Source organism: Alosa alosa, chromosome 1, assembly GCF_017589495.1.
Source record: "Alosa alosa isolate M-15738 ecotype Scorff River chromosome 1, AALO_Geno_1.1, whole genome shotgun sequence".
Classification (NCBI taxonomy): domain Eukaryota; kingdom Metazoa; phylum Chordata; class Actinopteri; order Clupeiformes; family Clupeidae; genus Alosa; species Alosa alosa.
In genome coordinates this window covers 47,833,171-48,120,916 of record NC_063189.1, presented here as the reverse complement: position 1 = coordinate 48,120,916, position 287,746 = coordinate 47,833,171, and the positions used below count along the sequence as shown (strand labels likewise).

At 41.8% G+C, this 287,746-nt stretch overlaps 17 protein-coding genes and 1 pseudogene across 30 annotated transcripts in view; 8 read left to right on the top strand and 10 right to left on the bottom strand.

Moving 5' to 3' along the window:
* Nucleotides 1-14,500, top strand: part of vipr1a (vasoactive intestinal peptide receptor 1a) — a 23,669-nt gene extending 9,169 nt beyond the window's left edge. For both annotated transcript variants that reach the window (XM_048237796.1, XM_048235214.1), the window contains 10 exons: nt 5,646-5,761; nt 5,925-6,022; nt 7,741-7,864; nt 9,161-9,314; nt 9,570-9,630; nt 10,344-10,410; nt 10,494-10,585; nt 11,242-11,371; nt 12,396-12,437; nt 12,598-14,500. In XM_048237796.1, coding sequence (XP_048093753.1) covers nt 5,646-5,761; nt 5,925-6,022; nt 7,741-7,864; nt 9,161-9,314; nt 9,570-9,630; nt 10,344-10,410; nt 10,494-10,585; nt 11,242-11,371; nt 12,396-12,437; nt 12,598-12,792 — 1,079 coding nt within the window. In that variant the 3' untranslated portion in view covers nt 12,793-14,500. The remainder of the gene's footprint in view (nt 1-5,645; nt 5,762-5,924; nt 6,023-7,740; nt 7,865-9,160; nt 9,315-9,569; nt 9,631-10,343; nt 10,411-10,493; nt 10,586-11,241; nt 11,372-12,395; nt 12,438-12,597) is intronic.
* Nucleotides 14,501-23,007: 8,507 nt separating this feature from the next.
* zbtb47a (zinc finger and BTB domain containing 47a) lies at nt 23,008-33,101 on the top strand. Of its 3 annotated transcripts, none has more exons than XM_048263982.1 (7): nt 23,008-23,413; nt 26,879-28,246; nt 28,472-28,619; nt 28,942-29,057; nt 29,174-29,318; nt 29,618-30,046; nt 30,377-33,101. In XM_048263982.1, exons 1-6 carry the CDS (start codon nt 23,411-23,413, stop codon nt 30,004-30,006), a joined length of 2,169 nt encoding a protein of 722 aa, XP_048119939.1. In that variant the 5' UTR covers nt 23,008-23,410; the 3' UTR covers nt 30,007-30,046; nt 30,377-33,101. The 3 variants fall into 3 exon arrangements, with proteins under 3 accessions (XP_048119939.1, XP_048119930.1, XP_048119920.1); XM_048263973.1 differs by having other exon boundaries at nt 30,373-33,101; XM_048263963.1 differs by having other exon boundaries at nt 29,618-33,101.
* Nucleotides 33,102-33,787: 686 nt separating this feature from the next.
* klhl40a (kelch-like family member 40a) lies at nt 33,788-37,245 on the bottom strand. The gene is made up of 6 exons (XM_048248623.1): nt 35,855-37,245; nt 35,330-35,490; nt 35,076-35,183; nt 34,652-34,837; nt 34,371-34,520; nt 33,788-34,084 (listed from the first exon to the last, which is right to left on the bottom strand). The coding sequence occupies exons 1-6, from the start codon at nt 36,953-36,955 to the stop codon at nt 33,973-33,975; spliced, it is 1,818 nt and encodes a 605-aa protein (XP_048104580.1). The 5' UTR covers nt 36,956-37,245; the 3' UTR covers nt 33,788-33,972.
* Nucleotides 37,246-38,785: 1,540 nt separating this feature from the next.
* On the bottom strand, nt 38,786-45,898 carry hhatla (hedgehog acyltransferase like, a). Of its 2 annotated transcripts, none has more exons than XM_048262711.1 (12): nt 45,726-45,898; nt 44,234-44,371; nt 43,096-43,163; nt 42,843-42,956; nt 41,695-41,889; nt 41,292-41,501; nt 40,746-40,917; nt 40,478-40,622; nt 40,342-40,377; nt 39,910-40,111; nt 39,637-39,778; nt 38,786-39,309 (listed from the first exon to the last, which is right to left on the bottom strand). In XM_048262711.1, the coding sequence occupies exons 2-12, from the start codon at nt 44,337-44,339 to the stop codon at nt 39,182-39,184; spliced, it is 1,518 nt and encodes a 505-aa protein (XP_048118668.1). In that variant the 5' UTR covers nt 44,340-44,371; nt 45,726-45,898; the 3' UTR covers nt 38,786-39,181. The 2 variants fall into 2 exon arrangements, with proteins under 2 accessions (XP_048118668.1, XP_048118677.1); XM_048262720.1 differs by having other exon boundaries at nt 44,234-44,346.
* A 6,181-nt stretch (nt 45,899-52,079) lies between these two features.
* ctdsplb (CTD (carboxy-terminal domain, RNA polymerase II, polypeptide A) small phosphatase-like b) lies at nt 52,080-71,097 on the top strand. 2 transcript variants are annotated; one of them, XM_048242740.1, is made up of 8 exons: nt 52,080-52,854; nt 63,167-63,324; nt 63,803-63,835; nt 64,996-65,097; nt 66,045-66,101; nt 66,896-66,988; nt 68,046-68,231; nt 68,470-71,097. In XM_048242740.1, exons 1-8 carry the CDS (start codon nt 52,779-52,781, stop codon nt 68,593-68,595), a joined length of 831 nt encoding a protein of 276 aa, XP_048098697.1. In that variant the 5' UTR covers nt 52,080-52,778; the 3' UTR covers nt 68,596-71,097. The 2 variants fall into 2 exon arrangements, with proteins under 2 accessions (XP_048098697.1, XP_048098707.1); XM_048242750.1 differs by lacking the exon at nt 63,803-63,835.
* Nucleotides 71,098-73,803: 2,706 nt separating this feature from the next.
* On the bottom strand, nt 73,804-86,813 carry plcd1b (phospholipase C, delta 1b). Of its 2 annotated transcripts, none has more exons than XM_048242718.1 (15): nt 85,516-85,725; nt 84,462-84,623; nt 80,397-80,625; nt 79,886-80,015; nt 79,512-79,740; nt 79,184-79,385; nt 78,672-78,816; nt 77,739-77,891; nt 76,611-76,754; nt 76,362-76,521; nt 75,992-76,108; nt 75,205-75,383; nt 74,953-75,085; nt 74,709-74,858; nt 73,804-74,475 (listed from the first exon to the last, which is right to left on the bottom strand). In XM_048242718.1, exons 1-15 carry the CDS (start codon nt 85,613-85,615, stop codon nt 74,381-74,383), a joined length of 2,328 nt encoding a protein of 775 aa, XP_048098675.1. In that variant the 5' UTR covers nt 85,616-85,725; the 3' UTR covers nt 73,804-74,380. The 2 variants fall into 2 exon arrangements, with proteins under 2 accessions (XP_048098675.1, XP_048098685.1); XM_048242728.1 differs by lacking the exon at nt 85,516-85,725 and adding an exon at nt 86,654-86,813 and having other exon boundaries at nt 73,805-74,475.
* Nucleotides 86,814-93,588: 6,775 nt separating this feature from the next.
* Nucleotides 93,589-111,910, top strand: LOC125308477 (serine/threonine-protein kinase OSR1-like). The gene is made up of 18 exons (XM_048265021.1): nt 93,589-93,939; nt 95,056-95,168; nt 96,701-96,809; nt 97,999-98,140; nt 99,185-99,240; nt 99,595-99,704; nt 102,091-102,192; nt 102,618-102,751; nt 103,835-103,883; nt 105,099-105,164; nt 105,270-105,392; nt 106,771-106,806; nt 106,909-107,022; nt 107,171-107,241; nt 108,019-108,071; nt 108,183-108,251; nt 108,369-108,433; nt 108,566-111,910. Exons 1-18 carry the CDS (start codon nt 93,870-93,872, stop codon nt 108,638-108,640), a joined length of 1,557 nt encoding a protein of 518 aa, XP_048120978.1. The 5' UTR covers nt 93,589-93,869; the 3' UTR covers nt 108,641-111,910.
* Nucleotides 111,911-112,044: 134 nt separating this feature from the next.
* Nucleotides 112,045-117,305, top strand: slc22a13a (solute carrier family 22 member 13a). Its single transcript, XM_048265011.1, has 10 exons — nt 112,045-113,011; nt 113,312-113,415; nt 113,881-114,035; nt 114,436-114,604; nt 114,699-114,819; nt 115,193-115,287; nt 115,527-115,741; nt 116,107-116,215; nt 116,378-116,584; nt 117,082-117,305. The coding sequence occupies exons 1-10, from the start codon at nt 112,637-112,639 to the stop codon at nt 117,158-117,160; spliced, it is 1,629 nt and encodes a 542-aa protein (XP_048120968.1). The 5' UTR covers nt 112,045-112,636; the 3' UTR covers nt 117,161-117,305.
* A 7,985-nt stretch (nt 117,306-125,290) lies between these two features.
* Nucleotides 125,291-128,214, bottom strand: LOC125308459 (xin actin-binding repeat-containing protein 1-like). The gene has a single exon (XM_048264999.1). The coding sequence runs from the start codon at nt 128,108-128,110 to the stop codon at nt 125,606-125,608; it is 2,505 nt and encodes an 834-aa protein (XP_048120956.1). The 5' UTR covers nt 128,111-128,214; the 3' UTR covers nt 125,291-125,605.
* On the bottom strand, nt 127,612-140,709 carry xirp1 (xin actin binding repeat containing 1). Its single transcript, XM_048264986.1, is given in 10 exon segments — nt 127,612-127,698; nt 128,182-128,331; nt 128,333-132,682; nt 133,304-133,345; nt 133,652-133,818; nt 138,422-138,515; nt 138,880-139,242; nt 139,410-139,464; nt 139,555-139,703; nt 140,624-140,709. Coding segments are annotated over 9 exon segments (5,346 nt in total). The 5' UTR covers nt 139,677-139,703; nt 140,624-140,709; the 3' UTR covers nt 127,612-127,695.
* A 3,159-nt stretch (nt 140,710-143,868) lies between these two features.
* On the bottom strand, nt 143,869-143,983 carry LOC125308905 (annotated as a pseudogene).
* A 5,720-nt stretch (nt 143,984-149,703) lies between these two features.
* On the top strand, nt 149,704-156,401 carry LOC125293262 (cysteine/serine-rich nuclear protein 1-like). The gene is made up of 5 exons (XM_048241135.1): nt 149,704-149,878; nt 152,588-152,793; nt 153,466-153,728; nt 154,021-154,335; nt 154,542-156,401. Exons 2-5 carry the CDS (start codon nt 152,607-152,609, stop codon nt 155,439-155,441), a joined length of 1,665 nt encoding a protein of 554 aa, XP_048097092.1. The 5' UTR covers nt 149,704-149,878; nt 152,588-152,606; the 3' UTR covers nt 155,442-156,401.
* A 692-nt stretch (nt 156,402-157,093) lies between these two features.
* On the top strand, nt 157,094-164,342 carry gorasp1a (golgi reassembly stacking protein 1a). Its single transcript, XM_048264440.1, has 9 exons — nt 157,094-157,249; nt 157,847-157,927; nt 158,380-158,583; nt 158,694-158,780; nt 159,215-159,345; nt 159,834-159,963; nt 160,192-160,297; nt 160,489-160,632; nt 162,374-164,342. Exons 1-9 carry the CDS (start codon nt 157,187-157,189, stop codon nt 162,925-162,927), a joined length of 1,500 nt encoding a protein of 499 aa, XP_048120397.1. The 5' UTR covers nt 157,094-157,186; the 3' UTR covers nt 162,928-164,342.
* A 214-nt stretch (nt 164,343-164,556) lies between these two features.
* On the top strand, nt 164,557-170,729 carry LOC125301728 (vesicular, overexpressed in cancer, prosurvival protein 1-like). Its single transcript, XM_048254438.1, has 5 exons — nt 164,557-164,815; nt 165,723-165,781; nt 167,212-167,289; nt 167,525-167,658; nt 168,161-170,729. Exons 1-5 carry the CDS (start codon nt 164,768-164,770, stop codon nt 168,337-168,339), a joined length of 498 nt encoding a protein of 165 aa, XP_048110395.1. The 5' UTR covers nt 164,557-164,767; the 3' UTR covers nt 168,340-170,729.
* A 581-nt stretch (nt 170,730-171,310) lies between these two features.
* LOC125295758 (TGF-beta receptor type-1-like) lies at nt 171,311-195,046 on the bottom strand. The gene is made up of 9 exons (XM_048245216.1): nt 194,883-195,046; nt 186,719-186,973; nt 184,932-185,168; nt 184,134-184,364; nt 183,677-183,844; nt 182,938-183,094; nt 179,813-179,937; nt 178,788-178,918; nt 171,311-176,022 (listed from the first exon to the last, which is right to left on the bottom strand). Exons 1-9 carry the CDS (start codon nt 194,950-194,952, stop codon nt 175,897-175,899), a joined length of 1,500 nt encoding a protein of 499 aa, XP_048101173.1. The 5' UTR covers nt 194,953-195,046; the 3' UTR covers nt 171,311-175,896.
* Nucleotides 195,047-200,238: 5,192 nt separating this feature from the next.
* col15a1b (collagen, type XV, alpha 1b) lies at nt 200,239-233,937 on the bottom strand. Of its 6 annotated transcripts, none has more exons than XM_048258775.1 (43): nt 233,499-233,937; nt 230,592-231,139; nt 228,626-228,700; nt 228,285-228,386; nt 227,220-227,337; nt 226,913-226,950; nt 226,560-226,754; nt 226,435-226,461; nt 226,152-226,214; nt 225,869-225,964; nt 220,507-220,569; nt 220,030-220,161; nt 219,476-219,610; nt 218,841-218,894; nt 218,566-218,601; nt 216,966-217,094; nt 216,812-216,871; nt 216,564-216,599; nt 216,398-216,439; nt 215,889-215,951; nt 215,693-215,728; nt 215,263-215,346; nt 215,045-215,110; nt 214,568-214,603; nt 213,925-213,987; nt 213,672-213,761; nt 213,486-213,521; nt 213,232-213,285; nt 213,078-213,143; nt 212,921-212,980; nt 212,769-212,810; nt 211,985-212,012; nt 211,797-211,862; nt 211,470-211,495; nt 211,270-211,368; nt 210,998-211,142; nt 210,811-210,875; nt 210,573-210,701; nt 206,565-206,666; nt 204,793-204,855; nt 204,190-204,387; nt 203,824-203,939; nt 200,239-201,665 (listed from the first exon to the last, which is right to left on the bottom strand). In XM_048258775.1, exons 1-43 carry the CDS (start codon nt 233,764-233,766, stop codon nt 201,449-201,451), a joined length of 4,167 nt encoding a protein of 1,388 aa, XP_048114732.1. In that variant the 5' UTR covers nt 233,767-233,937; the 3' UTR covers nt 200,239-201,448. The 6 variants fall into 6 exon arrangements, with proteins under 6 accessions (XP_048114732.1, XP_048114742.1, XP_048114751.1 ...); XM_048258785.1 differs by having other exon boundaries at nt 211,812-211,862; XM_048258794.1 differs by lacking the exon at nt 212,769-212,810.
* A 3,580-nt stretch (nt 233,938-237,517) lies between these two features.
* Nucleotides 237,518-255,808, bottom strand: LOC125303492. Its single transcript, XM_048257301.1, has 4 exons — nt 255,539-255,808; nt 254,149-254,312; nt 253,898-254,047; nt 237,518-238,448 (listed from the first exon to the last, which is right to left on the bottom strand). Exons 1-4 carry the CDS (start codon nt 255,806-255,808, stop codon nt 237,521-237,523), a joined length of 1,512 nt encoding a protein of 503 aa, XP_048113258.1. The 3' UTR covers nt 237,518-237,520.
* Nucleotides 255,809-264,883: 9,075 nt separating this feature from the next.
* LOC125298292 (solute carrier family 12 member 7-like) lies at nt 264,884-287,124 on the bottom strand. Of its 3 annotated transcripts, none has more exons than XM_048248996.1 (26): nt 286,797-287,124; nt 282,627-282,727; nt 282,286-282,417; nt 280,541-280,687; nt 279,951-280,005; nt 279,712-279,842; nt 279,290-279,531; nt 278,883-279,094; nt 278,445-278,624; nt 278,085-278,183; nt 277,913-277,970; nt 276,565-276,739; nt 275,881-275,999; nt 275,586-275,684; nt 275,209-275,328; nt 274,837-274,941; nt 273,434-273,602; nt 272,277-272,472; nt 271,838-272,007; nt 271,415-271,546; nt 271,057-271,164; nt 270,608-270,724; nt 269,234-269,403; nt 269,007-269,021; nt 268,205-268,338; nt 264,884-266,626 (listed from the first exon to the last, which is right to left on the bottom strand). In XM_048248996.1, the coding sequence occupies exons 1-26, from the start codon at nt 286,912-286,914 to the stop codon at nt 266,535-266,537; spliced, it is 3,396 nt and encodes a 1,131-aa protein (XP_048104953.1). In that variant the 5' UTR covers nt 286,915-287,124; the 3' UTR covers nt 264,884-266,534. The 3 variants fall into 3 exon arrangements, with proteins under 3 accessions (XP_048104953.1, XP_048104959.1, XP_048104966.1); XM_048249002.1 differs by lacking the exon at nt 286,797-287,124 and adding an exon at nt 283,778-283,982; XM_048249009.1 differs by lacking the exon at nt 270,608-270,724 and having other exon boundaries at nt 286,797-287,123.
* Nucleotides 287,125-287,746: the final 622 nt, after the last annotated feature.

Genomic DNA, 287,746 nt, shown 5'->3' with positions numbered 1-287,746 from the left:
TGTGTGTGCATACTATGCATACTGTGTGTGTGTGTGTGTGTGTGTGTGTGTGTGTGTGTGTGTGTGTGTGTGTGCAGACTAGGACTAAGTATGGTGAAACTGAAGATGAAGAAGATAAAAAGAGTTTGTTTACAGTGTAGTGTAGGCAGGTCTGCATGAATGTCAAAACCACATGTGAAAAAAAACACTCTGAAAAAATAAATTAATTAAAAGTTTCTTGTTTCATACTTTAGTCATTGGGTAGTGTTTTGTCATTGCATAATTTGAATGAAAGTGTTTTACAATTATTAGTATCTGTTCAAAATTCATCAGAAGTCCATAATTTAAAATCAAAACCTGCCAAAGCTTTAAAGCAATAGATAGATATATAGATAGATAGATAGATACATACATACATACATACATACATACATACATACATACATACATACATACATACTGACTGACTGACTGACAAATTCAAGGTCTCAGTAGCATACAGACAACACACACACATTCACTAACAGCAGAAAAAGTAATTAAAAGTATATAATATAAAAACACAACTAAGCAAAAAGGACAGTAGAAGATAAAGAATATAAATATACATTACATTTAGCAGACACTTCTTGACCAAAGTGACTTACATATGTCAGCTATATTACAAGGGATCACATTGTCCCCGGAGCAACTTGGGGTTAAGTGCCTTGCTCAAGGGCACAACAGTGGAAGCTGGGAATTGAACCGACTACTTTCAGGCTACTGCACGCTAGCCCAGCTCCTTAACCACTACACTACCACCACCATATGTATGTATGTATGTATGTATGTATGTATGTATGTATGTATGTATGTATGTATGTATGTATGTATGTATGTATGTATGTATGTATGTATGTATGTATGTATGTATGTATGTATGTATGTATGTATGTATGTATGTATCTACCACCACCCCAAAATACAAATTATGCTAACTAACACTTAATCTAAATCAATTCTAAAAACAGTATCCACATAGTGGCGATTAATCAATCAAGAGGTGCTTGCAATGACTGAGGCAGGGACTGAGCCTGTGATTATCTGTGCATAGTAAGGTAAGGTAAGGTGCTCTGTGTGAGTGAGTGTCGCGGTGATAGTGCAATGGTGATAGTGGTCATGGTGATAGTGCAAATGAGTAAGTGCAACAGTGCAAGAATAAGTATATATATATATATCTATATATATATATATATATAACTATTTTAAGAAAAGGTATAAGTGTGGCCACAGTTCGGCTGTGGCATGGAGGGAGGGGTTATTCATATGTGCTAATGTGCTAATATAGCACGCAAACAGTGAGGCAGAAAGACAGTGGTACAAGTGGCTAGTGGACAGACAGTATCAAACATGGAGGGGGTGAAGAGGCAGACAGACTATGCAGAGAAGTCTATCTCTCCTCTTCCCTTAAGTGAAGCATTGAACAGTTCAATGGCCCTAGGGACAAATGACTTCCTCAGTCTGTCTGTTGTGCAAGGCAGTGAGCGAAGTCTCCAGCTCATCAGGCTCTTCTGCTTAACAATAGTGCTGTGGAGTGGGTGACACTCATTGTCCAAGATGTTGATCAGTTTGTTCAGGGTCCTTTTGTCAGATATTGAAGTGATGCACTCCAGTTCAGCTCCCACTACAGAGCCAGTAATCCAGGTTACCAGGTGAGCGTCTACACCCATCTGCAAGAGCTTGTCTCCCAGTCTGAGGGGTTGGATGAAAGAACATGATTCTCACAGCACTTTTCCCCTTGTCCAGGTGAGAATGTGTCCTGTGTAGAAGATAAGTGATGGCATCGTCCACGCCCACTTTCTCCTGGTAGCCTTGGACACAGTCTGTCAGGCCCCACTGCTTTATTGATGCGCACTTTCTTTAGTTGGGCTCTCACTTGATCTGTTGTGATGATGGGGGGTGTAAGGGGGAAAATTAATCATTTTCGATGTCAGGCCAGTTCAAAGTCTTGGATAGAGTTTGCATTTTTATGGAGTTTTATATTCTTGCTTTGGGAGAGTAGCTTTTGGAGCACTTCCAGAACAAGGCCTGAAGGATTTAGATGCTGTGGGGGTGAAATGTGGTGGATTTATCTTCTTCACGTGGGCCAGGAGTTCACCGTAAAGATAGCCTCTGGAGATCAGTGATGCAACCCAGATGTGCTAGAGGGAGATGCAGCCACAGTGTATCCATGAACTTGTAGATCCATGTGTGTGTGCAATGCATGAGTGTGCACATAACTGTGTGTGTGTGTGTGTGTGTGTGTGTGTGTGTGTGTGTGTGTGTGTATGTATGTGTGTGTATCTGTTTAAATGCCTATAGATATATATCCCTTCTATGCATAGGATAAAGTTTCCCTATTGTAGGCTCAGGACTCCTGAAGCCTTGGACAGAGGAGGCAGACACGGGTTGTTGTAGGAATGTGGAGGCTGATGCTGTGGGGAGTGGGGTGTATTTCACAGAGCTCTCCATGTCAGTGAAAACCAGGGCAAGAGGGAGCTCCTGTCAATCATAGGGTTGATGGAGGATGTCCAATAAAACCTCAAATGTGCCGTCAAGACACCCATGAGTTTTGAATGCCTGGATGATTGTACATTTCCACTGGCTGGTATCAATACCAATCCAGCAGGTGCAACACAAAACTCAGTCTTTAATCCATCACCAAATACATTCAAACGGGTTTCTGTGCTCAAGCTGGAACTTATGGTTGTAATTGTATTTGGATTGTGTACCAACATTTTCACCTACTTAGGTGTACAATGATCAATTCCCCCCTTCCACAAATAGTTTAATTAAGTTTCTTACCTGTAATAGAGGTGAGACATTACTATCATTGTACAGTGAGGAAAATCCTACAAAATCCTCCTTTGCTCATTATAGTATTACAGACTCCAGAGAAAAGTCTGGGTCTTGACACATGTTCAAATTGAGTGGTAATGTCTTTTTATGCAGCTCTGGAAACGAAAACATGTGTTACGCAACTTGGCGCCACGCAGGTCGAGGGACATGCCATAAATTCAGCCTGGGTGGAGACTCCCATGTCCCAACACATTTGAACTTTTTCGCCAGGAGCTCATACGGGAAACGTTTCTAGTCATCCATCTTCTTTACTGTCTCTCTTCTAGTTTGTTTGACTTTGTGAGGTGATTGTGAGGATTGATTTCTGTCCATCGTCATGTGGGTAAATACTGTATTTGATATATGCCGTTGTCAAGGCCAAAACTTTATGACTGGGGTGTGTGTGTTGTAGGTGTTTCTCCTACGTATTCATAGTACTGATAAAAATTACCTGTAAAATTGGGTTGGTCATTTACTTGTCAACCACAAACCAGGATGTGCAGCTTTGACATCTCATGCATGATGATGCAGTGTACAACAGCTCTGATCAAATACAGTACACAAATGAGAAATGACTGCAGTCTTATTCTTTCATCAGCAAACCTCATGAGAGCATGGTCATGGCTATCTGTACCCTTAACATGGGTCAACTGTGGACTCATTAGGGGATCTTTGGGACCTATACATTCATCTCTCTCTCTCTCTCTCTCTCTCTCTCTCTCTCTCTCACACACACACACACACACACACACACACACACACACACACACACACACACACACACACACACACACAAACACACACACATACACACACATATACTGTACACTCTTGGCCTTTCACTCATTTGCTCACACACGCACACTCACATACTCTCTTTCACACACATACAGTACACGTGTGTGTGTGTGTGTGTTTTGTGTGTGTGTGTGTGTGTGTGTGTGTGTGTGTGTGTGTGTGTGTGTGTGGTAAGACCTTGCCCAGATCCACAGCCCAGCATGCTTTGCAGTGTTGTGATGAGGCCCCTTCAAAGGCTGCGCTGCAACAACAGCATGCTGGTTGATTACCTCCCGCCAAACACACGGAGGCGTCACGCATGTCGTTGAAAATCCTCCCCCTCTTGTTTCTTGGGATGATGAAAGCATTCTTTTGGCAAGCCTTCATTCAAAACAAATCTCTCTGTGCTGTGCACTGAAACAGCAGCAGCTGATCTCACCTATCTTAGCCTCCCTGCCCTGAGATTATCCACACAATTGTCTTTGGCGTATGTCATTCCGAGATCTGGATGAGTGGATTGAGGATGATTTTGAGTGAAAGTGTGTTTATTAGGAAGCCAAAGCCTGTAGTCACTGATCAAGATTAAAGGCTTTGTTCTCACCGTTTTAATATCAGATATGTTGAAGATACAGTCATCCTAAATCCTTGGATAACAGGAATATTTTTGTGTTTCTACCATTTACTGACATGACTAGAACACTACAGACTATTTTTTGTTAATTTTTCTTGAACTGCAACAAAGCCTCAGGACTTTTCTTTGTTTATGAGTAGTGATCAAAAAAGAGGCATCCTGATCTTACAACATGCTCATGTTAAATCATGCAAGAAATCATCATATAGGTAATTGTAGTTGATCCATGAAGGCATATATGTGTGCATTTAAAGCTGTAGTTTGCCTTCATAAGAAGACTGCTTCAATCAGTGCCATTTGACTTGTTTATGGCTCACAGAAATATGGATGTGCAACACATGTCTGGAGGGGAGCATGCTTTTGTAATGAGAGCAACCATGGCATGGGGTACATTTACTGGTGTTTTATTCATTTCCAATCTCTCTAATTGTAGTATCTAATGATTTATAGATGTCCTTTGAGATGAGGCGCCATAGCCTATAGGGATCTTATTATTGTGTTTCAGACAAGTAAGCTTGAAGTTGAACAAACATAAAAATAAATATTCCCCTGTTGTGTAGTTGGTATGATCAGGTGAAAATGGATGAAGATGACTGATCATGCTAAATTGGGAATGAATCCATCAACCTGCTTTGTTAAGACATAGTGTCTATGTCCTGATACTGTATATATTACCACAGCTGGGCATTATTTGCATTTTATTTGTTTTGTAATTAGTAAATGTGTAACAAGATAAGGCTATAAAAATAATAATGGCATAAATATTTTTATGATTTTAACAATGTGTTATAGCATATGATAAAGATCATGAATTGTATTCTGTTTTACTACAGCTTACAGTCTGACAGGCAGATGGTCGGTCAGTTCCACGCCACCTGCCTTTTTGTAGTACAGGTTTAAAATGGTACCTGTTGCACTTTGCTGCATGCCTTTATGTTTAGCTTCAATGGGCACTTGAAATATACCCCTTTATAGAGGTCAACTTTCCACTGCTGAGCTGCCACTGAGGAACTGTAGGGCTAGTGTAGTGGTACAATGCTCTTGCACTCTGAAAGGTTCAGGTTGCTGGAAGGTTATAAGGACAAGTGTGTGTACATTCATTACAGAGGATGCAGTGTGTTTTCTTAGTAACAAGTGGTGATAAGTGCTGGAAAAACCCGGCACAGTGGGTCAGTTTAATCATTTGTCAAGGTACTTCCAGTAAGGAACATTTAGATGTGTTATTGGTTATGGATATGTCTCTCTCTCTTAGTTGGCATGTGAACATTAGAGAGTAAAAGCCACGGGAAGCCATGGCTTAAATCACTACATATTTCCACAAAAGTGTCCCTCAAAAGTTGTATGGTTTCCTTTGTTGCAAACTACCTATTCCTGAAAACTGTATCGCTTCCTCTGCCTCCAGGAAATATATCAAGGAACTGCACCTCGGAAGGCTGGACAGAGATCAACGCTTTGGCCATTGCTCAGACGTGTGGTTACAACCCCAACAGCACCTTCAGTGATGAAGTGGTGAGTCTGGTAAGTACCTCTGACACCCACACTATGTTGTATCCATGTGTTCTTGGCCATCTCTATGGCAATTCTTTATCCTGGTGTTGAGCAGGTATCAAAATGGGTTTCCATGGGCTTTGTCAGCAAGTGCACTGTCTCCCTGCATATGATGGCTGTTTATGTCTTACAGGGCAATTTCTACTCATCAGTGAGGATTGGCTACACCATCGGTCATATAGTCTCCCTAATATCCCTGACTGCGGCCATAGTCATACTGTGCATCTTTAGGTAAGGTGTTGTTAAACCAGACCATACGTTTTTATACCACAATGCTGTAAAAATAGCATAAAATAATAAAATGACCTACTATAATTGTGAAGAAATTACGACGTACTAGGAAGGCGTTGCTGTTCCCAGTAAATTGCTGTCTATAATTCCCATAGTAAGAATTGTTCTTTTCTTGAGCAAACCAAACACATCGTGACATTTTCCCTAATGTTACAACCCCCGTCACAAGCACAGTGCGGTCTCAGAGTGAAGATGACTGCCTATAAAATCAAACACTTACTGGAGCTGCACCTCACAGAGCGGCCGACACCTGTAAGAGCAGGCAGCTGCAGCGACGTGATGGCTTAGCACGTGTTGTTAATCATGGCTTAAGCACTGCAGCTTCCTCTCCTAGCTTTTAAAACATTACACACACTATTAAACCGCAACCACCACTTCCCCCTCTCTCTCTGTCACTTTCTGGGTCTGGGTCTTCCTCTCTCTCATGAAGTGTGTGTGTGTGTGTGTGTGTGTGTGTGTGTGTGTGTGTGTGTGTCTGTGGGTAGGTTGGAGGGTGGGTGGGCGGGTGGTGATGTCTCTGTGTTTCTGTTTATGGGTGTATGTGTGTCTATATTCTAGTAAATAAAGAGAGTGAGATGTTTACATTGCACAGTCCTGCAATAACATTACTAAGAAATAACAGGGTTCAGCGAGGGTCTAGACTTTTGACTGTGGAAATGGGATGCATGAAGCACACTGTGTTTAGACAGGCCTCTCTAACAGCAAAACAGTTGTGTCATATTCAGTGAAGTTGGACAGAACTAATCACTCACACAGAACATTTGGCTGCTCCTAAACTTAACTTCTGCACTGGCTGCACATGTTACGTTATGTAATCAACATGGAAAGAGGAATAGAAACAACTGTTGGATGTCTATGATCTGATCTATGTAAAGTGTGTTTCTGTCCCCCTCCTGCATGTCCCTATTTCAGCCCCTTAGTGTGGTGCAAATGCACCACTTCTGGTTCTGAGATTTTGTCCCCCATCATTAATCAGAGGTTGATAGAGTAGGAAGTGGAATCAAGTATAAGTATATGTACTATTTTGATCCCGTGAGGGAAATTTGGTCTCTGCATTGATCCCAATCCGTGAATTAGTGAAACACACTCAGCACACAGTGAACACACTAATCCCGGCGCAGTGAGCTGCCTGCAACGACAGCGGCGCTTGGGGAGCAGTGAGGGGTTAGGTGCCTTGCTCAAGGGCACTTCAGCCATTCCTACTGGTCAGGGATTGAACCGGCAACCCTCCGGATACAAGTCCGAAGCGCTAACCAGTAGGCCACGACTAGCAAACTGTGGTCAGTAACAGCAAGTCCAGGGTATCATGTAGTGCAGGGACTCTGGGTGGGCCAGCAGGAAACTGGACAGACAGGAATTTAAAGGTAAGCAACAGACTTTGGTATCCAAGGCGACTGGGACTCACAACATTCAGGACTCGTACCCGAGGCAGACAGCAAACCGCTGCTCTTCCACGCCCATTAAGAGGTCGGATCAAATTAAGCGAGACGTTGGGAAAATTGTCAAAGTGGTTACCTCAAACTAGGAGGACTCTGTAGTCTAGACTAGATTATGCAGAACAAATCCATCAATCCATCTCAGGATACATGTAGTTCAGTGTTGTTAACTATGCTTCAGTTGACACTTCTGATGAATGTCCCATCTTGTTGTTTCCCCAGGAAACTACATTGCACGAGAAACTACATCCACATCAACCTGTTTATGTCCTTCATACTAAAGGCTGTCGCAGTGCTTGTTAAGGATGTGGTTCTGTTTGATGACCAGGAGTGTCCCTCTGAATCAGTAAGTGAGTCTCAATACAGGCACAAACAAACAAACACACACACACACACACCTGTGCAGTTGACCTGTAGACTGCCTAACAAAGCCAAGCAAGATTCATTTCAGATATTACGTTTTGTTTGTTGTATCAGTCATATTAGAACAGTTCCATGCCCTTTCCTGAAATTAACCTATACCAAAGATGCTTTATCAACAGTCTCACCAGCAAGTCACACCACTCTAAATCAGTGCATCTGACAAGCCCACCTGGGAATGTTTTGTCCCCAGCTTAACTGTATATGTGGAACAGGTTCAAGTGCTCCTTCACGGCGGCTGCTTTGGAGGGTGTAGCTATGTTTGTCGAGTCCTCGATCCCTTTTAAGAAAGGCTTGCTAATAAAACACTGGCATACATACATCCGGATATGGGGAGCTGTGGTGTTTGTTAAACACTTAAGAACATTGAGCAATGGCAGTTTGTGTATAGAGCATGGAGACTGGCCTTGGAAAGCCACCCTATATAACATGGAAATGCATATTTCCCTCTTTATGTCTCCACTCAGAGAGTTGGTGGCTGTTTGGATATTTGTTTAGACATTTGTGTAAATGATGCCTCGATAATGGTGTAAGCAGCTTATCCGCAGCTGCTGGTTTAAGATAATGGTGTCCACTGCTCTGCTGATGGTCAAACACTTCAGCTGCTTTACCTTCCATCAACATAAATATTCTCACAGGAGTCTGTCTGTCTGACTCCAAATTCACTTGGGTACCATGTTCAGACACAGGGGATCTTCTTCAAGTATTTGTTTTAACAGGAATGAAATGCAGAGAGTGCACTTTCTGCTCCTCTTGTCTTTGTCTTTGTATGACAGGTTGAAATTTAAAGCAATTGATTTACTGTATATCCGGTAATAATTGCTGATCGTTTGCAGATGTCATGCTTCTTGGCAGATTTATTATATTAAGAAAACACTTAAGGCTATTTTATGCATCAGAACTTTTTGTTATCTTTTTGGATGAAGGTGTGAAGTGAATAAATATATCAATCATTGCAGTGCGTCAGTCAGGAAAAGCTCCAAAAGTTTTGAATTGCATGTTAATGGTCAGTACCAGGTGTCAGAAATATTTTGAACCTCTTTCAGTCTGGGTTGGGTTTAGCTGTCAGTCAAACACCGTTATTTTCTTATATTCTTCTTATCTTATATTCCTCTGTTCATAGACATCTACCTCCCTCCAGTATATTGTCATGAAAATAGCTACTAGTGTATTTTTCCGCTGCTGCATTAACTTGATCACTGACTTGTGTTTTGTGTGACAGGTGGGGTGTAGGGCTGCAGTGGTGTTCTTCCAGTATGGAGTCATGGCCAGTTACTTTTGGTTACTGGTGGAAGTACTGTATCTTCATGCCCTTCTAGCGGTGTCGTTCTTCTCCGAGAGAAAATACTTCTGGTGGTACATTCTCATTGGCTGGGGTAGGTGGAGTGGATTTTGAATCTCATTGTACTAGGGACATTCATGAATGAGAATTACTCTACGCATTGTTGAAAGTAATATAGTCCTGAAACACTTGTCGTGTCGGTGGCTTATCGGTTCTGTAATTTTCCATTTCATGGTTCAGCAACCATCTTTTCTTCCCAGTGTATTGTTTACAATATTGAATGCATGCATAATTCCCCCATCGTTGAAGTATACCCGTGTACTCTCTCTATTCTCTTGGCTGCGACCAGGAGTTCCTGCAGTGTTCATCATGGCGTGGAGCATCACAATGGCTCACCAGACTGATGTTGGGTAGGTTTGACCTTGATGTCTTTCATTGGAGAAACATAATTTGCAGAATTGGAATAAGGTGTTCTTGTTCTATTGATAAATTCAATTTCCACAAAGACAGCTCCATGGAAACCCAACGTTGTGGTGTGTCACTTGAATCGGTGTGTCTCTAAAGACTTAAGTGTATTACAAAGGAGTGATGAAAAAGAAATAACCCTGAGGCTCCATAGTGCTCAGGAGGCCCATGACACTTGTTAGAGATTAGAGATTTTAGGATTCAATACACTTCATGTGGCCAGGACCATGTATTACTCTACAAATGCAGCCATTGGCGGTGATTCAAATGACATTGTAAATGCAATTTCAGCATGTTTCTCTCAAGGCTGTTTCCTCTGAGAAGTGATGGACGATGGCTCCACAAGGAGGTCACCAAAAGGCTATTTTTAGCAAGTGCAGGGCACCCTTGAGGTGGTTACTACTGTAGAATTTCATACAGAATTGTATCATGTCATGATCATTCTCAAGATTTATGACATCAAGAGACTGTTAGTAATTATACTCTATATTTCTTCAAAACCTGGCAATAATGCAAGAAGTGTCAGAAAATGTCAGTGTATATTGTGTGCAGCAGAATAGGAATGATTGCATCAAAGTATAGTATCCAATTTAAGGTGCAGATCCATTTGCAATGTAGCCTATTCATTATTTCATGTAGCTTTACTCATGTGTTATAGATGCTGGGATTTGATTGATGACCATCTTTGGCTGATCATCCGAGTACCCATCATATTTACTATACTGGTAATGTATCAGTTTGACATGGGCCATACTGCCTGTTGGGGTGAGAAACAGACATTTTCATACAGTGTGTTTGATCCATGCAGGTAACTTTCATTCTCTTCATCTGTATCATACGGATACTTCGGCAGAAGATCAATTGCAGAGATATCGGACGACATGAGTCCAACCAATACTTGTGAGTTTTCCCTACTCTAGATGTTTTTTTTATGTGATACTACTGAACACATTGGTATGGTAAGCTTTGTGGGTGCCACCAATATGACATTGGTATCGGAACTCCCCCTATTACCTATGGTCCCGTATTGCCGCCGTCTTGCGTGTATGTGTCACTTAATATCCATTTCTATACAAACCAAGACGGCGGACTCCTAAAAAAACGCAATCACAGGTGTATCTTAATTAGCTATGTACCAAAAATGACATTTTACCGTGACTCGAAGAGCTGTAAACACTGTTGTAAGGCTGTGTGTACACAACCGCTTGGAGCTCCAGTGGAATTTTAATTTCATGACGAGAATTCTCTGTCTAACCGTTCATGTGCCGTTGAAACGGCGTAAATAGGTGACCCATCAGGCCAGCACTATAACTCCGAGCGTGGTAAACAAAACCGGATATTTCAGGCAGTAAATGCTCCCGTTAAGAACCAAACCAGATTTTGTAGTGTTAAAAAACATTGTTGTTTTAGAATTTCTGAACAAAAGTGGTGATAATTGGGGGTGTTACGATAGTAGGCTATTATAAGCCTTTTTGTCGCTTGTTGCATGTTTCTGTCTAATCATTACATTTCTATTGCAACCATTAATATTCATTCCAGTGTTATTTGTGTCACAGGAGGTTGGCTAAATCAACATTGCTGTTGATTCCTCTGTTTGGGATTAACTACATAGTATTTGCACTCATTCCTGAAAATCTAGCCCCTGTTATTAGGCCTGTGTTCGACCTGGTCTTGGGGTCATTTCAGGTAAATCACTACAGCATGCACAGCATCTTCTCTCTTCCTCATCATGGAAACAAATGTGTCATTCTTTTGAAGGCCTCAGGGACTCCTCCCGCCGGGTGCAGACTTGGTCTAGATTCTTGAAATGTCGGCTTGTCTAATCATCAGTGTGATAAATACAATGTGGGGTTTGTGTTATTCGTCTTAGTCACTTATCCATCCAAGAAATATATTCCAATATTTTTCCACTGCTTATATTTCCAATATTTTTCCAAACTGCTGATCCGGGACAAAATAATCTGCAACTAAAACCCACACATTTGATCACACTTGTGGTTTTGAACCACTTAGTTACTGTCCACTGATAATATTTATCTACCTTAGTAAATATCTGTGTAGGATTTTTGTACACAAGTCTCCATTTATTTCTGGATATATGCTAAATGCCATCTTGGTGCTTTACATTTTCCTGGACCTCTGATTATAGCCTCAGCCCTCAGTCCCTCTCATTTGTCACTTTCGTAATTGATACAGACCATTCTGTCCCAGGGAGATGGTCTCTTTATTTTTTTCAAATATATAAACAGCAGAGATGTTAAATTCCTTGTGCTATAGGTACGGGATTTCACACTGCGGCCAGTCCACAAGCAAGCCTATTTACAGTCAAAACCAAAATCACTAACAAAAACAACCAACAGAACAGCCTTCAAGAGCATTTCACTGGGGTTATCGCAGGCACCTTCCTTCATAGGCATTTCATTGAATTAGGCCCACAACACCTCCAGGTGGCTCAACAGTGGTATCTGGCGTCCCAGACTCACCCCCCCACACACACACACACACACACTCATGATGTGTCCTCTACCAATAAATACAGATAACAAACCAGACCAGACGTAACAACACAAAATTACTAACAAATATGTTTCACTAGCAAGTGCTTATGTGATCCAAAGCCTATTTACAAAATGGCTATTTGTGAATTTATACAGATGCTGTTTAATTGTATTATATGTGTTTTGTTACTCACTATCTCTCTTTGTCTCAGGGTTTTGTGGTAGCTGTTCTGTACTGTTTCCTAAATGGAGAGGTAATACAAAATCACCTTGATCTTATTATTATATAACACAAATTACTTTTGTCAGTGTCATGACAGACATAATCCATATTCAACCTCCTCAGTCCTTAGCCCTCAGAGGGTGCCCCCCTCTATTAATGCTCTCCCCTGTTCTCCTCTCCTCCCATCTCAGGTGCAGGCAGAGATCAAACGCAAATGGAGGAGATGGCACATGCAAAGGTTTCTTGGAAACGGCACCAAGTACCAGTACCAGCAGCCGTCCCTAGGCAGCAATGGGAACAACAGCACCCAGATCACCATGATGACCAAATGCAGTCCGACCACGTGGCGAGCTAGCGAAGGCCCGGACGACCTCTCAGCTGTCTGACACCGGGCTCTTGCGACAGGAAACCGCATGTGGTTGGAGAAGTGCCCCACACGGGCGTATGGCTTACGCATCCTCTTCCTCCTCTCTGTAGAGTGTCACTCCCTCCATCCTGTGTGACATATCTGATTACTGTGGCACACACAATGACATTATCACTAAGTGGGGCAGCAATGTAATTTGCAGTGCAAGCAAGGTGCATTGTGTCAGAGGGTATGCCATGTACGACACTGTGACACCAGCACACCAGCTCTCAGCCATTTCCATTCAGGGCCATCATGTGCCCCTGTGAACTGTACGTATAGCTGAGAATTTAGAGAGGGGATTTAACATGATTATCACAAACATGAAAAACAGTGGTGTTTTCCACAGTTAGGGATTAACTGTTAGCCTGTCTGATACCAGACCGATTTTCTAATCTTAATTGATAATCAGTCTGGGGACCCTTCATTCACTTCCGAATTCCTAGGGCCATAACCAGCAGTGAAATTAAGTTGGTACATTAAACTCTTATGTGTTTGCTGTACATTTTTCTTGTAAATGAAGGTTAATTTAAATACAGTTGTTTATTTCCAAATTCCAAAGAAAATACATGTCAGTATTGTTTAACACTGACACCATTGCTGCAGCCACTGGTTTTGTTGAACAGTGCTGCTGACTGTGTCATAAAGCCCGCCCCTCTGTCTGTCATAAAGCCCGCCCCATACCGGATAAGTGGTTGCTTTGTTTTTGGTCTTTTGGAAATCAGCTTCAATGGAAATACAGACCTGACCGAGTTTGTCTGGGTTCACTAGAACTAGACTAATTAAACGTCTAAAAAGAGATTGTAAGCTGAGCACACCATTGATCAATTCTACACACACAGACCGGTTGACAATGAGTAAGAAATGCTGTCTGTTCAAATTATTACAGGATTTAGCTACCACAGATGCCTTCCGGTTGAACACCTCTGGTTAATCTTTTTCTCCATAATGTGGTCATTGGAGATGAGTTGATTAGTCAGTGCTAATAGAAATGTCAAGTACAATGGTAGTACTATTTTAGGCATCGCTTCACCTATTTTGTATGTGTAAATAACATGTAAATGCCACAAATAGACCCGTACATTCTTAGGTTTCATGGCCAGCTCCACCCTGTAACCAAATGTGAATTAGCAGATGTATGTTTGTCCCACAGACTTACGCGATGTGGTTGTATTTGTTTGTATGGTTGTTTGTATGAATTTGGACTGTTCTGTGTAGGCCTACAACTTTATAGTGCATGAACATGTGTATATAGTTATTGGTGGCGCAGATTGCAGAATGTGGATTGTACAATAATAGTGTTTTATAGATCTAGACTCTGTCAATTCACTTGCTGTGTGATAGATGTGATAATGTGTGATGTAATTTCTCTCGCTTGTTTGTCATCAATTGCTGTGGTTAAGATGAAGCTAAAAAATAATGTGGGTGTCCATGATCTGTATTTTCTATCATAGAGTAATGATGTGTACACGTGGGTGCATCCATGCACATAAAAAAAACCTTATACCTCATAAGTCAATATGTACAGTATTTTCCATAATGGAAATTAGGAAAGTTAGTCAATAGATGCACACATTACACATTCCTTCTGTGATGTAAATGGCATGTAAATATTTTGGTAGTTGAAATGTGCACCAAATACATATGTAATGCAGAATACACTGTTTAAAGACCCTCCTTTATTTTCATCGATATTCTGTGTTTATATATACACTGCTGTTTTATAAAATTATGGAAAGTGTCAGGGAATCACTCGGGAGAGAAAGGCGAACAGGGAATTAGTTGCAAGGACCAGGCTTTATTTGCACAGGGTTGACGAAGGCAGATCCACACAGAAGTCGTAGCAGTAGACCAGAGTTCAGAATCAAAGTCACAAAAGAATACAAAAATTCAAACGTTCAGAAGATAATGTAGCTAAAAAAAGCTCAGAGGAATCACAAAGTACAAATAAAAGATGTCAAAACTCTCAAGTACACAAAGTGCAACAGAAATATAAAGTAACAACTCAATGATAAAAAAAACAGAGAGTACTCAACTTAAATAGGGAGTTGTATCCACCAGAGTCCAAAAACAGAGTCCAAGGAAAACTGAGAAACTTTCAAAAATAGTCCAAGAAACAACAGGGAAAAGGTTCACCCAGGAGCGCACTTGAGAACCCGCAGGCGCAGAGAAACTAGAAGCCACTTTCGACGACGACTGGTGACCAACTGTGGCAGAGAGGATGTTCCCTATCAGAATTACATTCTCCTAGCTTAGACAGCAGAGAGTCTTTTGATATCAACAAGAACATTTTGATGTTTCTTGTAAACTCTTGCCAACATCTTTGTTATAACACTCAAAACTTGAGCGGGAGTGAGAGGGAGATATTGAGAAAGATCCTGGTTTTGTTTATCTTGTGTCTCTGTCATATCCTATCGGTTATCTACACCATCGCTGGCACTGGGCACTGAGCACTGACCCTTCAGGCTGCAGACATTCTCAGAGCTATGGGCACAACTAGGCTACAGGAACATCTGCATATACTCATATTTTTGTAGCCTACATTTTAGAACAAACTCTAGCTTGGAGTCTTCACTATAATTCTTGTGCAAGATCTAGCCTGTGTTGATTTGTGTGCTTTCTAGAAATCCTCTTTATAGCTGGTTCATCATATGCAGAATGTCAGTCTTTCACTTCACTTTATCCAAAGCAACTTCTATACGTCAATTCTTAAAAGGGCCAGTTTCTCCAGAACAACTCGGGGTTAGTGGCTTGTTCAAGGAAATGGTGGTAGCCGGGAACTGAACCCTCAACGCCTACCTCCATTTTTTTATTGGCATATAATTTCTCCTGTAAGCTGTCCACTCAAGCAACTAATCAATGCACCGCTGAATCAATGCACCGCTGAATTCTGCGTTCATAACAACAACTTTCTAATAAAAAAGGCTACAGTAGGCCTATTAGGGTCATCATTTGGAAGACAATTTGGAAATAACAGACTGAATAAAAAGGCCATGCTTGGGGAGAGAGCAAGAGAGAGCAAGGAGCTGTAGCCTATCACTGATTTCCCCAAAGGATTATTTGCAATTTCTTTGGTCTGACTCACCATCAAACCCTTCACCAAGCCTTTCTCAGCTCACTTGAGTACAAGTAGCTTATGAAGCAGGGATAAAACGGATAGGTAATTAAAGTGGAAATCTGGAGTAAAAACAACCTAGGGTCTATTTACGGTAGTTAACAACTTCAAACTTTTGATTGAGAGCAAAATTATGTTAACGTTTATTTGCATTATCACTGAGTGATGTTAATGATGCTGAGTGATGCGCACGCGGCAAGGTGTCACGTTGCTTTTTTATACCACTAACAATGTTCAAAATAGAATTTCACTTCTGTGGTAGTGTGGTGAGGGTCTCTACAGACAAACCAAAATATTGTGTACAAAGAGATCATAACAAGACCAGGGATGGATTAGTGAATGGGCCTACCGGGCCCAAGGGCTCAGGGGGCCCTGAAGCTCAAGCCTCTGTGTGAAGTCACTACACTCTTAAAACAAAGGGTTCTAAATGGAACCTTTAAGGGTTCTATAACTTGGTACATATGGCACCCTCAAAAGGTTCCATATAGAACCATTCCAGAGGGTTCAATATAAAAAAACCCCTTAGGGGTTCTTTCATTTTTATAAAAGGGTTCTAAATAGAATCCAAGAGGTTCAATCATTCCCCCAAAACCTTTTATTACTTGTTAATCATATTTTAATGTTTAACCATAAATGATGATAATGACTGCCTTGGTGAAGGTAACAAATGACCTCCTCTGCACAGCTGATGCTGGACTCATTTCCATCCTAATCCTCCTTGACCTGAGTGCAGCTTTTGACACCATATCCCATCAGCTGCTTCTGGAGCGTCTTACCAGCATTGGAGTGCAGGGCAGTGTTCATCAATGGTTCACCTCCTATCTCTCTGGCAGGACACAGCTTGTCCAGATTTTGGACCACAAGTCGGAGAGTGCTGCTGTCACGAAGGGAGTGCCACAGGGGTCTGTTCTGGGGCCCCTGCTCTTCATCATCTACCTCCTCCCACTGGGAAATATATATGAGGCAACATGGTGTTCAGTTTCACTGCTATGCTGATGACACCCAGCTTTATATGTCCACCAAACCGACTGCCTCCCTTCCTCCTGCTGCGATGACTGCCTGTCTGCATGATATAAATCTGTGGATGACTAAAAACTACCTAAAACTGAACAGTAACAAGACTGAAATCCTTGTTGTTGGCTCAAAAACACTGCTGGCAAAGATGGAAAACAGACTCTCCCTATCTGTAGATGGCGCCAACATTCCCTGCTCCACCAAGGTGAAGAGTCTTGGTGTTATACTAGACGGAACACTTTCATTCACTGCCCATATTAACAGTGTGTCTCGCAGGGCCCTTTTCCATCTGCGCACCATCGCAAGACTGCGCCCCTCCCTCAGTCAGCAGAGTGCAGAGGTACTTGTAAACGCCTATGCTACATCCCGCATTGATTACTGCAATTCCATCTTCTCTGGCATTCCACAGAAATCACTCCACCGCCTCCAAATAATTCAGAACTCTGCAGCCAGGATAGTAGCCAGGAAAGTCCACAAGCCACATAACACCTGTACAGTTACTCAGAGAGTTCAGTTTAAGATCCTACTGTTGACATATAAGGCCCTGCATAACCTTGCTCCCAATTATATCACCGACCTCTTGGAGAGCTACACCCCTTCCCGCTCGCTGCGATCCTCATCAGCTAGTCTGCTCAAGGTGCCCAAGATGAACCTCAGCACCATGGGAGAGAGAGCGTTCTCCCACACAGCCCTAAAGCTATGGAACTCACCTCCAAACGACATCAGGCAGTGTGAATCCACTGCCCAGTTTAAAAAGGAACTGAAAACATATCTCTTTAGACTAGCCTATGGACTGTGATATGGCTAAATGGACTTTATATATATATTTTATATATATATATATATATATAATTTTTCTCCTTTTTTGATATATATTTTTTTTCTTCCATTTGTTTTATCTGTGAAGCGACCTTGGGTGTCCTGAAAGGTGTTTTTTAAATAAAATGTATTATTATTAGTAGTATTTATTATTATTACTAGTGATCACTGATGAATAGCCTATTGTATAGTGATTATCAATAATACTTGTAAAATTGTTTAGGAAAGAGGGATGTTTTTACTTTAAATGAAACCTACACAAACCTTTGTTTACATGCTGTAAGCCCTGTAATACTATGAAAGAATTGTGCCTGGCTCTACGCATAAAACATGAACAGGAAGGCCAAATTTAGAAATAATCAAGCAAATGTATTAAATGTATAATACAATAAAAGGTAATATTAACAAAGACTAGCAAATTTGATTGTAAAGTCTCAATACAGGAGTCGACACTCTTTTTTGACTTGGTATCATGAACAAATAATGCTCTGCAAAAGCCAGCGTGTGCTTAATCTGCCTGGGGTACTCCATGTGGCAAGGGCATGTGGCACATCCATCTCTCCACTTGCTATTGTGATGCCATCCATCTTTATGTTGGAATGTTGGTTGGAAACACGCTCAGTGGTTCCATATAAATGAGAAATAAGAGAGAGTCTAAGATGTGAATTAGTAAGAGTCTAAGTAAGAGTCTAAGATGTGAATTGACAGCATAAAGCAATGTTAATTGTAATGTTAAAAATATCAAATACCTTGCCCTTAGGGGTCAATACTGAGGGTGTTTTTCAGTCCAGTCCATCCACAACTTCATTTCATGATGCATCTACAAATAAACAAACAAAACAAAACAGAGAAAATTGTGGTTACCAATCAATTGTTATAGAACTTACACCTGAACAGCACTGAAATCACATTATAGTAATATACTACTATACGGCTTTGCTACTCACAAGCTCTGGCACCTGAAGAAAAGGGAACATCTCCATCACCTCGCCTCATCCTGTCCATTATATTACTAATATCTGGCTGACGACGGCGCAGCTTGTTGTTTATGGTAGTCCTCCCCAACTGCTTCAAGGCCCATCATAATCTGAAAAAAAAGAGACATGCAGAAGAATGCAGAACTGAATTTATGTGAGCAATGATGATATAACGTTTCTCATACTAGAGATATATACTATACTATGTTCTCCACACCTGATACCTGTGTGTGTGTGTGTGTGTGTGTGTGTGTGTGTGGGGGCGGGGAGGTGTTGAGGGGGGAGTAAAGGAGTGTGTGTGGGGTGATGAAATGCTGTGTGTGATTTACCAGTAGGCCTTTTAGTCAGGGGGCCTATGTGGTTTCTGTGGGTTGAAATGTTAATTTTTGGAGAGTGGTTGGACTGTCTTTAGAGGTCATTGAACATGGAGAAAAATGATGATGATTGTGATGAAAAATTATGTCTCCATTTTTTTTTACCTGTTTTAACCCTATTTTTGTGAATTTGTATATTTCACTATAATTAACACCATACATTTAGCGGAAATCACTGGCTATGTTGAATAAAGTTCACAAAACAGTTATTTTCTTATTTTTAACAGTATGATTGTATGTCAGTATTATGATTGTATGTCAAACAATTAGAGATAAGATCAATAACCAGTTTCAGTTTCACCAAATACACATACTCCATTGCTGAAAGATAACAAAATCACAGATGAGACCTCAAACAACATTTACTTCATTTACATATACACAACATATTAGATCTCATCTCCACAATTTCCTCATCAAAATCTACAACTAGTCTACTAAACCTTATTCCTACTCCCCTTCTTAAGACTGCTCTCCCCTTCCTGGATAATGTTTTGCTCAAGATTATAAATAATTCAATGCTATCAGGGCATGTACCGCAGTCGTTTAAGACATCTGTTATTAAGCCCTCCCTCAAAAAACCTAGCCTTGTATCGATACTGGTCTTCCTGGACCTCAGTGCTGCCTTTGACACCATAGACAATGACATACTACTTAGGCTTGAAAATTTGATAGGCATCAAAGACTCAGCACTCGCTTGGTTTAGATCAGTGTTTTTCAACCACTGTGCCGGGGCACACTAGTTTGCCGTGAGAGATCATCAGGTGTGTCGCAGAAAATTACCCAGTCACTTACTGGTCCAGAAAAGCAACTGTTGCATCAAAGAATTTATAACCACATACTCTCATTGATTGTATGATTGCACTATTTGTGGTATGCAGGCATTGTACAACGGGGGGCCCATATCCAGTATTCACAGAATCATCACATATCCAGTTCAAAACAACAATTAAATTAGATATAGTCACCTACAAATTAAACAGAGGGCGCTTGTTATATTGAGCAGGTCTTGCATAGAAGCCATAGGCCATATCTGTGTATTATTTGAAATTTTAGGCTATGGTATGTTTATTTTTTTCTTCACACAGGATTAGTGTGTTAGTGTGCCGTGGGACATTTTAAGTGTCAAAAGTGTGCCGTGGCACAAAAAAGGTTGAAAAACACTGGTTTAGATCATACCTTCCTAACCGTCAACAATTTGTACAGGTCCATAATAAACCATCTACCCAGATTATGGTCAAATGTGGAGTGCCTCAAGGCTCAGTACTGAGGCCCCTGTTGTTTAGCAGATGATACATAACTATACCTTTCCATAAAACCTGATGAATTAACACCGTCAAACTTGACACATGTATAACAGATATAAAGACATGGATGACGAATAATTTCCTGCTTTTGAACTCAGATAAAACAGAAGTCATGGTTTTAGGTTCTAAAAAGATGAGGGATATCCTATCCACATCACAGGCTACATATAGTGATCTTCCACTGACCTCATCTACAGGTGTTAAAAACCTAGGAGTTATAATTGACCAGGACCTAGAAAGTAATCACATAAAACAGATCACCAAAACTTAATTTTACCATTTAAGGAACAACTTATCCTTACCAGATGCCGAGAAATTAATGTTTTGTCATCTCAAGGATAGCCTATTGCAATGCTATTGCAATGCTATTATGCTGGCTGTAATAATACCTGTCTAAAGAGCTTACAGCTTATACAAAATGCAGCTGCTCACACACAAAAAATATGAACATATTTCCCCCATCCTAGCATCTTTACACTGGCTACCTGTTAAAAGTCATTGACTTCAAAATATTACTTATAGTTCTTGGTTGGTTGCCTGCATTGAAAGAGGACACCTCATGAAAACGCTCTTTTGTCTGCTTCTGACAGAAGAAGCACTTATCTATGCTGGCAGCAGCTGCTGCTGAACAAGTGTCCCTCTAGATGGACCTGATGCAGTTGCAGGTGTTGCTGCAGGTTCAGAAGATGGTCTACCGCGTCTTTTCTGAAGACACTGAGTCCTGCCTGCTTCACATGATTTCTAGTAGCGAATCTTAGCATGCTGCAGATGCTCACTGTTACAGGTGGATTTGTAGCAGTTCCTGTGCCAAACTGCTTTGTTCTGTTGTAAAATAACTGCACTGTAACAATGTAATCGTTGGCTGATCTGTGATACCCATCTCCATACTCTCTCATGGACAAAAACAAGAAATTTGGGATCTGTCTCTAGTGATGGGTCATTCACCAGTCCACACATATCTGCCACTGGATACATAGCCCAAAATCTGTTTCTTTTAGAATATGTGTGCCATCACCTGACTAACAGAAAGACACACCTCAGAAACTAGACTGTGCCACCATGAACTATGAAAATGTGCTTGCTCAAATGTAGAAGGCTAGAAGGTCACTAATATCACCAACCATGAAGAACAGAACACTATGTGCTTCAAGTTATTCGATATTCTAAATTCTATCACTGCCAGCTATCAACAGCCAACTGTCACTGGTAGTCAGGGATGGATTACTGCACGGGCCTACCGGGCCCAAACCCAGAGGCCCAAGGAGTCACAGGGCCCAAGCCATTGCATGGAATCATTGCCTCAATATCAACACATCATATCAACTCATAGGCTATGAATCTGATTGAAATAAAGTATTGGCCATCCCCAAAATGCACCAGAATACAGGAAATCACATCAAATAAATTTAAAAAATGTCCCCTGCAACAATTAGTGGGGGGCCCTTAATACATCTGGGCCCAGGGGCCTGAAAGTTCATAATCCGTCCATGCTGGTAGTGTCTCTCTTTCTCTTTCTCTCTCTTACACACACACACACACCTGCCTGTTTGTCTAGCTGATCCTTTACCCTTTCTTTTCTTCACACTTAGGCTTAGGAAGGCCTTACAGACTTCAGCTGGTACTATGTAAAAGTCTATTAAACTTGATTTAACAGAGATCTCTGCACTTTGTGCTCTGAAAAAATGTTTTATAATGTTGTATTGTTTATGTGGTCCACCTTTGCACACTACCTTGTAGAATATCTTTGCTTTTTGGCACCAACCCCTATGCTATAATACCAGCAATGTGAGGTTTATGGACAAAACACCAAATTTGACCTTTTCTGAATTTGACCTTTGATTTGGGTCCTTCAAAACCTTCAACCTTTTTACTCTTAAGAACCCCTAGAACAAAGATATAATACTCTCCAAAAATTAACATGTGAATCCCACAAGCCCCCAAATTTGACACATAGCCCCCCCTACTATATAGTGCATTTTGACTAATGACATTAGCAATTAAAAATAAAAACAGCAGACATTTGTACAAAATCAGTTGCATGGATGTACGAAAACATTGCTATTTGTTCAAAATGGGAAGCAACTGCTAAAATGATGTGCACAAGTGATAAGATTATATGGAGTTTGAACAGTTTTGAGAATTACCTTTCTGATCTGACAAATGTGACTAATTGTTGTCTGGATTATTGACTTTGTTTTTAGACTAATGTTAAGCCTCTTGTTATAGGCTAGCATGTCTTTGTCAGTTGTTCTCCCTCAGCTAATATTGTTGATTTTATCTTTATGGTTGGCTAAACTTACAGTAGGCTATTAGGCTATAAAAACTATCGTTGCCGTTAAAGACGAATGGTGTTAGTCTGTTTTTCATGCGCCGAGCAATTGTTCATCGAGGTCAGATCTGTGTGAGCCTTGGATGGATAACGGTTGTATGCTAGCGCCCCCCTGTGACATAAACAGGTTAGTTCTCACGATACAACACAGGCTCCAGTTCATTGCGTTCACCGCTGTGTTGAACCGAGTCACTCCAACATGGACTCGATGACCTTGCGCGCTTCTGTCTGCAATACTGTTTACCTCCGCGGTAACATGGGCGATTAGGTGGTAGTCTCGTTCGTGCACCAAGAATCAAACCTTAGGCTACGTATCGGAATGCACTTAGGCTAATTCAAAAGATAAGCTTTGCTGACGAATGGCCAAATAAAATACATACCGTAGCTTACATCTGTCAGGAAACCCTTTGATTATCGAGTCCCTGTCGCTTTAACGTTCCAGACAAAACGCCCCATATGATTTTGGTGCTCCAATCATCAGTTACTTCGGTGAGAGGCAGACGGCGAATTTGTCGTTTTTTGCAAACATGGCGAAAGAGGACATATGTCTGCGGCTTGACGTACAGTAGCGATGTGAAGGACAGATGTTTTCATGGAGAAGCGTAATCGTGTTAAAAAGGAGGGTAAACGGAACTCCTGTGGCATATCAAACAGTTGATCACAATGGTAGGGGATCCATTTGGCTCTCAGCATGCTGGGTATATCATGTCTTACAAATGTTTGGAATGTTGTAGGCCTATAAAACTTGATAATGAGGTTAATAATAGTAATGTGCATGTAACAACCCTGATCTACCCGCAAAATATTCCATAAATTATGCTGTTTGGATTATCGTGAATGTGGTAGAAAGGGACGTTAGTGAAAATATTGTACAGTAGACTATGTGATGACAGAAAAAAATATGACATTTAACAACTTGCAATGTGATGGCTATGCTGCAGCCAAAAGAGGGAATATCCGATTCAGACTTTAATGTGCTTTGTAGGCTTATTTAATTGGACTAAACTGGCATTATCATTGCACAATCTTATCATGTATAGAAAGATGAAACTGTGAATGATGTTTTCATCACAGTCCAGACTATAGCATGGATGCCAAAGTTGACCCAGAGAAACGTTTAGACCTCAACCAAGGGAACTTAACACTTCTGCTGGGCTGTTGTATGTGAGGGGGGGGGGTCAGTGTGTGTGTATGTATGTGATAGAGTTGAGGAAATGGAGAGCAGTGATATCATCTGGGTTTGGATTACCTAAACTGTCGAATGGGCAACGTTTTTGGCGGAGGAGGACAAAAAGCTGACAGTAAGGTGCCCTGAAAGCTACAGGTGATCAGCTTCAGTGATAGGCTTTTGTGGCAGTATGGACCATCCAAGGCAAGGCAAAGGCAAGTTTATGTTTTTCATACACAGAGGCAATTCAATGTGCTTTACATAAATAAAAGCAATAATATCATATCATAATCAAAAGACATAAAACCACAGTGTGCATCTAATCTGATTTCTAAACAAATCGCAGTGTTTTGAAGTCAATTCTGTGATTTACTGGAAGCCAGTGTAGGGAGTATTGGAGTCATGTAATCAGTTGATTTAACATAACAAATTCACATAGCTGCTGCATTTTGCATCCCCTAAGTGGGTACTGCAGACCCAGCCGGCGGTCCGACGTCTGATAACGTTGGAGGACAGTCAATCTGTGGCTCCAATCAGTGTGACAGACCTAATTCAGCTTGTTTGCAGCTGATTCAACATGTAGGCATCGGAGAGGTCGGGAGAAGGGTTGCTCTGATTCAGCTTGCCTACCTGTTGCTAAAAAGGATAGTGTAGATATCAGACGTTCCCTTAAGTCAGTGGTTCTTGAAGTGAGTGTGAGGCAGGCCCCACTAATGGGGAATAGAGACATGTCAGGTCGGGTGTGACGAACAGGGGGTTGCAACCAACAACCGAGAGAATGTCTTAGTTGTGCCTATCTTTATTAATGCTTTATAAATGCCTGTCCTTTTTGACAATGAAGATCATACATTCAAAAAAAAAATAGCCACACACAAACATAGGAGTCATAGACAGGCCTACATATAAATTAAAACAAAATAGCCACACACAAACATAGGAGTCATAGACAGGCCGACATATGAATTAAAACGACATCAGATCCAGCAGACCAAGATGGGAAATGTGATGTGGAAGCACAATGCAAAAATCATATTAACGTTTCCATTGTGCTGTGATGGGATCAGGTAGGGTTTGAAAATTCCCCACCTCCAAAATGGGGTATGACATAAAAAGTTTGAGCACCACTGCCTTAAGTAGATACCATTCTGGTACTTTTGTCTCTGGATGACTGGATCTGATAACACAGTTTCACTTTTTTTCTCCTCAGCCTCTTTCTTTCTTCCACTACCAAAACACCCAGGACTGACAATGCAATGCCAGTGTCACTTGCAACTTGTTATTAAACATATGCTTGATTAGTAGTAGAAGTAGGTTTACACACTTTTTTGGTGAGCAAGGATAGTGTGAAAATGGTAAGCAAGCACTGATCTGTTCATCTGCACCCATATATCTGCATATGGCGCAAGCAGCAGAATGGAGCCTATGTGCTAGTTCTCTTTTTTTAAGTTGCTTTGGATAAAAGTGCCCGCTAAATGCATAAATATAGTTCACAGTGGGCAGTCTTAGCGGTTTGCACATTTTTTTCTGCAAACAGAATTACTTACCGTTTTTACTTACAGTTATTTACAGTTTTAAAAAATTTAGACATCCAGGTGTTAATTTGGCCAATACATTGACAGAGCTTAAAGGAGACCATAGTCATTAGGCAACAATCAAGCTTGGATTGGAAATCATTTTTCATTTTCTACCTTTCTTGAACAAATGGTTACATGATTTGTGCCATGACTATGCCTGAAAGTCCAACATTATAGTCTGTCTAGTTCTGATCATATTGTGATCAACAGTGTCTGCACTAACAGTACCGGCATCTGTCCCGAGGCATATCTAAAACCTGACTGAAAGTTGATAGCTGTTTGACACTCATTGCACATTCCGTGCTATGTTCTCACTGGGAGTATGAAGTACAAGGTTGTTGTGGACAATATTGAGGTGCCTTTAAGAGATCCTTTTGAACGGCCATGGTCAGGGAGTGCCCTGTCCTTTTTGGGTGCTGTGCAATAGCTAGAAAAAGAGCTGAAGGTCTCAAGCTAGAAAAGGACAGCCTACAGTAGCAATTGGCTGTGGATGAATAGAGGGTAGAATGCTGAATGTCTGGGGATAGAAAAAGCCAGTCAGAAGCAGCCTCTGCATACTTGCAGGGACACTGAATGTTGACCGTTGGCTCTTCTTAAAGGTTTTTTTTCTGAATGCCACAGTAGCCTCTAGTAGGGTGGAATGGGAGGGTGACAAGAAATCAGGAGTGTGTGGGTGGAATACTGGTGCATCAGGCTTCTGATGGTTCTCTGTGATTGGGTCAGACACTGACGCTTCCTCTTCACTCTTCTCGTTCGATAGCCTGTCCTCAGCCTTGATAGGTGACATGGATGATACATCTGTAGGCATTCAGGGACACTGAATGTTTTTGCAGCTGAGTGACATTGTGGGGTTGCGTAACCTCTACACAGCCCTCACATCTGGAGGAATGGGTTAATATCTAGGTCAGCTCTGGCTTCCCTGAACATTGGCATGTTTCCAAAAGTCAAAACTGGATTCAATATGTAAACTGAACATTCTCCTCGCTCAACAAGCAAACATTTATTTAATGACATCTTAATCACCTGTGAAGGAAAATCCTCATAATGTGCCATTCCAAAAGGCAAAACTGAGAAAGTGGTATGACTTAGCATGGGATCTTCTATTGTAATGTACGAAATAAATATCAAACACTCCTAATCTTGACTTCTCTTTGTTAATAGTTTGAAGCAAGCATCTTATTAAAATGCATAACAAACACACAATAAATGCAAAATCTAAAGTTGTTTTTTTGACACTCTTCACTGTTGTAACTACTCACCTATAAATGTGTAATTGCAGTCTGTAAGATTAAAACAGTTTGTTAGTGATAATGGCAGTAATATGTGCATCATGGAATAATTCCCTTGGATTGGTTGTTGGTCTTTTTTTGATGTCTTGTTTTGATTTAGCTCATAGTGGAGAAAACAGCTGACCACCCGACTGCAGAGTTCTCGCTGCTGGAGGATGTGGCCCTGCACTTTACCTTCCTGATGGACCGGCTCAATGACCAGCGCCTCTTCCAGCCGGACCTGTGCGACGTGGACATCGTGCTGCTGCGGCACCAGGCCACCTTCCAGGCCCACAAGGGCGTGCTGGCGGCGTACAGCCCCTTCTTCCACTCGCTGTTCGGCCACAGCAAGGAGCTCCAGCGCGTGGAGCTGGCGCTCGAGGCCCTGCAGCCCCAGGGCCTACAGCAGATCCTGGACTTCATATACACCTCCAAGCTGCTGCTGACCAGCGGCAACGTGCAGGATGTGCTGCGGGCCGCCACCGTGCTGCAGATGACCGACATCGCCGCCTCCTGCCGGGAGCTGCTCAGCCACGGGTCCCTGGCCAGGGTGCCCGGTGCGGCGGGGGACGAGGAGGCCAAGCAGGGCGCACAGCTGTGGACCAACGGTGGTGGGGACGGCGGGAGGGCCGCTGCTGTGGCTGCCTACCGAGCGGACGTCAAGCAGGAAATGGAGTCAGCCAGCGCAAAAATCTACGGACGGGAGGGCGGAGGGACCCAGTTCACCCTGCATGTGGAGGACGGCCCGCTGAAAAGCGAACACCCGGGCAACGCCAAGCCTGTGCAGTTCCTCAAAAAGGAAGGGGAGGACGCAGCGGTGCAGGGGGCTTTGAGCGTCCCTGGAGACACGCAGCAGATCATCGTGGAGTTGAACCTGAACAATCAGACCCTCAATGTGTCCAAAGGCCTGGAAGAGCAGCCCTCCCCAGTGCTGCTGCCCTCTGCACACAGACAGCCAGGAACGGACCAAGCTGGACGTGACGAGGAGAAAGACAACAAAGAGGCCGAGGAAGATGACGACGATGACGACGACGACAACGAAGACGTGAACATGGAAGAAGGGAAAGCGGCGCAAACCGAGGAAGAGGAGGACGACCAAGGAGGGTCCAGCGAAGAGGAGGACGGACACAACAATCAAGCCATAGCAGATTTCACCCCACGTCCACCCCAGCGACAAACCAGGGTGGCGGCCATGTTTGTCGGAGCAACTCCCCTGAGGAGCCGTCTGGCGGGCCAGCAGGGCAAGCTGACCGGTGGCGGCGTCCGATCCGAGGAGCCGGAGGGCCAGGGCCTGAAGGTGCGGCTGGAGGAGAGGCAGACCTTCCCCTGCGTTCGCTGCCCGCGCAGCTTCAACAATCACTGGTACCTGGAAAAGCATGTGAGCGCCACGCACCACCGCATGCAGGTGTGCGACAAGTGTGGCAAGCGCTTCCTGTTGGAGAGCGAGCTGCAGCTCCATCAGCAGACCAACTGTGAGAGGAGCATACAGGTGTGTGAGCACACACAGGGGCCTCGCACAAACATTACGCACACTTACACACATGCACATGCGCACACACACATACACACTATCACATGCATCTACATGTACTATCAGAATATGAAGCCAAGCCACAGGAGGTGTGGAAGAGAAGGTTCTTTAATCCAATACTTTAGGGAGTGTATTATGTAACCTTTGGTGTTGATGTGTTGTGGTTGGCATTGTTGTTTGTAGTGTGGTACTTGTGGAAAGGCCTTCAAGAAGCTGTGGTCACTGCAGGAACACAACAAGATTGTCCATGGTTATGCCGAAAAGAGATTTTCCTGTGAGATTTGTGAGAAAAAGTTCTACACCATGGCCCATGTTCGCAAACACATGGTTGGTGAGTATACTGATGGCTCTTCTTATAGGTTTTTTTCTGAATGCCACAGTAGCCTCTAGTGGTGAGGTCGCTGAATTGCAGTTAACTGGATACTTCTTCAAGCATGTTGGTGAAATATGGTGGCCCTCTAGTGGCGTGCAAAACGGTTTGTCCTTTCTGTCAACTTTTGAGAATTGAGAATTACTCAAAACTAGATTTTTCATGCAGTCACTTAGCGCAATAGAGATTGTGAAAGTGAAAGTCATTCTTTAGCATTCTCTCCTAAGATACAATCTTTATCATATGGCTCACAATAGCCTTGCCATTATGTTCCTACTGACAGCACACACAAAAGAAATGCCATTTACTTGTGAGACATGTGGAAAGTCCTTCAAACGGAGCATGTCTCTGAAAGTCCACTCCCTCCAGCATTCAGGCGAGAAACCCTTTAAATGTGAGGTAAGAACAATGCTCCTACTGCAGCATCCCACTCTCTGCCAAATGGAAGGAAATTGACTGAAATTGGCACTGAAAGGTCTACAAGTGCACATGTTGAAAAGCATCTCTTGTTGCAGAACTGTAGTGAGCGCTTCCAGTACAAATACCAGCTGCGCTCCCACATGAGCATCCACTTAGGCCATAAGCAGTTCATGTGCCAGTGGTGCGGCAAGGACTTCAACATGAAGCAGTACTTTGATGAGCACATGAAAACACACACAGGTGAGTCACACTCACACACTTGCACACACACACACATACACACTCTCTCTCTCTCACCTGATTCTTATCCATGACTTTTAGAAGTTGGCATAAAGGAGATAGGTGCATGCATGGGGGTTGGAGTTGGAGTCCAACCTGCGGTCATGTCCCTATCCCACCCCATCTCTCTCTCTCCCACTCACTCATTGTCCTTTCCAAATAAAGGCAAAAAGGCCAAAAAATACTTAAAAAAGAGATAGGTGCATACATGTGTAGGCCTTTCGACTGGTTTAGTGGTTGCATGTGTCTTTGCTCTACAGGAGAGAAGCCATACATCTGTGAGATGTGTGGAAAGAGCTTCACCAGCCGGCCCAACATGAAGCGGCACCGGCGCACGCACACCGGCGAGAAGCCGTACCCCTGCGACCTGTGTGGCCAGCGCTTCCGCTTCTCCAACATGCTCAAGGCGCACAAGGAGAAGTGCTTCCGAGTGACCAACCCCACCGCCACAGAGGCCAATTGGGCGCCTGCCTCTGGCCCTAGGGCCTCGGCCAATGAAATGACTCCCCTGACTGAAGATGGATTGGGGTCCTCTAATCACAGCACAGCGGCGTTTCCATCTCCGCTGCTGCAGCCGGCTGATCGGAGTTTGGGGTTGCCGTCTCTCTCCATGTTCTCCTCCGGACGGCTCCACGCTGAGGACCACTGACCACTCCACTCTCCGTTTTGTAGCCCTGGAACTCTATAAGGTACTTCTAGTCAAACTCTATATAGGAAAGTATAGCATCTATTGAGAACAATCAAGTGATTAACAGCTCTATATTTTATACCGTGAATCCAAATATACTATGTCAGTCTGTAGTATTTACAAGCTAGTCTGTGACTTTATGTTCCCTGCGTGTTGCATTGATGTCATAGAAATGTATGTAGCAAAACCCTAGATACTAAGCACTTTTTCTGTTTCATTACACTCATTTTCATCTTCTAGGGATTTTACAATAGTTCCTCTAAGGTCTGTTGATGATGAGTTGATGTTAATTGAGTTTATTTGTATGTGTTGTTAATTGCTTTTCAGTAAGACTGATATCCAAATGTAGGATTTTGCAACCCTCACCCCTTTCCTCGTACAATCAGCAGTGGCACTTTACCAGTCCAGAGACTCCTCAGGGCAACGCCATGCCCATGTGAAGCCAATATGATAAGCCCATTACCTAATGATTCTCATAGGAGCTTATTGGTTATACTGTTGATATCCTTGCTACTCATATCATTGATTAGTCCAAGTTACTTCTGCTGGTTTGTTTGTTTTGTTACTGCGTAGTGTTAATGTAATTCATTTACTCATTGGCAAATTCAAATGCTTATACTCATTGGCACTGGCATCAGCATTAGAGATATCTAGATGGCACTTTAACCAGAATTTGACATTCCGTCTCGATAAGATCTGTGTTAATTACAGAGCACAGCACAGGCTTGGTGAAGGTCACACATGGTAGATGCAGATTTACCACAGATATTCCAATATGGTGGTTATTATGAAGTATGTCAGCACACAAATCAGTTTAATCGTGAGATCTTAAACATTTCCTATCTGCATTTCATATGTTCAGGACAAATGTAAAATTCACAGGGTTTTGAATGTAAAAGAGATTGTTGCAGTGCAGAGCAATTGGAAATTGTTACTGAATGGCATGTATTGCTTGTTTTGATTTTGTTATTGAATGGCATGCAATGCCTTTGTTGGCAGTTTAGATGCTCTTTTAGACTTAAAAAGTCTATCAGGCTTAAATCTTGTTTAACCGTTAACAGCTTTAAAGAGTGTATTTTCCTTAGAGCAGTACCAAACTATAAGGTTGTTACACGGAGCTTTCACTTTGGCAACAGTAGATCAGTGTCATCTATGAAGCATGTGGGAGCCTATAAGCAGAAAGTTGGCAAGTTTCTGAAATCAGTATGCTATGTTATGGCAGTGCTTATGTTAAGCATTTAAAACTATTTTTTGTTTTAGGTTTGTTACTTACCCATACACATCTCCTTCGGTTAGTTTTATATGATTGTTTAGTCTGTAAATTGATCTAGATGGAATCTTTTGGAGCATTACATTTGCTGTCATACAGTTGTTTTTACAGTTTAGGCCATGTAATGGTGAAGCTGAAGCGGTGCACTCAAATGAAATGAACACATCTCAAAAGTAGCGAATTGGCCTTTTAGTAATGGCACTTTGCTTGAAATTTAGTGAAGTCAGAAAGCATGATGCATAATGACTAAGTCTGCAATTGTAATTTGTTGCTTTGCAAAATTTGTAATGCACAGACATTAGGCTAACTTTGTGCAATAGGACAATGTGTGCTATTTATTGGAGATAGGCCTGACAGAAGCCTGTGGTTAAGTAATAGAGATGAAGGACACTATTGATATTGCAGCTGCTGGCAAATTCCAATTGCAGAAAAGTATGATTGTTTTAGGGAACACCTTAATTTTAGAATCTCAAAAGAATGATTGGTGCTGTCAAGTGGACTTGAGTGAAGAGATTGCTAACTGTCAACTCCCAGTGCTTTTATGTTATGAGGATTTGGAAACTGCTTGCCGGTGAAGTTTTTTACAAAAACACAGTTGATATTTGGTCTCAAAGCATCATGGACAAATCACTGATGTATCAGAATTCACAGCTCATTTAGCAAAAGCAGATTATGCAGTGTGAACTCATCCTCAGCTACTGTATGTGTAGCTGTGTGGAGGTTTAATCATCCACATTACAGAGTTTTGGAATCTTACTTTGGAATACCGGTATTATGAATATGAATTTGGATTTTTTTTTTGCATTTTAACATAATTTTATTCATAAATGAATGATTCGATTAGGATTATATTTGAAGGAAACTATATTTTGTGTTTGAGGAATTTCCAGCCCATAAGCACTTTAATATGCCAATTATTGCCATTTGATCTTGTGTTCTTTTTAATAATGTTGCACATAATATTCATATGTATGTAGCTCTCATTTGTAAATTGAGAAAAAAGCTTACTAAACCAGTTACTGTATAAACCCAAAAGATATTTAGAGGATTACATTTAAGACAACACATTGTGGTTGTGCTTTACATTTATGGTGGCAGTTGTATTTATGTAGAGAATGTGGAACAGCTCCTTTCCCAAACAAATTCAATCTTGACAAAATTTGAATCACATCAAACAATATGTATGTTACTCTGTCTGAGGATACTGTAACTCCAAGATACCCTAAACATTATGATGAGGAGTGGGGCTGTTGATGCTAGGTGGAGCAGATTGCTATGAGTCTTCTGACCAAAAGTAAAACATGACACATACTGTAAGCATGGAGGCTATAAGGAAATGACACAAATAGTCTCGTGCAGTTTTGTTTAAGTTGAGAGGCCAAAGTGTGTTAGCATCATTTGGAAGATCACATGCAAATAAATCTGTTTCTATTCTTCTTTATTTTACCTGTTGCAATGACTCCACAAGTCCAGTAATATTTCAGTCAGCTAACATTGTGTGTTTGTAGGCCTATACTTGTTTGTTTTTCAACAACCATAATCTTGTTTATGACCGTGCATATATTTTTGTTTCAATAAGTGGTTAATTTGTTATATTAACAGAAGTGTTAGAGTTTGGAAACACCACGTGTGTAATGTCTAGAGGTGCTAATAATATTGGTCGATATATTCTGGCATATGTGTGTTCATTTGAAAACTATATGTTCAAGAGAGGAAAAATAGAAGTATACTGTATTACAAAATATACCATGTAATTTTGAAATAAGTGTTCTTCCCACTGTTTCATAGATGCAAATTAAATATGATCTTTCTCATTATGTATAATTTCCCCTGTTTACTTTGTGTTTATGTGTATCTGTGTGTAGTAGTAGTAGTAGAAGTAGTAGTAGTAGTATTACTGGTGTAGCGTTTATAGGCTTTCCGTCATGATTTGAATCGGACTTGGAGTGCTGCATTGCTGGTCAGTCATACATATGATGTGCTGGCACATCAAGAGTAAACAGTGAAGAAGAAACACACACACACACAACATGTTTTTTTAAAAGATGGTCTTGTCTTGTTTAATGCAATGTTGTCATGGTAGTAAAATGTGTACTTACAGTAATTAAGAATCACAACATATTCATTTTCACATTATCCAAATATTCATATAACTTAGTAAGTAAATAGCAAAGACACACTCATACACACATACACATTTTTATTGTTTTGAAAATACATATGAAAAGTAATTTCCCTTCACAAATTTCAATTTTATTTGTGTAGCAGAAATTAGATGATTTTCAAGAGAGAACCTGTCAAATCCACATGACTTGACTATTTCTCTCCCTCTGCTGTTAGAACCTGGGAACAACATTAACAGGGAGCTCCAGCATGAAGATCATGCTTTCTGCAGCTTCATATTCCAAACTTTTTGTTTCACGAATCATTTAAACAGCCCCATGCAACAAAATGTTGCCCCAGTGTTATGTGTTTAAAACAAGTGGATGAGCACATTTAGGAAGCCATTTTACCACTCAAGCCAAGGCACAATATAATGCTAGTCCAAATTTCCACAGCCTCTTGTGACTGTGGACTCTCCTGCGCGCTCCATTACTGCTGTTGTTCTTTTGTGTTCCTGACATGTTGCAACCACCCTGAAGTCAACGGCATGGTGATCACAGCTTGTCAAGACGCAGAACGTTGAGTCGCACCCCAAGAATCGTGGCGCCCTCAGCGTACTTGATCTCCCTCAGCATGCCATTCCAGCACCTCTCCTCCTCATCAAACCTGCCAGAGGCGAAAGGTTACCACGGTTACATCAACAGTCCATTAGCTCTCCACACTTAACATTTTGGATAACTGATTCAAGGAGTTGCCGTTCAGTTTAAATTCTGCTATAGTGTCAACGTGCCTAATCCAAATTGATGTCTACACATTGAATTACCTTTGATGACTTGCTTGCGAACTACATGTTTATGTTTAAACCTGTTTAACCTCATCTGTTATAGCTCCTCCGTGTTTATGTGTGTATGTATTTTAGAATGAATCTCAGAAGGAAAATTAAGTCACTCACCTCCAGATGTCGTACATCTCAGTGGGAGCGAGCTTCTCGCTGTCCTCGCTGGGCATCATGGCAAAACCGCCCACAGCGTAGAGTGCGCCGCCCAGGGTGGTGAGGTTGAGGGAGCTCCTCTCCTGCGGGAACTCTACGCCCTCCGACCACCTGAGAACAAGTGGAGCAGTGCTTATTTACCATTCTGGGACAACAGATTCATTCTTCCTACACATTTTAGCTTTCATGATCAGCAAGTCTGAAATTTCCCTTCCTTATGTTGTGTTTTTTTTGTCACTCACTTGTTAGTGGCGATGTCGTAGACCTCAACGCTACTGGTCAAGCCGTCATCAGTAACACCAGTCACTACATAGATCTTGTCGTTGTGCACAGCGGCGCCGAACAGAGAACGAGGGGTTTTCATTGGGGCCAGCTCCTTCCACTCAAACTTCGTCGGGTCATATACACAGACCCGTTTCAAACACTTCCTGTGTTTGATGAAATGATGAAGAAAATTATGAATTGATGCAAAGAGTTCCTTTTCCAAAGCCTGTAAGTGAACCCCACTTGTGCTCTTTTGTTATGTTGTGTACTTACACAGTTGACACAATATCAGAATATTTGTCAAGATCCCATCTCTAAATCCTAGCTGTTATGTGATCTTTTTTTAATGTTTCCATATTCATCCCTAATTGTTGAATCCAGGGCCGTTCTAAGGACACTTACTTGCTCTCAGACTTGCCCCCAATGACATAGACCATTCCGTTGTGCGACACCGTTCCATGAGCATACACTGTGTAGGGAAGAGGATCCGACTCTCCCCACTTGAAAGATCTGCACAAAAGAAAAACAAAATACTCCAATAAAGCTTATAGCACACAAACTGATGATGTAAAATAAATATGGATTCACAATGGAATGTTCAGGTATGTGAGTCGGGATGATCAGGACAGTTCAGATCAGGACAGCTCTTTACTCACTGACGGTCGTAGATCAGGACAGAGTCCAGAGCATGTTCTCCCTCCTTCAGCTCTTTTCCTCCCACAACAAAGATGGAGTTCTCGGCCTCTGCTAGGCCAAACAGGCAGCGGGCGTCAGGGATGGAGGGCATCCCCAGCCAGTCACGACTCACCGGGTCAAACTGAGTCACAGAACAAAAACAAGTCTGAGCAATTACCAAACATTGTTATTACCAAAGGTTCTTTTCTCATGTAACCACTCATGTTGTTGATATTCAGCTGAGGTACTACAGAGACAGCTTTCAGCTGGCTTTGGACATAGCTGGATATCAAAAGCAATATAATGTCTGTCTTCTCTGTCTTTCTGTCTGTCTGTTTATCTGTCTATCTGCCTACACCCATTTTCATTATTTACGTCCTGAATGACTTGTCGCTGTATAATACATTCTTCAAGTCTTGATTTGTCATTGTATGATACATTCTTTTGTTTGAGACATTTTTATTTAAACCCTAAAACAGCCACTCTGAATCTGAAAGCTTTCTCACCTGCAGGAAGTAGGACGTCAAGGCCTCCTCCTTGTCTTGCTTATCGATGAAAAGACCCCCTGCCACAAAGATCTGGTTCTCTTTGGTCACCAGGCTGGAGTGATTCTTTGGGACCTCAGTAGATGTGGATGCGACGTAACATATATTTCCCACCGGGTCGTACGCTATCGTCCCAGTGTCACTGACCATCAGAATGAGCTCTGTCAGGAACATGCCGAAGCGCAGGTTGTCATTTAGAATCCCAGGGAGTAAACCATCCTCTTCCTCTTCTTCATCTTCCTGTCCCTTCTCCGACTTCATGGGCTTCGGGAATATTCCTCTTTGAGCATCCCTGATGAGCTGAAGCTGTTTTTTGAGCTCCGTGTTGGGCTTGATCAGTTTGTGTCCCTCCACTTTATTGGTGAAATAGTCCTCCGACATCAGCCGGAAGCGCACACAGTGCAGGAGGTCAGGCAGGTCTTTCAGCCTCTCCTGCTTGTCGTAGCTCACCCAGTCCATAAGAGACTCAAAGACCACCTCCTCCTTCTCCACATTGAGCGAGTCGCAGGTGATGATGGCCGCCAACTCGCCTGGGCCCAGCTGGTGGAAGTCCTGGTCTCGCACAATCAGATCGTAACGCTCACAGATGAAATCCCGGGCATCAGAGGCTAAACGTGGACAGTCCAGTAGAAGCCCTAGTCTGAAGATTGCCAAGCAGTTACTTAGCACCAACTTGCTCTGAAGGTAGGACACACAAACGCTGAAGATGGAGGGGATCTGGTACATGTTGGCCACCATGAAGATATCCTGAACGTTTTGCTCCGTCAGATTGATATCAGATGTGTAGAGGTACCTCAACACCATGCCCATGACACTGGGGTCCACGTCCTTCAAGACGATCTCCCTTTTCTTGCTCTCCTCCAGGTTGGACAGGAACATGGCCTTAAAGTAGGGGCTACTGGCGGCCAGCACCAGCCGATGACAGCGGAACTCCTGATCCTTGACTTTCAGCACACAGTCTACAAACTTGTCGTTCTCCAACAGGTCGCAGAGGCCATCCTGCAACAGGGTCTGCTGGTACATGCGTGGCTGCTCCACCGGGTCCACTCCCGCCACCGCCATGTTGGTACAGACTTCTGGCACTGTGAGCGTACGCTTGAACAGGAGAGTGTCCTGGTCACTTCCCACAGTAGAACAGACTTAACAGCTCAACTCAGAAAATGGCAGAGGAAAGGAGAAAGAAAGAGAGAGAGAGAGAAAGGGGGAGGGAAAGAGGGAGTGATAACAAATGAGGGAGTGAGAGAGAGAAAAAAAGAGAGCGAGACCAACTGCACAGACCATGCCAGAATGTGTCAGAGTGAATGCACTCTTCAGCTGTCTCTGGCAATCAGCTAACCCACTAGCCTGTATTTATTTATAGAGTCCTACTCACAAAACTACTAGGAGTCCATTTTGGAGAGGCTGTAACTTGAGCTGCCCATCCTCCATCTTTACGCAGTCTAGAGCTGACCAGCTGAGGCGCATGTCCACAGGGAGTATCAGGTCTTCAGGCCCGGCCCTTTGAGTAAGGTTGGTGTGCATGTATCAATGTGGACCAACCAATAGGAAATGGGTCTTGTGTCAGTCTTACATCTCTGAGTCATATATACGCTCCTGAGATTTATTAGATAAAGAACACATTAAGAGACGTGTAGTGGAAATGGTTTGAATGTCTTCTGTCATCAAGACAACTGGGCCCCCCTTGTGGTCTCAGCTGGAAGGTATTTTGAAATGTGCCATGTTGTGTATGATGACTTAAAGTATTTGTAGATGAAGGCATATACCAAGTCTTTGGCATTGTAATTCAATATGCAAAATGAAAAAATAAAATGAATATCAGTTATATGACTCAAGGAAATCTAGAACTTTATATCATTAAATAGCCCTACAATGACAGCAACCTGCACCCTCAGAGAATCTGACAGCCAGAGTCAGTGTGTGGGTCAGAGAGTGTTTTAATCTCTGCCACTGAGCTGATACCGGCCAAGTCTCGAGGTTAGCAGGCTGAGTGGCTGACCCATATCACCAGAATTTCCCCCACAGGGCCCACTCTAATGAGGGCCTCTTAGCCCACGCTTCTTTACCACGCAGAGCACTGGAGCCTGCCTGAGTGATGTCAAATGTCAGAGTTAATCTACCCGCACAGGGGGGAAATGATGGTGGGTTAAAAGCAAGTGTGTGTGTGTGTGTGTGTGACAGTATGACTTGGGATATGAGCACACTGCCCTATTTTAGCGACACGCCAGGACATTCCCCTCACACTGTGTCACAAGTTAAAACTGTGGGTCTGACTTGTGCGGAAAAGATTACTGGTATTGCTGATAAACTGGATTTATTAGTTGTGATATGATTATTAACTTTTGTTATATCATTAACATACAATCAACAAATTAACCAACTTTCATTTAATTCAGTTTAAAATAGTATTGGTATTATCTTTGTGTGTTGATCACCTGTCATGGGTATCCATGTTGAATAGCAGTGTGACTTCCATACCTAAGCAGCTGAGCAAAGGGGGGCTTAAGTTGGATATCATCCCATTCTTGTGCTTTACAGATATTCCCAGCAGATTAGCTGCACTCTCCCCTGCTGTTGGGTACAGGAACTCTATCATATTAATAGATACAGACATTCAGGTATGGCAAGGGAGGTGACTGGATCCACTATATGGCAGCTGGAGAGCAACTGTCAAGCTAATGCATAATTAACCATTTTACCCTTTGTCTGATCATTTTAATAAATAAAATTTTAATGCCATTTGAGAAATCCATCAATCGTCAATCTTGCCTTAGGTATTGAAGCAAACATAAACACATGCAATTTACACAGTTTACGCTTGCTACAGTATTGTGGAGTCATGTGCTTTTAAATTAGCATGCTTAAAACTAAAAACCAACACACACAGCCATACAATTGTATATATTATAATTTTAATATATTATACAATATATTATTATAACTTATCTGCATAAAATATTTGGCAAGGCTTTCATATTAATGTTAAAAGTATGTGTGTGTGTATTTGTGTGTGTGTAGGCATTTGGATGTGTACATGTTGTGCTTGTGTGATCATGTTTCAGTCCAAGGAGAGGTGATGTTTATCTACAGCAAGTGCACTTGAGGGCTATTCACAGTTCAACATGATGCGACACCTTCTTTCACACAAACAGCAACAGATTTGTGCAGCACGGTGGTGGCTTGGGCGATGGAGCGGCTCGGTCTTGGTATGTAGGCTCACACAGACAGGAGAGAGCGAGATACGTGAGGCGCAGCTCAAACTGGCCTTGACTGGTCAGTCCACTGTCTTTTTTACTCAATCTTGGGTTTCTCGACAGCCTCTTGCTCCTCCTGCAGGGCCTGCTGCCTCTCTCGCTCCTTCACCAGCTGTACACCACAGTAGGTCACAAACAGCACGGCCAGAGTGGACAGTGGAAAGCCTGCAGTGGGAACAAAGAGCATGACTGTACTCTCACCACAATCCCTGCACTCTCAAATGTCCAGATGGATGTCCCGCTGGCTATGCTAAGAGCTTTTCATTTCTGTCTCACTCTCCCTTTGTGTTCTCTTCCTCCCCTTCCTCCCACTTCTTTCACATCATTTGAGTATCTTATTTCCATGATTATGTTAACCTGTTTATATTTCTGTGCATGCTTTTGTTGCAAAGATACATTTAAATAAGCCTACTGGTCCATATAGTAGAAGAGGAAAAGTGTACATGGTTTTCTAATTCACATTCATTCACCAAACTCCAAACTCTTTGTTACCTTTCACAACCAGTCGCTTAGCAACAAGCTTGGCGAAGTCCAGGCTGTTCAGGGCAAGGATGTTGTAAAGGATGATTTGCCAGAAGTTCAGTGCGTTGAATACACTCCTGATTCTGCGTGACATGGCTTCAGACAAAAGCCCCTGTGGAAACATTGAAGAGATGATGATATTTACAACCACAACATTATAGCTTTTATCTCCTCTCGCAGAAGCAGATAACTATTTCCACATGTGTTCATTAAAAAGGATCTGTGCTTTCTCAATGTTTTTACCTCAATTGTTGAGAAAGGTGGCAGTGAGCAGAGTTTAGCAACCCACAACTCGAAGTTCAGACCGAAGCAGTTGAAAAAGGACCAGATGTACACAAGCTCACAAGGACCCAGCCACAAAGTTGTGACGATGAATGTGCAAATGGTAGCAACAAGCTCCCTGAAAATCCCATTGTGGTCTTTCCCAATGTAGTCATACACATATCTGTTCAGGGTGTTTAGAGAGAAAGGATCCAATCAGACGCAGCAAACAGCACTGTTTTTGGAAATTCACCTCTTAGGATGACACATTTACCTTACCTTAATTGACAATATTATTTTACCAGTGTTCCATTTATCAGTGGCTGCCCAACTAGTACCAAAGTAATGGAAAACTTGCATACTGTATTCTAGACAGAGGTGTTAATGATGTATATGATGTTTCCCAATACTCACTTGCAAAGCCAGTCGTTGATTCCCCTGTCAAAATGCCTAATACGGAAAGACAGGAAAAACATTTTTATCACACGTTTACTCTGCTTTATTTCATGTATGTGGCATACCTAGTGTCCACACAAACAAAGATACTTACGTTTCAGCAAAAACATAGAGCATAGTAATACATTTAGGTGGCTGAGGTGGGTCGAGATGGTCCAGTCTAGCCACAGTGTTGATAACACCAAACATGACGGCTGCTTTCACCCAGTCGTACACCAGGTTGGAGTAAGCCAAACCAGCTGGTAAGGAAAAGATTGGCAAAACAGAGAGACTGCATTACATATACTATCTGTGATCATTCCTTACAAAACACACAGACATCTGATATTGGTGGGTTAGGAATGTGTATGGTGTGCACAAACCAAGAGAACAGTCGGAGAGCTGTTTCACCAGTTTCATGTCCGCCGGGATTGTCAAAATGTAGAGGAAATGGAAGAAGACGTCCACCATCAGAATAGCACCCAGGTGAACAAGAGCTTTCATGGTGATGTCCCACACCTCTCTGTCCTTGCGAGTTAGGTTGGGGTTGTTGGCCTGTGTATGTTTAACAGCACAACCATGTCAACACTACACTTAGTACTTTCGTAATATCACAAATGAAATACAGCCTTCAAGTACACTCTTTCCAATATCTTCTGAATACAATGAGCTCCACCTAGTTTGTAATACTCATGGGCATTTTTATGGGAAACGTATTTAATAGGTTGTGAGTATGCATGCCTAATTTTAGAAACTATATTATTCCATACAAATGCATTCCTCTAGAACTAAAATGTACCTTGAGATGCTGAAACAGACAGACCAACTTTTGAATATAATAGTGGAGGGTGAATTATATATGACTGATCTTAACTGATGTTGACATAAGTCTAAAGGAGCTTGAGAGTGAGCGGTGAAATATTCATTACCTGAAAACGGAATTGATCAAATGTCATTACAGGTCCAAAGTAGAAGAAAGGGAGGTAGAAGTTGTACTTGAGTAGTTCTACGAAGGTGTAGTTGCCATCCTTCTTCTCACAGTTCTCCAGTGCAAAACTCATACAACGCATGATGGAGAACCCACAGCCCCCATAGAAGAGAATGTCCTGCAGCTCAAAGGATCCGGTCACAAAGCCAGCCTGTGAGAGTAGAGTAGTACATGGACACAAAACAAAATATATCCTCATGAACTTCAGAAAAAAAAGAACATGGACAGAGTCTCCTCATTAGCAAAGAAAGATCACATTGAATGTGATCAAAGTGAGAACCTATGTGTGTCATTATGGGTAAAAGGTAGGGGTATGACTTTACAATCTCTCAACAGACACCTACCTGCCAGGACCCGTAGGGCTCCATCTTGATAGTGGCTAGACTGCAGAGACCTGCCACAAAGCAGATCCACTTCCTCTTCACAAGGGCCACGGAGTAGAGCATGATGCAGTGGGCCAGGATGAGTGTGATGAAGGACCAGCCCATGCTGATCAGGATGGCAAAGAGGCCGTACACCATGTACATCATACCCCTGTCCTATGGGTAACACCAGATATGTTACCACTGCTCTCAACTCAAGCACTGTTCATTCAAGAAAAGCTCTATACTTCTCGAGGAGACTGTGTGTATTCTGGAGACTCCAGATTATTCAAAAAGCATATTTTTTAATCAACTAGGATCCTATTTGATACACTTGTTAGAAGTGGCCCAATGAAATTCTGGTCATTATTATCATGTTAACATGCAGTATTTAATTGTCACAAACTAATAGTGGTTACAGAAGGTCTAATGAATTAACACCACAGATGAAATTAAATCAGAACTGCAAATGTGGAAATGCACAATAAATAAATGAATCATAAAAATAAGATGAATATGCGTTGACATAACTTTCTAACAAATAACTACATTTCTGTTACCTGGCCTGGCTTAAAACCAATCTTCAGTGAATGCAGGAAACAGAGCAAAAATGTACATGTTATAAACATTACTGATATTCAGTTGATGATAACAAATACTATAATAAATTTTGTGGTGCTGATCTATGCTAGTCATGAATAGCCTACTGATCCCAATCAAAAGAGCTATCCATGACTTTAATCCCATGAGCTATCCATGATTTTAATCCCATGTCATGTTTTACTAATTCCTCTAGAAGTCTGCATAGTGTTTGTAGTAAAAAAAAAAAAAAAATTACTGTGTTTAAAGACAGTCTGTCTTGGCTCTATAAATGTGAAATAAACCCAGTGGTTCAGAGCAAGCCATAAACAAGCCCAGCCCATCCACACTGTGCTGCAGGGGCATGGGGGGAAGGGATGTCATTTCATTGGTTGTTGAGTTCAAACATCCACAACCTTTCATAAAACCAAAAATGAATAGTGAACTGCATCTTTAACCAGTTAAAAACCCGAAATCATCTACAGTCACACATCATTGCTATCAGTAACCCATGCTGATGCACATGAACAAAGATGTTTAGTCACACCCACCTTAGGGGAGATCATGGAGCAAATCTTGGCAAAGATCACATGACCAGAAAGGGCGAAGAGGATGTGATTGCGGAATGTTGTGAACCACATCACCCATTCAAAATCAGCCACATCCTTGAAAACAACAAAGTACAATGAGGCTATCATGAATCCAACACCCTAAATAAATAACACCAGAATATGTGTGACAATAACTGTTCTGAAATGCGTTGCTGGCTTCCACAGTGATACACCTGTTTCAGGTTTTGATTACCATTTTCCTGCCAAAATAACTCCATCCTGGCTTCACACTGCTTTTAAACACCTTTCTGCCCACATTCTCTGCAAGTAAAGAAAGATATATGTTGTGTTTCAGTTGTAATAGTCAGACTTACGCTACAATCGGTGGAAACTCTACTGAGCTGATGCTAGCATTGCATAATTGCATAACCGACATTTCACCAGGCAATGCTGTCTGTTCTTTCCACCATAATCCCCAAACCATAATCTATTTTTGGATTATACCATTGTTTGGTCTTTTGCAATGAAAAAAAAAGTGTTACATAATCAGTAACAATGGGATTCACGGACCACAGCAGGTCCAGACACCAACTGCACCTTCCCCATGATGTGATACAGCTAACTGCTCGCCAGTAGACCTATCTCTGTGGCAGCTCTTGATTGAATTAATAATCACCTGGGGATATTAGATTGGGAGGGTCAGGTCAGGGACAGACTGTGGAGCTTGATTAGATGCGACGTGAGCTGTGTCAGCGCAGAGGGGCATATAAGTGTAGACATTTAGAGGAGGGGAGACCAATGTTGTACTACTGACTGAGTCAGAATGAAGCCAATCATTAGTATTAACATATGTAATTCAGTTCACAGCCACAACAGATACTGACTTCAGATGTGACATTGGGTGGGGGGGTCCTCCAATGACAGTTCCTACATGAAGTACTTCTGTTCACTTCATCTCTGCAGTGTTGACTCAGACATGATCTTAGAAGTGTAATATAATATTATATTTGTGAGCATCTATCAAAATAAAGCTTGACATATTTCCCCCTCAGAATAACTTTTGCAGGTAAAATTACAATCATTAGTGAACTAGAGTTTTTCCTCCAGAACAAATAGGACAGCATTAATTACATTCTTCACTGAGCAGATAAGATTACTGCACCCCTAATAGAGTGGCAAATTTAGTGCATCCAGAGGGACTGTTTCCATGGATGTCTTACTTTGGTGATTCTCTTACAGAGATAAATGTATGACTCTCATATCTTTATATCTCTTTATGCAATGCATGCTGCATCTGAATCTACAAATAAAGCCTTTTTCTGATGATTTTGCCACATTTTCCACAATTTCAAAAGTAAGTTTAAAACCTTCCTCACAACAGAGCTACTCACCATCAGAGGCCTCTATGATCCAGCTGGCTGCCCAGGTCAGGGCCAGGCCCAGCACGGCCGCATAGCAGTACAGCTCATACTTCGGGAGAGCAGACTTGATCCCCATGGTCAGACTTTTAGAACCAAACACACAGGACTCTAGTTTTACAACACAGGCGACAAATCAGTAGCTGTTGTGTAACACATCCAATGCTAAACTATTAAGAGAGGCAGCAAGTTTCATTGATTGTTTTGTAGCCTATCAAACAACACATTCCATTCAGTTGGTGGAGATGAAGGGATGGCAACGAGTAAAACATGATAAATGAAATCTGCTTAGGAGAATTGGATTCACATTTTCACATAAAAACTGAAATATGGTCCAAATTACATCACATCACAATATACTAAAGCCTGTCTCATAGCCTATGTCTCTTCTGTAAACCAATTACTGTCTACACAGCACTATATTTCTTGTCCTGTCTATGCACCTGTCTATACTTTGTATATCAAATTGCACTTTTCTGCTTTTTTGCACTTCTGGTTAGACGCAAACTGCATTTCTTTGTCTTTGTACTTGTATTCTGCACAATGACAATGAAGTTGAATCTAATGTAATCTAGACTTTCACTAACCTCGCAATGAATGAGCACAGTGACTTGATAGGCAGAAACAGGCAAGACATATCTCATTAAACCCCCATTAACAACACATTGCTTTGAATAGCCTTCTGGGAGAGCCCAGCAATATGATTTTCAAGTGATTTTTGGTCTGCATGGAAATCTAGAAATGTCCATTCATCTTGCCAGAACAGCAAAGCAGAAGTAGCTTACAATGAAATACATGACGAGGAAGGAAAAGTATCACTAAGCCTGCAACTGTCAATTGAGCAAGTTCTGTAAATGGGTTTTTTAGTGCCTGTTTATCTAGATTGGCATTTGACTGGTAATCCTCTGAAGATAGGGGGCCCGAGGAAAGTCAGTTACTTAAATGGGAGTGCCTCCTTTCACAGCTCCTCCGAAACAGCACCGTCAGCTGTGCGATACTGCCTCTTCCTATTTTAGTATGAGCAGTTGCTCCGCCACGGTACGGCAGCTGCAGCGCTATGTGATCTCGAGACGCATCAGGGAATAGTTTAAAGTAGCCCTATACAAATTAGCGCAATCTAAAAACAAAGTAGCCTAACGAAAAAAAAAAACTAGAATAATATTAAATTAATTAAATGAAAAGTAAATCTCCATGAACGCATGCATAACATAATTAGCTGGTTAATGCGCTTATGTCGAGAGGCTACAATTATTCAACTGTGTTGAAATGAGATCACAACAACTGAATTACTAATATGTAATTTTCTTATATCGCCAAATATGTGTGTCGAGAAAGTGCATAGGCTACCAATAACTGTGATGTAAATGATGCTGCAGTGCACTAAACGCCCACACACTCGGAGCTGCTGGGAAAATGTTTAATCGCAGGCTAAAGTGTTTAAATGGTGCACTTGTTAAATACTGACCTTCCGTCCGCTTCTCACTGGCAGTCAGACACCTGGAGATCTGATATTGACCCCCAAATAATTAAAAAGAAAAGAAAAGGGGGTTTAACATGGGCTTTCCCTAATACATCCGTCCAGTTTTTACAGTGCCGATGGTGCACTCGGTAGAAGCCAGCAGCGGCCAGTGAGGATGTTGCGAACTCTGCAGGAGGGGTGGGGGGACCGAGATATATTTATATTTTACACCGGCACCGCAGAGGGGTGGCTCCATGTCTGTCTGTCAAACATACGCAGGCAGGCATGGCGGTAACTGCACAATGCATAGCCTAGTATAAAACGTCAAATAGCCTTCTACTTTGTTCAATTCTCCTTCTTCACAAAAAATCACTACAACCAAGGCAAAAGAATCCATACTAAAAATTGCATTAGTAAGCAGCCTTAAATGTGTCAGCGAGTTTGTATCAGAAAGAATTGTGTTTACATCGAGATAAGAGCCATCAAGCACATGGGCACATCAGACTGACTGGTTAAAGCACAGTGGAGAGTAGCGACCCCCTCGCTCACAATCAGAATCAGAATCAGCTTTATTGGCCAGGTTTCAATTCAAAGCACTTCAAGGAATTTGACTCCGGTTAATCGCTCTCAAAGTACAACCACTCAATACACTTAACATATAAAAATAAAGAATAAAAAACATACAAGAATACAAAGCAGAACAGAATGGAATGAAGAGCAGTAGAATATGTAGCCTACAGTATTTGCAATAAATAGAACATTATGGGTGGGATAAGGCAGTGGGTCCGTGTAACGCTTTGCAGTGCTATGTTTTATTTGCAGAATTCACATGAAAAAATATATAAATAGGCTTAAAAATCCGTTATCCATTCTTTAGGACGGCACAGTAAATGGGTTATTGTTGCTTATTTTGATTTTCAATTGAGCACAGTTACGGTTTTCTGTTCAGAAGTTAAACATTGAAATGATGCGTCAATTTTCTAATTTTCCTTTTTTGCGCTTGTGGTTGGACTGAACCACGAGCACCGGGGGAGAACACCATCTAGCATGGGCCAGGCTATGGTGGAAGAGAGCACCGCCTGAAGTTGTTTGTGATTTTAACTCATTACTTTAGAGATTAATAACATATCTACAGTAGGCTATATTTGAATACCATGGCCATGCCATAGCAAATAATTCCCCAAAGCAGAATGCTTTGCCATCGACATCAATCTTGGCTATACCGGGCTAGCTTCTATACAGGCTACCCCAAGCACTGTTTGACATGGCATTTTTGCTTATTTAACGCTTTAAGCATTTTTGCTTATTTAACGCAGTGTTATCTGGTATGATAGCTAGCTACTACTAGTCATTACTGACTTTTTGTAACGTTACTGTTTCTGCTGGATCGGATGTTTTACATTACATCTTTTTTACGAACAAATTTTAGCTAACATTCCAGTTTGTCTATCGAAACATTGCTGCAGTCACAAGCCAGAAAGCTCATACAATCGTGTGTGTCTGAATGAGCAGTTTCTATTGCTTTAGTAACATTAGCATAACTGTTAGCTAGCAAGCTTCTAACTAATAATAAAAAAGTTTTGATAACCGTTATTTTGGTAGCCATTATGTAAGTAATAGTTTAACATCAATTTCTAATTTCACAAGGACAGCAATAGACCTTACTATCTGATGTATCAAAGTTTTAACTTGTAATATTGCTGCAGATATAAAAGTTACAGTTAACGGTTACACTTACCTTGCTTTTTCCGTTGGTCTAAGAATGTCATCAGAACGTAACATAGCTGTACATATCCAAACATTCCACTCACGAGGCTTGAGAGTGCAAGATTCAAACTCTTCTCTCTGATATGGAGAAATGGGCTGTTTGTTTGTTGTGAAATAGGCTAATTCACCGTGATCACTGGCGGTAATGCACTGTTGTGGGTTGAATAAATGAACTGGATGAATGAGTGAAAGGAAGTCGTGTAGCCTACAGTACATCTGTGTACAGAATGTGTTTGTCACAGAGTAGGCTAACAGGTCCTCCTTGTACATCGATCTGGGGTAAAGCTTTTACTTCCCATAACTTCTAGACCAGGGGTTCCCAAACTTTTCCACGACAAGGCCCACTAGGTTCTGGCCAAAGACCCCCTTGATGTGTTATTAAACCCATCGACAATACTACGGCAAATGTAAAAATACATTAAGCTAATCCTAATAATTATTTTAGCCACAAGCACTTCGCGATGGAGCATACAGTGTGTAAAAATTGTCATGGGAAATATAATGTTCAGATATGCCTCACATTATTATAATGGCATTGTATAACAACCCTCATAGTAATAGGTATATTTTACATTTTTCAAATGTATTTATTTTTTCTTTTATTTTTCCTTCCAACTTGCTGAGGCCCCCCTGGCATCCCCTCGCGGCCCCCACTTTGAAAACCACTGTTCTAGACCATGGATGCAGATATGCTTGCATGATATGTGGCTCATGACAGCAGCTAGAGCTCAGTGGAATAACCTAGCCAATTTCAGGAGACACATGCAAGGCAGGTAGGCATACTAGCAAATCCATAGGCCTAACCTAGAGCGATCAGTGCATTTAATGAAAAATAAAACGTTGTAGCCTATACGACCTTCCCAAAATAAGTGGGTTTTTTTTTCTGTAATTATTTTGATGTGACCTGGTTTGTTTCTTTGTATTTCCAGTTTTTTGTTGGTTTGTTTTGTGTGTGTGCATAAAAGGGATATTTGCATGTCTCAAGATCACAAATAAGCCACATTGGACAAAGCGCAGATATAAAGTTAGAAATGTGAGGCTTAGGAGAGTAAGCATCAGTTGCAGTGCTGTGTTTGGTTCCTTTAGGAACCTTAATTGAGATGGGTTCTTTGAGGAACCTGTTTTCAGTTAATGGGATTTGCTATGGTTCTTGCAGGCACCTTTAGGAGACAATATGGCCTACTGTTGAAAGGGAGGGTAGGAATAGTGCAATTTAAGAATACACTGAGATTTAAGATTTAATTTTTTAAATAAGATTTAAACATAAATGGTATGGGTGAAAGACAGTTTAACGGCCATAGCCTTATCAATAGCCTATACCTCCAAATGTAGGCTATTGTTAATTATTTTGAAGATTATTATGCATATATAATATTATTTGCCATCTGACATCCTGCAGATGTGCATGGGAAGTGGTGCAATGGGCACTTGTACATCTCTCACTGTGCATGAAAATAACGAAATAATAATTAAAGGCATAATAAATATAAAAAGTGAAAAATAGTTTTACTACTATTATACTACTACTATAGTCATATGAATATTCTTCCCATCATTTAAAGCCAGTCTGATAGCTACAGGAGAGCAGTCTAATGCTCTGAAAAGAGTGTCCAGGGTGATGTATACACCTGCAGTTTGTATCTGCATCGGTGGGTGTAGCCTTGAGTGTCCATGGAGGTTAGTTCTGTGCCAATGATACTCTCTGTTTAAATGGTCCTCTGGAGGATCTTCAGCAGCAGCCGCAGCAGTAACAACAATAACAACAACAAAAGCCACACATTGCATTTATGTAACACATACCAGCTTGAGGTGGAGAGAATACATGAGGGCCTACTACACTGGGGGATGATTAGGGGGCCGACTGAATGAGCCAGGTTGGGAATTTAGCAATGGCATTTTTTGCACCACAATGAGTCAGGACATTGATTTAATGTCTCAAGATCCCTTCTCTCTTGACTACTACTTCACCAGAGATAGGCTATGTCTGATGAAGAGGCTCTCCACAAGTCCTCTGAAAACCTGGAGAAGAGACTGAAGGCTCATACTCACATTTTATCTACAGCCACGGTTGTCAAACTGGGGTACGCGTACCCCCAGGGGTACGTGGACTGATTTCAGGGGGTGCGCGAAAAAAGATCTAAGTCATATGCCTTTTTAAACGTTTTCTCTATCCCACGTTGGTAACTTAACTTCCGCATTTGTACTGCGCATTAAAAACGTATTTTCTCCACATTAACAAAATATTCGAGAGTGGAGACAGAGAGGGTAAAACAGCATTTCTCAAACTGTGGGTCGCGGAGACATGCCAGGTGGGGCGTGAACTGACGTGACAATTTTTTTTTATTTATTTTTTTATCTGTAGCCAAGGCCCAGGTAGCACCCGATGCCATGGGCGGATTATGAACTTTCGGGCCCCTGGGCCCAGATGTATTAAGGGCCCCCCACTAATTGTCGTATATGTGGGAGGGGGGGTTTGGGGGTCTTCCCCCAGAAATTTTTTAATTTGTTTGATGTGATTTCCTGTATTCTGGTGCATTTTGGGGATGGCCAATACTAAATTCAATCAGATTCATAGCCTACATCCTGATTTGTTGATATTGAGGCAATGATTCCATGCAAAGGCTTGGGCTTCAGGGCCCCCTGACCTCTTGGGCCCCTGGGCCTGGGCCCGGTAGGCCCGTGCAGTAATCCATCCCTGCCCGATGCGCAATGGACGCACTGTGTTATTCATAGGGAAGCGCTCGTGTCAAGGCAGCTTAGTTAGTCCGACCTGAATGAGATTTTGAACGAGGTTGTGAGAGTGGAGATGGGAGCTGACCAAAAGGCTGTAGCCTATGTTTCACAGCGAGGCAAGGTGGCTTTCCCGAGGTAAAGTGCTGTCGCGTGTTTGAGCTCCGAGTTGCCTCTTCTTAGAGGAAGAGTGCATGTTTGAATCTGCAAGCACGTTCACTAATGAACATTTCTTCACGAAGCTGGCCTATCTTAGCGATATATTTGGAAAGCTCAGTGAGTTAAATCTCCAGTTACAAGGCAAAGACAAGCACCTAGCAGATAAGATCACTGCATTCAACAAGACGATTGTGTGTGAGATTAGGTGCCGATCTATTTAAAATCATTATATTCAGCACATTTGTAGGCCTATCATATGTTGACTATTGATGAGATTTGTATCATATGTTTATGATCCTATTCACTATTCTCGACAAAATTGATAAAAATAAATATTAATAAAACAATTAAAAAAAAACTTGTTAACAATTGGTGGTGTTGGGGGTACTCCGGAAGATCATAACATCTCAGGGGGTACATGCCTGTTAAAAGTTGATCTACAGCTATGGACCACTGCACATTTTTCTGATGTCATCCTACGGTTGCTGTGACATTCAAATGAGTTGACGGTCATATTCAAAATTTAAAGACTAGGCCTACTGCAAATGTGAATGGCCGTCAACTCAGCAGATGACATCAGAAAAATGTGCAATGGTCTCTTAATCTTTCCAGAGCTGTATCTCTATCTATTTCAGGGTCAGCTCTAGGCAGGGGCCAGGGTGAGCTAAGCACCCAAGAAGTCAAGAATTGTTTGGGTGGTCAGCCCATAGACAGATTTTTCAGTTGGGCATCTGCACAACTACGATAGAAAGTGTGCAGCCTCAAACTCAGTTTGGATGTAGAGGAGTTGGCGTTGAGTATAATGGTAGCAGGTTCATAGCTGTGCAGTAGACCTATGTTAGGTAAAGCCTCCTCCTGATGCTGGTACTGTCGGTACGGAAAAGAACTAAAACAATTGGGATAGAGCCATTTGATTTTGAAATGTACCACCCCATCACATACCACCCATAGCCTATTATATTTCAGTGGGGGAAAAAAAAACAAAAAAAACAATTGTGTCTGACATGTGCAAATACAATTTTTGGAGGGTGATCATGTCTTTAATGTTGTGGATAAATTGAAAAGAGGTTTACCAATGATGGACATTTAAAAAAAATATATAGTGGAAATATATAGTGGCCAAAATGAAATATAACAACAGTATCCAAGGAAAACGGGATGATAGAATACTGTGGATGACAATATATCGGCCTAGACGAGGTTGTGAGGTTGTGTGTCTTTTGTCATGGGGCCTACCTGTTCCCGTAGGTAGCCTAAACAACATGTACCACCGTAATTACACACCAGAGGGCGCTGGTGTCTGACACTACACTGGGTTCTGACTACAGCAATGCCCCGGCGCTTTTGACGCTTTTATGATTCAAGAACAAAAAAATGGCCTATGTTCTTTCTCTTTTTGTTTTTGGCATCTGTTATTGAGATGCCTATTATGTAGGACCACAACACCAACACGCCTAACATTTAGTTTTATTTAATATTTTATAATGCATTACAATGACGTGATAATGTGTCGTTTGTTCCTTTTATTTTTCTACCTTTCATTACGATAAGTGTAATGTAATACGTGTAATTGCACTGGCCAAGGTACAAAGACTGCGAATTGGTAGCCTAGAGCACACACACATTGTTTTTGTGTTTAATAAGAGGGGAGGGGGTTCCTAGAAACCGCCTCCTTCTCCAGCTCAGCTCAGTGCTTCAAATCTGTCTCGCGAATACCAAACACTTTTAACGTGAAAGCCTCCATGTTGGACCGGGAGCACAGATTAAAATCCTGCATTGAAAGAAGTCTTTAATGAAGCTGGATAACGTTACCCTTCATGCTAAATGTCAGATATTGCTCGACCGTAAACAAGGCTTCCTAAACGGACATTTTCATTATTATCATAGTCTTGTAGCTAGCCAATAGATCGCTAGCTTGGTAGATAGATCGCTGTGGCAAACGTTTACAGTTTACACAGATTAGCAAGATAGCTAGCGAATGTTAAACATTGGATACTTGGGGGCCTGTTTTGTGCCAGAATAATTTTGGCTTGACTTTGGCGTGTTTTAGATTTTGTTTATATATTTAGCGGTATGCGTTTAGTCCCATTTTCACTGCGTACTGACGGATTAAAAACGAACACAACACCGCCGTTGCAGTGGTGTTTCGTGAACTAACGTTAGCTAGTACTAGATACTACATAGGAAAGCTAACATTAATAGCCAGCTAACACTGCGAGTGTTAGCCACTGATAGCTGTGTGGCTAGCTAGCTGGCTAGCTGCCATTAACATCCACTACTATCGTTAGCTAGAGGACCACAGCTACTCAAACCAGTTTATTTCTGCGGGACTTGCAAGTCATCTCGCCAACAGCTGATACTGAAAAGAAAAAGAAAACCACTAAGGATTGAACTGTTGTTTCCATGGACAACACGTCCATAATTACGCAGGTTACCAACCCAAAGGAGGAGGAGATATTATCGTCAACTCAAGAAAAGGGTAAGAAAGTAGTGATAACGTTTTGGCTTCTAACGTTGTTTTTCTTCTTCTATGTGTACTGCTATCATCACATGGATAGCTTCACACGGACTCATGTTGGTGCGGGAGATAAACGAATGTTTTCCATAACAGTCAAACTGTCGTGTGATAGACAACGTTTATTGGCGTACACGTCAAGACTAAACGCTGTATAAAACTTATGAAAAATGTAGATAGCTTGACGGCTAACGTTAACATGTTTGTTCCCGTTACTGGCGGGACTTCTATCTATCAAATGCTGCTTGCTGCCTGTCTAAAATTTCGGTCGTCGCAAGTTTGTAACAGTAGCTCATTACGTCCGTGTCGACTTTTAGGTTACGATGGCCACATTGTATTTGACGATGAAATGTCCACAGAATGACACAATTGTTGTCACCTAACTAGATAAGCTTCCACCCCTAAGTAACGTTATGCATTCAAATTAAATGACGCTAGTTGCTTTTATGATGTGGCCTCACTTTGCGAATGTCACCCATGAGCCCATCATAAAAATAAAATCTATCAGATTAAGTTCGCACACAAAGCATGTTTTACTCCTTGATAGCTTTGTGGACGTGTGGTTTGCCAATAACTCCACGATCAGAATTTTTATTTTAAAGGTATTATTTGCCCACATTGTTTATGATGTCCACCCGGCCTATTTCTAGAGCTGTAAAAAGAGTTGAGCTGCACTCGAATGCCAGCATCATCTAAACAGCTGCTGTGTCACTCTGCGTAATGTGAATGGGAATTAACCGTCAGATGAAAAAAAAAAAAAACTATTTTTAATTTGTAAACTCAAACAACATAGATACAGATTAGATTAGACTTTAGCCAAATTTGTGCTTGAAGTGTGTATACTTTCAGCAAGGAGTTGAACATGATCAACTTGTTAATGAATTACAGCCATTTTTGGACATGGTCACCCCCATCTTTGAGGCTGCAAAGTAATTGAACAACTGACTGACAAGCAATTTAATTGCCAATGTTGGCCTGTTTGCACTCATGACAAACATGAGGTCATAATTGGGCTGAAAACAAAACAAACATCAGACAGATGGCAGGAATGTAAGGAGAGGCCAAATCAGCAAAAGAAGGAAGAAATGCATTGGTGAGCTCAGCCAAACAAGAAGGCCTGGAAGACCACTGAAGATGACTAAGGCCCTGTCCACACGGAGACGCTTTTTGGGTTAAACGCACCGGTTTTGCTACATCTTGGCCGATCGTCCAAACGAATCCTGTAAACGCACTGCACGAAACCACACTTTTTTTAAAAACCAGGTCCCAGGGTGGAAAAATCTGAAACCATAGCCCTTGTGAGTTCGTTTGGACGGCGAAACCGCATTGGCTACTTGCGTATTGATGATGTCATCGCCACACCTCAGCTGCCCTGGACTTGACACTTATAGTATTTCCTAACAATACTAGTTTTCATACATGACATTACCTACGATTACACTCAGTAGGATAATTATCACAACTGGTGCTGTGCAGCGCCAGTAGCTTATGACTTGGTGGACTGAACAGTGTTTTCCCCGGTGTTTTTTTTTTAGTGTTAATTTTGTCACCTATTTTTAATTTAGTCTTAGTCCTAGTCTTGTGACAAAATGTCCTTTTTAGTCTTTGTCATATTTAGTCATTCAAATATCATTTTTGTTAGTCAAGTTTTAGTCTAACTAAAAGTCGTCATTTTAGTCTAGTTTTAGTCAAAAAGAAAACTAAAGGTATCTTAGTCTTAGTCAGTTTTAGTCAACACATTTTAGTCTTTTTTTTTTATAACAAATTATTTCTGATTACCATTTGAGTCAAATAGTGTTTCACACATCTCAATTTTCCAACAATATTGTGTGTCCACAGGGCTACTCGTCTGTTATAATTACTCATTCTGATTTTTTGTCAGTCAGTATGTTTACATGCACAGGTAAGTCGAGCTACAGTTATAGCTCGGATGGGATTTGACCATAGACAGTAAAAGATTTGATGGGACCACTGTCATATTAAGTAGACCAGTGTTTCTCAAAGTGTGGTCGAGGGGATCACTGGTGGTCCATAAGCTATCCCAAGTAGTCCCATGAGCAGGCGTGGTAAAATATAATATAGATGAGTTGTTTGCAATATTGAACCAACTTGTATGTAAAAACAGTTCTGCAACACTGTCTATGTAAGATATGCCAGTTTAAATCATACAGTATGAATCCACACAATAAGCAAAGTGCAAAGACAATAAGCAAGGTGGTTCAGTGAGTAGGCCTATTGTGTAGACTAATTATAGGCTACTGGTGAAGTAGGTCTAATCTTTTTTTTTTTTTTTTTAGCTAGGGTTAGTTAAGTGGTCCTGAAACTGAAAAAGTTTGAGAAACACTGTCATAGGCCAAAGTATTAATGTTTTACTCCTCTCGCTAGATGGCGATATCGTAAACACAACACATTCCCCAAACAGACTCTCCATCTTAGCCATAGCTAACTTGCTAGCAAACTTTCCATATTAGCTTACTTGCTAGCAAACTTTGCATCATCAGTCTAACTAGTTAAATAGTGGACATTACATGATGAACATTTTCGTATGGACATTCTGGGGGATGTTAATTTGTATGAGAGAAGCTTCAACTTCTGGGTATGTAGCATTGTGGCATAAAGCTTAGGTAGTTAGCTTGCTAATAACTCTGGCAGAAATCTCCAGTGTTCTTGTTCCATGTAGTTTCGTGTTGCAGCCACAGGGTTGCAGCAACAGCACTTAGACTAGCCTACAGGAAAGCTGTTGCGTATGAACTCATTCGGAATATTTTGAAAACATAACAGCTAGATATTCTGTCTTCTCATTTTGTAGACGAAAATGAAGAGAGATTTTATCTTAGTTTTTATTTCATGCAAAACATTTTAGTCTCGTCTTTTTTCGTCAACAATAATGCATCTTAAGTTAGTCTTAGTCAGTGTTTCAGGACATTACTGCCGTCTCGTCATCGTCTCGTCTTAGTCATGAAAAAAAAGGTCGTTGACGAACATATTTCCTCTCGTCTCGTCTGACGAAATTAACACTAGTTTTTTTATGCATTCTAGCTACTGTCAGTGACGAGAGAGAACTAGTCAGAAGTTATTAGGGAAGTGCGGTGTAAGTTTAAATTAATTTGTGCGTAGTGCCGGTGTCATTCATTTATTTTGCATGTCTTACAACATAAATAAATGCATTCATAGTGTAGTGAAGTCAGATATGAGCATACAAAGACGCTTAGAACTCATGTTAAGCCTATGGTAGATGCGCACTAAAAGGGAATGCGCGATTTGATGCTGGCAAAAGTATCGACTGTTACTAACGAAGGTATAGCAATATTATTATAATGTGGCGACGGAATAGTCTAGGACTTGGGTAGGCCTAGCGTTTAGTAGCCTATATAGCCAAAACTAATGTGAATCGCGGACTATCCTACAACCAAAGAAAGTAAAGGAGATTATTTGTACCTGTGTTAGCCAAATCAAGGACGGGACTGCACCCTTCACAAACTGTAAAAATTAAGTTTATTAGTTTTACAGTTGACTACAGTTGACAGTTCACTATCAGTCCACACAAACAATTCTGGTGTCCTTGCACTAGTCATTTATGTCGTAGCCTACTCCGTCTGTTTGTATAGCCTACAGCGCGCAAGCTTTATAAATTTCTGTAACAAACAGTGCCACCTATAGGCCTCATATATGAAGTAACGTGTTGAGATGGATCCGTTTGGACGCAAATATTCTTGATACGGTTCCAGGGAAGACGGAGGAAAAAAAGATGGGTTTGGTACGTGTGGACTAGGCCTAAGGTGGATGTTTGCCAGAATTCTCTCCTTGAAGGAAAAAAAAAAAAAAAAGAAAAAAACATTCATGAACATCTATACAAGTCAAGGACACTCTTGAGGAAGTAGACATATCATTATCAAAGTCCACAAGGAAAAGATGCCTGTATGAATATAAATAAATTGCGTTTACAACAGGGCACAAACTACCAGTAGTTTTACTCAAGGCTGCCAGATTAGACTTAAGTAGAAAACAGGATTCTTTGGGCAGATGAAACCAAGATTTAACCTAAAGATCTCAGAATTGTGGGCCCTTGATATTGTAATTACGGTAATACTTTCAAAATTCCTGATCTTGGAAGCCGTGTTTGGCCATTTATGTCTTAGAAAGTAGTGGCCCTAGCCTGACCAGACTTTGTAGGATGAAGGACAGATGTTCTCAGTATGACTTGACCACTAAAAGGTTTGGTCTGATGATGAATACTTAATAATACTTCAAAACAATGTCCAAACATGGCTTCCCAGAGATAGTGTGCTTGTCAGGCTGTAAAACTGAAATGATGCCAAATGCTGAAAAATGTAGAGAAAGGATTTGAACAGAAATATTGTTATAGGCCTTGGTTTTTGAGACCGATTGATGTGGATGAAGGTGATGTTATGGCATTGCCACGTATGGCTGCCAATGGAGCAGTCACTGGTGTTTTGTGTTGAGTGACTGCTAATAGAAGTAGACGGATTGATTCTATTGTGTACTTACTTACTGCTGAGATTCAGCTAAATGCTGCAAAACTGGGACTGTGCTTCATATTAGTGTAAAATGATGATATTAATAATAACCTAAACATACTGCAAAAGTAACCCAAGAATTTCTTGGGGCATGGAAATTGAATAAGCTATTCAATGACCTAGGCAGTCCCCAATTGAGCGTGCTTGTCACCCACTGAAGACAAATAAAGGCTGAAAGACCCACAGATAAGTAGCAACTGGAGGAGGCTGCAGTCTGATGTCTATGGGCTCCATACTTAAGGCAGTTATTGACTGCACATGATTTTAATACAAGTATTAAATCTAATCATAATAATCATAGTTAGGTATGTTTGTTCAATTACTTTTGAGCCTTGATCTACAGTATGGCGGTAATTCCTAGATGGTTAATGCAGTTTATTTGTTCAGCACCTTGAATTGAAGTTGAGTCTATACATTTCTGGCACATATTGATGCGTCCTCTTGGATTCATTGTGATGGTGTACAGAGGCAAAATGTAAAAAAAATCTGTCACTGTCCAAATGCTTACTTGACATTTAATTTATTTGAGTTTAAATTAAGGATATTCCAAAAAAAAACCACCACTCTTGGGTAAATTTTCTGTTCCTTGTTCTTGTCAGAATATGCCAGCGTGTCATGTCTACTTAGTTACCATTTCCCCCTTCTGTCAGTTCTGCCCACAAGCGGAAATGACCGCACATAGGCTAGATCCTGCACTATTGGCCAGCAATGGTGGGAATGTTGCCTCTGGTAAGGATGTCCGCCTCAGTGTTGAACACATGACGGACAGCTTCCAGGCCCTAACCTCTGCTCCTCTGCCTTTGTGTGTGGATGTGTGTGTGTGTGTGCACACGCATGTGCTTTCCTCTAGCTGCAGATGCTCATTTGATTGATTGCGGAAAGATCAGTCTGCCTGATCAGCAGCTCTCTGACCAGTCCAGCCTGGCCCTGACTCTCTGACTGTGCCGTTGTGAGAGCAGCTTTCAGCCATTTGGCTCCAGTACAGCAGCCCTGCCTGCGCCAGGCCAGTCTGTTATCAGTTAGTGCTACTGCCCCTGACCTTAAGTGGTTTATGTGCTCCAGAGAATCGGATACAAGCCAGCCAATCCAATGAAGTGAATTAGCCTTCATTAGGCAGTGGTGTTTGACAGGATTGAGCACAGTTTATGATGTGATTTACCCCACATGGATTGGATCAACTTTACATTGTATCTGCTGTTTAAACTGTTAACAGTGTAGGGCTGGGGGGTGCACTGATTATGGAGGTATTTTCTGTTGACTTTCATCCGATGTCAAGAATGAGTCTTGAACTATTAGCTGTCCAATAAGATCATCAAACTGTTCATAGTTCAAATCTTTCATCTGTCAAAAGCTTTCATATAAAACGTTCTCTCATGTGAATGTAGACCCAAGGCAGAATGGTTAAATTGAATGGTAAGACTCCTTGTTTACCTGCCCCTGTACCTTGCTACTGCGTTGCAGTTTTGACCTGTACAAGGCTATGTGCAAATATGACTTTGCACATGTTTACACTCGGCCCGTTAGCACAGCTAAGAACCTTCCTGTTGATTTGGCAAGCTTTGACCCTGAGTCCTTTGGGTTTCCCCATCTGGACAGCCAGATAAAGCATAGGGCAGCAAGGGCAAACGGATTTGTTTATTTTTTACAACACAGGCCTCAGTGCTTGCTTCACTGGATTTCTCATGTTTTACATGACGTAGGCTCATGTTGATGATGTTGATGTACATGAAGGGTTTTTCTTTTTCCCCCATAGAAGCGCAGAGTAGAAAAGCAGCAATGCACTTTCTCTATGTCTTGCCTACACTCACATACACCGCTGGCATATGCCTGCCCTGTACAACTTCTATTCTGCACCCCGTGCTGTGTGTGTGTGTGTGTGTGTGTGTGTGTGTGTGTGTGTGTGTGTGTGTGTGTGTGTGTGTGTGTGTGTGTGTGTGTGTGTGTGTGTGTGTGTGTGTGTGTGTGTGTCTGTGTGTGTGTGTTTGACTCTGATGGAGGATGAATCACTCTAGTACTTGTCCTCCCTCAGGGCTGCTGCAGACATGACCATTAAAACAGGGACAGTGTGTCATCATGGAGATCCTCTCTCCGATACTGTGGACTGACTCCTGGGACGGCAGGAGGGCAGGTTGCCCCTTTTCAGATCGGTGCCATGGTTGACCCAGGGAGGTCAGAGTGATAGAAGTGTGATGATGCACGACTATTCCTGTCAGCCTCCCTTTATGTTCCTGTTTATTCATCAGCTTTAATTCTCCTTCATTTGACTGATTACAATCATCAGAAAACAAATGTGACTATATTGTCAATTTGACATGACACTGCCATGGTTCACAGGGTTAAAAGAAATTAATAGATACAGTATTTCCTGGCAATTTTGTCATGCTTCACAGTCATCTTCTGTGTACTTAGCTTAGCATGTGAGTCAGATTTAGTCTCACTACTTGCTCCGTAGATGCATAGTGCTTGTACCGGCTGTACCCTGTCACTTACAGACACTCAGTCCGTGGCCTTAAGGCATCAGTTACTATCTTTCTCTCTCATAGCAGCAGTCCTGCAGTGTTAGTAGCAACTGTAGACAGCTGGGCTTGTGGGCCTGCTTCTGGTGGATTTGAGGCATAGTTGGTTGGCTGGTGGCTGTGGCTATTAAAAGCTGCCTCACTCTGGGAGGATGGAGGGTAACCTGTTGGGTGCCCGGGAGCATGAGGTCATGGTTAGTCTGAATGGGCTCCTCTTACAGGCTCACTTACCTATCCAAAAATGACTCAAACCTGTTGTTGTATGGCATGGCAAGAGACCCACCCGTCATCGCACTCCAAGGTTGTGCCGTGACTAGTTTGTGTTTGCCCTGTGATGAGGTGCAGGACATGGCATCTCTGTGGGTATACAGAGCCGTTAATGAGCTTCCAAAGCAAGACGACAGATAGCACTCTCTGAGTGTGTTGCTTTTTTGCTCAACAACCCCCCTGTTATAAGATGTGTGATAAAGTATGTTGGTTTGTTTTAAGAGCCAACACCCCACCCACCAGTCTGGCCTAGGGTTTCTGGCTGGCAGAAGTGGTGCTGAAGAGGTTTAGAGGCTGAAAAAGCACACATCCCCCAAATTAGCCAGCCCATGCTGGATTTGGTGCAGTGTAGAAAATAAAAATAAAGTACTCCAAAGCTCAGTTAGGCTCTGCGTGTATTTGTGTGTGTTTGCACCTGCTCTCTTTCTTTTTTTATAGCCAAAACCTCTAAAACTGGGGCATTATTGCTGTAATGGCACACTTGTGCCGTTTGACCTACGTGTCGGCACCTCTAGATTGGTCCTGGCGTATCTTTGGCCACCCATTTTTAAGTGTGAGTGCACCTGTCTCTTGTCATTATGCTGCCTCACAGGTATGCCAGCTGTGCCTCTTGCCTGCTTTAAGCTGAGAAGGGCTGTGATTGATCCCTTTTCTTGTTTGAGGACATCCAGTGCTGCCTTTGCAGAGGAGAGCCAGGGAATCCTTCCAACTGTTTTGAATTAACACAATGCCCCTGAGGAAATATAGGCCTATGCTTAAACCAGACTAAACCATGACCGGTATTCTCTGACACAAACACTACAGGTTACATTGCACTGTAATTGTGAGGTGCATTGCTATTTCAGGAGGGGCTCCTATGGCAAATATTTTATTTCTTGATTTTCATGAGGAAATTGTTGAATGGGTGTTGACAGTGTTATATACCTCCTTAGCAAGCTCAGGGTCTAATCTAAACCAAACTGGGCCCCAGTGGTGAGAAACAACCTGCACTGCACATAGACTTCTGTTCTCAGTAGCAGGCCAGCGAGGCTCGCATCTAATGTCTCTTTCGCTTGAAAGATGTAAGGGTCAAGTGGCATGGGAAAATGTGTTCAGTTGGCACGAAGGAATGGTGAATGTTTGCATTCCACATCAGAGCCCTGGTCTGTTGGCTGGTAAGGCCTGGAACTAACTGACAATTGTACTGGCATTTGAAAATCCAGTAAAGTTTTCATCAGCCATTAAACCGTAGGGCTGGATACCCGCTGCAACTCTGACAGTTCCCCATCTCCTTGGAATTCCTGCATCACATTAGGATTAAAAGCCGCCTGAGAGTTCTTGTAGGCTCATCTTACTGAGATGGTAGAGGAGATGGGGGGGGGGGGGTACAGACCTGATAAGGAGAAGAGAGAAACCACAATAGAAAAGTAATGGAGAGAGGGGAAATGGAGGGAGGGTGGAAAATAACACTCATCCAGAATGAAAGGGGAGAGAGGGAGGGACAAACCCGAGAGGAGTCTTGGAGACAGCTGTGCTCTCCCACTGCTGCAGTTCTGATGGTATCTGATTGCCGTCTCCTCTGATCAATGTCTCCAACTTCTGCCCCAGCAAGAATTGCAATCTTCCCTTTGGATTACATAAACCCTCATCCCCACCGACATGCTCATCTCGGCAGCAGGGCTTTCAGGAAGCAGGGCATTCATCAGAGCGGGTTGATGATCACTCACACAACTGACATATTACTCTCTCCCTGTCTGCTTTTTAATTTGTCCACTCCACAGAATGGGTTATATTTATTTAGTAGTCACTTCACAGAGACTAATGAAAATGGTTTATATGGGAAAGTACCTTCTTTAATTATGTTTGGTCTGTGAAGCCTTATTGACTGTTTTTCAGCAGAAAAAAAAAACTTAGCATGCTTTAACTTGTGCCGCAGTGCCTGCTTTCCCCATAGGAACATTCATGTGGTGGTGTTTTGACAGGAGGCACGTCTCTGTTTCCCTGTGTGTGTGTGTGTGTGTGTGTGTGTGTGAGTTTAATTGGGGTATGTGCATGTGGTCTTTGGTTTTGGCTCTGTGTGTATGTGTGTGTTTATACGCGACAATTGGGGAGAGCCTCTGCCTCGTCTGGAGGGGGCGGGAGAGGAATGCCACCCTCTCATAGGCCATAGTGTTGCCTAGCGCCTCCCTTGTTCCCCTCCTCCCCTTTCTCCTCCTACCCTGTCACTCCGTGCGTGCCACCATGCTCACCCAGACGCCACGCAAAGGGAAAGAGGGAGAATATTAGCAGGGGCTTAAAATGGAGGTGTGGATGGCAGCCAATGGCTGAAGGGGAGAGGGATTGGGCAGCCTTAATGGGGATTGCGTTGGGAAAGGGGGGTGGGAGATTTCATTTCTTTCTCTCTACATCTCCCACTCTTGTTATTTTCTAATTTAAATCCACCCCCCCCCCCCCCCCACTGCTGACACCAGTGGCAGAATTTAGTTCTCTGTGCTGACCTGGAATGAGAGAGGTATTTGTGTGTGAGAGGGAGGGATCGAGGGTGACTGCCAAAATCATGTCCTGCTAGACACCACCACAGTATTGTTTTCTTTATGTGAGCCATTCAGTCATAGGATTGTGTTTTCAGAGCCAGTGGGTTTATTGTTAACAAACATCAGCTTTAAGGCAGTGCAGGGGCAAACATTTGTGGCTCTTGCCACTGCCATACTCTGAAATCTTTTACCACTTCTAGAATGAACACTACACTCTGCTTCCGTCCATATTGTACACGTGACCTCGTACACCTAGACTTGAGAATTAGAATTAGAATTGTCATCCCACCGACAAGCTCCTAGCATACTGCTGGGATCCCAGGAACGTTCTGATGTGGTTTGAAGTGTTTTTCATGTTTTTGTTTTCCAACCTAAATCTGTCTCTTTTTTTTTTTTCCCCCTTCTTTTTTCCGCTCTTCCTCTCCCTTCTCTCTTCCCACAGTCTCGCTGTCCAACAGCAGCTTAAAGAAACAGAGGAGCCGGAGCATCTTCAGCTCGCTCTTCTGCTGCTTCAGGAGCTACAATGTGGAACCACCGGCCACCAACAACAACACCAGCGCCCTGCCTCCCCCTGTGGAGGAGAACGGAGCTCCACCCAAGGTAAGCAGATCAGGACCCCACACACGCGCACACACACAGAACACACACACACATACGCACACACACAAAACAAACACACGCATACATGCACGTACACAAATACACATGCACGTACACACTGGCCTGCTGTGCCATTCGTGACCTTGAGCTCCAGCAGGTTGGATTGTGAGTGATCCCTGTGAAGTTCCTGTTTGGAAATGATACTACACAACTCTCTCCAGAACACTTTGCTGCAATTGTATCTCTCTAGTGTTGTAGATGGTCCTTGTTGTGTGGCCTACTGTATGTTCTCTTTCTGTGTTGCCTCACTCAATGTACTTCTCATCCTCTCTCTCTCTCTCTCTCTCTCTCTCTCTCTCTCTCTCTCTCTCTCTCTCTGTCTCTCTCTCTCTCTCTCTCTCTCTCTCTCTTCCTGTTTGTCTCTATCCCTGTGTGTCGTCCTCCTCATCCAAATGTCCTCATGTGGCCTGTGTCCCAGTGTGCCCAGGTTGAGGTCCTCTCTATCCCTAGTGTATGTATTGCCTATTTTTCTTGTCTTTTTCTGCATGTTGTGTGTCTGTATGCCTGCATGCACACAAGAAGCTTCCTACAGCTATTTAGCTTTGCTATTGTATTATGTTTACCTTTTTAAAATTACTAAATTGGATTGTGGGAAACATACTTTTCCTCATTTTAACCTGGCTCCTCTCCTGTTATATTTAGCTTTACGGTCATGAGAGCTCTTGCATAACTGTAGTGAAAAGTGTGTTTGCATTACACACCCTGAAGAGGATGGCATTTAAGGAATACTGTATCTGTATCCATTACACATTTTTTTGGACTGAATACCACGACCCCACTGCCAGATTGGTCTGAGGCATTTGCCAAGGTAACATGAGCCCGATGAAACTAGAAGATTGCGATCCATCCAGCTGCAGTCACTCTCCCTCTTCCTACTCTATACTGAGAGCCTGGAGCCTGAACGGTCACTTCTCATAATGTCCCCCACAGGGCAGGGCCTGTTCTCTAGGACTCATGAGCCCTTTGAACTTATAAAAAGGAAAGTGGATGGGAGAGATCTTAGCCATGATCAGCATTCTCAAGTGTGCCAAGTACTCATTCAAGGGTAAAGGCTGTAGGGGAGAGGTTGAAAACATGACCACATGTCTAGTGTGGTGAGAACTAACAACTTGAACTAACTTGTTGGTTAGACTTCCTGTTTACTACCTTTTAAATCAACCTCTCCATAGAGCTGAGCCCCAATGATCCACTTAGCCAAAGGGATTTAAGTGTTAGCCATTAACTGTAGAAGCCACTGAATGAATCTAACAAGGAAGCCAATGAAGTGTGCTGCCTACACGCTGCTCTCTCAGGACACATCTACGGCTCCAGAGGCAGGAGAGGGCTGGACAGCAGTGGATAGGGCACAGTTTGGATGGCAGAATAAGCAGAATAAAATAGGATCAATCGCCATCCTTATTGATTGATTGATTTGTTCAGAGTATTCTTTAACATGTTAGTGCTGCTTTAACAAAAGCTTTTCTGCTGGCTTCATCTTAACCACTCATCAGAATCTCGCTCTGCTCTCCGTTATCATCTTCCCGCTTACATTTATATGACCTCTTGTTCTCTTTTTCTCTCTCTCTCTCTCTCTCTCTCTCTCTCTCTCTCTCTCTTCTCCTCCTTCTCAAGCCCCCAGCGAAATACCTCCTCCCTGAGGTTAACATAAACGATTACGACAAGAAGTGTGTCGTGATCGACCTGGACGAGACCCTGGTGCACAGCTCGTTTAAGGTAACCGCTTGCTATGTCACACACACATACTGCCCATCAGACAGACGTCAGAGTACACCCCATAATAACCCCCCCTCCTGCCTCTGAATGGCCTGCCACGCGCAGGCCTCGCTGCTGCTGCTGCTGCTGCTGCTGCAGCAGCAGCGGTGGATGTGGTGGTTCACGGATGACCCATTTCCATCAGATTCTACTGCTCAGTGTGCTTGGCCCCATCCAGGATGACTGGGCAGTCAGGACACATCTACCACTCCAGAGGCAGGAGAGGGCTGGACAGCAATGGATAGGGCACAGTTTTTGTGGCTCAACTTACTTGTCCTTTGTGAGGGAGCGAGAGAGAGAGAGAGGGTGGGAAAGAAACGTTTTTTTCTGAAAGACCAAGTAACAGCTGACTGCAGTTGCTTCTCAGTTGCAGATTAAAACCTGCCTGAATGGGTCATAATCCTTCTTACCCATTTCAAGAGCAATCAGAGGATAGAGGGCAGTGGACAGGCATCCACTCAGTTGAACTGTTTATAACCGTATACTAGCTGTGTAGCTGTATAGCTGTGACATTTGAAGGAACAAATTTGAGCACAAGCATGAAAGTTGTTTTAAAATCTGGTGACTGTAAAAGGTTTAAGCCTGCTGTCTTTATATGATGAAGGGTAAGGATGCCTCCTGCTGTCAGTTTGTTGTATTGCAGCAGGAGGTGCACTGTGAAATAAAAGTAACTTGTGAAGAGCTCTTCAAAAACAAGTGCCTCTGATGGCCTCCTCTCTCGTCCCTCTGACTTTAATTCATGAGCACTGCCAGCTGTGGAGCCAGTTTATTTTGGCAAGACATACTGCTCATTTTAGGGTCTTGTGTAGATTCTGTGTTGCTGAGAGTGAGCTCTTCTGATCTCATTCAAGATGTGATGAGCGTGCCAGTGACATCTGCCTGAGCTCCCCTCTGCTCTTGTCTTGCAGCCCATCAGCAATGCTGATTTCATCGTTCCAGTGGAGATTGACGGCACAGTTCACCAGGTAATGTGGAGCAGGAGGAGGGTGCTGTGTGTTTGTGTTTTCCCAGTTGTGAGTGAGAGCCCTGCAGATTCGTCCAGCTGCTGGTCCGAAGCCACCACAGGCGATGGCTGCCTGCTGCGTCTGTCACTGATCTCCCTCAGCCCATGTCCAGAAATGTGCAGCGACAGTGGCTACTCGGGCCATGACCCTGTTCAAGTAATCCAGGATAGGCTGTGCATACCCTGGGTGGCCTATTCCTGATTACTTGCACTGGGTGTTGGCTTCTGTTCTTCATGGGAACATGCGGACAAGCCATTTAGGACTGATTGAATCGACTGATTTCAATCACAGACAAATATGATGTGTCTAAGGGTTGTCGAGGATTTGTTTGAGGGATTCAGGATATGTGGTATTTGAGGCTCAGTATCATGGTTATACATTAAGACATTATGCACTAATGTACTAATATGCTTAGGTGATCGAATAATGTTATATTCAAAAGTGTTAATTTTTTTTTTTTTTTTTAGCAGCATAGATTGATGTTTGACATTGTTTGTTTCTCTCAACAGTATAGATACAGTACATCACAGTAATAAAATGATTGTGTGGAACTGATAACTTTTTAAAAACTGTTCTCTGGATTTCTATAGAAACTACACAAATGTATTTACTTTGCTAATAATTCTTTGAATCTCCTGGGATTTCCTTCATTACTTTAATTTCTTTCATTCATAAGAGTCTTAACATGGTCCTGAAAAGTCTTCAGTTTACCCCCACCCCGTCTGGATTACTGATGTGTTGTTTTTGCGCTCCAGGTGTATGTGTTGAAGCGGCCTCACGTAGATGAGTTCCTGCAGAAGATGGGGGAGCTGTTTGAGTGTGTGCTCTTCACAGCCAGCCTAGCCAAGGTTTGGCCACCACACCCCACATGCCACCGCACCACACTAAAACCCTGTAAGACTGGAAGCAAGGGAAGTTTAAACGTCACCGTGAAATGAACCAAAGGAAAAGGGAAATCTGCACACGTTGGATTTGTTCCCCCCTCATTTATTAATTTATTTATTTTTCCCCACAAGTGCCATTTAGAGTATATCAAAGGTATAGGACGACAGAAAAGAGTAATAGTGCAACGCTGCTAACTGCTTAATTTAATAATAAACGTACATTTCGGATGGACTAATGTCAGTTTAGAATGTGCCGTGCCTCATTAAGTCAGCAATGTTGTGCTATTTTGTCTCTCTTTTAACATCACCAGAAGCAAAAACATTTCTGTGTGCCCTACGCGGGTGTCTCAGCCAGTAGCACAGCTCATGCCTGTTTGAGCTCTAGCAGCTGGGTGGCATGGCAGGGTCTCTGTCGGAGTATGTGCTTGCTAGCCTAATCTCTCCTTCTCTCTTTCTCTGCGTGCCAGTGGTTTTAGTTGGCATGGGTAAGTGTTTCCATGTGAAGGGTGACACACTCCAAGTCAGTGTGCCAGGTGCTTTAGTAGTGTAGCCAACCTCAGAGCTCTAGTTAAATGGCAGTGGTAGTTGCTATAGTCGTGTGGTCATATAGTCATGCAGTTTTAGTGTTGGTGTTGAGATTTATTTATTTATTTTTAGTCACCACCACATAAAAGGCAGAGTAATCATGTCATTGAGTCCTCTGCACATCTTGTCCTGTTTTTAGTCCGGTGTAGTGGTTTGTGTTTAGGAGTAGATTTGAGTCTTCTGTAGAGTTGTCTTTCGTAGCAGCAAGGACTGGTTCTCACTCACTTGTTTTACGGGAGATACTCATTTTGCTTTGTAGTACAATTGTGAGTGCAATATCTGTGAAGTGTGAACCATCAGGACCCCTTTTTGGCACAACCTCTTTGTTGAGTCAGCCCAGTGTCTTGATGGAGGTGTTGTTTTGCAGAAGATCTTAGTCTTCCAGACCTGAGAACTGAGTTTGACCTTTGCCCTCTTACCTCTGTCCCGTCTACAGTACGCAGACCCCGTTGCAGACCTACTGGACCAGTGGGGTGTGTTCACGGCACGGCTTTTCCGGGAATCTTGTGTATTCCACCGGGGCAACTATGTCAAAGACCTCAGCCGCCTGGGCAGAGAGCTCAGAAATGTCGTCATTGTGGATAACTCGCCAGCATCTTACATTTTCCATCCTGAAAATGCTGTAAGTTCCCATAGCCTTTGGCAGACGGGTTGATAGGATTGTATGAAATTATGGATGATATTATTATCATTGTATGAAATTACACTGAATATTAATAATAATAATAATAATAATAATAATAATATTATTATTATTGTATAAAATTACACTACATGGTGTCATTCACATGCAGGTGGAGACGAGTCCTAATGAGCCTAATGTTTTGATATTTTGATTTCACTTTATTTTTTATTGGCAGGTGCCGGTGCAGTCGTGGTTTGATGACATGTCGGACACAGAGCTGCTGGACCTGCTGCCTTTCTTTGAGGGACTCAGTAAGGAGGAGGACGTGTACGGAGTGCTGGAGAACTGGAGGGGCAGGTAGCCGCTGTGCCGCAATAGGCCCCTTCCCAGCTGTGGCCGCCGTAGAGACCCCCCATGGCCCGGGCCAGAGGGCCTCCTGCTGAACAGCACTGCAACCACCGCCGTGTGTGTGTGTGTGTGTGTGTGTGTGTGTGTGTGTGTGTGTGTGTGTGTGTGTGTGTATATGTGTATATGAGTGCGCGACCCCCAATCCCTCTTCCAGATGGACACGGTTCACTGGGGCCCTCATGGCAGTGCTATATCTGCAGTAACACCTTTCTGCAGCTCTTGTTTTGAAAACTGGGCAACACGTACATCGACACAACCGACTTGTTTTTTTTTTATATGATAAAACAAGAGATGAGATTTTCTTGTTTTCTCAAGTGCTTATTAATAACCAAAAATCAACAAAGAAACACACAAAAAAATACAACAACAACCTAATTCTTCTCTGGGAAAAGAGGAAGTCCTAAGTCTGACCTGGTCCTTGTATTGTTGCTATGCAGTCTCCAGTGATTTTCAAAGGACTGTGGGGCATCATTTCTTTTCTTATCAAAAGCAAGTGCCTTTTTTGAATGTTATTTTTACAGTAGGAAAAAAAATACATTTTTGTACATGCCATATTTACAGAGAACTCTAATCTTTTAAAGGAAATGATCTGCTTTAAAATGGACATGGGTCAGGATATTTGTATTCACGAAACACTGTTCTTAAAGCCCAAGAGTTTGACGTGTAAAACCATGGAAAGCAAGCTGTATGTTCACCATCGTCTCCTAGGTTTCTCTTTTGTTTGCTCTAGCTTGTGCCATCTATATAGAGGTGATTATATTTGCTGTTGATTATATGTAGGATTTTGTCTGTTTTTACTAGTCCTTAACAATTGCGAGGAATTAATTTGCATTTGTGATGTTTTACATGTTTTTATTGTGGCTGTTGAAGATATCTTTTAAAAAGGGAAAACGGCCAATTTGAACTGGCGAGGCCAAATGTGAGAAGCGTAGTGCCAATGGCTGGTAATCCAGTTGATGCTTTTCTCAGGCAAACATCTCCACATCAACAAAGGCTGAGTTTTGGACTATCTGTAGGTCATTGGACAGCTTTAATTGGCGTTCAGAGGCCAAGTTTCCAGTTTCATAATTAAGATCTCATGTTGTGTATATTTTTGTAGAATTGGATTTAATTTTATTTTTTATTTATTTATTTTTTTTGCATTTGGGGGATTTGATTTAAAAGCCTTTTGGAATAAATGGCTTGGGCACCTACTTGCTTTTCTGATTTACAGGTACACCATTTAAAGCACCATTGTAGAGTTTGAACACTAAGAACACTAAGGTGACTTATCACAACTGAGTGCACTACTAATGTGTCCCTTTCAATTACTTTAGCTTTTTCAAAGCAATCTCTCTGAGCCTACAGTATAATGAGCCACTCTGATTGGATTTTATTTTTCCTGATTTTAATCCCAACTGTGTGTCTGTCCCCAGCCCAGTGCTGCTATTGTACAGTACCCTACACGCGCCTCTCTGGGGGACAAGACAGTATAGCGCTAGCCCCCTCATACGGTCCTGTTCACCAGCATCAGTCCAGAGCACAGGGGCCCTCCAGCTCCATGGCGGACGATGAAACCTGGGTCAGCCGGGAAGGACATGCTTACTGGACTGCAGCCCAGGGTCTGGCTGAGTGCAGTTCAGCAGCCTCCCTGCAGCCCTACGTGGTCTGGCCTGATTGCTGGGCAGGCCGTGCCCCGCCACAGTGCCTGAGAGGAGCAGGGGGTTGTGTGCTGGCTCTGCTGGAAATCACATGCAGCGAGTTCTCTCTGTCGCTCGCACTCTCCATCATTCTATCTCCCTCCGTCCGTCCCTCCCTCAGTCTGACTTTGTCACGCCCCCTGGTTCTCTCTTGCTCTCGTTCTCATGCCGTCTCCTGGGTTTCCCACGTTGCTGCTGGCTGTGTTGGTGTATTTGTTTCATTCGCTCTACCTCCTCTTTTTTTTTATCTGTTCTGACATGCACGAGAGGAAAGCTTCCCACTGTTCTGCTAAATTGAGATGTTGCATACCCAATCCTTTCCTGCTGCTGCTGTTGCCTCTCTTTCTCCTTTGGTCCATCCTTCCTTCCTGTGGGCAGGAGCCTGTCGTAGAGTCTGTCCCGCAGGCAGCCAGTATGACTATGACCCCAGTCACCCTGGCGCCTCTCATTGTGGATCTTTTCCACCGGATTATTGCAAGCACTTTGTTTAGTACCTTTAGTTTCTTGTGACTTATTTATTTTGTTTGGAAGTTCAGCTGTTCTTCTCATGCAGCTTTTTCTCTCCACGCAGGGACTTTTAAGACACAGTATTTATGAACTGTTTCCTCAAAATGGTATTTTTTTTTGTTTTTTTTTTTTTTTTTTTTTTTTTTAAAAAGCTTTGTTTATGTACTTAAGGTGTTTTCACATGCATTCTGAGTATTACTTTCATGGCATGTGTCTGGAGCAGAGTCAACAGAGCGAACTTGGAAATGTTGTTTGTGACTTTGGGGGGGGGGAGGTTCTGTGCTGTGTTTGCAGTATGTTTTTATGGTGAAATGATTCATGGTTTATGGCAAAGATTTCTTCCAAACTATGACCTGTTATATTAAAGCACCTTTTTATGACAAACTTTTAACATAATTTGTCATTAATTATCTCAGTCTCATTCTGTCTTAATAAAATGAACATTAAGGGTATATTTGTATGCTTGTACATCACATGTAGTGGACACAGAAATGCAACAGGCCCATATTGTTAGTATTTAATACTCAGAATAATGGCTATGATGAGAGCTCCATGCATTGTCTATGTATATGAGAAGTTTGTTATGAACTTAGTGACTGAAAAAGATTTTGCAGGATCGGAGGCCTCCTTGTTACATTGCCAAATCTTTTTCAACAACAATCTGAATCTTCTGCTGTAATTCCTTCATATTTCTGAATATTACCAATTAAGATTCATATCAACCATAGTTCAACCAAAAACATTTTCAGCTTTTACTACATAAACTGGGTCATTGCAACTGGACAGCTTCTGTAAGACTAATTACCTTCAACGTGGGTTTTGATCACTTGAATGTTGCCAGTTTTTGACTGGTTCGACCGAGAAGGTTTGACCTGGCATTGTAGTTATGGCAGCCTCTTGACACAAGGGGGTGCAATTGCGAACCGCAGTAGGTAAATTAAATAAAATTGCCATTTGTTACAAGTGATTCTCAAACATTTACTCTGTGCCTAAATCCAGTTTCTCAATGGACTATGCACTTATCAATAACACTTAAGTCTTAAATCACTAAAACCAGTGCAACAATTGACGACAAAACTGAGAGCAATTCTGTTACATTTACTGAGATGAGGGCATACAAATAAATATACACTGCTACATTACTGAACATAACTTATTTGATACTGAGACAGATTGTGAGGTGGACAAGATAAGTGGTAATTTAAGGACTATTTAAGAGGTGGTTCAGTAATATTTATCTTAACCATCACCAGTAATGGTTATCTTAAGTGTGAGCAACATGTACTCCAGATTGTTTTACAACAGCTCGTTCTACTCCTGGGGCCTGTACTACGAAGCGGGGTTTCTGGCTTATCTGGGTAACTTCGAGAGTAACTTGATCACGTGGCGTAACTTCCCGATTAACCCGTACTACGAAAGGTGGATAGGTTTTAACCGAGGTATGCTGCCATGGCAATTTACGCTGCATCTCAAACCTGCTCCGACCAGGTTATGTTCTTGGTTAACCCGAGGTTTCCGTTAACCACACCCTTTATAAGTACCACCCCTCCACTAACAATTTCTCCCGAGACATGTCGGCGCACCTGGATGATCCGTATACGACATTGGAGCGCAAATCGTGAGGGACTCTTCGCAGGGCGAGGGGTTTTAGAGACCGCCAGAAAATATATATAGGCCTAGCCTACCCGGACGATATTCTCTATGAAGATGTCAGCCGAGGGAATTCGTTATCTTTGTCAGATGATCTAGGAAGACGTCTCATAGCAATGCCCGTACGTGGACATTCATGTATTCAATCGGTGATGCAAGAATACTGTATGTCCTAAAATAAATCGGACATAGGCCTAGCCTACAGTATGCTGAACATCTGAGCAAGAATAGCCTAAAATAAATCGGACATAGCCCACAGTAGGCCTAATAAATAAAAATCACCATTTTAACAAACTTGTTGAATTGAATGTCATATACTGTACCCTGCACAAAGGCTACACATTTCCACAGCACCGGAATCCGACCGAATGCCTCCCTCAACCGCCTCCATAATCGGACTTTCACTATTATTTGCGATGGCCAACTCCTCTGCTACTGTAAAACACTCTGGTGCCTTTCCTCCTACAGTAGTGTTCGAAGACACCTGTTTCTTGTTAGCTGTAAAACAGAGGCCAAGTGAAGGCTATAAGCTAGGCCTACATGTTTTCATAATTAAGAAATATTAATGCAAGCTATAACTATATAAACCTACTATTCTGAATAATATTTTTGTGTTTCATTTTCACCTGCTGCCATGTGCGTTTGGCAATGGTGTTGCATCTGAAATGTTCACAGGATTAGGCATACACTAAATCAGTCAATGGGGGCTACTTAAACATTCAATTATCCTTATTAGGCTACTGTAATCTATATGCCCACTTCTGAATTGGGTTGCATCTGTAGGCCTTTCTAACTCAAATTAGGCTATTTAATTATTTCAACTCATTTCAGACATTCCGTAAGATACTAATTCTCCGTAACACATATTTGAAGAACATGTGGGAATAAAACTTTACTTTTAGGCATTTAGGCTACCCGATCTGCAATACGTTGCCAACAGCCTTGCTTTGCTCACTGCCGACGTATTTGATTTTTGTCGTAGAGTGGGTTTTAATTCCTCATAACTTAAGTCATAATAATTGTGCATTCCTCATCCGTAAAATAAGGTGATCGCGTCATCATTGAAAGTGGTGACTTGCGCTGCAACCCGCCCCTTTTATGTGAACGCGCACAGGTTAACCCCGGCTCAACAAATCAACTTCATAATCAGCGTCGTAGTACCGATTAACACCACTTAAGATAACCAGGTTTTGTCAACCCTGGTTTAACAAAGTAACCCTGGGTTACATCTGGGTAGGTTAAGCTCCCTTCGTAGTACAGGCCCCTGCTCTTCTCATTGTTTACCAGTAGGAGTGGCATGATCTGCCTCATTTGTTATAATGCAAATAATTGCAAATTGAACTGAACATTGCATTTAAATCACAGGTTTGTCAGGAAGAAGTCCACTTAATTGCATTACATTTACTATATCTCTGTACACACAGTGACAAAATTATTACTACTGAATATTTTATTTGATCTTATTTTATTATTCTTTAGCTAATGCACTATGTACAGCACTTTGGTCAGTGTGAGCTGTGGTTAAATGTGCTCTAAAAATAAACTTTACTTACTTACTATATGATGTCAATTAAAAGTAGAAATACTGCTGAGATTTTCCTATGTACATATCATAAAACATTGTAGGATATAATTAAATTAAAATGGTCAAAAAGTCAAATATGACTTGTAGGTTTATGTGCTGTTATTCATTGTTGAATTAAATTCACTTCATGTCAGTGCAATTTCTGTGTGCCCTTTTCAAATGAATTGTTGAGCGATATTTGATGAAATCACAATAGGGTCACAATAAGTGAGGAAGAACTCTAGGCATATTACAAGCTTCAAAAAGAGTGCAAAAGGTCTTTGTTGATTTAGGGATTTTCTCTGTGAAAAGTTTTTTTTGATCTGAAGCTATGGTGATTACTGTGGTTCATCCATGATCATGATATGAACAAAGAGACTAGCTGAAGGTAGAAGATCCCCATTTTTGTTGAGTAAAGGCACATGATGATATCCTGAAAATAGAACAAAATGTCATGACTCACAGAGTACTATTTCATGTCACACAGCCTCTTCTCTAAAGATCATGGTCTACTGACATCTGTGCTTTTGAAAATGAAGCTGAAACGGGTGAACAGAGATTCGGCTAAAATGAAGGAGGCTCTGTGGGCCCTCAGGCTGACCTTCCCACAGGAGAAGCACCACGACTGATGGGTATTAAACTGGACAGGCTAGATGAGAGACTTACCACACTGTATGCTGGTAAAGGGTAGAGTGTATTGTCCAACAAACTCATTGCCTGATGTGGAATCGTAATCTTCAACTACAAAGCGCACCAGCGCCAGTTCTGGCACGTAAACATCAAACTGGAAGTTGGCGTTCCACATCGGATTGAATCCTAAACTCAAAAAGGCACACAATGACAGGTCCGTTTGTGTAGCACAATAGACACACACACACATTATTAAGTCCCAAGGTTTCTGATTTTGTACCATTGTTATCAATGTGTTCTGTTTTTTTCTGAGCCACGTCACAGTTCACGCCGTAGATCTCGACCCCCACCAGTGGATCCACAATGGACGATTTCTTTTGATTCACTTTGGGGAGTTGCTGGGCTGAGATCACCTGGTGACAAACACACATCCATTCAGGATCAAAAACGTGCTAAATAATGCTGGCCAGAGATGCATTCACAGCCATTTGGGGGTTGCGGGGAATGAAAGATGAAAGCACTGGACCCTGACCATCATATGAAATCTCTTGTGTTGACGCCACTCGCCCTGTGTGAGAGTGACAGGGTTAAACTCAGAAGCCCTGTCCCTGAGGTATGCTGGCTTCAGGATGTAGCCACTCAGGCCATTGGGAAGGAATCGACCCTGGTTCACGTCCATCTCTCCACATGGAGTCTGGAAGTTCAGGGCAACTGGACAGAGCAAATGGGACAGGGATGTAGAGTTGGGTATACTGGATATACATACAACTACAGATATATATGAAGAGTTTGGTTCCAAAACGCCATAAATCCATTTTTAAAATCATTAATAAGTCATGTTATTTAATTGTATTTCAGGTAATATCAATCAAATTGCAATCAATCAATTGTTTTGATTGGGTAAGGATAAATTACATAATAATACACAATTACATTTCCACTGAAATTACTTGAAAAACAAGATTACAATTTATTAATTATTTCAATCAATCAATTATTTATGAAAAATCATTAAAATGAAGGATATAGCGTTTCGGAACCAAACTCTTCATATGGACAGAGACATTATGAGCATCATCAACGTTTAAAAAATAGTCTTTTCATCTTAGAAAACATTACTGAATCTCTGACCACATGGGAAAACATTACTGTGTATCTCCTACAGCCTCTCAAGTTAAACAGTGACTGCACTGTCACTTTGCCAGACTAAAGCACATTTTGAATTTGCTCCATATCAGAGCGAGTGTGAAGATTTCACAGGGAGACGTCCCCTCAAGGTGTAAACTGGGCAGCCTCCTACATGTGCCCAAGTTCAGTACCTATCTGACAGCCACTGTTCCAAAGTGGGACAGGATTGTAGTTGGAGGAGTCTGTCCGCATGCCTGCTGGATAGATCCGGCTGAGTTTGTCAATATTGTGGTGAATGTACTGATTTGCTGCAAAAGAAAAACATTGCTTACATTTCACCTCTGTACTCGCCCCTTCCTTATCTTTGTCTGTAATAATAATTCTATGCAGTTATCTCAGTGCTCTGAAATGATTACGGTAGAAGTCCTACAATGACAAATCGACATCCTGGGTGAAGTTGTGAAAAAAATCCCATATCTAGTTGTTTTAATGGGAAACATTTTATGGGAATACATTTTAAAACCCAATTTAGAAGACTTGCTGTTTACACCAGTTTGTTACCTGTCTCCTCTGCCAGCTTTTCTGCTTTTCCCTCCTTAAAAGAAGACATCTCATAGAAGCCCAGGTTTTTTTGGGCATCCTCAAAGCCATGGAAATGCACACTTTTGCAGTAGATGACTATATCTGAGAGTTCCTTAGCCAGTTTCAACTTCTTGCTCTTCTGCAAGCCCACACAAGATATGAATTAGTCACCAACAGACAACCACTTCATTACAGTAACAAAGAATCCACCTGAGCTCTGTTGCGTACTTTAGGTTTTTTATCTTCTTCCTCATCGTCCCCAGATTCTTCCTCCTCAGAGACAACGTCCTTCGTGCTGCTGGCCTCTGTGCTGAAGCAGTCCTCGAGTTTGTTCAGTCGCTTTCCTTTGATCACAAATCGTCTTTTCAGTTCCTAATCAACACCAAGACACAAACTCACTTGAGTCAGCGTACACAACGTACACTGGAATCACCCGCACATCATGAGCATGCATTCTTTCTGCAAAAGTGGTCTGCAACAGTAGAAATAAAACAATTCAAATCAATTCATGGTACTTGTTACCTCAAATGATCTTCCTTTAAAAAAATAAGAAAAGAAAAATGCCTATTGTTAGTTGTGGCTTCACAAAACAGAGACACGCCTCATCCGTGAGGACTGGAGAAAAACAAATGTTATGCAAGATGTCATTTCAAATTCCTCTGATGCAAAAACAGTGGCCATAGTGATTATGGGTGTTTTTTTCAATTCAGCACCACCAGAAGTGGCTCACCATCTGAATGTGAGCAGTATTTAAAGCATTCTGCCACATGCAATGGTGTCATATCCACTAAGTATTCATGGGGTTCTTTACTCTAAAGGGCATCGGTTTACATACAGTGTAGCTTATATGAACTGAATCTTTGGGAGCCATAAATAATGTAATACATAAGTAGGGGAAAGCCAGATGCAGACTTCAGAACGAGCCAATGGTCACCAGCTGTTTGGATTCCAGACACTCCGCGATGAAAACAGACTCTTGTCCAGAATAGATGAACAAAACATATCCACCCAACCAACCCTTTACAGCTCAAAACAATATCAGATAATACACACATACAATTGGCCACAGCACTAAAAACCTTAATACTCTAAAGGGATTAATATTAGTTTTGAACAATGCTGAAAATCTTTATGCCACTGCCTCTAAGCAGCATTTCTTGACAGGATAACATTTGAAATTATACTGCCATACGGCCCAGATCCGATTCCAGAGCACGCTGTTGCGAGTCCATGTTGCTTTGGCGTCTGTTAACGCTCACCTTTATCTTTAAAATACAAGTCTCACATCAACCATGCAGTATATTTTTCATGATTCCTGGTCTTCAACATGCATGACTAAGCAGAACACATGCTCACCTCTGGAGAAGGGAAGTTCATGGGCATCTGGTCCTCAAGGGGCTTTGTTACCAGGGCACTGCCCAGGATGGAGATCATGTGCTGGGCCATGAGCTTCTGCTGCTCCACACTGCAGTGGTTCTCCAAAGAAAGGATCACTGGGTAGTCTGATGTCTAACAGGAAGTGAAAGGACTTTGAACCCAAAACACTCATATCCATACAGTTAAATTACGAGATTTTATCACATCTAGACTTTAACTGCACTTCAGCAGCTACAATGCACAATATAAAAAACTGTTAATATATAACAGGTTGCCCAGTTGTTCCTATAAAAGTATTGGTTACACTTTACTTCACAGTATCGATATAACAGTGACATGACACTGTCATGAATGTGTCATAAACAAGTCATAAACGTTTATGACATAACGCTTCTGTTATTAAGTGACATTCGGTTTTGTCATAAACAAGTTAGGATTAGGTTAGGGGAGGATTAGGATTAGATGTTAGGATTTAGGTAGGGGAACATGATATTTGGTGGAGTGGGTGACTTAGCATGTTCCAACCACACCAACAAGGAAGGATTAAGGGTTAGGGTTCAAAATAAAATAATATAATAATATGTAGATAAAAAAATATATAATTGTGAAAAATAAAAAATAATGGGGCGGGGTTAAATCATGACATTGTCATATGTTCAGGGTCATATGTTTGACAGTGTAGGGATGGGGGTTAGGTTTAGGTCATTCTTTAGGGTCAATACTGTCAGGTTAGGGTAAAGTGTTACCAAACTATTTTAAAATATGAGCCCTGGTCTATTATTTAAGTAAAAAGCAGTTAAGGAAATTACTGTGAAACAGGCAAAAACAGTTAAGGATTGTGTGACTATTACCAGTCAATTAAACAATCCCTTAGTGAAATACCATGGCCACTTGCCATCACTTGTGTTGTACCTTAAAAGCATACTCCTTGATAGCCTTGATGGCATCTTTAAAGAGGATCTTGGACGTGAGGGTGTAACCATGGTAAATGACCGGCTGACCATCTGACCCATCCCAACAGTCCAGCTCCACACAGCGGCAGCTCTTCAGAAGAGCCCTGAGAGAATTAATTAATTCCAAATGAATACACAGAGCCTATGCTACTGCACAGGATTCCTAGTGTGAATCATAAACAAAGGAGAGCCCTGGGAGGTGCTTTCTATGTTATAACTGCCAACCACCAATAGTAACAGATTTTTCTTCAGGGAGTCAACTTTGTCCATAACTTTTGATGTGGCAGTAGCCTTTCATACAAATGAAATTAGCTAAACCCAGACAGGCCTACTTTATTAAACATTTGAGGACTGACTGAGGTCTGTGGATCACACAAGTGGCATTATGTCTTCAATCATCCGATCAAGTACTTTCCATTCCTTTTAACAGTGAGTGATAAGCATGCTAGCTAAGCATGCTAGCCAGTTTACCGTATATATGCCTCTGTGCTGCTGGGTCCCTTCAGCTGGTCCTCCATCAGATATGTGTTGTGGGAAGAAGAGATGAAGTAATGGTTGAGGGGCTGGGTCATGTCCTGGTACACACCCTTGTGAGAAGGATTGAGAATCAAACCCTCTGGTTGGTGGAAGTACAACAGGAACCCGTCCTTGCTCATCATCTTCTTCTCTTTCGCTGCAGACAGAAAGGAATTGGGATTTTGTTTTGAAGTTGTGACTGAGCTTGAATTGGCTTGAACAGCAATTCTAAACAGTCAGCAATGCTAACAGTGCTAATATCTACCAAAGACCTGGCACCTACCAGAGCTGTCCAGCTCGTACTTGTCGATGAGGTTGAGTGCATGGTTCAGATCCACAGCCTCTCTCTGCTCCTTGTTCAGGAAGTACAGTAGATCCTCGGCGCTCATCATACCCCCAGTCTTGGCGTATTCCCCATAGATGACATCAATCTCCTCACGATGGGTGAGAATTTCATAGAAGTGTTCTATTTCCTTGCCCTCCAAAAATCCACATTTGGACGCGTCACATTTCTGAGGGAGTGAGAATGTTTTAGACATTGTGTTATGTAAATCTAACACTCTGACGTTACCTGTCAGAATATGATATAATGACTAAATTTGAGTGATGTTAAGTGATTGTTTTCACTGTAACCTGGACAGTTCTTTATAGTATCACCTCAAACAGTCCCTTTGCATAGTCATCATCCACCTCAATGTTGATATGACGCAGGAAGCTCTTGAGTTCTTTCAGACACATTTTGTTGTTGTTGTCCTTATCAGCTTTGCGCATGCAATTGAAGATCCAGCTTAAAAGTTGGTATAAGGCTTTCAAATTGATACACGAGTAGCTATAATAGAGGGCCCTTCACACCAACAAATAATGGAGTTCATTGTTAACATTATGCCTGAAACTGAACAGCACTCTCTGTTTTGGGACATTTTTGAAAGACAGTAATGACATATATTTGAAGGATAATGGTTTTCTGTGCATTCTGTGCATCTTTATGATAGTTTGTTTGTTTAGGATTCTATAATGCATTTCATGGCTATTTTTTGCCTGTTTATTTATCATGCTCCTACATCATTAACAGTCATGAAGATTTTTTTTGTTTTGTTTTTTCCCCCCAACTAAATCTACTACCGTTAAGGCCCAAGCTCTGATAATCTGTAATTAGCCAAAAGGATACTGCTCAGTCTTCTCTTGGCGGGTGAGTTTGCCAAGGTTGGACATGAGCTTCTCCAGCCCAGTAACCCACTGCTTTGCCTCCTCTTCAGAGCTGGCGATCAGGTCCAGGTTTTTCCGGCGGCTCTTGAACAAGATGGAAAAGGCTCGAGCTTCCACATGGCCGTCTGTGTGCCTCTGCAACCCCTCCGTTTGCCTGCCCGACCTCACTGCAGCGATGTCGTCCACGCAGACTACCAAAGGAAATTCTAGAATGAGTGTTTTGGTTTGCACTGATGGATTCCTTATGATGATCTGTTACTGTACAATGTGATTGCACTGTAATATTGTGTCCATCGTGCATAGTTTTGTGTCTAGTGCAAGTCTGATGCCTTGTCTAATGACGCCTATACCAAATGCATTGTCAAAGAGAAGCACAAAACACATTGTAGTGACTCAACAGTTTATGGTTGTCTATCAATATTAATCACCCCAGATTTTCCATTGCTGCTATATAGTGTCTGGATGAGCAAGGCACAGTGCTCTTATTACTTTATACATTATCCATCACAATATGACTCACTGCCCTGTTTGCGATATAACAGCAATAAAAAATCACCATAGGAACTATCTGTAATTGATTGCATCACCCCCAGTTTACAACTTCACTAAATAGAGCATGTATCCCTCTACTTAGTCGAGTGACCGAAAAAGAACCACAGCAAAATATGAAAAAGAGTAGACTGAAACACAACTGGTAGCTTTGTATCTTTTCTGGAAGCTTGATGAACATCAGTACAAGTGACAAGTAAGGCACTGATAAACTAATAATACAGACGCAACAAAAACTACATCCAACCCAACTCTCTTAAATAACCTCTAGACCACAAATGAAACATCAATTGGGAACTGTAATGTTTCAGGCTGGTTTGACCTTCGCTGACTACAAGGGTTGGGCACCGAAACACGGTTCTAATATGGCACCGGTGCCAACGCAAACGGTAGTAACTGCATCGAATAACAACGTGGATTTCGGTGCCTCATTTCGGTGCTTAAATAGCGTTTTTTTTATTTATTTATTTTTATACGAGGCATCACTGCATGTCATGCGCCATCTCTAACCTCTTGCTCTGATAGCAACACATCCAGATACAGTTAGCTGTGATAATATATGATAAACATATGATAAACACTGGATGTATAAACCAGAGGGGTGCACCACATAGGCGAGTGGACAGTGTTTGACAGCTTGCGTGAGCCCAAAGTAGCTTACTTTAAAGCGATATCGCGAGCTCCTGTCAAAATCTAGCAGTGGGCCTAACTACCAGTGTTGGGCAAGTTACTTCAAAATCGTAATGTATTATGCATTACTTATTACGGTACTTATTACTTTCACCAAAATATCTAGAAATATGGATTTGCCATTCTAAATGCAGTTTATTACGCTCAATGCAGCTCATTGCTCTTCCAATGGATGGAGATGTGGTATAGCATAATGACTGAGCTAGGCTTAAGTCTAACAACAGTAGAATGCAATAGGCGCAGTGCTCATGATGTAATACAAGGAACAATCATAGTCATAGTAATATTGTTAAAAACTGACAAAAGGTCAAAGTCTGGTAAATTGTGATATAAATACTGTAACTTTAAGGCCTAGGTCTGCTCATTAAAATCAATAGAGAGCCTACTATATTGTAAATCAAAGCTTAATAAAGACATGTCAAGATGGTGGCATTTCGGTGCCCTAAGTGAGTGGCTTTGAGAGAGTGACATTTAAATGATAACTCAAACACCTAAAGTAAAATAAAAGGCCTATTATTTACAGACCATTAGTGTGTGTTTTTAAACATTAATTTCTGAAGAAATCCTGTTTTCTTATAAATGGTGCACTGTCACTTTAAGAGCATTGATCTTTACGTTCTCATAATGCCCTTTTGCCAGCTCTTGTTTACAAGCCTTGTTTGTTGAGTTACATTGATAGCACAATATTAACAATAATATGCACAATTTTAAGTTGTTTTAAGCAGCCTTCATTGCTTTGGAAAGTATGCAATGATGTTGCTTCACATTTCGTTTTGCAAATAAAAGTGAATTATGAGCCTGGTAGCCTATCCACCTTGGATTTTTTTTTTTTGTCGACTCGGCATATCATGTGCTTCATGTAAATGCTTGGAAAACGAATTATTGAAGACCCACCAATTCCATTGTATTAGTACTACGTTGTGATTGAGAGAACCCAAAAAGTATCAAACTTGCATGTACCATGGTATTAGTGCATTCTGACATTGTAAACGTTATTGATGAAGAATGAAACGCAGTTTGCAGTAAAGCGTTTCATTGGTTACATTTGGGTGCCCCCTCTGTCCTTTGGTGCCCTACGCAAAGTGCGTGATGCGCGTGGGAGCGGTGGCACTGCCAGGCTACACGAGCTTTTTCTGCATTTATATCCCTTTATTCTCTTTAATTCAACTTCACAGCTCAAAGCTGACATGCACTAGAAGAGCATATTTGTGTTTTATCAAGAATCAAAAAGATTAGCGTGGCACCACTTTAGATGTTTAGATGTTTCATTAAATGACTTGTGCTATTTTCATGAGGCATAGTGAGATCTTTCGGTTTCATACACAAATGCACTATTATGTTCTTCATATCCTTGTCTCTGACAAGCTAAAAATAATGAGCGTAGGCTTATGTCCATCCCGCAAATAGAGTCCGACTTCGAGTCTGCTGCAGCCACAGTCATCTTCAACCAGTATCAGGAGATAACGTTAAAATGCATTGTAACGCGCGTTACTGAAGTTTGTACCGAGTAAAATATTACCCAATATTTTTTGTAATTCCTTACATCACCGCGTTACCGCAAACAGCAATATAACAGTAATTACATTACTTTTGTAACGCATTACTCCCAACACTGCTAACTACACACAAGCAAAAGGCTATGAAACAACATCAACAGTAGGCTAGCCTATACGTTACACAATATCCTTGCTAATGCGCTAACTGACATTTATTTGAAATGTTATCAGCAAAGTTGTAAGGTGAAAACTTTATTTCACGGTGTATTATGGCATGATATTAATCTTTCATGTGCACGAGGCCCATATAGCATCACAATGAATATGAAGATCATGTTAAAAGTTAGCTGGCAAAAACATAAATATGTAGGTTACATACCTGATGTCACTGAGCTGTCAAAAATGGCTATGAAACCATCTCCGTAAGTTATCGCTAATTAAACTCGGCTGACTGGTGTTAGCGCATAGCCATAGTTGCTGTTAAAATGCCTACTAGGCTAGCGCTGGGAATCTAAACACTTCAACACCGACATGTAGCCTAACATGTTCAAAACTACTGCGTGTTATGGGTTAAGACATGAAATTTCTTGAAGCATTTGGGAACACACTGAATTAACTGGAAAGTAGAGTCCCTGTTAGATTAGCTTGCTCGCAAATGCCGTTGTCCATGGCCTGGCAGTTTTATGGCAAGCGGTTTTAACATACCTTATGGCAAACCGCCTACACTGGGTAAACTTGAAAGCAGAGCTTACCATTGTGTGTGCATGCATGGCAAGCTGTTTTAACATTTAAATGTATTATTCGTAGGAGCAATGAGATATTGATAGTAAATTGAATATAACAGTTTAATTTCATGTTTTATCAAATTTGTCTTATAAAAAAAAAGTAATTCATGTTTTAGACCATTTTAATTTAAAACATTTTTAAAACAAAGTACCGGTTCAGGCGCCATTTTGGCACCGGCACTGTTTTAAAAGTATCGATTTAGCACCGGTATCAGATAAAACCCAAACGATACCCAACCCTACTGACTACTCTCAGACCTGATTTGCTCTGTTTCAACTGATTGTGAACGCTAACAGCGTGTGAACCCTTCATCCAGTGGGAAATACTGGGGATTTTCAAATATTTGATCTTGAACTTGTCTTTGTATTTCTTTGCATTTCTCACAGGCTATGCTGGCTGCTGTCCTCAGCCAATTGTGTTAAAACGCACAATACACAATATTCAAGTCAGATACACAGGTCAGAAGTCAGATACACATGAGGGTTGAAGGCTGAAGCAGCACTCACAGGTTGGATTGGAGGACCTTATAGTCTTGTGTGACTCATACCACAAAGTCTTACAGTCCTCCCTCAGCTTGTAGAAGCGTGTTCTCTTCCAGTTGCTGGATCGGACCTTCAGAAGGTCTCCGCCACCCAGCAGAAACTGAAGATCTGGATCGCCATCGAGACCTTATGCAACACACAGGAAGAGAGGAAGAGAGAGATGTTTTACTGAAACTGTTTGCCAGAAGTTAGTCAATATTTGATTGTCACACATCCTTTAGGCAAACTGACTTTAGATCCATTTGTATTCCACACAAAGAGAAGACTTTTCCTCATTCTTTAAGTGAACTGAAAATTATTCAGATTCTATGACACTGATTCTGAAACCTTTCACCACAGCAGTATTTGTTAGAATGCAAGAATGCGACAAGGGTATTTTTGCAAGCACAAACAAGTTGTTGACAGTTCCGTGTCTCAAGGCACAGATAAAGAAGGATAGAGCTAGAACATCGATGAGACCATTCACACTGCAGTTGTTAAGTTACAATCTAAGCTACAATCTTCCCTTTCAAGAATATTTTTTTAATGGGATAATAACTGATGATTCTTAAAAACACATTAGATGAATGAACAAATGGATTTTCACATGGAGTCCCAACAATTATACTAAATTGTCCTAATGTGGGACACCTAGGCTCCAGTGGGTGTTGCTCTTCCCCAACCTTATGAATGTCAGTGAAACTATGGGAAAGCCGGTTACACTTTACTTGAAGGTATCTACATAACAGTGGCATGACACTGTCATGTGTCATAACATAAACAAGTCATAAACGTTTATGACATTACACTTTTGTCATTAAGTGTCTTCGGGTTTTGTCATGACAAGTTAGGTGTAGGGTTCATTTGTTCATGAGTGTCATGTACTCTTATGTAGATATCTTAAGTTAAATGTTACCGGAAAGCCAAAGCAGGGTCCTGTGATCAAAATTGGATGTGCCTAATGTGTTATCCTCACAAGCCCATAAAAAGCAAAAAATGTCCCAGGGCAACCCACACACAATTCATTAAAGCCTCTTACCCAGGAGTTCAACGTTGACACGGGCCACTTTCTTGTTTTCTTTATAATGAATTAACTCCTCAGATTTTGTCCTTCGAGGTTGTCGCTGTATACACTGCATGGTGACACTTCTCTAAATTGCATTGAAGATATCAAATAAACTAACCTCACTCTACTCTACTTTCAGTGAAAAGTGAAGCTCCGGGAATATTTGGTCCTTGGGGCGTGTACTACTATTCAAAGTACACTCCTCTAAACGCCACATTGTAATCGCTCCTGAGGACAACACCGAAAAAAGAACTGTAGTAGCCTAAGCTATGCCTACAGATTTGATCAGGGTTTGATGCGTTGTGCATGGGCAAAAGCCAAATAGCCTACCGTGGTGGAATGGACCATAATAAAAATCGGATACCTGCCTATGAGAATTTCTGTTAATTTTATAAGACGTGGGTCTGACATCAGTCTTGGGTAAGGGTGGGACGCCATCTAGTGGTAGCTTATAAGATTAACCTTACCCAATCTGTTGCTGGGTCATGTTTAACAGAACTAAAGTTACAGTTCAGTCAGTGACTTGTTGAAAGTCAGGCCTACCTTAATATGACCTCTGTGTGACCTGATTTCCAAGCCAACACAGTCTGCATTAGACCAAATTTGTATAATTCTACAACATTTAACATTATTTTTGGTTAAAAAGCTAGCCCATTCGCCTATAGCTGGCTCGCGCAAATAAAATATTTTAGCAACCACCATTAGCCAGCACACAAAAATGTCACATATGAGGAAGGCACTATGAATGGAACAATAGTGATTAGGCTATACCTGCCCCACCTTTCTGCACACGCCAAGGCAATTAGTATCCTATATCAATGTCACCATGTCCACATGCATTTATGATTCTGTATTAATCAAAGCTGTCTTCATTATCAGTAGTTTACGTTAATGTCATATCTCCCTGACCGGAAAGAAATGAAAAGGAAGCACTGTGCATTTTTGAAATATACCACCTGATTAGAAAATAAGCTTACAGCGTTTTACAACAACAAAAAAGTGTGTAAGCTAGCCTAGGCTTTATGATAGCGTCCAGAATGAAAATGAATACCTATTTTTTTGGAGCAGGTGAACGTTTTCAGTGGAATTACCAACACAATCTATGACTTACCTTGTTTATTGGCAATGCCATTCGATTCCATCCTTTTCGATTTGTTTGTGGGTGTGTTTTTTATCTGGATGTTAAGGTGTCTCGGGAAATGGGAGAGTATTTTGTTTATCCACCATATCCGCGCAATAAATCGACTATTAGACTAATAACTGGTGCGTCCTCATAGACCTGAATCCCAGAGTGAACTGAACACATTTCGTACTTCAGTTTTCCAAGTGCCACTCCTAGCCTACACCGGTCTAACAAGCTCACTGGCAGTGTGTGTTGTAAACACCTCACTATTCTAAAACTGACGAAGTGAAAAAAATAGCCTGAGTCACGACCTAACGCAGATTTAAAATAAATCAGAATATTTTCCATTAGGCCTAGACATATTCTGCTTTGCTTTTAAGTAGTGAATTAATAATATAAGAACACCCTGTCAATAAATAAATAAAACAAATTATATATAAATAAATATATAAATAAATTTCACAAATAATACAGTCTTTTCCACTCTAGCTACAAGCACTGACCTTCAACCAAGAGTTGGCATCCCAGACTATTACAACATTTTATTAGCCTAGGCTATATTTTAGCAAGGTACCTAGGCCTAAGTGGGTCAAAAACATTAAAATATCTTGAAAAGTTCCAAGCCATTTTCTGATTTTCAATTTTCAATCAGTCTCTCAAAATATTAGAATAAGATCATGTTATGCAGAAATGTGGGTTTCCTGAGCCTTTCCTGGCGAGAGTCAGGTTACCTTTCCTGAGCCTGATTCAGTAAACAGAACAACATTGGTGGGGAAACTGACTTAGATACCTACCCTCCACAGGGTAGCCTAAGCCACAGAAGGTCATTTCTGAAAGGGGACGGTGCTCACAGAGTTCTGTATCAAAGCATATTCATAGAAAATTGACTGGAAGGGGAAAGTGTGGTAGGAGTATACTCTTTTAATACCGTGAGGGAAATTTGGTCTCTGCATTTAACCTGTGAATTAGTGAATATACAGAGCACACAGCACACAATGAGCACACAGTGAGGTGAAGCACACACTGCTTCACCTGAGCTGCCTGCTTGCACAGGGAGCAGTGAGGTGCCTTGGTGGTTAGGTGCCTTGCTCAAGTAAAGGGCACTTCAGCCGTGGATGTGGGGGCAAAGCAGTGCTCAACCACTTCCCCCGCCCACATTTTTCCTGGTTGGGGATTGAACCTAACCTGACTCCGCCAGATAGATGCTTCACATTTGCTCTGCATGTGGAAAACTGAAGCTTGCGAGATCAGGATCACACAGTCTCACAAGGATTGAACCCGCAACCCTTCGGTTTCAAGCCTGAAGCCGTGGCTGCCCTACAAAAGGTATGCAAGCAAGAATGGTCAAGCAAAGCCAATTCAAGAACTTGAGGGAACTTCACAAGGAGTGGACTGAGGCTGGAGTCTGCATCAAGAACCACCATGCAAGTGACACATTCAAGCCACTCTTGAATACCTGGACTAAGGAGAGACAGAACTGGACCGTTGTCCAAACTCCTTTTTTCACATAAAATCAAATTTTGCATTTAATTTGGATATCAGGGTCAAATCAAGGTCCCTAGAATCTAAAGGAAGAGTGGAGAGGCAGAATCCAAGTTGCTTGAAGTCCAGTTTGATGTTTCCACAGTCAGTGATGATTTGGGGTGTCATGTCATCTGCTGGTATTGGTCCTGTATTTTATTAAGTCCATCAATGCAGCCGATCAATGAGATTTTAGAGCACTTCATGCTTCCATCTGCTGACAAGCTTGGAGATGCTGATTTCCTTTTCCAGGACTCGGCACCTGCCTATAGTGCCAAAACTGCTAGTAACTGTTTTACTTAGCATGGTATTACTGTGCTTGATTGACCAGACAATTCGTCTGACCTGAACTCCATAGAGAATCTGACCTGAACTCCATAGAGAATCTTTTACATATAACTACATATCAATCTGTGAAAGATTCACTTTTTGGAGTAAATTATGGGGAAATTAATGTTTCCAGGATATTCTAATTTTTGAGACCCACCTGTAGCACCTTCAACGAGTGAGGTAAAAATGCTTTGTTAGGTGTCTTAGGCAATGGGGCGATCTGTTACTGTCTGGTGATCTGTGGTTTATCATCACTATGTGGCAGGAATGAGTTAGCCCATCCTACACCATGTTATTCATTGCTCAACATGGAATAATACTTGGAAGGTTTAGTTATATGGAAAGTGCAAAGACATAACATATTCCACTTTTGATATGCAGGTCTAACTGGTCAAACAATCACATGGAAAAGCTGATCCATGCTTGATACTCAGCAGTCCCATTCATGACCGGCTTACTCCCCAAGCAGAGTCAGCATTGGGCTAGGTGCATTTTCACACTGGCCTTGCCTTGAGCTGTCACAGGAAGAGGCATAGTCCCGAAATATTTCTCTCTGTTGGGGATCATACAGGGAAGGCATGGATTGTGTATGACTTTAAAATATTCAATACGGAATTAAGAAAAAGGCAAAATTATATCTATTATTAAAATATATATTAAAATATTATTTTTTTATTCATTGAGTTTTGTTCGTGGTAAGTGTCACATATAAAAACGGTTTAACTGTAGGCCCTTTCACATTGGCAAAATCGCCGCGATTTTATGTACCAGAATCGCGGAACGACTGTCCCTTTCACATAGCGAGGCGGAACGGCGGGACAAAGTGTCTCGCCAAATTTACTAAGCCCCCTAGACATTTTGCAGCGTTTTTTCGTTCCGCCACCAGTGTGAATGGGTCAAGGCGGAAAGGGGAATCTGGGCGGCCATTTCAATGCTGTCCAGCCCACCACAGGAGATTGCAAATAAATCTAACTGATCAAAAGCTGCAATCGCAGAGACAGCACATTATGTCAATCTATAAATTCACAAAGTCTTCAGTCATTCAATGCCTAGAGTTGACTAGCTTGGCATGCAATCAGTTGCCATAATAGGCTATCTTAAAATCCAGCTATAAAACAAAGCATGAACTCATGAGCATATGTCTGCCCTATATGTATATCCTCTGATTGTAATGCTTATCTAGACTATATTTGTAACATTTATTTTGTATTTGGCCTGTTATAAAATCATGTAGACTTATTGAACAATTGAAACACATTAGGAACCGCAAAGTTGGAGACATGCATAAAGACATTGCTGCAAATTTAAAACCGGATTAGCCTACCCTGGAATGGCTAACTGTGCAGGGGAATGCTTTACACCTTTATGTTCTGTAAGGTCTGCTGTTTATTCTGATGGTTTGTCATGTGTTGAGGGAAAGTTCACGAAGTATTCCACCAAGATGAATGGGGAGACGGGCGCAAAAAAATATGATTAAACCCATACAGAAAAATAATATACTCACATATATGCAGCTTGAACATATTCCAGTATAAGCACATCTATGTTAAATAAATATATCTACATCTATGTGAAATACATATATTTCCATGTATGTATCAATATATTTCAAAATATAAGTAAATATTCAATATTGGCCACTTTCTTATATTTTATGCATATAATTAAATATATTTAAATATATGGCAGTAAGAAGCATGATCACATGACCCTTGATGAAGATTCTGATCACATGATCTATATATTTCAGACATATATTTCTCTAATATAGTTCATATTCTACTATGGTTTGATATTTTCCACATTGATCATTAAATATTTCACTATTGTGTTTACTTAAAATGAACCATAGTATCAGTATAAAGAGGAAGAAACACACAACACTTCTGTTATCTTTTATTCTATTTTATTGAAAATCTTTGTTTTTGTTATGGAACCTCAGTTCTGTCACTTTGGCATTTATTGCCTGGCTTAGCAATCTGGAGTGAGTGTCTGGCCTGGGAACTGCTTCAGGGTGGCCTCTGAATAAGACAGAACATATACAAATAGAACATGCAAAATATTAGTGACACAAATACAGATGCTAAAGTGCAGAAACACTGTTGTGTTATCACGATAATTGGAGATAAATACAAAGTGAGTTGGAGAGAAAGACATACAAATAAAATAAACTCACCACTATCGCCTTAGTCCCTCTCAGGGTCCAGGCATTCCCTCTAAGTGCCTCCTAAAAAATAGCACAATCAATTAGGACCTCAAATAGTTACAGTTTACTAACACAGAAAAGATCTATGATGGTGAGGCGAAAATGGGAAGCAGTCCACAGACAGCCTTAACACTTTTAAATGAGACAACACAACTAATATATATTATATACACAGAAGAGAGAAGCACACAGATACACACTGAAAGGAAAAGTTAGTTTCATCCCCTCAATTTTTTACTAAACTTGTACAACCAAGAAGCTGCTATTTCATTAAAGTTAAACATGTACATTTTAATGTAAAAGTTCACATCTGTATGAAAACACTCTACAAACCTTGTTGAATAAAAGCCTTCAGACTCACAACCTCCTCTTTGGAGAGCCATTATCGCCACCTCTTCTGTAGGTGGTTGTCAGTTCTTGGTTATCTCCCACAGCTCACACTCATAGAGAGCTCTACCAGCCTCTCTGAAACCTGCAAGTGAACAGAATATACAGCATGAATGAGAGTGGCGTTGGTAAAGGGTATACTGCGTAATATGTAATGTCCTGGGATATTCCCACTCATGAAGTGTCTCCCATCCGAGACTGCTATCTGAGACTGTAGGGAAGCTGTACCAACCATCATAGAAAGATATGGTTGGAAAGGTATATTTTCAGTTCACTTTGTGTCCCCAGTAGCTTGAAGCTAATTCCTTGTCATTCAAAAGATCAAAACTACTCAAACAAATGTATAAATTCTCAGAAACAAAAGGTTATGTTCTGCATTCGAAAATAGACCTTTAACAAAAAAGTTATATTCATAAGTAAACATTAATTTTTGATTACCTTTGGTCTATGTGATGATGAAACATCAACATTTGTCAGTGAAGCATACTATGGGTTGGGGTTGGGTCGTCTTGGTCTCTCAGGTCTTCTGGTCCATCCCTCCGATTGTCCTTGATGTAGCCGAAGTGTTGGGTTCTCTAAAATGTAAAAAAAAGGGGTGTCAGTGCTCAAATGCACTACATGACCATACATGGTCCTTTTCAATACAATTCAACTTTTACATTTCCATAATTTAGCATGGGTGTGAATGGTTTTGCAAGAATGTCAGTGCACAAAGCATGGCAAAGTAGTTTGATAGTGCACAAAAACAAAACACATTACTTGCAATACCATTTCCATGAAATTAAGCACAGTACTTGTCTTCCATTTCTACACGTCCACTCTAATACTCTCCAGCACATAACGTTACCACATTACATCCTATCTAAAAAAAAAGAAGCTAATGTTAGCTCTAAGTGATGCTCAGTAGCCTAGCTTGGAACTTGGAAGTGGACAAATGAAACATTTCACATAATTACTCATTCGCAGTCCATGTAACACATACCTAAACGCTAATGCTCAGTATCACCATGATGGACTGTAAATGCCCCTACAAAGTGTTAGCATATTGCCCAATAAACTCTACTTCTTCATAATTTAGTATAAGCATTTGTTGCGCCATTGTAACATTCACTTATGAAAAGCCCTATAGTTTATGTCCCTGGGGCTAAAGTCTATTTGTAATGCCATAATTGCAAAATTACAAGTACACTAAGTAAACTGCAGCTTTCTTACTCAGTCTCAATTCATACGTACAGTCTGGCTTCTACACAGTCTTACACTCAGATGAGGCGTCTGGCCCTTTAAAATAAGACATTACCGTCTGTAAAGAAAGAATGTGATAAAACCAGAAATGGCAAGGGACTGACTGGCAGAGCTTGGTAGAGAAGATATGTTACCTCATGCAGTGCATGGCAAAGACTACAAAGACATCTCTCTTTTTATTTTTCTGCCATTTATTTTCATACAGGCCTAGTATAGTAGTCTTTATGTTAATTGTTGCTGAAACACTGCAATTTCCCCTTAGAGATGAATTATCCTTTCCTCTTCCTGTTTGTTTTAGCAGGTAAAGTACTTTAATATTTTTTCTGTTGAGCATGAGAAAAGGATTTTGGTAATTTAAGGTCAGGCATGCTTTTTAAGTATTTGTCCATTTTTTTTCAATGCCTTTAGGTTACACACCACAACCTGTTAAGAAAGATGGGTGTGCACATTGGTTTGATGTAGCACAGCTTGGGCCGTTTAGGCCGTAAATTAATACTTCACACGCACACACTGGTAGCACTAGCATACAACCGCCATGCATACATACTTGCAAGTGTGTGTGTGTGTGTGTGCAAGCCTATGTGTGTGCACAAGTATGTATGTATGTATGTATGTATGTATGTATGTATGTGTGCACAAGCAGACATAGGCAGTATTTCAAATATATGTATTTAAAATACATATTTATTTCCTTTAGTAAGTATGTAGGCTATGCACACACACACACACACACACATGGTTGTATGCAAGTGCTACCAGTATATGTGAAGTAATCATTTATCTACAGGCACACAGACAAGGCTGTCATCGCTATGATAATCTGATGCGATGGTAGGCCGTTGCATTAAATACTCTAATAACACAGTGCGCATGTCTTATTATTTTTATTATTTTATTATTATTATTATTATTATTATTATTATTAGTAGTAGTATTTTGTGTGTAGCCTGCTGTTCGTTTGGACATTATTATTCGCCATTTTCATTGAGGCTGAGTATTTTCTTTATTATACTTTACTGACGATTCAAGAGAAACATTATACTAATATTACACGAAACATAAAACAAAAATGTATTAATTCCAAATAAATGAATACGACAGCCCCGTTTGTATTTATAAGAACATAATTTTGCCACATTTCGCCTCATTCAAGATGGCGCTATGAAAGGCCTTCATGTTTTAAATGCGGCTTTCAAGTGCTATCGGAAATATCGTAATTACGAATTCAGAGCGAGTTTTGTTAATGATACTCGCGTTAGTTGGGGACTCACGGTACACTAAAGTCGGAAGAACGACTTCTAAACCAGGACATTCGACCTTTCAATGAGCACATGACGGTAGCAACAGCGCTGATGGTGGCAGAGTTTGGGTTGACAGGGGGCCATGGAATACTGTAACGATAGCTAAGCTCAAGTACTACCATTGCAGAAATAGTCGTTTTTTGTAAGGAAACTGTTGTTGTCCAACAGATTACTTACATTTAACACAGCAAGTGAAAACCTGCCGTTGTCTGCAGTCATGTCGGAGGACCCGAGCCCCCAAAGTTGGTCTATCGACAGGGATGATTATGTGCTTAATGAGGTTATCGGTAGGTATGACAGGTTTACGTTAACGTTAGAGCAGCAACGTTAGCTTAGCCCCTATGTTCGTCAGAAAGCGAGATGATGGTGATTTTGATCATTTAATGATAATAGCTTTCTAATTTGCGGAACGAGAATGGACACTATGCCATGTATTTTACATTTGCCCGAATAAATACTTGGTGCCATGGAATCCGGTTTGCTTGTTAGCAAAATTAGCGCTAGCTTACTAACTGTTCGGAGGAGACAGCAGCCGGGTAATTTAGCAATGAAAGTTCAGTAGCCAGCTATCAGGAGCTAACCTTTGGATTGAGCTTTCGCTAACGTTAGCTAGCTACCGTACTCCTCTTTTGAGTATATTATTATTTTTAATACATGCGTGTGATGTTCCTGGCTCTGCTTTTTCGCAACAAATGTGATCACTCAACAGCTACTCAGGAGTAACTTTAGCAGATAGCCTAGCTGATGGTGGAAAACGTTGGTCATGATAACGTAATATCTTTACTAGCTAGCGAAGTAACGTTATAGTTCAGAAAGCTAAAAGTACCGGGCTTGCTAGACGGCTAGCCAGCCAAAATTCCATAACGTTAGCTTGAGTATGTTAAGCCTGTGGGCACCGACTTCAAACAGAGACCCAATTCATTGTTCAATGTTGCTATAGGTGTTTTGAACTTGACGAGTTAACCCTGATGTTATAATATGTCGATAGTTCCAAATCAGTTTAAGATCGTTTCTGTTTTACCTATGGCTAGCAAGCTAATGAGGTCCTGCATGTTTGGATGGAAGGAAGGATGGTCAGTGGCTATTAAGGTTAATATAAGTGCAATGCGCAGTTATTATTCCATAGTCCTATTATTGTATGTACATTATGAAAGCAAATCAAAGGAAAATGATAATTCTACATGATTGTAAGCTCGTAACGTAGAACTAGTTCCATAACGTTGAAGACAAATATATTTATACATTCAGACGTATCCATCCATCCAACTGTTGGTATTCTAAACTTTGCTCTCGTCATCATTTATACGTTCACAGTTATGATGACGAGATGGTTCAGACATGTGACATGGTGTGTGTTGGTGTGCATCCAAGATGATTTAATCATCTGTCTGCACTTAATGCAGGGAGTGGAGCCACGGCTGTGGTCCAGGCAGCATACTGTACGCCACGGAAGGAGAAGGTGGCGATCAAACGCATTAACCTGGAAAAATGCCAGACCAGCATGGACGAGCTCTTGGTAACTTTACAGTCATCCTTTCATCAGTTACATTTTTTAGCATTATAATACATTGATGACTCTGTACTAGTTCACAAAGCACCCTACATGTCACATCTAAAATTATTGTCTAATAATGTATGGGGCCGCCGTGGCCTACTGGTTAGTTAGGGTTGCTCACTGTGCAGGGATTAGTGTGTGCTTCACCTCACTGTGTGTTCACTGTGTGCTGAGTGTGTTTCACTAATTCACAGATTGGGATAAATGCAGAGACCCAATTTCCCTCACGGGATCAAAAGAGTATATAAACATATACGTGGTTTTATTCAGGAAGGCTTAGTTGAATCACTGGATGGTGCCATTTTGGTTATGTAAGAGAATCACGGGAATGGCTCTGGCTTGTCACCTCAATGAGAGCTCTTTTTGCCAAATGATGGTGTAACTTTGTTCACTTCCCAGTCATTAGTCGGCCTGTCTCTGCCTGGCCAGTGTCACTTTGTGAACTACCCGTGAGTGGGAGAAGAATGCAATAACTCAAACATATTTTAGTTTTTGTAGAATAGTTACAGCTCCATTTTGTGTTTTTCTGAACAACACATTTTGTTTACTGCTATTAAGCAAACTTACTTTTAAATGTAGCCTACATAAAGTGTGTCTGTCTGATGTTTGCAGCCTTAACTAAACTGCAGTTTTTGCTGTTTTAGGCAAAGCATTTAAAGTATTCCCTCATGCTAACAGCGTGCAATAGGACCAGTGTAGAACTCTTTGGATAAACTGAGCTGCCACAGACTGATTTAGTGGAATTTAGTGCTGTGTTAAGTATAACAAATTCACCTGTCTTACTCACAAGCGGTCTTATGGTTGAGCAGGGAAAGACCTGAGGTGCTTTCAAATTCGGCAAACAGTGGCAAACGTTCATGGCGAACATGTTTTCTCTGTGCAGTTAAATTTGAACGATTTGCTGTAACATTCCATTGTAACGGTAACACTTCATTCAGCTCCACTGTATTTTTGCGGAGAACTACCTCGTCAGACTGTTTGCGAGTGTTCGCAAACGTTGAACTTTTGCAAACAAACGTTCGCGAAAAACTCAAGGCAAACAGAAACCTTGAATAGTTGAACGCACCTCTGGATTCTGGTGTGTAGGTTATCGTGTAGGGAGTCGGCTCATGGGAGTCTTCTCAAGTGGTTTCCAGGCCTGAGCAGAGTGAAGGTCTTGGAGTGTGAGATGTGCAGTAACTTAAAGGATATAAGTTACAAACACAAAGAAATTTGAGTGTAATAAGAAAGCAGCTTTACATGAAAAGCCATGATCTTATTCACACATAATCAACAATTATGATGGCTAGATAGATAGATAGATAGATAGATAGATAGATACTTATGTACTACTTGAGTGCATTTGTCCTCTTTTCCCCCTGTAATACAAAAGCACCAGATCAGTCACCTCTGGGATATCCCTAACCTTAATGAAGTTAATAACGGTAGTTTGTCTGTTTCTGTCAAGTGTCTGTGTTTAAAGCCTGTTTCCTTCCCATCTCTGTCATCTGCAGAAGGAGATCCAGGCTATGAGCCAGTGCCACCACCCCAACATCGTGTCCTACTACACTTCCTTTGTGGTGAGGGATGAGCTGTGGCTGGTGATGAAGCTGCTCAGTGGGGGTAAGGGGCTGCCTCGTCCTCTCCTCATTTCAGACTGGTTGAAGGGAGCACTTCTGCGTGGAAGATACTAGTAGCAACACTGCAGTTTTCAGTGTGCTCCTCATTTCTAAGTTTGAGACTCTGGAGGTGGAATTTTCTGCAAGGAGAAAAAAAAATGCCTCTCGACTATGAATCAGTGAAGGTTTCTCTCGAGCCTCAGGAACACAGCAGACACTTATTTCTCTGTGGTAGCATCGGTAGCAGTCTATCTGTGGGATCAGCGTGCTGTTAACTGTTAACATTTATAACTAATATTGTTCACAAAGTTCTGAGTGGCTGGGTGTTCATTGTTGTCCTACGGATAGCGCTTTAATCTCTTGATCTGAGCTTTGATCACATGATGTCATTTTGTGTAAAAAAGATCAGACCTGACCAGTTTTCATTTCAATTTATGAGAAAAAAAGATAATGAGGCATTAGCTGGTGTTCTGTCCATGTCTTTGGGGGTGGGGGGGCAGATTCCTATGGATTTCTCAGTCAATTCCATGCTGGCTCTTTGCCTGGAATTCAGCTTTTGTCAGCACCACAAGTAGCTTTTCCCTCCAGCTCTGACCTGTCTTGCCGTTTTCTTCATCTGATCTAACTGCATTGGCATTTGTGGATGGATTGAAATGACCGCTGTCTGCTTGCTTGTATTTGTGAATATCAGTGATTTGCACTGCCACTGTCACATACATTTCATTGAGGCTCTCAATGAGAGGTCAATGAGGGGTAATCCTTTTAGGCAGTCAAGTTTGTAGTTCCTCACAGAATGGGTCATGTACGTCTCTTTTACAGCCACTGTGTTCCTGAATGTCCGGCTGTTTATAGTAACTTATCCCCCTCATCAGGAGTTGGTCTGTCCTCTTTAACACTTATTTAATTGGGGCATCTTGCTACCTGTGAAGCGATCTCTACGTACATTCTTGCTACCTATTGATCTCAAGTCATGTTTAGTGTCACAATACCAAAAATATGACGCTTCATTATACAATACCTACCTTAAATATCTCGATACTCAATACTGAAACGATACCATGGCAAAATCCTAAATTATTTGGAAATGAAAGGACGCAGACCTCCTCCAAGTGTACTTGGCCTGTAAACCTGATTTACATGTACATGATTTTACATTTAGATCTGCTGCTCACACTCTTGTTCATCTCCCACAGGCTCCGTTCTGGACTTCATCAAGTACATCATATCACGGGGGGAGCACAGGTCGGGCGTGATGGACGAGCCCAGCATCGCCACCATCCTCAAAGAGGTCCTGGAGGGACTGGACTATCTGCACAGGAACGGGCAGATTCACAGGTACGGCACGTCTGGACCAAATGCATCATGGCACTTGGTTTGTGTTATCTACAGGAATACAATACAAACAGGCAGTAAACAAGATTGCTCACACCCATGAGAAAAGCTTTTGCATAATGTGAGCTCATTGGTGGATGGACAAGATTGCTCACACCCATGGGTGGACATATAATTAGTTACACGGTAATATAATTTGTAGTGTAGGCTGTTGATAAATAACTTGTGAAAGGTGTACACTGAAATCAGTTCCTTTTGTGTTTATTTCTGATATGGTGTTTCCAAGTATATCTAGCACTGATGTCCTGGCATGTATTCCTTCTGCCTGTGCACTTGAGTGATATCAATAATCAGCCGATTTACTGCCTTACATGAGTTGTGATAATTAATATTGATCAGCTGGTTTAGTGAATAGTTGGAACCTGTATTTTCCACCTCCACCACCTGTGAATGAGTAAAGCTAAAACAGAGGAGGTTCATGATTTTGAAACCTAATTTAATATACTCTAATATATTAATATACAATGTTTTTATTCATTCAGATTTGTCGGCATGGTTTATGACACATTTTCTATTTATTTTTGTTATGGTTTTGTGGGTTTTTACAGTGTTGGATTATAATTATGAACTTTTTTTCTTAAAGATATTGCAAGCCATACTATTATAAAACCAATTTGTTAAATGACAACTATGTTGAGAGTTTAAAAATCATCTCAATAGCTAAATAATTTAGTAGAATTGTATTATGCAACTCAACATACCACATTGTGAAATCTTTACAGGCACAGTAATTTAGATACACAGAATGTCTGTAGATGCTGCATATTTGATATGTTGTTGTTGTATATGGTAAAACCAGCAACTACCCATTCCCATAACTCCCAAGGGGTTTGCATTATTATTGAGGTATTGTGTGAAATAATCCTATTTCATTGTGTTTTAATATGTCTGAGAGGCCAATAATTGTTTGCTTGGAGAACTTATCTGAAGTGTGTGTGGGCCATCGATGACGATGTTTCTGATTTATTTAATGTTGTTTTTCTGCAGGGATGTGAAAGCTGGAAATATCCTTCTTGGGGAAGATGGGTCAGTGCAAATTGCAGGTCAGTAATCCTGGGTTACTGTCTGTCGTGAATGTGAGCATTGCTAATTTAAAGCAATTAAAAGGGCTCATCTTGAATATTACTGTCTGGGGGCTGATAATTCTTTACAATTTTATTTAAAGGAAGAATATTAAAAAATGGCTTTGAGTCCACAAGTGAGCAGTGATCTTGGATGCTAGATTTGCCACAGTTGCAGCCTGTTCAGTTGTTGTACATCATGCGTTTTCTGCTTGTTGCCTTAGTGTAGTGCATTGCATTTCTGTTCTTCACAACTCTATTGGTAGTCTTGCTGTTTTTGACAAATCTATTGGTAGCCTTCTTGTCTGTTTATCCTCTTCATTTTCCTGTTGGCAGACTTTGGAGTGAGTGCCTTTCTAGCAACGGGTGGTGACATGACTCGGAACAAAGTACGGAAGACGTTTGTCGGAACCCCGTGCTGGATGGCGCCTGAGGTGATGGAGCAGGTGAGTTCCTCTTGAGGCACGCTCAATTGGCCAAATAGTGATACAGTCTGAAGTCACATAAAGCCAAATTTTGAAAACACAATTAAATTATAGTTTAGAGATAACAGTTTATAAAAGTATAGTTAATCGTTTTGATTTCAGTAAAAGTAAAGCAAGTCATTGTGCCCAATGCCCATGTTTTCCGCCCGTAAGGAAGACAGTGTGAGACTCCAGGGCCTCCTCCGCAGTGGTTCCTTTGATCTGTTCCACAAAGGGCGTGCAATTAGAAAGCAGCCATCTTCTCTCAAGAGTGTCTGCAGTCTAAGTATGCTCTTAGCCATGCTTTTACAGCTCTATGTACAGCATTCACATCAGACACCGCCAGGCCCTTTTACACAGTGGCCTTTTCTTCTGCCTGTTGCTTGTGTCTGACCACTCTGAGGTCGTTTGACTATTAAAAAAATAGTGGCTTTAAAAATGCATGGCTTTATGGATGAACTGTAACACAGTAAAATTAATACAGGATGATGATGATGATGATGATAATTATAATAATAATAATAAGCTTTATTTGTATAGCACCTTTCGTACACAGACTGCAGCTCAAAGTGCTTTACATGTCCAGTTTACAGTTTGTACCACTTCACAAGTTCAGGTGTGACTTCTTGAGTACATCTCTGATAGAGTAGATAGGCTGTGAGATGTTACAGGCAGGTCAGCATAGTTTGACTGTTTGCAGATTTAGGGCATTTCTCATAGGCAGAAAAAAGCTGTTGCACTCAAAGGGCCAATCCCAAAGTCCAGACTCACAGACTTTGCTGCGTGTTCTTGCGAAATCCGTAAGGGCTTAGGGCTGTCCCAGTGTCACATTTCAAAGGGCGTGAGGGTTTGAGTACACACTTATCGAGCCCTTTCCGTGGCTGCATCGGTGCAGACTTCACCAAAGGGAATTACCCAAAGTTCAAAGGGTTGTGACGCTTACCGCGGAGATAATAGGGAAATCTGGAGATTGCAAAGGTAAACAACAGCATGACACACGTGCATGGTGCAAGTGGCAGCAAGTCTTTGTTATTAAACGTGGTCAAGTTACATGTGATCTCGTGAAGTGCTGTCCCAATCCCGTATACCTATCTGAGCCCATGTGGCCTCACTCACTTAGCACCTGAGATCAATTAAGTCTATGAGTCTTGAGCCCTGTGAGCCATGGCCGTCCATGGTTGCCCCTTGCTTTGGCCGTGATGCCCCTTTGAAAATTGGAGGTTCACAGTCCACTGTGGCCTTGGTGCCCCCCTGTGCCCCTTTAGATGTTGTGCTTTGTGTCCGACTAATAGCGATTTTAATTTGTAGCCTATGGCCCGTCAAAAATAGTCTTAGCATTAACAGCACAAATTAATTTAGTCTTTGATGCGGTGGAGATCCGACCGCATACTACTACCATTTCAATCTGCCATGACATCTTCGCAGAACAGTATGATGCTGCTATTTAGTCCTATAGGGCAGATAGTAAAAGTTTGTCCAAATTCACCCATTCTTCTCTGTTGAACTACTCGCGAAGTAGCCTACTCATCACACAGACATCACGCACATCACATCACATAAAATAGCTTTTTCTCAACTTGTATACGATGTTAGCCGCTAGTTGTTGTGGTAAACGGCTCGCGAGAAAAGTTGAATTTAATCATATTATTCTACATACAATTCTGTGCTCATGTCCCCACCTATTCATCTCGGTGGAATACTTCACAAACTCCTCACTCAACACATGACAGACCATATATCAGAATAAACAACAGACCTTACCGAACACAAAGGTGCAGAGCATTCCCCTGTACAATTCCAGAGTAATTCAGTTTTGAATTTGCAGCAAATTTCTACATGCTTGTCTCCAGTTTTGGGCTTTAAGTTTCACAATGTGTTTAAATTGTTCAATACATGATTTCATAACAGGCCAAATAGAAAACAAATGTTAAATATAGCCTATATATCTGTAAATATGATGATGATTTACAGTCTCTATGTATTATGCCATGTTTCATGCTTTTGCAATGTTTCATACAGTGATGCAGATCTACTGCTGTGAATAGGCTAAATACAACTCTGATCATTTGTATGTAGCCTAGTTTATAGTTAACTTTGGCCTTGGTGCCCTGACATGTGGCCTTTGTGCCCCTCGCCAGATATACCCAACCGAAGGCCAAGTGACCTTGCCCCTAAAATTATAAAATTCCTGGCCTGCTGGTATTGATATCTGATCAAAAACCAGTCTGTGTTCTACTGGATGATCTCCTTTTGCCTCTAGTTCTTGATGCAAATCAAGTATGGACACAAATGCAATCAACTTCAATGAATTAAAAAATGTGATTGGCTATCCTAGTAAAGTGATATGGCATTTGCTCCTTGTGAAAAGGTGAGGGGATATGACTTCAAGGCTGACATCTGGAGCTTTGGAATCACGGCTATCGAGCTAGCGACCGGAGCGGCACCATATCATAAGTACCCTCCTATGAAGGTGAGTGGACTGACCCTTTCGCTTTGCACACGTCGTATACACAACCCACTGTCAGGTGGATGAGTCTTACTGGTAGTTTACACCATGATTGTATTGGAAGTGTATTTGTCACCTGTCTGATATTATACTATTGTTAGCAGTAGAATTCCATTAAAATCAATGTATCAATTTACACCAGCAGCACTTTGCATGTGCATTGCGGCAATTAAAAGTAGAGGAAAGCGTTTTTTTTACACTTCACTTTTATTTTTAGAGCATATGTGAAACGTGCTCATACTAAGACATGGATAAACACACTGTTGCATCACGTTATAGATGGAGGCAGTCAGTGTAAATTGATGAATTGCTTATGTGTTGGTTGCGGTGTAAGTTAGCAGTAAAGCTGCAGTAATGACCAGGCCTCCTCTCAATGTTTCTTTGGCCAGGTGCTCATGCTTACGCTCCAGAACGACCCGCCGTGCTTGGAGACGGGCGTCACGGACAAGGAGATAGTGAAGAAGTACGGCAAGTCCTTCCGCAAGATGATCTCGCTGTGCCTACAGAAGGATCCAGAGAAAAGGTGACCGCCAGGGCTGACGCCACAAGATCTGAAAAGGCTTGGATATTAACCATGAAAACAGCACTACTGATCAGCTAAACCAGTGGTCCCCAAACTACGGCCCGCCACCTCATTTTGGGTGGCCCCCCAAAACATGTCCGTAGTATAGCATCTGCCCTGCACGGGAGTGCGACATCGTCAAACTATAACCTCCGCAATTTCCCCCATTCATTCTCTATGGCGAGTCTTAACAGTACACATGTAATACTCTTTTTGTCCACTGGTGGTTGTTTTGGCACTGTTTCGCGTTTGCCATCAAAAACGGAATGAAATGTAGTCCTACCTGCAAACAATATAAGAGGCCTATGCTGACTGCATCAGTGCTCAAAGTATTCTAAAAGTTTATCAATGAATTGTTAATAACTAACTAACTTATATTCAAGTCATATTTCTGGGATAATTATTTTTATTTGTTCAAATGTTCATACAATGTTCACAAGTTCAGGTGAGTGAAAGTTAGAATGGTGGTCATTTCAGACCACTTCAGCAGAGTTCACACATTTTTAATGAAATATACTTTTGGGACTACCTGCTAATACTTTTGGGAATGCAAAAGTCTTTTTATTAGTATTATTTAATTTGAGTTACATTTTACACTGATATGGCATGATGGCAATATAAACACAGCTAACAATGGTATTAAATTGCAATAGCCTATAGATTAAATGTAATGGAATATTCAACTAAGGTAGACTGCTGTTGTTCACAGCACTAAGCTATTTATGGTTACCGATATACTCCGAGTCTCTGGCCCTCTCTTACAGCCAGGCATAGTAAGCTGGCCCTCGGAAGAAAAAGTTTGGGGACCACTGAGCTAGATCTTTTCCAGCCCTCTGAACCCCTGAGCATCATAATACGGTTAACCTGTGTTGATGTGTAACAACTTTTGGTGGTTAGACAGTTGTATACATGCCTCTGTCCAGTCAGATGTGTTTTGACCCCAACACTGGTTAGACATGTATATACATACTTCTGTCTAACCGGTGGATTTCACATGCCACAGTGTCCTGCCCTTATCCTTTGACTTTTGGCTGTTCCCCTCAGGCCAACTGCTGCTGAGCTCTTGAAGCACAAATTCTTCACAAAAGCAAAGGTGAGTGTCTGCTCCATCAGGTGCTGAATATATGTCAAGTCAAGTCAGGTTTATTTATAAAGCACTTAAAAAACACCAGTTGACCAAAGTGCTATACAATAGAAAAGTTCAGAAACCTGATAGACAGGTAGGTAATGATCAGGCATCAAACAATAACAGAGTTGTTTGTACAAATAACTGTCAGACACACTAGAGTAGGGGTAGCAGTAAAACAACATAAATGAAAGCAGTAAGTCATGTAATATAATAAAAAAGTAATTCATATTAAAATAAACAATAAAATAAGCACTTATACTGAGTTAAAAGGAAGGAGCCAGTCTTATATGCAGTGGCAGCTCATTCCAAAGTTTAGGGCCAATTACTGCAAACCCCCGATCTCCGCTGTAACCTTGACGGTGTCTGTAACTCTGGTCTGTAACCTTGACTGTGGGACTACCAGTCGGCATTGGTCTGCAGACCTAGGTGCCCTTGATGGAGCATGTGGTGTTAAAAGATCTGATAAATAAAAAGATGCAAGCCCATTTAAAGATTTAAAGACAAATAAAATCATTTTAAAATTTATTCTAAAACGAACAGGTAGCCTGTGAACAGCGGCAAGCACAGGGGTGATGTGCTCTCGTTTTTGCGTTTTAGTCACGAGGTGGGCAGCTGCATACAGATGCACACAGACTTTGTGAGTGTGTGTTTGTGTATGTATGCTTGCATGTGTGAAAGAGGGAGAAATGAAACATAGATTTCTTATGTAGACTCAGAAGCCTGGACTTCTTGCTTTTACCCACATACACCCTCTCCGTGACCAAAACTGTGGTCCTCCGCATCCCCAGGGTAACTGAAAACATGGAAGTCTTTTGTACCCTGACAATGTAATGATAACACTCAGCCTGGAGGATTAGTTACACTGTAATGTTTCTCCTTCTATGAGGATGTCTTTTGTTTTTCTCACACATACATACGCACACACACACACACACACACACCACTGACGCAGAACGACATGCTGGCTGCCACCAGACCCTGAGCTCCTGTTGGTGTAGTAACTGTGTGTGTGTGTGTGTGTGTGTGTGTGTGTGTAGTACGCTGCGCAGCCTCCCCACTCAGTCCTGTAGAGGGTGGTGTTTATTGTGGTTGAGTCTTGAAATTGCATATTTGGATTAAGTATAGGTACTCTTTGGGGAGACAAAAAAAAAAACCTTGTATAATTGTGTTTTTCCCCAGAATCATGAATATTTACAAGAGAAGCTTCTACAGCGGGCTCCAACAATAGCAGACAGATCCAAGAAGGTGAGAACAGAGTGTTAATGATGTAGGTTATTTATCATTCCAGATCCAGACAAGCAAAAGTGACTAAAGCGGTGTGTGTGGTGCGTGTTTGTGTGCGTGCGTTAGGTGCGGAGAGTTCCGGGCTCCAGCGGCAGGCTCCATAAGACTGAAGATGGGGAGTGGGAGTGGAGTGACGATGAGCTGGATATGGAGAGTGAAGAGGGCAAGGCGGCCTTTGCTGCTCTGCGGGTAAGAACACTGCACAACACCAACTCATACACACACAGATAGATCAGTAATGGGTAATATGCACACTCATATACACACACACACACACACACACACACACAGACATAACAGTAATGGGTAATATGCACACTCATATACAAACACACACACAGATAGATCAATAATGGGTTATATGCACACTCATACATACACACACACACACACACAGATAGATCAGTAATGGATAATATGCACACTCATACACACACACACACACACAGATAGATCAGTAATGGGTAATATGCACACTCACTCACACACACACACACACACACACAGATAGATCAATAATGGGTAATATGCACACTCATATACACACACACACACAGATAGATCAATAATGGGTAATATGCACATTCATACACACACACACACACACAAACACACACACACAGTCAGACATATCAATAATGGGTAATATGCACACTTATACGCATACACATAGACATATCAATAATGGGTAATCTAAATGTAATCTGTAAATCTAATGTTGAATTTTTCCAATGTTAGAATTTCTCATAGTATAGCGTGCAGTAACGAAGATGCTTGTCTACCAGCGTTTCTCATAGTGGCCTCATTTAGACGCCTTTTAGCTGAGGAGAACATAACTGAGCCGGCAGCTGCAGCAGCAGGTGAACAGTGTGTGGAGACAGGGCAGGGCCAGAGATGCACAAATTCATTCTGTTACATAGAACAGAACGTGGCACGCCCCATTTTAAGGCCATGAGGGATTTTATTCATGATAAAAGTATACTTTTACTTTTGAGAAACTGAAAAGAGTAGGGTTGGGCACCGAAACATGGTTCTAATATCGCACCGGTGCCGACGCAAACGATAGTAACTGCATCGAATAACAATGTGGATTTCGGTGCCTCATTTCGGTGCTTAAATTGCGTTATTTTTTATATAAAAAAGTTCTATGCAATTCTATGGCCAGCGGTTTTAACATACCTTATGGCAAACCACCTACACTTGGTAAACTTGAAAGCAGAGCTTACCATTGTGTGTGCATCCATGGCAAGCTGTTTTAACATTTAAATGTATAATGCATAGGAGCAATGATATATTGGTAGTAAATTGAATATAACAGTTCAATTGCATGTTCAAATTTGTCTTATCAATAAAAAAAAATGCAATTCATGCTTTAGACCATTTTAATTTAAAAACAAAGTACCGGTTCAGGCACCGTTTCGGCACCGGCACCGTTTTAAAAGTATCGATTTAGGTATCGGATAAAACCCAAACGATACCCAACCCTAGAAAAGAGTCCTAGGGGCTATAATAAACTGCTGGAGTCTTTATTTAATTTAACAGGGGTGTTGGTTTCTGTGTTTTCCAGTCACCCAGAGTGAAGGAAGACCCTCCGAGCACAGAGGTAGGCCATCCACGACTATACATGTCCAGCATTCACATGGATTTGGGTGATGATATGAAAACACCCTAAAAAGGATTGAAACAAGTTCTTCCTGTGTTCTAGATCTTCACTGGGGATCCGGCTGCCCTGCTCCAGTCCGGTGGCTCTGCACAGGCCGACGTGCCCCAGAGCCAGCCAGCGGGAGAGCCCCCTATCGCCACAATAACAGCCCTACAGGTCAGCCCACTGACACAACCCCACTCCCACCCCAAAAAAAACACGTATCACAACCAATCAGACAGATGAGTTCTGATTCATTAACGTTGTTTCTCTCTCTCTCTCTCTCTCTCTCTCTCTCTTTTTCTGGTGTGTGTGTGTTGTGAAGCCCCAGGCCCCAGGTGCAGCCGCTGGTCCTGATGCTGTGCAGCAGCCCATTAGTCTGGTGCTGAGGTTGAGGTAGGTCACCTCACCGTTAGGGTAAACCGCTTTTACTATTAACAACGGTGTGAAACGTCACGGTTAACAAATCGTGAAGGCTCTCCTTCACCGCCTTTCCACTCACACTCATAAAAACATACATCTGGTACCATAGACAGATTAGCGCAATTCACACAGAACCAAAAACCACACACACACAGAAGCGCAGCTGTCATACCAAAAACAGCGATACATGGCTGCTAGTTTAAGTGATGCTGAGGCTGCCCAGCAACAAAAATAGGCCAATGTTAAGTTGATTTGCTCACTTGCATCTGTGAAGATTGGTGGTGGTTAGTGAGGTCCCCTTTTCCATGTGAAGCGCTTTGAGTGTTGAGAAAAGTGCTATATAAATGTAACGTGTTGTTGTATAGCTAACCTACCTAGGCTATGAGATTTAGTTAATTTAGGTCTAATGTTGGGTTGAATGACAATTTCAGAAATAGGCTACGCAACCTACTGGCAAAGTTTTACATCTGGAGTTACTTGCTAACTATCTCGCTAGCTCACGTCATGTCATTTGAGTAGTGGTCACCAAAGGTGGTTTGACCAAAAGGGAAATGCCGATATAGTTTACAAAGCAGAGTGATTTATTTTATTATTACTATGCAGTGTCTTACTGTGAAAAAACATCAATAAATAGCCTTTAAAGATCAAAACAGACACAAGATATCAGACAAATCTTGTTTTTATTGTTCAATACAGTAAAGTTTGATATAAAAGTTATAGTGGGTTCATAATGACTCCTCTAACCCACAGAAATCTGAATAAGGAGCTCAATGACATCCGCTTTGAATACATGCCAGGAAGAGGTATGAGGAGACACTTTTCCCCCCTACACACATTTGTAGATGGTACAGATTGTGGTGAGCGTTTACACTGTGTTAGCAAATCTTCAGCTTGAGCCCCATGTTCCCTCTCAGACACAGCAGATGGGGTTTCTCAGGAGCTGGTCACTGCTGGCCTGGTGGATGGCAAAGATTTGGTCATAGGTGAGCTTCAGCATAACTCTGCCACATTATTTGTGTTGAGAATCACATTTCCACTCACTGTTATGGTTTGACATTATTTTTACTTTCACTGAAAATGACTTGCTCACTTCTTTGCAGTTGCTGCAAATTTACAGAAGATTGTTGATGACCCTCAAAACAATAAAAATATCACTTTCAAGCTGGTAGGTCATGCTTTTTGGTTGGTAATGATTGGACGTTTTATATATAATGCAATAACTTGTGTAAATGATGTAAATCCTCCTACTGGGTAAACAACTACACGTTTGGTGTTGTCACTTTCTCTTTCTTCAAAGGCGTCTGGCGTTGAAGGCTCTGAATATCCAGATGACGTGAAACTCATGGGATTTGCCCAGCTGAGTATTAGTTAAGAATAACCACACTGGCAGCCTGGCCACACAGAGCTGCACAGGGGTGCATAGTATTTTACATACATTGGCCTAAAGAGAACCACTACTGCCAAAGAGGAGAAAGTGACCCGTCAGCACATAGGATTCAGAGCCCCTGTCAAGCTTGAGGACTGCAGTGGAGTGCAGAACTTCATAGGAAGTGCACTTGAATTGTTTACAGTGTTGGTGTATATGCAGAAGGGTGTGACTGTCCATTCACTCCACAATTCGATATGTTCTGTTTCCAGTTTTTTTCTTGTTTTCAAAAAAAGGAAGAAAAAAAAAAAAAGCTGAAGAGTGGCACATGCACACAAACAAAAAAACACTTGCACAATCTCAAAACCTATTCCCTGTAATGTTTCATGTTAAAGAATGCCTTATTTTAAACAGTACTACTGATTCAGATGTCAGGGCGTTTGTTGTCATGTAGAGTGGTGTGTGTGTAGTTTCATTCATTGATGTTAGTGGTGAATTGTTTGCAAATGGCTCTCCTTGTCCCTTGTTGCCTACATCCTCACGTGAGCAGAGAGAGGACACCTGTGGTGAGTCCTTTTGGGAGAAGTGTGGTGATAATCTTATACTGTGAGCACTTTGACACATTCATTTGCAACACACCTTGAAGAAGGTTTTTTTTTTTCTTATTAATATTCATTGATGTCATCACTTGTAGAGCCCAGTGTACAGAACCCCTTCTCGTCTACATGCTCACATATAGACACACACACATACTCACATCACACGCATACTCACATGCAATACACTATTTTTTATTTTTTTTTTAGGTTTGACAATATGGGCATGTTCCAATAGCAGACCAATTGCATGAATGGCTTTTGAACGGATTTAGGGGATTAATAGATGTTGACTCGCACCTCTTGGCAGCACACTCACAGAAATCCAGGAAGCCCTCATTACAGTGATGAGCAGGTGATTATACTGTACAAAAACGGGAAATTTAGTGCAATTATTCAAATTATTGTAACTGCATCTACATTTCAGACCCTAAGTGTTGGGTTTTTAAATATTTAACTTGACATTTTATCTTTTATAACTCCAACATTTGAAAAACTAATTTTAGTTATGTTGACATGGATTTTTTTCTGCTAAATCTGAACTTGATGGCAGCTCACCTGACCTGTTCTCCCTGAGCATCCAGTTGTAGCTGGTCTTTGGTCAGTCTTTTCTTTTGCCTGTGAGATGTTGCCTCTCAAGCACTGGGCCACATGCAACAAGAGCCTAACTGATAAGAGGAGATGCACAGGGCTGTTTCCTGAACGTGTTGTGTTGCCTCCATGGTGATCTGTAAACAAGGTTTTAAGAAGGATAGCCATTCTATGATGTCCATTGGACCTCAATGGTTTGGAAATAGGCAACCCAATTTGTAGGTGTTGTGTGTGTGTGTGTGTGTTTGAAGAGGAAGTTAGCATTGTAAGGAACATCTGTCAGGGACATTTTGCGGTCTCCCCCCCCACCCCCCATCAACTCTTGTGCTGACTCTTCAACCCAGGCTAGGGCCTTTGTGATTGCTTCCCATAGTCTCTTGATCTGACAGTGTTATGTTCATGTCTGTGTTGGTGTTTGTGCTACTTGCATAACATTCACAAGATGGGCCAGAGCGGTCACTAGTCAATTGACCAGCGCTGAACTTGTGGCAGTACACTCCAAGTTAATGCTGAAGTCCACTTGAACTCCAGTGCTACCTTGTGTATATCAGGCCATTTTAAAATGGTTTTAAGTTGAAACATGTAGTTACTGAAGCAAGACACATTGTCACACTCATTTGTGGGTTTTGTCTGTGAAAATGACTCTTGGAATTATTGAAATAAATATATAGTAGACAACATTAGCCTATGAATGTGGCAAGGAGCTGCTGAGTACTTGATTGATAACTATGCTAGTATGTAAATAATGACATTTGGTGTTGATTTTGTTTTGTGTTTTTATATATAAATATTGAAATGTATTGAGTGTTTCACAGTGGGCCTTTGTTCTCAGTAGCAATGGGTGTGAATGGAAAAAAGAAAGTGTCATGTGTTTTGTTTTTTTGCTTGTCCTTTTGGGTTTAATACAGTACATAATCCGGGTCCACAACTATGTATTTTACATCTAGATAAAGAAAAGATTGATTGAGGAAGGCCAAGACCTTATTTGTAGCACCATGAATTTAAATGACCAGTTGTAGTTGGAATTAGCTTTTTGCGCCTTAGCACTTGTAGAGAGGATCTAATTAATGCCACCTTATAATTTAGTTTAGATTTGGTAAAAACAGTCCCCAAGAAAGAGTGAATTGCAAACTTGTTATCCAAATGGTGACCTGACTATTTTTTTTTTGGGAGCATCACAAATATTGGTCTTGTTTAAGTGTAGGAGACCTATTCCTAGTTTTTTTTGAGAAATTGCCATCATTTTTATAGGAAAATACTTGTTGAAATTGTATTGCCAAATCAAGTTAGTTTCCACTATATATCACACAAACCCCCAGATTATTCCATTTGGATGTCCAGTGACCACAAGTAATGATAGAAGATGTGTATGTTCAGAACATGCACCTCAAAAACACCTTCCATAACTACCGGTATGTGTTAAAATATTCCTCAGCACTAGTCCAGGAAGTGTCTAGCTATGATAAGTGATGGTGCTGTCCTTGAGCCGTGACGACGTCTTGGTCTTTCCAGCACAGTCGGCTTGGCAAACGGCTTGGAGTTATGTGTTTGACTTTCAGGGAGTGACGACACCGTTATGTCAGATCAAATTTGATCCAGGGAACACCATGATGGTCAAGTTTATAAAGTTAGTGCACCGGCCCTAAAGATTCATGGGTGTTTCACCAATGTCCGTGAGTAGAAAAAGCATATGTTAAGGGGGTGTAGTAGTTATTTTGTTTCCATTTGTCCTAGCTGGGTAATGGAGGCCAAATTGAAAAGGGTTACATGGAGGCAGCAAGCCTAACTTGCATTCTCCCAGAATGACAAAGTGAGCTATTTCAGAATTCTTAGCCATGTAAAGAATGATTTAGCCGGTGTAAAAATGACCACTCTTTGTGTTCTGGACCAACTGGACTCTTGGTTGTTCTTCAGAGCTGTCGACAAAAAGTCAAATAGTCTAAACCCAAATGTGTCAAGGACAATGGTAAAACACTGTAATATGCATTTTGTTTCACTTAAATTTGTGGTCCTCCTTTTGGTTGGTGGTTTTTAATGCATGTTCATTTAATTATTTTTAATAATATTCAATAAAGAATGAACTTTCAAAGTTGTTCACCCTTTGTTTGCTTGGAGCTACCAGGGATATCTGTTCTTAATTTAGATCAGGTATTGGATTACCTGGCAGACTCTTAACACAAGAATATCTTGTGATCTTTTTGGCATGTTATATAATGTTGTGTGAAAGCACTGTTTTTCCAACCTTTCCAACCCATCAGATCTGAGGGTAGATGTTAGACAAGGTCAGGAAACAGATCATGACGCAGGTCATTTGTCCCTTGCTGTGTATATTGCACTTTATGATGACTATAAAGGGTTCTGAATCATGCGGATATGCACCAGCTTGTGATAAAAATGCATCTAAAACAAAAGGGCTCTGTGTTCTATTTCCAGGGAACTGACCCTGTTCTCTATTACCTTAAATGTTTGGGTGACATAAATATGTAATTTGTAGTCTAGTATATAATGCCATTGTCATGTCAATTAACTCAACAAGTCTTTCCAGACATGAGTCCTTGGTTGCCAATTTTGTTACCTTGTTCTTGGTCTCATGGCCTATCTTCAGTTTTGTATGCCTATTTGTTAGCAACTGCCATGCGCAGCAAGTGGTGTGTAGATTGTCAAGGAATCTGACAGGGGCATAGAGTCCAAACCCTGCCATCATGCTGAGTCACAAGTAATTGTCAAGTTAACCATTAATTCACACTGTTTAAAGGTGATTCACTGACAAAGCCTCTTGTGTGATTTTTGTGGTGGAGTCAGTGCTTGCATCATCATGGCAGACTTTGGGGAGATTCTCGAGGCTATTGGAGACTTCGGTCTTTTTCAAAAACTCATCCTGTTTGGCCTCTGCTTCCCAAACACCCTGCTTCCATTCCACCTCACCAGTCTGATATTTAATCAAGGCAATGAGGGACAGCGCTGTAACACTGACTGGATTTTAACAGTGGGCCCTGACTTGACTCTGGAGGAGCAGCTTAATCTGACCGTACCCAGGCAGCAGGATGGGTCATTCAGCACCTGTCACATGTTCACCCCTGTGGACTGGGACCTTTCGGCCATTAGAGAGAATGGCCTTAATGAGACCACCACCTGCATCAATGGTTATGTGCATGACCTCTCTGTCTACAAGTCCACGATAGTCTCTGATGTAAGTGCCTGGTTATAGATGTACTTAATATATTCAGTTCTTATCTCTGGACAGCTCTAGAAATATCTTTGAAATTAAACTTTCTGATACAAAGAGACGTCTGCATTTGCTGTATTGCACCTTCTACTTTTCTATTTGAGATATTTACTATTTGGTAGAATTATCAGTATGCCCATAGATGGATGCATGCATACAGTATATATAAATAAATATATATATACACAATATATGGATCATATCAGTATATTTACTTAGGCATTTCAAAAGGTTAATGATTTTAATAACTGTTTTATTTCACAGTTTGATCTAGTCTGTGATAAGGCAAATTTAGTTGGCCTAGCACAGACAGTGTTCATGGCTGGTATTCTGGTTGGGTCACTCTTGTTTGGACCCTTCGCTGAATCGTGAGTGCCAAGTAACTATTGTAATTCCATAGGGCAACAACTACAGTATGCACTAACTATAGACTAAAGAACATAACAGATTAATGAAATGTGTCCTTTGTAAAGCTTGATATTGAGGTGGCAATGAGAAATGTCATTTCCTGGCAATATGTTAAAGAATTTAAGAAACGCTGTGATATAATCTCTTGTATTTAGAAGAAGTGTCGTGGCACACTCAGAACTTCAATATGCAGTTATTTATAATAATAATAATAATAATCTCTTGTATTATCGTCATAGACAAAAGAACATAACAGACTAATGAAATATGTCCTCTGTAAAGATTGGTATTGAGGTGGCAATGAGAAACTTATTTTTTTTTGCAACATGTTTAAGAAGTTAAGAAGAAACGCTGTGATATCATCTCTTGTAAGTGTAGTGATGAGTCCTCTCTCCCAGGCTAATTTAAGCTCCTATCTATTTCAGAATTGGACGACAGCGGGCCACACAAGTACCCGTCGTTATCATGGCCATTTTCACTCTTGTGACCGGCTTCTCACCCAATCTCTATTTTTACATGGTATCTCAGTTCATAGTAGGAGTTTCCTATGGAGGATTCCGTGTTAACTGCATTGTCCTAGGTAAATATCACATGGGAAGTCAACCAAAAGCCGTGCTTAGCTTGCACAACACAGATGCTGAGGTGATGGTGTAAGACTGAGCCCAATGATGTAACAGGAATTGTTGCCTTGACAGGATAGTTATGTAAATCCGTTATACATCAACATCATCTCACATGGTGTACTATGTCCTGCTGAGGTCAATTGTAAATATAAACAAATATCTTATGTCATTCCGTTTACTGTATATAAGAGGATTTTTCTTATTGCACAATCAAACTTGGATTCATTGGTGATGCATATTTAAACTTGGCAACTAGTCATTGAAAATTCTTAGATATTGTCAAACAATTACCCTGATCGTGAAACTGTCCACTGAAGGACTGTAATACTGATAAAACCATTTGTCATTACTTCACAGCGACTGAATGGATTGGAAAGAACAAGCGTGCCTATGCCTCTTGTTTGACACAAATACTGGCTGGTGTTGGCCAGTGCATTCAAGCTGGTATAGTGTATTTCAATCGGGACTGGAGAATTGCCCAGTTTATCATGGGATCACCTATTGTATTGGTGGCTGTTTATATCTGGTAGATGTGCATGTATACTGTCCTTTCTCACACATCTCACATTAATTTTATGACGATGCCTTCTCTAAACAGACACTATCCATTATTTTGACAGGTTCATCCCTGAATCGGCCAGGTGGTTGTTGGATCGGGGGAAAACTGAGCAAGCCAGACAGTTAGTTCTAAAGGCAGCCGCAATCAACAAACGCACAATACCTGACAGACTGTTAGAGAAGGTACCACAGTCAAAGAGCAAAAAAGTCCACGGAAATCCAATCTTAATATTATCTAAATAATGCTTTAAATTCATGTAGCTACAGGTACATCCAGCCACAGCTTCAATAATCGCTGGCCAAACACTAGATAATGTATTTTCCTCCCAATCTTCATTTTCTGTCTTAAATTGTGCATGTATTTCATTTTTATGCAGTATCCATTTTGTTTGTATGTATTGTAGCGTTATTACAGAAATTGAAAACCTATGGACAGTTACATAAGCATTAACATAATTTCTGTCTTTTGGACTGTACTAACGCTCACAGACTTACTGTAAACCCAGATGTCATCTGAGCACCATAATGTGACCAAAGGTCTGTTTTTCTGCTGTAGCTCAAAGAGGGGAAGGCAGTGGAGAGAGGTGGCATCAGAGCACTCTTGGCCTCCTCAGTCCTGAAGAAGTACTTCTTTAGTATTTTGGTTGGATGGTAAGTGGCTTCTCCAGTCAAAGGATGTCATGTAACAGCATGTCATGAGCATAGGTGAAAACAATTATCATTAACATTAATGTTTTTTTTTTTTTTTTTTTTAAGAAAATTGCATTTTGCATTTGGTAACATTTTCCATAAAGTGGTTATGCTTATGACCCAAGCTATGCAAGGGACTTACTTTACGTAATGCTGTTTGACTATTCATGTTTATTTTCAAACGCTCTTTCCAACCACAGGTGTGCACTGAACCTGGCATACTACTGCCTGTCACTGAACGTTGGGAAATATGGCCTGAACATATTTCTCACTCAGTTCGTATTTGGGATAACAGAGGTGCCCGCTCACATCATCTGCATTTGGTTGCTGGAGGCGGTGGGGAGGAAGGCCTCCCTCATAGCCACCCTGCTGGTGGGAGGCTTCATCTGTCTGCTCACACTCATTGTTCCACAAGGTAGGGTTCTATAATCAAGTAGTCAAGGTAGGGTTCTATAGTCAAGGTAGGGCTCTATGCTGAGAGGGTTTGCCAGATCCAGGACATTAGGGTTAATGACACCTTTCCATTAAAAGACTCATATTTGTAATATTTGCGTACATTTTGTGAAAATTCTTCTAATCTAGTTAAGGGTCTCTTATTTGGAACTCTTGTTTGTCCTCATATTTCTACTATGAATGTATTACTATTTTGCAAGAAACTGCTTAGGCTATAACTTTGCTAGTTGTGCCACCATACACCAATGGTGACACCTTGGTCTGGCCAGCTTGTGACAGTCTCATGGTTGGATTATTTGTGCTGATGTTTTCATGGCTTCTTTTCAGATGAGGCTATTGCTGTTACTGCCCTTGCTACAGTTGGGAGATTTCTCATGAATGGGGCTGGGACTGTGTGCAATATTTATGTCCAGGAGCTTTTCCCCACCTCTATCAGGTATGCCATAATCTCCGCTGTTTCAACTGAGTCTCTGGAAGTACAAGTTTATATCAGTATTATTCTGATTCACATTTTGGGGTGCAATTCATCTTTGTTCTTGTTCAACAACTCCTTTAGTCTCATTAATAATTTCAAACGTCCTGTTCTTCTCATTCTCAGACAAACTGCCACAGGCTTGGGTGCCACGGCCACGCGGGTGGCGGGAATGCTGGCTCCTGTGGTGAACCTGCTGGTGATCTACCACTGGACCATCCCCACACTGGTGTTCAGCAGCTTTGCTCTAGCCGGAGGGGCCCTGGGCTTCCTGCTGCCAGAGACGAGACGCATTGAACTGCCCGACTCCACCGAAGAGGCCGAGGGGAAGAGGTGAGCAGGGCAGGGAGGTGGAGAGAGAGAGAGGTGGAGAGAGAGGTGGAGAGAGAAAGAGGTGGAGAGAGAGAGGTGGAGAGAGAGGGGTGGAAAGAGAGAGGTAGAGAGAGAGGTGGAAAGAGAGAGGGGTGGAAAGAGAGAGGTGGAGAGAGAGGTGAGAGAGAGAGAGAGGGGTGGAAAGGGATGAAGGGGAGAGAGAGGGACAGGGGTGAGATGAGGGCATGAGAGGGGGTATGGTGGAGTAGATAGGGGCATGAATGATTATGTAGATGGGCTAGATTGGGCAGATGCCCTACCTCCGTAGCTTGGTAGAGCTCACGCTTTTGAAATTGACAAGTTTCTAAATATATCTCAAAACATTCTCTGTTTTGATCTCTGTGTGTATGTATGCACGTGGTGTTTGGCTTGCTGCTACAGTTTCATTGATGTTGGAATGTTTTGCACAATCCCTTAACTAGAGTGAAATTACTGTACTTCTGTGTTTGTGTTTTCAGGAACATGAAGGTTATGAAGACGATAGAAGCTCCGAACATGGTGGATGGTTCCCAAAACTGCATAGCCACAAAACTTTAATTCTTGATTTTGCCTTTGCCTTTGTAAAAACTCCCTAGTCTCTGAATTTAATTGATTTACTGAACTTCATGTGTGCAATGGTGCATTTAAACTGTTCATATTACATTTGACATTATTTTGTTTACATTAAAGCAACATCAAAGAACTTTTCCTCTGTCGCACACACTATTTGTTTATCCAGCAGCGGCTTTGGAAATAACAATGTCCACAGACAAGGTAGAATATGTTGCATGATTTTTATGAAAGTACGATGTATTGCGACATCAGATGCAAGTCAAATTTGTAGTTTCTTATGTCTTATTCCATCGAACTACAGATGCGCTACCCGATCTGACAAACTTACATAGTGCGGTTATAGCCGATAGAGGGTCATGGGTTTAATGCAGAAGTGCTGTTCACCCTGTTATGAGTTGATGAACCACTGAAACGATTTTGGAAACATTATTTTAAGGTACAAAAAACTCTTTGGTGTTGCTTTAACTACACCTGTATTATCAAAGGAAGGTGTTTTTATCATAAGGTGCCAAGTTTCTTGTGATGTCATTGTCAAAAGAAATGTATTAGTTAATTACTTATACTTGCTTAGCCCATACTTTTAAAGTATTTCGCAATTTTCACAATTTTTGTTACTCTATGCCCAAGTTATCTTGTGGATAAATATGTTTGTGTGTGTTCTGTGTAAAAAAAAAATCCACTGATCCAACAATACACTCTTAACCATCCAGTTATTTTATTTTTTTCAAAGTATTTTATTTCAAAGTGTTTAGCAAACTGTCTATGAATGTTTTGTACTTGTATATGAATATCATATTTCATCATTGTTTTCACATATCTGTAAATTTAGTGACAAATTGAGCCTGCAAGTCTAACTCAATAACTCATCCATCCAGCTACAGTGCCACCTTCCTTAGTTTCTGATCTACAGTAGAAAGCCATGCTAAATCAGATGACGTTGGGAAATGCCAGGGATAGTGAATATGTTGCAACAGTGTTTCACTCTTTCACCGGCTAAAACCAACCTTTCAGGGTTAGTAGTGAAACAGCAGGGCAATTTGCATACAGATTTCTTTTTTTCCTGGTAAAATTACATAACTATACCTTGGTCACACTCCAATCCAGGACTGTAGAGTTGGCCAGTTTATGAACATGCATAATAGTTTGTGGCTGACTGCACAAGCAGTCCTTTTTATTCCCTTTCTGTACACTTGCACAATTAAAAATACTTCAGTTCGTCTGCAGGGATCCTCCCCATACTAGCACAAAAGTGTAATGATATTTTGAGCCTAGTCAGTGGCTTAAAGTAGCAATTTACTTTGATATAAAGAAATTGCCCACAAGGCTATCGCTATACCCTAGTTACTATCTTCCTGCAAACGCATATTCCAGTCTTACTCAAAACTACTGCGTCATTTTGGTTCCCAACAATTGTTTACAGTCATTATCATCCAAAAATAGACCCTTGGTTGTTTTTAGTCTCCCTTAAGTAACTTGCCTTCTTATTTTTTCCATATAAATCTTGTATTTGGTCAAATCTTGAAAATATGGATTATGCTTGTATACTGTATAGTATTCAAGTCTGTTATTACAAGTGATGCAGAAACAGTGTCAGTGGATAAATAAAAATGATAACAGGTGTCAGCCTTTTGAACACTGGAACACAAGCACAACAGAAATAAACAAGGAAGAAGAGCACCTAGAGTTACAGCGTCACATGCTGGAGAATACAATCATCAGAGCCACAAAACTGGTACAAATCCAATTTCTGAAATCTAATTGTTGAGTGCAAAAGAGTGTTATTTATTAAAAATAAGCACATCCCCACTTTTTGTTTACATGAATTGCCTGTATTATCAGTATTTTGTATAATAAAAGGTGCTTTTCACAAGATATAATCAACAATTCTTACAGGAGATGCATTATCAAAACAATCTTGTCACTTTCACTTCAAGTATTTCAGATTATTGTTACAACAATTTGTGGCTGCTTCTCTTGATTTGTTATGACATAGATAACATATAAAGATGTTTTGTTAAAGAATAACTTGATCCAAGAAAACATTTTTGTCTAATCATCCACTGTGGAACTTACTCTGTTACTACTGATTATAATGACAATATACTTGCAATTCTTAATAATAATTCTTATTATATATATAGTGTTTTCAGTTGGGTCATTCCACGTCAATTCAACCAGGGCCCACGCACTTAGGTCTCAAAAAATTCTGAAAAAATTACCAGGTGTACCTATGTTACCCAGGAGACACACTGTAAAAAAAATTTCTGTAAGATCAATACTTTCCAAGATACAGCCAGTTTTACAGGGGGAGGGGGGTGTCGATTTAGTTCGGCCTCTTTTTTTGTCAAAGTTCACAAGCCCATAGCGCAAGAACTAAACCATGTAGGGGGCTCAAGTTTTTCATGCTGGTACATAAATAGGAATAGTATGTAGCAAAATTGTCACATTTGGTCTGGATCATCCTGCATGGTCAAGCTGTCCCTCAAAGTTGATCAAAATTGTATTGGAGTTTTTGGCTGGGCTCTGTTTAGGCCTTCAGAAGACATATTTGTACTCAACAAAGGCTCTTGATTTATGTTCCTTACTGAGATAAGTAGAAACACTCACAAAAAGCAATGAACAGAAAATAAATCCCTTCAGGGTCTGAACAGCAGACCTCACAAGTCTGAAAAATCATTTTGGTTCTCATTTTCAGAGCACCCAACCACCTTGTGGGAATATACAAAGATTTTTTAAAGATTTTTTTTCTTTATTCTCCATGAAACCCCTTCTTTTTAAAAACACCAATTTGACTTGTCTTATGCAAATCTTTCTTTTTTACTTTCCAACCTGAACATGGGCAAAATGCACCATTTAGATCAATATGTTTTGTATAGTTACCACAGGTTACACTGTGGTAACTCTATATAAAATATATTGATCTCAATGGTGCATTTTGGCCATGTTCAGGATGGAAAATAAAAAAGAAAGATTTGCATGAAAAGAAAAACTGGCTCTATCTTGGAAAGTATTGATCTTACATAAAAGTCATTTTACAGTGTGTCTCCTGGGTAACATAGGTACACCTGGTAATTTTTTCAGAATTTTTTGAGACCTAAGTGCGTGGGCCCTGGTTGAATTGACGTGGAATGACCCAATTGGTGAGTTTTGGGGGAAGAAATGGTGGGTGTGTGAAAAATAAACAACAGAAATTAGTACAGAAGGAAATACACCATGTCAAATAAACAAAAGACAGGTTTTATCGGTCAGTGCACGTTTGGTAAATGAACAATGTCTCAGCCTTTTCACATTAGCTCAGCAAATCATCCATCCAGCTATTGGCACTTCCACCTTCCTTGGTTTCTGGTGTGTTCATAGTGATGGGATCCAGAAATCCATCCACAAGATCAGCTGATGTTTGGGAAATGCCAGGAGTAATTGAGAGTATGTCAACAACATTGTCTTGCTTGATAGAAGAGACTGTTGGTTCCTTGTCTAGTCCCAGAAAGGTGTCAAATGGATCAGTTACAGCTTGTGTATCACCCATAGCCACATCCATGGTGTTAGACCCTGTTTGGCCAGTTCCAAATATATCATCACTGGATGGGTTGAGAAAGGTGTTTGATCCATCTGCTGTTAGAGCTTGTGTATCACCCATAGCCACATCCATGGTGTTAGACCCTGTTTGGCCAGTTCCAAATATATCATCACTGGACGGGTTGAGAAAGGTGTTTGATCCATCTGCTGTTAGAGTTTGTGTATCACACATAGCCACATCCATGGTGTTAGACCCTGTTTGGCCAGTTCCAAATATATCATTCCTGAGAGGGTTGAGAAAGGTGTTTGATCCATCTTCTGTTAGCTCAGTTGCAGTTGTGGATTGCGATGGTATGGTATCAGAGCTGAATAGGTCAAAGGCATCCTGTTGAGGGGTGGGCTCTTCAAACAGATTCTGAGCTTGTGTATCACCCTTAGCCACATCCACAGTGTTAGACCCTGTTTGGCCAATTACAAATATATCATCACTTAGAGGGTTGAGAAAGGTGTTTGACCCATCTTCTGTTAGCTCAGTTGCAGTTGTGGATTGCGGTGGTATGGTACCAGAGCTGAATAGGTCAAAGGCATCCTGTTGAGGGGTGGGCTCTTCAAACAGATTCTGAGTTTGATTGGAACTGGAATCTATCATGAAATCAAACATCTCCTGGTGCTGAGAGGTGTTTTGGTTTGAAGGGGCATGTGTGTCATTTAAACTGAATATGTCAAGCTGTTCCTCTGGATTAAAAGGGCTGGTCAGACCGAATGGGTCACCAGCAGAGTGAACATCAGAGGATTCTGTGGAAAGAGCCCCTAAAATATCGCTAGCCTCTGCCTCTACAAGAGGTGCCCCAAATGGATCTTCCCTGATGTCAACTTCTCCATGTTTAACAATTGTTCCATTTCCCTGATCCTTTTGCCCCAGTGGTTGTTCCCCAAACACATCAAAGGCCACTGCTAAGGACTCCTCTGTGTTTGTGTCAGCTGTTGAGGGTGCTAAAGTTGGGATATCTGCCAAGCTGCTCTCCTCCGTGACCAAAGGCATGTCTGAGGTGGAGGAAAAAACATCTACTGCAGCCAGACTGTCTGCTTGATGGAGGAAACCATTTAAAGACTGTTCATTTTCATCATTTGGATTCTTCTGGACCATCACATTCTCCTCAACTTTGTTATTCGCTGTGGCTGCAATGTCCATTTTGAGCTCCTTCTCTTTCTTTGTGTCTGAGGAAGTCTGAAACAGCTTGCTCAGGAGATTTTTGGGTTTGCCCTCAGACTTCTTGTTGTCCACAGCTTCACTCTTGGGGGTTTTCTCTTTTGTGTTGGGGGCAAAAAGCTTGGAGAGGGGGCTTTTCCCCTTGGACCATGATCCTCTTAGAGTGCTAGTCTTCTCCTGTTTCGTTTTCACATTGGATTTCTCAGTAGGCACTGATTGGTTGTTAGGCACCTGTGATTCTGTTGTTTCCTCCTGTTTGTTTCCCTTCTCAGGTTGCAGTTCACTCTTCTGCATTTCGGTATCTAGTGAATCTGACTCTCTTTTCTCAGCATGATGTATCTTAATTCCAGCCTCTTCGTGACTGGTTGACATCTCCATGGCTGCATCGTGACTATTCAAATAATCTCTCTCATTGACATTGCGAACCATTGCGTCTGCATCCATTTCCCCCCTAGCTTGAAGTGCCTCAGACTGCTCATTCACAACAGTATTAGGGGGGTTGCAAGAATAATCTCTCTCATTGACGCTGCTAACCGTTGTGACTGCATCCATCTCCCTCCCTGCTTGAAGTGCCTCAGACTGCCCATTCACAACAGTATTAGGGGGGTTGCAAGAATAATCTCTCTCATTGACGCTGCTAACCGTTGTGACTGCATCCATCTCCCTCCCTGCTTGAAGTGCCTCAGACTGCCCATTCACATCAGCAGTGGGGGGGTTCCAGGCCTCTTCACTGTCTGACTGTGACATGTGCTGAATGCCACTATCAATCATGTTAATATCACTGGGTAAGGTGTCATAACAGTTGGGAGTCTCTTCAGACTGGTTTTCCTCTGTTGTTACAGTGTGCTCATTTGCATTCACAGCCCCAGTAGAGCTGTTGAGTGTATCTCTGACAGAGAACACATATTCGTTTTCACTTTCCATAGCTGAGACGAGGTTTTCATTATTTATTTCTACTGTTGTTTCAATGGCTGATGCAAATCTGACCGATTTCTTCAGTTTATCTGGGCTTGGTGGGTTTTGACTGGATATGTGGTTTGTCTTTGGTGTTACTGGTGCAGAGTAATTAGGCAGGGTCCTGTGGGGAGGCTGAAGTGGGGAGGATGTTGGAGATTTGTTGCGAGAGATCAATTCAGAGTGCTTTGGTGGGGTTTTAGTTTCCTGTGAATGAGTTGCATCTACATGCTCAAACTGCTTCTGTCTTGTCGTTTTAAAGCTTTCTGCAGCAGGAACAACGGGTGACAACGGGTCTTTCTTAGTGACCTCAGTGTGATGTGACTTTGTTGCATGTTTTACAGATTGCTCCGTGTTGTGAGAAAAGAAAGTGCTGCCATTACGTTTGTCAGTAGTTTGATGTCGCATCATAGGTGAATTTTCTTTCAGCGCTGGGCTGCCTCTGTGAACTTTTTTCTCTGGAGGCCAACTTACTTTCAACTTGTTCCTGGTATCAGGACTGCCTGTAATAAGGGTGTCCCTGTTCTTTTGCAGTGAACCAGTAACACCAGTAGGAGGTGCCATAGAGCCATCCATGGGAATAACCTTGTTTTTTGTCTGTGACTTCTGATTGGTCTTGGTCTCTGGCGTGGCTGTCGATGTTTCTGTCTTCAGGAGCCAGCGGTCTTTGTGTTGTTTGTGGCCAAAGCCTTCATCATAGTTTCCTTTACGCTTAAACAGCTGTTGATAGTGGGATGTGCAATAGAACTCCCCATAAAGAGCTGAATAATTGTGAACACTGCAATGAAAGAGAAATAGGTGTTCTGCTATATGTTGTCTTTTGTGAAGTGGGTTTAATTGATTTTTATATAAAAATGAATAATCAATGCTTTTATGCATGTTTCAAAATGTATGTATACGTAACATAATCATTTGCTTGAGCATACTGATTGTATTTGATGAGTTAATTTGCAAAACAATGTTACCATTTTTTAAACAATGAATTCCAAGTAATATCAATCAAATTGCAGTTAGGTTTAATAGAAAATATTTGATTGAATATTTATATATATATGGTATATATATATTTAATTAATTCATTCATTCATTCATTCATTCATTAGCTATTGGACCCTAATTTGAATGATGGTGAAAGTGCAAATTCTTAAAGTCTAATAAACATCTAGGGGCTATTTGTGGATGATGAGTGTTTTCATTTGGGACCAAAATGACATCAATCAGTGCCGTTTTGAATATGCATACTGAATAGCATAACCTTTGGGGGTTACTTTGCTGCATCTAAATAAAACACTTTTTAAGCCAGTAACTAAAACCATCATTAAATGCCAATTAAATTGCCACCACCTAATGTGGATAAAGTCCATACAATTCCATTGCCTAATGGAGCACAAACTAATGTCATAATAATAATAATAATAATAATAAGAAGAAGAAGAAGAAGAAGAAGAAGAAGAAGAATTAGTTGTAGGCCTATAGCGTTATTCAAGACACTCAGACGCACTTCAGTTTGTCTGCAGAGATCCTCTCCATAGTAGCATTGATGTTTAACGATTTTTTTAGCCTAATGGTTTGTAGAAAAGCTGCCCCAAAGACTATGCTATGTGCTATTCAGTTGTAAATGCATATTCCGATCTTATTTAAAACTGCATGGATCGATGTTGTTTTGGTACCAAACAAAAACATACACTCATCATCATTCAAACATAGACACTAAGTTGTAAACAGAGCTCATTTAACATCTGGGCTAATTTTGACACGACAGGCAAGACCGCAAACATTGATGAGTCAGCTCAACGCTCCCACATAGCTATAATTCATGCACAAGAACCTTGCTTGTTAAAAGACTTTGCACTTTGCCAGCCACTTAAATGAGGGCCCATTGTACCATGTGATATTTGTTTAAAATATTGTTTTCATCAAAACAACCCACTCATGTTAGATATTACCTGGAATGTACAATAAATTGAATAATCTATAATACATAATCTTTCATTAGTTTGATTTGATTTTTTCTGACTACATATATCCATCATGATCTCTCACCTCAGCTTCTTCTTGCAGTGTTTACAGCAGAAACACAATTTATGAAGTACAAGTTTTCCTGCCCCTAATTTTTCCATTGGATACACTGGTTTCAGACAGGCAGAACACATTTCCTTGACAGCAGGCTGGAACTATGAGAACAACAACAGCAATGTCATAAAGACATTGTGGACACATTATGTAAATACAATTCATATAACAATAGGCATTTCACTGGATTTACAACATTAAGACTATTTTAGCCTTTATTTGATTTATAATATTGCGCATATCAAAAAAATAATAGGTTAAAGGTGAATTGGTGGGATAGTTTTCTGGACCTGAAAATGTCAGCCTGAGATGTCTTGTTTTATGGTACGAATGTTTTGAGTGAATGTAATTGACAACAAACATGAAAACACAGAGTTATTTTATTTAACAATGACATGAATATATCATACACACAGTCATATTAAACAAACAATACAGACAATTTATTAACAATACTGTATAAAATAATCTACATTAAACTTTGAGAAAAATCTTTTAAAACATAAAAAAATGTTAAAAACATACAAAGTCATTCTAAGGATAGACAATAATAAGAATGATAAGTACTATGTTTAGTTAAGTTCTCCAAAAAAGACACATTTATGAATAAATTGGCCTCATATAAGAGGTAACAATATAAACAAAGGAACTCTTATATGCATTAAGGGAGATGCCTGTTAATGTTTTCCTGTTTTGGTATGGCCAAATGTAACAAACACTTTGCTATTGTCTTTAACATGAGACTGTTTCCTTTCTGCAAATGTGCGATCAGACCTGTGCATTAGAGGGGATGCAATCACTTGAACTGATTTGTTTGGATTGGTCAGAACCTCGCGAGAAGAAGAGGCTTTGGTCTCTTTTGTGACAAAGGTTGATGTAGTGGAAGAGACGAATGAATTGCCAAAGCAGTCTCTCTCTTCATATGTTTCGCTGACTGTCTTCGTTCCAATGATTCCGGCTACTGGCTCTGGCTCTGGCAGTGTTTGCACTTCTAGTATGCTGACTTTTCGTTTGGGGGTTTTTGGACTATAAAAGTGGTTTGCTACCTTTGTTTCACAGGATTGATTCAGATCACCATTGGGACTGTGATAACCATTGGAACTTGGAGCCCTGCTCTCTGCATTGTTAGTAGACTGTGGGGGTTGAGGGGGAGGTGACTTGGGTGCCCCTGCAGGTTTTCTTGCAGCTGAGTGAATGGAGATGAATGATGGAGAGGAGGGGGGGTTTGGGAATGGTTTTGGATGAAGAACCTCTGGCTTTTTCAATGGCACTTCCCTTTGAACGTCCTCAACTTTCGTTTTTCCTTTGGCGACCTCTTGTTCTGATTTCCTTTGATCTGTTTTTGCTTTGCTAGTGACAATACTAATTTTCCTGATGTTGTTCGTGTTCTGGGAGCATTGCTCTGTGTTCAGGGATTCATTAAAAAGTCCTGATAATCCCATGATATCTGCCTCAGATTTCAAGTTTGACACCGAGTACAAAGCCTTTTTTATTGCCTCTTCTATTTCCAAAAGTTTTACTAAGGTCTGCTCTTTTAAACATATTATATCTATACTTGCTTTTTCCAGATCTTCAAATGCTGCCTCAACTGAGGACACACTGTCAGTTTCATCCCTCAGTGATTCTGTCTCTGCATCAACATTCTTTACATATGTAGAATTACTATGCCTTTGAACTTTACTTTGTCTTACTACCCAAGAGGGCACATTCTCATAAAGAGTCCTCAAATATTTAACATCTACTTCACTTGTGTCTCCCTCCATTTCCTGAACTTGGCAAAGGATTGTCTTTAGTTCCTCCCGTTTTCTGAGATTTTCAAAAATCTCCATTGTTGCTTTCACATTGCCCCTCATGATTTCATCCCTGTGCACAGATAACCTTTGGCGCCGTTCATCTTCAGTTTCTCTCCTCCCTCGTTTTTCCCTTAAGATGACAGTGGTGTTAGAATGATCGTCCCTTTGAGGCTCGGGGGAGACAGGCGGTGGGCTGACACTCCCTGTCAGGGTGTTGCCCTGTGTATTTAAAGCACATCCATAGGAAATGCCAGCAGGTTCTGTCTCTCTGACAGCTTTGGCTTTCTTTGTCAATTTTGCAGTTTCATCCACCTCAGCTCCCTTTTTCCTTCCCCCAAAGTTTTGAAGGGCGACTTTGAAGCCCATATTCAGTTCGTTTTTGGCCTCACTGTCTGTAGAGTAAGTCTGCATACACAAGCGGATCTCCTCTGCAGCATTTATCTTTTGTACAACATTTCTCTCCATCTCAGCAGCACTTTGAGCTGTAGTGTGTTTGCTGGCTGTGGTATTATCTGAGAGAGCTTCAATTGTTTTTTCCTGTTCCCATCTTTCAGTGCATTGCTTAGTCTTTTTGGCAATTCGGTGTTCTGTTGTATTGGTCAACTGTTGCATCTCTGTCTCTTTTACGGCATGCAAGTGGTGTGAATCTTCATTCTTGATGAAAGCAGTCCTTTGTGGTAAAGGTGGAGGAGTTGATTTTCCCATTTTCATTTTGGGAGGGATGGCCGGAATGTAAGGGGCGTCACTGTTGTTGTTATTGGATTCAGTAGGAGATATGGTATGCCACTGTGGCTTTAGTGGCAGGGCTGGTTTTAACTCTTTAAGTTGATCACAGGTCTTTGGAGGAAGGGGTGGCGGAATCAGACCTTCATTTATCAAAGGAGAGGGGATGGAAGCTCTAGAACTTTCCGCTGGGCTGGAACTAACGACAGGTGCTGAATTCTTTGGTGCCGGGGACTGATGCTCCTTGTAGGTTACTGAAACCGAAGGGGACAATTCAGTGTCAGATGGAGGCACAGACATTACATTCTGCTTGTACACAGTCCCTGAGTCTTTTTTCTTTCTGCCCTCTGAGTAAAATTGCCCTGCTTTCCTATAAATCATTGCTGCTTTATAATCCCCTTGGGACACATTAACACTAGACTTCTGAAGTGACTGTAGTGCTGCTTGCATATCACCTTTCACAATCTCTTCTTTGTCTGTGGATCTCTGTTCATTAGCAGCACTATACAATGCCTGGATGGCAGCCTTCACATCCCCTTTAACAACCTCCTCAGCTGTCTCTTGCTCTTGATTCATGGCTTCACTCTCTGACATTATGTAAGGAATGTAAGAGACACTGGCACCTTTTGAATTAGTTTCCACTGCGCTAGCATTTACATCTGACATCCTTCCCACTTCACTCTGACGAAAAGCTTCAAATTTTCATTGGTTCCCTGATACATTTCTGAGGCACTGACCTTGCGAAATGTTGTCGTAATCCGTGGGTTACTCGTGGTTGAGGCTGAAGTCTTCATTGCTGAGAGGCCCTCCTGCAAGGATGCTGCATTGAGGTCAAATATTTTCCCTGGAACAACAGCTTCACGCTCTACTCTCATGCTCCTACTTTTTTGCTTCTTCCAGGGACTGTTTTGCTGCCTTGATGTCCCCTGAAAGTATTATCTCCTTGTAATTCTGTCTTTCGTCAACTTCTGACTCTTGTGAAGACACATCCAGATCATAGATGGTTCCAGGAGTAATGACCTCCCGCTCCACATGCATGCTCTGTTGTTTGGCCCGCTCCAAAGACTCCAACGTGGCTTTGATGTCACCTGAGACAATCTCTTCTTTCTGCACCAGAGATGGCTGCTTTCCAGCTTCGCCAAGCTGCTGTTTGGCAATTGTGACATCTCCAGGGATGATCTCATCCTTTGGCACGCAGTGGTCAACGTTTACACCAGTTGAACTACTCAAGAACACTTTTTTGGTGGTTTTGACATCCCCTGATACAATATCCAACACAGTTCTCTCCACATTGTCCTTTTGTTCTTTGAGGTGTCTCTTGGCCTCCTTTACATCCCCCTGGACAATTTCAATCTGTTCTTTTGCCACTGAATCAAGGTCATCCTCCAAGGGTTCTGCTTGTAGGTTCTTGAGGTACTGCAGATTTCCCTTTTCAATGCAACTTCTGTATAGGTCTACATTTCCTTTTTCATTTTCCTCCAGTTTACATGATGCGGTCACTCTTGAGCTTTGGGCAGTAGCCAATAGGTTTCCTATTGTGGATTTGACATCTCCCCTTTGGATGTTGACACTTTCCATTTTTAGACTGTTGTGGCAACGGAATGAGTAAACGGTGATCTCTGGTTGCCCATCCTCAGATTCTTGCATCACCAGTCCAGATTGAGTTGTCTTGCTTTGAACAAGGACACCCTCAATGATTTGAGCGACCCTTTCCATTTTCTGTTTTTGTTCTTCATGAAGAGCTGATTGTTGATGAAGTGGGATCTCCAACACTGAAGCCTGAACATTTCCTTGTTCTTCTTCTTGTAAGATAACAACTCTAGGCTTCAGGTTTGGTCTATACAGGAGCTGTAACATGATGTTTCTGATATTTCCCTCCACAGTTTCTTCCTTTTGAACTTTGGGGCCCTCATCGGGAACAAGTAGATATTTTGCCATGTTGACATTTTTAGTATCATGGGTTTGGATGATGATCCCACTTGAGTGAATAATGCTGAGTTGGTTGAGGCGATAAAGGTTTTCAGACACACTCTCCACTGTGATTTTATCCAGTGGGGTGGTTTCAAACATCCAGGTGGTGCTTTTCACATCTGCTTTTGGGATGTGCTCCTGCTCTTGCTCTACACCGTTAACATTTGAGTGTTCAGTGTCCTTAATTTCATCTAGCGGTTTAGATTCAAATAACCAGGTGCACCGTTTTACATCCCCTTTCTGGACTTCTTCTCTGTGAACTGTTTGCATTTCACTCTGCTCTTGTGGTTCACCTTTCAGTGAATCAATCGGCTGAGACTCAAAGAGCCAGGTCGAGGTGCGGACATCCCCCTGCTGGACATCTGTGACACTGACCATCCTCACATACTTCCGCTGAGCTGCCTGGTCAGATTCAAAGAGCTTTTTACTCAGTTGCACATTGTTGCTGCCAGTGATGTCCTCTACTATTTTGACTGATGGCCCTTCTTGGGATGTGAGCGAGTCCAGGGGCTGGGTTTCAAACCTCCACCGAGCGGATTTCACATCACCTTTAAGGACATCCTCTTGTGTCACAGCTCGAATTACATAAATTTCTTTGTCTGCTTGAATGGAATCGAGGGGCTTGGTCTCAAACATCCACCGAGCTCCTCGCACATCTCCACTCAACACCTCCTCTTTCTTGACTGTGGTGACTTCATGAAACTGCCCTTCCTTGTCTTTGATTGCATAAAGAGGCTGAGATTCAAACAACATAGTGCTTGACTTCACATCCACACCACTCACAGGCTTTTCCACACTCATTGACTGATGTCCAAGCAGCTGGTCTGTGTCCTCAATCTTGTCCAGAGAGAAGGTTTCAAATATGAACTTCTTGCTTCCAACATCACCACTTTCCACATCAGTGACAGTCCTCATGGTTGTTGTATCATCCTCTTTCTCATTTATGGCACTAATGGGTTGATTCTCAAAAACCCAAGTAAACTTGTGAACAGATCCTGCCTGGATGCCTGTATCCTGTTCCTCTGTATTTGCCTTCAACATTTCACATCCAATTTCATCAAGAGACTGGGATTCAAAAATTTCTTTCACTCGTGAGACATCCCCTGACTGGATGTTTATTTCACTGACATATCTCATGTCTGTCTCTGAGTCTGTTCTTCTTGTGATTCTGTCCAAGGTTTCTGTCTCAAAGAGATGTTTTACTGTTTTCACTTTGACATCACTGGTCAGCTCATTTTGCAAAGTTTTGCATAATTTCAGACTTTGGGCTTCACCATCTTTAATGTTATCCAGAGGCTGTGTCTCAAAAAGCCATGTTTGCGATTTGACATCTGCCTTGGGTATTGTTTCTGTCTCTTGTTTTTTCTCTACTTTTTCATACAGAATGTCCATGGGCTTTGTCTCGAATAGCCACTTGCATGTCTTGACATCGCCCTTTTTAACCTCATCCTGTTCTAATGATAAGTCCTGTTCCTTTTTGTTAAATTTTAAATGGATGCCATCCAGAGGTTGAGTTTCAAACAGCCATTTTGCCATTCTGACATCACTGCCTGAATCTTCTTGTCTTGTTATGCCTTTGATAATCTCTACTTTCCCTGTTCCTTCCTCAAACGTGTCGAGTGGTTTTGTCTCAAACATCCATTTGTAATTCTGAATATTCGCTTTGATAATCTCCTCTCTGCTGACAGTTGTTACTTCGTGGAAATTTCCAGAGCTGTCTTTGATTGCATATAGGGGTGTTGATTCAAACAATGCTTTATTACCTTTCACATTCCCAGCTGTGATATCAAGGCTTTCGGATTGTTTGTCTTCAGACTGTGATATGTGATCGATAGGGATGGTTTCAAAGAGATGCTTGAAAGATTTCACATCGCCCTTTTCTATGTCTTCAACTTTGTTATCTTTGTCAAGTTTAACTTTGCTGATGTTCATCTTCTCAAATGTTCGTCTTTTGTCTTTCACTTCTCCCCTTTCATCTGGAGAAACTGTGACTCTTTTGAGACGCCCCACCTCATAGCTGTCCTTCACTGTCTCTGTAGGCTGAGTTTCAAAAAGCCAAAGAGTAGATTTAACATCTCCTCCAACAATCCCTTCTTTCTCTTCAACTCCCTCTGATGTCGTCTCACCCTTGATTGCTGCTAAAGGCTGTGTTTCAAAAAGCTTTTGCTTCATTCCAACATCAGCTACTCCCTCTAGATCTGATATGCCCTGAAACTTCTGTTCCTCCACAGCCCCCTCACAGATGGCATCTAATGGCTGTGTTTCAAACATCCACCTCTTCTTGTCAACTCCACCTTTTTGAGCCTCCTCAAGGGATATACCCCGAATGATCTGAATACCAGAGGTGTCCTTGTTAATGACATCCAGGGGTTGAGTCTCAAAGAGCCAGCGTGCTGTGTTGAAGTTGCTACTCTGTATCTCCTCCCTGCAGATGGATTTAATCTTGTGGATGTTGCCACTGCTATCCCTCAGAGCACATTGGGGATCTGTCTGAAAAAGCCTCACTGTCTTCTTAACGTCTCCTTTATGTTCTTCGAATTCTGACTTAAGCCGAAGGAAACTGTGATCTTCAACAGAGCAGCAGTGGCCCAAAGCGTCTAGGGGCTTGGATTCAAACAGGAGTCTTGCACCCGAAACATCACCTTTCACAACCGCCTCCTTCAATACTGCCTCAACAAGTTCCCCTTCTTCAGTGCTGGATTTGCCAAGGCAATCCAAGGGCTTTGTCTCAAACAACCAGGTGGCTGTGCGAACATCTCCCTTGACCAGGCCTTGACTGTCAGCTGATGAGGATGCCTGAGAACTGTCCAAAACACCATGCTCAAACATGGAAGAAGTGCCTCTGACATCCCCTCCCTGGAGGTTCTCCTCATCAAGTAGCTTCTTAGTGCTATGAGGATCCCCAATGTTGTCAAGAGTCCAGTTCTCAAAAATCCACCGCATGGATTGGACCTCCCCCTGGTAGTTTGAATCAGCAGCTTGAGCATTTATGTGTATTGCCTTCACTATCTCATCATCAATCACATCATCTAAGTTCATCTTCACATCTGGATGAATATGTTTGAAGAGTCTCTTTAGTTCACTTTTCTGCCGCTGCTGGTAGAATGTTGAGAATGTCTCTTTGGGTGGAGGAACAGGGAGGACGTTTGCGTCTCTAGTGGCTGTCGATTCATCCATGTGAGTTCTAGGTGGTGGTGGGGGAGGGGGAGGGAGGTCATCCTCTCCATTAGCATCAGTTACTCTTATCTGTTTGGTTAGGTCAGACATCTTGGATGGGAAAGAAAAAGGGAAGGGATGTTGTTAATTTCAACTACACACAAACAAAATTGTAAAATTAGTAACATATTGTTTGGGTTAGTCATGAATGTTAATATTTGTGGCAGTACATTACCTGTTTTCTGAAGGGTTTGCCTTCTATCACTGGAAGTATGTCACAGCACCACACGCAGATGTTAGATGAACTCCACACGGATTAATATGAAATATGAACTCCTCACCCTCCTCAAATGCAATGTTCAGGGTGTGGGAAATTATAAGTACCCTAGATCCTGATGTGTGTATCATCTAGCTAGTGTTTATAAAGAGGATTCCCCGAAAACCGAATGTCATCTAAATCTTGACACAATCTACTGTATATACATTAATATTTATGTAATATTAGAGCAATGTTTTGATAGTTGGTAGAGTGTTTGTGGTTCAGCGAGGAATTATGAGATGAGGCAATGTTTTGGTATTTGGTATTATATTTGAAAACCAATGACATTTCACTTTTTCACATCTTAAAGCATTAGCAAACATTTTGTTTAGTGCAAAGTTAGAATAAAACACATGAGGATTAGTTCCACTGCAGTCCAAGAGAATTAATCATAAAAGTAAATGTAGCAGTACCTTGCTTTGTTTAGTTTTCTTTTCCGAGGTCGCAATGTGCTCCTGGATGACACGACCCTGTAGAATTCCAGCATATAATGTTAAAAGTGTGTAGATTTCACTACTACCAAATAACACATATTTAGCATGGTGGTATTTTTAGTCTAAAATAATTACAGTGTGTTGATGTTCCAAAAATGCATTTCCTGTCATTTATGACTCCTTCTGATCAGTTGCCCTTAACCCCATGTCACTGTGTCAGCCTCCCCCACCCACCCCAGTGATCTGCATCAGCCAGTCAGAGCTCTTGACCTAAGTAATAAATGCCTGGGAGGCATGGGAAGCACGGCTGGTATTCTAAGCACTCACTTGCTGTGTGGTAGTTCCTGGTGATTCTGCAGCTGCTGCTTTTGACAGGTAGAGAGCAGATCTGTCTTTTACGGACTGCAGGGTGGGTCTCAGAGATGAAGTAGTCCGGCCCCGTGTTATGCCAGAGGATGCAGTTCTTTTGTCTAATGGCGCTCTTCTCAAACTATCTGTAGCAAAATAAAAGGCCAACATTATAATAAAAAAGTAATACACGTCAAAGATGGTTGTGATTTGCTGACCACTAAATGTACACTTAAAATAAAAGATCATATTTAGGGTGTAAAGGCTCACAAGGCCACAGACCTGAGATGATATTTCTATTCTTTTAACAACAGGTAAGCTATAATGGCTATTTTAAGATGAACATCAGTTGATATTAAAATAAAATGTAACACAGTAGACCTAAGATAAAGACACCAAAACACAATAAAATTAACCAGCAGTGTGATCATGATTGCATGCCCAACTGACATATAAAGCGGTTGGTGTTGCAGTGACCCACATACAGGAGATAAGAATGAACTGGACAGAATTGCTACAGCCTCTTGGTGTCTCAGTAGACAGACTCATTGATAGCAGTGAGTAAATATAGCCGAGTGCCACTAGCGTGTCGCTTATCGCTCTAAGCTATTGTTATACCTTGGAGCAAGTGGAAACTATGCTAGTAGTTCAGAAATGCCACCCACTGTGAAAGCTATTTTCACAAAGCAGACAAAACAACAGTCAAGAAAACCTTTTTGATGGGTAACCCCAATAGCATAGTGTGATGGGACATGTGGCCGAGGTTTGATTTCAGGGTGTGACTGCTTTGTTCATTGCACATGAATGAGGTCTCAACTTGAACTTTGTCTCAACTTCTCACAATAACAATACAGATAATAGTGGCATAACATTAAATGTTTTGTTGTTCTTCTTTGCCATGACTAAAACAAAAATAGGTTTCAAATAATGTTCAGCAACCTTTTGTTCTCTTTGGAGTGAAGTGACCATGGATGGGGAGGAATGCCAACAACAACTGCTAACTCAGCTGGAGTGTGACCCCCTTTGACATCTGTCAGTATTGTTATCAAATAACATTGTGTCGGAAAACCTTAGAGGCCTCCAAAATGTGGTCAACATGGAAGTGGAGAGTTCTGAATTCTTAGTGAATAGTGAACATCTGAATCCATCTCATGCTTTATGCCAATTGATTGTTTCCTTTTGAGTTTACATCTGAAACTTGGAAAATGCATTACTTTGTTATTTATTTGAACCTCATTAAATGAGAACATGTATGGAAAATCATGGGACTAGATTGATTATTACAGCTCATATAGTCCTAGACAACTATTTTCAAGGTGTTTGAGGTATGCAACCCCACAGTTTGGGAGATCAGCAGCCCTGGCCTGCAGCAAAGATCTGTCAGCAGTAACTGATGGTCAGCTCAGCTCCGGGCATACCCCCATTTTTACACCGTAAGCTCCCACAGACAAAAGAACGGCCACACACTGGCGCCTCTCACGAGTCCGGGCTTAAAGCGTTTGCATAGCTGAATGGACAGAGAGAATACCAGGGCACAGCAGCATTTAGGCCGGACGGCAGCCACAGCCATCAGAGGTGTGGTGAAGTGTGGTAACCACCACAACATTCACAAGTGCACAATAAAAAATGGAATTCATCTTCTTACTGAACAGTTATCCTCTGCAGTCTCCCTGCTTTGTAGTCTTTGCATGATGATTATCTATTCTAAACTCAGTCTTTGGGGTCCTCACCTCACCTTCACCCCAACACGTGACAACACATACTTCACATACATAAATATACATATATGATATTAGATGCTGCTTGTGCCTTTCAAGTATTTAAGTACACTGTACTTCAAAATTGAATGTAAAGGGTGCCTTGATAACTTTTGATGAGTTTAGGTTATTACTGTATGGTTTCATTCAAAACTGTGGAACACCCCCTTAATAAAAGCAAATTCAAACACAACATGTTGTAAGTATAATCTTGAGCCATCATGGGGGGATCTTATTTGCATCACTTATTCACAAAACATGGCTATCTCCCACCATTCTTTCCACTGAGTAATTGAGGCCAGGCCCAGCGCTATAAGGAGCTATGCTTTGAGAGTGCTTTAGTGCTGATGACAGCTGTCCAAATGATTGTGATATGCAGTTGGCATTTGCTCAAAGTGTCTTCAGCTGCCCTCCCCAACCTGTTCTGACACTCAAAATGAGGGGGAAATGTGTCAAAACTATGTCTATTCATAAACCCATCGCCATAAATGCTCACAGTTTGCATGGGTTGTGTCTCTGGCGTTTAGGCTGGCAGTGCCTTTAAAGCTTTATAGTGCTAGGACAAGAGCTAAGATAAAGCCTGTTCAGAATGTCCTCCTGTATAAAATTTGATGATTGTTGTGGCAGTGAAAAGCTTTTAGTAAATTCAGCCTCTCTGTGGCACGACCTCTGAGTTGAGCAAAACAACCAAACTCACATTACACAATTTGATAGCAGCAGCATTTGAACTCAGATAGATCTTACCATAACACTGACTGGTTCAATAGTAAATTATACGGAGGTTTGCCTTATTATCACACACTCACACACACTAATGTCAATTTATGCATCTAGGATAATATGTTTACTTAAATCAAGCGACAACAGGATACCCATATGACTGAAACTACTAAATGTTCTGTCATCATACGCTGTGAAACAATACCTCGTTATTGCAGTACAAAGGCCATAATACTCACTGATTGCTGATCACCTTGTTCAGGCCTGTCAGGTTTTTGTGTTGTTGTGTCTGAAGCTGCTTGAATGAGATTATATAGCTCCAGTGCTGTCTGCTAGAGTTCCTCTCCCTCTCTCTCTCTCTGTGACTGCCGTAGGAGGATCCCCCCTCTGGATCAAATGCTGTGTGTAGCGTTTGGCTGGCGAGCTCCGCTCTCTCTGCCACTCTGCTTGTCTCTGGCTCTGCGGCTCTGGTGACAGCTGATTTTTATCAGGGCCCTGCTACGCTAGCGATGAAGCAGTCTGCTATTTTGGGGGTTTACGGCTTGTATTCCACAAGACTGAGTCAATCAGTGGTACTGGAGGGGGTTACGGCTTGTATTCCACAAGACTGAGTCAATCAGTGGTACTGGAAGTAGTTTGGGATCCCCTTCGCATGTCAGTTTTACCCCTCCCCCCAATCCATTCTGATGTCATCAGGTGTTTCAGTGTTATTAAGTATGAATATAGGGGTTATGAATAGATTGCTCCCTGATCATGGCCTCTTTTCGGCTTGGCATCACCACCCAAACGGCCAAGATGTCTATTTATAATTATGAACAATCATGTTGTGCTGTGTGGATGAATGATTAAGGATAGACATAGCCTCCAAATAAATAATCAGGTGTCAGCACTGTCCTGAATTTCTCTGGTGAGAGTCATGTAAGCTGTAAGCTGCTATTAAAACGGTAATGGTTTATATAATAAATATCATGGCCAACTCAATTAAATTAACTTAAATTGCTAATATACCGGTAAGTAAACTACATTTGACCTCTATATTTAATGTCGATATGTAGAATCATGACAGATATTTTTCATTGTGCATGTGGCCATGAACACACTCATACTTCAGTGTAACGATGCACATGTCCGATGTTCTATCATCACCTAAGTACGAATCATGTACAACTGTACTGTAACATGTATGGCTATGTAGACCAAAGAGGTTTTAACACCATAATATGACAGACTCTGAAATTTCGTCACATAGGCCAATCTCTGAGAAAGGTCAAATTTGCTCAACTCCAACCTCATATATATAACCTGTCAGTGACAATATTAGGCCACAAAGAATATGAGTGATCATTAAGAAAGGGCCACCATTCCTTTATGGTGGAAAAAAGGCTAGTCATTATTGGCTACTAAACTCATTTATTCATTTTACTAGCAAGATCTTATGGGGTTTATTAAAAGTATTAGTTTGATATAAACTAATACAAAGGAGAGACATACAATTAAAATAAATAACTAAATACGTAAAAACCTTCCTGACTTCTGATGTCAAAACTTTGAAAATACATTTAGGTTGTAAACAATCTGGGTTGTTTTTTCAATCCCCCTGATGGTGACCTGAACCAGTAAACAAAGTGAGCACTGTGGTGGCATGTGTATCCACAAAGCCCTTTCGGATCTTCTGCCAAGCCTCTCCCTGTCAAAACCTTTGTGGCAAACACTTGGCTCAGACTGCATCTGATTCCATCCTGACTGACGCATGTGAGAACTATGCCACCTCTACGGCCTTCGGATTTAGCCATGTCAGAGTCCGGCTCCCTGTCACAGGTGTAACCCTACAGGCCACATCATGTCTCCAGCATGCGTGTGTCATGGACATAGTTCTGTGTCTACACGTTCATATCCTCCTGCTTGTGCTCAGTGGCATCCAGCTCTTTGGCAGTGAAACCGGAGCTACTGTTTGCCTAAAAGGTTTTTCTGTGGGTGTTGGCATGCCCTCCCTGTGCGGTGTTTGGATTAACTGAGGAATATTTTTAACATGGGCACAGCCTCACACATGTCTGCAGCACAGACACATAGATTCCCATGGCCCTGAATGCCCTGAATGGTTTGACCGTGAATGTCTCTTGTTTCTATGCAGGAGACAGCTTTTGACCTACCCTGTCTCGCAGGTGTGGTGTATAGATAAGTTTATCTGTCTGTGCGGCTACTGAGCCATATGTGGCTTCTGTCACATACATTACCTCTAACACACCCACCTCTTTATGAATGTTGTACTCACCCCTTGGACTGCTCTCTTCCTTGAACAGTGATCCTGGGACACCAGCAATGGTTTTCCTCCTCTCCAACCTCTCTGGTTGAGCAGCATTCACCCTCTGTGCAAACAAAGATAATAGCGATATAAATCTGTTTTTTTATGATTTACAAATGATGCAGTTTCAGATTACATAGAAACATATCCATCATATGAAACTGCTTAAAATAATATTAACCAGTGTGTAGGTTATTCAAATTTAAATGTTGCATGTCAGACGACAAAAAATGTGAACGACCAACCAGACATTAATGCAGAGCTGCTTTGAGAGAAGCTTAAAGGATCTCATAGACAGCTGTTCAATTGGTCTCAAAGGCCTTTGTATGCTTTATAAGGGTAACCATTCTTTCAGTACAGGTCTAATCATTTTGGCTGTCAGTCTGCCACTCTTGTTTACTGAGACCAATATAGAGCATGAGGCCCACCTGGTGCGTGCCATTGCTCTGTGCTGGTGTGACTTCACTGCTGTGGCGTGCAGCCGCTGGCTCTCCCCTGGTGGCGGCTGGCGTGGGCTTCGCAGGGCTCTGCTTGACAGGGTGTGTAGTGTGGAGCCGGGGGCTGCTCGAGAAGTCCTGTTGCAGGGCGTTCTTGGACTCAAAGAGCGCCCGGAGGGCACTGGTGCCTGCTGGCTCACGCGGACGCAGGGACAGCCCCTCCATGGAGCGGCTCCGGGTCAGCGTGGTCCATCCTCGGAAACCGGAGGGGTCCTCCCACAGGTGGGCCTGGTTGCGCTTCACGGGAGCACCCAGCATACCGCCATCCTGGAACTCATCTGTACAGAGCTGAAGCTGGAGCAAAGGATGAAAGATCAGCATACAGGTGTGCCATACGTAAGGTAGTATGGGTAGGGCATGTTTGGGCATGTTTTATGCCATCTAAGTAGGAATATATGTTTTAGACTCATGAGTATATTTATATTTTCAATTCATGTCACAATGATTGTGGAACACCCAACCTTTAGTCCATTTTCCTCTATGCCTGCAGTTCTCAGTTCAACACAACTTTGGTACCTGTTCAAACCAAACACAAAGACAGTCAGTACGGAAATACTGAAGTACTGGTCATCTGGCACTAGGTAAGTGAATGTGATTGTAACTCACTGCTGGACAAGTTGCGAGACAGACTTTCTTCCGGACCGCTGGGATGCCACTGGCGACGCCCATGACTTTTGCCCCTGAGAGAGATTCTTCAGGGACTGGCTTCTCCAAAGTGTGCTGCTCATGGTGGCTGTCCTCGGTAAAACGTAATACTGAACAGACAACACAAAATGCCATTTCAAAGCAAAAAGATGGAATCTTGAGAAGAATGAACTCAGTCATGAATTTGTCCAGTCATTTATCCGTCATTGTGTGTGAGTGTGTTATAATGTGACACATAAGATATTTTTCTAAATGCTCAGACAGTATGTCACACCATTTTATTAACAGCTGAAATCATGCAAAATGTAAAATACTTTTTCGCCCCATAATATCTGGTTCAATATATCTATACAAAGGCAGAAATATTTTATGGACTATTACCAAACACCAGCAAACTGGTGCACATGCTACCTTATACATTTAACCTTTATATTTATTAATTCAACATATGCTTTCATCCAAAGTGACTTACAAATATGAGGAATAACATCAATCAAAACGTTTATCAAATGATGCGAGTGTAGACGTTTTAGGTACTAGTGATATTGTGGACATGCATCAATTACTTATTCTGGCTGAAAGTATACATTTTGCATATATGCATTTTAGTTCACCCATTCTAGATTTCAAAGGGTTGCCCACTACAGTCATATGATCTGACAGCCAGACGGCCTCTCTCTCATATGACTTTGTTAATGTGTATGTATGTCATGCGGACTGCAGTGTTGTCTCAAACTAGTAGCAAGACAAAGTGAATTTGAACAGATTATAGCCTATACCTCTATATGTTACACTGGCTTAAAACTTGCAATTACTTTACAAATAACATTATACACACTTGTCTATTTCAAGGTTAATGTACTTTGTTCAGAGACACAATACTCATAATATCATCATACTTTATTATAATCCACCATAGCATTGCTTTTTGACTAATGACTTGCTCTGTCAGTGTTACAGCTTTATAAAGATAATTTTGGAAAAGAACAAATTTTGAGAAAGTGAGAGATCAGTTAGTATTTAGAATTACCTTATCGATGTATGCAGCCCCACATTTCCTCTCCGATTCAGACTGCAGTTTGTGCCTCTGTCCTCAGACACAGCTTTTTCCATTGTCCAAAGTCCTCTTTTATTACTGCCGCAGACACATGCTACCTCAAGACAGACACAATGATTACTTCTATGGTATTTATGTTAAAACCATTGATAATGTTGTCAAGACTGGAAAAGATCTGACAACCATGTTCCTTCACATTCATTTTTATTCCCAACGCATGAATGCATGAAGAATGATTTATGATGTATGCCTACACACAGTAGTACACCAGTAGCCTAAGCAAAGCCCATTATAATCACCCTAACTATCTCGGCTCATCCTTTTGGATCTATGAATCATCTGTCATGGGACACATTTTCCCACACCCGGATTAAACCAGAGACGCAACAGTGGGCGCGTTAGTGAACGCTAATAGGACAACATGACTCTGCAAGACAGATATATCCAGGACCACACCTCTGTGCCCTCCAGAACCACCTAAAACCCAACCAGCTGCTGCTTGCCTGTCCCCACACAGATGGCACACACAGGCCTAGACTGGACATGCCTAACATGGCCCACTTGCTGTTTGATCGCATGACATTAACCGCCAAGAAAATCCCCCCAAAAAACTCTGATCTTGACTTTGAGTTTCAGTGGGAGAACAAAAGTTATGTCTATATTATTGTCATATTAGATTCCAATCCCTTACAAAAAGTGCAGTTATAGTACTACAGTACAATGCAGTACAATAGTATTTTCTTTGCAGTACTAGGCTACAATGCTGTTTTTTCATGTCCGAAATACTGCATTTCCTGCATAAGAACCATATACTTCCTCCAAAACTGCAGTTTTGACACTTGAAGTAATGCAGCTATTGTAGGGGTGTCTGGTTGATTTAGGCTAATGTTTGATGAAGTAATAAATTAAATAGGCTATTTCAACTTTTAAATGTGAAATAGCCACTCTAAATAAAAGGTTCCTCTTTTGTCAGCAAACACAAATCGAAATACTCTATTACATATAGTCTATCTTGTGTGTTAGTCTAATTGCTCAGTAGCCTATGATAAATACACAGTATAGGCTAAGCTATCTACAGTATTCATGGGTTTCATCAGGTCCCTTTCCACAGGTGTATAAAATCAAGCACCTTAATTATCAATGCAGACTGCATGGTGCTTGATTAATACACCTGTGGAAAGGGACCTGATAAAACCTATGAATAAGTAGGCTAGCCTAAAAATTATCCTATTCTGCATATTTGTTCATAAGTAGGCTAGGCTAGGATATGGATTCACTTACCGGTAAATTGAGGACAACATATGGCAGAAACCCCAGTGTGTGGTGTGCTGTAGCCTAAATGGCTGGCACATGAGAGCATGAAACTATCGAAACTAAAATGCCACATGGAAACAGGGCACCCCTGTCAAAGTCAAACCTGTCGAGTGAAGGTGAAATCAAGATTTGAAGACTTCACAAATGTAATGCCAAATATCCGCATGTTCCGAACAGTAGGCTAGGCCTACACGTCTTCCAACACTAGAGGGCGAGAGAGAACGGCAAATGAAGAGATCAGCCAGTACAGCAGCACACTCCAGCACACAGGACTGGTGTTCTCACTCCTTATTCAAAATACAGTCTCTGCAGAGAATAACTTTATTTTGAATGAATCATAATTCCATAGGCCTACAACTATCCAATTCCTAACTGTGTGAATGTGCCATTCAAGGGGAGCTCTAGCTCTAGCTCATGGATTTTCATCTGACAATATTCAGTGTGTTTTTGTCTGCCTTTTACACAGAATCTTGCATAAAAAACAATGCTAGTATAAATTATATAGTATTTTTCTCATATAATTTATAAAAGGCAATCTGCATAATGTGTTTTGCACCAACACCTTTAGCTATATATCGGCACAGATTGAAATGTGTTAGACAGCAGAGATAACAAAAAGCACCCTGACACAGTCTCTAGTTGGCTGGGGTGTGAACACTGGGTTCTTAGTCACCTCTCTCACCAAGATCCCCCTGATTGCTCAATTTGGCTTGTAGAGTCTAAAAAGAGCTCCTACTGAAGTGATCCCTGAATTAACTCCTTAAAATAAAATAAATTATTCTTACTTACCCCCTTAATCACAACAAAAAAGGGAACTCCTGAATTGACACCGTAAGTGTAGATTAAGGGCTCAAACCTTAAAATGGCATTTCAAGGTCAAATTAAGGGCCTGTTTTACAAATTAAGGGCCATTTAATATAAATGAAGTGGTTTTGGTATTTTTTTTTTTTTCAGGGGTAATTTAAGGTAAATTTGAGTACATCACATTTTAGTGTATCCTGGTTGTTCCAAACTTTGGCCTCTGTGGTCTGAGAACCCTTCAGTGCAGCAGGCATTTGTGTGTCATCATGTGTTAATATGGGGTCTGAATACTTTACATCAATGTGATATTTCAGTTTTTGTTAATAATTTTGTAAACATGTCTTAAATCTAATTTGCACTTTCACTGTCATTGTGGGGTATTGAGTATAGCTTTAATTTACTTATCTTAGGCTGTAACATAATAAAATATTAAATGTGTGCACAGCTGAACACTTTCAAACAATTTCTGCTATCTGTAGTTAAACTACACTAAGCATGCCACAAAGGACAAGAGTGAACAGACAGTTGAAGATTAGCATCAGATAAGATCAGACAGTCACCAAACGCACATGCCATTGCATAACAGCCTTGCAGTTATTCCTCTGATACTAAAACAAAGGCAGCTTGCTTGCATAGAGAAAAGACTTATGTTTGCGATCTGGGTTATCAGCGTTACTCACACAGCTGTAGGTATTTCCCCACCAGGCATGCAGACAATAGATACTGAGGCTTGGCCTTAGCTGACGCAGAAAACATCAGCTACTCTTCCTGGGCTCCACACACAAGATATAACAAACAAGAAACCAACATACAAGACAACAGATATAAGTATATATACTCTTTTGATCCCGTGAGGGAAATTTAGTCTCTGCATTTATCCCAATCCGTGAATTAGTGAAACACACTCAGCACACAGTGAACAGTGAAGCACACACTAATGCCGGCGCAGTGAGCTGCCTGCAACAACAGCGGCGCTCGGGGAGCAGCGAGGGGTTAGGTGCTTTGCGCAGGGGCACTTCAGCTGTGCCTACTGGTCGTGGGTTTGAACCGGTAACCCTCCAGTTACAAGTCTGAAGCGCTAACCAGTAGGCCACGGCGGCCCCATGCATTATTAGACAATAATTGACACGGCTGCCCCTCGGGTAGAGGACGTATCAGATATTAAACTGATAAGAACAGATACTACACTTGATCTTAGCCAAAATGCCGAGAAGCGATATAAAAGATATAAAAGCAGGAAAAGAATAGATACTTTTCCTAGAGTCCACACAATACATATAACAAACAAAACATCAACATACAAGACAACAGATATGAAAACAAACAAAAGAAAGACAGGAAAAGAATGAATAACTAAACCTTAAAGGGGGAGTTAGTATACTGGAGAAAGATTGATGATATTTTAACTCAACTGAACCACCAATCCAATACACCTCTACATTCAGTGCTCTTGATCAGTGTTTGTGCATTAGTTCTGCTGTCCCTTAAACCGTTCCCACTGCCCTGATGTGTGCCAACTGGTGTTTTCATTTCAATTCATAAATTCAAAAAACGTTATTTATCTCCGAGGGGCAATTTCCCTATGCAGGCATAGTGACATATAAGACATAACACAACATATAAGACATATAAGACAGGACAAAAGAAAGAACAGGACAGACAGGGATGTAAAGGGGGTTAGTCCCAGGAGAGGGAGGAGGAGGGGGCTTGGAGCATATTCAAGTTCAAAAGGCGAATAGCCTCAAAAGTAAAGGTGGCCTTCCTCCTGTTAGTCCTAGCCAGAGGACAGCGCAGACGCCTGCCAGAGGGCAGCCATTCAAAAACTCCAGGACACTGGTAGAGTCTTCTAAGATGAAGATGGCTTTCCTTAGTATTGCCTTGTCGTGCAGTGATGTCAGAGACTGAAGAAGGTGGCCAATGATTTTAGAACATGTGTACACAATGCTCTGGAGGTGTTTCTTATTTTTGATTGAGAGGGAGTGAAACCATGTAGATGTAGAAATCAATCATGTAGATGAAAAGGTCAGTGTACTTTCAATAAAGGAGGTGTAAACAATTTTGAGAATCTTCCTGCTCACTCCAAAAGAGTATAGCATCCTCGAGAAATACTGCTGTTGTTGACATTTTTTAAGAATCACCACTAGTCAAAACGCAGTTTGTCATCATTGACAGTGCCCAGGTATTTGTATTCATACAACTTCAGCTGGTTCCATTGATTGTAGTTGCAGTCCTCCATGCTTGGTGAAATCAATGAACATCTCCTTGGTCTTTGTACCATTTAGCTCCAAAAAGGAGCTATCAATCACACCATTCCACAAACTCACTAAAGACAGGCCTGTGATCTTGGACAAAACCAGCAAGGAAAGGAGAACAGTGTCGTTGGCAAACTTCACTAGATGACGATCGGCTAAGTAGTGTTTTGTGTGTAGGGTGTGTGTTTATTTCCTATTTACAGAGCCAGGGTTGCATGCAAAAAAACTGTTTTTTTCTCCCAGCACAAACACAGATAAGGCTCAGCTGATATTCACTGAATGTGACAAAAAGTGTATTGGCTATAATAGCTAAATATCCCTTTAGAGTGAAAACCATATGGTTACAGAAAGCAAAATGATGATGATGGATCATCAAAACCACTTTTTTTATTTAAATTGCCCACTTTTTTATCAAATTTTATGAATGAATCCACACAACAGTTTTAACCATTGTTAAATGAACGAACATAAGAGTTGCATGATTTGCAGTTTTCCGAAGGTTCAGAGGTATTTGGAGGCCAGCAGAATGAGCCTGAATCAGGTGGTGTCTTAGATTGGTGGTTGTTGCCTTTCTCTTCTCCCTGTAGTGTTGTGCAGCGACTATGATTCCGCAGTGCAATTTCATCCATAATGAATAACAGGCTAGTGCAACTGTGCCTTATCACAGGATGAGAGGGAGGTTGCAGTGTTGTAATAGTGTTGTCTCAGATAGAAGATATTTTTGTGGTAGTTGTAGCAGTGATTTTGTGTTGCTTATCCAGATGTATGCATAACCTCTTCTTTTTTTTCTTTTTCCTTCTCTTTGTGTTGTGTTGTCTTGCTCTGACTTTGTAAATTGACCTTGAGTCTGAGAAAGTTGAATTATTATTGTTATTATTATTATTATTATTATTATTATTATTATCAAGCGCTTCTAAACATACTTAACTTAAGTGATCAGGATCAGCTTAGGCTCACTGAAATGAATGAGTGTAGCTATCTGTATTTTGCTGAATATCCCTCACCTGTTCTTGTAACATAGCAATAAACTGTTAGATATCTGTGTCATCATCTAATAACTATCTCCCTCAAAGAAAAACATTTATGGCTAAACAAGGGTGAAGGCAGAGAGAAGAGGAGATGTAGTCCAGAAAGCATGCACCACAGATGTTCAACGTTTAGTCTGAAAGGAAATGGAATTTTGGCATTTAAAGCATTCTTTGCTTTACTTATGTGACCTCATGACAGTCATAAGATACCAAGATATTTGCCAGACACTGTGGCACATAAGGGTGTCTGCCAAATTAATGTCCATCAGTGTGGTTGCATTGATGAGAAAGTTTAGACTGAAAATTCCAAACAGGGTGACAACATAGCACATTTTGACTGAGACAGGTTATTTGTTTAGCTCTGCTTTACCCTTTGCACCCAGTATACACCACAAACTGAATAACTGCACACCTGGCTCAAGCTGTCACCATGGTAATGCCAGCAGAAACACATAAACAAAAAGAGGCATGTCAGGTTTCTCTATACATGACCAGAACTTAACCTCTTGAAAAAAACTTTAGAAGACTTTAGTTGTAAACACTAGAAAAGTTGAACATTATTTGGGATTTATGGCTCTGAGCCTTGTAGCCTGTTAAAAATGAATAACATTACTTTGAGGCTATCATAGTATGCATGGTTATAAGCTTTGACTTCGCACCAATATATATTGCCATGGAAAGAAGTAGAGTAAATTCTTGTGAATGCATATTAATGAGTGCACGCATTAACTATGATGAAGTATTTGTTTGGGTCTTGACATTTCCTTGTTCACTTATCAGATTGCTCTTCACCCTGGCCTGACACTGAATGGATTACATGATACTACCTTGTACCCCACAGTGGCTGAGATCTCTCTGGTGTGTGTGTGTGTGTGTGTGTATGTGTGTGTGTGTCTTCCTTGGACAGGACTGAGGGAAGAGAGGAATTAGGGCAGTGCTTTATGTCTGCCTGCAGCTTTGTCAACTTTGATGGAACCTTACAGTATGTAGGCCACTGCACAGCACAGATGCAGAGCCTGACAAAGTGGGCCACAAGAGCTGGTGGCAGCAACCTAAGAGAGCCAGCAGAAGTGTAGGTTAACAGACTGAATGTTACACAACAGCCCCGTCATTTGCTCAGTGTTTATCTACTTGATGAGTGTGTGTGTGTGTGTGTGTGTGTGTGTGTGTGTGTGTGTGTGTGTGTGTGGGGAGGGGGATGGGTCTGATAACTTTCTCTCTCTACTTAAAATTAGAACTCAACCACACTAGTTATTAAGACACTTCTTGTGAGACACGCTACATTCTACAGTAAACCAGAATATACAGATATTGGAATCACACAGGTGATTCCATTTCTCGCACCATGAATCACACAATCATATAACATTTCTTAAATGTGTTTTGCAGGATTGATGCATCTCTATTTTCTGTGCCGGCCAAAAGTAATACAGGTGTAACAGAGGTCGTAATTCGTCCGCCACTCAAGGCCCTCGAACCCGCCACCTTGACACACACCGGCATGGGAGTTGAACGCTAACCACTGAGCTAAAAGCCCACCAACTCAACGGTCAGAAGCGTTCTTAAGGTTAGGAGTGTGAGGATTTACACGCGCAACTAGCATGCTAGCTCAGTTCGCCTCCGTTACACAGGCTCATACAAAAAAGATGTTGAGTCTTGTCCTGGTGCTGATGAGCAGGCGGTGGTGTTGGGAGTCATCCTTCATTAGTGCATAGGTCCGCTGTAAACATTGTATGATAGGCCCAATTTGTCATCAAGGCTGCCCTACATATTTCCAAAACATGCATACCTCTGTTCTGAAGCACTGATTACTACCCAAGCCTTTTATTGGCCTGACTTTGCACTAGTATTTTATTGACTGTCTATGCACAATTTCAACCAAATTTTGCTGCTCTTATTTTTTCATTATTATATGTGCCCTCTTATTTACTTATTTACTTACTTTTTTGTTTACTTGAATGTTATGTTTGTCTGTGGACTTAAATTGGTAAAATATGTCTTGTCTTCACCGTGGGATAGTGAGAAACGTAATTTCGATCTCTTTGTATGTCTGGAACATGTGAAGAAATTGACAATAAAGCTGACTTTGACTTTGACTTTGATTGCAGTGGTGCATTCTAATGTTGCCTTGAAATGGGACAGTAAGTCTGGCCGGCAAAAAGAATGTGTTGGCCTACTTGATATGGGTCAGACTCACTCATGTGAATGCTCAGAATTAAATATGTCAGCTGAGAAATTCGGAGGTGACTACAACAAGACTATTCAAATGCTAAATAGCTGACACAGTATCACTACGATAAAGCTGCTAACCTGAGGACTGTTCTCGCATGAAAGCCTATGACTACCTCAAGGTTGTACACAGTATTGTTGGGGGTGTGTCTCGGCAGATGTTAGCAACTACCAAACAGATGGAGCGATTCACTGGAGTGTGTGTGTTCTGCTGGGTTGAGGAAGTGTGCCTGTGACTGTCTGTTTGTGGGGGATGGCTGCTGGACACACAAACAGACAATCTTCAACAAGACCTTTCCATTCCACTCACTTTAGACAGGTTTGTTGAAGACATCTTCCTTAAGTTCCTGTAACTATTGGCCCATGAAACATGTGGGCGCCATTGCACTTCAGATGGGTTTGCTGGTCAAAGAATGAAGATAGGCGTTTTGGTATCTAGGGCAACAACTCCTGTCTGTGACTGGACAAATGGCTTGATAAACACAGAGTCTGGCCCTGAGTCTTGCTTCCTCTAGGCTAGACACGTCCAAGAGCACACTTACGCATATCCAAGAGCACACTTACACACTTACGCATATCAAGCACACAAGTTTATTGAATGTAGGATAATTTAGTAATTTCCTTTTATGCACACTTACACACTGCAAAAAGCATACAATGAGTGTAAGGTCAGTAATTTCCTTGCTGCCAAACCAGTTATTTTACAGGAAATATTTAACATGCAAAAAATCTTACACATATAGGCTATATATCTTTCTGCTGCTGGATTGCACTTGGGTGACATAACATGCCATTGTATTATGTGCTTCTTGCCTCTGCATTGTTGTTTTTTGTCTGCATTGCATTGTCTGCATTGTTTTTACACAACTCTGTGACATAACACCTACAACACAAACACTTGTGTTCACTCACCTTAAATTTACACATAACACACAAAAACACTATTTGGACCATCTGAATCATGAGCACACAACATTTCATGTCTGGCCTGGCCATCAACCTTTGCGCTGCATCTTGATGGACATAACCTCAGGCCATACTCTTACAAAAATAACTGCAGAATAGGCTAGTAACCTATAGTGCAGTTCACTTGCAGTTATTTTCTGTAAGGGTGATGTTACTTAAAAAGAGAAGCGTATCACGAACTATAAAGGAAAATGTTCGTAACTAGAATGTCAAAAAATCAATGAATTAGATGTAGCCTACATTTTCTATTTGTATGTAGTATGTGCTGCTAAACATGAATGCGAATACACGCGTGTGTAACCATAGACATAATAGATTATTATCAAAGAGTATAGAAGTAAAGTTACTTCTATAGGCCTACTCTTTGTTATTATGTGTGTAACTCCTCAGATTACTCATTAGCCTACGTCAGCTAAAATACTCTAGGGGGGAGCTTTCCACTGACGATAACAGTGCGCTGCAGAACACTTGGGACAACACAGGAAACTAGCCTGCAGCTAGCAACGGACGCACGATTACTGTCGCAATACAAATATAAGTAGGCCTAGTGACATATGCCTCTAATTTACCTTCAGAAATTACTGTACAGCCAGGAATACTGTTTGAGGATTTCCGTTGATGTTTGTCGGAAGCGAAGAGTAAGTAGCCTAATGATAAGTCTCGTTGACTGGTTTCAATGGATGATGTCTTCTTGCTGAATTTTGTTGCGACTGTGAACTGAGTACAAATTAGGCTAGTATTCTATTTAAAAAGCAAAGTCGCGACTTTAAAAACTGGACAACGATAGCGTGTTCTAGGCCTACAGACAGTAGTAGCTTAGCATAGTTAATGTTCCTTTCTCTCCATGTTTGTCCAACAAGAGCAGCGTGGGGCATTCTACAGTTATGCATACCCTAAGTATACATTTGACATATCTTAATCTTAAAATGTCTCATATGTCATTGTTATTTTATTTAGTAATATTTGATCTTAAGTATTTAGTTATCATCTTAATCTACATTCTTTAGGCACTATCCAGTTAGTACCAGGCTACTTTGAGTGCCACCTTGATAATGTGATCAGTGCACAATTTATAGTCAAGTAGCCAAAAGCAGGATCCTGATTCATTTCATCAGTTCGTTTGTTTATCACCTACATCTGCTCATGTCACTGAAAGGGCTCTAGTCTTTTCAGAACAGGGACAGGAAGGAAGTGAAGAGTAGTGTGTGTGTGTGTGTGTGTGTGAGAAAGTGTATAATGTATTGGGTGTCAGTTCAGTGGTTTCAGGTTTTGTATTTCTTGCAACACATTCATATTTCCATTGTAAGATGTTCTTTTGTATATTACCTGTACACTTTTGGTTATCTAAAATTACTATTTTAGGGATCATTGTTTTAGTACTAACAATCATGCTTTTCCTGGGGTAGAGTATTGTTTTGTTTGTGTGCATGTGTGTGTGAGAGTGTGTGTGTGTGTTTAGTGTGGTGTGTGCATGTGTGTGTGAGAGTGTGTGTGTGTGTGTGTGTGCATGTGTGTGTGAGAGTGTGTGTGTGTGTGTGTGTTTAGTGTGGTGTGTGCATGTGTGTGTGAGAGTGTGTGTGTGTGTGTTTAGTGTGGTGTGAGAAAGAGAGTGTGTGTACAGGGGAAAGGGGGTGGGATGACCCTTTTGTTGCCTCTGTGGCCCACTCTCAGCCCTCTTGACCTGGGGAGGTGGTCCTCTGTTCCCTGCACCTGCGTTGTGGTTCCCCCTCTCTCCTTCTGTCCACTGAACCTCAACCTACCCTAAAACATCACTTAATGTGCAAACACACACAGTTACTCTGTAGAACAGAAAGAAAGAGAGAAAACAATAACTAATAGTTATTGTGCTTGTCAACATATTGCTCTAGATATCTTATTATGCACATTCTGTGTAGTCCCTTTGGTTTTGATGTGCAGCTAGAATGGAATTTCTTCCTTAGCTTTTTGTCAGTGTATTATTTATGTGACTGAAGCAATGTGTGTGTGCGCACACACACACACACACACACACACACACACACACACACACACACACACACACACACACAGAGGCACACATTAAGTGTGGAACGCAAATGAGTGAGGTCAAGGAACGGAATGTCTTCTTGGCAAACACAATCATGAGGGATCACATTTTTTTTCAGTAAGCGAAAAAAAAGCTCTTGCTTATCAAAACAGAACTTTGTATTATCAATTTTCATAGCTGGACAAGCCCAATATTCCCAGCTGTACTTTTAAAATAATGTAGGCTTCTCTAGTCAAACATGTTTGAAATGTGGAGTGATCTACAACAGTGAACTTGACCAGTTTTGCATAGGTTTCCACATATCTGGCAGAGACAGAAGGAATGTACTGGCTCTGACATACTTTCATATACTCACCTAAATGCTAGTTTAATGTAATGGTAGTGTATACACAGATCTGACATCCCACACAATAAATTAGAAAGACCTGCTTACTGTGTCCGGATGATGACGGGGAGGAATTAGGTAGAGGGTGTTTACATAACATGGGCTGGAGAAACGCAGCCGTGTGTGAAACTGCACAGATGTACCTGTGTGAAAGTGTCAGGCTTGGCCAGAGCCCTGGGCTACTCTTGTCCCCGAAGCTGCTGCTGGTCACTAGTGTGAGTGGGACTGTGCTGTGCTGTACATTTGGGCCATGCTGTTCTGCCAGGCCCTGGGCTCTTGGTCTGTGCTATGGAGTATGTAAAAAGCATATTGTGTCTGCTTTGGAGCTCCGTAACTTAGAACCCATACACATCCTCTATAACAGTTCAGCGTCCTACGAAGAGGACATTAGTCTCTCTGAGAGTTAATATAGAATATGGGCAGTGTGGAAACCTGAGGAAAACTGTGAACAAGTCTAATCTGAAGGCAGTATGTATCCGTGACTGCATGGGTATTCTTTCTGCTAGGCAGAAAGTCCTGACTTTTTCCTCTGGGCTGACTCAAGGAATTCCAGGAATGTTAATCACTTAGAAGAAAAAGGGAACCATTGACTTTGTGCCTTTGCCATGGCGCTACTCTATGTCTCCTATGGCTCTACACTGTCTCCTATGTCTCCTATTATCAGCTACACATTTAACAACAGCAGGTCAGCTTGGATTTCTTGAAATGTCTTTTCCTGTGTCAGAAAGCTCTCCTAGAAAGTTGTCAAACCAGCTTGACTACATTTCTCTATGCACAAGACATCACTGAATGCTAGAAAAGCTGTCTGAAATGCCACTATGTTCAGCAGTTATGGTGGTGACATGGTCACTTTTTCTTTAAATAATTCTCAACCCAGGAATGTAATATATGATTCTTGACATTAATGTAATTTCGCTGTGCTTGGTGTTTTGACAGATAAGAATTGCCAGCTGCCATGAGCAGGCATCTCAAAAGGAAATGTAAGGACAGTGATGAGGACCAGAGCTACTCCTCTTCCTCCTCACGTTCCTCATCCTCATCCTCTCCCAGTGTCTCCAAATGGGACTCAGAGGAGGAGAACTACCAGGGTGAATCCCCAGACTGGAGTCCCATTTACCCACCGCCTCACCCCAAGCTCTCCTGTGAGTGCACACACCCTTGTTGAGAGGTTATGGCAGTTTTCAAAAAATGCACAGTGATCGTGGTCTTATCAGACTCAGGAGTTTCTGTTATCAGTCCAAAGCATTTATGTCGAACAGCTGATAAGTGTCTAAACAAAGAGATGTCTAGAGAAGGGTTTGAGTACAGAAAGTAACCAGAGATTGATCTCCTCTTAATAGTTAATAGCAAGTCAGTGTTGTCACTGAAAGTCTTCACTTTTAAGATGAAATACATAAAAGATCCAGTCTGTGGTATTAAGTCTTAATTAAGTATTCACTGTGCTATTCACTCACAGCTATTCATAGGAGCATATAGGTTAAATTGAATTTGATTTAAAGTTGAATTGAAGTTTTTGTTGAAGAACAGTTTCACATTTACGTATTTTACTTAAATGTGATAAAAAAAACTCTGTATTTCTATTGAATGGAATAGTGCACAAAGTGGAAACATATAATTGCTGCTGCCATCTAGAGGTAGCTAAAAGAGCTGCAACACCAATATGTACTCAATTCAACCATACTCAATTAACAGGTTACATATGCAAGTGCATACAAGCCCCACAAGTATTCATGCTGGACATGCCATTGTGTAACTTCTTTCACCCTGTTAGCTGCTAATGAAGTAAGTCAGCAGTGTCCATTTTATCTCTACAGATTCCTCAATTCTGAAGAGGACCAAGACAGCCAGGATGAAGGGCAACGTGCGCTTTGACTCGGTGACCGTGTTCCTCTTCCAGAGGTGCCAGGGCTTCACCAGCGTGCCCAGCCATGGCGGCTGCAGTCTGGGCATGGTGAGGCGGCACTTGTCGTGCCAGCGCTACAGCCTGGCAGAGCACCGGGCAGAGCAGAGACGCCAGCGGCGGGAGAAGCTCCAAGACAGGCTGAGGGAGGAGAGGTTAGAGGCCCTCAAGCAGACGGTGAGCTCCCAGGCTGCAGTCCCACACCGCAGATACACCTCACATGCCTCAAGTCAAGTCAAGTCAAGTCAGTTTTATTTTTAAAGCGCATTTAACATGCACATAGTGCAACCCAAAGCCTCTGCAATGTTGTGTTTAACCAACCCATGCTGCTGGGAATGTTGAGATGCAGTTGATAGTTAACTGCATAGTTATTATTGATTTACAAAAGCAATATGATTTATATCGCATAGCAACATAACAACGAGTGAAAATAATCAAATCGATACTCATTTTTGTCTCATTCCCTCAGCTGCTGAGCAATGGAACTCTAACAACGGAGGATGCAGAGAGACTGACAATGGAGGACATTACAGAGGAGGAGCTGGCTCTAAAACGTGTGGATGAGGAGGAGGAGGAGGATGAAGAGGAAGGCTATTTGCCACACTCGTACTCCTCTAAGCAGAGGCGGAGGCTGCTGCAGCGCGCCGGTGTGCTCTGCATCGAGCGCGAGGAGAAGCGGCAGCTGCAAGAGCTGCGGCGCTGGCGAGAGGACTGCGGCTGCCACTGCCAGGGCTTCTGCGAGCCGCTCACCTGCGCCTGCAGCCTGGCGGGGATCAAGTGCCAGGTACGGCCCTGTGCCGCACACAGAGTTCACACACTGATGTGGGGGAGGAGGACATGCACCACACTGGACATGTGTTTGCACTGCATTTGTTTGCACTGTTTTATATTTTAAAAAAAAATACTGAAAAAATAAATACAGAATGCAAGTTAATTTTTATCAATGTCTTTTTTTTGTGGTTGGTTCCTCCATTTTCTCAACTTGTGCAGATGGACCGCTCCAGCTTCCCCTGTGGCTGCACCAAGGACAGCTGTGGGAACCCTGCTGGTCGCATGGAGTTCAACGCCGGCCGGGTGCAGACGCACTACATCCACACACTCATGAAGCTGGAGCTGGAGAGACGACTGCGGGGGGCTGCGCTCCAAGGGCGGAGTCAGACTGGGAAGGATGAGGAGGAGCAGGAGGGAAAGCCTGGGTCTCAGGACTGCTGCAGAGGCTCTTTTGATGACACGTTGTCATCGTTAGAAATCTGCACAGCCCCATACTCAGCTCCTCTCTTTCCTGCCCCTGCTTTCCTATTTGGTGCCAAGCTGACCGCCGAGGGAGAGAACAGCTGCAGCAGCGACATGACGGACTCCTCCTCCTGCTCCTCTGTCCAGAGTAAGGACTTGGACAATGACCCTGGCCCTCAGTTCTGTCTCCCTCGACAGGGCACAGATGACAGAGGACTAGCTCATGTCTTGAGCTTTGGAGAGTCCGATGAGGAGTTCTCTTTCAGCAGTGATGAAAGTGACTGCTGTCTGCGTGCTCAGACTCAGCTGAAAGGGGTTGGCGGTTTTGGCAGCTTGTCCATGTCAGTGTTCCTGGATGAAAACGCTAATCAAACCGGTGCCATGTGTCCATGTGATGTGTTACCTGATACCCCTAACACTCCCTCACCATCTACTGATGAGACATCTCACAGCTACATGGACCTCAGTCTGTCCTCAGACTCTGACCTGGACTTTTTCAACAGTCTGCATGACTACCACTCTAGTCCAGTCCACAGCCATCTCAAGGAGCACAGCTATCTCAATGAGAACGTTTTTTGCTTGGCCAATGGCCCTAGCTTGCCCCAAGGGGAAGATCTAGGCACTCAACTTCTAGAGTCACTAATAGGAGTTGCATAGTCTTGGCGGATAGTTTGTAGCTACATCAACCAACTACCTAACTATCCTATAAAGAGCAATATTTATGGCAGAGAGTATATTATCCCTTAATATATTATGTACATAATCATATATTATGTTAATATATTATATTAAGGTGCTCAATATGTTTAAAGGATATTCCTTCACTTTTCAAAATAAAAGGATGTTTTAATCCTGTCTTGTTATAACATTAGCACCAATTTATAGGCCTAATGATTACTTTTCACATCAAGACAGTTCTAGTCTATATTGCTATACCTTCCTAATATCCTTTTTTCAGTTTTAATGATGCACTGGCTGAAACTCAGGGACTTTTGCCATTTCACACCTTGTTATTGTGCAAATGACAGACATGACCATCAATCTGTTCAGTACTTGAGTCGACATTTATGGTACAGCAGTTGTAGTTACACATTCTTCCTCTAAAGTTGGGTAGTGTTGGAAAACAGGCGCATGCATTTTCAGTTGTGAGGTCTATGTTGTCTGTGTTGAGGCGTCCATGCCTTCTTACATGTACTGAGTTTAGTATTACAGAAGGAGCAGCTCAGGCCAGAAATTCGGGGCTGATAGCCACGAAATAGCGCGATTAAAGTGAGATTAAGCCCCAGAAGTGATCATTGGGACAGGATTAGCCCTGGCTCACTCCTATTCCCACGCCTTTGGCGCGACAGTAGGGAGCCCGCTAATTAGTGTACCTTTATTTTGCCATTTCATTCTATGCTATCTTTATTATGGTCTTATTACATAGGCTGAGCTTTCCATTGACATATTTTGTGTGTGTTGCATATACTGTATTTATGAAATTATACTGGAAATTAATTGTTACTATTGTATCCAGTATGCCTTATTTTATTTTATGCATCAATGTGAATTATTCTTACTTCGCTGCCTGTGCATAACATGTTGCTTTTTTGTAAAAGAAAAACTTAATTAATATGTAAATGTTTTGAATGAGTTATTTTCATTGTCAAAATTCTTAATAAACTACTTAAAGACACATTACCTGTGACGCATTGTGAAAAAAATAACAAAATCCATAGACTATGCTTACGCCAGGCGCTGGTGAGGGGTCGGAGTGCAAAAGGGGGCGGTGCAGCCATCCTCAAATACAATTTGTGCCCTCTTCTCTTTGTGTGATGGTGACTGCCACATTATGTTTGTATGTGTTGTGTTACTGTTCCCAGGAAAGGGGCCTTTGCCTTTCTGTGAGGGCATCAGCAATAGACTGAATAATGAATAGCCTATTCCCCTCTGAACATAGTAGGCTAGGCTAATGACAGTGATTTTGGCAAATTTATTCATCTTTTCAGCTTTCTTCTGACATAATGTCTCTTTATGATATAAGCACATTAATCCCCCAACAAAACCACTTATTCTATAAATAAAAAATATCTATAGATGGTGAAAAAGTAAAGAACGGTCACAAAATATTAGGATAAAGGTGAAAATAATGCCTAAGCAATTGTTCATAAACACGGCGTAGACTACCTGTTTACTGGCTTTAATAAAATATTGGTGGTGGTCCGAGCCAATGGTATGAGCCCATCATCTTTTCTTTCCCTGTTTAACCGTCCTGCGATCGGTTGAATGGGACTCGACTATACATGCCTTGGAAATCTGTTTCGCGCTAGTACAATATGGCCACGAAGTAACAAATCCTTACGCTCCACCCAGCACAATATATAGTATATGTATTAACACTCAGTCAACATATACTAAACAATATGGGCTTGACGCAAAGTTCTGGTGTGCCAGAGGGTGGGACAGATGGATACCATGTTCATGGGGTAAGTTTTGCAGCCTAATGTTACGCATGAAGTATAGATGGTAGAAGTCAGTGACTTAGCGAGCTAGCATATTATGTAGAATGGTAGCATGCAAGCTGAATGCCAGCTGGCAAGCTAAGCAAGCGCAATAGGTTTGCTTACGTGGAGTATTATGCTGTTTCTATGAATGGAGTGCGGTTTCTGAGTCTGAAGGGAACCCTTCGGCTATTTAAAAGGCATCGTTGTTCATTAAATCCGGTTAAATTGGGTTCTATCCAATACCAAGAGGATAGAGCTGTCAAAAGTTCTCAGAATGCGTGTCCCCAGTGTAGTGAAATAAATTACTTATTAAAGACCGTTCATCACTTCGTTCAGAATTTCACTTGTTAGAATTATTGGGAATAGCAATGGCTGAGTGCATGAACTTTTTGCGGTGACATTATGTAACTCCAGATGCTTGCCTCAGGGAACAACTTGTTCCCAAACACAAAGTTTACAACATTACAGTACGTTTTTTCATCATTACAATTTCACAGCTAAATGTGAATTAGGCTATATTTTGTGTCGCACGCATAATGCATGTAATATATTCCCAACCCTTATTTTTATTTTTTGTAGATCCAGCAGAGTTCACCAGCAGAGAAAGCTGGTTTGGAACCCTTCTTTGATTTCATCTTGTCAATTGGCAACACCCGACTGGTAAGTTTATTAGAAATCAGTAGATGAAATCTAGATCTTGTTTACCGAGGACTGATCTGTTACAGCACGCAGAGAGTCAGACATTGACCAGATTCTTGGAAGCTAACCCTGTGTTCCTTTGTGTTCATTAAGCCCACTGGAATGAGCTGTCCACAGCAATCTGCCGTGCTGATCTTGGCTCTCTCTGCATAGCTTTTGCCAATCTTTAGTCTTTCATCTTCTTTCAAAAATTTGCCTGTATTTAACATATTCTTAATGTAGATGAATATATTTACTGTCGCCTATTGTCTCTGCTTACTTCCGGAATGCTCTATTACCTGTCTGTTGACTATTAGGTGGCATAGAAAACCTAACTTGAGATAAAAAACATGAGGTAACATGGGAGTACATTATGATACTACACTCACAAGTATTACATGCAACTAACAACAAGCTTCTTCTGGCACATCCAGAACCAAGAAAATGAAATGCTGAAGGACCTCCTGAAGGCCAACGTGGAGAAGCCGGTCAGGATGGAAGTGTACAGCACCAAGTCCATGAAGGTCCGGGAGTTGGAGGTGGTCCCCAGCAACATGTGGGGTGGACAGGGCCTGTTGGGGGCCAGCGTCCGCTTCTGCAGCTTCCAGGGGGCGAACGAAAACGTCTGGCATGTCCTGGTAATCTTGTCTGTTGGAGATAGTTTTACTCTGTGGAATGTGGCTGTTTGGAGAGTGGAGAGTGATTCAGCGAGGATTTTTTTTTAATAACATTTTAACTTTGTGTTTAGGACGTGGATGCAAACTCCCCCGCAGCGTTAGCTGGCCTGCACCCTCACTCGGATTATATTGTTGGGGCAGACCAAGTCTTGCAAGATGTAAGTATATTATTTACATACAGTGCTGGCCAAAAGTATTGGCACCCATGCTAAAGTTGACTGAAAAGAGGAATATAAAATCATCTTTTGGAAATTGATCTTAATGTCTTAAGTGAAAAATGAGGAAATATCTAACCTTTAAGGACACCAATTTTCTTAGTGAATGAATAATGTATCATAAATAAATAAACATTCTTCCTTAAAATACAGGGGTCATAAGTATTGGCACCCCTATGTTAAATTCCCATAGAGGCAGGCAGCCACTGTATGCTAAGTCCTGTAGTTCACTCAAAGTGTGATGACAAAGATACTGGTTAAACAACATTGACATACTAAAAGAGACAGTCATTTAGAATAATAGAGCAGTAATTCTTAAGTCTGTTGGAGATGTAGTTTTGATTGTTGGGGGTTTTCTCTCTCTCTTGTCTCTCCAGTCTGAGGACTTCTTCTCATTGATTGAGGCCCATGAGGGAAAGCCTTTGAAGCTGCTTGTTTACAATACTGAGACTGATGCCTGTAGGGAGGTGGTGGTCACGCCCAATGGAGCCTGGGGTGGAGAGGGCAGGTATGACGTGGCACCTGCCATTTTTTAGTCACACTCTACTGACTGCGATGAAATCTTACCCTACCTTAGCTTAATCATCCCTCTAAATAGAAATAGATTGCTTACATTTGCCTAACTGGGAAACAAGCCAACACACACATACACACCAGAGTATAATGTAACATTCAAGAACTATTTGTGCTCTATAGTGCATCCTAGTGGACAAATAATGTACTTTCACCTTTAATACATTAATTTGATTAATCATTTTATTGAAATGGTCATCATAATTTCAATCAGCTTTAACCTATTTATTGCTTGAAACGAAGCAATAATTAACAAAAGAAGCTTTTATTTTTCTGTTAATTTATGTTGTCAGTTTGCTCATAGCCAAATCTGCATGAGGGAAAAGTACATGGAAGCAAATGATATATATATATATTTTGCATTTGGAGTGATGTAGATGTATCACTTCAAAATGTTGAAGCCCTCTGTTCACTGGCCCTCAGTCTAGGTTGTGGCATTGGATATGGCTACCTGCATCGGATCCCTGCTCGTCCCAGCAGCCCACAGCCAACAGCCTTCCCATCTGTGGAGGAGACCCCAGCTTCTGAGGTTCCCACAAACGGATACACAGAGGTATATGATTTTAAGAGTCAGCGTCTAAAATTTCAGTGCATGTAACAACCATAAAACAAAGTTTTTCTTTCCATGTGTTTTTTTTTTGTATGTTGTTAGATCTCACATCATTTTACTTAGTTTGAATAACATTAATAAAAGTCCAAGTTACTTTAATGATTGCTCAAGTGCTCACCAATACCACTGGAATGCTTTTGAATGTAAGCGGTAACTGATTCTCTTGTGCAGGTCCCTCTAATGGCAGCCTCTGGCTTGTCAGACAAGTCTGAGGACCGCTGCTTTGCTGATCAGGACACGCCATTGCCCCCGCCTATTCAGAGGGTCATGGATCCAGGTGACACCCACATGCATCAATTTCTCAAACATTTTGCACATCAATAAGACCAATCACATTGTATACTTTGGAAGTGCCTTTTGATCCAACAGTATGAGATTTCTTCCAGACATTTAGTGTAATCCAGCCTTTCACAGCAGTCTGAGCTGCTTGAGTGGATTAAAGGGTGAAGTAACATGTCTGTCCTGCAGGGTTCTCAGATCAGTCAGAGGTGGCCTTCAACTCAGAGGTGTCAGATGTGGCCGATCGCCTGGACGTGTCGGTGTCTTCCATTGACATGACCAACACATCCCTGGCTGTGCGTGAGGAGAAAGACAGCGACATATCTGGCATAGGTGTGTTGAGCAGAAGAAGATGTTTGTTTTCTTCTAAATTCCTTAATGTACTCATTTTGTTAGTGAAGATTGTCATTCGCTGGAGAAATGTATGTTGGCAGTTTTGGTATTTGTGTGTTGTTGGGCACTCTGTACTTTAATGTGTATTCAGTGGTGTTCGCACATGGCTGTAGTCAGAGTTGTGCACAATTCGAATTGCAATTCTGCTTCCTGTTTGCTACCTCAATTGAAATGCAAGTGAAATTCAAGAATTGAATTGGAATTTAAGAGCCAGTTTCAATTCAATTCTGGAATTTTGCACAAGCCTGGCTGTAATTGTGGGTAACCTTTTCTTGTTTCCTCTTATAATACCTTCGCTCACTGCCATGCACAACTGAAAGGATGAGGAAGTCATTTGTCCCCAGGGCCATTGAACTGTTCAATGCTTCACTAAAGGGAAGAGGAGAGATAGACTAAGCAGAGAAGTCTGTCTGCCTCTCCACCCTCTCCATGTTTGAGTACTGACTACCCACTGCTGCTTTACTAATGTTTTTACTACTGTTTTCCTGCTACACTGTTTTTCATGCTATATTAGCACACATGATCAATGGCTTCTGCTACAATACTGAATGGCTGTAACCCTATTACATTATATTTTTTCAGACGAGCGCGACAAGGCGGAAACAGGAAGATGGACTAGTTCGAGGGCAAGCGAGTTGCAGTGTTTTGTTACAGTCGTGAATTTTTAATAGTTTGCTGGATAAGTTAACAAAGTTACCAGTGAGAGTTGCAACACATGGAATTAAGAGGAAAGAATAGAAACGATTTATTTTCAAACAAAGGATATCTATTAAGGCCTGAACAAAATCTCTTTCCACTTCAGGAAATTACACAAACTCAGCCAGCTGCTAGCTAGCTAGCTAGCTAACTAAACTGTTTAAATTATTAAAATTGCTAAAATACCTATCTATCTATCTATCTATCTATCTATCTACCTGTGCACACACCTTGGAAACTACATGATAATGATGATGGTAGTTGTGAATAGTAGCAACCAAAGTCTGAAGTACCATCACAGAGGCTAGCTACTGGTGTTTCTTACTGCAGCTTCTTCTGCTGTGTAAGTAGTTAATGTTAGTCTTTTCACAACAGCGACACCTCTGTTCAGGAGAATATTGCAACTAGTGTTGCGACCACCACGCGCGAGTATAAATGGTTACGGCGCTTCTGTGACGTCACATTGTCGCGCTACTGGTCGGGTGCGTCGAGTATGTGGGACGTTTAATGTTGGACTACTTTTTGCACCTTCACCATGACACTCACTCTCTTGAGCACCTTACCATGTACACATAACTAAAGGACTACTGTTGGACTACTTTTTGCACCTTCACCATGACACTCACTCTTCTTGAGCACCTTACCATACACACAGAACTACAGGACTACTGTTGGACTACTTTTGCACCTTCACCATGACACTCACTCTCTTGAGCACCTCACCATGCACACAGAACTACAGGCCCTGTGACTACAAGCGTCTCATGCTTGATCACCCTCAAGTACACTGGATTTTTTACATTTAATTTATATAGTATATTTAGTATTTAGTTTTGTTAGTTTTTCTTATCTCCTACTGTCTCTATTGTACAGTGGAGTTTGGTTATATGTTTATACTTATACTTATATTTACCATTTCTGCATCTATCTATCTATCTATCTATCTATCTATCTATCTATCTATCTATCTATCTATCCGCAACAGAGGAGCTGAGCGATGGTGAGGATCCAGCCCCTGAAAGCCAGACTGATCCACAGCCCCAAGAGCTGAGCCCAGAGCCAGTCTCAGAACCAGTCCCAGATATCATCTCCCTGTCGCCCATCAAGCCAGACACAGAGGATACTACAGCTCCCATCAGCCCCTCCCCTGCCCCCCTTATCCCCTCCACCCCACCTTCCAGCTTCTCCCCTCTGCCGCTGGACGCCTCCATCCCCCCCATCGACATTGCATCTCTGCTGGGCAACCCCTCTCTGTCGCCCCTTGACCCCACCGTCCCACCCATAGACATCTCCTCTCTCCTCATCGACCCCGCTGTCCTGCCTCTCGAGGCCGCTGCCGTGGCCTCCGCCCCGCCTGCTCAGACTCCCTCGCTGCTTTCGGACAACGCAGCAGATCAGCCAATCAGTGAGCTCGGTGTGGGCGACACTCAGCTTGAAGCTGCTGGCTTGCAGGAGACGTTACCTGACCCACAGTCTTTGGGTACCACGGACGATGAGGTTAGTGGAGAGACCAAAGAGATGGACTCCGCTGCCCAGTAGTGTCAGCTGTCACCCATCGCTGCCAAATCTCCTGTGTTTACGTAAACTGCATTACAATCAACACTTAGCTGTCACAAGGGCTGAGATGGAGTGACAGTAGTCAATGATGTTACAGAACGATGGATGTTATAAAATTATATAATGTTTTTGTTTTTAATTGTTAAAAATGTCATCGGAGAGCAGGTCATATCACAAATTATTATTCATCATTATATCTTTACCAACAGTAGAAAACAGAGTGTCTCATAGCAATCATATTATGAGACTGTATGCAAGTCACAACTTTTTAATTTTCTATTATACAAATGGGAGGGAAATGGTCTTTCTTTATTGTGCTTGTTTGGAAAGTGAATGCTTTTAAAAAAAATAGACATATTTTTGGCTAATTCAATTGTATGTAATAGATTTTATACTTTAAATCTTCCTGATTAGTTACAACACTACCTTTTAACTTATGTGTTTGTGTCCGCTATTTCGACCTCAGTTGGAACTTTTTGCATTGCGAAAATGCATCGTAGAGTTGGTTGTGAGGGAAATTTAAGCATTATGTTTGTGTAATAGCAATAATTTACCAATATTTTAATTGTTCTATTAGCTTATTGTCTTCTATTAGCAGGCTGTTATATCACTCTAAAAGGCAATCACTCAATTTTGCTGGTGTTTTTAATGAAAATGACTGATGTGGAGTGGCATATGTTGGCCTGTGTTAAGAATTCTTCACAAATTAATTAGTAGATTTAATTAAACCAACATGGCTTATTCCACTGTTGAGTACTGGTCACTGAAATCACTTCCGGATAATGCAATTGTCTTTGTCTTAGATTTGTTTGGTTAGTTAGGCTATATATGTTGTGATCCATGAAAGGAGTCATTGCTTTGTCGATGGATTCGAATTTCACATTTCGTTCGCCCTATTTCTTTAAACTGTGCTAACTCTCTCTCTTGGGAGGAAAGGCTTGTATTAGCCTTTTACATGCATTCAAAACTATGTGAAGGTGACTTCCAATAATCAGGCTTTTGGTCCATGCACTTTACAAGGATAGTTTCATGATGTTCAGGCATCTGGGCTCAGATGACTTTAGGCTTCAAGTAATGACAAAATAATTATGCAAATAGACTGAATTGAAGTTTCTGTAACACTTCATTTTTTGGGGCGAAATTATCTCTACACACAAGAGCCAACACAGATGTCCAATTTATGTTCGAGTTTTTGTGTTTTATCTGTTAAAAAAAGCCACGCTAAAAATGCATATTTTTAGAAATAGATTTTACTGTATGACGATGTGAATGCTGTATCGAATTTCAAACCTCTATCTGCGCTCTTATACATGGAACACAACGCCTGTGTCATGGATTTTGGATAAACACATTATCAAGGAAACACTGGAAATAAAATGAAATATATGAAAACATTATTTTTTTTGGCGTGTCTTGTGTTCATTCAATTCATGGCGAATATTTGGCTTTCTTGTGTAGCCTATGTTAAGCGGTGCTTCAGAAACATTTTCAAACAGACCTTAGTCGCAATTCTGTGCCAGGCGAAGAATGGGAATTCATTTGTTTAAAAATGTCCAAAGGTAAAAAAAGAAAACATTTCATTATATTCTGTGCACAAGTGCACGCCTCTCTCCTTGTGAATGGATGGCGATGTGCAAGGCTGCATGGTGAACAACGGCGGCTTCCTCGATAGAGCTAGGCTGTCACATCTGTTACGATGCGTCGATGAGTTGAACACGGAAATAAACTGGAATTCTGACCGATTTGTTAGGCTAGATATTTTAACACGCAAAGGAATAGTTGGAGTTTCATCCAATGTCGAATTTTGCACTGTGATGAGGAAATGAAGGCAGTTATCCTCGTCATAATTACATTTTGGTTATTCAATAAGGTGAGTTTCTTTTATGTATTTATGTTGGCCTACTGGCCTTTTCATTTTCACCAAGCACGTTAAACTAACGTTGCACTTCAAAACGATGTAGTTCAAACTTCGAACATAACAGTTAAACAAAAGTTTTGCTACGATGCCATTTTTCATTGTAAACAGTGCACTGCATGTGATTGCCTCTTGAATGATGGGTTAAATGTCAGAATAGGTCTATACCAGTCAGAATTATAACCTTAAAGATGATCCAAGAAAATCCATTCGAAGTTCCTGTCAAAACATTCTCACTCATCTCATGGGTGCAATTGTAGCCCTATTGGGTATCCTAAAGGTAGTTGCGCACATATACATGATTTAATGATGAAAAAAGAATGACTGGCTTTGGGTTTAAACAGTCTGTAGGCCTAAACTTAAATCTTCAAACCTCCCCGCCGCACAAACAATGTAGACTACCCATGATGGATACGTAGCAAATATGTGCATAATCACACACGCGCGCGCGCTCTTGTTTGTCGCCGCCTATTGTTAATTGTTTCAGGAGTGGACACACAGGGACAAACCACTCATTGTGGTCTTTTTCGACATTACTATCTCAGCTGGGTATAAGTGGGGGTGGTTTGACCTATGAATATTCCTTGCAAATGGACCTCTGTCGTGAAACCTTTTGGTTGGCTATACATTATTACAATCATGGCATCATAGCACATTTGTTTCCAACAGTAACGTTAATAGCAAAGGCCGAATGACACATCCGTCTATTCTTTATGAGCAGTGAATTTTACTGTTCAACAAGTAAACAAACAATTCCAGGACTAACTGAAACTATTCAATTCTTTAACGTTGGTGGGTGGTGTCAGGTCCAATCTAAGGTCTGCCTACTTAAAATGTTCTCTCCTTTACTACAACACTACAGTCTGCAGCTGATAAAAAGTACTGCTGGTACTTTGAAGGAGGTTATCCCATCTATTTTATGTGAGTACTTCATACTTTAACTGTGCATGTAGAGAGTGACTAACAGTTTTTGGATGAGGTGAGGCATCACTGGCTTGGCATTCCTTTTTGAGTTAGGATTTGTTGCCATGACTTTGCCCATTTTGGGATTGTGGCTGGCATTAGTTTTGGGCATTGACCCAACATTGTTTGCCAAAACATTTAAACATACCCAGCCTTTGATCAACCGCACACACAACTCATGATCCTTTTGCCATAGCTACTGCGATATCTTAATTATGCCTATATCCAACAGTACATGCCCATATTTGATGGTCTTCCACATCTCACCTCACACCTCCCTTTGCGAACAGCACCTCATTTCCCTGGCAAAGACGGGTGCCCCCCTCTCGCTTGTTTTCAACAATAAGCGTAATTTATCATGAGTTGCCTAGTACACAGAATCCCTGACAAATTGACCACAGGAGGCAAGTTGGCCAGCAGCTATTCAATCTGTTCACAAAACATTAAATGAGATTAATGCCTCTGGAGCTCAGCTCAGTATCACCACACCTCCCTGTTTACTTGGGCTCTCTCTAGGAGCTGCAGAAGGTTTGTCATATGCTGGGCATATATTGTGTCAGGTGCCTTTTTAACGTCTTGTGTGTGTAGCTAAATGTTGCACCTGTGGAAAACCGTGTGCAGAGCAGAGATAAGCTAAGTGTTGTCTTGATTTAAGAATAGAATTGGGACCAGAGAGTCTGACTCCAGCCTTGTGAAACCTGGTGTACATGAACAGGAGATGAGTGGACCAGAGAGTCTGACTCCAGCCTTGTGAAACCTGGTGTACATGAACAGGAGATGAGTGGGCCACATGACTCCAGCCTTGTGAAACCTGGTGTACATGAACAGGAGATGAGTAGGCCAGATGGCAGGAGTCCTCTCAGCTGCTCCACAGCTGTGTTCCCACTGACGCAAGTCCCGGAGAAACGGCTTTGTGTGCCATTGTTTATCACACTAGAGTTGCTGGACGCTGGATGTTGTATTGTTGACTAAATCTGCTCACATATAATGACATATATGGAGAAGTAGTAGGAATGCTATTGGTGTCCTTCAAACCACCGACACGCTTGGCGGGGAAGAGGAAAGAAAAGAAAAATTAGAACAAAACAAGGAATTTGGACATTAAAAAATCCAGGTTCAGGCACTTAGGGTTGGTTGGAAAAATAAAATGCCTTTATTATACCAAGCTATAACAAGGATTTTTTTGTCTCAATTTGTCCTCTTTTCTGGATATATTTACATACTGTACATTCCATTATATTTTACCATTAAATTCCATCATTTGTAAAAGTTGATGAAAGCACCTCAATGACCTGATTAAAACTCAGATGAAATCATTAAGACTATGACTATATAATATAACATATTATATGGAGAAGGGCCAAACATAACGTGTTCCTTAATTTTAGCTGTAGGTCTTATGAGGACTGCTGTGATACCGAGTGCTGTGTACGAGCCCTTTCCATACAGAAAATCTGGTACTTCTGGTAAGTGATATGCAACCGATTGTCCAAAATGACAAAATATGGTTTTCTATTACCTGTATAATATAAGTCTTTTGAGAGTGACATTGAGTCAATAGTGAAACAGGAACAGTTTTATAAAATGTTTGTTTCTGACGGTGCTTGTGTTTTTTCCGGTTTGTGTTACCTTCACGTAAATAATTTCCTCCAAGCTAGAAGCATGTGAGCGCTGATTGTCTCGTCCTGTATGTCCTCCTAGGCTGCTGTTACTGCTGGCTATCCTGTTCTGCTGTGGCGTCGGCTTCTTGTTCCGCAGACGCATTTACGCCTCGGCCATTCCTGAAGAGGCCACTTTCGATGTGTCCTTCACCAGCCATCCAGTGTCAGCAACAGGCCAGTACCTAGCCTATTATGAATCATTTGACATGTATATTCCTAAACATATGCTCTTGCCGAATTTGAAGAGTTTCTAAAGTCTTGCTGATTTACTAAGCCTTAAATCAGTCAGGAGTGAAAAAACAAGTCAGTGTTTAGAGTGAACATTTCAGTTTGCGGTTTGCGCACTGATGGACCAATAGTGACTCTGAACCAGAGCCACTCCATGTCTGCACACTCATCTCACTTCCGTTGTCCCTTACCTTTCATTTTTTATCCCCAATGTAAAGTCACTCCCCACTTTTCACAGTCCAGTACTTATTTCTTTACACTTCACTGATTAGGTTTTCATTGCCTGGGATGTAATGGGTCACAATTAACACAGATAAAACTAATTTCTCTTTCCTTGACATTGGTATTCCCCGTCATTGAAAATAATATCCTAAACTACACTTGTATTGATTATATTGATTATGATAGTGTATTGATGGTGCATTGTTTTTCTATGTGCCCCCAGCAGGGTTGCATGAGACTGACCTTAACAGCTATAGAGGACCACAGGGTCTGCTCTTCTCCCCCCCCTACCCAGGGCAGCCCCATGCTCTTCACCTTTCTGTCCCTTACGCTGCACCACCAGCCTATAGCAGCCAGCCGCCCCCCTCTTATGAGCAGGCAGTGAAGGACTCACAGAAGAGATAGCCCTGCGTGGAGGCTCAATGCACTCTTTCTCATGGGCCAGGCAGTAGAGAGTTCATCCAGTGGTGTGGTTGGAAGACACTTCATTTTGTTTTGTCTTGTGGACAAGGTTCTTACAAATGATTCAGAAGCAAGTAATTCAGTGTTACTAAAATTCTACAAATTACAGAACACAGTGATAAAGTTGGTCCTTCTTTCATGCAGCCTCAATTTAACATGGAAAGACATAAGACATGGCATTCTTGGGAGAACATTACTGATCATAGCCATTGTTCAACCATTGTGGGTTAACAGTATCCTTTTTAGATCATGTTAACTGTTTTGGGCATACATTCACTAATAAACGTTTTCCTTGTTGACACACACACACACACACACACACACACACACACACACATCATATAGAAAGTGGTGATGAAAATGTGTACTACTTGTGAAATACTTTGTGTTTCAGTGGGCTCCCTTGCCAAGTAAAAGGCCATCATCTCTCTTCTAAGATACTCCTTTTAAAGGTAACACGAAAGGATGATGATGAATGCAAGCACAAGATAAATGTGGAGGTGGTGTGTGGTGGTTTAGCCCACAAGGGGTCACTGCAGATCCAGTAGCTGGGACTCTGCTTCCATTAAACTGAATAGCACAACTCACTATTTCCTATTTTCCAAAGCTTTTGTGTCTAGTTTTGTTTGAAAACAATGGACTGTAGATTTGCCGTAAAGGACGTGCCATTAAATATGTGTGGTTATACACTGTGTTGGCAGATTTCAGAGTTCATTAAACATACTTCAGTGTACCCTTTAGACAATAAATGAATAGAGATTAGTAATATTTATTAATAAACAACAATTCAACTATATTCAGCATGTGATTAGATGTTGTCGTTATGTTGCCCTACAGCCTGGTATCCTGGGGAACTATTTTGTCTAACAAATGCCCATTTGAGGATAACAACACCTCAAAATGCACAGCTGCATGTGCAAAGACCGAAATCCTGCTTATACTGGTATCTGGGCAGAATCATTTTTTTTCCATTTTACTTCTTGTGGAATATGTTGTTTTAGTGAGATACAGTAAATAAATAGAACTTCAACCATTTTATCTAATAACACCTTAAAATGTTATACTACAATAGTGGATCATGTGTAGCAGTATCTTTGAAACAGAAATATATGCTGAGCAGTCTTTATTATTTCCTGCTGTCATGCTTTGTGATTATTTCCCTAGTAAATAGTAGAATGTGTAGGGTAGCTGGGCATAATTAGAAGCTAAGATCCATAAGAATTGCCTACTATGACTAGAGAAGAACGCTAAGTGAGACTGTTAAAACATTATTTCAACTTCAACTCAAATACACTTTTTTTGCGATGTTCCTTCATGAGCCAGTGGCACATCTTTAGCAGTCTTTGTGGTTCGGCCATGAGGTGATAATCTGATCTATTCTAACTGACAGTGGCTGTGCACGGAGTCGTTCAACGCCATCTTGTCCACTCCAGAGGGTGTGAAGTGATTAGCTCAGCAGAACACACCTGCTGTAGTTTCTTGTGGTATTCCTGGTGAGTTGGACTGTGCGGTTTGACACTCTTACTCACACACTGATTTATGATCACTCGGATCAAGGAACTACACGGGCAGGAGAGATAAGGAGTGGCATCTCCCGATAGATTTAATCTCAACAACAGATTAAAGACAGTGTAGTAAGTATGTAATTTTTGTGAAATTCAGTAGGTGGAAATGTAACATTTGGATCCACTGATTTGGCCTGTTAGCATCCTGAGATGAGTAAGCTTCCCCAATCATGAAGGGCGATTGAAAGAGGCAGACTGACCCTGCCATGCCCTTCGGCACGTTATGACTTATTTATATGGCAGACCTCATAAAAGTTTGAGTATTCTCTGGCTAATGTTGCATACAGGGCAGGGAACATGATAGGCCTGCAAACAAAAGAGATCTTCTAGCTGACTACCTATACTTGAGTAAGTAATGCTGGCCAATTTTAAGTTGTATGTCTGCAATGGATGTTTAAAGAAGAGGTAGGTTAATATTATGAATAAAATAAAACGAAACATCATGCAAGCCATTCATCAATTTATGTTAATGCCAAGTATTGATGCTCAGTATCTTTGAGTAGAGGTACCGGTATAAAGACATTCATTTTGTACAAGTATAGGCCTCTTTCATTTGTCATATTCTAAAGTACAATTGTACCTGTTATGTATCTGTTTTCACACATATCAGTAACTTGTGTCATAAACTGTCATAAAGGCTTTTTGTCTTAGGCTGCTTTATCTATAATATTTAGTCTAATCTCTACTAACAGCTAGCAGCTGATGAAGGACACTACTGTGATGCAGTAATGTTGTTACATTCTAAGTATTTTTAGTTATAAACCTCTAAACAGACCTGGTATATTTCATCTCTATTTTTTAACAGCTAAATCTGCCCCTCACTCAGCTCTGCCTCAAAGATGCACTCGGCTTTGCAAAAATATAAACAAATGCACCAAGCTTTACAAAAAATTTGAACAAACACACTAGGCTTTACAAAAAAATGAGAACAAATCATGTGCTCAGTGTTTTTAAACATGGTGCCTCAGCAGCACAGAGATTTGACCATACTATAGATTAGATTTTAAATTTTTGTGTTGGCTCTGCCTGCCTAATGCTTTGTACTGGCTCCATTTCATTCATCTGTTGTATTTTGTGACAGTTAGCATGGTGGAACTCTCCTCTTCAATTTAGAGTGAATGAATGAAACAGACCAGAGTAACACATTTCCATCCTGATATGAACCTATTCAATCAATACAATCAACAAACCAGTCACTGCAAATCTTTGTTGTGTAAACAGAAGATGCTGGCAATTTATATTCAACATGAAGCCAGGACTTTCAGAGGAGTGTTTTGTGTACATGCTATTTTAATTCCTCGGATTTCTTGAAAATTGTTCTTGCCTCAGAAATGCAGACATGAGCCACATTCAACAGTAAAGATTTATTAACATAATTTATTAACATAACATTCTACCTTGCTAATGTTAGTTGGAACCATACATAATCAACTGGCTTCTAGCTTCCCACATTGAACATTCCTTCCTTTGTGCACTTTACAAAACAAACAAAACACTGTAAGCTAAGGATAGATAGTGACCTTAGAATAGGTCAGAGAATAACCATTCTTTTGACCAATGGAGAATGACCCATTAAACAAGGCTCTGTTCAGAACATGAACCGAGAGAAAAAGCAACATTCTTTCATATGCAAACCATCAAATACTGCAAAGGTATGAATAAGAGAGAAAAACATCTTTGCTACAATAATTTTCCCAATCCCCCCAAATGTATGTGCATTTTACACCCCCCCCCCCCAACACACACACCATGTAGATATGACATAAAAATGAAGTCAGATCTAGAGGACAAAATAAAACAATCAATAAAAACTTTATACACACTGAGGTAAACAAAAACATTGGTCTAAACAAGAGAGGTATTTTTACGCCTTATTATTTTCATTTGAGATTAAATAAACTTTCAAGATTTTGAGACTTCAAACTTCTTCAATTACAATTATGCTCTCTTGATCACATCATAACACAAGACACTTAAAAGAAAACTAACCAAAGGGTCAACATGCTTCATGAAGAAACTAGGCACTAAGCACAAAAAGAGAAATCTTCCAGAAGCCTGTATGCAATGGCCTTTGAGCAGCAAAGCAACTGTGGCAATGTTGTGAACAGTTGTTACAGCATAACCCCTATCTGTGCCCAAACCTTTTCCATTGGATGCTCCTTCAATCGAGGAACGCACGAAAAACAGAGGTATTTTGTATATGCATCCGCAATGTCCTGTCAGAACAAGCTCAGGTCCAAGCCTTTGCATTTTTTTTTGTATGAATGTACTGTACTTACTCCTATCAAATCAACAAAACTGTTAGTCTCTTGCATCCTTAAGACTAGGGCTAAATTATGGAATGTTTACAGTTAGATTAAGAATTGCTTTTTAGGCACCACCAAAATGCAGATGCAATGTCTAAATTACTTGTTTCTGTTGTTAGTTGTTTAAAGAGGACCATTACAACATTATATACTAAAGATTGCACAATGCTTAGAAAAGCTAGAGGCACTTCTACTTCAATCTGCCTTAAATCCAGATGATCATTTAACCCTCCCCCTTGCATATTAAAGCATATGTATTCCAGGCAGTGACTAGGAAGCCTCTTCTCTTCTGATAACCACCGAATGTAATGTCAGACACAACAATGCATTCAGTCATTTAGTAAATTGCAATTTAGGTTTGGGTCACAGAAGGGTGACAAAAGGCAATGGCCATCTTAGTAACCGGCAATGGCCATCTTAGTAACCGGCAATGGCCATCTTAGTAACCGACAATGGCACAGTAACACACATTTTCGACGGCAGTCTGGCTGACACCAAACCACTCCACCAGTCTGACCACTCGCCCAGACAACAGTGTTAACACAGCGACACAGCACGAAGAGTCACCACAGGAAGCCACGCCAGTCAAAAAAGAACTCTTGTTGCAAAAACTTGTTGGCTACCAATGAACAGGAATGCACGCACATAGTTACACACGTCGGACGCACACACGCGCGCACGTGTGTGTGTGTGTGTGTGTGTGCGCACACACTCCAGATATACAAAAGGTTGTGTACACATGAGAAGGCAATACTGAGCTGAGGATGTGTAGGTTGGTTCAGTCAGAGCTGGTGAGGCTTAAGAGGCTGTAGAAGAATACCTGGATGTCTGAGAGGAGAGGATACCTGGATGGGAGCTTTTGACCATCGAGTTTTAGAAAAGCAAAAAATAGGCTGCTGGTGATTCTGGAATGCTGCACAGGAGCAGGGCAATGAATGCTATAGGAGAAAGTGTCAGTGGAGGTTCAAAGGAGTCTCCACGAGCTGCTTGGTAGGCAAGGCAGGCCCCTGGTCTCACCTCTCTGGAACAGAGGAGCTATTTTTTTGGTTCACCGTATATCATAGCAGCATGCGTGCATGATCCTGTCCTTAAACCTCTTAAAAAAAATAATAAAAAAAATCACTCCACAACAGAACACATTATGACAATGCCTTGATAAGACCAGGAGGACCAGCACCCTGCACTGTAATTGAGCTATTGAAATCCCCAAAAAAAAGCGTATTGTGTGCATGGTGCAAAATGGCACGAGAGAATTTCAGGCACTTTTGAGGCACTGAGCTCCCCCAAAGCACAATGCTTTCCTTTCAAATCCACCAATGCAATGTTTCCTTTCAAAACGTAATGTGACATCTTCTAAGCATATTCTCTCTCACACACACACATACACAAACACACACACACACACACGTCATCTGACAATGCCTGTAAAAGACTCTTTTTGTCTCTTGAACTAGAGCGGCAAAGCTTCCTGCTGAAAGCCTGTCCATAATGAACATTAGGAATCCATAGTCACACGTTATAGCAGCTACATATTCAAAATTCACAGATTCAACCCATATAGAAGATGACCTCTGGCAATGAAGAGGTCAGTAGGTAAAGACCTTACTGCTTTAGACAGCACTGTCAAAGACCATCAGCTGTCTTAATGGTCTAATCAGGGTTGTAACAGCTATAGGAGAAAAAGTAATCTGCCAAAATAAAATTGGCTTTTCTAATGATGAAAAGGCAGCATGGACACATGAAACGATATGAAAAAAGGACAGAGGACTACATTAGTAAATTCTGCAAATGTTCACTATGTTTTCTGATATAAAAGGTAATGCAGTTGAATGCTAACGTGAACATGGCATGGGTAAATGCAACAAAGAAAAAAGGCCAATTATTACTGAACATATTATCGTCTTCATAAGGAGAGCACATGAGATATTTTCAGAGATGCACCGATAGATCGGCTGGTGACCGGAATTGGCTGATTTTTACGCAATCGGCCATGACAATATTTTTGTATTTTTAGTTGGATATTGGATGAGAGAAGAAAAAAATGGTTGTTCCATAACACAGTGCATTTAGTAGTGTGTGAAATTAATGTCCCAGATACAAAATAATTATTTGTGTGTGCTGTAAAGTGGTTAGAAGAAGCGAAAATCGGTATCGGCAGGTCAAACTATGAAAAATCGGAAATTGGAACCGGTCCAGAAAATTGCAATCGGTGTATCTCTAGATATTTTCATTCTCATGTGTTGTATCAAGGTCAATATTAAGTCACAAAGCACTGCTCTTTACTTCTGTGAGTGTTACCGTGACTCTTGAGTCCTGAACTGACATGAATATACTGTAACTAGTCTACATGCCGCTTGTTGAAACCTCCCTTGCTAGTTCACCTTTCACTGCTACTGATAAACCTGTCAATCAACCTGTCACTTTGACACAACTCTGTTTTGGTCACAGACCAGAGACCAGCTCAAACCGGTGAGCACGCTACACTCTGGCAACACTTTCTGAGACAATGTAACAACACACACCCACACAAACTCACCGTCATTCACAACTCGGGAGGTCCTCATACTGAACCATCAAAATGACCCAAAAAGGTCAGATGAGCACAGTTTGAACACCATGTCATGGTTTGCAAAACAAACAAACAAACAAACAACACTGCAGTAAATGTGAAAAAATACAGAGGTATCAATGATCTCTACAGCTGTATGTATGTACACACACATACACAGCACACCGTGTTCACCTGCCCATATGTACGTACGCATAAATACTTCAGCATACAAAACCATGACAAGCAGTTTTTTTTCTCAATGAATATCTACATGTATGGATACATATATACAAAACAGTGAGCATACATATTGCATATGTCACGTGGTGTGACCGCAGAGACACTGAACGAGGCCCTGCCCACAAGTGCCACTCGAGAATGAAACGGAGCCTGTGTGGGTTGAGGGGGCGTCCAGAGTCCAGGGGGGGCTGTAGGTACCTGACGCAGTGACTGAGAAAAGACACCATATTCCCTCTCATGTCTCTCCTCTGGTCCACTGAGGCACGGGTCTCTCTTTGTACATTGCTGTTTGAACCCAAGAGATTTATCAAAAAGAGGATGGTGCGTGAGGTGATGTGCGTTTCCATTCAGCTTATCGGACTCTTCTTGGTCTTCCTGTGCTGCTCTGATGTGCCACTGAAGCAAAAGGCCATTGGCGCCTGGCAGACGGTGGTTATGAAGGAGGTGGAGGGGACACTCTCCTCCCTACACTGAGTGGCCTATAGTCTCCTCCCCCTGCCCAGTCATACCTCCAGAGAGCCCAGTCCACGCCAACTCCTTCATGAGGGTGCATGCACGCCGGCCGCCAAGCTTTTTCATGAAGGTGGCCTTGCCGCATGGTCACTCCCGCCCCTCAACAGCTGCTTCAAAGCTAAGCCCAGCTGGACTGGGCTCTGGACCCTGATGGGTAATAAATACTTGAAGAGAGAAAAGTTCCGCCCCGACTGACTCTCGGATCAAAAGAGGCTGAGATATTGCTGAGAGACAGAGACGGAAAGAGAGATAGAGAAAGAAGGAGGGGCAGAGAGAGAGAGAGAGAGAAAAAAAAAGATGGTCCATGAGCTCTCTCTCTCTCTGTCTACATCTTGATTCCCTCCTGCTGGCTGAGCTGGGAGAGGGACTTCTTGATGCGCAGGGCTGTGAGGCGTGCAGCCGCGTTGGCATACCAGCACTCTCTCATGATCTTGGCCATCACACGCAACGCCTGAAGAAACGCAAACAACAAACAACACACACACACACACACACACAACAGAGATCAATCTCAATGGCATTCCTAGCCTGAGCCACAATCCTGATAATAACTCCAGTATCAGTAAGACAAGGTAAGGTACCAGTGCAATACTAAAGGAAAATTCTGCCGATTTTTCAGGTAGATCTCAACAATAGGTACTACCTAGCTTGAGTTGCTGCAGCCAACAGCTACAGTTGCCAGGCAGCTACACTCTGGGGGCACGAACATGGGGGCTAATGAACATGCCCCCAGAGTGTATCACTGTAGCTGCTTGCAGTGATACTGCTGGATCAGAGTGGGTTTAATAAACATAATAAACCTTTCTCTTACAACCAATACGCAACTGCTAGTTTTGACTACACACACACACACACACACACACACACAGCAGCCTTGAAGATCTACAGTATGTGCCTGCCGTCTAGTGGAGGGAGGGTACTGAATAGGCAGCAGCGGAAAGCTCTCTGAATGGGAGCAGAATGTGAAGAAAGCCTGCACGGCTCCTCAGACCAGGGCTCCATCCAGGGCAGCTCTGTCTAGACAGCACATTCTGTTCACAGAGCACAGCACCAGAGCCTGCCGTGTTTTTATATCCTGCACGAGGCCTCGCTGAATGGTAACTAATGGCGCAGGGCTGAGTCACGTTTCAATGTGTGAGGGGACAGCAAATGTACAAGTTACACAAGCTCACACTTGTACACTCACTACTTTACATTGCATCAAAGTGTAATTTCTTCAGTTGTTGTCCCATGAAAAAATATAATAAAAAAATATTTGAAGAAATGTGAGGGGTGTACTCACTTTTGTGAGATACTGTATTATAATGCACAATTCTAACAGACAAGACCCATTCCCTGTGCTTCCTCCTTTTTCATTTGTTCAATGCACACTTCATTCACTCAGTTACAGTTTTTCCTTAGCTGCTTTGGCGCATTTCTCAGATCAGAATTGAAATTCTGAGAACTATTTGTTAAAACTCCATATCATCTTATCACTGCAGGTTCTCTGCATCTTCATCTTAATAGCAATGCTTTAGTAAATCCATGCCAGTGATTTTGTACAAACATTTGCTTTTTTGTTGTTGTTTTTTTTTTTCAATTGTTAATGTTATGTTGGTCAAAATGCAGTATACTGGTTCCCTGCTGAATAGTCCTACCACATAAAACAAATTGGCGTTATTTCATCGCTTGTGTCATTGCATGCAAATGTGTTGGACTAATTGTTATGTAACCGATCTCACTGAAAATTAATTACTTGCTGCTCCCACATTTAAACCGTCTAGGTCATTATTTGACAATCAGTGTGTTTTAAGTGTTGTAGCCTATAGATCGCCACGCTGTGGCGCCCCTGGTAGTTTGGCGCCCAGGGCAATTGCCCAGAATGTCCATGCCTTCCACCGGCCCTGCATCCGTCTTGGATTACTCAGTTTGGCTGAGCGGCCAGATCTAGGAAGACTGTTGGTTGTTTCAAACGTTTCCATTTGAGAATGATGGAGGCTACCGTGCTCTTGGGCTCTTATAATGCTGCAGAAATGTTCTTGTATCTTTCGCCAGGTCTGTGTCTTCACACAACCCTGTCTCACAGGTCTATGGACCATTCTCTTGACCTCGTGGCTTGGTTTTCACTCTCACATACACACATCAACTGTGAGACCATATATAAAGGGATGTGTGCCTCCTAATAAATTACAGTGAATTCATTTAGGCACAGGTGGACTCCAATCAAGTTGTAGAAGCATCTCAAGGACCACTGATAGAAGTAGGATGCACCAGAGCTCAATTGCAAGCGTCATATCAAAGGGTCTGAATACTAATGTATATAGAATATTTCAGTCTGAGTGTTGGAGTATTGTGTGTAGATTAATGAGAAAAAAAAGAATTGAATCCATTTTAAGATGAGTCTGAAACATAACAAAATGTGGAAAACTTGAAAGGGTCTGAAAACTTTCCGGTTGCACTGTATATGTACGGTGTCCAACTATGTATGTATGTGCTACCGTGTGTGTGCCCATATGGGATGTAAACTGCCTGCTCCCCGCAGGCTTGAGAAAGTGAATAAGGGAAATCCAAGCAGTCCTCTTTAATATTCAGCAGCCCACTCATCAATAGTGTCTTTTACTTACGGCCCTCAGCCTGGCAGCCTGCGCCGGCACAAGAGGGACTATTAGATTAGCCTGGCTTTTATGACTGCAAATTGGCTGTAATCTAATTGTCTGTTTCCCAGCAATAAAAAGCACATTGCTACAGATGCAGTGACGAGCTCGGCAGCTAAGTGTGATGAAGCAGCAAGCTGATTGAGAGTGAGACAGAGACAGAAAGAAAGAGGGAGAAAGAGAGAGAAAGAAAGAGAGAGATGCAGAGTGTATGAATAGGAGAAATAAGTAAAAGAAGAGAGGGAAACAGTGATAGAGAAAGATAATAGAAGAGAAAGAGATCAGATTTTGAATGTTTATGTGAGAGAGAGAGATATCATTCTTTGTTTCTCCACAGTTTCTCTATAACTGTATGTTCTTCTGTTGAGAGGGGTCAAGGGAAATTAAACTAGAACCACACTGTTGCAAAAGCTGAAATCGTGAGATGCAGGCTGGCAGCACACGACTACTAAACCACACACCTCCCAAAACCTGTGGGAAGGGAGGCCACAAACACTGGACAGAACTCTTTAAATCAGGTATAGACCTGGCTTTACAAAAAATATAGCCTAGAGTGGAGAAGAAAAATATTTTCTGTCAATACCTCGCAGCTCTGCCACCTATTGGGGATATTGGGCCGTAGCTTCTGGTCACACACCACCCTCTTCATCTCCTCCACAGAGGGGTCGGACTGCACCAGGTCGTAGTAGGGCAGCTGGTAGTCTTCATGGATGCCTGTGAACACATGTGGACATGAACTCACTCTGAAGGGAAGTAAAACTTTGTTTATCACTCTTTAAATGGTTATAAGCCTTTATTTATCACTCTGCAAGGAAAGAAGACGTTTATAGTTTATAATATCTGTTCTCAAACAAGAGAGACTGCACTCTTGTTAAAGGGACACCAGGCAACGTTTTTGTGTTAATTAATCATCTTCGTAAGTCGTTATATGGTGAAATGACTCATTACAGGGCGAATGAAGACTCTCTCGCCCGCCTCTACTGCCTGTAGGAAGAATATCCCGCTTGCAAGTTCAGTGTATCGTACCCGCCGACCTTTAGTCTCAGACATCATGAGAAGCAGGATCAGTTTACATCCTGCATCCACAGCACAGAGGCAGGCTAACGAAACGCAAACGTGTGTATAATGGCAGAGCCGGCGAAGAAGCAGCGAAAACCCTTGACGGAAGATGCAAAGAAAAGGAAAAGAGCTTCAGACCGAGCGAGGGCTCGCACACGTATCGACACATACAAACACTAGGGGAAGTTTCGTAGAGAAAAAGCATCAGGCTTGTTTGGTGTCCCTTTAAGTTTACATATGTAAACAAATATTTATACTAACTCTCACTTCTGAAAATATTGGCCCAATTTAGTTACTGTAGTCCTTGACAGTTCGGTTTCTTACATTGTAACCTGTACATATGTACATTGTCCTATGAATTTAATAGTGTATAAGATGGGATAATAACGTGTACATCACGTGAGATGTTACTTATATTTTCCAAATGAACATAGAATTTGCCGGATAGTAGCACAATGCATTTAAACCAATGTTACAGTGAAGTACTGGTTTGATTTGCTATAACTCTATGAACAGACAACAAATAAAACATCTATTTGTACTGTGTACCTCCTATGGAGCACCTCCGTGCAATCTCCCAGAACACCAGCCCGATGGCGTAGATATCTGCCCGCTTGAAGGATTCAAAGTGTTTCATGTTTATGGAGTCGTCCAACACCTCTGGAGCCATGTACCTGCAGTGACACACAAAGCTCCTCTCAGCTCTCCAGAGGGCACTCTTCACATCAACTACATGCTGTTTTGAGGCAAATGGCATCACAAACGCCATCACAAACGAGTCAAATCTCCACACAAGTAGTCAGTTTAGAGCAAAGGTTTTCAACCAGTGGTCCGCAGCCCACTTGTGGTCCGTGACCATGGATTCAGTAATGTAGTTTCAATGTGGGAATCAGTATTTTTATTCAGTGGTGGTCCTGGGGTTGCCTATTTAGTCAGAACGGTGGTTCCTGGTTCACAATCAGTTGAAAACCCCTGATTTAGAGTTTAGATTCTCTGCCCGAGCCGAACTTGACCCGACCCGACCCGCGGGCCATGCGCAGTGTCTCCTCCACTTTCACTCTGGACCTGCTGTGCTGTATTGTGTAGCTTAAGTGCAACGTGGAGCTTAAAAATGTAAAGAAAAAATAAAAACAGGAGTATTAACTTTGTGCAAGTTTGGAGGAAAGTCGGAGGTATGGAACCATTTTAAACAAGTCGTGGGCAGTGACAACTGGAGCTGGAGAACTGGCAGAGGCACAGCAGAAATTGAGAAATGTCTGCTCTGTTTCAGTTTTTTACAACTGTTTGTGTGTTTGTGTGTGTGTGTGTGTGTGTTGGGTGCAGTTGGTTATGTATATATTCATAGGCCTATAGACCCTTTTAACTCCAGAAACGAATATGCATGTTCCTAAGGCATTGGACAAATGGGCAATGCACAAATCTGCATTGTCTATCTGCATTGGTTCTGAAATCCTCTATGAACAATTTGAAAGGGTCTATACTTATATAGAGTATATCTATTCATAGGCCTACTGTATACTAAGACAATTATTGGATGGTGGTCAGTAAAGTAATGAGTATGTGTGTGCAGTGTGTGTGCGTGAGTAGAAGACTGTATGAATGAATGAATAAATTAATGAGTGTGTGGCTCAGGGGGCCCTGAAGCCCAAGCCTCTGCATGAAGTTGCTACTATGTTCTCCACCCTACTCTTCTCTTTCCACAAAACTTGTCAGAAATCATCATTTAAAGGGTTATTTTTAAAATGCTCTTCCAGGGGATCATGTCCCCGGACCCAGCTTAACTGTGGGGGTCCTTTTGTATATGTGCCCAGGGGCCCATAATCCGTCCATGCCTATGTCCGATGTCCGTCAAAAGTTTGGAACGTCCTAATTAGCTGACTTGACTAATGACTTGTTTATGATTTTTAAAAATATTTGTGCATGGTGGGAGATATACTGAAATTCTGTTTGGGGGCCCCCCAGACCCCACCACAGATTTGGTCCACCTACATTGTTGACATCATGGCTACGGCCTTCGTTGACACTGAAGACTCGCATCCACTTAGCATCAAGGAGGATGAGTAGAGGAGCAGCACTGTGTGTGTGTGTGTGTGTGTGCGTGCACACAAGAGAGAGAGATAGTGTGCATCAGAGAGAGAAGTACAGAAGAGAGATTCTGCCCAGAGGTGATAATAAAGGGGCTTGAGAGAGAAGGTATGATGTGAGCATGTGTCCAAAGACACCAAGTGTGTGTGTGTGTGTGTGTGTGATGGTGAGTGTGTATTTGTGTGTGATGGTGTGTGTGTGTGTGTGTGATGGTGAGTGTGTATTTGTGTGTGATGGTGTGTGTGTGTGATGGTGAGTGTGTATTTGTGTGTGTGCATGTGAGAAAGAGAGGCGGGGGGCGAGAGAGAGAGAGAATGGGGGAGGAAACTCATCCATCACAACTTCTCCTCTCAGATCAGCAGTGACAGATTCCTGCAGTGCACTGCAGAGAGCAGCTCCTGCTCACAGCAATGACACACACACACACACACACACCTAGACAACTCCTCTTCAACAACGGCCCTCCTCTCCACAAGCTCCCACCCTACACATTGCACCCTATAATCATGGCTTCAGGCTAAACAGTTCACCCTCCCTCGGTCTATATTTATCTCCGGGTGTTTTGTTTAGTATTTCGCAGGCTGCCTGTCCTGATGGCACGCGCGGGGATGCTGCTCTGCATTCGCCCTCTGCCTTAAATACCAGCAGATGTGTTCTGACGAAGGGTAAACCAGTGCAAGAGTCCCAGCAGCCCTCTCCATCTGTTGCCCTGAGCAGCCCTTACCAGGGCATTTGAAAAGGCCCCGGCATACAGGGGTGGGGGCGCCGGGGGGCATACAAGAAGGCTCACTTCTCTCTTTTCCATTAGTGTCCTCCAGGCACTGTTATCAGGATGACCGATGATGAGCCCTCTGACAGGCAGCACTCCTTCAATCCCCTCAAGGCAATCACGAGAGAGAGAGAGAGAGTGAGAGAGTGAGAGAGAGAGAGAGAGAGTAAGAGAGAGAGTCATCTGGCTCTCTCATCTCTATCGCACACTTCCCACTGTGCTATGGGCGGACTGAGACAGCGCACATGAGGATTAGCTCCCTGGCTGCAAGATATACCAGGAGGTTTGGTGTAACAATTTATGTGGGTTTATGTCCTTGTGCACACGTGACACATAGCAGCCATCCAATGTCACTTAATCCGATGCCAACATCTATAATGCAGAAGACGAGCAATGATTTATAACCCCGAGTCTTGTGGCTTATGCCTTATGCATGCAAGTTGTGCACTATGGATAGAGACTTTAAGGGATGTTTTTTTTCTATAAAGTCATTACACTATTATAATGACCTATAACTTGTTGCAAGACTCTGGAGCTGCAATGAGATGAGTGTGATACTTTATAGTACCATATATATAACTGCATAATGCATGAGCAACACAGAGTCCAATTTCCCATGAACTGCTCCACGACACACTTCAGTAAATCCAGGCATAAGCACCACTCTATACTTATATTTAGTATATACTATACATACTTATACTTACTTATACTATATACTATACATACTTATACTTACTCACACATCAACCACACATGTACCAGGGAGGGACAGTAATGGGTGAATGGCTACTGTGCTATAAAGATGTGTGTGAGTTACCTTTTGGTGCCTACTCTGTGGTTGGGTGCGATGTCAATGGTGTCTGTGGCAGAGTCGTGGCGCACTGCCAGGCCCAAGTCGGCGATACAGCAGGTGCCATTCTTCTTGACCAGGATATTCTTGGACTTGAGGTCACGATGGGCAATGGCAGGCTTACCTGAGAACAGACAGAGACACAAGGTCATTGTCAGTCGTTAGAGGACAGGCTCTGTGTGTGTGTGTGTGTGTGTGTGTGTGTGTGTGTGTGTGTGTGTGTGTGTGTGTGTGTGTGTTGCATACAGATTAGAGGTGTGTGTCCAAATTGCATACAAATGTTTTTTTGTATTCTTTCGCCTAATCTATCTCTGAACTGGAAGACACAAGGCAACTTCTCTGTATTTGCATGCTTTTTGTGATTGTAATAATACGAGCCTATTGGTAGACATGAATTTCAACCAGCTTACCATTCTACTGCTGTTTTATATGTTTTTGTTATTGTAATTCCAGGTAACATGGGGAGGGGCTCAGGTACAGTTGGGGCTGCAGCTACTTTACAGTGCTGGGCTGAGTTCACCCGTAACAAACAGAACTAACCCGTAACTACATTTAGAGCTTTCTTTGCTTTTGTTTTGACAGTCCAGTTTCCCTTGGGATGAATAAAGTATTTCTGATTTGATCTTATCTTCTCTTAATATTGACCCCTCCTCTTTCTCACACACACACACTTGAAGATCCAGTCTGTGAATAAGGCGAGACTCACCCTGAGTGCCCACTATCTCCATGTGGAGGTGAGCCAGGCCACTGGCGGTGGACAGAGAGAGCTTGATCATGCCTTCCACTGTGACTGTGTATCTGTTCAGGTAGTCAAAAAGGGAACCATGCTCGTGGTAATCCGATACTAACCACAGCTGGGTCCAAGTGCCATTATCTGTGGAGAGAACACACAAACACACGCATAACACACGCATAACACACACACACACACACACACACACAATCTTTTTTGTTTCCTTTGCAAACCAAGCTGAAAACTTAAAGTGGTCTTATTTTTATTCTGCAAAGTTATGAAACCTTCTCAAAAATCCAGCTTTGAGGAATAAGTCCCTCAGTGAACTAATAACTAATAGGTGTTCTGTTCCTCTTAGTTAACTCTTAGTAAGAGTTCCTTCAGGCTCCTCCAGGAACGCCCAATAGGGGACAAGGATTTGTCTTCTCACCTTTGTTGTCGGCGGCGATGAAGCCCAGGATGTTCTCGTGGCGGAGCATGACGGTCTGGTAGATCTCCGCCTCACGGAACCAGGAGCGTTCCTCGCGGGAGGAGAAGATCTTCACAGCCACCTCCTCCCCCCGCCAGCGACCGCGCCACACCTCGCCAAAGCGGCCCTTCCCAATGCTTTCCTGCAGGATGATGGTCCTGGCGATGGTCCTCTGCACCAGCAGCGGCAGGCCTGCCACAACCCAACAAAGAAACAAATCAGAAGATGATTCTACATCTTTGCTTCACGCTGAATTCAGCTATATAAATAAACAACTAACACGAGTTCCAACTAGCTGAGTACTGCTAGCACATCATAAGCCTCGGTTCTCAGTAACCTGTGGAGCAGGACAGCATGTCCTACCAACTATTTCCCTTCAGGCTACTTCAGACAACAAACTACTTCAGACAGCCAAATTATTTCCTTCAGACAGGCATTTAGAAAGCTTTATGGCTCTTCAAAGTTTGATACATTTATCAAAATAACTGAGTAATATTTATGCGTTTCCCCTGCTCCATTATTGTTCCCCCTACCTGGCAGCATTTCCTAAGAAACGACGAAGAGGTAGAGGCCTACCTGAGCCGGAGCCTGAAGTGGTCATGTCGTATATGAAACGACGAAGAGGTAGAGGCCTACCTGAGCCGGAGCCTGAAGTGGTCATGTCGTATATGAAACGACGAAGAGGTAGAGGCCTACCGGAGCCGGAGCCTGAAGTGGTCATGTCATTATATGAAGCAGCCGAAAGAGGTAGAGGCCTACCTGAGCCGGAGCCTGAAGTGGTCATGTCGTATATGAGCTCCTTCAGCGTGGTGCCGTCGGCCAGGAACGGGTGCTCCATGGAGGGGTCCTCCTCGCTGGGCACGCGGTGGTGTATGACCGAACGGCTGTGGCACACGTAGAACACCAGCACCAGCACGAAGCACAGCACGACAACGGGCCCTGCGATCACGGCCGCCAGAGCCACGGGCCCTAGTGCCGGACTCCTGGGGGTGGGGTCTGAGAGAGAGAGAGAGAGAGAGAGAGAGAGAGAGAGAGAGAGAGAGTGAGAGAGAGAGAGATCATCTCTTAGCTGGACACATAACATGAGAGAACCTTTGAATAGTAGGTAAGAGAGTAAAAGAGCAAATATTGCATCAGTATTAGCTAACACACAGCCCTCACTGTAGCATCAGTATTAGCTAACACACAGCCCTCACTGTAGCATCAGTATTAGCTAACACACAGCCCTCACTGTAACATCAGTATTAGCTAACACACAGCCCTCACTGTAGCATCAGTATTAGCTAACACACAGCCCTCACTGTAACATCAGTATTAGCTAACACACAGCCCTCACTGTAACTGGTACCCAAAGTGGTGCATTAGGTGCATGGAATCAAGGTCATCAGGAATCATTCTGACCTCATACAGCTAATGAAGCTTAAAAAACACTGCCTTCATTGTAGTGACTGACAGTAATTAAGCCAAATGTGTATTCACACTTCCAAATATTTATTTATTAAAGGTTGTTTCAGCGATTTCAGGCCCAAATATAAATGATCTCATTCATCTAATCTTTCCTAACGATCTACTAGCTGTCTAACCCATAAGGAGGCCGTCAAAAAAACGCGTCTCTGTAGGCAGCCTAGGCTCCAAGATCTGTACACAAAAACAATTGCTACCAACAAGGGTTGGCAACCCACTCATAAAGTGTTTCAACCAATAACCGACGAGATGCGCGTTTAGCAGAGTTTTAATTGCACGGGAGGGAGGGGGAGGGAGTAGCGAGCTAGCTCTCTGTTTTGTTTGAACATCAACAGAAGTGAAGTATCCCCGCTATCGCTGATACAACCTTTAACCCTGAGCCAAAGCAACCGAAGAATATCTGAAAGAGGTGTAAGCTGAACATGTTTCATACAAGCAGTATTTCAGCCTGAACTGAAGAAATGCTTACTAGCAGCAACCTCCTGTTGACCCTGACCCTGCCTATGCCTGTCTGCTTTGCTCTCATGTCTGTCTTTTAGGGGTGGAGCTAGCTTAGCAGGAAGGTGCGCCTCATCATCATAATCATGTCATAATCACATACAATGCTATCTGGCGGCGGTGCAGTTGTTCCCTCTCTCTCAATCAGAGCATGCATCGCTGTTGTCTTTTGTTTGATTTCTACACATCACTCTGATTTACACTGTTTTCTTACCATCACACATTTATTCTGCCTGAAAATCATGTTTCAGTACATATTTACTTTAATAAATATGTTTTTTGTTAAGCCACCACAAACAAGCCTGGTGTTTATAACACTCCTCTGACCATTTTCTGACTATTCACATTGAAAAAGCCTGACATGTCACCAAAAACCTTACACAAAGAATTCTATTTCAGTTCAATTGTATGGTAGGTGTTGTATAGCTCAAGGCTCATAGCCAACCCAAAGCAATGGTGGTAGTGGTAGTGTGGGAGTCATGGGGGGAAAGGGGTGAAGTAAGAAACTGAGTTGTGAGGCAAGCAGCAACTAGCAGTAAGGGTGACAATAGCACAAAGAGATTGTCTGTTTCTCAAAGGCTCACCTGGAAAGTCGACGTAGTCCACAGGGTCCTTATTGCACATGTCAAGGCTGCAGCAGTGAGGATACACGCCGTTGCCCTCCTTGGTGGACGGGGCGCACAGGAAGGGGCGGTCCCTGGGGATGAGCTCCGCCTCCCGCAGGCACATGGAGCCGGTGGCCACAATGCGCCCGCTGCTGTGCCGGACAAGGCTGGCGAAGCACAGGCCGTCTGTGTGGCACGTGCTGTTCACACATCTTTCACAAAAACACTGCAAGCCTGAGAGAAAGTGTGACACACACACACACACAGAGAGAGAGAGAGAGAGAGAGAGAGTGAAGTACTCACAATGTTGAAGGAGGTGGCACTTTTGAGGAAGTTTACTTGTGAAAAGAAAAGACTTGGGAGTTCTAATCTCTGCTAAATCCAGCTGAGCAGACATCTAGAAGACCATCTAAAAGTTTTGCTGGGTAAGATAAAGATGCCACACCAGTTCAGAGTTTAAACGCGGAGCCAGCGGCCCAAGAAGACTGGCTTCCTTCAAGCAGCCTGGTGCCCCTCCACCGGGGGAGGAGGCCAAGCCGCTGGTGAGCCTCATGAGCACAGCCAACCCTTCCCATGTGCAGGTCAGACTCAGCGGCAGACAACACCACACAGCCACAGGCTCACCCAGGCATTCACACAGACACCGCAGGCCACATGTCAGCCAGTGTGGGATTTCCAAACGTCTAGACAGAACCTCAGCACTGGAATGAAACCACAGAGATGTCATTAAACTGCTCTGTGTAAGGAAAAGTCTGTTCCCCATTCTGTACGTGTATGGCAGAGGAGGAGGATACACAAGAGTGCAATGGAAAACATAGGAATAGGAGGAAAAAGTAGAGAAGAATCCACTACAACAGACAGAAGAGTGGCCAAGTACAACACAAATATTATTTCAGCACCCTACAAAAATCCAAGAGGTCACGATACACTGACACAAAATAAACCTGAGGCCAGTTCTACACTACCGCTAATAATAACAATACCTGCCAACTAATCAAATGGGAATCATCTTGTAACACTTCACTTGGACTAAGGCATAGGCTATAAACATTCCACTCTTGTGTGTCATTACTGATTAGTTATCATATCACTTGGTGTCCAACGATTTTAGGTGGCGTGCTATCAGTGTTATTATTGCCATGATGTCTCTTAGAGTTTCAGACGTCATAACAGTTTCCATCATGTGCTATGACGATGTCGTAACATGATTATGTTTTGAAAGCTGCCAAGATAGCACTGTTACATCACTACTACATATGTTAGAATATGAAATGGCATGACATCTTCATAATATAATTATGTCATGGTGGAGGGTTTTTTTAGTATTAAAAAGAGAATTAGACTAAAGTACAACTGCACTGACTACCTGTAATTTTGAAACTGTACCTACCTACCTGGCTCTACCTGGGGGAAAGGGCAAAACCTATATGACCGTGCTATGGTAGCACTAATGGTGGTCATAACAAATGTAAAACTACTGACATCATAATTTCAATCACACTGATGCCCAGGCATAATAAGTAGTGTTTTAGTCCAAATGCCTTAATTTAGACCTCCCTTGATGTTGCATCTCATTCTGCCACTCTCATCTCTAGTGGAACACTGGCCTCTTTTCATGCAATCATCCCTGGTTAAGATTTCTTCAGTTCACCGGTGCAACTGCCATGTCCTTTAGGCAGAGAGAAGCAACGGTCTGGGTCCTGGGTGACACAAAGGGTGGGGTGTGGTGGGGGGGGGGGGCGGGTAGTATAGCCCCTGAGCCTTCTAGTGCCAACGCAAGAATACCGAGCCTACCACTGGCTGGCAGAGGCCTCCTATGAGCTGAATGAGATGCAACATCAAGGGAGGTCTAAATTAAGGCATTTGGACTAAAACACTACTTATTATGCCTGGGCATCAGTGTGATTGAGATTATGATGTCAGTAGTTTTACATTTGTTATGACCACCATTAGTGCTACCATAGCACGGTCATATAGGTTTTGCCCTTTCCCCCAGGTAGAGCCAGGTAGGTAGGTACAGTTTCAAAATTACAGGTAGTCAGTGCAGTTGTACTTTAGTCTAATTCTCTTTTTAATACTAAAAAAACCCTCCACCATGACATAAAAGACGGCCTGTGTAAGATTGCACTACCCACGGAACAGACACGAGTCCTTCCCTATTAATTCACCATGATCGATGAGGACGCTGACCTGAATGTCTCTAGGCTCTTACATCAGACCCTAACAAACTGATGACAACGGATTGTTTTTTACAGGGAACATAAATTGGGATATATATATTCAAGAAAAGAAACTGAAAACCTTTAGAAAACTTGACAGACTGAAAGGATCATTCCCAGGTGAGGGCTGCATCATTTTAAGACACCACAAAAGTCAAATGCTCAGCATATACCTTGAACATATCAGTCTTCAAATCAATCAAAGAAAAAGTGATGATGAAAAAAGGTGTTTCTGAAACATGCATACACACATATGCAGAGAGAGGGAGAAATCTAGCACTATGAAGACAACTCAAAGCCCCTTTCTGTGAAGACAGGGCTTAAAATTAATTTTTCAAAATGGGGGGAAGTTGGGTGTTTGTGACAACACGTCATCATAAATTTGGTAACATATGATCGCTGTTTTGCTATAAAGCATCTTTCACATAATGAATGCGCACTCTAGAAAGTGAAAATAGGCCTACTATGCGTTCTACTATGCCTACTAACGTTCCTCAAATGGAGAACACATCACAAATCCAAGTTCTCGCGGCCTCATGGCCACTCTAGGCTATGTCGTGCTTCTGTGTTTGAAAAATTCCTAACAGTTCCTGATCGCTAAACTTTTGTTTTCCTTTCCTGTCGGTTAGCAGTTGATGTAGAAGCACCTAGCATAATTTGACTTCAGCACCCGCAAAGTGGTCCTGCGCATGTGCGTGTCTCTGAATGGGGCCCCGTTCAATTGAAGTCAGAAGTTTGTCCGTCCAGTCAATAGTCCCGCGTTCACGCCGCTCCATTATTAGATTAACATCATCAGACAGCACTGTAAAAGGTGTGCGGGAATTTCTCTCATTATGATGGCTAGAGTTGCGGGACTTGAACAAATGATGTGCAGTACCCGCAATCCCGCGCTGAAATGTAGGTCCTGGAAGACCTTGTACAGAACAACGCTTGCCTGACTAAGGAGGTTCTTAAAATCAACTTCTACTGTGTATGGGGTTGGGAGGAATGGCATCACATCATGGCACATGTAAGTTCAGCTCTGCTTCCTCAAGACACTATATACTCCTGCAGACCAGAGACAAAGACCCTGCAGTCGACAGTGTGTGCATGAGAGAGAGGATGAGGGTGGGGGCAGAGAGGAATGAGAGAGAAAAAGAGAAAGGGGGAGACAGAGAGATAGAGGGAGAGAGAGAGAGAGAGAGAGGATAGAAAGAATGGGCCAGCGAGGCAGAGAGGAGCCGAGTGGGGTTGGAGACACACCTCCTTTTTACTCGCTGCAAACCCCGAAAAAATGAATCAATTACCACTGTCGCCTGGCAACCAGAAATCACAGTTGCTCACTGATTTGCAGCTTGTACAGTTACCTTCAACTAAAGCCACAAATCACATTAATCACACACATGTGCACCCACAAACAAGCACACACACACACACCACATTAATCACACACATGTGCACTCTCACAAACAACCATATCCCGACCCATACACACACACCTCACACAGACATGCACATTGAGATACACATGGACACAGGCTTCACAAAGCATGTCTGCTGACCAGAGGCATGATGTACGAAAACGCAGCACAGTAATTGAAGCACAAGGGTCTTTTCCAACCTTTTCCTTCTTCAGAATCCTCTCATGCACACACACACACACACACACCTAAAGAAGCAACAGCTGCTACACTCTCCGCTCAAACCACAGCATGTAATAAGAATGTGCTTTCAGCCGAGCTGCGGCGAACTTAACCAAAGTCAAAGCAGGGTGACCTTTAATCTAGTCACTCGCGGTGGGACACCTGCAGGGGGGACATGCAGGCCTCATCTGTGACACATTCACGTCCCAGCAGGGGGTGCTTCGCAGCGGACACATCTACAGCATGTGGACCGTGCTAGTGTATGTGTGTGTCTTTGTGTGTATGTGTGTGTGTGTGTGTGTGTGTGTGTGTGTGTGTGTGTGTGAATCTGGCTGTCTGGAATAAAACTAAAACCCTTGAGGCATCTCGTGGAGCAGCAGCGAAGAAATAGTCATGGACTCAAGTGTCTTATGTGGACAGGAAATTGTGACGGTGGACGGTGTGAGCATGGTGAGTGGGGAGAAAGCAAGGCTGGGTGTGTGAGCGACATTTTTTTTTTTTTTTTACTGGCCAAACACTGAGCTCATTCCATTCCACTGAGCGCTTGGCCTGAGAGCGGACTCACGGTACAACAGCACACTACAGGAGAGTCACACTCAGGGACAACAGCACCAGCACCAAAAGCAATTCTCTCCACCTGAGGAGGCCCATTTCTGTCACACTCATCTGGAAATAAACAATTAATCTCTCTCTCTCTCTCTCTCTCTCTCTCTCTCTCTCTCTAGAAATGACACATCACCTGCCTTCCGCAGCCTGATCTGTGATTCCAAATTTCCTACTGTGAGTCACTGTAGCTCTGTTCAACACGGGAACCCCGTCTTCATTCATACAGTTCAATCATGAATATGAACCGTAAGCCTCAACTGCAGTAGGCCATCTCTGCAGTCGGTGATGTGAACAGTGAAGAATGAGATAGCTTCTGTTGCTGTGTCCATTTCAGTGGGTTCATTTGGCCATGCTGTGGGAATTGTGCAAGACATGTCGTGTTTCCCTTACTGCATGCTAAAAATGAATGTGCAGAATAGGTTAGGCTATAAATAAATGTGCAAGATAATGCACACTATAAAATAAAAAGTGCAAGGTGCAGCTTTTGAGGAGGCTTAGGTATCTGAGGTGGTCGCTAATGAGAACGCTTATCAAGCCTCTGGGATATCAGAGAGGCTCATAACAAGAGGCCCAATCAAGACTTGGCTTTGCCAGTTGTATCCAAACTGGACAGGGGGTCTCCATCAAGATAATTGAATTGTGATAACTGAAAAGGGTGCACATTACATTGGGGACTAATGTGTCACTAATGTATCTCTGTCTCTTGAAAATTCTTCTAACAAAAAATGACAAAAAATGGCAACCAGGAGACATACCTTCTAATCAGTCAAGGTTTGTCCTTATTCCTCATGTTATGTCTTGCAGTAATCTGAACAAAACCACAACATTGAGTCATTTTAAGAGCTACCTGCAACAAGATAAGGCTGAAATAATGTCACAATCAATGTCACAGGCCTGACCAAAGGCAGTGTTTTCCATCAAGAACTTCCACTCACTACGTTTTGCTGCTAAGTTTGTTGTGTTCCCTTCTGTGCAAACACTTTACATGCAGAACACAACACAGAAAAAAGGGGAAATATATATTGAATGGCAGCCAAACAACTGATAAAAAAGTAAGTACACAAACCAAGCAGGCAACAAGTTTACACACTCTGACTCTCTGCTGTGGTAAGTTGGGACCTGCGCATGGCCTTTGCACAGCAGCAAATAAACTGCAGGTCTATTCTGACATCCCCAAAACAAAACGGCAGCCATCCTAGTTTGTGATAAAATGCACGACACTTCTACCACCAAACTCAAAACTTAAATAATATCCCTGTCATGAATAAATAATAGGTGATTACTGGGATGAAATATTTAAAGCTTAAACTGAGAGCAGTCTGGGGTAGGACAGAACACTGACAGGCCAGTCAGTGTATCCAAACAACTCACCATGAAAATAGATGGACAGTATAAAATAAGCTCTCAACACAGATTACAGGGGATTCTATGTCTTGCTCAAAACATTGCTCTAAACTGGCAGAGTAAATTGAGCTCCAATGACATATATGGAGTGAAAGTTATAGGTTGCAGTGTATATTCAGTGACATTGCACATTGCAGCAGACAAACTTCTTACACAAACACAACACACAGACACACACACATAGACCAAATGATTTGTAAGAAGTAGCAAACAAAACAAATTTAAATATCAGTCTGAAAATTCCCTAAGTGTGTAGAGTGTAGCAAGTCCTTTTGCAATGTCTCATGCCAGTGTAGGCCAGCTAGAGTGAGGACACAGCAGTTAAGTCTGATAATAAATATATGTGCCATGTGTTTGCGAGACTGATGTTTTAAAAGCACATTGAATGACCTCTGTGTATGAAATGCGCTATATAAATAAACTTGGCTTGACTTGACTTGACTTAAAAGCCCTTCTTTCACATATATTACTTACACTGGTTTAAATTATAAATCACTGTGAATAACAAAAACATGTCACACCTCTGGCACAAGTAAGAGATGAGATTTCAAGCATGTAACCACATAACTAGCTTCAGTTAGGAACAAAGCTTGCAATGGGAAAGCCAGAACATGATTAATGATAATGATCTTTAAAATAGCATATTTAATGAAGCAACATGCATTATACTAATTCAATCGTCCAGACATCGTGGTTGCACCTAACAAATATTTTTCAGACTTTCAGGTTTACCATGTATGCTCTGGGTATATTGCTTTAACTAAATGTAACAGCTGTAGTCCCACTGCTTTGTCTACACAACACTGTAGCAGTAATGCTAATGTAATAATGTTTAATGTTATCCCACATGTATTACCACACTAGGAAACATAAGATGAGCTGAACAGCCAGTGCCAAAGCTTGGCAAAGCTAAGACACATCCCTGTCCTCTTTGTTTGACGGTCCTTCGGAAATCCTCGATGCAGACCAACAGGCTGAACATGTACGGGCTTCTGATAAGGACAGTACAGACAAAGCTTCTGGGGTGTGGACGGTCTGAAGTAGTTCTCTGCCTGTTAGCGAAATTGTGGAGAGCGAAGAGCATCACGGCTCACACACAGTCTATGAACGTGAGCTGCAATGTCACGGGCAGTCGTCACTTGTGTGCGTTTTGTTTGCTTTTGGTGACAAAAGTGTAGGTTAGTGATCATGTGCATTCTTGTGCATATGTGATCATGGGCATGTGCTATCATGTGAAAACTCATTCTCGCGAAGTGTGCACATGTTGCCACACACGGTCAATCCTATGTTTAATTTAGCGAAGGAAGAATATGCTTTTATTATCTACATTCCAATAGTGTATCCATAATGTAGCCCACATCAAGTACCAACGCCAATTATATGTAGGCTGTTACGCTTACACTCTAGTGGCATAGGCTATGGAGTCCGTGTCCGAAATTCTAAATCATGTCTCAATCCTTTACAAGAAATAGGTAATTTTGGGGTCTTTTTGTTACTAGGCTACTTGGATTCCTTAATGATACGAAAACCTCGCGTGTTGCGAAAACTCAGACGGAGTAGGCCTAATTACATGGGTTAAGGACTTGTAGCAAAGTAGCGGATTGCTTTAACACGTTATAGCGAGAAACTGATAACACATTTTCTCTACTGTTTACTTCCGTTAAGAACGGGTTATCGTTCCTGGATGCAGCAGCAGCTTGGCATATCTAGTGCACCAATAGCAAAATAGAGATACATAGTGAGTTCAGTAGCCTATCGTTGATTTTTGCCTTTCTGTGGTTGCCTTCTCTGAACTACATAGCCTACAACAGACAATTAGGCACACTGCCCCCCCGGCAGGCGGTTTGGTCCATCCGACCTGTCAGCTCAAAAGAATTGGGCCCTACAACCTTTAAGCTATCGGTATCAGGCTGTTCCTTAAACACTAAAAAACTGCACGCTGCTGTAACTGTTGCCCGTGGTGAGGATGTAACGTTAAATCAGAGAGGGAATAGAATGATTGGCAGGGATATTTCGCTTGCTCCAGCACAAACGAATTCCGCTGCATACGGCTCCGTACAAGCCAGCGACTTTTCTCTTTCTCTTCACTCAATGTGATTCAGTTATCTAGCCAGGATTTTCGCTTAACAATACACATTCCTGACGGCGCGGATCCCCCTGACCTGCGCCATCTTTGAAAACCGCTTTTGAGCTGCCTGTTTATGCTAAACACATGTGTGCACATTAAACTTGTAAACTGGCATACAACGCATACGGATATAATACAAGGTGCCCACAAATAGGCCTACTCACCTCGAGCTTCTTGTATTCCCGTCACGAAAAGAAGCGTAAATAACACTAAACAACAAGGTATGGCATCCATTGTGACTCGCACTAACACTCAACTAACTGGCCAGAGCGCCGTTTCACACTCAACTTCTCTGGTCATTGCTTAGGGGAAAAAAAACGTGGACCTGATTGGTCAACACAGTGAAAACACCCTGCCCAGACTGAACACCCCCTGCCCGCCCCCTCCTATCCAGCCTACCCTACTCCTTCAGTGCGAATGGAAGAGAAAGAGAGAGAGGGAGGGGGAGAATGATCGCTATAAGCCAAGCATAGGGTGATCGATATGTCCAATCAGCGCACCTGATGTTTCCTCTTTGGAAAGAAAATTACGCATAAGTGGACTATATGCCTACAACGGACACAAAAACGCGTGCTCTCTCTCTTTCACACACACACACACACACATATGAGAGAGAGAGAGAGAGAGAGAGAGATACACAGCCTATATTCAGCAGCATTAAAGTGCCATGATGTGAAGGTGAACAGCATCCATATGCCAAGATTTATAAGGATAATGTAATGAAATTATAATTACTACCAATTTGGCACTTTTTCATCTTCTATACTTAATGCCCATCTAAACATGAAGCCTGCTGATTTCAGAACTGTGCAAGATTAGTGTTACTCGTGCTCTCCTTGCGGGGCTGTAGTCCTTTGGAGCATCAGCCTCCACTGGCACAGATCCTGAGGTGGCACTCCACCCATCCTTTTGCCCATTCTTCAGAGGATGTCAGAGATTGATTAAAACCCATTGTTTGGTCTTCGTTCCAGGGGTTGATTTCTGTGCTTGCTGTGCTTGTAGAATGTGCACTGCAGTAGAAAAAAAAACAACCAAATGCTTCAGTGGAGTAAACAGACGCATTGGAAACACAGGAACATTAAAACAGGACATATGTCTTTGTAAAATGATAAAATACACATGCTAAATGACAGATTAACACATAAGCCTACCATCCTTTTCAACTTTAGACATGCCACTAAAAATACAGCTCACAGAACTGCAAAAGATATGAGAAGTGAGAATGAGAAGTCACTGTTGCCGTCTGGCTGCTCTGGGAAGTCTATAGCCTATATGTTGCAAACTAAATCTTCCCAACACAGTAGGCTAATGAAGATCATCCTAGAGGAAAACAGTTTTGTGTCCACAAATGTTAAAATTGAAATAACAGTATCAAGAATTGCCACATATTCTAAACATTTCTTGACAATATACCTAAGAAAGTATGAGGGCCTCGGTCTGCTCTACTATACACTATTCTACATTCACTGCACTATTCTACATTCTGTGTTGAAGATGTTACTTGGGAAAAGAGGACATTGTTTTTCATTGTCTGAAATTGTGGTTGGGTTATAATTGATTCCTTATAAGCATTTCATTATTTTTTAGCTTTTAGCTTTTGCTGCTCATCTCTTATTGTAAATTTGATCTAGAAATCAGTGGCTGCCAATTTGCTGATTGACAATCTTATCAACTGCTGATTAAGTGGGTGACTCTACTCTGCCCCCCTGTGTACAGCTAGATGCCATTACACCAGGAGTTTTCAACTGATTGTGACCCAGGGACCACCAGGAAACAACATGACGGCCACAACCACCACTGAATGAAAAATATTGATTACCACACATTATTTAGTGCATGCTCTGAGACCATGCACCAGCAATGCCTTCACAAACCCCCAGTGGGTCACCAACCCCTGCATGGAACATCTACCAATGATGAAGACCTGTTAACTAGGTTAACTCACAAAATTCCATGGAAACCAAGACAAGACAACAAAAATCTCAGTGAAGACCTAAAACTGGTTTGGGTATTTGTCATGAACAAAAGGCATACTGTGGTATAACATATTAATTTGTCACAGATGTACTGTATGTATTGCATTTTGTCTATGCAAAGCACAAACTTGGTAGTATTATGTCCACGAAACATTAAAGTGTGCACACTCTTTCCTGCCCAATTTGTAACATTTCTGTTTGATCGGATCTTATTAATAATTGTTTTAACTATTAATATTCATTTTTAGTTATACCCATGTCCATTTCCTGTCACACCAAGGCCAATACACTTTCCCCTTATTAGTATTCTCTTGTTTTTCTCATGTTGAAGGATATAGGGCTTTATTTGACCTCTGTGTGACTTTATATTAAGGAAAAAGTAAATCATGAACTAAAAACTAAAATTTCTCAAGCACTGTAATTGCCTTAAAGAAGGAGACATTTTTATTTCAGTGTTTGCTTCCTGGGATTCAAATTACAGGAGACCTCCTCATAAAACAAGAGTTTTGTTTTCATGCTTCAGCAAATAGCCAATTAAAATACACACCATGGTATTTTTTGGTACTTTTTGTCTGCTTCAGACTAATTGACAGAGGTAAAGTGTATAGAAAAGGTAAAATACTGCTATTGTAACTATATTCCGTGTCCATTCACTCAAATTGGGTCTATCTTAATTTCCTGACTATTAATATGACTGCATGGTGCTATGTATTGAAAGACATAATCAAAATGTAATCAAGTAATCTTCGATAATGTAACCATAATCTGATTACACATTTCTTTTTTTAAATGTAATCTGGTCTGGTTACTTGGTTTTTGTAATCTGATTACTAATTCAGATTATTTGTAATCAGTTCCCTGCACCCTGCATGCCTGTTAGCATGGGGTATCTTGTGATGCTTTTTCGTAGTTGCAGGAAGCAGTCAAAGCAATAGCATTGCACCAAAGTGCTTTACATAATAGTAGTAATAATAATAATAGTAATAATACATACATACATACATACATACATACAAACATACATACATACATACATACATACATATAAACATATAAAATAAGGGAGAGGTGAGGGGGTCAGGGAGTGTTAAAAGCTAGGGAGAAGAGGTCTTTAGGTTGGATTTAAAACTATAGTGGTACAGGATTTCACAATATCAGGAAGGCTATTCCAAAGCTGGGGAGCATAGACAGAGAAAGCTCTGTCACCTTTGGATTTAAGAGAGGCAGAAGGAACACAAAGAAGACACTGGGAAGATGATCGGAGAGGTCTAGGAGGACAGTAAGGAATTAAAAGATCACATAAATACTGAGGTGCTAAACCATGTAAAGCTTTGAAAACAAACAGAAGAATTTTTAAATTAATTCTGTGTTCCACAGGAAGCCAGTGCAGTTTAACCAGCACAGGTGAAATGTGGTCACGTTTCTTAGATCCAGTCAGTAATCTGGCTGCAGCATTTTGGACCAGCTGGAGTCTGTTTAAGGTAGATTTAGTTACACCTACATATACAGTGAGTTGCAATAATCAAGCCTAGAGGAAATAAAGGCATGTATAAGGATTTCTAAATCAGCAATGATCCTATTCTGTTCACCAACCATGTGGTCTCATCTCATCTCTGCACGGCCAAGAACAAAGACAATTATCCTCTGACTCATTTTGTGATTGCATTTAGATCAGAGTTTATTTCAACCAAACTGCATTGTTGCTTGCTTCAGCAGCTGGTAGATGCAATCGTTATCAGTAACTGAATCATTGAAAATGCACCTGCAGAGAAAAATGATGATGTATTTTGGATTTGAATTATTGACCATGGAGTTGTATTGCCTCATCACATGGTCAGCTGGCGCTGCTGCTGGTCAGAAAGAAGGGAAGTATTTAATGCAAATCAAAGATTCTAGAACAGAGCTCTAGAATCTTTGATGCAAATGTCCAATCAAAGATTATATAGTTAACTTTATCAACCGTCTCTGGTCCAATGATCCCCCTTTTCCCATTTTTGTTGTATTGTTGTCAAAGCAACCCTGTGAAAGGTAAATAAGAACATTAGAAGCAAAGATTCTAGAGCGGAGCTAGAATCTTTGATTAGAAGCTCATGAAATAAACCCACTGCAGATCCATATGAAGCATTTAAATGAATAAATAGCATAGGCTACATATGCATATGGCTATATATGACAAAAAAAAAGAAAAGAAAAAACCTCAAACAAATAAACAAACAAACAGACAAATAAAACCAAGTCTAAAGTAAACCCAGTGAGATGTTAAACGCTGAGTTTTACACATCTTCAGAGGAATGAATTCTTCAAGGAAGAAGTTCAGAAGGTTACATTCTCTAATCAGGGTTTAGAAGGTTCTCCCTTCAGTAATATTGACCATCATTACACGACCCTTCATAATGCTGCAGATTGCTCCATTCATTTGAATGGGCCTTCAAAATGTGCTCTTCCAGCTCCTCCAACAATTTAATGGCTTCACTTTTCAGAGATTCTTGGTCAAGCTTTTCAATTCTGAATATTGTTGAATTCTGAATATCTGTGCTAAAGGACATGACATTTATGGAAGCCTGGCATTTTAATGGGCATTGATTTGAAGTGGGAATGCATTTGGACTGTATGCAGTTGTGATGATATCAGTATGTGATTTGTCCTTCTTCTCATTAAATAAGCTGGGGTTCAGAGATCTAAGTTGCATTGTTTTTAGTAGAGATTTGATCAGATTACTCTGCTGTTGACTGTCTTGTTCAGAAGAATGTGTGGGTACGTGAATAGGCCTCAGCTAAGCCTAGCAGACTCACACAAATGTGTTTAGAAGAAAAAAAATGAGTTGCTCCCTTCACAAATATTCTAAAATGAATATCAAACAGGCAGCATGTAGAAAGGCAAAGGTACATCATAACTCATGCAGCCAGCCTGGGTGAGCCGAAACAGACCTGTATCGGTCTGGTGTTAGCCAGGCAACATTTAACTACCAGAATAAAAGTAAAATAAAATAAAAACCTATATATGATGATCGCATGACTTGATTTGTGTGGCACAACACACAATAAAGAGATGTGTATATTTGTGAATATGTTTCACATCCACATAGCAATACTGCTACACCTCCAATAAGGCTGTTTGTGCATGAACGAAAGCTAATTCAATCACTATTCAAAATCATTTAGGTAATTTAATACCATGATCCTTAGGGTCAGAGTATTATGGTGTGGGATCTGAAACAAGTAAATTCTCTGTAAATGAAGTACCATACCATTTCCATGAGAAAACAAAGACCAACTTTCATTTAAAATCAACCTCCAACATGGACCTTTAAATGCTAAAAAAAAAACTACTACTACCACTACCTCTATCCAACTATGATTTATTGTGACGTGTTTTGTTAAACAAATTGGCAAATATTGGTATCACTGCTGGTTCTCATTGAGTGGCTTGTTTCACAACACCGAACCCTGTTTGTGGTTTCACATTAGAGTCCATATGATGTGTGATCTTTGAGCCCCATTTAAAATATTTAATACATGCAAACACAAACAACAGCTGACACAGGTTTTTACAAAAGAAAACATTTATTCAGTGAGCACCTGTCAAATGCACATACTATCATGTTGCTCATATTTATTGCATTTGTGACAAAGTCAATCAGTTCTTGACTAAAAGCTACAGATTCACTCCTCAAATCAAAGTTTTTCAAATGTGTTCTCTGGACATGTTCTAAAGACTTTTATATCAAAGAGCACCATATTCTACCAAAACTGTTTGAACCACACTAACAATATGGGATGAACCATGTCAGTTTGTTTAAGAGAGCGGAAATCTCAACTCAGTGTGTCTAGATTTTATGACGATGTGCTGTTACAATATAAATAACAACAATAAGGACAAAAGGAATTGAATTTAAATACTATGATGCTGTGTTGCTTGCAACAGAGACTTTTGAGAAAACATAGACCAAGACACAAAGCCATCACAAGTGTGGAATAAAGACAAAATAAAAACACAACAGTGCAACTAAATGACTTCAAACCTGATTAGGAAACACTTGGTTTCCTCTTTGAAAAAAACAAAACAAAAAAACCCAACAACATTTCAAGCATTTGATTACTCTAAGATACTGACATGCGTTTGCACCAAGTTATTGTGACAGTGATTTTTTTCCAGCGTGGCAGTAGAATCAACACAGGGAATACAGTTGAATAGGCAGTTCACACTGCACTAGACTATACTCTCAGACTAATAAAGGAAAAGACGTTAGCTGGGCTGCTCCCCTGAGAGCTGGTCTCTGTAATGAGAGCCTCAGTGCATCCTTACTACAGTAAGCGAGTGAGTGGGCAGAATCTGGCAGGGGCGACGTGGATTGATTTCTGGCTGAGGTATCACTTCTTTGGCATTCCATCAGTCAGCAGGCCACTGTGTGTTATGGATGGATGGTGTGGTGTCAGGAAGCAATTTACACATATTTACACCTCTTTTCTCCTCAGGGCAAAAAATAAAATAAAAAAATCACCGGGTGGGGGAAGCAGTGCCATTTTTCTTCTGGAATCTTCCTCTGAGGACCTGTTATTTAAGGCTGGCTGGGGAGGAGGGTGGGACAGGCTAAATGATGTTCTCTGCAGTTTAGCTCAGAAGCTACTGTATACTCTCTGAGAGGGAGTGATTCAGAGATGGTGGGAGGGACACAAGAAACCAGGAAGAGACATAAACGCACTTAGGTGAGAGTGTGTGTGTGTGTGTGTGGGGGGGGGGTGTAGTCAGGGTCCTTAGTTCCGCCGGGGGTCGCGAATGTAGCTGTTTTCAATGCAGAGCACGATGAAGTGGTTGGAGCAACTGCGGGTGTGTTGGCCCAGCAGCCGGCCGGTCTGAAGCAGCGAAGCCTGGCCCGTCACGGCCACGTCGCCCGCACGCCACGCCTCACAGTAGTTAGTGGTCATGCGGATGCCCACCGTACTGGAGCCGTGCCACACCAGCTTATGAGGCCTGGAGGGGAAGTGGTGGTGCAGGGAAGAGGAAACAAGGCACACACACACACACACACACACACACACACACACACACACACACACACACACACACACACACACACACACACACACTCACACAAAGAAGTACAGATGGAAAAATGACCATAGGGAGGTACTGTACATAGTATACTTCCAAATATACCACGACATGAATAACGGCTAGCTGGGTTTCGACCTACCTTTTTAATAGTGACTTTTCACAATTCATATAGTAAGTCATGAGTGGAAACAGCCTTGAAATTTGCTTTATCTTGTAAGCCAAATGATAATGGGTCATTCCACGTCAGTTCAACCAGGGCCCACGCACTTAGGTCTCAAAAAATTCTGAAAAAATTACCAGGTGTACCTATGTTACCCAGGAGACACAATGTAAAATTACTCTTATGTAAGATCAATACTTTCCAAGACACAGACAGTTTTATAGTGTCGATTTTGCTCGGCCTCTTTTTTTTGTCAAAGTTCACAAGCCCACAGCGCAAGAACTAAACCATGTAGGAGGCTCAAATTGTGCATGCTGGTACATAAATAGGAATAGTATGTAGCAAAATCGTCACGTTTGGTCTGTATAATCCTGCATGGTCATAGCTGTCCCTTAAAGTTGACACAAATTTTATTGGTTTTTGGCTGGGCTCTGTTTAAGCCTTCAGAAGACATATTTTTACTCAACATAGGCTCTTGATTTATTTTCCTTACTGAGATAAGTAGAAACACTCTCACAAAAAACAATGAACAGAAAATAAATCCCTTCAGGGTCTGAACAACAGACCTCACAAGTCTGAAAGATCATTTTGGTTATCATTTTCAGAGCACCCAAACACCTTGTGGGAATATACAAAGATTTTTTAAATGGGTTTTTCTTTATTCTCCATGATCCCTTCTTTTTGAAAACACCAATTTGACTTGTCTTATGCAAATCTTTTTTTTTTATTTTCCACCCTGAACATGGGCAAAATGCCCCATTGACATCAATATGTTTTATATAGAGTCACCACACTGCCACCTGTGGTTGTATGGAGTAACCTGTGGTAGCTCTATACAAAACATATTGATGTCAATGGTGCATTTTGCCCATGTTCAGGGTGGATAGTGAAAAAGAAAGATTTGCATAAGACAAGTCAAATTGGTGTTTTTAAAAAGAAAAGATATTATTATTATTATTATTATATTATTATTATTATAATAAGATATTATAATATTCCCACAAGGTGTTTAGGTGCTCTGAAAATGAGAACCAAAAATACTTCAAAAAGAAGTCAAAAAGACTTGTAAGGTCTGCTGTTCAGACCCTGAAATGATTTATTTTCTGTTCATTGTTTTTTGTGAGAGTGTTTCTACTTATCTCAGTAAGGAAAATAAATCAAGAGTCTATGTTGAGTACAAATATGTCTTCTGAAGGCTTAAACAGAGCCCAGCCAAAAACTCCAATAAAATTTGTATCAACTTTGACCATGCAGGATTATCCAGACCAAACGTGACGATTTTGCTACATACTATTCCTATTTATGTACCACCAAGCAAAATTTGAGCCTCCTACATGGTTTAGTTCTTGCGCTGTGGGCTTGTGAACTTTGACAAAAAAAAGAGGCTGGACAAAATCAACACCCACCTCCCCCTGTAAAACTGGCTGTATCTTGGAAAGTATTGATCTTACATAAGAGTAATTTTACAGTGTGTCTCCTGGGTAACATAGGTACACCTGGTAATTTTTTCAGAATTTTTTGAGACCTAAGTGCGTGGGCCCTGGTTGAACTGACGTGGAATGACCCTAATGACAAATGATGGGGGATAAATTGCTGATTCACACAGTATATAATGTGACTAAGGTTGATGGATTTTAATTTCTGCCATTTTATTAGGTGACAACTTTGCATGCTGTTCATAACTCCCCCCTTGGTTAAGACAGTGGCCATGTTTGATACATAGTGTATGGAGATACATAGGAATTTAGATTTTCATGAGTGTGCTTAAAAAATGCAAATAACAGCTATTGAGTTTTATGGTCAAGTCAAACATTCTGTGCATGTGTTCACTGTGAAATATATGCTGAGACATGAGACATCACTGCAGTTTGATATCTGAATAAAAACAAAAACATTATGAAGCTTTTTACTCACCAAGACTGATCTGTCATGACATCGCGTCCATCAAAGGAGTAGATAGGGATCTGTGGATTATACACGGCCCCGTCTCCAGAGAACATGGACAGCCAGCTGTTGAATAAGATCTCCCCCTGGAAAAATACAGGCAACAGGACATTTTGAGTCAGATTAAGAAAAATATGAGAAATCCCCTCTGTATTAAACTGTGATAATATTGTATTATATTGTATATAATAACAAATGCCAAAGCGTTATGTACTCAGGCATGAAAAGTTTATGCAACAGCAACTTTATTAAACATGTGTTCTCCACTATGCAATATACAATGATGTACAACCCTAGACCAACAAACAAACTCTGAGCTCATCTGCTCGTCCCCACCTTGAGGTTGACCACGGGCATATTGGAGCGGTCAGTCTTCCTGACGATGGTGGCCAGGTCCTGCAGATGTGAGGAGAGGAAGGCCCGGTAGGTGGAGGTCAGGCCCTGAGCGCGGGCCTGCTGGTAGCACTGGAAGTCCGCTCCCCGGATGCCACGCATGTTTCCCATGGCCGGCGCATTTAGAGCCACCAGTCGCAGCTGCAAAAGCCCAGGGTGGGTGGGGTGGGGGGTTTAGTTAATAGGGGGTTGAGTTTTCTCAAGAGTGTCTTGAAAGCTTCAGTTCAGAGGCTACAGAACATGAAAGTCCAGTTCTGTCTGGTTTTGCTCTATAATCCGATTGTACAATTAAAGATTTAAACACAACATTAAAGTTTGATAAAGGTTCAAGACTGAGGCATTGTTTATTTTCAATCACACAACTGTGTTTTACTGGATGATATTTGTGTTGGAAAAAACCACAATAAATTATTAATGACCAGACTGCAAACATTCATTCACACTCACACACACACACACACACACACACACACACACACACACACACACACCTTTAAATTTAATTTAGATTAACAAGGGACCACATATCAGTCAGTAAAATCTTACCCCAGGAACAGAGTACGCCGTGTGTGGGAGAACATTGGGACTTGGCAGGTAGCTTGTCAGCTCCTATATCACAGACACACAAATTATACAATGCAGGACAAGAAACTGAATTCATTTGGGGGTGAACAGTTCAAATGTCCTCTATGTAACACCATGCCTTGTTTATGTAATCTACAACCCCAAATCAGAAAAAGTTGGGACGTTGTCTAGAATGCAAATAAAAACAGAATGTGATAAAAAGACAGACAAATATATGTTCATTTTGATGTTTACCACTGTGCTGCTTCACCTCTTCATTTAACAACATTCTATTAATGCTAAGAAACTGAGGAGACCAGTTGCTAGAGTTTTGAGAATAAAATGTTGTCCCATTACTCCCCAACATAGGATTTCAGTTGCTTAACAGTATGGGGTATTCTTAGTCATGTTTTTCATTCCATGATGCACCTAATTTAACAAGCCTGGACTGCAAACAGGCCATTTTTGCACCTGGACTCTTCTTCTATTGGGAAATACTGTTTAAACATGTGCAGAATTCATTTTGGCATTGTTTTCCTGAAATATTCAAGGTCCTCCCTGGAAAAGACATTGCCTAGATGGCAGTATATGTTGCTCAAAACCTGTATACATCATTCAGAATTGATTGTGCTTTGCCAAAAGATGCCCATGCTGTAGGCACTAATGCTCCTCCACACCTTCATAGATGTTGGGTTTGGAACTGAGCACTAAAACAAGTTGTATAGGTTGGATGCTTGGATAGGCCCTCTCCCAGATGAGTCCATGATTTCCAAAAAGAATGGCAAATTTTGATTGGTCTAACCACAGGACCCTTTTTCATGTTACCTCATTTCATTTTAAACAAGCTCAGGCCCATATAAGACAGTGGTATTTTCTGTATCATGCCTCGTTACAATTTTGGCTGTTTTTATGGCAATTTTGGCAGGTCTGGAAACAGGTCTGGTTTAAATGCAGTGCCATCTGAGGTCCAAAAGACTATGGCCATCCAATATTGTTTTTCAGCTCTTTCCCTTGTTTCTCTGGATTCTCTGAATGTTTTAATAATATTAGGTTATGTTGATGATGAACTCCCCAAATACTTCATTTCATGTTAAGAAGCATTAAGAAGACATTGTTTCATCATTTGTGCACACAGGTTTAGACAGAGTGATAAATACCCCTACATCTTTACTTCTAAGACCCTACCTCTTTTTCATACCTAATCCTGTTGCCAGTTACTCTAATTAGTTGTGAAGCATTCCTCCTTTTGTTTTCTTTTATCATTACACAACTTTTCCAGAATTTTGTTACCTCCGTCCCAACTTTTTTTGAACATGTTGCTGGTATCAAATTCAAAATTAACATATATTTTCCATGAAATAGTCAAATTTGTCATTTTCAACATTTGATATGTTGTCTGTGTCCTTTTTGCAACTAAATATGAGTTTAAGAGATTTGCAGATAATATTACATTCTGTTTTTATTCACATTTTACACAACGTCCCAACTTTTTCTGATTTGAGGTTGCATGTGTTATAATGTGCATCAGACTTACAAACCACATCTCTTTTTCAGGCTTCATTTTGCACTCTACCATAATTTGCCTTGTAAATATAAGGATACAAAATATATGTTGCATTAAGCTGAATTCTTTGTGTATAGGAACTTTTTCCAGAACAATGTATGTTCACTCAAGCAGCATCAGTTTGGGTTAGTGTCAAAGGTCCAATGAAAGTGAAGAACTGTTTTGAGTGAGAGAGCTGAGCTAGCGTTACCTGGCTGTGTAGCCTGGGTGTGCTGCGGTCGCCGGGTCTGCTCAGGCCGTGAGACACGGCGGCCGTGTGACTGTCTGTGGGGATGGGGATGAGCTCGCCAAGCTGAGGAAAGAGAGAACATGATATGGTGAGAGCACTTGAACATAACACGTTGGACCTTATTTGGCCTGAGTATATGGGAGGCCTAAACTTTTTTATTCGTTTTGTTTTTCTCTCTCTCTCTCTCTTCAGATTTGTCTGTTTCTCCTACAGGCCCACTGTAGGCCCCATGAGGCAAATTGAAATTCATATATATCTTTCATTTCATATTGGCTGTCTTATAACTTGGTTTGTACATAGGGAAGCATGCTTGGTAAAATTACTTTTCACAAAATTAAGCAACTGATTATAGGAAACATCTATAGACCTCCAAACTCTCCTTCTGATTCAACAAAGTGCATTCTTGCTACCATTAACTCTTTAGATTGTTCAGATGAGATGATTGTTCTGGGTGATTTTAACCGTAATTGGCTTGATCGCTCATCTCTTAAGGAGAGAAATCTGTTTGATAGTCTAAACCTCACACAGCTCATCAGTGAACCTACTAGGGTGGACAGTAGATCTAAGTCTCTCTTAGACTGAATCCTGAACCCACCCCAATAGAATTACTGATTCTGGTGTATTACCTGATTACTTTAGTGATCATTCAATTGTCTTCTGTGTTTAGAAAATAAGATTACCTCATTTGCCACCCAAAATAATAAGGGTAAGACCAAGCAAAAACTTAGACACTGACACTTTAATTCAAGACTTAATAGATATTAACTGGGACAGATTTAAATTAATTCCCTATGTTGACACTGAGGTTCTAAAAGTTATAGATAAACATGCACCATGGACATCAGTTAAGGTGAAGGGCAGACATTTACCATGGATTGATGGAGATCTAATACATCTATTTAAACAAAGAGATAAGGCCTGGGAAAAGTATCGCCTGACAAAGAATGCAGCAGACTGGAATAAATATAAGCACTTATAAGCACTATAAATGTTTTATTCCTTAAAACAAGGAATGCTAAATCCAATTACTATAAAAAATCATTGTTTAATGACATAAAATTTTGGAAGAGACTTAACGGTTTAATTAACAAATCTAATAAAACCCCTTTGGCTAAACTTAGAGTTAATAATGATATCATTGTATGCAATGATACTACAATGGCCAATGCTTTTAACCAGTACTTTTCCTCTATTTGTAGTTCACAACCCTCTGATTTCCCTTACCCCAACTCTATAAATGATATTGTAAACAACAGTTCCTTTACATTTACAACAATTCATGATGTTCAGCAGACAATTTCTGAAATGAAGTCAGGTAATGGTTTTAGTCCAGATGGTCTGGAGATCAAGTTTATCAAGCTTGCTTCACGTGTCTTAGCATATCCATTATGCAATTTATTTATATCTGTAGTTACATGTGTAGTTCCACTGCTGTGGAGGTGTGACAGAGTCACCATTTGATCTCAGCAGCTATAGACCAATTTCTATCATTAGCAGTGTAGCTAAAGTATTTGAAAATACTATATTTTAGCAACTATTTAAATACATTAATGAATTTTCAGTTTATGCACTTTATTTGACAGTATCGACATAAAAGTGACATGACACTGTCATGAACGTGTCATAAACAAGTCATAAACGTTTATGACATAACGCTTCTGTTATTGAGTGACATTCGGTTTTTGTCATAACAAGTTAGGGTTAGGGTTAGAGGTTAGGATTAGGGTTAGGGTTAGGGTTAGGATTAGGGTTAGGGTTAATGTGTCATGACAGTGTCATATGTTCATGACAGTGTCATGTCACTCTTATGTCGATACTGTCAAGTAAAGTGTTACCGAATTTTCTATACCATCACCAAACCCATCAGGATTTAGACCTAATTATTCCACATCCACCGCTCTTACAAAATTTACCAATGATGTCTCATCCTCTCTGGATAATAACGTCTACTGGCGCAATATTCATTGATCTTACCAAGGCCGTTTGACTTGGTTGATTATATTCTCCTTGATAAACTGTATGCCATTGGTCTCTCAAAACACTCTGGGCCAGATGTACTAACGCTTTTGCGCCCACTTCAGGCGTATTTGTTTCGCAATGTGCGTGTAAAATCATTGCGAGGTATGTACAAACAGGCCGCAATGATGTAAAAGTGCAAACTGCCTGTCGCGGGAACTGAAAGTGGCAGATTACGTTTGTCATGTCATGCATATGCATTCATGGGAGGATCCAGGGGAAAGTGGGAGTTTAGCGTAAAAAGATGGGAGGGGAAGAGTAAAGAGCGCCTAATTATGTATTCCGCGGTATGTACAAAGACTGCTCCTGAAAGCGCATCGTCTATGCTTCTAAATACTTCCGCCTTGTAAAAGCAGGTGTTAATCCAAATTGGAGTTCAATCGTCAATAAGAGAACCTTTCAAAGACAACAGAATCGCTATTTAGAGCACCAGTTTTTGTGGTGAAAGTATTTGTACTACCAACTACCAACCTCAACTTTCGTTGGCCTTTCGAATGTCTTACTTTCACTTTCACGTCATTCACTTAAACTTTCCTACTTGCTAGATTTGACCAATCTTACTTAGCCTACGTACACAAGTAGTTTGAGTAGAACTACTGATCTTCATTATCTCCCTGCTTGTTTACATCTTATCATGTATGGTATTATTTCATGATTGCTAAACATTTGATTATTTTTAATGTTGTCATCAGTCAACTTTATTCAACTGCGCTTGTATGTAGGCGCTGCCATTCAGTTGTGGACGTTCGTAAATTGCGTTTATGGGCGGAGAAAGGTGCAGTTTACACTACTGTAAGTATTGAACGATTGATAAATACGACGGAAACTTGGGTCTGACAGCGTTCGCAATCTGCGGTGTGTCCATGACGCTGATAACGCTACGTTCGCAAATGTACGTACATCTGGCCCTCTGTTCTTTAGTTTATTTCGGATCTCCATTATAGATGTCAGAGCGTCTTTTCATGGTGCTCTCTCCCAGCCTATGGTTATGGAAAAGGGTATCAAGGTTCATCCCTCTTATTTTCTTTTTTTATAAATGATCTGCTCAGACTGTCAAATTCATCTATGTGCAGATTATAATGTTATTTATACTTCTAAACATGATATTAGTCAGATTCTGTCTTCACTACAACTAGATTTTAATGCCATTCAAAAGTGGTTCTCATCTAATCAACTTCTATTGAACAAAAGTAAGTCTTACAGTATACTCTTTGCCACTAGATCTGCTCTCTCTAATCAAGGTAATATTCTTTCAGTGAAATTCTCAGATGGTATGCCTCTTGATAAATTTGAGGAATTTAAATAGGCCTTTGGCTCGACTCTCAGTCTTTCAAGCCTCACATTAATTCTGTTGTAAAAAAGATAAATTGTAACCTAAGAATATTGCATCGTTCAATGAACTGTTTCACCCAACAGATCAGGTTAAGAATGGTTTCCCAGTTATTTCCCATCCGTGACTATGCTGATGTTGTCTATCAGAACACATCAGAATCAAATCTTAAACCTTTGAATGTAATTTATAATACTGTAGATTTGTGTTGAGGTGTCCATTTACAACTCATCACTGTCACATGTACCATTCATTGAATCTTTTATCACCTAAGGCTAGACGACAGTTTCACTGGTTTCAGTTTATCTACAAATGCATTATCCTTCAATTATCCTACTTGAAGCAATATTTAATTCCATACAGGTCAACATACAGTTTGAGACACACTGATCATACTTTCACACTTTCACACACTTTCTTTTTCTGTTCCAAACATATCCAAAGAAATTGAGAAGTGAGCCTTTAAATTCAAGGCACCCTCTGACAGGAATAGTTTGCCTAGGTGTCTTAGATCTATTTCTTCTTTCCATTATTTCAAATCATCTCTGAAAACATGGCTTGAATACTCAGCATGGTTTTTCCGGGTTTATCAGGATTATTGGGATGTGAGAATAGAGACATACCTGTATCTTCCTCCAGCCACCCTGGGCTCTGATGTAAAGCTCGCCCTTGTCCGAGATGTAAGCCATGGCACCCTCGGCCGCTCGATGAGTCTCCCTCAGCAGCGCCTGGCCAGTTTTGTACACCGTCACCTGAGAACAGCCATGAAACACTGTCACAAGTGCACCGGCAAATTCACACTCATACTGTACTTTCAATGGGGAAAGTATTCCAATGTCGAACATGCAATGTGAGACTCACAGCCGCTCCATAGCCAGGGCTCCCTGGAAGTCCGGGAGGTCCAGGTGGACCAGGGATGCTGACAGCTGGGAAAGAATGGAGCAGAGATTGAAGACCAGAACACAAAACTATATTCTCACTCAGAAACATTAGAGAATATGCTCAGTTGTTATATTCCTAAGGTTTTATTCTATTGAAAGATTCGTACCTGAGCCATAGACTGAAGGAGATCCAGGAGGTCCAGATGGACCAGGGGGGCCTGGCCTACCCTGCCTCCCAAACCCAGGCTGACCAGGCCGGCCAGGGGCACCTGGGTGACCTGGGGGGCCAACAATGGTATCTCCTTTGGGTCCCTACAAGAGTTGGAGTAGTCTTAGGAATTAACACTTGCAATTCAGCTCTAACTGTGATTCATTATGTGTGAGAAGCTTAACTGACCAGTAAGGGGCCATTCAGTGACACTTGAGAATATGGACTTACCACAAGCCCAGATCTGCCCGGTGGTCCAGAGGGCCCTGGGGGACCAGGCTCACCTTTGTCTCCTTTCTGACCTGTGTTGCCGATGTCACCTTTCTCACCCTGTATGGTCAGACTCAAACATATCAGTGCTGCTTACCACTAAGAACCTTTTCTGTTTCTGCACAAAACAAGACAAATGAAAACTGGGAGGAAGGACTCACCACAATTCCTTTCATGAGCATGTAATCTAAAACACAAGAAGATATGAATATGTTATATGAAACCTCAAACATCCATTTCCGTAATGTCCCACTCATATTACACTTATTATACACTGGCACTAAATGTAGGGGATATTTTCTTGCGAAGTATTGGGGCAGGGGCAATATAATTTTTGTGTCTCCATGGTGACTGTAGAAAACTTAATGTGTGGGGCACATGAGCTAACTAAGAGGACAGCTCTGAAGAGGCGAGCACATTTGGGTGTGGCGACAAAGGGGAAACAGTTTGCTGCTGAGTGGGGATGGGATGCCGTGTGGTTCTGATACCTGGTATGGGAGTACCTGGAGTTCCTGCCACGCCCATTTCCCCCTTCTCTCCCTTGGGCCCCGCCCCTGGCAGAGAGCAATATGTAGAACAGTACTGTTAGGTTGCCACTTTATATGTGGCAGGTTTTACAGTCATTTTCAAAGGTTTACAACAAACAAGTTCTGTAAAACCTATAAAACGAGCATACCTAATACTGCCTCCATACTGGTGCCAACCTGGACAAAACAAACAATTTTAAATAATAATGATCAAACAGACAGGGAAGAGGGGCCATAATAGAACTGGTAGACCTAAAATCATGTCAAACAGCTACATTGCTCTGCATACAAATGTCCTTCAAACACTGCCAGTGTCTTTTTTGTTAGTGACATTTCATCCATATACAGTCTGTTAAAGGGAGAAATGTACATACAGACATACATACAGTACATGTGTTAAAGGACCCCATTACTAGAAACACCAACAGACAATTGTCATGCAGCATGCCTAGTGGGAGCTCGTTCATGTCCTGGGTTATGGGATATGAGTTGATATTAAAGCTGCCTTTCATTTCTGTCCTGGACATCCCAATACCACATGCCTGATATACCAGTCTGATTCCAGAGTTCTACTCGAGAAAGAGTGATTCTCAGGGCTACAGAAATGTTCTGCACGTTTGAATAAATTAATGAAAGACCGGTCTGAGAAAAAAAAGAAAAACTCAGACATTGACACATTTTTAGAGTAAGCATAAAAGATCCTTCAACAGAGGCTCTGAAATCAGATTAGCTAACACTGTGTGGTGTAGAGTGGACAGACACTCCGCCACCCACACAGTGGCCACAGAGGAGGCCACTGTGATGCGGGGGTAACAGGGTGAAGGGGGGGTTAGCACAGGCAAAGTAGGGGGCCCTGACTCCACATGCGCCACCGAGCACTAGCCGTCCAGCCCCCCAGGGGCAAGGGGAGGCCCGAGCGAGCCAACAACTTACTGGTCTTTTGCAGTGTGGTCTACGAGGGACTGGAAAGACTGTCTTTAAAATTTAGAGGATATGGTTTTAGATACGTAGAATCAGTCTACAGCAATCACAATGAACACTGTGGCAGACTCTGAGTGCCACTTAAGAGAAATAGTTTCACTCACCCCATTAAGGCCCAGGACGCGCCCGGGCAGTCCAGGAGTTCCTGGGGGACCAGGGGGGCCCTAAACAAACAAACAAAAAACAATATGCGATAAATGATCACAACATAACTCACAAACTCTTTTTACAATGCTGGAAGTTCCAAAGGTTAAAACATACTGGCAGACCAACGAGGGCAACAGCATCCCCCTTTTCTCCTTTTAATCCAACCATTCCAGGACGACCCTATTAATTAGAGTTTTTCTGTCAATATACATTTCAATGCAACATTGGGGTATATGCTCTGAAAAAAAGGAAAACAGAAAGGACTGACCGGTCGACCAGGAATCCCAAACTCGCCCTTTGGCCCAGGTGGTCCAATAGGTCCCTGTAAAAGATCATTGTTTACTTTTGTGTGTGTGTGTGTGTGTGTGTGTGCATGTGTGTGTGTGTATGTGTGTGTGTTTGTACATGAGCATGTGAACATGGATTTGTATGTTTCTATTTCCAGGTGTACTTGTGTACATGTGTGTGACAGTAATACAATAGCCATGACAGATGCAGAATGTTCTCTTGTCTGTGTCTCACCATGATCCCACCTTCTCCCGGCAGGCCACGCTCACCCTGCACAGAGAGCAGCACACAGTAAGCACTTACACACACAAGCCCACACGCACACACAGTAAGCACTTACACACACAAGCGCACACGCATACACACTCACTCTCAGTCATTATAGCTTCCCTCCACCAATTTCAACATCTGCTCAAGTACCTTGATTCCCTTTGGGCCTCTGGGGCCTCTCATGCCTGTCATTAGAGAGCCATCTGCGGCGATGGTGACCCCGGGCTCCCCCTTCTCACCCTGAGACAAATTAAAACACACTTTGGCATAACCAGAGACACAGCCGCTAGCAGGAAAAACACGACTCAAATGATTTGTCCCTTGTGATATGAAGTCTGAATGCACATTTACACATTATTCATCTGAAGATAGGGGAAGGAAACAGGAGAGTATAACTTCCTACCTTCAGACCTGGGGGTCCTTGGACACCAACCAATCCAACATCCCCCTTTGGTCCCCTCGGTCCCTAAATGGGAACATTTGAAACATCTCACGATTAGATGGTCTGGAGAGATTTACCTGGGCAAAGCCAACCCTTTTCTTTCTCTGCTGTCACTCCACTAGGCAGCCACAGTCAGACTAGTCCTACTGTTGATGACCGTCAGAACTATAAGGGAGCCTTATCACATAGCACTGAATTTTAATATGGAAACATACCATTGGTCCTCCAGTGAGGCAAAAGTGAAAATAAAATAAATGTACTGTACATCATTTTACAGAAAACCAAACGCACATTAAGTGAGATAACACAATGATTACATATAAACAACATCTGATGAAATATTACTTCTCATTAAACTAATATGAATAGTCTGATATATGGTCTACTGATGTTTTATATACAGTAGGCTCCTATTCTTTGATAGTATACATTTATACAAAGGTGCCCCTTCCAATAAGCAGTGCACTGAATATTAGGTCAACATAACATGCAAAGCAAAGACAGAGAAAGAGAGGGAGATAGAGAGAGAGAGATGGGAAGGGAAGGATGAGAGGGGAGGGATACTGTGTGTATATATATATATATATATATATATATATCTTACAGGGAATCCGGCTTTGCCAGGCAAACCCTCAGGACCCTGCAAACAAGTATACACACAAACAGTAAACAATAAGAAGCACATTAATACCGCTGTGGACCACATACAGTATACAGATGTAGTGTGATTGTGGTGTGGTGTGATTCTGCCTCATGTCAAACCAAGAAAATAATGTTTGCAACAACCAAGAGAAAGAGGCAATGCACGTTAAGAAACTAAATATACAAATAATAAAACAAATGGAGTCCACACATATTGTAGCCTATTAGATATGATACTATTAACATTTACAACATTAACGAATGGAAACATCCTTGAAGCTCTTAGAAGCAGAATAATTTGAGTAGATATGAGCACATTTGGTTCTGAGGTAAAACACCCATTCAGCCTCAGGGCTCAAAGCTCATAGTGAATAAAAAGCTAAAGCACATGGATTGATCTAGCCTTGGCTTTACTTCACTTTAGAAGACTACTGCTTACCCTGGGCCCTGGGGGTCCGCGGATCTCTGAGATGTTAAATATGCCCTTTGTGTCGTTTAGCAGGAGCTGGGGATGAACCAGATGTTGAAGTGAGACATTTTATAGTATTTACATTGGATTAGCATATGCAATTTTTTAAGATCCAATGATCTATACAATCTATGATCAATGATCCAATGATTTCCAAAACGCTACCCTGACCTCGTCTGCTGACTTACGTCCTGAAGGCTGATGGTGGGCCCTGGAGGGCCAGGGAGCCCTGGAGGACCCGTGAAACTCTGTCCATCTTGGCCTGGTTCCCCCTGGACAAGACGCATTACATTCACACTACATTAAACACCATTCTCTGCAGTGAGTTCACTAATGGACAATCACAGCTTATCGTCCATGGCCGTAACACTCTGATCATGGCAAGGATATTACCATAGACAATAAACTGATTCATAGGAGCAAAGCAGTGATGCATATTATGGGATGTATGGTATGCAACCAACAGTTCAATTTAATTTAAGTGCTCAGATACTGTACAGTATGTGCATGCAGCTTGTCACACTGACTGACACTGCCCTTATTTACAGGAGGTAAGAAACAATCTCAATGGGACTGCAGAGCTTTTTTGTCTGAAGAAGAGGTCATTCAACTGTATACCTTTGGTCCTGGGCTTCCTTTATCTCCTTTAACCCCCTGATGAAAAGCAAGAAACAGGACAATTGCTTATTCACATTGGTAAATGTCAACGACAACACAACAGCTGATTCTTACTGTGTAAGAATGTTTCACTCTGTAATCACACAATGTTCGCATATCACCTGTTGGTACCAAACCATAAGGAAGTCAAACTGACCCGCATGCCGGGAAGGCCAGCTACCCCAGACTCGCCATCTGGACCTGGTGCTCCGCGATCTCCCTGCATACACGTGAACAGAACGTTTTACAGATCATGTTGGGAGAAAACTGTAACACAAATATTGTAGTTATCTGATCTGACAGTCAGCTCTGATTAAGTTTATAGATGTTTTTTACGATACTTGGCACAAGCACTCAGAAAGTCTTCACAGAGGCCATTGGGCAATAGGTCTGTATATGCAGGCGCAAGACAGGGGGCAAGGGTGGTCAAGACACCAACACATCAGGAAAATCACACTGGGCTTCAATCATAAACACACTGACTCTGCTAACAGAAAATATATACATGCTAATATTAACTAATACTACAGGGCAGAATTCAGATATTTAGACCTCACCCTGCCATTTGCACTGCATTATAGACTTAACTATGGCATTTCACACATATACAGCATACTCTCACTAAATACCAACATATTTCTTCAAAATGTAGCTGGAGAAACTAACCTTTATAGACAAACCAGGTGGTCCAACTGGCCCAGGTAGACCCTGTGAAACAGACACAAAGAGAGGAGGTTGGGGTGGGGGTGGGGGTGTTAGGCGTTAAGAAGCTCCTGTAGCTATCTGTTGAAATGTATTATATTGCATCATGCATGGATATCAGATGTCATACCTGTGGCCCTGGAGGACCTGCAAGACCAGGATGACCCTGGGGAGAAACACAAGAATATCAGAAAAGTATGCCCATGTGTACAAATATGGTTCTCTTTCAGTCGAATTTACTCAACATTAACCAATGGGAAGTTCACCTTCAGTGATGTCATCGACCTGAACTAGCCTATCACTCCTCGATGATACAGTTGTGAACATCACACTCTATACTCTGTACTGCATTCAGGTGTGGTAGTAGTATTTGTTTACCTGGGGTCCCCTCAAAACTCCTTTGCCAAGGAAGCCTCCATTTGCTGAACCTTCCAGATCCTACAAACACATTTCAATTATTAATCTCAACCAGATGAAAACCAGATACAACTTGATGGTCGTCAATACAAGGCACAAAACACAGACACCATACCTCAAGTGAAAAGCCACTTCCTGAGGGTCCGGGGGGACCAGGTGGACCTGGGGGACCCTGTGGGCCGGTAGCTCCCATCGGCCCAATTGGCCCTGGTGAGCCAGTTGCACCAGATTCACCAGGGTCACCCTGGAAGGAAAAACACAACCAGCTAGGTCATGATGGTTTGGCCAGACTGTGTTCTATGAATCTCTAAAGGTTAGCCTATCTGTGGTGTGTTATCTGTGTGATCAGTGACAGTGAGTAACCTGGAGTGGGCCCTACCTGTGTGATTAATTAGGACCTTGGGCATGTACTCTTTGGGCATCTGCATTCTTTAGTCTAGTAGGGCTTATAATGGAGGCACTCAAATGAATGTCTTTGTGAGACAAAAGATAAAGAGAACAAACCACTCTTACATCCTAATCATAGAATCCCAATATACACAAGAGATTCAATGAACTGCACAGCTCACAAAATGTCCAATAAACCAGAGGTTCTCAAATATTTTGTTTCCAAGGACCCCTTGTATGGGAGAACATTTTCCAAGGACCTCCTCATAATCGTTAGGCTGGTGAAAGCCAGACTACATAACATCAAACATTTTCTATTTTCATTTTTTAAAGGTGCCATGTGTAAGAATTGAGGTAAAAATATCCAAAAAATGAGCTACAAGCATCAAAACAATAAGAAGAAATAAGGGCAATGATGTCATTAAAAAAATGACAAGGTATAGTGCTGCAGATATACCAACCTGAAGTAGCATGCTAAATTACTAGCCACAGCCCGACAGGTGTCATAATACCAGTTTCGGCCATGGGAGACGGTATGCGGGCAACATAACCGCCAGCCAAACTGCAATACACGTGTCTCGGTTGTTACTCTAGGGTAGACCAACTCACTTACTGGAGGTATACTGCCCCATCTTTTATGGAATGTGGAGTATGTCGGTTTTTTGGCGGACATTACACATGGCACCTTTAAAGTTCTGGCCAGGTTCACTATGCCGTGTTTTCTGGCAAATGTATAACTTGTTCTTTGGTCAAGTTTGGATTTTGCATCACTTGACGGCGTGACTGACTCAAACATTTTTCCACGTTTTTCCTGGAACCTGTGTGATTAATCAATGTCAACAGCATTTCACTTCATGCTCCGTCTCAGCCATTTCAATACTTTTGTCTTAAGATACATATTGGCAAGATGTATGTCGTCAAGGGAGAAACTTAAATTCAAGCAGATATTGTGGAGCCATCCAGGCAAACAGCTGAATAGTACAGCTGAATATCATCCCCAGGAGATTATCAGAGCAATGGAAACAGATGATCTTATATGGAAATAGCAAAACAGGAGTTTCAACTTGGACCCCTCCTATTTCTTTCCATTGTGACCACTGTGAAATTCCTACCCTGGGTCCAAGTACTGATTCCTGAGCTACACCAGTGTAGAGCTGCATGTTGTAATTTATGGACTCACAAACGATATGTAATATGTATTAGTTATAATCTAATATGTTTTAAAGAAATCATGGAAGCAATGATGAAAACCTGTAATTAAGGTAGCATAGAAACTATTCTAGAAAGTATCAACCTGCAAAACCTGAAAAAATAGGTGTGATCTTTACCTTTGATCCAGGAAGTCCTGGCAATCCTTGATCTCCCTAGAAAATAAAACACAATATACTGTACTTCTAATCTTTGAATAGCATTCAGTTGTTGTCAACATTCCTCTTCCAGATAGAATATACCACAAATGTTAGTTCATAGAATGAACACACACATACAAACACACACACACACACACACACACACACACACACACACAATATGCCTTTAAAATGTGTTAATATTTGTCAAGTCAAGAAAGAAAAGGTTCCACTGCAGAAAGAGTTCATTTTACCTTTAGCCCTTTAGGACCACGTGGGCCAGGGAAGCCATCATAACCAGCAGTGCCCTGCAATACCCGAAAACAAATCTTTCAAAGACTAAAAAGGCTGTGTATAGACTAAAAAGGCTCTGGTACATCCTTGCTATTTAGTAACAAAGACAGGCCTTGTGAATGGTGTTAGTGAAAGCAAAGACCTCAGATGTTGAAAAAGACAGATTTTCTCCAACAGTTCATGTTCAGCAAAAAAGCAAAGTTTTAGTTTGATGCTTGGTATTTTAAATATATGTGTTAAATGTAATGTATACATAGCACACTAAATAATACATGGGCCCCCCAATAACTAACTCAATAACATTTTATTTTATATTAAACTACATACATGAAATAAGCTCATTTGAGATGTCCATATAAGTCCACAAAACCTCTCATGAATGTCTTTGCAAGACAAAAGCTAAAATGAACAAACCACCCTTACATCTCAATAAAGAGTTAATGAACTGCACTGCACACAAAATGTCAAATAAACAACCCACTAATCCCCGCACATACAGCCAGAAGCACGCGCAGCTGGGTTGAGAGCAGTCAGAGCATGTTAACAATGTTGGAGATAAATGCTGTCTTTTTTTTTTTTAGGCTGGCTCAATGACCTTAGAGAGCCAGGGTGATACCTCTCCTGAATCAAACCCAGAACCAAATCCGGAACCAAAGCCAGACGAGAACCCTGAGCCGAACCCAGAGTCTGACCCAGAGCCACTAAACCACTCCTCCTCAAACACCAGGCTCTAGGGTCACACCGGGCAGGTAGGGGAAGAGGAGAGGAGGACACAGTCATTAAAACCTCTATGGTATTAGCTATATATTCAGGCTAGCTACATTTTCAGGAAATCTTGCAACCCTTGCAGTTAAAATTACATTCATTGGTTATGGTCATACAGTGAATAACTAGTGGTTATGGATCTTGGTCTTTAAAAATTGGTAGAAATATACCTATTTTACAATAAAACATATTTAAATGGTGTAAGGATGCTGTATCTGTAATCTGCAGTTTTTGAAGTTATAGTGAGGCAGAACTCCGCTACTTTCAAACTTTAGCAGTAGCAAAGATAGAAAATAATTCCCTGCAGTAGGCTACTCCAGGGCACTCTGCCAGGGTGACCTTCAGCCAAGCACCCTGATCTGTCCATGAGGCAGAATTACTTACCGGCTTACCCATGGGCCCTTCCTTTCCAGGAAGGCCAGGTGGCCCAGGCAGAAGGCTTTCAGATGGGGTGAATGGGCCACGGGTGCCTGGGGGACCTGGAGGGCCTGGTGGGCCAGGAGGCCCAGGTGGACCCTGAGTAAGGAGGAAAGAGAAGTTTGTGCAGTTCATAGGTAAGCATGTTTCAAAACTCTGTATTCTACAGAAAGCATACTATTGACACAACTGTTTTATTGTTGTTGTTTTTTCCATAACATTTTTACAAACACAGTAATATGTCAGAATAACAGTTGAATCAACCGTGCCTCTAAATATTCATTATTATAAAGATATTTAAAATATTCAGCTGTTTTTCATAAAATTGCTTGTTATGAAAAAGGAGAGCTCTAGGAGCTAGATAGGTGAGCTAATTGGACTCCCCCTGCAGGACACATACAGCATATGAACATTAACAACCTCTTATCTCATTTTGAAACTCACTCGGATGATTTCTGTATCACTGTCAAAGTCTCCAAACCCAGAGCCATATGCATCAATAGCATCCTGTAAAACACAAAACGCATTCTTCACGCTGAAACAACACATTGGACTTCTCTCCAAATTCTGCACACAGTATCTGCGTAATCAAGTTTTGAGTGCTCACGACTCGGCCAATATGGACATGAATGGGACGTTTATAGGTTATAGCCATGGGCGTAGATTTGCGTGGGGTCGTGTCGACAGGACGTGTCCACACCAATATCAAATAATGATTGAAATGTCCCCATCAATATTCAGGTTGAAACGGGGAAAAAAGCGCCATATGCGGTACACAAAAGGTTAAATAATTTCCCACTTCAGTACCACCACCAAAAATACGTCTGTTTTTTGATTGGATTAGCTCCCTGTAGCCTATGCTGTCGATTAGAAGTTTTTGGCACACTTGGCTGCAAAGATCTTAGGCCTAGCTCTCTTTGCTTGGCTGTTTATTCGAGGATGTCGGGCAAGAAAAGAAAGGTGGAGGACATCAGAAGCTATTTCAAGAAACAAAGTGTAGGCCTAAGTCATAATATTATGCACTAGTTCAAGGCATAGAAATGCGGATAGCCTAGATCTATTAAATGAACGTTAGAATTAACCAAATACCAGCTAGTTCAGCTATATCTCGCTAGCAGATTTGTGTACTATGACATTAACTATGTCATTAAAGCGTTCAAACAGGTATGATAAGGGGGCAGATTCCAAAAATAATTCAGTGGAAATGCATGGATTCCAGTTGCTTCTAGTGGAAACAACCGGAATCCATGCATTTCCACAGAATTATTTTTGGAATCTGATCCCTTATCATACCTGTTCATTCGTACTCGTCGCTCGACTTATCATGACTAAATTCAAGATGGCGGCGAACGGTAAACTTCATGAAGGTACTGTCTTCATGTATACTGTATAAATAATCTTGTAAATAAACTACCAGTGCTTTTTCAAAGTTCTCAATGTCTCATTTTAAATGTCAAGGCCCTCGGAAGTCTACCAATGACGTATGGAGCTACTTTGAGCCTCGTAAATGGTGTAAAACAGTGATTTATTTGCATGGCTAGGCCGATGCCCGAGGCACCCTCATCGAAAAACTGTTGGTAGCATCGGCTAACTAGCGCCAGATTTCAAGTGCAGGGGACAAGCCGAGATGAGCTATGAGACATACGTTCACACTCGGTATCATGTTTCCACACACTTTAGGACAATATCACACCGGAATTCTCCTTTAAGAAGCTTCCTAAGGGACACTTCGGGGAATACACTTAGGAACATAAACAACTTTGGTAAGATGTATCTTTTGAGTCTTCTTAACGCTCTAAGAGTGAGCATTTTCAGGGAACCGGCCCTTGGTTGCCCCACTAGCATTTGGTCCCTGGGGGCCACCCTCCCAAAACTGGGTTGACCAAAAGCCAGTATCGCAGAATAACTCAACAACCATTGTGCCCAACATTACAGAGTTTTTGAATGTTGGTCTCAAAGGGGTGTATCAACCCAGCCCAATACAACTTATAGTGTAGCTCTACCTAGTGAAAGATGACAAAGCAAAAACGTGGTGCTGATATTGCCATTATCTTGTGACATATACTTTGTCTTTTGTTGTAGACTTGCCTTAACCCTTTGCAGATGGCCCATTCTAATTTCGGTACCCCAGTACCGATGACGTTCAGTCTAATAACTCCGCCATACCCCAACCAATTTTATCAATGAAAACTTCCTCAAAAACGTCACATCATAGGCTTTCTGGCGATATGATTGGTTAAGGGATTTGTGGCGCGAATTTCTTTTACTACGTGAAGGAAAAATCAAGAGTTGACGTCTCCCTCCACTAGAGGAAAAACAGCAGGAAGCACTATGCATCATTGATCTTGACGTCGTCTAAAGGAGAAACTACTGGATCATCTGAGGTAAAAACAAGTCTTTTTATGTTATTATTACTTGTTATCCATGTTATTACTTCAAAATCGTTTTTAAAAGTTACTTTTGCTGGTAATTACACCTTGTATGCATGGCCGTAACATAATGCGTGTGTGTGTTCACTTCAGCTGATGACAGCTGGTATTTTAGCACACCGTAATCTTTAGTAAACTCATCATTTTCAGTCATTTTTGGGGGGTTACTATATGTCAACCAAGATTACAGACCTACTAAGACTGACACTTTAACGATTTGTTCTATTTTGAACGATGTTGCTTGCTTGTCATCTGATAGAAAACTAGCTAAGTTAGGTAACGTTAGCATCAGGAGAGGCTGCAACATGTCCTTGACGCGTAGTCGCGATAAAGTTCACTCCCGTGCTTCATGACTGCCAACTTTATGTCAAGTACACCTAATCGGTATTTTATTGTCAAATAAACCTTTCATTCCTTCGTAATTTGTATAGCACAATTTACAGTTGTTTGTAGCCAAGTTGCTTAGCTCACTTAGATAGAAACATCTGACATGAATGACAACGTTAATGTTACGTTACCGACGTGAAGACTGTGTTGATCACCGATGGTGTAACGTAAGGATTTTATTCATTGACTGCTGTTTTCATGAATACATGACTGAAGATTTGTGATAAATGTGTCTTAGTATTGTTTAGCTTTTAGGCTGTAAGGTTGGCTGCTACGATTATGAGGTTTTTGGGTGGCTAACTATGATGGGAGCTCATACACCCAAGCCTACTCGTCGACACATTATTTTCTAAGGGGGTGTTTTCTTTACGCAACTGCAGTAGCCTATGCACGGTGTGTATGTGTATGCATACGCTGTTTAGATGTTTTCTGTCATATCTCCTGACTCATGTTAATGAATCAATTTTTGCTTGTAAGCTGGTATGCTATGTATGGTTTAGCCAAGGCAATAACACTTACTGTAGTGAGCTCTGAGACTAATGCTACCTCTCCAAGCAATATTGGAGTCCTCCAGTGACAATAATACTTTTAGTGAAAAGAGTCATGGTTGGTGGTGATTAGGATTATGTGGAAGTAATGTAAAATAAAACTAAACAACCTATTCACTATCAGACCTGTCATTTTTTTTGTTATTTTAGATGGAGGGAGAGAAGCATTGCAACTGGGGTGAAAGCAGCCTACTGCTGATGGCAAAATATGACCCCAAGGACCATGATGGCATGGACATGGGACATGGATGGGTAGCTTCTGGATGAAGAAGAAGACAATGATGTGCTACAGGAGGAGATAATCTCCCATCATCCCCAGCTGGGTAAGCATGTTTGTGTGTGTGTGCGTCCATCTGGGCTAAAGCACATTCTGGTTGTGATAAGAGTGTTGCTTATAACAATAATGAGAGGGACTATAGTGATAATAGTTTGGTTAGATTTGTAATTCAATTTCTATATTTCTTATCTGACAATTTCTTTATTTTGAGTTTGGTCAAGTCCCATGTCAGGTAGAAAGCATACACTTTGCCTATCCTTCCAACACCGACAGAGACGCCAACTCCAATAGCATTTACACCCCATCGTCTGCTAGGCTTAGATGGACACACACACACACACACACACACACACACAACCACACAACCATGCCACAGCTGTCACAATGCACACACCACGGATCTGGTGTGAATGTGGCGTTAGTCTATCACCTTATGTGTAGGGCAAATGATATCGATAATTATATATTGTATCGAATTATATGCTGTATGGTTGTTAAATGTATTGAATTTCTTCTAACGTTTTAATTGTTTATATATATATGTATGTGTGAATGTTCGTATGAATTGATGTTTTGTTCACCATGTAAGATTTGTTGATCTTTGTTATACTGTTGTCTTGTCATTCTTGTAGTTCTAATAGTTACTGCATGTTTGTAAACATATGTTTATGTTATTTACCTGAAGTTGTTGTTCCTGGTTATTTAATCACATTGTTTAAGACTTTTCTAAATAAAATGATTTATTTCCCCTTTAAGTAAACCTAACACATGTGCCAGTGTCTCTATATTCTTGTTTTCATAGTAGAATGAAGCACACGGAAAAGCAGTTACAATCAGCTAGTCTGTCTTTCAGCCTTTATCTGTCCTCCCCACAATTGATTTAGCCTCTTCAGAGTACAGTAAGACATCCCATATTGAGCTTGTTTTGATGGTAAAACATCTTATTTTTGTTACATGACCATTATATCTGTATTTTTAGGTCAGATGCCAAACCGGGAAATGAAAACATTCTACTCTTTAAAAATTCTACTTGTTGGTGTTATGAGTAAATTAATCATAACTTCTGAACCAAAGGTGATAAATTGATTCTGTTTTTTTCACTGAGGAGAACACAACACTGGCTATCCTTTGCACACTATATCTACAACAGACATTAGGTGAAAAGAAAGATTCATCTTGACAAATTGATATTTTCACGTTTTTTGATGTTGAATTTTGAAGGTTTTGTTTAAAAACAATGTGTGGTACACTCAAATGTATTAACTATGATGTGTACCTATGATATATATATGTACCATTTTAAAGGGCTAGTTCTCCTGATTACAATGGTGGGTATATCTTATCTCTGTCATGTGTAGCATGGCCACACAATAAGCCTTTTTGTCTCACAAGGGCATCAAGTATGAAAAAACGGAATGTTTAAATTGCGTCTACAAAGGTCTAATAAATTTATCATAACTTTTGAACAAAAGGTGACACATTGATTCTGTTTTTATCACTGAGTAGAGGACATTCACAAATTGTGAATCTCCCATACACTATGTTTCTACAATACAATAGAAATTGGGAGAAAAATGAGATTAATCTTGACAAACTGATATTTTCGTGTTTTTTGGGGTTGAATTTTAAAGATATTTTTTAATAATTATGTATGTTCTCCTCAAACTTATTAATTATATTTTATACCATTTGAAAGGGCTATTTCTCCTGATTACAGTGGTGTGTATATTGTATCTCTGTCATGTAGCATAATCATACAATAAGCCTTTTTGTGCCATCAAGTATGAAAAAATGGAATGTTCGGCACAGTCTACAAAGGGCTAAGTGAAGTCCGGTACACACACACAGGTACACACACACACACACACACACACACACACACACACACACACACACTGTGTTTGATGTTGTATTTCATTGATGAGCAATCAAGTCACCAAGGAGAGAGGATATGCGACTCTAAGATGTTTGTGTGGGAGAGCCTTGGATAGTGTGAGTTGTGGTTTAAGAGGAGTTGCAGTAGAGGGTTATGGAAAAGACTTGCATGCGCGCATGCTTTATTTTCTTCTCTTAGCAGGAGGCAACACCATGCTGCGATCATATCACGTTTTGCTATATGATACATCTAGTTTCGGATTGACATAGATAACAAGATGGTTACTGACCGGATATTGAGATGTCCTGGTTAGCACTGGTTGACCGGGGGGTCCTGGTGGCCCGGGTGGCCCGGGTGGTCCATACAAACCCACACCACGATCACCCTACAAGAGTGAGAGAGCCACACGCCCAAACCATTACCACCTCACCAACAAATGTAACTGCCATTTTCTCTAACCCTCATCAGCGCCAGAGAGTAAAACTGGCAAACAGCTGTTCCTCTGAGTTCCTGATGTGAAGTGAAGTTGCACCAGAGCCCCATTTTAACTTCATTCCCAGTGAGAGTCTCACCTTGTCCCCCTTGGCTCCGACTTCCCCAGGTAATCCTGGAAACCCGGCTGGTCCCCTCAGGCCCTGCAAGAGAGAGAGAGAGAGGCCCTGCATCACTGACATCACTGACTCCCAAATGAGGCTGGTCGTGGTGGAGCAGTAAACAGCATTCTCTGTGAGTGCCTGCCTGTGATGCTGTTGTGATGTTGTAATGATCAAAGATTGATTGGTCTAAAACACAGAAAAGGCAAAGCCAAACCAAGCACATCATCTCATATGGGTCTAGGCATATGCAGCTACTCACCGGCAATCCATCTTGTCCTTTGCGACCCTGAAGGACAGAGATGGGTAACAAATATAAGTGGTTTATTTATAAGACAGATTATATTTTCCAAATCATTGTTCTGCTCACTGTTCTGAGACACCTACAGGCAATCCATCCCTCCCAGGCTTTCCTGATGGTCCCGGGACTCCAGCTGGGCCTTGGGGTCCTCTTGGTCCAGGCTGCTGCGGTGATGCTCCTGCTCTTGGGGCGCTGGTAGAGCCAGGAGGCCCAGGAGCACCAGGACGGCCAGGAGGACCTGGGTCCCCACGCTCCCCTTTGGGTCCTTGGCCAATTGGGCCCTGGCACAAAACATATGTACAATGAAAGTAGAGTCAGAAGAAATATAGTTTAGGAATTACACTTGGATAAGGATTGTAGGAAGTATCCCAGAGCTAATGTTTAAATATGACATGGGTTATGGTGTACTGTATGACAATAATATCTTAGTTTGACTTACATCACCTGACCGTTCTCCAAGTTCTTCAGCATCATGCCCTGTAACCAGAGAAAGTTAACACATTAAACCAATGAGGTTCATGCTTACTTCATGCTAACAGGCATAAATTCCATGTCTGCATATGCAAGGCTTTTTATGATTAAATAATAGTGAAATCAAAGTTGTTAAGTTGATATGGACTGTAATCATTTTTTAATAATTTAATGTCCAGGCAGCTCTGTTAATGACTATTAGTGATACTGACTACTGACACTGTCACTAGGGATGCAACAATGATGCTACAGATACTAGTGCTTACAGACATCACCTCTCAGGAGCACCTCCCGTGTGGGGTAGGTCTCCTCTGTGGGGACGAGGTGGCCAGACAGCTCATCGTCCTCCACTGCTGGGGCCACTGTTGGAGGGGCCAGCACAGGCGCTTGTGTCTACGGGACACAGAATAGATTTAAGATTCAAAATTCAACATCCACTCTGTTGTCCCACAATGCAGGACATTTTGCCTTAGGCTTCCACCCACGCTGTGTTCATACAGAAAAGCATCCTACATAACATAAAACATAAAATACAGAGTGACAGCTAAAAAACACATACAATGAACATAATCATAAGAACATACACTTAAAAACAAAAACACTTGTTTGATAAATAAAACCTATAATGCTGAAAAAAGCACAAAGACGAACTACAACTGGAAAAAAGTGAATTATCAATACATTTGTGAAATAAATCTCTTGCTGTCTTTCTGTCTTTCTTTGGTGGTGTTTGCTGGGCTGATACATGCTATCACAGTCACCATATGGAGAAAGGAACACACAAAATGACTGCAAATGCATTTCAGACAGTAGTACTTCATACAGAGACCACTGAGAATTAACAAGGTTGACTGCTACTCAGAAATGTTCTCTCAAAAACAGAAAGAAAACACATAATGCCTCAGGATGATGTAAGACTTGATGGAAATAACAAGGACACAAATACTGTAGGGATATCAAGGGGGGAAATTAAACATCTACATCTCCTCTACAGGTTTTACATCCAGAAGAGAATCTTGGGTCACAGAATTTTGAGAAATGATCAGCAGAGGTAGTTCAAGACAAAAACATCAAACTAAAGCAAGGCTCTGAGACACTGGATGTCTGCACTGAATACAAATCCTGAAATCTGGATGTTTACAGATCAGTGTGCTGCGTGCATCCAAACAAGACCACACAAGGAAGAAAACTCCTGGACCATTCTTAGTGACAATGAAGCAAAAGATGCAAACAACTGAAGTTTAAAAAAAAGGTATAGTGTTTTATTACTCATTCATTACGCAATCACATTCCCATGATGGGACAGCTGAAACCATCCACATAGTAGCCTATGCTCTCACCATGGAGGAAGTGTGCTTCTGCTCCTCTTCCACTCTCTTCAGCATTTCTTCTTCACCCTCTCTGTCGTCAAGACCATCAAAACCACTGCCATCACCAGACACCTGTAAAACACACACACACACACACACACACACACAAAGAGAAAGAGAGACAGAGAAAGAGAGAGAGAGGGAGAGAAAGAACACACTCTGTAGACCCATAGGGAATCATCTTTGGTGACCCTTGAACAGTTTGCTCAGTTCACCACTAAGAGGAGCACTTTTCCCACACACCTCATTTACTCAGACCACCACAATGCATTTCCCTGCAGATGTGTGTGTGTGTGTGTGTGTGTACATACGTAAGGGTCGTCCTCCTCACACTGCTCCTCTACTGCTCGGGGGTCCGGCTTAATCACCAGCTGCTGGATGGAGCCCTGGGGATGGACAGGAGACATTCATGACATGACGGGCAACTGATTGACGCATGTCTCTCTCAGTTTATAGTACTTGCAAACCAGTGCGGCATACTGCTTTATTATGTGACAGAACGAGATGATAACTTCCTTACTTCCCATTATTATTAGACCTTCATGGATTACTGGTGACTACATAACCTGCTGCTACACTGCCAACCCTGTTCTTCTGGTCCCCTTGGGGATCAATAAAGTATCTATCTATCTAACTATCTATCTATCTATCTGGTCTGATTTTTCTTAATTAATGATGAAAGACTACAAATCCTCTCTTTTGTGTGCTAAATGGATCATTTTCTAATAACATCAAGCGACCCAAACTCCAAAAGTAGCACTGAGGACAACTGTGGGCCAGTGGAGATTAGGGGATAAGTCTTTAAAGGAATGTCGGAGTGAGACCTGCATGCTGTCGCCACTTTCGCCAGCAAGAATGACACAAAGAGAGAGAGATTACAGAGGGAGGAGGAGAAAGAGAGAGAGAGGGAGAGCGAGAGAGATTTGATTAATGCAAGGTTTTTTTTAGTGAAAACATGTTGTTACAACAGGACAGGATCAACTCTGGGCCTCTGTGGAATCAGTAGGACTCGAACTCTGATTCTGTTGAAACTCACAACAATGCTGACACCTTCTGAAAGAAGTTGTTGTGGGAAAGAAGGACATTTTCAGAAATTGCTGAATGTTCTGACTTGAGTGGTGTGTTCACTTCAGCTCTGTGCATGACGCTGAGATGCCCTGCTCTGTGCCTCTCTCACAAGGCCAGCGCTCTGGACTTGGATTGGCTGGCTCATTCCTACAGTCACAACCAGGGAGTCCACAGAGTCTCACACAAAGGACAGCGGTCTGCCACTGATGTAACCAAGACGATGACCTTTCAGAATTCGCACCAGTCACTTCCCAGTGCGACGAAGAGACGAGAGGATGAGAGATGCGTGTGGAAATGAGATTACAGTCTATAAACAGGTCTGGCTGTTGTCTCTGGTCTCAGGAGAAAGAAGCGCTGTGTCAGATAAGAGGAGAATCTTCAGACACATTAGTGAGAGATACGTGAGTGTTGAGCGAAATAGACCATGGCTCCTTTCTCCTCCCTGTCTCTCATTCTCTCTGTCCCTCTCTCTCTCTCTCACTCTCTCATACACACGTACACAAACACACACACACACACACACACACACACACGCACACGCACACAAACACACACAAACACACACACACAAACACACACACACACACACACACACACACACACACACACACACACACACACACACACACACACACGCACACGCGCGCACGCACAAACGCACACACACACACACACACACACACACACAAACACAAACACAAACACTGCGCGCACAAACACACGCTGCATTACCCACACACACACACACACACACACACACACACACACACACACACACACACACACGCACACACACACACACGCACACACACACACACACACACACACACACACACACACACGTTTTAAGTTTTCTGTCTTTCTGTCTTTTGTCTGTCTTTTGTCTGCCTCTCTTTCTCTCTCTCTCAAGTCTTTATGTCTTCTAAATATCATAAAACATGTTGTTCATCCAATATGCCAATCTCCCGCCTTTCAACACCCACCTTATGCTCATGCTGACCCAGACTGTCATAACCCAAACAGCCTGATGTCTGAACTCATAGCAGCACACACTGAAAGCTGAAACAAACTGATTGGGTGTTTCATGATCTCTGGGAAACACATGTACCAGTGAAGTACTCAACACAGTCTCCAAAAGAATATACCTGAAACAAAGACACACACACACCTACACACACATACATATTACGGTAAGTTTGAATCACTTACCATAAACTTCTCCAGGCCTGTGCTGCCAGCGTTGCCCACAAAGATGCCGGAGCTGGGCTCAAAGCGGAGCGGCTCTGGGCCCCGGTGGAAGGTGGCCACGTGGAACTCCTCGCAGTCCATGTAGAGGCGCACCTCTTGGTCCTGCACGGTCAGCGTGAAGCGCGTCCACTTGTAGAACATGTCGGGTACTTTGAAGGATGCCACCTGCTGTGTGTGCGAGGCCCCCAGGTCGCTGTAGTAGAGCACGATACTCTGGGTCTTGTCCTCCACTGGGGTGAGGCCCAAGCCCAGCTGCACCACACGCTGCTGGGCATCGGTGATGGCAAACAGCACGCCGCCCCGGGCATTGGTGGCATTGATGGTGACAATGATGGCAAAGTCCCGGAAGAAAGAGTCCGGCACAAAGGTTTTGGTCAGGCGGCCGATGTTCGCGCCGGGCCCAAAGTTGTAGGCGGGGTGGCCCTCGTAGCCAGAGATGAAGGAGACAGATGGAGGGAGAGGCACACCAATCAGTTCAGTCAGGTCCAGGTGAGACTTGGAGCCTCGCTCTGAGGGAGAGGAGAGGAGAGGAGGAGAGGAGAGGGCAGAGTCATGTCAGGTGGGCTGCTTGGAATTCTCTGCTCTCGCCAGCACTCTAGTCTAGCATCTGAGTCTCTAAGGTGCTTATTAGTATAAGGTGCTACTGAGAGGACCACTGCAGAAGTCCTGTCAGGCCTGTGAGGCTATTTACTCCAATAAAGAAGACACAGTCTGCAGAGGAGGAACAAGAGAAGAGAGGAAAATGATAAAGTGGACATGATATTATATTATACACTATGGTATAGTGGGACTCTGTTTATAACACTGCTATTTGAAACTCCTTTTGTAAAACAAATTCATCAAAAATGTATTTGTGAATATCTATGAACATGAGGCTTCTCAACCTGATCATATACCTCTTTCCTCTCACAGGCTAACCATCATACAACTTCACTAAATGTGATCACAGCCCCTCCTGAGGCCTCATTATCCAGGCCAGCCAACACTTCCCGCTGTCCAGGCCAACTCATAGCCAGCTCATATAGTCCGTGTCAGGAGACAGGAGACTCGTCCTGTCAGGCTGTGGAGCCTCTGCATTCCTCCGTGGTCTCAGACACACTCCTACACAATTCCCTGACATGCCGCTGCCCACAGAGGCCCTGAATGTCACCCAGTACAATAAAAGTCACATTCTTCTGCGCATGCTGCTCATCTCCTGTGGAGACCAACATCACCCCATAGCATCACCCGCACATTCCGCAGGATCAACACATAAAATACTCCTGCTTTTCTTTACAACAAAAAGGCCGAGAACAGACAGAGCTTCCCTCCCCTGTTGTTATGTTTTGATCAAGCTGGTTAAGGAATTCAGTTACCGTATAATGCTCAAATGCAGGCATCATGATATACAGGTGATCTTAGGCCTAGAGAGTCTCATTAACATGGGGGTTCTGGACGCTCAAACTGACTGCACCCCAGTGCAAATCACAACATTTCACATCTTAACTGCATTGAATGGTTGCACAAGCAACCATTTGTGCTTGATATAGTTTAGTAAAACCTCTCTGTTATTGAGAGTCACACAAGAGGTCAACTGCAGCGTTGTGAATGGGAGTGCTGTCCATCCCCTGACTCCCAGCCTGGGTATGCGGCTGAGCGATGCCCACTGTGGCTCTGGCGGGTGGCAGGTGAGGAGGCTGTTGTGTCCACAAGGGAGGGCATGTTGACGGCACTCGACTCGCTTTGCCCTGGAGCAGTGCAGCACCCCAGGCTCACTTACAGCTTTACTCACAGCCCGCAACAGCTCTCAAGCCCTCAGGCTCATTAACCTAACAAGTCAAGGCAAGGCTGGCCCAAGGTGGTGTGTGGCCAATTATTCGAAGTGCAGACAAATAGACACAGACAGACAGACAGACAGCCCAGGTAACTCAGTGGATATATGAAAAGTGTTCAAAGCCAAGAATAGGAAGAAAGGAAAAACTACTAGTTAAATTTCTTTTGTTGAGGTAGCACATTTTTTGGTCAAAAAGCAAAACAGACATGCTCTAAATATTTCAATTTGTTATCCAGGCTCTACCGTGAACTAAAAAAAAAAATACAATCCAGCTGAACATTTCTTCTATAAAAGTGATCTGTTCTGACTGAACACATCTGTAACACCAGGGACAAGACAATAACAAAGAACAAACAGTCTTAAGATGTAAAACACTACTCCGAATGTGTAGTGTTGATCATACCAACATTAAATGTGTTAAGTATGGAGGTATGCAGAGAAGCATGTTCAGCATCATCCTTTTCTCCAAAACACAACAAAGAGCCCCCCTGCACGACTCACACAGTGACCCTAATTTCGCCCAAGCTCCAGGACGATTGCCATTCTAATCCTATTATTATAATATCATGTGATATGGATTTCAGCATTTGCTTTCGGGAATCAGGGGTGTCATGACACAGCCTGGCGTGGCACTGAATGATGACCTGCCTCAATTAGAGCCCAATTCTGCAATTCTGTGGGACATTGTGCTCTTTGCATAACTGGGCACTTAATCTCAGACATGATCCTACTGTGGGACTTGGCTCCATGCTGCAGCCACTTGGTTTATAGAATTCTTCCAAAGGAGCTTACGTGACCATAACCATATCTAATGCCAAAGTGTTAATGGGCAAGGCTTACTTTACTCACTCACTCACTCCCTACACAAGAACACACAGCAAACTCTTTCCAACAGAGGCATTTCAGCTAGTTTCTTCCTTCCAGTAAAAACAATAAGCATATAATCTAAATGAGCCAAACCATAACAAGCCTGTTTTGAATTGAAATACAAAACTAGCAGATAGATAGCACCTAGTGCTCTCTTTTCTCTATCTCTGCTCTCATAACAAACTCACCACTCTTCCACAGTTTTAGTGCTCTCCTCCTAGCTCTGGGCTTGCTGCTGGTTGTTTCCTCAGGGGGGGTTGGTACGGTGGTCAGTATGTCCCCCCGCATGGTTGTGGCCACAGCAGGCTCCCTCCCAGCAGTGGTGGGGGCCTCGGTGGCGGCCACTGGGGGTACCGTGGTTTCTACTTTCCGCACAAACAGCCTCCACCACTGGCCGTCCACCTGAGGTGGGCACAGCACCAGCAGGTAGCACAACCACAGGACTCCAGCATGCATCCTCCCCGTCACGCACAACGAAATGTCCGACCAGTACGGGAGGACTTCACAAGCAAGCAGTCAGCACTGAGACAGCGGCTTATTCCAATTGAGCCGGCGGTGGGAGAGGGCATGGAGAGAAATTGGTGCACCCCTGCTGTCACTGCGGGGCTCGTTGCCCCTCCTGCACCTCTCGGCTTTGTAGCGGCGGCCCCAGGCAGGAGCCCCCCTCGGTGAGAGGCCCCCGGTAACACCCCCCCCCCCTGAGTCTCCCGGAGCAGCACCACACAGACTTTGGTATTCAACCGAGCAGCTCAACGTCCGCCTTACTTTGCAAGACCCTCCATCACAACGGGATTGTCCAGAGTCAAATTCAGTCACACACACTCACGCACTCTCACTCAGTCTCTCTCTCTCTCTCTCTGTATGTGTGTGTGTGTGTGTGTGCGTGTGCGTGTGCGTGTGCATCTCTGACCCTCTATACTCACTCGGTGCTTATCTGTGTCCCTCTCACACTCTGTCTTACTCTCTCCCCCAGTCCCTCTCCCTCCCCTTCCACTCCAGTGCCAGTGCTAGCGTACCACTGACCTGGGGGTGGGGAAGGTAGCCAGCACTGGGATTTGCCAATAAACCTGCCACAGCACTGGGATCTGACTCTTGCACAGGCTCCCAACTCCTCTCAGCTTCCTGACTCTTTCGTCCAGGCCCTAATTATTTCCTGCTAATATCGTCATAAGCACCCAAATAGTTCCCAAGGCCTTTTACAAGAGTGACAGGAGCTCCAAATTGGTCAAGTCTGCTTAAACATGGCAGACCCTTGGGGAATGATCTCAGAATAGGTCCTTAAACCAAGCAAATCCAAAAGAGCAAATGCCAGAGTGAGTGAAGAGGAATTGTTTTTCCACTCAAAGTAAACTATAATGATGCTATGGTTTAGTCTTGGATTGTCATCTGTCATCAGGGAGGACATATTTAAAACTTGCACCCTGGATAGACTCCAGCTCCTGAGACATGGGAAAATTGGCCTGCAAAAACAGAGGGGCAAATCGAGGCAAAGCTTCATTGAGCCAAAAGCCCCCTGAGCCAAGTGTCCACAGGCCACTGATCACAGCAGCCGGTGACAAAGAGGGCCTTGTTTTGATTCGTAGGGCGGAGATGTGTCCATGCTTGTACAAATGTGTGTGTGTGTGTGTGAGAGAGAGAGAGATGAAAGACAGATGATAGAGAAAGATATTCTAATAGCGATATGGAACATTGACAAGGAGATAGAGATACTGAGACGTCCTGACTCCATCACATCCAAAACCAAAGGCAAGCGACACCATCTGCTGTGTGTAGCTCCGCCATGTACTCAAACACGGAGACACACCAACAGGGCATCCTCCTCTGTAACCCACATGTTGCACGCCCCTGTGAACACAGCTACCTGCCGAGTGCCCCCCCACCCAGTACCCATGTGATTAGGGTAAAGAAGACTGACTGTCATGTGCAGTGGTGGTCATGACAGCGGTGCAAGGTCGCGGGTGAACTAACGGCGGCTAAATAAGGGATTTGGTAGCAAGAGGAGTGGAGGCCCCGGGTAGGAAGTGAACGTTTGCGTGTGATGCCGTTTCATGTGAGGCAGGGTCAGGGCTGCTCTGCTCTAATTACCGAGGCCTGGCGGGATGCAGGGAACAGCGGACTCGGGGAGTCATAGGGTTCGGGGGGGCAGGAGGGGTGAGCCACCCCGCTGGCCGCCCCAAACCCTGTTCCCTGCCACAGGCCCCCTTCGTGTCTGTTAATTGGTTTATTGTCAGAAGCCATTGGCGGTGGAATGGCAAGGATTTATTCCCCAGTGTAAAGCCTGCGTTAAAAGTGCTGAACTCCATAGGAAGGCCATCACGGTCAATGGAACAATTAGATGTTTTGTTGTCCATTTTTAGAATTCCAAGAACTGTTGTGGAACCATGGGCATCACCTTTCAGTACATGTGCTGTACATCTGGTAAACAACTTGCATCCAGTGGAAGATTTCTATTAGATTTCGAATTCATATTCGTACACCACTGTCTGCGCCCAGCTATGAGAATCGTGTTTAGTTGATGCACTTGAAACTGTCCATTGCCTTCACTAGGATATCATAAAATAAATATCTTTATAAATTGGCTATTGCCAAAGTCAATTGAAAACAAGAAATAGATTGAATTGTAAAAACATCTTTGTATTCATTTAATCTGAAGTTGAGAGACAGCTTTCAGCATGCACCAAATTAGCTCTCCACTAATGCACTGTCCACTTAGCAAAGATGATGTGGCTCTTATTTATCCCTGATGTCTCTATTGTTGTTTTTGTTATCAATATACTGAAAGTAAATTCCTGTTTCTGTTTTTTTCCCCTGAGAGTTCCAGTGTTGCCATCCCTCTAATAGGCTATTTGTTAACTGTCTCTATTCAATTCAATTCAATTCAGTTTTTATTTATCAAGCGCCTTTCGTGCAAACAGCAATACAAGGTGCTTAACAACAGCACTTAGAAATACAACCCCAAAACAGAAAAATTTGGGACGTTGTGTAAAATGCGAATAAAAACAGAATGTAATATTCTGCAAATCTCTTAAACTCATATTTAGCTGCAAAAAGGACACACAGACAACATCAGATGTTGAAAATGACAAATTTGACTATTTAATGGAAGATGTATGTTTATTTTGAATTTGATACCAGCAACACATTTCAAAAAAGTTGGGATGGGGTTAACAAAATGCTGGAAAAGTTGCGTAATGATGAAGAAGGAGGAATGTTCCACAACTTATTTGGGTAACAGGCAACATGATTGGGTATGAGGCAGAGTCTCTTAGAAGTAAAGATGTATGCGTTCATCATTCTGTGTAAACCTGTGTGGACAAATGATGAAACAATGTAATTTTAATGCTTCTTAACATGGAACTGTGAAGTATTTGGGGAGTTCATCATCTACAGGACATAATATATTAAAACATTCAGAGAATCCAGAGAAATCTACAAAATAAGGGAAATGGTACAAAACAAATTGGATGGCCGTGGGTCTTTTGGACCTCAGATGTCACTGCATCAACACCAGACCTGTTTCAGACCTGTCATTGTATGATATTTTCAGGAAAACCTCTGATAACCATGATTGTATACAGTGTTACTAAGTTTGATACTCATTTCAAAACTGCAGCCAAAATTGTAACAGCTAAAATGATGCAGAAAAAATACCACCCTCTTATCTGGGCCTGAGCTTGTTTAAAATGGACAGAGGTAATATAGAAAAAACTCCTGTGGTTAGACCAATCAAAGTTTGCCATTCTGTAACTGTAGCAAATGGTCTCCTCAATTCCTAAACATTTACTAAATTGTGTTAAATGAAGAGTAAAAGCAGCACAATTTAGTAAACATGCACACATTCTCTTTTTTGAAAAATGTTGCTGGCATCAAATTCAAAATATATTTTCCATGAAATAGTCCACATTTTCATTTTCAACATTAGATATGTTGTCTATGTCCTTTTTGCTGCTAAATATGGCTTTACAAGACTTGTATATTATGACATTCTGTTTTTATTTGCATTTTACACAACGTCCCAACTTTTTCTGTTTTGGGGTTGTAAGATAAAACAAAAAGAATGATAAAAGCAATACAATTGCTGTAAAAAAGTGTAAAAATAAAAAATAAAATCAAGGTGCAAAAGTTATAAAATATGAAGAGATGTATACACACATGCATATGTATACAGAACAGACACATCAAGACCTACAATTCCAGAATGGTCAGGGATTTAAGAGAAGGCAAGGCTAAAAAGGTATGTCTTAAGATGTTTCTTAAAAAGTTCAACTGATTGGACCATCCTTAGCGCAAGTGGCAGGCTGTTCCACAGGGCAGGACCATAGTGAGCGAAGGCTGCCTCCCCATGTGTGTTGGTCCTCACCCTGGGAGTAACTAGGAGGCCGGAGTCTGAGGATCTGAGTGGCCGTGATGGAAGGTACGGTGAGAGCAAGTCAGATATATAGACAGGCGCAAGATCATTTAGGGCTTTAGAAACCAAAAGTAAAACCTTAAAATCAATTCTAAAACTGACAGGGAGCCAGTGAAGGGATTTTAAAATAGGGGTAATGTGAGCTCTCTTTTTGGTCTCTTTTTTGGTAATATTCTTTTTTGATAGGCCAGTGAAGAGGGCGTTACAATAATCAAGCCTGCTAGTAATAAAAGCATGTACCTTTTCTGGGTCAGCCTGGGTGAGCAGAGGCCGCATTTTGGAAATATTTCTGAGATGGTAGAAAGCACAACTGGTGACATGATTTATATGTGACTCAAAGTTCAGGTCTGGATCAAGGAGCACACCAAGATTGTTGGCCAGGGGTTTGATGTTCTGTGCCAGGGTGTTTAAATTGTTACTGATAAGTTCCCTCTGAGGCTTAGGGCCAATGACTAAAACTTCTGTCTTGTCTTTGTTCAGTTGTAGAAAGTTATTAGACATCCAAGTATTCATCCGTTCAATACACTGAATGAGATTGGCAATAGGGCTGGTGTCGTTGGGGGAGACAGAGAGGTAAAGCTGGGTGTCGTCAGCATAGCTATGGAAGTCAATCCCATGTCTCCTGATAATGTTTCCCAGTGGGAGCATGTACAGACTAAATAGAACTGGCCGAGAATGGACCTTGAGGGGACACCGCGATGTGATGGGAGTGGTGGCAGAGGAGTGGTCACTAAGGGAGACAAAGAAATCTCTGCCAGAAAGATATGTCCTGAAACAATTAAGGACAGACCCGGATAGGCCAACATGATGCTGTAGCCTGCTGAGAAGCAAGGCATGGTCTACCGTATCAAAGGCATCTCTCAGATCAAGTAGTACAAGAATGGAGGGAAGGTTGTTGTCCATGTTCAATCTAATATCATTGACTACCTTAAGTAGGGCTGTCTCTGTGCTATGGTGGGGGCGGAAACCAGACTGTAGCTTCTCAAAAATGCAGTTCAAGTTTAAGTGGTCATATAGCTGTTTATAGACAACTTTCTCAAGGATTTTTGTCTTGTGATTATTGCAGTTATGTGATTTTGATCTGTTTTAGGTCTCTATGACTGTCCAGTCCAAGGACAGTGTTGGTTTTTCAAATCAGGGGTTCTCAATTTTTCTCTCAATTTGCTTGTTTTATGGGTGAAAAGGGGAGTCATCTGTAGATATGAATTTTTAAAATGATAAACCTCAACTTTGTTTCAAGCTAATTATTATGCGGACCCTTGGCTATGGGGTCCCCACTTTGAGAACCACTGCTTTAGAGATATAAGCTAGCATTTCAGTGTATTTTGCAACTAAAACTGATATCAGATCAAAATCACACAAAAAACGCAATTAGCCATGTTCAGTTCCCGCGACAGGCAGTTTGTGCTTTTACATCATTGCGGCCTGTTTGTAGCCTACATACCTCGCAATGATTTTACACGCACGTTGCGAAACAAATACGCCTGAATTGGGCGCAAACGCGTTAGTACATCTGGCCCAGAGTGTATACTTGTCATGAAGTTACTCAACAAACTGATCCACCCACCCACCTGGACCTCAGCAACACACTGGCTGACCATTGGAGCCTGCTCTCCAGTTGGTTAAGGCAACATGCTGGCTGGATGACTTGATGTCCGGGTAAGATGGGGTGAACTATGGTAACAGTGTATCTAGAATTGTGCAAAGCATTTACTGGGTAACTTACAACGCAAACAAAATACAGCACAGTGGCTCATAATGTCATAACAGCTAGTTAAAATTTCCTTGTAATGGCCCCAGCAATGGCGCGACTGGCTGGGGCACCTGCACCGTACACCGGTGACCCGGGTTCGATTCCCGCCCCGTGGTCCTTTCCGTGATCCCACCCCGACTCTCTCTCCCACTCACTTCCTGTCATTCTCCACTGTCCTGTCTGATTAAAGGCTTAAAAAAAAAAAAATTCCTTGTAATTTTCACCTTGTAATTGTCCAGTGAATAAGAAAATTGATGTCTATGTATATCATATCCTCCTGAGACCCAATAGACGTGTGTCCTCTGTAGTGAACATAGGTTGTAGATGCATACCCCTTTACCCCTTTGAGCTATCAATTCCTGTGGTCTTTTTGTACATAAATGTAAGCACTGTGGCAGTAGTAATGCAATATTTGAAAAAAATGTAGGCTACTCTTGTACTCTTAATGCTCAAGTACTTTTAAAAACAAGTTCTTCAGTACTTTTACTTAAGTAGACATCTGACTGTTGTACTTTTACTTGTACTTGAGTAAAATTTAGCAAAGGGTATCTGTACTTTTACTCAAGTAATGAAGCTGTGTACTCTGTCCGCCTCTGGTTCTTGCCATAGACACACTGAAGTCAAAGTTGTTGGCTGATAAAGCTGCGGTGCTCTACTGCCACCTTCTGGGCAGATTATTGTCCTACCACTCATTCTTTTCTCAGCAGCACTGCATGTAACTCCTACAAGTTCCTTTCAGATAAAAATAGACCCACTGAAAAGAAATTGTGGTAAACACAGAGAAATTAGATGAAATACACATAACTAATAAATCATAATAAATAATAGAGATAATAAATAATAGAGATGACTAAGCTTTCAGTTAGGTACTACTGTGTGTTTGCTAATTCTGCAAACTCAATTCCCAGGCAACTCAATCTTCCCTCACTTCACATGCCTTACACCTTAAACACTCAAACACTGACTCATCCATGCACATAACACAGAATTGGTTGACATTTTGATCACTGTTAGCACACACATAACATCCCAATGTGATGCAATAAAACTGGACAGAATGGGGTTTAGAGAGTTCTGCTACAACATTAGGTTTCCACCAAGCTGACCACAGTACTTTACCAACCGTTTTCTTGGTTGATAATCATAGCAGAATTTGGGCTTGGAAAGCAGAAGGAAACAGTTCTGCTACACAAATCTCAACTGTTGGGTACAGTATTATCCACTCAGTGGCAGTATTATCCACTAAGACATCCTACCAATAACAAACAACCATGTCTACCAGGCAAGTGAAATGAAAGTGTGACTGAATGAGCACTTGGTACTGTTAATTCTGACTGACTTTAAGAATGCAGTGAGAATTTGGGAAGTATGTCAGGTTCAATGAACACAATGAGGAGTGAAAGAATCTCAACCAAATGCATTGCTGTAAGTCTTTGATGTATGTTCATAATATGAGTGTTTTTTAAATGTGCATTAAGAGAAAAAGCTATTTCTTCATTTATGTTTTTAAAACATGAGCATCAAGGAGCTACATTGATTTTTCGAACAGGGCTCGTATCAACATATATGAGCATCTCAGTGGTCCCCATGTTGGTTTGGGGTTTGTTTAGTGGACTCTAATCAAACTGGGAGCCTGTTTTTACTGTAATCAACCGAGAGAATGGCCCTCTCTTCTACTGCTCTCTATTCACGGTATATGCAAATCTGGCCCTGTTTAGCCAGGCCATTGTGCTAGTGGAGGGGTCAGGTGGAGGGGCTTAGCATCACGGCAAATGAGACGACGAGAGATGACAGAGGCCAAGACTGAGTAATCAATTAGCGAGACGGAGGAAGCTTTGCGGGTGAACAAAAACAGTACTTAGCCACATTAAATCAAAATCACTCATAACAGATCTTGGCTGAGTTGGTACGTCCCCCCCCCTTACTATTTGGGCTGTGGATCAAGTGCAGTGTGTTTTGTGGTAATGCAGACAGACAGATACTCCTGTCCTACTGTCCACTAAGGTTTGCAGAACGTTTTCAAGCTTGAATGGACCTATGGCTTTTCATAAAAAATACCAAAACCGTTGTTGCTGTCCTACCTTGTTTCCATCTATCATTTGTTTTAAAACTCAAGAACAGCAGATGTTTTGCTTTTAGTATGAGATAGATTGGACGCTCACAGCTGCATAATTATCAGGACGCTCACATCTGCATAATTATTAGGACGCTCACAGCTGCATAGTAACCAATTTCTAAAACAGCAGTTTTCCACCTGTGATTTAGGGCAAGCACATTGACGGACAACTGCCTCAACCAATCAGAAGGCAGCAGTTTGTAAACACAGCCTGGAGGGTCTCGGTGCGGACAGTCAGACAGAGGTTGTCTGTTTGCCTCTCTGAGTCAGGTAATTATACGGCCTTACTTTTCTGCCTTCAGCAGACGTGCATTCGATAAAAGGGATTTCACTCTGGTGTAGATGTTCAACTGAATGCTGCCTCTGTTTCAGGTGTGTTTTCATTACATGCTTCCCTCTCTCTCTTCTCTCTCTCTCTCTCTCTCTCTCTCGATGTTGAAGTTGATGCAGTTTCCTGGAGCATGCTCAGAAGAGCAAACCTCTGGCTCTATGTTTGCACTGGGGCTTTACATTTAATCCCATTTAACAGCAGTGCTCTGGCCTGTGTTACCAAGTAAGATAAAGGGCCATACTTTAGCACAGGCAGGCTTGGTGTACACTTGAGAATGTTTAGAAGATCATGTAATAAAATAAATTAACATTCCCCACTCATAGGAGTGTAACACATTTTGTTAGTCTAACTGCCTTGGAAAGTGCCTCCCCTATAAATCTTCTCTGTTCCTATTTTTCCCTTAATATATCCATCAAATAACTAAATTGCTAAAGAAACTAACTAACTAACTCAGACAAAATATTCTTTATACTTATTCAACATAAGATAATGTATAAAAGTATCAATTTTCATCAATAAAACACATAAAGCTGCTGTGTGCCTCCAAAGCATCATGGTATGTGCCTGAAGGTGTAAAAGATCGCAGGCAGAAGTAAGGGATTTGGGATTTGGGAGTTGGTTGTGGGTACACTAGTGACTAGTGCATGTCAGCAAGGCTGGTTATTGTGATGCAGAGCCCCCAGGGGGCAGCTGATATCCACAGCACCCTGGAGGAGAATGCCAGGAATCCCCAGACAATAACCCCCCTAGCACACACACACACACACACCTCACTCACACACACACACAAACACACATACACAAACACAAACACACACACACCTCACTCACACACACACACACACACACACAAACACACACACACACACACACACACACACACACACACACACACACACACACACACCTCACTCACACACACACACACACACACACACACACACACAAACACACACACACACACACACACACACACACACACACACACACACACACACACACACACACACACACTGCAACTAAAGTATGCTCCCTTGTTTGCACTCAGAATCACTCATTCGATCAGCTGGAGGTCAGAATGGACTGTCTAGAGCACCACAGCTCAGCCGTCCCTGTTCGGGGTGCGAGTTGTTAGGAGGGATATAGAAGACGGAAAATCATTTGTTTCAGTGATAAACTGGGCAGGTCTTTCCCCCACTCAAAAGTCCATTACCCATTGTATATTTCTATCAAAAACTAATGTTGACTTGTAAGGAATCATACAGGAATTTAGATAACAACACACATTTGGTGATTATGCAAAATGCTTTCAGATTGTTTTTTCTTGGTGTGGTTAGCTGGAAGACTGATTTCAACTGGTGGTATTTTCCGAAAGAAATAAGACCGAATAGAAGCTACTGTTGAAGCAACCTCGTCGTATGCACTCACTCCTCCTAAGAGTAGTCTGGCTCAGTGCTGATGCTTCTTATCGTGCGTGGCAGATCTAATGTAATATATACTTCAAACATTCTGTGGCGGCACACTGTATACTTGTATACTTTATCTTTCCATGCATAGAAAAGTGCATTAGCTATGGGACTGAGTAAGAAGCAAGCACGTAAACTCCATTACTTGTGGAAGTCATGGGAACAGAATCAGCTTCTAGCAACCTATTCATCCACTCTCTCACCTTCCACCCCTTTCCCTTTCTCTCACTGTTTTCTTGTACACACACAACGCATAGACAGAAACATTCACATGTATTTGGTCCTGCTGCATGAATCAGCTGGATAAACATCTGAGGAAAGCCACTGGAGTCAAAGTTTATTGAGATAAACTTAATGAATTCAGTCTATGATAAAGGCTAATCTAATTGTATAGTTTGATGATGCTAAAAATATTCAACAGTAAAATAAACCCTAAACAAACATTTATAAATCAGCTGCCCACGCAGTCTTTTTGAAATACTAAATAACAGTTCCATGGTACCTTTCTGCAGAATTGTGAAGGAAAATTGGAACGAAAGTGTTCCTCTTAAAAAGCAGAATGTGGGCAAAGAACCAAAAGCAAAGTTTAGCAGAGAACCCTCAAGAAGAGATTGCGGTTAAAGTTCTGAAGAGGTTCCAACACCGTTTCTCTAACATGTATACCAACATTCATTGTATAACAAATGCAACAAACCCTGTGGTGGCAAAATTCCCTAGTGGCTCTAGTGTCACAGGGCTGGTATGGAAGAGACCAGGGGTGAGGTGGTGGATGATACAGTAGTCTACAGATAACTAGAAGAACTGACCAGAGGTGTTGTGAGTCAGGTAGAACAACGAACAACCAATTACTGGTGGATGATCAGACCAGTCACTTTTGCCCATAGTAAGTCAAATTTTGGTCACATCCTTATCCCCACTGCATTTCAATTCCCAGCACAAAATAATTGTGCTATATAATTCTGTAGTATTGTGCTGCGATCTCTGAAGAACGCTGGTTGTGTCGACGACTGTCGGCTGATTGACAAGTGAAAGAGCCAAAAGCTGCACCATGAGAGAACTAGAACTCTCACATCTACCCTGAGAGAACTAGAACTCTCAGATCTACCCTGAGAGAAGTAGAACTCTCACATCTACCCTGAGAGAACTAGAACTCTCACATCTACCCTGAGGCTCTGATGGATAACAAGAGAATGTGGTCTCTCACTTACCCGCCTGCACTTCTACATCACTGGGAATGAAAATGACTGATGTCTCTTACGGGCCACCACGTCTTTGAAGAGCGGCCCTCCTGACAGAACCGTGAGTAAACGCCTCCGAGAGCATCATTAGCCATGATTCCCTGGACCACAGTGCCGCCTGTGTGTGCTGACACTCTGAACTCAGGTAAGTAGTTTGCTTTGGAGGTCAGAGAGGGCACGAGTGCTGAGGCCACTTGACTGAGAGAAGGCGAGTACTACAGGAAGAGGCCAGAGAAAACATGTGGGCCATCGCATACAGGGCAAAAAGCAGCTTGCTGCCAGAACTGCGGCAGATGTTCTCTCTTAAGTCCATGTTATGACAGGCAAAGTGACCAATAAATATCACTCTGACACCTGCAAACACACCACACACAAACACATACATGAGTGATGTATTTTTGTATTGTCTCCTTATGATCATTATTATAATGGGAAAAAAGAAGAGAAAGTAAGAAAAAAGAGACAAGAAAAGAAAAGGAAAAAATAGTCCTCCATGGGGTGAAAAAAACACATACAGGGGGCTGGGGCTTACTTTAGCATGGGGCAGGTGAGTCTGTTACACAAAACCTCATTTCACTTTAGCACTTTTGTTGATTATTATACATAGGCTTTATAGGGCAAGTCCATCGTTATGAGTTAGGTTGAATAATACATCTGCTGTCAATCTGCATTCAGCCACCGGTTCTGAGGCTGTTGTCTAGGCTGTGCATAGTGTGTCAGTTGATTGGGGTAAATCTGAGTACGAGTGCATTACCCATGCACCAGTTTCCCCCAAATCTGCTGCTAATGATCTGGCTGTCCTTGCTGGGGTGAACAGCATGGCCCAGCATTAAAACATCCAATCAGGTTAGACAGAGAGAGAGATTGAGAGACAGAGAGAGAGAGAGAGAGAGACACCACCAGACTGAGCCTGCCAAAGGTTTCTAAGCCCGACCACACAGTCACACTCCAGTCTGCGCTTTAAAACTGCCATCTTGGCCAGCCTCCCAGGGCAGTAGTTAGGAGACGCTGTGACACTCCAGACAAGACCAGTGGCTTGTCCATTTCATTCATTCTCTGTTATAAAACACCATTCCAAAACTCCAATAAACCAAACACACATCCCAGAGTTGAAATGATGACATCACACGCAACTTCAAATGTACATTTCAATGAGAGCTGTGTGCTCTCTGAATGAGAGAGAAAGAGGCCGTTTGCATTCTTGCCCCTGTTCGACCTACATTAGATTTAGTGTTCTAAGTGGTAATTTGGGGGGAAAGAACATGTTCTTGAAAGCCCATCTTATCATGCATGAAAATGTGTTTTCGCTTTTTTTTATTATTTAGCTCTGGCCTGACAAAGATAATGTACATGTAAATCATGCTCAAACCACACTCACCACTATGATGAGGGCAGCCCATGAGGAGCTGTGTGAGGAACATAATACGCCACTATTGATTTTATTCCACAGGTAAATCCCCGAATCCCCAAAATCCACACCTGACTCAAATGGCTACAGAACACTTAGTTTAGGCTTTTTCACTGATTTATTCCTCAATCACCAGGCATTTCATACATGTGAAGAATGCCAGTTATATATTATAAACAAAACCATGACCAGACCTCCGGTTCAAGCAGAGGAATCTCACACAATGCTGGCAAGTACCAGACTCCCACTGAACTAAGAGTAAAGACACTTAAAAAGCATGGAGAGTTAGATGTTTAGTCTGAAGGGATTTTCATAAAATACACATATACACTTGTTTATGCTATTCAATGTAAATAGTACACCATATAGGATGTTTAGAATGTTGTACTGATACCTAGGAATAATGTAATATACAGTAGTGTAAAATATACAAATGGAGGCATCAATGCATTATCAAAATGTCATCTTATTTTCATAATCCTCCAGAGCTCCTACAGTGCAACAAGCACCAGAGATAACAGGACATGACAGAGGTGATGGATTTGCCTTTCAGTGGCTGTGTTTCTGAAACCCTCCGTGACAGGGCAGAGGTGCAGGGAAACTCCCACAGAGCAGAGCTACAGCGCATTTACTTTCACAAGACCTCTGGGTCCTTAGCAGCAGTAACAAGGAAATGGACAAGGAAAGTATCTAGTCTAAAGGATTGAAGTCTATCTAGTCTCTAGGATATCATATAAATCCATAAAATAAAGAGTTGCACTTTGATGAGACAGAATGCACAGCTACAAGCACTTTCAGCTGTTCAAACACCAAAGTCTATGTACATGAATGTGGACAAATACAGCATTTTTCTCACTGTAGCTTCTAGATATAAATTGTAACATCATATACCGAGCACATGTCTCAGTTAAACACCCTCAGTTAAACCTCTTCTTCTGCACAACACAGACGTCTGTTTACAGATGAACTAATATGTTTAATTTGATCATCTTTGCCATAAAAAGCTGAAAATAGCAATTTCCCTCTGGTCAAGTGACCGTGCACTACAAAGCAGCAAGTGTCTTCATTTCACCCACAGCATGCTCATGTTCCCAGGGCTTGGCAGACTGTGACATTGCATCTTAGAAACACCTCCAACAGTTGCTCATTATTCCCAAGTTTACTTCAGGAGGAAAAATCAGAGCGCTAGTCTGGGACTTTATCCAAAACATGAAGGGGGGTAGGGGTGGTGGGGAATTGCAGCTTTTGTGAGCTCGGACTGGATGTCTGGGGCAGGCTACAGCTACAGCGCAGATACACATTTCCTGTTTGAATATGAAGTCTGATGTGGTTTACTGAAATGGTTTTCTTCTTGATGAACACATATCTTTTCTCACTGTGTTGGGTAAAACCCTTCCTTTCACAATCAACTCCTGGTTTATCTCTGACTTCCAGTGACAGCTCAGAAAGTATTTGGGAAAGATTAGAAAACGCTAAAGCTATATAATCCTGTAAAATGAAAACAGATCATAAACAGCAATGACAATGCATCATTCCAGAGGTAGGTTCTTGGACACCAAATGAGAAAAATCAGCCCGAATTAATACTTGGTTTCCACTACAATGTCAAATGGTGATAATGATGGTTTTATAACTCATCTCATCTCAGTGCACAACTCAACACATAACTAATCACAGTCTATTTTCAGCTGCTAGACTGTTAACAGGCACAAGGAAACGAGACCACATCACCCCTGTTCTAGCCTCTCTCCACTGGCTTCCGGTTCGTTACAGAATTGATTTTATAGTCCTTCTTTTTACTTTCAAAGCCATTAATGGAAAAGACCCCCCCACTACATCTCAGACCTCCTCTCCCACTACTCTAATGTTAGGTCCCTTAAATTGGCCACGCAGGGGTTACTGAAGGAGCTGAAGGCCAATCTCAAGCACAGGGGCTACCGTGCCTTTGCTGTCGCTGACCGCAAACTGTGGAACAACATCAGATTCGCCCCTTCAGCTGACTCTTTTAAATCCCAGCTCAGAACCTTTTCTCTCTAGCGTTTCCCCATTAATCTTGACCAGAGCCCTGCTTGTACTGTTGTCTCTTTCGTGTATTTGTATGGTCTGCTTTATGATGTGTTTTGTATGGCCTGCCTCTGTCTTATTTGTTATATTATATGTTTGCTTCCCACTGGTCTCTGTAAAGCACATTGGTTGATGCAAGTCATGTTTAAACGTGCTTTATAAATAACATGTCAACATACATCATGTCATATTTAGCTCACACCATGCGTTTACACCTGGGCTTTAACGTATTGTACAGTATCTATGTGTAGTGACCCCCGCACTGCCAGCAGACAGTGGGACAGGACAAGGCTTGACAAAGACATCAGCACCAACAGGTCTTAAACCTGAGAGGTCACTTGTTGCAACACTCTCACACAACAGCGGAGACTGAATGACCATATCTGTTCACAGCTCGGAACACTGCAGACATCACAGACAACACAGACATGCTGACGTCCTTTTAAAGACTCGAGTTTAAGGGGTCTGCTGAGTACACAGGACAGTAGGCGGAGGTGGCTAAGGCTTTCATTCCCGACTTTAGCATTGACCCCCCAAAACAAAGCCCTTGCGCTTTTACAGACCCGGACACAAGAGGAGCACAGATTTACATGAGAAGCAGCCATTTCAGATCACACAAAGGTGCTGTGTTTGACCACAGCCCTCCTGTTTCCAGGCCCCTGGGGAGTGTGCACACATACACACTTGGCAACCAGAGTGGTGGAGGGCACCACCACAACAAGTGCAAGCAGCATCGTCAGTCCTCCTCATACACCAACAGGGACCACAGTCTCAATGACTCAACTCGAAGAACAATAGAGCAGTGATCAATTGAGAGATAAGCTGCCCCACACGATCACAGTATAGCGTAGGCATGATACTGGAGCGTTTACTGAGAACTGGGTTGAGGGCCAATGAGGCAACGGTCCTCGGAGGTGAACTGGGGTGAGTGTGAGTGTGCGAAGCTGTGTCTACGTACATATCAGAGCTCACAGTAAGGGCATGATGAAATCAAAAGTTCCCGGCGCCAGCTAACTCAGGCCAGATGCAGCTGATGAATACCTCTGTGAAATCAAGTTATCGGCTGTGGCTGAGGGCCCGTCATTTAGCCAAATTTCAAATGATATGAATCACATGCGCATCCTGGAGCCCTCAGCTGTTCACCCAGTGAAGCGCTTGAGTAGTCAGTACACGTGCTGAACTCACTAACTTGCTCATAAGCTCCTGTCAAAAACTCAAATAGGCTACATCCAGAGCCAGCAAACTGAATTTCCCCTGTAACCTTGTCACCACAATACATTTGAGAACTAGTCCACAAGAGGTGTCAGCACTGAAAGTGTTGTGTAGTCCACCACTGAAAGTGTTGTGGTGTAGTCCACTACTGAAAGTGTTGTGTAGTCCACTACTGAAAGTGTTGTGTTGTCCTTTTCAATTGAACCCATTTAAAGACAGTTAGAGCCACACCCGCAGAGGACACTATAATTGTTCCGCCTTTGATCCAAATCAAATTAAAGATCCGCACTATTCAAGACACTATGTGTTCGTAGCAAGTAACAACTTCCATCACTTAAAAATTATTTTCAGAGATGTTCTGCCAGATCATATTGACCAAGAGCAACATATGACTAGGGTGATGAACACCAGAGTCTTTCTGCCATCTTAGGGAAAAGTAAGAATTGGTGTAAAAGTGAAGGTAATTTCAAATTCTCATATCAGGATGCATAACTTCCAAAAACGTCCCACGCTCAGTCTGAAACATTAAAGCAATAGACCCATTTAAAGTCATTCATTCAAAAACATTAATTTCAAATACCTCTCAAGCAGGACAACTGCTGTGTTTTAAGAGATCATTTATTTGAAAACATGGTCGAATAGGTTTTCCTTGAACTGACTGAACTGAAAAATAAATTAATTTTCAATTAATGAGTAAACCTTGAAATGTAGCTATTTGGAACTCAATGACTCTCTAAACCCTGAATGTATGAATATACAGCTTCTAAAATCTCTTCAGATCAAAACAATAATTAATCTAATAGCTTGCACCGCAGCTGTAGTGTAGCCTATACCCTCGTGAACTCGACAGTCAAATGTGTGATCCATTGAAACTGAATAGAATTAACAGTTCATTTTTACAGTTTTAAGTAACAACACACGTACATACCTTCAATCACTTGGACGGCAGAAACGGCGTGATATACCAGGATCAGATGAACACCAACGGACAACGTAGCGCGACTGTGGTGAAATTAGTGATGTTACTGACAACTCAATGGCATAGCCTAACGGTGCATAATAATATAAGTTGTTGAACTGTATATTAAGCAAACTTACCAAATTTTCATTTTGAGTTTAGTGACGGCAGAAGTACTTTTCCATGAGAATGAAAATACTAAGAGCAGAAGTCTTTACTGCCTCCCACTAGGATATCCTCCAGAATCGTTCAACTCTCCCTCCTCACTCTCGCTCTCTCTCCCTCTCTCTGTCGAGTGCCCACAGAACTAAATTGAACAAAGACGGTCTTTCTGAGTCTCCACTGGCCCACGGACACTGAAATCCGACTCCTCAAAATCCCTCGGTAGACCGCCGCCTTAGTCCTCCTCATGCCGTTTCTACATGGACACTCATGATATTTGACTCAGTTGGTAGTCAGCATTATTTCCTAACTTGATGGCAGGCCTACCTGGCTTTTTATTTATGGCAACAAATCCAATTTTATTGGGATTTTCGTTTATTAATGTGACTTCGGGAAAGAATAAGCACATTGATACATGATGCTTTTAAATCAATTTAATTGTCCAGTGCAGGTGTTAGCATACTGCAAAAGTGACTACAATTGCAAACAATTGTATGAGAAGCTCACATAGGCAACATACATTGCATCAGCCATTAGTCATGAATGATATCAAGTCAGTCAGAGACATGACTAAACCTACACAAATAAAAGCTTTTAAGTCAGACCAATTGGATAGTGGACTCCTGGTCCTTGAAAGGGTGGGGGAATTGTTCAAAGCCTAACAGGAATAACAAAAGCATGAGGACCACCAGGGCAGCCTGAGAAGCCAATAGGACTTTCACCGACTTGCTTTTAAAGACTCCGCTAGTCAACTGAAGGCTCCTGGGAACGCCTCGGGGGCAGCCATACCTGTGGCTAAAACAATGACCACAAGAAAGAATTGAGAGCCGGGGTCAGACAAAGCGCACCAATTTTCAGTGTTGCCCCTGAGGTGGAACAAACATGCTCTCCTTACAAGCATCTCAGCATGCTGTCTGGTGGCTGTCACTGAGGTTCTCCATCTTCAGGGCTTGGACCCACTCATGTTTCAGGCTTCATACGCAGAGTAGGGGAGGAGAGAGAGGGAAAGAGCAAGAGAGAAATACTTTTGTCCTTTTAGAGATAAAGTGATGGGAGGCTCATGTCAACAGCCTGTAATTAGCAGATCTCAGGATGATAATGGCTTTCTGGGAAAGGATTTCACTCTCCCGTGGAAATTCCAGAGAATTCTAGACAGCTGCCCCCAGTAATTTGGTTAACATGGTGATGTAATGACCCCCATTAGCACACGTGAGGTACACGATGGAGCTACATCATAAGAAAGAGAGGCTCAGGGGATGTGTCCTCAGAAAAAATAAGATGAATTCAGCCTTCTATTCAGAAGTAGGAGATAATCCACATTACATTAAATAGCAAGGTCTCCAAATGAATATGCCTGCAAATAGAAAACACAGGGGGTCATTGGTCTCCTGGCTTTATCAAAACATGTTCCCCCTATACATCATGGTTAACCCCAAAGGCAGTGATGTTTAGTTTTCACAAGCCATTGAGGTGCATTCAAATCAAGCCATTCAACAAAACTAATATGGCCTCAGCTAGGTCAAAAGTCATGACCTACACCACCCCAAGGTTAAGTTTAGAGCACTATTTGCCAGAAACAAGCTAATCAGCTGCACTTGAGTGAAAGGCAACTCTAGTCACAAATGGTATGTGAGCTAAACAAACAGATAACTCGTGACAAAGAGACATGGTTGTTTCTCAACCAGTAGTGCTGCAGCAATCTATAAATGACATGTTTGGCTGAATGATTTCTGCCCTATAATAGGCAAATGTCCACTGGCTTGAGCCATGAGAATTGAAATGAAATAGAATCTGAAACAGAATTGCCATATCTGGTTCATTGCTATTTCTTTAGAGAAAATATTCACCAATTCTTACTTTGTTAACCACACACACATTTTGTCAGATAAGGAGACTCGTCAGAGCAGACATTCCACAGCAAGAACTTAAGCACTATGCATGGAGCGTTGCAAATTGAATTATATAAATCGAATTCTGACAAAGTGAATATTTCAGTTCAAATATTATTTTTTTCTTACATTTCAAGTGAAGCAATAACCTTAAAGGTATTCAAAGATCTGCTGTCTTTATTGCCGACCTGAAGATGCAGCTTGTAAATGAGTTGATGATGAATGTTGTCCTTTCAGTCATTTACTTTCATTCAAACAAACAGCATGGTCACCTTTCATGGCTCGAACAAATTATGACAGTCTGGTGCTGACTGAGACTTTAAATATCATACAATGACACAGTCTCTGGCCTTAGTTAGATTTTCTAACTTCAGAGAGAGGGGTAAATTAATTTAAAAAATATAAATGAAATAAACAGGTGCGAGAGGAATGTTTTGGAGTGCACAAGTTATTGCAAACAAAAATCAATGAATCTACATGCATGCAAAAAAGCAAACATTGATGGCTGTGCATACACATTGTTATTTCAAGTCAGACAGAGTTGTGGTTGAAGAGCATAGGACATTTATGGTCAAGTCAAATGACAATAAAAATAATTCCATTAGGGGCCGATCCCAGGAAGGCTGACGTGATGCTGAAATATTTGAGTTTCCTCAGGGTACCAGAGAGAACCTCTGATGCAATGGAACAGGCGAACAGTGCGAACTGTGTCTGGTGGGATATACAGTAGATGCTGTGCCGCCACCGCCACCGCACAACAGGTCAAAAGAATTGTTCCGGCCAGTTAAAATGTCAATGCGCATAATACTGACCCTTGTGGTTAAGATAGGCTTCTCATAGTGAATTCAACCTTCCACTTTGAGACCAGATTCCAAACCAAGAACTCTGTCCCTCTGAACTTGTTTATCAGTTGCTGATTGATTGCTTTGGTAACCAGACTAATGGCCTGTGTGTTTAGTAGCGCTGACTCCAGGGAGCAGCTTCTGTTTTCCCAGCAGTCTGGACTCTGACAGAATGCGTCTTGTGAAGAATGCCAGCTGATGGGAAGTACAAACTCAACAGTGAAAAAGAAAGACAGAGCTACAGCATAAAGCAGAAAGATGAATGGACAAAGAGATGGAGAATGATATTCATACAGAGCATAATTTCATAAAGATAAAAAAAAAGGAAATAGAGAAGTAAGATTGCAAGAGAACAAGGGGAGAGAGAGAGAGAGAGAGAGAGAGAGAGAGAGAGAGAGAGAGAGAGAGAGAGAGAGAGAGATTATTGGAAAAAAAAGAAAGACGCTGGCCTGGGCGCTGACTCCATGGCGAGCCGCGACGCGTGAGCAGAGCCGAGGGAGTGCGGCGAGGAAGAGGTTCCTAGACGATGGACGGTTGGCGGAGCCGCTGAGGGCAGCGAACTCACGACGGTGGGGCAGCTTCGACGGAAAGGCCCTCTGAACTCTGAACTTTAAAACTTTTGGGTGCGTGTGAGAGGCACCGTGCTGTGTGGGCGCCCGTTCTAGTTGGCCTGTTGGCCGGCGCCTTTAAAGAAAGTTCGTTGTGGGGAGTTCGTTAGCATGGCCATCTCGGGGGTCGTGCCTTCGCTGAGGCCGCGAGGGAGTGGAACGGGCCGGGAGCAGAGCAGGACGGCTCTGCGAGGAGGCAACACGAGGAGGGACGCCGAAGACGGTAGCTGCAGCGGGAGAGCTCAGCGTGGTCCGGTTGCCGCGGAGTCGGTGCCTGTCTGTCCTGGTTGGTGAAACGACAGAGCGGAGTGGCGTTGGTGCAGCTTCATCTGACCCCCCTCGAACCCCGGTGCTTGGTACAGTGTCGACGGTTGAAAAGGCCACCTAGGGTCCTGCCAGGAGAGGAGGAGTGCCGCGGTGACACGCCGCGGAAAGTGCAGCCTGAGGGCGGCTGCTGAGAGGGAGCTGGTGACGAGCGGGTCGGCCACGTGGCTGCTAGCACGCCCGTACTGGATTGCTAGCAGCGTGGCGCCCCGTTGAGTGAGCTCCTGCAGCGTGCACCCCACGTGAGTTGGCGGTACTGTCGCACTGAACTGAGTGGCGGGCGACGCGCGCCGACGTTAGCATGTGGCTACCTCGTGGGCATTGCTGAGGACGGCAATGGCTTGTTGGGGGAGCTATGTAACGTCGGCGCAAAAGACAGTGTTAGCGTTCTCCCGCGCAGGGCATCCTGGGATACGAGAGCGCACATTTGGGGGGTTTATGTCGTTATTCTCTTAAGTTATAAGTGTAAAGTTAGTGTCTTTAGTGTAACATGTTTCCCTTTTAGTTTTCCCTCATGTGTGATCCTTTTTGTGTAGGGGGCTGCGTCCTCCCCTGTATGTGTAGTGTGTGTGTCGGCTTGACCTGCCCCGTGTGTATTGTGTTCTGTATCTTGGTCTGTGAGCTCTCGTTCTCAGCTAATAAACCTTTTGATTGGACAACTGTGTGTGTCGCTATCAAATCGTTACAATATGTTAAGAAAATAAAAAATTAAAAGGACTACAAAAGTTGACTAAAGTGCAAATTGTCATCAATCACGGAACACAGTGCCTGTCTGCAGCACCACACAGCCTCAAAAGATTCAAGATTCTGCATGAGTTTGTAAAACCGGAAATCAATTAAGACTCTGGCCTTGACAAGAGCAGGAAACAAAACTAACACATCATTTCCAGGCTGATTCTCAATTTAGTTTTTTCTGCTGACATAAATAGCCATCTTGGCTTCACCCAGAATAAAATTCAACAGTTTACATTCATTTTGTTTTCTTTTTTGATCTGAAACCAAGAATGAAAGTCTCTGGGGAGAACTCTTCATTAAAACAATTAAACAAGTGTTCCATGACTGTAAACAGTGGCCTCAACCTTGAGCAGTGCAAAAAAGCATGAAAAACTGTTTCCCTCTGAAAACAGAAAGGACAATCTTGACCCACAGCTGGATTTAAGACAGAGACAAAGGCATTAACTGCAACTGCCCCATGAAGGAGTCTCCACTGCAAATCCCCGACCCTCTTAGGCAGTGGTTGTTTGTAAAGTGCTCCCCATTCGGCTTTCACATTCACACTTAAATTCAAAACAGCCCGCCAGGGTGTGTCAACCCTACTCATTAAGACCTTCTTATTAAACACTTTCACACAAGCATGATAAAACTGTTTTCCCGTGGCAACGCTCAACCCAACAGTGGTTATGCCTGACAGGAGCAGGCCAGCACCCTCATCCAGAATAGGTGAAAGTACCAATGCAGGAAAGACATCAAACACGTCAGGCCGCACCATTCCTGAGCAATAATCCTTCATTAATGTCCGTTCACCCGTGTTGCATGTAGTGCGCCACTTATCCAGGAGTTGTGTGGCCACACGAAGAGACCTTAGTCCAATGGAGGCAGCAAACCTCCTAGCGTTCCGAAAGTCTGACCCTGCCAGGTCTACTACATCCTTCAACGTCACAATCCTTGAATCAAGAAACCTCCTCCGGAGTGAAGGGAAATCGGATGAGGAAATGTCCATTCTTGCGCCGCCAACCACAGGTTCTTGTAGAAGCCAGTGTAAGGAGGTTGTTGCCCCCTGCCTTTGAACATTAAACATGCCCCAAATTTTAAAAAGAGTGCGTTAGAAGGGAGGCAACCTAGAACCATCAACCCCATGTGGCACTGTCAAAAAGAGTGACTTATCAAGCCCCAGCCCCCCACAAGTTCTTAAAATTGTGCAGCTCAGAAGTTTCCAAGCAACAACTGTGGGTCCAGTAAGGAGCTTTTTCACAAACTGCAACCTAAAAGCAGCAGTTCTGCTATGGAAATGTATAAGACCATGTCCCCCCTCTTCCTTTGGCAAAAACAAAACTGACTGTGGAACCCAGTGTAACTTATCCCAGAAAAAGTTCCCTACAACAGACTGCAACTTGTTCAGAAGGTCTGGTGGAGGATCCACACAGGCCAGACGATGCCAAAAGGATGAGGCCACCAGGTTGTTTATAATGAGTACCCGCCCCCTGTAAGACATCTTAGGCAGGAGCCACTTCTACCTTTCAAGCCGCCCAGTAATACTTTCCACTGCCCCCTCCCAGTTTTTCTGCAAAACTTTGTCATCCCCCAGAAAAACACCCAAATACTTAAAACCATCTTTCTTCCAAACTAACCCATCAGGGAGCCCTGGCACCCCTTCCCCCCACTGTCCAAGCAAGTTTTTTAGCCCAGTTAACTCTGGCTGATGAAACTGACCCGAAATCTCTTAAAATGTTAACAATTACCTCTATATCCCCTCTCCCGCTAATTAAAAGGACTATGTCATCGGCATAGGCAGACAGACAAACAGGAAAGGAGAAGCCAGGTATAGACAGACCATTTAATGCCCCTCTTAACCTACGTAAAAGAGGCTCTATTGCTATAGAATACAGCATTCCAGACAAAGAGCAGCCCTGTCTTACACCTCTGCCAACCTTGAAGGGAGCACTTAACCCACCATTGACTTTGAGTATACTCTCTACATCTCTGTAAAGAACCCTGATCTTTCTTACAAAGCCTTCACTGAATCCAAAGGCAAGTAAAGTGTCCCACAGGTACCTATGCTCCACCCTGTCAAAAGCTTTTTCTTGATCTAGCAAAACAAACCCCACATCAATTCCAAGAAGTTTGGAAACATGTATGATGTCACGAATCAAAGCCACATTATCAAAAATAGACCTACTGGGAACACAATATGTTTGGTCCGGATGGATGACCTGGTCCATTACCTTGGACAGCCTGTTGGCCAAAACTTTTGACAGCAATTTGTAGTCGCTACACAAGAGTGACACAGGTCTCCAACACCTAATATCAGTAAGATCGCCTTTTTTAGGGAGAAGTGTGAGGACTGCCCTACGACAGCTCACTGGCAGGAGCCCCCCCAGCAAGACTGTCGTTGAGCACGGCAAGCAAGTCCTCACCTATCTCCGACCAAAAAGACAAAAAGACAGGAATGCCATCTAGGCCCGGGGCTTTACCACACTCCAAACCCTGAAGGGCTCTCTCCAGTTCCTCCAGTGTCAGGGCAGCGTCAAGCTCGGCAAAGGACTCAATTGAAATTTGAGGCAGATCTCTTAAAAAAAGGCTGTCAGACTCTCCGTCCCTTAGTTCGCTCTTGTATAGGTCCTGATAGAACCGAACAGCTCTATTCCGAATCTCACGATCACCAGTCAATAAAGCTCCAGATTCAGATTTTAAAGAGTGGATCAATCTTTTCTGTCCATTTTTCTTCTCCAGACTAAAAAAGAACTTTGAAGGAACATCCATCTGATCCACACTTCGAAAACGTGAACGGACCAATGCACCCTTAGCATTAATTCCTATTAACTCAGCTAATGCATTCTTTTTTTCTGCCAGATTCTCAATTTCATCCCAGAGTCCCAGTAGAGTAGGCCAAATTTTGAATTTCCTTTAACTCCTCTTCCAAGATCTCAATAGACCGGGTTCTGTCTCTTGTGATGTTTTGAGTATACTGTTTACATAATTGCTGGATTTGTATTTTACCATAATCCCACCATTGTTGCAAAGAAGCAAAAGAAACTTTACTTTCTCTGAAACCAGCCCAAAATGTTTTAAAAACATCATTAAAATATTTATCATGAGTAAGTGATGTATTGAAGTGCCAGTAAGCACTTTTAGGCTTCACAGAGTTCAACGTGACCCCACACAAAACCAACCCATGATCAGAAAATGCCACAGGGGTTATCTCACAATTCCCAAAAATATTAAGATGGTGCCTAAATGTATAAAACCTATCAAGCCTGGCCATGGAAATCATGCTACCATGAGCATGAGTCCAGGTATATTGCCTGTGTTCTTTATGAAAAGCTCTCCACACATCACTTAGATCATGCATGTGTATACATTGGCTAAGTTTTTTACGTGAAAGCATATGTGGCTCTACATGATTCCTGTCTATGTCACGTTCTGTGCAATTAAAGTCTCCCCCAACAAATAAATACTCATTACCGCTACACCCAGCTATAGTAGTAGACAACTTGTCAAGGAAGGACACTCTATCCGTTACATTTGTAGGGGCATAAACACAAATGAAAGTGAAAACATGATTTTCAACCAAAACCCTGACTTTAAAAAGTCTGCCTTGTATAATCTCCACAAATTCATGGGAAGTTGGAGTAAAACCCTTTGCAAATAAGATCGCAACACCACCACTGACGGAAGTGTTATGGCTTAAAAAAGAGAGCCCATCCCACTCTAATGCCCAATCAGCTGCGTTCGCGGTATCGCTATGCGTCTCCTGCAGTAACGGTACCGATCCACTTGCACGACACTTCATTTTGTCGTGTCGCATTCCACTCTAGTCCTATGGGTGACGCAAGTTTACTTTAACGCTACCAAGAAAAGCATTCGGGAAGGCAGCTGCATTTGAAAATATGTCGTGGCGTCAAAAGCTGGGCGAAGCCCATCTTTATACAAATGAATCCGTTGAACGCTAGGCGACTCTCCAATGAAAGGATGAGGTTGTAGGTCCTTTGTTCTACCACAACGGTGCCTGTGAAACTTTGGTTCCACTTACAAGACAAATTATGTTTTAACGATCTCTTCCACGACCACCTAGTAGTCCATAAAGCAAACGAAACTAGGATTTGGATGAATATATTTACTGTTGGTGTTTCTGGTGAGGAAACTTATGCATATACCTAAACATTGTAAAATTGCGCTTATTTACCGGTGTCACCCAAAAGAACATTCAACTTCGTGATGAACTTTTTCAAGCGGTAACACTCTTGCCTTGTGACAAGACCTTCGGAAATGAACAATTTTGCTTTGGTCATAAATTGCTCTACATCAGGGAAATATTTATCAATCTGAAGTTTCTTAACATGCTTTGTGTGAGACAGAAATTTTTTAACGTCCACAGTATATGACTGAGAAGCAAAACCACTCAAACGCATACTGCAACTGATACTGCAGTCAGAATCAAACTCGCTTTCTGATTCATTCATCACTTCATTTTGACCTTTAGCGTTAGTAAGAACCTTCGCAGTTTTAGTTTTAGCAGATTCATGTGTCTGACTTCGTCTCCTCTTATTTAATCGGGGTCAGGGTCGGGGAATTTTAAACGTTGGGCCTACTTCCCCCGCCTCCATTTGGGAACTTTCGTCATCCGCATCATTATCATCAGTTTGATCCACAGCTAATGCGCTGTTTTGGGAGGTAATATTATCGTTGCCACTAGGAACGTCAGGTTCAATTTGGCCATTATCTTTCCCTGCCAACTCTGCAGGACTGTTATGCGGCTGGGTAGCCTCTAGTGGAGGCACCGTGCCCTCTCCCTCTGCTTGACAACCCCCTGCAACCTCCCCCACACTAGGAGAGTCAATAATATCAGGGGATTCTTCAACTGGTTTGTTACTAGTGTTATCCTGCCCAGGTCCACCAGTAGTGGACTCATCTCTTTTTTCAGGACAGGCCCTCACCAGATGTCCAATTTGACCACAACCAAAACACTTCATTAAACAAGAGGAGACGTAGATAGGGTAACTAAACCCGTCCACCGTCACATTTAAAGTGAGATCCAAGTCGCTATTGTTGTTCAAAGTCATGTACACAAAACGTCTAAAAGACACAACATGTTTGAGCAATGGGGAATTGGTCGATATTGCTATCTTCCTAATGGGTGACACCAGTTTGCCATAGCGGGAAAGAGTTTCTTTAAGAACATCGTCCTTAATGAATGGCGGGACATTAGAAAGGATCACTTTCTTAGAGGGGGATGATAGAGGAAAAACTGTGGTGAAAGTGCCGTCGATTACAACACCACGTTCAACGACAGCGTTAACCAGGTCTACCGAAGCCAAAAACAAAACAACCGCACTGTTCATTCGTGCAGCAGAAACTATTTTATCGTGGCCAATGATTTCCCCTATGGCTAAGCTACAATCTTCGATTGATGCTGGCGTTGGCTGTAATTTTAATGCCATGTCGCCGCGTTAAAGATTCAAACTTCTCTTTACCTGAGGCTGCCATGCTCCCAGCACAGCAAAAGTGCCTCGGTAAGAGAAGAAATGACCAAACCCCACCAAAAACACCTACGTTGTACCAATACCCTCAACAAACACAAGTAACATAAAAAAGAAGATAAAGAAAGAGAAAAGAAAAAAGAAAAGGATCAGAGTAGCTGGCACAGCGGCCACACACAGCACTCACACACACGCTCAAGCTCCGCCCACTCGCTCGCATGCGCACAGAGAGAGAGATCAAACTGAGGAGAGCGGTGTGAAGGTTTTGACTCCGACTACAACTGACCTCATCTCTCTCAGCATGCGCCACCAATTACCCAGGATCCATCTCATCAATCCAATTGTCTTAATTTACGAACTGATCACAGTGGGGACCTTGTTTTACTGCATGGTGTAAGTAACGGGAAAAAAACACAATCTCACAAGGCCCACATTAGCATAGAGAAAATAAAGTTACAGAAATAACATTTGAATGGTGTCTTAACTCTAAGGAGGCCGGAAGGGACATCAAGCATGACCTCAGGGACATAATGAAAAACAAGGCGTCATGGATTGCAAGGAGTTTGGACCCAGACACACAACAAAGACAACAAATGTTGAATGAAGAGCGCTTTTGCTTTAGGAAACCATGAAACACACAAATGGACAGCATGACTAACACAAACAAATACTCACAAAGCACGGAGGAAACATGAAGGCTTAAATACACAGGGTTAAGGCACAGGTGGACACTGAAACAATAATCAGGGAATTGAACTCAAATCAGGTGAGGGGCGGAGACAGGGAAAACTAGGAACAGGAAGCACTAAATAAAAATATATTTGTAATAGACTAGATCAAATCTATCAGAATAATAGCAATAACAACAAACATACTGTATACAAACCAAAACTCTGTAAGAATGTATTAGTTGTATGGAAGGTAAACAGATGAGTCTTCATATGCATTTTAAAGATTCCAAAACTAAGTAACCCTAGACACCCTCCTTTTGTTGTGACAACATTCACAAACAGAATCATGACACATTTTCACAAAGGTGGAAATACCTTGGTACCTTACTTTGACGGTGCTGTATAAGAAAGAAAATGTCTTAGGGTCTTATATACTGCAATGTCATATAAGTGGTTATTCAGTGGTTTTTGGCAGCTGTGGCCAACTAGTTTTGGGCAGCTGCCTACTGGTTAAGGCTTTGGGCTTGTAACCGAAGGGTTGCCGGTTTGATCCCCGACTCAGTAGGAAAAATGTGGGCGGGGGAAGTGGTTGAGCACTGCTCTCCCATGCCCACATCCACGGCTGAAGTGCCCTTGAGCAAGGCACCAAACCCCTCACTGGTCCCCGAGTCCTGCTGTAGCAGGCAGCTCACTGCTCTGGGTTAGTGTGCTTCAACTCACTGTGTGTTCACTGTGTGCTGTGTCTGTTTCTGTTTCACTAATTCACCGATTGGGATAAAGACAGAGACCAAATTTCCCTCATGGGATCAAAAGAGTATATATACTTATACTTTCAGAATACATCAAAAAACATGTCACACCAGTGTTGTAATTATGTGCCACCATTCTTGTTGAAGCCATCGAGTTTTGCAACAGGGCACCTGCTTGTGGAATGCACACACACACACACACACATACACACACACACAGAGCTGAAAAGGCTGTCAAAAGACTGACTTGTCCCTTGAGATTGTGGCATCAGGCTTAAGAGAGGCTCTCCCCTTTCATGCCAGCGCCTGGATTATGACACTGTTTAATGTGGGGAGCGCCACAGCCAGTCTGAGCTGACAGCCCCACAAAGCGCTGTTCTCTGCCCACCCTCAGGTGATCAAAGGCCCAGGGGGAGAGCAGTGCTCTGCCTGACTGATGGAAGAGCTTTGTGACTTCCTCTCAAAAGCCCACATAAAAGCAACTTTGAGTCCAGTAGTAAAATGAACAGCTGTAGTGAGAGACAGGTCCTATCAAGAGAAAGTGTTTTTCAACTAAGGAGAAGGAGAAAGAGACGTGGGAAGTTTTCAACTAAGGAGAAGGAGAAAGAGACGTGGGAAGTTTTCAACTAAGGAGAAGGAGAAAGAGGCATGGGAAGTTGAACACTGTGGTACAGTATAGCCAAGAGGAGACTTCTTTGACCTTAAAGTGAAACCTGGAACAGCAACTTCAAGGTTATTTGGCTACATGGTTATTGAAAGAACTGAGTTTTCATTGAGATTAACAAGTTGAAGGTTGAGTGCTCAAAAATAGTCTTTGATTTAGGCCATGAGTAAGAAATCTCTCTTTTCATGCCAATGTGATCATCCTTTGAATTTGCCTTGACTCAGTCTGTATTACGACTGTGCTCTGCTCCTGTTATATTCAGCTTGTTTGCTTAAAAAGCAGTAGCTTACACTTCCTTCATTCATGACTGAAACTACTCTATTGTGCCATGGTTGTCCTGTGCAGAGTAGGAGTCTCATGACTACTGATTTTTAATAGTTTTTCATAGTAGTTTTCTACTAGTCAACTAGTTGTACCAGTGTTAGTGCTAACATTACTGCTAGAGTTAGCTGTGTGCAGCAGGTGTTTCATCCTTAGATGGTTATCCATGGCAAAGATGTTCTTATCGTATGTTAGCACAGTTGTACACAACTATACTGCGGAACAGATCTAATTTTTGGTGCGGTACTTCCATACATAGGAATAACTAGCCTATTTAGCCTCTAGCCATTTTCTCCTTGACTTGTTGAGCAGCACCCACTATAGTGACTTTAGTAGTTGACTAGTTGATAGATGATGAAACCCTTACTCAGACATCCCAACTTGCAAAAAGTCATTTCAGGGAGGCATCAGGCATTTCAGGGAGGCATCAGATTTTGGTAGTTTGGTCTTTTCATGTAGCCTTGGCAACTAGCCATCTAGTAGGCTATAGGCCTGAATAATATGCACATGAATTGGCACTTATTAAACTCACCTCAACATGTCTTTTGCAATCATTTAACGCGCTATGGGCAATGCTAAAGTCACTGTTTACAAACAGTGCAGCGTGCAAGACTAGGTCCATCATTATGTTTTACTCTTATGAGACAAGGGTAGCCTACACTTTGAAATGGGTCTTACATTTTCCTTTTTATGAGGCACTGACTCTACCATGACGCTCCTGTTTCTACTGAACTGATTAATTAAGTTCGGGAGAAAAGACATAAAAGCCCGCCTACACTGAAAACTGATTGGTTGATTTAGCGAAACAGGCCAATCAGGATGCTCTCTGTCTTGGATGCGCTCAGACACACACGCACCACCCCCCTCTCTCTCTCCCCTCGTGTGCGCGCTACACTCAGATGCACACGCGGTCTCGCATGCGCGCTCTTGATCGCTCACTCCGGGAGATTGTATCTAATTTGCGGGCGTCAGGGAGCCGCTATCAATATGCGGGAGACTCCCGGAACTTCCGGGAGACTTGGGATGTCTGCTTACTGAGCATGACGTTGGTACAGCTCACTGATTTGAACTCAGTCTTTATCATCCACACCCAAACTTCATGATCAAAAAGCTCTCACCACTGGAATGCATGACCCAGATAAATATGTGCTAATATGGATTTGTTGTTAGTTAGAGGCACGCATTGGGATAGCAGTGTTTACAAACATCAATCATGGACATGTTTCATGTACCATTTTACATTTGTACTGCTTATTTTCTCTTGCTTGATGAAAGTTCTAGACTTGTGCCTTTTACCATTGTGATGTCGAATAGAGACTTACAGACTTACTGCAAGAGACTTACAAAAATATTGAATCTGACTAATATCCCCTTGTAGTTCCTCTAATGAGATTGGGTCATGATGATAATGATTTGGGTCAACTGGCAAAAAGGAAGCAAAAATTGGAAATGACTGGGAGCATAATGCTCATGCACAACCTTCTCAGACGACATCAAGGCAGGACTTCATGACAGTGAACCTAAAACAAAGGCTGAGAGCAAGATTTTTAAAAGGAACCTCAGCAGTTCACAGTCATACCCAGCAACACAGAACAGAAGCTCTCTGTGCTTGCCTGCATGGGGACAAATGTAGAATCAGAGAGTGGTTGTAACCCAGTGATTACCAGGCACATGATAAGAAATGCCAGAACAGCGGGGGGAACTGAAAATAGACCCTCATGTGAAATTTAATCTGCTGGCTGAGAGTCGTGCCCAATTTTTGGAGAAATTCAATGTGAAAACAGGTATGGGAAATGGTGCTGTCGTGGATTTTTATACTGTTATGTCTGTAGTAATTACATCACAAAAAGGCTGAAGCCTTTCTTATCTTTCTGCTACTATATAAGAATATATTCTCCAAATCAAGCCCCTTGTTTTCCCATCCAATATACTGTATGTAGGCCTACATATGATATGAGAAAATTAATAGTCTGTTAGGCATTTGTTAGAAGAGCAAGACATTCTTTTTAAGATTTTGTTTGTTATGTGAAAAAATGTCACACTTCAGATGAACATTGACAAATTGATTTAAGGCCATCTTTTTGATTTTGTAGATGTCTGCCAATTTTTATTCTTTTTTATTCTAGAGGCTTCTGAAGCTCTGTGAAGTCTTGGTGACGTAATAAGCAAATTGTTTTTAAGTTTACAAATAAACATATTGAAGGTTTGCATTTATTTTTTTAAAATATTACACCACAAGATGTTAGAGTGGTAAGAAACATGCATTTTTGATTCAACACAAACTTAACCACAGTATACAACAAACACCCAGTGTATGTAAAATCTCTATTTACTGTAATCACAGATAAATGTGCATCCTATTATTTCCTCTCAGTCCCAGTCCAAAATGGGCCTTTGAGTTTTAATGAATTATTCCAACTCCAGGGAGACTATAAAGAATCCCTCATTCATATGCAAATGACAGATAACAATCACACAACATTTACTTTTATCCAATATTATTTGGCACACATGGAGTCACATCACATTACAATGAAAAAGATTTTACTGGAATGTACACCAACCCTATACTATGCAACACAGTGAGGTTTCAGCATGAAAATCACATCACGTTGTGGATAGGCAGAATCAGACAGTGCAGACACGGTGTGTGTGTGTGTGTGTGTGTGTGTGTGTGCACGCGTGTGATCTGCTGTTGGTCTAAGACTTATTAAGACTTATATTTGGCAAATCTTCTATTATCACCTACAGCTCATTACACTAACCTGACAAGCAACACAATAACATTGAAATTTTATAAATACAAAGTTTTGAATTTGAATGTCCTTGAATATAAATACTGAAATGAAAGTTTGCTTCCAAATAACACACACAACCATACGATTTAGACAATTCCTAAATTCCACAGTTGAATACAACGACCAACAGAAACACATAGGGCACAAATGTCACATGGCAAACAAACAAAAGTACTGAGTGTTATATTTCAGTCCCACAACATGTGATATGAAAAGCACAACATCAGCCAACTGCATACACATTTGTTTCTGACTAAGGAAATGTACCATAAAGAAAATGGGCCACAACATATGAAATTTCATTCAGTGTCTTGAAATTGACTCTAGATAGTTTCTGGTTTAGAGTAGTTCTGGTTAATTTCAAGTATTGTGCCGCAATAAAATCCAAAGGACCATTATCAGCATCAACTTGGTGATTGATTCCACTGTAATTATGATGTGCACAGTCGTTTTCAGTCTCAAATCAATGTACTTGGTGTTGGTTCTCAGAACCCTGTTTTCCCACTTTTTGTCTCAACTGTGGAAATTGTGAAATTAAAACTAAATAGTTGAAAATAAATGATATTAATCTCCCCTGTGGCTCCTGCAAAGGTAGAGCCTTCACTGTGCATATAAACACCTCATCTCACACAGGTTTGTGTTCATCAACATGAATCCAGTCTCAGTAAAGGACCAGTGCTACACTAGCGGATTACTCTATCAATACAAAACTCCTACACTAATATATATTGCATCTTCCTCATTACTGAAACAATGCATTGGACTACAACCCCAACCAACAGAGGGCGACGCATACACTGGGTGACCAGAGACCTGAGTTCCCCCGCTGCACTTGGGCAGAGTGTGAGGGTCATTTGGGGAGACAGGCTCCCCTCCCTCATCAGTTCTTCAGTGCTGGGAGGCTGGTCACACTGTCCTCTCTCCCCCTCTGGTTCCACTTTGGCTGAGGCTGTGCCCAGGGCCTTACGGGGACCACCGTGGGCAAGCAAGGTCCTCTGCCAGCCGATGTCCCATCCGCCCCCTCCTGCTTGGTGTCCTGCTTGTTGCTAAGAGTAGATGGTGATGACCTCTCTGCCCCCGCCGCGAACTAGCAGCACCCGGTCCAGCCCTTCGATCAGAACCTCCAGGAACTCCATGTCTGAGAGAGGCGTGTCAAGGACAACTGGGCTGTGACATGATGACGCTGGAGAAATGCTGCCTCCAGGCCTCTGCAGTATTAGAGGGCACTTTTGTTTACATTCTGGAGATATGTAGCTCACACATGCAAAGAACGCTGCGTTAGAAAAGTTTATCTATTATATAAACTGCAGATACAACGGAACATAAATGAATGTGTATGACTATTTGCTGATTTGATTAGGGGTGTAGATTGCCAGTGAGGCAACAAATGTAAGACACGCACAATACAATATTATTGTGATTCTTCACATTTTATGACACAGCAGGAGCATTGCAGCCCCGCATTTTATGACACAGCAGCAGAATTTGATTTTGCAATACATTATAATTCATTTGTGCAATATTTTTACGATTCATACAGGGTGTTTCTTTTATACGGAGCCCCTAAGGGGACATGAGCAAAAGAAAATCTAAAGTTTAGTTTCATGTGCTCACAGGAAACTTTCATGTGCTCACCTGAAACTTTGTGCTCACGTGAAACTTTCATGTGCGCACATGAAAGTTTCACGTGAGCACATGAAAACTTTGTGTGCACACGCAAAACCTTTTCACATGAAACTTTCATGTGCGCACATGAATCTTTCATGAATCTTTCATGTGAGCACATGAAACTAAACTTTTTGCTCATGTCCCCTTAGGGGCTCCGTACTTTTAGGCCTCAGGCATGGCAATTTTTCCTAGACTCTGCACTGTAAGCCCAAAAAGTCAAACTAACTCAAAATAATGATTTAACACAACTTAGGTCATGGAAACCTGAAACTAACTCATACATTTTTTTCCTGACTGAAAAATATGTAGTTGAAAGAGCAACTCAACTGTTTCAAGTGTTACCTAAAATACCCATGATCTGCAGGGTGTGTGGGTGTGCATTTGACATTTGGCTGCACTAAAATACCAATGCAATGCTGGACTGGGGCTGTGTCTTTATAGTGAACACGTGCTGTTTGATGCAGTGAAATGTTGGTGAATTGGAGTATGGTCATTGGTCAGGGTAACCGCTGTGGAGAAGTCTGACTTGACTTTCCCAATTTCCAAATGCTCTCATTGTGGAACTGACCACTTCAGGTCAAGTAGCATTGATTAGCATACGCGTAGATGACATACATTTCAGGCTTTATTGCCCAACTGTATTGCACATCTATGTCTATATGTTTACAAAATGCTCCATATACAGTGAACTTTATTGACCTTATTCACCTTAAGTCACCTTAAATCTAAATATTTGAGTTACAAGAAATCAAATCAAATATTTGTCTTAAATTGATTGAGTAAATACATACACATTTTTAAGGTAATTAGTTTTCTCAAATATTCTAGAGTTAGTTTGAAAGTTCAGGTTTACAGTGTGCCTGCCTTCCATTCTGTCAACTATTTCCACTGCCACACAAGAGAAGCACAAGGTTTTGTGCCATCTTGTGGACTTCAGAAGGAATGTTATCCCTCCACTAGATTTGATAACCCCATCCTTTTTGCATATTCCTGTTATACGGGAGACTCATTTATGGAATGGGTTTCATCCACTGTAATGAAAGGATACAGTTCTCATCACCGCCCCTGTTCTTTGGTGGCCCCGGCATGTTGAGCAGCACCAGTTGAGACCCTTGAGATTTGCTGACCACAACCTCATTCAGTTTGACTGCTGTGTGCATTCTGCGGACATTGGACTGGTTCCTAAGAGACGCAGTGTTGGTGCCCACAGCAAGAGAAGTGTTGGTTAAATATTTCACATTACTCTGGCGTGGGTGAATACAGACGCTCTGTGAAAGAGCGGGTGCAGACATGAATGGGGTGGCTAAAGAGGAAGACTCCACCAGCCTGTCAAAGTGCGTAATGGCAGCAGATTTTTAAGGAACTCTTTAAAGAGTTCCTTAAACTCTTTAAAATCTTTGCCAGCTGCAGTCATCTCTGTTGTCAAACATTGCATACAGAATTGATATCTCTGCTGAATCTTGTTATCATTTCAAATGACAATACTAAAGTAATGATTACTTGAGTTTTGAATATGAGGGTTTGGAAAATAACATACGTAACAGGAATTAACTAAGAGAAAGAAACAGTAAAAAAGAAAAAGAAACAAAGCATACAGATCACTACAATTCTTAGCTACCAAGTAATCAGGTTACCAGGTAATTATTAGCCACAACATTGTCATCCACACACTAATACATTTTTAATCTCTATTAAGTCAGCTTTGATTAAAAGTGTCTTAAGCATGCAAAATGATGTAGCATATCATTCATCTGAAAATCATGCATCAAATCATTTGTATATTAGTAGCAAAGTCAGTCACAGCCCCAAACCTTCCCAACATGCATATATACAAAGGAAACTTGACTTACAGGTTCTCCCATTCTCTAGAGGAGGAAACAAAAAAAGAACACACGATACTCACTGTTAAGAAATGAAAACATAGCTACTGATCTGCTAATCGGCTTCAGTGTACAGTGTTATGTGTGCCATAACTTTGGAGTGCTCAAGCATTTCTAATTGTTCAGTTAAAGAACAGGAAATACTGTAGGCCACTGTTACAGCACACAATGCAGCGTCCACCAGAGGGCGCACTTACGGTTTCATGTTGAACATGTCACGCACTGCCATGCTGGCCTCACGGTTGCGGTTCCTCTCTGCCACAAGCTTCTCCTTGGTCCAGGTCATGTGGACCCTGTCTGGGCTGGTGGTCGCTCTGTCGTTCAGGGAGGCGTGGGCCTTTGTGTTCCGGTCATGGATCAGCTGGGCCTGTGAGAACATAAAAGCAGTGAGATGCAACGCAACACCGTGTCCAGCAAGGCACCTGTCCACAATCTTTACAGTTAATTCCCATGTATTAGCCGCACCATGTATAAACAGCAGGACAGTGTTTTATACAAATGAAGAAAAACATGTATTAACCACACCCATGTCTTAACCGCAGTGGCCCATAGCCCAATGAATCAGAACAAGATCGTGCTTTAATCATAAAGAAGAATGAAGAGAACAAATGCATTCCCATGTATAGCCTACACCCGTGTATTAACCTCATAGCTAAAGACATTTTGCAAAATCAATTATTAAATCTAGCAGGGTTAGCAGGGAAAGTATTAAACCTAGCAGGGTTAGCAGGGCAATTATTAAATCTAGCAGCAGGGAAATTATTAAACCTTGCAGGGTTAGCAGGGAAATTACGGTAAATTTACTCCAATTTCAATGGTATTTACTTAATAGATGCACACGCAGCCTATTACAGGATGTCTTTATTATACATATGTTATAATTGATATTTTAATCGTATTAGAATATGCATAGGCCTACAAGTAAAAGTTTACCCTTTTTTTGTGTGAACTGTGTGGTTTCAAAACCAATTCAAATTCAGAACCAATTGTGTGTCTGGTGCTAAAATGCAAGTAGGTTTGACACTCTCATCCACAGGCATTATGCCATCACGTTGACTAAGCAAATGGATTCAATGTAAAAACTTAGCATAAATGGTTTGTTCCTCAATACAATAATTTGACCAGAAAACAATAATTTGATATATATTTGAATAAATTGTTTTCCTACACTGTTGTTCTGCATCCTCAAAAACTTTCATTCTGCAACCTGATGGCAACCTGGGTCTTGTTATAAGAAGAAGATCCTACCAAGTTCCTAGATAGGCATGGTGCCAAGAAATTGTTACTCTATCAGGTCTATAAAACTATAACATATACGGATGCTGTTACTATGAGTGCATGTAAGCAATGGCAATAGGTCCAAATTTCATAGCAATGCATACGGGGGAGACTGAGCGGAAAACTGCTGAAGTGGATGGATGGATGGATGGATGGATGGATGGATGGATGGATGGATGGATGGAGGGATAAACCAAAAGATGAGGTATAGTTGGATGAATGGCATAGTGGAAATGGAGGACGGAGACTGGGCATGGCTGAGCAGTGGTATCCAGAGAACACCATAGAACTACCTCATTGTCAATAGTGAGCATGATGACTGGAACCTGCAAGGTGTTTGGGGAAGTAGTGTCTGTAGGTGGCTTCTTCCTCTTGATGGAGTTGCGTGAAGTGTCTGTAATGCTCTGAATCTGGAGAGCCGTCAAAAGGTGTACATTCCCCACACAGGGTTGGCAGCAGGGTGAGAGAGGCCACCATTACTTACTGTGCTAAGTGCTAATACACAACACCACACCAGAATGAAGAACCCAAGGATATTACTAGAAATGTCAATGTAGTTCAACCAGTTGAAGAAATTAGTTAATGAGTTACTGTCTTTCAGTCAGAACACCCTCTGAACCTGAACTTCACACCACTATAAAATCCTTGTAAAATAATGCAACTACTGAGCAAGCACAAAAGGTTAGGCTCACAGGCGAGCACCAAGGGGTTCATTGTTTTGCAGGTTTTGTAGTCACAGTACCTCTCTCTCCCGCTCTGTCTTTGAAAGCTGCATTTGTTTCAGCATCTGAGAGCGCTGTTCCATCACCAGGGTCTTCTCATAGGTGAAGGCTGAGATATCACTCTCGTGCTTCAAAGGTATAAAAACAGAATGAAAGGCAATACACCCAATATCTAATCAGGTTATGCTTTGAGTTACAAACCTTGATTTGTACAGAGATAATGGAACACAATCATGTTAATAATTCATAAATGTTAACATGAGAAATGTCCTAGTTATGAAATAGTTTTATGCAGGTAGCTGGTTAGTAACTAGTAAGTCTTGATAAGTCTTCCCACCAAACTTGTTGTTTCATATCAAGTCATTTCGTGAGACGTACCATCTCCACAACTTCCACCTCAGCATCTAGGCGTAAATGGTACATGAACTTCTGCAAGTCCTTCTTCATCTGGATGCTGTTGTCATCCAAATGTGCGACTGTGAAGATACGCATTTTACATTTCCTCCAGACCTGAAATATAAACAAACAGGGTGTACTCAGTGGCTGAAACTTTTGAAAAGTTAAGAGAAAAGGGCGCAGGGAGATGAAATGGTGTAATAACCCAAACCAGGAAACAGAAACAAAATACTGTTTCATATGAGAAGTGGAAATAATGTGGTGAAAGCATTAAATAAGTAGGAGTTGATGAGTGTGTGAGAGTAAGAAGCAATGAGTGAGTGAGTTAGTGGGACTTTGAAAGTAGGTGAAAGAGAAAGCAAGGGAGTGAATGAGAGTCAATGAGTGAAATGTGCTTGATCATACTTTATGTTGGCGGATTAGGAAGGGCAGGAGCATGAGAAGGCCTCCGTCATGGACAATCCACCACACATCAATAGTGCCTCCATTCAAGCACTCATTGTTGGCAGGAAAGTGGTCGATATTTTTAGCCACCAGCAGGCACTGGTGTGCTGCTGTGGTCTCACGCACAGTCTCTATGGGAGAGAGTTGAGAGCGATCAAAAGAGCGAGGTCAGGACGTAGCATCCACTTAAGTACACAGATTCTTCTTACAATAGGCTGGTGATGATTTGGCCTCCTTAGTCATACCAGTTATTATATCAGCACCTGGCTAGATTAAGGGATAACATTGTTGAATTACTTTTAATACAACAATCAGAACTGACTTGATCTCTGTAAAGAAATTATGATCTCAGATGTATAATTAAGGCCATAACATGGAGCTTTAGTGCAGTGTCCCTCACCGATGAAGTTTTGGCAGCAAAGGGAATTCTCTGCCTGCTTCCAGTTGACGGGCCAGGCCATAAGCACTGTGTTGTGCTTCATGCCTCCCAGCCCGGCGGACTGGATGAGGTGGGAGAAGCCGTCCCGCAGGTTAGATGAGACTACCACATGGCTAAAGCCTTTGGTCCTCTCAGATGACATTGTAGCCCTCACATTCTGCCAAAAGAACAGACCATGGGTCGAGGAAGGGGAATGAATGGAAGTATTAAGCAGAGAAGCGCACACATAACATAGCATGTTGTCTTCAATAATCTCATAATCTTATTCCACAACAGAGGGTTGAGCGTGTCTGCTGACTTGGGGAAACAGGGACTATAGTCCAATTTAAACCATTCCACATAATCATCGGCTGTGGAATCAGCATAATTACCCCGACGGACCAGTTTATTCTCATTTCTTAACATTCCACTTGACTGGCACATGTTTAGACATAGGTAAGGTAAGGTTACATAAATAAGAGGCCACACAACAAAATGATAAATAGATTATGGTTACCCTAAAAACTGGATAATGACCCAAGACAAAAATGAACTACAGCCATCCTATTTACAAAAAAGCTGTGAACTTGTAAGTCATTTTCAGTGTCATTACATGACATCATGGGAATGCTGACAGAAGAAATGTTGTGTCACCATAACAGCACTGGAAGGCACGGTCAGTGTGTGTGTGTATGTGTGTGTGTGTGTGTGTGTGTGTGTGTGTGTGTGTGTGTGTGTGTGTGTGTGCATGTGTGTGTGCGTGTGTGTGTGTGTGTGAATAACCTTGCCTGGCATTTGACCTCTGGGTGCTTTAATTATCGCAAGGCATGAGACATTGATCTGTGCCGCGAGGCAGATAAACCAATTAAACTTGATGCGGAAAGTGAAACGTTGAGAACCAGGAAGCAGATTAATATGCCAAACTGATGACCAGCTGTGTGTGAGTGGACCAAAGGTTGTTGACGAGGGGGTACACCTTAATTCAGCAGAGCAGCTATGAAATGTAACTGAAGTGTAAGTGTGGGTCATCACCTTCTCACAGTGTCATCTTATCACAGTGACATCTGAACACTGTCCTTCAACAAAAGTGACACTCACACTCCCTGTCTCTGTCTGTGTCCGTGTAACGGGAGCCTCACCTGTTCAGATTGCTTGGCGTCAGCGCGTCGGGTCATGTAGGTGCCCTCCAGCACTGAGCTGACTATGGTCAGGCCCTTTCCTGCCTTCAGCTGGGTGGTGAGGGAGAGGAGGCGAGGGTGCTTGACCGCCAGGTCTGTGTCCAGCTTCAGCAGTACCAGTATCTGTGGCCTTGGGGGGGTTAAGCATAGGTCAGAAAAGAGAGAAAGAGATTAAAAGTTTTGTTTTCATCTGTTTCATTTGTTGTGCATCTGTGCAGTGTGCAGCCTCAAACCCAGCTTGGATGTAGATGAGTTGTTGTTGAGTGTAACGGTAGAACAAAGAAGAAGAACAAAATTATTCATAAAATATTGATTTAATGTTGATTTTCTCTTGACCAATATGTTTGTTCTGACTGAAAATGACAATGTCACATGCCAAAAAGTTGCAAGACAATGTTGAAGACACATGGAATAAAAAAAAAAAGCGTTTTCATCTTTTTTTTATTTTTTTTTATGAAAAATGGCATGTCGAAAATTATTCATACCCTTTTTAAATCATCAATAGAAACATCTTTATTTGCATTCACAGCTATCTAAATGGTTCATATAATACCTACCAAGCCTCTTCATGACTTCACAATGATTCTAGACTGCACCTTTTTAACAGCAATCTGGGTTTTGAGTCAGGAATGATTATTTGCCATCACTCTGGCCTTGTGCTCACTTTTTTGACAAATTGAGGTCTGGACTGGCTTTGCCACTCTAACATGTTGATATTGTTCTCGGTTAACTATTTCTTACCTTGTTTGGCTGTTTGTTTAGGATAATTGTGATTAAGAACAACAGCTTTTCTCTGCCTACGAGACATGTCATAACCTGCAAACAATCCACAAGTCAGCTCTGCTAACCTGCCTGTTACATCTCATAGCCTAAATACTGTATCAGAGATGTACTCAAAACGTCACATGCCCAGGTTGTGCAATGTTGCAGGGGAATCAATGTGTTTCATTGGATGATTAAAGTTCTTAAGAAAGTTGAGGTTGGTATGAGAGGGAGTGTAATGTGTGCGTGAGCAACCTTGTCCATCTTGTACTCATCTTACTCATCTTGCACTGGATCATCTTTCTTAATCTAAATATTATGATCACAACAAGTCTGGGCAAATTACTAAGTAAGCACCAGTCAGATGCCTAATCGCCAAAAGTAGGCTATTGGTTTTACCAAAAATATTTGGCAGTATTTTTAAACTACAAAAATACACCTATAAAGTATTTTGATACAAAATACAAAGCTTTTGCTTTTTTTCGAGCCACAGCAGTATTGCCTCCTCTATGTGTAAGTGAACATCAGTTTGAAAGTGTGGTGGAAACATCATATCTTTATACTGCATGTTTGTCTATTCGTTTAGCCATGTTCCAGATTACCTCCAGTTTTTGGTGTGGGGCGGGGCCTCCTCCAGTTTGACGAGGGCATAGTGGGCTGCATTGAGCGACAGCCCGCGAATCCCATCACCCCACTCTTTCTCTGCCCTGAGAATAGAATACAGGAAACACATGGTACTCATGGCATAAGCAAACTCATGGCATAAGCAAACACAAGATACATGTAAATAATATACAGAAATGGATTGTACAGTACAGTTCTGTCACCGATGGTGTTATCTTGATGCTATCACAGCAACAAACATGTTTTTATACTGCATATCTACTGCCTGATATCAATCTACTCTGATTCAGCAGAAACATTACAACTGAAAAAAAAAACCATGTGAATGTGAATGGAGGAAACCATCTTACCCTCTGTATTCTATATACTTATAGATACATCCAGCTATCAACATCGCTACCAAGGCGTAGTACCAGGAAGAGATGAACATGAGGGAGAGGCAAAGGCTCATTCCCAAGAATGACAGAGTCCTGTGAGAACATAAACAGAGCCTTTAACCATAATAAAGACGAGTATGACATTTTTGCAGATAAGGCTGCCACCAAGTTGTTAATAATTAAATCTTTGGAATGAACGCATTTAAAAGGGAATGTGTAATTACTACTAGACATCTTCTGAAATCCAGTGATGGATTTGATATTAAGTTGTTTGACTGAGAGACAGCACAATTCTTTATGTTAATTTAAATGTGAAACTTTAATAGGGCGTGACAGTGGCCATGACTCACCAGTGATAGAACTTAAACCTTGGCCTCCAGTTTGGGGTGCGCAGTAAGGTCTGGACAGCACAGGCCAAGTTGACAAACAAGTAACACATCAAGAAGAACCTGCCAGCAGATGACCAGGATAAGACAGATGACAAGACCAACAAAATACACCACAATAGGACAATAAGCAGAAAAGGAAAGGAAAGGTCATTTAAAGGGAAGTACAATAGAACTTACTTTCTCTCTCTCTCTCTCTGTCTCTCTCTATCTCTGTTTGTATGTGTGTGTGTGTGGGTGCATGTAGAGGTGAACTCACATTGAAAGGATAGGAGCAACCAAGTCCAGGGAGGCAATCAGAATCCCAATCTCACAGATGCCCGCGGTCAGCAGCAGAGCCCAGGTGGGCTCTCCATTGGACTTCCCATGACCAAACACCTGTACAGTATCACATTCAATCTCAGTCAGAGGAACAGCGCATCATTAAACTGTCATCATTCCGTTACACTTTACTTGACAGCATCGACATAAGAGTGACATGACACTGTCATGAACGTGTCATGAACAAGTCATAAACGTTTATGACATAACGCTTCTGTCATTAAATTTCATTCGGTTTTTGTCATAACAAGTTAGGGTTAGGATTAGGGTTAGGGTTAGGGTTAGGTGTTAGGGTTGGATTTAGTGTTAGGGTTAGGATTAGGATTAGAGGTTAGGATTAGGATTAGGGTTAGGGTTAGGATTAATGTGTCATGACAGTGTCATGTGTTCATAACAGTGTCATGTCACTCTTATGTCGATACTGTCAAGTGTTATACCCATCATTCTAAGGCCATTCTTATCGAATGTGAATTGAATGCAATATTTCCGGACAAATCTGACAAATGATGATGTCTGCACAAAGTATGCACACTGTGTTGGGCACCATACCATGTGTGTGTGTGTGTGTGTGTGTGTGTGTGTGTAGGCTTGTAGCTGAATATGCCTGTGTATGCCCACACACCTGCAGGAAGGGCACAATGCTGTCTCGTGCAATGGCCTGCAGAAGACGTGGTGCACCAGTGAGACTTTGAAGTCCCGCCCCACAGCAGGAGAAGAAGGAGCCAATCACAATCACCCATGGAGATGGCCAGGACAGTGTGCCAATCACAAGGTTCCTTTTTACAGAGTCTCCGAACCTGTTGAAGAGTAAACAATCACATGATGAAAACATAGATAAAAGTTTGACACATACAATATTTGCATGCATTCTTCAGATTTCACAACCAAAATACATACATTCATATTCTCATAGCCTTTCACAAAACAGTGTTTGCTTTAAAGAAATATTCAACCACTAGGCAAACAGTCAATGACATAACAACATGACAAAACAAAGTAGTTCAAACAGCACAACAGAAGCAAAACACAGACAGAAAGATAAGTGTAACAGTGAGGAGAGGTTTTAAAAAGCAGCATAAAAAACTGTGAGGATATGGATAGGGTTTTGGAGCCATATAACTAAACCAGCCAACCATGAAAGACAAAAATAACCATGTTACACTAGTCAAAGCGGACACGTGTGGAGACTTGTGCTTTTGAGCCTCTGTTTTGATTATGTGTCAACAAATGACTTTGACAAATGACAATGAAGTCTGAAGAAAACACTGTCATGCCAAACGTTAAGCCACAGGAAGAAACTAAAACATGGCAAAGTAAATTTGACCAAATATGATCAGTTATGGGCCGACATACAGTAGCCTAATTTCTGTTTGTTGGCTGCAAAAAGCAGTTACTGTGCAATTTTTGCCAACCAATGTTAACTTAATTTCCTCATAATGTTGGGCATTTATGAACATTGGTCTCAAGACTGTGGCGTGGCAAGCACAATATCAAAGTAACAAATTGTTTTGAGGCATGTTAGAAGAGCTCGATTCAGTATTGGCGGTGGTGACTTTTGGGTGGAATCAGAGGGATAGCAAGTTCAACAGTCTAGTGTTGTAACTACCCAGTGAAACACCCCGAGAGACAGAATGAGCAGAATTTAAAGCTGGTTCTGTGCTCTCTATCACTCATACAAACTGTTTACATAGGGGATGGTGAGATTGCAGTGGAACTGTAACTGATATAAATCTGTCTGTGTCAGCAGAGTCATGCAAACTGATGCCCAAGTTATGATCCCCATGGATATTATCAAGGAAAGGATCTGAATTGCAGTGTTTTATGTCTGTCTCTTAAGTGCAGCCATTATGGAAGAAACCTTACTGTCTCACAGGTATAGAAGTGCAGAGTGCAGGTAGGATAACATTATATTATTTATAAATACATTGGGTATTCATTGAATAACAGGAAAAAAAGAGAAAAAAACATACTTGTCTCTGAGAACCACGCCTTCGATACAGGCTCCAAATAGCACAACACAGGAAATGTCTAAAGTTGGGTTATGAAAAAATAGTTCAATGCATTATGGATGAACACACACACACACACACTGAGCGAGAGAGAGAGAGAGAAACAGAGAGAGAGAGTCCTCTGAAAGGATACAGATGAATGATGTAGTGGCTATGGCCACGATAGTGCCAATAGGAATGGACCTCTGAGCATCTCGGAGATCTCCAGACCTGTTAGACCCTGCCATGATTCCTGCAACACAGATCACACATTTAATAACCCTATCCAGCAGGGGCACTGCTAGAAAATGTTCCCCTCCATAATATATTATTATGGGGAAGCGATGTTGTTGCCAACAACAGCAACAACATCGGTCTCATACAGACTCTTTCTTATTTTGCCCTCCGAAGCCTGCCATGGGTGTTACTCCATTGATAGAGAGTCATGTCGCTTTCTATTCATCTCATTCATCAAACAGATTTGTCTGGTAACCACACCACGTGTACCACTCACCTGTAACTGAAGGGAAGTAGATGCCCACCAGCAGTGTGAAGCAGGTGGCGATGTCATTGAACACATAGGGCCTCGGGGGGCCCTCGTATTTGTCCTCAAATTTGTCATCTGCTGGAATGGATGGCTGGTTCTTCTTCTCCACTAGCATTCCATTGGGACCATAGTCCCCCCACATGTTGTCTGTGGAAAAACAATGATTTGGCGTCTTAAAGAATCTATAACTTTCCTAGGCTTAGAGAGTGTTTTCTCATACAATAAATGATTAACTACATGTGACATACAAGGTGGATTGAGGATACAATGGAAATAAATCCTTACATCCCCTTGGAGAGTCAATTGTAAATGGACCTCAAACATAACAAACATCAGAATGGCTCTCTGCTAACTACTCAGCACACCTATAAATGGAGTCATGATGAAGAGCGCATGCTGAAATACCTGAAATGACCCCACTCAGGAGCCCTGGGATGCCTTGGATCTCAGTCACGTTGTTCAGGTTGAAATAGTCGTCGCAGGTGGCGTCCACAGTGGTGTTGTTGCAGAAAAGCCCCCACAGCTGTGTGGTTTTCGTCACGTTGTTGACCACCTCCAGCTTCTGACACAAGTCAAAGTCACAATTCTGTAAAGATCGGTTTCCCAGCAGACAGATTCTACAGAGGGACAAAGACATAGTTATTAACAAACTGCAGTGAGACATGAGGTACTGTACTGCATATAAGTAGTCGCTTACGCAGCCGTCGCTGTGGCTATGTGGCACTGCTGAAAGATAGACACTTGCGCCCTGTGATATGGCGACCTGTAGGCTACTCGATGAAGAAATTGTGCAGAGCGGATGCCAGACTCACGGAAAGTCAGGGGGCTCGATGATGGTCTTGATGACACCTGCGTAGATGGCCATGATAGAGAGCACCACACAGGACAGGAAGACCAGGGCCAGCTTGTTGACGTACTTGACACCCACAAACACCACCAGGGCCATGAGCACCAGGCAACAGGTCCCATATACACGCATGTTATTCAGCATGGCGTTCTGCTGCCCCTCAGGCTTCTCTGACACAAACAGCGCCGCGTTCGGCACAATGTAGGTCTGACAAGAGAAGCCGAAATGAGTCCAAATGTATAACGAAAGAATGGAAAATAATCAAGCAAGACTCTCATCTGTATTTCCTGACACCATGTTATCTGCCTCTGAAATCTCAGACACACATGTAGGTGTATAATGAAATCATCTACATAGAGACATTGAAACAACAGGTTTTTCTCTTACCAAGAGGATCTCGATGGTGCCGAGGATGTACAGAGAGCCAGCAAACGTGGTGCCCAAGTAGAAACACAAGCCTACAGCTCCCCCAAACTCAGGACCCAGAGATCTGGAGATCATGTAGTAGGAACCCCCAGCTGCAATACAAGTATGTGAGGAATTAAACAGGAATCCTGTCATACTGTATGAGGTTTCAATAAAACTTAGCTGCTATAACACTATTCATGAAAAAGGTGAAAGCATACCAGGCACTACACCATTAGTTGCAATGGCACTCATGGATATTGCAGTTAGCATGGTCTGAGGAGAAGTAATAAAAACATGTTTTTAGTTTTTGTAAGCACTATGGTACACTCACAGTAAATAATCTGGCAATGAATTAGCAGATTTAGATGTAGTTAGTTACACTACCGGTCAAAAGTTTGGGGTCACTTAGAAATTTCCATTCCACTCCATTATAGACAGAATACAAGCTGAAAGCAGCTTTTTAATCAGGGCAAAAAAGGCTCTCGACTGTTGTAGAAAGAAATGGCTGATCTTTGATGCAATATCTACAGTACATTGCCCATTATCAGCAACCAATCATCTAATGTTCCAAAGGCACATTCTGTTTACTAATCTGATATCATTTTAAAAGACTAACTGAGAAAACATTGGAGAACCCTTTTGCAATTATGTAAACACATAATGTAATCTGAAAAAACAATGCAACTGATCTCTATCTATAATGGAGTGGAATGGAAATTTCTAAGTGACACCAAACTTTTGACCGGTAGTGTATTAATTAGTAGTAGTAACAATAATGGTGGTAAAAGTTGCCTTTAATTTGACTTACACAAGTGCAGCACATGAAGACAATAGCTAAGGAGCCCATGATACCAGCTGTGCCCACTATCCAGGTGAGTCGCAGGAAGAGAATGACTCCCAGAATGTTCTGGACACAGGGCAGGTAGACACCAATAAAGGTGCCCATCTGAGGACCCTGTGGGGATGGCACAGGAAAAGGCCGAGGTGGGAAGAGAAACACGAGAAAAAGAGATGAGAAGAGGAAATTAGACACAAACTATAGCCTTTAAACCCTGCTTGCTTGTGTGTCTTCAAAACAGTACTACTGCTCAGCAACAGTCCATGGAAATCAGATAAAACTGCATTTACTGAGATTCCCTTATTATGTAGTTTTCCACACTACAAGCCACTGGAGCAGCCAGGAGTAAAAAGGTAAACACTGGCCCCAGAGAAGATTCAATCATCCAACTCGTAATCACATTTTTGTAGTCCTCACAGAGTTTTGTCTGTGTTAAAAAATGGAGTCTGTGCCGACCTCCTCATGAGACTCTAGCACAAATTCAACTGTTCCTTCCTCTTAGCACAACTTTGATCACATGTGCAGCAGAAAAACTCTTTTTCATTAGCTGAGCCACAGGAGTCTCACTACTGCCTTGTGTTACAGTGGAGTAGAAGAGTACATGCACACACACACACACACACACACACACACACACACACACACACACACACACACACACACACACACACAGACTCAGACACACACACACACACACACACACACACACACACACACACACACACACACACACACACACACACACACACACACACACACACACACTTTTAGCACTTTAACATCCATAGCCTTCATAGCATGCCCAAGCTTCGGATTGGTGACAGAAGGGTTTGGATAAAAATAGCAGCATGACCGTTTCTCAATCTGTGAAAGTCAGAAAGCACCCAAGGTGATGTGGATTTTGATGTGTATCCATTGTTGAACTCTCTTCATAGATAGTATTGAAATCACTGAAGATACTGAAACCCACTAGTAACATTTTGCACATTCTTAAAACCACTAGTAACATTTTGCACATTCTTAAAACACAGCTGCCTCCCTATCCCCACTATATGATCACCTGTATGGAACTTATCTTCTCCAGTAACAGAAGATCCTGTCATTCTAGTTTTGAGGGTGGCTGGTACAGCTTCCCATGAGTTTCTGACTAATATCTGACAGGTATCTGACTAATGAAACATTCACTACCAATGTCCCCTATTGACTGACATATGGAGGCTTTTTCAATTCAGGTTTATATGTCTGCATGACAGAAACTCCTAGTCATTTGAAGTACCCCAAAGCAAGCTTGTGGAAACTGTTCATTCAGATGGTGAAGTCACATTGAGTGCAATGCAATCTCACTCCAAGCAGATAACCTGTTAATAGCTACAATCTGGTCCTTTTTAGTCTAATGAAAGGTATGCTTTCTTCACCCCAGGGGTAACACTGACAGTGACAGCATTCAGCCTCTGGCTTAAGCACTGCAATTGACTAAATTAAAACCAAGCTTCTTTGTCACCAACTAAACTGTGGAATGATTTATCATTTCTCAGTCGTTTACATTTCACACATCCCCCTGAGCAGATTTGTCACAACAAAGTACAGTGGATAATCTGCCTCAGAATATAAAGATTAAATAGGAAGGCCCCCCTACTAGAGCTTCCCCCTCCACAGATGCTCATTGTTCATCCATACATCACACAGGATTTTGGGAAAACGCGGCCCTAACTCACCTTAACGGTGACCTTTTTGACTCCATCCTCGGTCTCGTCTTCCTCATGCTCAACCACCCCCTGGGTGAGGTTGGTGTAGTTGGCCAGTTTGTTGAGGAGGGAGGACACCATTGGGGCACTGTCCATCTCCTCCTGTCATGTTGGAAAGAGAGCGTATGGATTTTGTTGAAACGCAATTCAGGGATGGACCTCAAGGCAAACAACATGTATTCCACTTTGGTTTGCATGACACCACGGCAGTATTAAAATCAATATGAAAAGCACTGTTTAGACAAAGGTTAAATTATTGACTGGATTTTTAATCACTCATTTTACTTATTTAACCAAATAGGCCAACACACCTCAAATAGGGCCATGTTCTTGCCATCGTAGTAGCTGTGTCTGTCAGGATCAATGCTGTTGATAAAAGGGCTGTTCTCTCTGGGCGTCTCAGCTCCTGTCACTAAACACACACAGCATTCACAGCTTGTTATTTTACCCAACTAACAAACACACATTCAATAGTAACACAGACAATTTCATACCAATACATACCTTGGCTCTCAAGCACTCAAGCCAGAACAGATTATTAGCTGTCTCATGGCCAAGGGTAATAGCAGAGAAGTGCTTCTGATTTCTGCAGCTACATATTGCCTATGCACTTTTGCTGCATACTGAGACATTATAGGCACTATTTCAGCTGGCTTATCTGTTTATTTAACCTTTCATTTATTGACTTAATGACAAAAAATCAGAACTAAGTGCAGCTCGACCAAGCCCTTGAATAAGTCTTAGAGTAATTAGTAATGTCAATCATGCATTAAGCACACATATCTGCACACATGTTTTCAGCTGAAGCAGCATGCGCAGGTATGCAATCATGAGTGACTGAATAAAGAAAGGGACAGTGCTTGGGCAGGGGGTTAAAAGTTTGTTTTGTCCTGTCTGGTCAGATATGATCAGGTAACACCTGCTAATGAGTGAAGTGCCCAAGTCTCTATGGTAATAAATGATAATGTGAGCTATTTATAACTACTTAAGCCCTCACAGCGGCCGAACAGTAAGCTGCCTGGTGCACCTGTGTACAAGACTGAAGGTGAGACGGCAGTGAGCAGGAGAGAAAAATACAGACAGGCAGGACACAGAGAGAGAGAGGGAGAGAGAGAGGGAGAGAGGGAAAGCAAGAGAGGGAAGGGGATTCAGACCAGTCAACTGGTAAGAAAAATGAGAGAATGAAATGGCCAGATTACAATGGAACACTCTCAAGCTAGCAAAGCTCTATAAGATGTGAACTGCTAAGATGTGAACTGTAAACTTCCCTCTACTACTGACATTTTACAGCACAGTCAAAGCAACATTGTGTCGGGATAAAAATAAAAATAAAATAAAGTATTGACTTCCAAAAAGCAAACAAACAGTACTTATATGTGGACTTCTGACAAGATATCCTAAATTACCTTTTTGATCACAACTTCCCAGAGTCACGTTCCGAAAGCTCTGATAAAACGCTCACCTGGTTGGTTTGGTAGAGAACCTCCAACACGCTCCATTGTCGCAGGCATGAGAGGGACAGAACCCTCCTACGTCTGCCAAAACTCCCAAAGAAGTTGGCTTCAGGGAGACCCGGCCTAACCTCAAACTCCCAGTGTTGTTGACCTGACTCACACCGCTGTCCCTCACGGCTGGGACGCTGCCTGCCCCTGAGACGGAGCTCTGGCGGTCTCACAGTGGTGTCTGCTCCCTCTCACCGCCCACTGCACTCCATAATACAGGACCAGTGCGGGGCTGGGGATCAGGCAGGTTGGAGTCCAGGCTGTGTGTCTGCTCTAATCCAGCGCTCCCTCCAGTATGTGTGTCAGCAGCAGCAGCCTCTCTGTGGGGACTGGCTGCCTCCCCTCCCCTCCCCTCCCCTCCCCTCTACCCTTCCACTGACAGCGTTCTGCTCAGAGCTGAGGCAGCTGTTGGGAATGGGACTGGGACTAGCCCTAACAGCATCAGCCTCTGTCCTCATCACCCAGGCCATGGAGTGAGGCAACATTAACCCGCAGCAGGCGTTGGACAGGATTTGACACATCTGACGTGTGAAGTTGGCTTCACTTCAGGGAAAAAGCTGAATGAGACAGAAGTAACACCTACTCTCCTCTGTAACTTAAGGGTTATTTTTCGTCGAAACCTCAACAAACTCTGGGGGAAAACTAAGCCAAGTCTGTCAAGACAATTCAACCGCAAGTCTTAAAATAACATCTGTATAAATCCAGAATAAAAAATGAGACAAATAGCAAATGGTAAACAGTTTTGACATGTTCTGATGTTTGAAAGAACACTTCTGCAAATGCTTTGAAACATGACACCCACACCACTCTGCTATTGTCCACTGAACTGTATGGGCGACAGGAGCCAAGCTCTGAAACATCAGTCTCCAGAGCCAAAGGCTGTTAACTTTGGTGTAAGAATAACACAACCAAGATGGCTGCCGTCCCATCATACTGAAGATCGTAAATATAACATTTAATATGAGAGCCACAGCACTCAAAACACATCACAGACGACTACTGCAAAAGGCTAGGTGTATGATTGCCATTCCATAATAATATTATAGATATGTAACTCCTGTGACACATCTAAAATTCTAAGATGTGTACATGTAATGGGGAGGTTTTAGTTCAATATCTGTAGTTCAATGTTTAGCAAGGCTAATGTTTACCTAGGCCCCCACATGGCTGCTTACAGTTATATTTAGATATGTAGATGGAGACAGCTGTAGTGATGTAGGCTCTTCTGTATTCTGGTCCTATTTCTTTAGGGACATTTGATTTACTACATGATATCTGCGTCATGAGCTGTGAGCATATGGGATCATCTTCAGTGTAGTTGTTACCTGTTAATGTGACCACCAGTAAACCTGATTTCTTTGTCTGTTTGTTTCCTCACTCTATTAAAGTATCCTTACATGATTAGAGAACAAAGACCTTCACTGTAAAACAGCCCAAACATCCCTTTCCTGAAATGCTTGGCATCTGAAATAACTCACAACTTTCCTTTTACGTCAGTCTGTGCCATCCTGGAAACAGGAGATTAAGGAAGCTCTAAAGCCCCCAAGGTAACTATAACTATCACTTCCACTCACTGTGTCCTGTTGCCTTGCAATGTTTTTCACATCGGTTTGTTAGTTGTAATTATACTTTTAAATATTTACAGTATTTTAAACAAAATGTTCCTGGGTTGTAAGTGCTAAATAACGATAATATCATCGACTTAAATCACTCTCCACTTTGTAAAGGAAAAAAAACAATCTTTGTATACACACCATCATAATTACCTCATCCTCTGACCTTCTTTTGTAGCTCTGACAACCAAACAGCTCTGACTCTGATAGATGCTCATCTCATGTTCAGTCCTAGAAGACCCTGCTATAGACTTCACATGCACCCTTACATATTGTCAGCACTACTCCTGGCAAACACCACACAACTTTTTACTATTAACTTCGACAGTCTGATTTGCTCTCTTCTGTAAAGTGTTTTGCATTGACACCTTGACACTAGTTGTACATGTGATTTTATTGTTTATGAATGTAAGGTGTTAGCGAGTGCTCATTTTGCAGTTTCATAACTGTTATAGACCGTGAGAGTTACAGTTTTGAGGTTCTAGTTTCTAACTGAACCAGCCCAAGGTCAGCTGACAAAACAAATACCTCAGTACAACTGAATAACTTACATTTACACACACATACACAGACACACACACACACACACACACACACACACACACACACACACACACACACACACAGAGTGAGAGAGAGAAACAACAAAAAAACAGTAACACACACATACACAAGCAAACTCCTGTCTAAAGGAATGCCTACCGTAACTTTCCCGTGAGAATTGTGCCTTGCGGCCATTACACAAACTGATGTATACCATCTTCTCTACTGCAAGAGAGCTATACAGTTTTGTACGACTTCACTCAAATTCCTTTACAGCATATTGTTTCAACTACCAATATGAAGTGTATGAAATGCTTTTACAATGGACAGAGCCCATGAAACACTCATTTAACATAAGTACTCCATATTTGCTCATTCAAAAACTCCATTAACTACGTCAGAGTAGTCACCAGAAAGAATGAGAAAAAGTATTAGAAGTACCGGTAGTCACAGACAGAAAGACGCACACAAGAAAAGTGATAACCTGAGGTTTTTTTTTAAATTTGCTGAAGAAGAAACACACAGGTACCTGGACAGACATAAAGGCAAAGGTATAGCCATAAAGTAAAGACAGAGAGCACAGGAAGATAAGAAAATAACGAGGAGCAGTTAAACGAAAGAAGACTTGTTATTGTTATTGTCACTCCCACAGCAGACTAACAAAGGTTCAAATGGCCACTCTTGCAATGAAATGGTAGTAGTACATGGCAGTAGCTTAACATGACTCACAGGACAACACAAAGAGCTGATTTGTCTGTGTGTCAGCATGCCTGGGCCAGCCTTGTGAAGCTATGGGTGTGAATCCCAACATGGCATTCCTCACCTGAGCTAGGTCTGCCTGAGAGCTCCTCAGCAGAGTCGTAGGCGTCCCCCTCCGCTGCCCCTTCCTGGCCCGAGGCGATGTTGTCCTCCACTGGGACCACGGTGAAGTTGGTGGGCATTTTTACAAACTCACACCATGTGCTGCTGCATATGTGACCCTCTCACCGCCCTCTGCTTCGGTACAAAGTTCTCCGTCTTCCTTTCTCTCTCTCTCTCTCTCTCTCTCTCTCTCACACACACAAACACACACACACCACGACTGCTAATTGTAGGTACTGGGAACCATGTGATCTTCTCTATCCACATAAGGGGCGTTGCACAACTTTTGTCGGCGTGAGAGCTCTACAGCAAGTCTGGTGGGGTGGGGGTGCTTCCTGGTTTTTTGTTTTCATCCCTTCCTCTTTGTACCTGCGGGGACAGGGGAGGGGCTGAGGGCTTGGCCACAGAGCACCAGTGTAATGATAATCAGCACAAAAGGCAGCACAGTGTGGAAGACATTCATGCTCCAACCCTCCCCCAACACCAATGGGATTTGCTTCCAGGAGGAAACACATGGAACAGTCACATTATACAGCCACTATAGGCTACTAAAAATAAATAAAAAATGAATGTAAATGTCTATATTTATGAGAATTCCAAATGTTGCTTCATCCGATATCTTTAGCCATTTTCTCCCTGCTGCTGATAAAGGTTAATAAGTGACTTTCTTTGTACTTCAGGTAGCAGACAAAGGTATTGACTCACATGAACAATGTTACTATACTTCTTTGAACAATTTAAAGTCTTTTTTATAAAATGATAGCCTTACTAACAGTAGTCTTCACAATTCCCTTTCAAATTAAAGGAACAACGAAATTAATGGGAAAACGCTGGTTTAATAAGTTTATTGTGCTGGAGCAGTGGGAGCAATAAAACCTAAGAGAAATAATGAAAGACAAAACCCCCTTAATC

Coding starts and splice junctions, on each gene's coding strand:
- zbtb47a (XM_048263982.1), top strand. Junction 29,058..29,173: donor AGAAACCCTTTAAATGTGAG/GTAAGAACAATG, acceptor CTCTTGTTGCAG/AACTGTAGTGAGCGCTTCCA. Junction 29,319..29,617: donor GCACATGAAAACACACACAG/GTGAGTCACACT, acceptor TTTGCTCTACAG/GAGAGAAGCCATACATCTGT.
- klhl40a (XM_048248623.1), bottom strand. CDS start 36,955: ATGGCGGTGGCGGGAGTGGACCCGGTGGAGCAGCCACGCATGTACCAG. Junction 35,184..35,329: donor GTCCTGATCTACGACCGTCA/GTGAGTAAAGAG, acceptor TCTTTTGTGCAG/ATCTTTCAAGTGGGGAGAGT. Junction 34,838..35,075: donor GGGGGCAAGTCTGAGAGCAA/GTAAGTGTCCTT, acceptor CATCAAACACAG/GAAGTGTTTGAAACGGGTCT.
- hhatla (XM_048262711.1), bottom strand. CDS start 44,339: ATGGGGATCAAGTCTGCTCTCCCGAAGTATGAGCTGTACTGCTATGCG. Junction 41,890..42,842: donor GCTCCATGATCTCCCCTAAG/GTGGGTGTGACT, acceptor TGTTACCCATAG/GACAGGGGTATGATGTACAT. Junction 39,779..39,909: donor CACCTTTCTCAACAATTGAG/GTAAAAACATTG, acceptor ATGTTTCCACAG/GGGCTTTTGTCTGAAGCCAT.
- ctdsplb (XM_048242740.1), top strand. CDS start 52,779: ATGGACAACACGTCCATAATTACGCAGGTTACCAACCCAAAGGAGGAG. Junction 52,855..63,166: donor ATCGTCAACTCAAGAAAAGG/GTAAGAAAGTAG, acceptor CTCTTCCCACAG/TCTCGCTGTCCAACAGCAGC. Junction 63,836..64,995: donor AGGTCCTCTCTATCCCTAGT/GTATGTATTGCC, acceptor CTCCTTCTCAAG/CCCCCAGCGAAATACCTCCT.
- plcd1b (XM_048242718.1), bottom strand. CDS start 85,615: ATGCAGTGTATACAGCGACAACCTCGAAGGACAAAATCTGAGGAGTTA. Junction 76,522..76,610: donor AAGAAGATAAAAAACCTAAA/GTACGCAACAGA, acceptor GTGGGCTTGCAG/AAGAGCAAGAAGTTGAAACT. Junction 74,476..74,708: donor CTTTACCAGCATACAGTGTG/GTAAGTCTCTCA, acceptor TTCTATTTTCAG/GATATCATCATGTGCCTTTA.
- LOC125308477 (XM_048265021.1), top strand. CDS start 93,870: ATGTCGGAGGACCCGAGCCCCCAAAGTTGGTCTATCGACAGGGATGAT. Junction 99,241..99,594: donor TGGGTCAGTGCAAATTGCAG/GTCAGTAATCCT, acceptor TCCTGTTGGCAG/ACTTTGGAGTGAGTGCCTTT. Junction 108,252..108,368: donor TGGCAAAGATTTGGTCATAG/GTGAGCTTCAGC, acceptor ACTTCTTTGCAG/TTGCTGCAAATTTACAGAAG.
- slc22a13a (XM_048265011.1), top strand. CDS start 112,637: ATGGCAGACTTTGGGGAGATTCTCGAGGCTATTGGAGACTTCGGTCTT. Junction 114,605..114,698: donor TTGGTGGCTGTTTATATCTG/GTAGATGTGCAT, acceptor TTATTTTGACAG/GTTCATCCCTGAATCGGCCA. Junction 115,288..115,526: donor TTTAGTATTTTGGTTGGATG/GTAAGTGGCTTC, acceptor TTCCAACCACAG/GTGTGCACTGAACCTGGCAT.
- LOC125308459 (XM_048264999.1), bottom strand. CDS start 128,110: ATGTCAGATGTAAATGCTAGCGCAGTGGAAACTAATTCAAAAGGTGCC.
- LOC125293262 (XM_048241135.1), top strand. CDS start 152,607: ATGAGCAGGCATCTCAAAAGGAAATGTAAGGACAGTGATGAGGACCAG. Junction 152,794..153,465: donor GCCTCACCCCAAGCTCTCCT/GTGAGTGCACAC, acceptor TTATCTCTACAG/ATTCCTCAATTCTGAAGAGG. Junction 153,729..154,020: donor TAGAGGCCCTCAAGCAGACG/GTGAGCTCCCAG, acceptor TCATTCCCTCAG/CTGCTGAGCAATGGAACTCT.
- gorasp1a (XM_048264440.1), top strand. CDS start 157,187: ATGGGCTTGACGCAAAGTTCTGGTGTGCCAGAGGGTGGGACAGATGGA. Junction 157,250..157,846: donor ATGGATACCATGTTCATGGG/GTAAGTTTTGCA, acceptor TATTTTTTGTAG/ATCCAGCAGAGTTCACCAGC. Junction 158,781..159,214: donor CAGACCAAGTCTTGCAAGAT/GTAAGTATATTA, acceptor TTGTCTCTCCAG/TCTGAGGACTTCTTCTCATT.
- LOC125301728 (XM_048254438.1), top strand. CDS start 164,768: ATGAAGGCAGTTATCCTCGTCATAATTACATTTTGGTTATTCAATAAG. Junction 164,816..165,722: donor CATTTTGGTTATTCAATAAG/GTGAGTTTCTTT, acceptor ACAACACTACAG/TCTGCAGCTGATAAAAAGTA. Junction 165,782..167,211: donor GGTTATCCCATCTATTTTAT/GTGAGTACTTCA, acceptor CCTTAATTTTAG/CTGTAGGTCTTATGAGGACT.
- LOC125295758 (XM_048245216.1), bottom strand. CDS start 194,952: ATGGATGCCATACCTTGTTGTTTAGTGTTATTTACGCTTCTTTTCGTG. Junction 186,974..194,882: donor GGGAATACAAGAAGCTCGAG/GTGAGTAGGCCT, acceptor ACTTTCTCTCAG/GCTTGCAGTGTTTTTGTGAA. Junction 183,095..183,676: donor GGAGATAGTGGGCACTCAGG/GTGAGTCTCGCC, acceptor GTCTGTTCTCAG/GTAAGCCTGCCATTGCCCAT.
- col15a1b (XM_048258775.1), bottom strand. CDS start 233,766: ATGCATGCTGGAGTCCTGTGGTTGTGCTACCTGCTGGTGCTGTGCCCA. Junction 228,387..228,625: donor GTGAGGAGGACGACCCTTAC/GTATGTACACAC, acceptor TGTGTTTTACAG/GTGTCTGGTGATGGCAGTGG. Junction 204,388..204,792: donor CGGCGTACTCTGTTCCTGGG/GTAAGATTTTAC, acceptor GGGCTTTTGCAG/CTGCGACTGGTGGCTCTAAA.
- LOC125303492 (XM_048257301.1), bottom strand. CDS start 255,808: ATGGACATTTCCTCATCCGATTTCCCTTCACTCCGGAGGAGGTTTCTT. Junction 254,313..255,538: donor TTGATGTCTTTCCTGCATTG/GTACTTTCACCT, acceptor TGCACGCTGCAG/GAGCTCACTCAACGGGGCGC. Junction 254,048..254,148: donor CTCTCCTGGCAGGACCCTAG/GTGGCCTTTTCA, acceptor TTCACCAACCAG/GACAGACAGGCACCGACTCC.
- LOC125298292 (XM_048248996.1), bottom strand. CDS start 286,914: ATGCCCACCAACTTCACCGTGGTCCCAGTGGAGGACAACATCGCCTCG. Junction 282,728..286,796: donor CTCAGGCAGACCTAGCTCAG/GTGAGGAATGCC, acceptor GTGTGTGTTTAG/TGACAGGAGCTGAGACGCCC. Junction 275,685..275,880: donor GTTGCTCCTATCCTTTCAAT/GTGAGTTCACCT, acceptor ATCTGCTGGCAG/GTTCTTCTTGATGTGTTACT.